At 40.1% G+C, this 254,919-nt stretch overlaps 2 protein-coding genes across 9 annotated transcripts; both read left to right on the top strand.

Moving 5' to 3' along the window:
• Window positions 1-6,313: 6,313 nt before the first annotated feature.
• Window positions 6,314-11,987, top strand: COX7A2 (cytochrome c oxidase subunit 7A2). Its single transcript, XM_079939151.1, has 4 exons — window positions 6,314-6,458; window positions 7,660-7,749; window positions 10,314-10,398; window positions 11,781-11,987. The coding sequence occupies exons 1-4, from the start codon at window positions 6,441-6,443 to the stop codon at window positions 11,837-11,839; spliced, it is 252 nt and encodes an 83-aa protein (XP_079795277.1). The 5' UTR covers window positions 6,314-6,440; the 3' UTR covers window positions 11,840-11,987.
• A 9,927-nt stretch (window positions 11,988-21,914) lies between these two features.
• On the top strand, window positions 21,915-159,556 carry COL12A1 (collagen type XII alpha 1 chain). Of its 8 annotated transcripts, none has more exons than XM_079939138.1 (66): window positions 21,915-22,056; window positions 48,936-49,043; window positions 56,173-56,289; window positions 58,113-58,256; window positions 58,688-58,747; window positions 60,717-60,980; window positions 61,155-61,319; window positions 61,956-62,129; window positions 63,870-64,160; window positions 64,570-65,172; window positions 66,340-66,612; window positions 69,624-69,896; window positions 71,520-71,792; window positions 80,122-80,394; window positions 85,274-85,540; window positions 86,003-86,195; window positions 87,274-87,395; window positions 89,186-89,335; window positions 89,417-89,536; window positions 89,635-89,799; window positions 90,372-90,518; window positions 92,760-92,899; window positions 93,415-93,544; window positions 95,164-95,306; window positions 95,619-95,748; window positions 97,579-97,719; window positions 98,813-98,938; window positions 101,481-101,620; window positions 101,872-102,004; window positions 102,104-102,130; window positions 102,826-102,968; window positions 105,316-105,445; window positions 106,064-106,203; window positions 106,631-106,760; window positions 107,970-108,112; window positions 109,223-109,352; window positions 109,989-110,131; window positions 111,802-111,931; window positions 113,691-113,810; window positions 114,912-115,058; window positions 116,258-116,374; window positions 116,526-116,672; window positions 117,204-117,278; window positions 121,701-121,840; window positions 123,732-123,855; window positions 124,021-124,164; window positions 125,914-126,078; window positions 128,310-128,348; window positions 128,448-128,586; window positions 131,797-131,939; window positions 132,226-132,335; window positions 136,362-136,511; window positions 137,916-137,993; window positions 139,311-139,397; window positions 140,926-140,979; window positions 142,244-142,339; window positions 143,531-143,584; window positions 143,948-144,001; window positions 148,349-148,402; window positions 149,719-149,790; window positions 153,196-153,231; window positions 153,341-153,407; window positions 153,922-154,110; window positions 155,063-155,131; window positions 156,117-156,287; window positions 158,498-159,556. In XM_079939138.1, the coding sequence occupies exons 2-66, from the start codon at window positions 48,971-48,973 to the stop codon at window positions 158,671-158,673; spliced, it is 9,363 nt and encodes a 3,120-aa protein (XP_079795264.1). In that variant the 5' UTR covers window positions 21,915-22,056; window positions 48,936-48,970; the 3' UTR covers window positions 158,674-159,556. The 8 variants fall into 8 exon arrangements, with proteins under 8 accessions (XP_079795264.1, XP_079795270.1, XP_079795263.1 ...); XM_079939137.1 differs by lacking the exon at window positions 21,915-22,056 and adding an exon at window positions 44,851-45,763; XM_079939142.1 differs by lacking the exon at window positions 21,915-22,056 and adding an exon at window positions 44,851-45,763 and having other exon boundaries at window positions 157,303-158,624.
• The last annotated feature ends 95,363 nt before the right edge of the window (window positions 159,557-254,919 follow it).

The following is a 254,919-nucleotide window of genomic DNA, read 5'->3' as shown; positions in this document are numbered from 1 at the left end:
TAGGTTTGTATAGAAGAATGCCTGTTTGAATTCGGAGTTTGTAATGGTTTCCTTCGTTTATATTTTAAATCAAAAGGTCTGGGTAATGTATCAGTTTTGATTAATATATGTTTTTTTTTAAAAAAACAAAAAAATGTAATGGTTAATAGTAGAAATGTGCCACACTTCTTAAGTTTTGTATAATATGAAATTCAGTTAAAAGAACTTGTAGTTCATAATGACTTTCAACAGATAGACTATTACTTGCATTAAGTACTTAATGTATAATTGTCCTGAAATTTCTGAATGCATAGGGTATTCTTTGTGTAAAACTATTCTTTGTTTTATCAGTCCTTCAGAATATGGTTATTTATTCTGATAATTGACCCTCTTGCACATGGCAGTTTATTTTCTGGGGTATATCTTTGGGGGAGAGGGCTTCTCCCAGTCTTTGCAGATTGAGTTTGTGCTGCTTAAGAAGGACTGCCGTCCTGCGTCTCTTTTTCTAACTGGGGGACCAGAGGTGCTGCTACAGAAAAGTTGAAGAGCTCTTCCAACACTTTCTCATCTGTGGTCAAGACGGAATCTTAAAATATATTTGGAGTTTTATCTATTTTACAAGTACATTGATGGCCTAAGTTCTCCCTTGTCTCCTGCCATTTGAGCTGTAAGCGATTCCTGTTGCTGAATATGAAGAATGTGGAACATTCATATGGCCTCTGTGACTGGCGGAAAGAAAACATTTCTTTCTTATGGGCTTTATGCTGATCTTTGGGAAACACTGATGTCATACTCAACTTTCAAAGAATCATATTGCATTTTAAGACAACTAGGTTAAGTAGAAGTCATTGAAGAATGTACTAACTTGCAGGAAATATTTTGATATATGAAATTCCCAACTGAAGGAATTATTTAATAAGTAAAAGCTAAGAAATTTCTTTGAAATCAGAAAGCAGTTTAAAAGTAAATTGGTAAAAATAACTGTACTACCTAATAGAAAATTATTCAACGAAGAGGAGAGTCAAGTGAATATTACTTGTTTCTTGGTTACAGTATTTGTAACTTTGATTACATTGAAAGATAACTTTCTGTTAGTATGTTCTGTATTAATAAAAATGAACAAAATTAATTTTGCTATGTTCAGGTGTCTTTTGCTAAAATAACAGCGCCCCAGTGTTGTTGCAGATGTTTAGCACTAAATTGTAGCCCAGGCTCAATGAGGCCAAATTTTAACATTTCCATGCCTAGATTGGATTGCCATATGTGAATATGTTAATCACTCTGATAGCATTAACTGCAGGATTTATTCATGCTACTGAGAAACATCTGTTCTTACCAAGAAGTGGTCAGATTATAACCTGTTATAAGCAGACAGGCTAAATTTGGTATTAGATCAAGGGAAACTTCTGGTAAATAGAAAATGAATAACTGGTATAGAGACAGTGATGACGAAAATAATGAATTGGGCAGGGACACAGGAAATGAAAAGCCAGACTAGCAAAGAGGAGCAGCTGAGTGGTAGGCGTAACGACTGCTGTTCAGCCTGCTTGCCCCGTCTTTATGGAAACACTGCCTTAGAATTATTGTACCATCCTTTGTTGGTTAAGCTTCAAAGTTCTGTTCTTTGCGAACATGGTTAGTTTGAGGGGAGGGTGGAGGGAGTAAGGAAGTGCTGCTTTAAGAAGAATTTGGTGCATAAATGTTTGTTGTAGTATTTGGATAATCTAGTAAAGTGTTTTAGAGCCCCTTTTTAGCCCATGCCCCATTCAATAAACGTAAAAATCACATTTCCCGGGCTTCCCTGGTGGCGCAGTGGTTGAGAGTCCGCCTGACGATGCAGGGGACACGGGTTCGTGCCCCGGTCCGGGAGGATCCCACATGCCGTGGAGCGGCTGGGCCAGTGAGCCATGGCCGCTGAGCCTGTGCGTCTGGAGTCTGTGCTCTGCAATGGGAGAGGCCGCAACAGTGAGAGGCCCGCATACCGGAAAAAAAAAAAAAAAATCACATTTCCCTTAATGTCATTTGAAATTTCAAAATAAATATCATTTAAAAATAAATACATAAATATCGTCTAAAAGCACATCAGACCACGGTGACCTTATTTTCTTTTAAATATGTAAAATTTGTCAAAGTAACGTGTACACAGTTAAAAAAATCTAAAGGCCTTATGATGAAAAACAGCAGTACCTGTCCCAACTTTCTAGAGACAATTACTTTGACTTCAAAAGTTGTTACTTTTGGTATTTATCTTAGTGTATCTAAATTATATGCCTGTTCTACTATTGCTTGATTTAACAGTTTTAGACATTATTGTCTTCTTGATAATATTACCTGATGATGTAGCTAACACACGTACTTCCCCTTCCCCCATTATATAATTATAATATTTAATAAACACATTAGCAGTTGTTTAATTATGACTTTAAAAATACTGTATACTTTAGAGCGAAGCAGAGCACCAAGATTATACTTTGTACACTTTATTTTTCCTGGAATTAATAATCACCCCACTTTTAACATCAACATAACTTTCTGGAAGCCTGTCTTAAAGTTTTTCCAACTTTTCTATCAGGTCCACCCTGTTCTTATCACTAGTCTTTTGAAGGTTTTTTGTCCCCAAATACCTGATAACCTGATTCCCTGTTTTTGCTAGAAAGGTCTATTCTGCATTTGTCCTTCTCTGCCAATCTCTACTGGTGGTTTTTTCAAACAGCTACTCAGCCATTATCACATTCCCTCTTTTTGTCACCCTCCTGTGTTAGATCTGCTGTTTCCTAGTTCACTCTCTTGTTTACTGGAGCTATTTTCAGTTTTTCGCGTAGGTGACTTTCCTTGTATTTCTGGCTAGTCTCAGCAATCTGTCATGTATAAATGGACCCCCAAAACTCATTGAAAGCTCTTTGTTTGTGGGCAGTGCTTGACAAGTGATGGCCTCAGTAGCGCAGTGCTACTCAAAAATGCCACTGAGTGCATTATTTGTTCTGTTCATGATAAAATGCTTAGACAAGTAATAAATAGTTGGCAGGTCAGCAACTGTAGGTAGACTGAATTTTGAGAAGCACCGCATTAGGGAATGACTGTCAGGGAGCCAGTCATTTGGCTGGAGGCCTTTTCTGTGGGACTGTTCAGTTTCTCTGGGGAAGAATTCTCTAGTCTTCTGCAAAAAGGAAGGGGTTGAAAGAGGCTCTGTCTCTTACTGCTTTGAACTCTCTGCTTCTGCCTTGTCTTCCACCCCAGCTTCTGTTTTCCACTTCACATATTTCAGCTATACCCATTCCCTTTGCATATGCCTTCCACCTAGTTGTCTCCCATTACTTCTTCCAGATAAAAATGTTCTTGCCTTCTACCTGTGGGAGACAGTGACCGAGGTGAGAGACTGTATTTGGCCGAGAGGGGTAGGGCAGAGATTGCAGGGAGCTGACCATTCTGTTGCATATAATTTTCAACTACTCATTTTCAGGCCTGTCCCTTGATTCCACTCTTTGCTATAAATCCTGCTTTCAAGTCTGAGCTTCTCAGGGGTTTTAGAACCAATCAACATGCTTCTCACTGGTATCCATCCCCCTTGCAGTCCCTTTAGATTGTGGCTTCCTTGGTCCTGCTCAGCTATATCCCATCTGCTTTCTGCTTTCCAGAAATCTGTTGAAATTGATTTTCTGTCTCCTCTTTGGTCGCCATCCTTTTGGGCTGTCTTTTAAGAAATGTTTTTTAGACTGTCATACAGTAAACTTTACTTTCTGTACTTGTAGTGTACAGTTCTGTGAATTTTAACACACGCATAGGTTTGTGTAACCATTTTAGAATACAGAGCAGTACCAAAAGCTCCCAACCTCCCTTTTACTATACATCTTTATAGTCACCCTTCCCTCCACCCATAAGCCCAGGCAACCACTGATCTCTTCTCCATCCCCATAGTTTTGTCTTCTGGAATGTCATAAATGGAATCATATCATATGTGACCTTTTGAAACTGGCTTCTTTTACTCAGCATAATGCCTTTGAGATTCATTTAAGGTGATGTATCTAAAAACACCTCATACGAACAAACATATGGACACCAAGGGGGGAAAGTGGCGGGGTGGTGGTGGTGGGATGGATTGGGAGGTTGGGATTGACATATACACTAATATGTATAAAATAGATACTGATAAGAAACTGCTGTATAAAAAAAATGAAATGAAAAAAACCTCATACCCTTTCAATTCCTTTTCTTTCATTTTTACTGGAGTGATAGGGAGGACAAACAAACTCTTGGGGCCAATCCGCTATCTTAAACCGGAACCACCTTGAAGTACCTTTTGGTGATCTTAGTACATTTTGAAAAACTATGTACTTTAAGTGACATTAATGGGAGCTTGTCTGTATGCCACAAGCTTTTCTATGCAGGGTGATGTGCCAGAAGATTGAACTCACCATACATCACTTTCACTGTCAAGACTTACATGCCACTTTGTTTCAAGGACAAGCAATGCAGAAAGAAATAGATTTACAATTATATGTCAAATTGCAATTGAATCAGTGGTCTAATCCCCGGGGTATGTTGTCATTCCTTTTTCACGACAAAGCTTGTAAAAGAGCAGTTTATATTTTATTACTATCTTCACCCTCAGCCAGGCTTTCATCCCACTATTGCACTGTAGTCTCTTCACTATCAGTCTGCACCTGAAAGATTCAGAATACGGTTTTTAGAATCAGGCTGACCTGGCTCTCAAATACATAAAGCTGTATCTTCAGATTATTTAATCCCCTAAATCATTTACTTTACCATTTCCTTGTCTGTAAAATGGGGATTTTAATACCCACTTGACAGATATTGATTTGAGGAATAAGGGAAGTGATAGATGAAACTCATTTAGCACAAAGTATAGAAAAATGGCACTCGGTGAACGACCACCACTCCCTTCTGTCAAATCAAGGGAACTCATCCCATCCTAGCCTGGTGTTTCTCTTATATTCCTCGATGTAGTGAATGGTAGGTATGACCAACCATCTTATGAGTTAAGCCAGAAATCTGCTCTCCTCCCCAACTTCCCAATCCAATAAATCACTACATTCTGTTGATTTTTGAAGGTACTTCCTCATTGTTGGCTCTCTAACCCATCCCCTTATCTCCATCCCTTTAGCTACATCTCTTTTGCTGTTGACTTACTTCAGGTTTTCTTTTTTCCTTGGATTACTATAAGTACCTTCTAATGGACTCTCTGTCCTGGTAACTCATATCCAATCCAGCGTTTCACTACTACCAGAATGATATTGAAATAGAGTTCTGATTCTTGACCATTTGCCATTTAAACCTTTATATAAATTTATAAATAATTGGGTATTAAAATCGGTGAGGAAAATAACTTGAACTGGGAACAAGTAACTTGGTGGGTCTAAGTCTAAAGATCAGAAGGAATAATAATTTCAATATTACTAATTTTATCTACACATTTCACCTATGCTGAACCCATACATCATCAGCTTTCTATTTGAAATGACAGTGGAATAATTATGAGTTTGTAAAAAGGTGGACAGATATTTACTGTGGTATAGGGTGGATACTTTCGTATTTATACCCGCTTGAGGGTGGGCACTTGTAACAGACACTTGTAATGTGGCATTATTTAAGCACAGTTGGTATCTGTACAATAATTGCTGTGCCTGGCCACTCCAACCATGGAAAGTGCTGTGCTAGCCTGAGGCAGCAAGACTCCGGAGTCCAGATTTGCCCTCCCATTTCTGGTCCCCCAATTAGAATTTCCCCCTCTTTTCAGCGTTTTCCCAGACTCAGAGAAACGAGTGAACAGCTTCCACACTTTCGCGACACTGTGGGAGAGCTGCTTGCATGGGGAGTTCTGCAGCACCCAAAGGTGCAGCAAGATAAAAACTAGTATCCCGACGCAGCTCTACACAGCACACTCTCAGCACACGGAACAGTAACGTCCTCACAACAGTGGAGAAAACTGATTGTATCCGTGTAAGAGAAGTTATACTTTTTGTTTTGTATTTCATCCAGCTTCACAGTTTAGAGTTCGGCCAAACCAGCGTTCTAAACAGTGGCTCAAAGGTTGCTCAGAGTTTTACGTCTTCTCGTTCAAAATACACACACTAATTTTCTTCGATAGCCTGGTCTCACATTAATTTTATCTGAGCTAGTTAAACGAGTACGTAATGCCTCGCTCCTTGCCTCTCAGGTCTCAAAAGTCGTTCCTTTATCCCCAGCCTCCGCTCCCGGGGTAACCGGCGGCTCAGGAGCGAGGTCGAGGCGCAGAGACAGCCCGCCGGCTAGAGCGGCCACAGCCGTCCGGCCGCTCTCTCTTTTCTTCCGCTCTCTATGGTTAGGAGCAAGTCCCTCCTCCGCCCGGAAGTATTTAGGCTCCAGGCGCTTGCGCAAGGCCACAAGGTAGTTCCGATTCCGGCGTGTGGATCTTCGTTCCTCGTGTTCAGTTGTCGCGGTTGGTGGGCAGTAACGGAGCCAAGATGCTGCGGAGTCTGCTGGTGAGTAGCTTGTCGGCTGGCATTCGGGATGTGGGGCGAGAGGGTTGGGAGCGGAGGCTAGAGGTTCGCGACAGGAAAGCCTCTCCTGGGAGGGGAGGAGAGAGGGAGAGGGCGGCTTCGGAGGTCACCTTCCTTGGTCCGTGTCCTTTTCGCTTGACCTTCCTTCCCTTCCATGGATCACTCTTGCCCCAAGCTGTGCTGGGTAGTTGTAAGGAGTGGAGAAGCTGGGGAGGTGACCAGAGGATTGTGCGTTAGGCAAGCCTTGGGTTCTTAGTCGCCACCCCTAATCTTGTGGATGCGGGTGGGAAGTTTCTGATACCCGGAAGCGTCAGCAGAAGGATGTTCCTCGGATAACGAGGGGTTTGAGTTTCAGTGACTCTGAGGTTTGTGAGCAGCAGAAGGTAGTTTAAAAAGCAAGCCTTTCAGTTTTGGCTGGCGCTTTAGGAGCATTCATGGCCGAAGGGTCGTGTTGCTTCCATCAGGCGGTTCTGCAGTGTCCTTCACCGCTCCACCGACTTTGAGCATGTGAAATATTTTCCCCAAATTTTGAAAAAGAGAAGGAAAATGTAACAGTGATCGTTTTCTTCGGTAATTATCCAATAAAGCTTTACTTATCTTCTCAATATATTATTTATTTTAGAAAGTGGATTGCATATTTGTAATTTATTTCAACTGGATATGTAATGCAAGTCTCTTGTAAAAGATTTATGCCCTATTAATTCTTTGGGGAAAATGTAATGAGGGAAGCATTTTAATTAAGTAGGAATCATGCCAGTTTATTTTGATATCAAGTAATAGATTTTTAATAATATGGTAGAGTATTTAAATAAAAAACTTAGAACCTCGTGTATTTTGTAACCATTCTTTATTTCTGTAATATCTATATATCAGTATGTTTTCCTCATATAATGCTACTGGTTCAATTCAGGTAAAGATCATGATTTTTTCCCCCTCAAAATCTACATGAATTGCTTCTTAAATGTGGTGTTTGGAGACTTCAGAATGTAATATAAAGAGCAGTGGCGGGGCGACAAATAGGAAAACCTCAGTGCTTGTCTGTGACTTTGTTATTGACAAATCGGGTATGTTTTAACCCTCAGTTTCACTTTTCTGTAATACTGAAGATTGGGAATGGTTGGTTTTGAAGCGTTTCTTTAAGCCCTAAGTCTGTTTAGTATATGTGGATGTTTTTTAATTTCAGGCGCTTCGTCAGATTGCCCAGAGGACCATAAGTACTGCTTCACGCAGGCAGTTTGAAAATAAAGTTTCAGAGAAACAAAAGCTCTTTCAGGTACTGAAGTATTTTATAGGAGATTGTTACTTTTTATGATTAGATTACCAAAAGTTGGTGATAGGAGGTAAATCTGGAGACGTCTGATTGTTAACAATCCTGTTGTATTAGCAGAAGAGTAATAGGAAACTGTCTGTCGATAGCTAACTGGGCATTTGCTATAACCAAGAGGCCCTTGGGAAAGCAGAAGAAATGAAGGGGTAAAGATCAAAGACACTTTCTTTTGGAGGAGTCACATTGGGTTGGCACTCTGGGGTAGCTGCACAGTAATAGACAAATAGACCATAGAAAGAGCCCAGAAACAGAACAAATACATTAATATATGTAGAAACTTAATATATGTAGAAACTTGATATATGTTAAAGGTGCTATTTCATATCAGTGGGGAATGGAAAAATTGGGTGGCTGTTTTTTTGTGGTTTTTTTTTTTGCGGTACGCGGGCCTCTCACTGTTGTGGCCTCTCCCGTAGCGGAGCACAGGCTCCAGACACGCAGGCTCAGTGGCCATGGCTCACGGGCCCAGCTGCTCCGCGGCACGTGGGACCTTCCTGGACCGGGGCACAAACCCGTGTCCCCTGCATCGGTAGGCGGACTCTCAACCACTGCGCCACCAGGGAAGCCCTGGGTGGCTGTTTTGAAGAAAGTAAAGTTACATCCGTTCTGTATTGTGTGTTAAAAGATTAATTGCAGATATAAATACTTCTCCCTCAAAAAATATTAAAAGAAAATATAGGAGAATTTTTTTTCAGCTTACTGAGGTATGATTGACAAGTAAAAATCGCAAGCATTGGGAATTCCCTGGTGGTCCAGTGGTTGAGAATCCACCTTCCTATGCAAGGGTCGCGGGTTTGATCCCTGGGGATGGGGGAACTAAGATCCTTCCTGCCCTGGGGGAACTAAGACCACACACTGCAACTACTGAGCCCACGCGCCACAACTATAGAGAGGCCCACGCACCACAACGAAGATCCCACGTGCCGCAACTAAGACCTGACACAAAGAAAGAAAGAAAGAAAGAAAGAAAGAAAGAAAATATAAATAAATAGTTTGTATTTAGGTTGTACCTGATTTTTTTTTAAGGTGTACAAACAATGTTATATTTAATGTATCTATGAATGATTACCACAATCAGGTTTAATCTTAGGGGTCATCCTAAGAAAGTCTTTACAAAGCCTAGAAGCTGTAAAGGAGAAAAATTGCAAGGTTTGGTGACACGAAAATTTTAAATGTACTTATGGTACAAATTGAGGTAAGTGACAAATTGAGGGAAAATTTTTTAAATTAACAAAATTTTTAATATTAACAAAAAGTTAATAACCTTAGCATACAGAGAGCTCCTACAAATCAGTAAGAAATGCACATTAAAATGACAAGTTGCTACTTTTTTTCCCTGTTCAATTGTCAAAATTTTAGAAGATTTAAAATAGGTTATGTTAGCCAGGTGTGGGAGATAAGTGCGTTCCTATACAGTACGTTGATACATGCTAGGAAGTAGTATTGGTACAGAAATTTTAGAGTATTTGAAAGTATTAGAAGCAAATTATTGTACATATCCTATTCAGGACTCCCATTTTAAGAATCTTTCCTACAGAATAGTAGCATAAATATATAAAAATAGGAAATAGGCTATTAATCATTATGGGAGTTTAATATCAAAAAAACCCAACAACCTAAATACCCATTAATAAAGGATTGGCTAATGTAATTTTATTTTTTGCACAGTGGAATGCTGTGTAGCCATTAAAAGGAACAAAGTAGGTTTAAATGGGCTAGATGGTTTTTAAGATAATGTTGAGTGAAAAATCTGTGATAGGCCATTATATAGCATAATCTCATTTTGTGTATTAAACAAGTATGTGCATAAATTAGAAGCTATGACAATACAAGCTTTAAAAAATTAAGGATATGTATTAATATGTGTTAATAGTGGTTTTCTCATGAGGAAAGACTTAGTGGGACAGAGCACTTACCTTTATAAGTAGTTAGGTTATCAGTGAGTTTTTTGTTTAATTGTGATCTCTGATGTTTCATAAAGAAAATTTTAAGTGGTTAAAAAAAAAGTATTATGTATGCTGCATGAAAATAAAATACTTATATTTAACAGGTGTGTTAAGTATCCTACACTATGCCAGGTGCTGGATTGGGAGACTAAGGATATAATTTAGGGTTATAAACCAAAACTCTCTCTCCTGTTTTTTTAAGGGAAAAAAAGATTGTACCTATGACCAAAGTGTGATGATTATTGCTTTTTTTTAATAATTAAATTGATGAACTCAATGAATATATTTTCACAGCTTTACTGTTTATGTGTTCTTTGGAAAGAACATTTTATTAGATCTCAAATTAACTTTAAAAGAAAGAATGTTGATTTTTAGGAGTTTTTATTTTAAAAGTAGTTGCAGTAGAGAAAGATTCAGCAAAAGGGTAGTCCTTTTTAATTTTGATATTTAAAATATTTCAATTTCAGTGTTTTAAGAAGCCACTTAATTTTATATGAATGGATTAGTCTTTTTCATTTAGTTGGAAACCAATGATATACATTAATTATTATTTTTTTAACCTAGGAGGATAATGGAATTCCAGTGCATCTAAAGGGTGGGATAGCTGATGCCCTCCTGTACAGAGCCACCATGATTCTTACAGTTGGTGGTAAGACATTTGCAATGCTTGCTCTATAGCAAAATCATAGCAGCGATAACTAACAACATCATTGCTCTCACTGTGCCAGTATTTTAACACAGGCAGTCTGTCCCCAGAATCTGAGGTCTTACTGCTTTACATATAATGACTCACAAAGGTGATTGATACATATTGTGTAAGAACGTTTTAATGTCTTTTAAAAAAAATAAACCGATAAAGTTTGATAATTATCTTGTGATAGAGGTGGCTTTTGGAATGTGCCGCTAGTGGCCCTGCAGGCCTTTGGAAGAGCCAAAGATAGCTGTTCTATCCCATCTCCTATAACAGGGGTTCTTAAATATTTTGACTATGATGTATAATAATCATACACTTTACATCTAATCCCTGTACATACATATTTATGACAGAGATAAAACCTTATACAGCACAATACTTTTACTGCATGTAAAGTGCTTTGATATTTTTTCTGTGGATTGGGCAGTTCCATTATTCAATATTAGCAGTGGAATATCACAAATAAGCATGCTAGGAGCAGAGTTAGGAATCTGAATGATTGCTCCCTGGCGGGAGAAAGGGAAACAGTATTAGAGTGATTACTGTGTGCTCATTCTATTGATAGGAGTGCCACATATGTGGATTTCTGTAACCCTTGTATTAAGTCTGTAACGTATCCTCGTTTTAAAGATGGAGAAATTATGTTAATTACCCAGATAATATTGCTTTGGAAGAGCTGGTGTTTGAACCCTAAGCACAAAGTCCCCTTATGCTTATGCCAAGGTGCCTTTTTTGGCTTGAATTGAATATAGCGAAGGGACATTTTATGGACAACAAGCAGATAGTGACGTTTGGGCTTTCTTAAGGTAAAGCCCTAAATTCTTTTTGGCCAGTGTGACTATTTCATAGACGTTTTGGTAATTAGTTTTAAAAATAAATTTCCAGTTATTAGAAATTCTTACTTCAAATTTGATTATTTAAAAATTATATGTCCCTCTTGCTTGGTTTTATATTGATAATACACTTCAGGGAAGGCTTTGCCTATTTGACCTTTTGGCTTTTGAATCATTCTTAGCATTTCTCAGGCAATTTTAGGTTTTATGTTCTTAATCTTATTTTAAATTTTTTTACATGTCATTACGTTAACAAATACATTACCGTGCTGCATCTAACACTTCTATACAAGTTAAGTAATACTAAAACTAGATTAAACGTGTTTTGTATGTATTTATTTTAAATTTTGCCAGCACCTATCAAAATACTTCTGTATATTCCCATAAAAGTAGTTTTAATACCAGCCTTGCCTCTTTATCTTAAAACTTTTTAGCTGGAATATTGGGTTTATACATTTAAACCTGAGAATTTCCTGTTAAGTTCTTATTTCCTTTATTTTTCAGGAACAGCATATGGCATGTATCTGCTGGCTGTGGCTTCATTCCCCAAGAAGCAGGGTTGACTTCAGTTTATCCTCCCAGCAATCGGTTGGTTCAACTCCATTCAGTTCTCTGTGGACCAGTAGTCTGATAACTAACTTGAGTTCTTCTTTGGGGATCAATATTTATTGACTTGTACTAGCTGCCACCAATAAAGCAGTCTTTACCATGCTTTGTTTTATTTGATCACTTTAGGATACATTATACCAGTAATAGCAGCCTTATAAACCTTAGGTAAGGAGGAATCTTTTGTCATTAGGTTATATATAGTACCATTGTGGTATTATTTTAGTGAAATTTTATTTTTAGCGGCTTAGAATTCCAACAGAGGATGGTCTTCAGCTCTAATTGAGCTTGACACTCGGAGTGCATATTTCTTTGAGTCTTCCCCTCCCCTCTCTTCCCTGCTGTGGTGTATCCTGGGATATGCTAGCACCTAGGGTTAGTGGAAGCAGGTTAGTTTTGGCTCATGGGGTTCAAGTTTCTTTTTTCCTCCCTTAGCTCTGTGTGTTTATGTTTAAGAATATTGGATGTATTCCACAGTTTAGAGTAGGCTTTAGTAGAATTGCTGTAAAATAATCCAGTATTTGTTCTTTTCACACTCAGAATGGGCTTCTGTTATGTTAGTTTAATCCGTAACATAGAGTGTACCTTTCCTTAAAATACTTAGTTCATTTGTAAAAGTTATCTTCTGGGGGAACGGAAGGAGTCAGACTTTGTCATCTCTGCAAGGTGTGCATTTGTAACACAGTGAAGATTAAGAGTCTAGATCCGTCAGATCTAGGGGAAATCTATGAGTAAGGGTTTTATAAAAGCTTCAATTTCTGGATAAAATTGAGAAAACTAATATAGTTAGAAAAACGGAGTCAAGTCTGAAATACCAAACTAACTCTTTTCCTTTTAAAACATTGAGGCTTATGGTACAAATCCATTTCAAGAGGTACCTAATGAAAGGTGTTTCAGCCTTGAGTCTTGAAAGTTAGAAAGATCTTGGTTAGCCATATATCTAACCTGCCACTGAATGCAGGAATCCGCACAGAATCTCATTACTAACATCAGCAGAGAACACTGCTTTTGAAGGGAGTGGAATGAATATTGTTAGACATTTCTAAATGCTGAGAAATATCTTAAGTAGGCCTGGAATCTGGTTCAATTCTGATTCACAGCTAAAAAGCAACCAGTGATAATATTTTGAAACAAGCTATATTTATCAGCATTGTACAAAGGAGAGTTTCATCAATGTGATTTGAAATGCTTTTATAACATGATGTGAAAGATACTTTTGTGCAGTAAAAAGGAAGAACATCTTGGTATCTTCTGTAACCTTCAGCTCTTGATTCTGTGAGAGGTGCTTTTCTATTTCTGGTGTAACCTAGTCAGACAATTAAAACTTTTTTTTAATGCCAAAATGTTCAATTAACATGACAAGATTGGATAAAGTAGGAGTAGGTTAAATGCTTAAGAGACTTTAAAATATTTTTAAATGCTATGATTAAGTTTTTGCCCTTCATCCTAAAATTCTGCACTGTCAGCAGGGGTGGAGATGGGGAGGGGACAAGGGGTGAGGTCTCAGAAGAGGGGTTGCTGGATAGGAGCTCATGAAATTATCTGCTATTCTTAGCGTTTAGTAAGAGAGAGATTGCTATTATTGATTCAAAGACTAACCAAATGTTCATAGAGCAGAGTCCATGAGAAGTATTGCAAATGTGGCCTTCAGGAAACGAACAACTATCATTCCAGTCTCCTTTGTATCTTTACCACGTATTATCCTTTTGAGAATAGTATCTGCTACTAAATAGAAGAAATTCTCTGACGATATTATCCCACTAATATAAGCGCCATGGGAGATATATTTAAGTGAAACTTTGTCACAATTAGTACTGTGCTCAGGATTGGATTTGTAGTCTAGCTACTCTAGATGAAGTGACATCGAAAAAACTAAAACTCAGGGCATGCAGTTTACCCAAAGCTACAAATAAATGGCAGCACGATTTCCAAGTCCATTTTTATCTGATTCTTAAAGTTCATGGTCTTTGTAGTATACTTCATCTTACCAGGCGTTTAATTACATGGGCTGGGATAGCTTCAGTGCACTGCTGGTAGCCTCGTATGCAGATACAAATGCCCTACAGACTTCCATCCCCTGTCCAGTCAGACTTCTGGGAAGAGTGATCGCTACAGTCTCCAGTGCCTTTATTCAGTTTCACATTGATCCCTCTGTATAACTTGCAACATACCTACGTATTTAACATCTGTGTCTTCCATTTTATAAATGAGATCTGAAGTCGGCACTCGTCCCCAACCACAGTGCTCTTCTGCTTGGTGCGTGCATACTCATTCTTGACTGAGAATCTGGGAAAGCCCCCAGGTTCTGCTGGAAACGTTGACATTCTTCCCTTTGCTCCCAGCGTTCCCTGTACTCATCTTTACCAAGAGTTTAATGCCTCTGAATCTGAATTCAAATTTGAGTTATAATTGTTGATAAGACTGGGAACCAGTGTAGCATTGTAGTTAATTACAGATCATGGAGTCAGAAGACCCAGCTTCAACCCTTGGATTAGATGACCATGGGTAGCCAACCTTGCTAAACCTGTATCCTCATCTGCATAAATGGAATAATGCCTAGGCACATGGTTATTCTAATGCAAGTAAAGCACGAAAAATGGTTTCCAACACATACCAAGTGTGCAATAAATGCTAGGTACTTCTATTGTTAGCTCTCTGAGAGAAGGAACTATACCTTTCAACTCATATCCCTATCAACTTGGCATAGAGCAGGGACCATAAGCTGGTCAGGGCTGGTAGGAGAGGTTCACGCTTTCATCCATGTCCTGGGTGCCTTCTTTTGGCTCTGCTCTCCTTAGTGTGTGGCTTTCATTCTCCTTGTAAGATGGCTGCTGCAGCTCCGGCTATTGTGTGTGTTTTCCTGCAGGAAGAAGGATTGGTGAAAAGAGCACATGCTAAACAAGCGAGCTCTCTTTAAAGAGCCTCAGAAGCCCCACACAAAGACTTAAACTTATATCCCTTTAGCCAGATGTTCCACCACGTGATCATGCCTGCATTCAAGGAGGCCAAGAAATGTCTCAAATGGGCATATTGCCAAGCAAAATTGGAGTTCTGTTTAATAAGAAGGGGAGACTGGGTATTGAGTTGACAACGAATAGTCTCCCTCAGCCAGTTTGTTTTTTAAAAGAATGAAGTCCACACTGGAGGAGACAGGACAGGACCTGGGAGCATTTTGGTTCCTACTTCTAGTTGTTTCTGATGCCCACAGCCATGCCTGCTGGTAGGCTTGGCTGCATTTCATCGTCCAATAACTTTCTCTTTGTGCTTAAGTTAGTTCAGGTAGGTTTCTCAACCAGGAACCAAACAAAGCAGTATTTCCTGAGTTTCGCATCTATCATACCATCTAATAGGAGCACACTTTTACCATTTACTCTAAACCATAGTTAGGTGCTTAATAAAGGCAGCCATTACTGGTTTCTCATAGTAGACAGGAATGGCTCAATGCACCATAAATGCCAATAGATACAGAGAATACAAGAATGATAAAAATAAGAATTACAGTGCTGCTATAGCCAATTGGGTTCAGGGTTTGCAGAACCCTTCCTGCCGTTTGAGATAGTTATGCACAAGTTCCCCAAAGCTGCCAATTTCACAGGCCTCCAGCTTGGGACTCCCACTGCCTGGGTCCTGTAAGCAACATGTCATGATCCACTACCCAGGGCTTTGCTTCTACATATACTTCAAGATCAGTAATTCAAGTTAACAGATATTGAGTACCTACTGGGTGCCAGACACTGTTGTGTGTGCCTGGGGGTCATTGGTGAGCAAAATATGCACATTCCTGCCCTCACAGAGTTTACATTATAGTGAGGGGTAGCAGGGAAGACAATAAACAAAAACAAATTGTACAGTATGTTAGCAGGTAGTCAATTCTATGGGGAAAAAAGACCAAAGGGGACAGCTGGCATGGGGGTGGGCTGATTGGGTGTAGTAGTAAGTGAGGTATGAAGATGGGTTTCAATGGGGTGGTTAGAGTTAGATAAAAACTGTAGAGGTGAGGGAGCTAGTCAAGCAGATATATAGGGAAAGGGCATTAAAGAGGGAGCAGCTTAGAGCGGGTGCCCTCATGTGCCCAGCATGTTCAAGAACAGGAAGGCAGGAGCAGTTATGGCTGACCGAGTGGGAGAGGGGAAGGCAGAGAGGTAAGAAGCGGTCGCACCAAGGAGGGCCTTGCAGGCTATTGTCAGGACTTGGGCTTTTACTCTGAGCGGTATGGGGAGCCATTGCAGAGTCTCTCACAGAAGAGAGACTTGTATGTTCTAAAGAGGACAGGCTTGGCTGTCATGTTGAAATAGAGCATAGGGGACCCAGGGTGGAAGCAGGCAGACCCATCAGGAAGCCTCGTGCAGCTATCAGGTAAGGAGTGATGGAGGCAATGGAAAGTGGTCGGATTATGAACAGGAGGAGTTTTACTCATCAGCCACTTAGACCTTGCCCTTCTCCATCCATCCATCCACCCATCCACCCATCCACCCATCCACCCATCCATCCATCCATCCATCCATCCAACAATTACTTATTGAAAGCCTACTTTGTGTAAGGCACTGTTCTCAGCTCTGAGAATACAAGTGTGAACTAGACCGGCAAGCTGTTCTGTGGAACTTACATTCTAGTTAGTGGACGTAGACAGTAAATAAATTCATAAGCATGGTAATGGTCTACAATGGGAACGGCTGTAAAGGAATCAACAGTGTGATCTCAGGAAAAGTGCCGGAGTGGAAGCTAGAAAAGGCCTCAGAGGAAGTGTCATTTGAAACAAGACCAGAAAAGAAGGGGTCTACTCTGCTAAAACTCAGGAGAAAAGCATTGAGGGGAAAGGGAAGTTGCTTTGCGTCTTTAATTGCAGATAGAAGACCACTGTTGTTGAAACACAGGGAGCTGGAGAAAGACGGCAGCAGTGGCTACCTCTTCCGCTGTGACCAACACAACACCTGGCCCTCTTCCTACACTCAAGGTCCAGATGGCCTTTTTTCTGGTTTCATGTTACACAACACAGTCTGATAACCATAGCGTTGATTTATCCAAAAGTCTAAACAGAAACTAGCAGGTGAACATTCTGTTCCAGACAGTTGTTGTTACTGTTATTAGCAAGAACTAGAAGCTGAGGAAATACAGTTAAGGGGAGATCAAACACACAGCAGTTATGTTTGAACCTGATCCCAAATCAAAATCTACCTTATTCAGAATCACTTTTTTTTTTTTTTTTTTTTTTGGCGGTACGCGGGCCTCTCACTGCTGTGGCCTCTCCCGTTGTGGAGCACAGGCTCTGGACACGCAGGCTTAGCGGCCATGGCTCACGGGCCCAGCCACCCCGCGGCATGTGGGATCTTCCCGGACTGGGGCACGAACCCGTGTCCCCTGCATCGGCAGGCGGACTCTCAGCCACTGCGCCACCAGGGCAGGGCAGCCCCCAGAATCCCATCTTTAAAATCCACTATGTACCATGTTACTTCTTAGATGGGGAAAGAAGAAAAAAATACTTAGGACAACTGTACTAGTTGGTTCCCTCATAGACTTTATTCTGTGTGAACACTGCTGATTCACTGGTTATGTTTGGTAAATCTGCATCTTAATGATTGGCGATTTTTTATTCTCTCTCTCTCTGTCTCTCTCTCTCTCTCTCTCTCCTCTGTGATTCCCATGAAGCTGACCATGTATCTGCTCTGACTGCCTGTCTCTATTGAAATTATAGTTTTACAGTTGTTTCTAACATATATATATATTTATTTATTTTAAAGCAACTCCAAGTCAGGGATATTTTGAAGAACTCATTAGTGAGGAAAACCAATCAAAACATAAGCCATTTTCTAAATGTTTATCTTAGTATAATACACCAGAGGGCGGTCATGATTAAATGTTTACAATTAAATTGCTTGGAAACTAGAGCGCTGTCTACTGAAATGGGTATTTCAAAGCACACATGAAGTCTGCCAGAGGAAGAGGAGATCACAGTATTAGATGCTGCAGCCTTAGTGCTAGAATGTAACAAATGTGTGTGTATGTATATACTTGTATGGCTTTCATTTTTGGTTTTTAATTATGTGATCACTGGTTTCCAGTTATAAATGTTCCATTAGTATAATGAAAGATGGGCTGTTTCCTTTAATTCTGAGACTAGGTCAGATCTTCATCGACCTCTTGTAGGAGGCTGTCATCTTCCCTTTGGGGAGTTGCTAAAAGGATTCTCTGGTGTTATTCTGACGATTAAAGGCGATTGTCTTTGGCCTTGTTAATCTCTTTCCAGGCCATTTTACCCCAATTAATGTGCTAAATGTTTTATTCATGGCCATTACTATTGGATACTTTTCCCATGGTGCTTTTTCTTAAAACCGTATCTTCTTTGGGAAATCAGAATGTGATGAATCATTGTGACTGTTTTGGTCACAAAAATACACCTTTAGAGTCTGGTCATTTCCCACCTTGATTCTATCCTAATGATCATTGTAATGATTATTTATTTATTTGTATTTATTTTAATTTTTAATTGAAGTATAGCTGACTTACAACATTGTATTAGTTTCAGGTGTACAATATAGTAAGTTGATACTTTTAGATTTCACTTCATACAAAGTTACTATAAAACATTGACTATATTCCATGTGCTGTACATTATATCCTTGTACGTTATTTATTTTATGCCTAGTTGCTTGTACCTTTTAATCCCCTTCACCTATTTTCCCCTCCCCGAACCCCACTCTGCCCTGGTAAACACTGTTTTGTTCTCTGTACCTTTGAGTCTGTTTCTGTTCTATATGTTTGTTTGTTTTATTTTTTAGATTCCACATGTATGTGAAAACATACAGTATTTGTCCTTCTCTGTCTGATTTATTGCACTAAGCATAATACCCTCCAGATCCACCCATATTGTTGCAATGGCAAAATTTTATTCTTTTTTATGGCTGAGGAATATTCCACTGTGTATATATGGCACATCTTAATCCATTCGTCCACTGGTGGGCACTTAACTTGTTTTCCATATCTTGGCTATTGTAAATAATACTGCTATGAACACAGACGTTCATGTATCTTTCCCAATTAATGTTTTCATTTTCTTTGGATAAATACCCAGGAGTGGAATTGCTAGATTGTATGACAGTTTTGTTTTTAATTTTTGTTTTCCATACTGACTGTACCAATTTACATTTCCAGACACACCCTCGCCAACACTTGCTATTTCTTGCCTTTTTGATGATAGCCATTCTGACAGGTGTGGGTGATATTGTGGTTTTGATTTGCATTTCCCTGATGATTAGCGATGTTGAGCATCTTTTCGTGTGCCTGTTGGCTGCCTGTATGTCTTCTTTGGAAAAATGCCTATTTAGGTCCTCTGCTTATTTTTTTTAATTGGATTGCTTTTTTTTGATATTGAGTTGTATGAGTTTTTAAAAATATATTTTGAATATTAACCCCTTATCAGACATAATCTTTGCAAATATCTTCTCCCATTTAGTAGGTTGCCTTTTCATTTTGTTCATGGTTTCCTTTGCTGTTCAAAAGCTTTTAAGTTTGATTAGATCCCCTTTGTTTATTTTTGCCTTTGATTCCCTTGCCTGAGGAGACAGATGCAAAAAAATTATTGCTGAGACTGATGTCAAAGAGTGTATGGTTAATGTTTTCTTCTAGGAGTTTTCTACTAGCAGAACTTACATTTAAGTCTTTAATCAATGTTGCGTTTATTTTTGTATATGGTGTAAGAAAGTGGTCCAGTTTAATTCTTTTGCATGTAGTTGTCTGGTTTTCCCAACACTGTTTATTGAAGAGACTATCTTTTCCCCATTGTATATTCTTGCCTCCTTTATCATAAATTAATTGACCATTATAAGCATGGGTTTATTTCTAGGCTCTCTATTCTGTTCCACTGATCTGTGTGTCTGTTTTTCTGCCAGTACCATACAGTATGGATTAGTATAGCTTTGTAATAGAGTCTGAAATTAGGGAGCATGATATCTCCAGCTTTGTTCTTTTTTCTTAAGAATATTTTGACTATTCAGGGTCTCATGAATTTCTATACACATTTTAAAATTATTTGTTCTGGTTCTATGAATAATGCCATTCGTATTTTGATAATGATTGCATTATATCTGTAGATTGCTTTGGGTAGTATGGACCTTATAACAATATTAATTATTACAATCCATTTCTTTGAGCCATTTTCAACTTCTTTCTTTCTGGGAAGTCCAAGGTCAAGGTGATGGCCTATTTGCTTCCTTGTGAGAGCTTTGTTCCTGGCTTGCAGATGGTCACCTCACTGCATCCTCACATGATCCTTCCACTGTGGTGTGGGGAGAGAGTGCTCTGGTGTCTCTTCTTCTTATAAGTGGCACCAATCTTATTGGATTAAAGCCCAACTCTTATGATCTCATTTAACCTTAATTACTGCCATAAAGACCCCATCTCCAAATATAGTCACCTTGAGGTGACTTCAAATATGAATTTTGAGGGGACACACCTGAAAGAAAATAAGGGTAATTTCTGGTCTTTTGTTCATAAATTTCAAGCAAGGGCTCTGGCCCAGGATCCATCAATGCAAAGGTACCATAATTGGTCTCCTTTGTTTTGGGGCCCACTCCTTGCCAACCAATAGCTTCTTCTATTTAAGGAGCTAATGCTCTGAAGAATTTCTCACAGATTAAAACCATGATAAACATTGGATTGAAGATTTAATACTATATGCACTTGGTGTGTTCAATCAAGTGCAGGTAGGCACTTTAATCAAGGAGGTAAACATATTAAAGATATGGTTCTGTTTTTCAAGAGTAACAAATGATGGAAAATATCTTGGTAGAAGAGAAAAACTAGTTAATTCTAGAAATGCGGAATAAATCTTCTGCTCACGATTCTAGTGCAGGAGAAAGAGAAATTCTGAAATGTATGGGATCTGAAATTTGTCACATTTTGTCATCCAAAGATCCACTGCAGCATTTCTTGACGTTTTGATGGGGCTCTACCGAGGGCAGGAGGAGGTATGATTGGAGAAATTCAGAAGATTTAGGCAATAGGCATTTAAGATGGAGCAGTGTGGAGACAGAATGGCTAGTGAGGAGGATATTATAATAGACTAAGCAAGATTAAAAATAGGGAAGTGAATTGTCATTCTTGGGTGAGAGGAAGGTAAGGGTGGCAGGAGGTGTCAGGAAAGATGTTAACGGTAACCTAACGTCTTATGTGTTGTGTGAGAAGCAGAATAGCTGCCCTGAAGAGAGCAGAATTAAGAGAAGTACAGGTAAATGTGTAAAGAGGGTCAGCTACATCTTTCTTAGATTTCCACCTTCAATAACTCAGAGGGGAAAAAGAAGTTGCCAGAGGAAGTGGTCTAGGACTGGAAGTTATAACTTAACAGTTGCAGCATTTTCCTTCAGGAAGGGGACCCACCCTCCAAGGCCCTTGAATGTAAGAATACGGGGAGTGTAGATCAGAGAGGTGCTGCTCGCAGACAAGGAGGGGTGATGCTGTGTTACTTACGCTGAAGGTCACACCAGCTTGGGAGCCAGTCGGGGTCACACTTACGCTCGTGTCCAAATAACCACGTTTCTGAGCTCCATGTGCCCACCTGGGGGCTCTGCCACCCTTCAAGGTGTCCTAGTTCATTTTTGTGAGTCATCAGCACATCACATATGGCCAGGAACATGATTTTCCGTCTTCTTCCCTTTTCTCCTTCTTGTCCAGCTGCTGCGCCAACGCCGCGGCCAGGCACTGCTCTGCCCGGGGCAGCCCTGTGTTGTATGGAGAAATGGGGAGCGCTTCTCCCATCATGTATTCATTCAACAAACATTGAAATGCCTTCTATGCACCTGGCAGGCTTCTAGGCCCTGGGTCATACCTCCATGAACAAGACAGACAAAATCTCTGCTCTCAGTGAGTTATACCCCGAGCCGCTTCCGCAGCGAGGCCTTGAGTCTGGCAACATTTCTGGTGACGATGACCGTCCTGGCTGTGGGCTCCTGTTAGCACCTCTCCAACAAAATCCTCACGTGCCACAAAAAGAAGCAACTGTTTTTAGGCACACCCCAGCCCACGCATATTTAGAGAGCGACCATTTCTTTCTGTTGACGGAACAAAAGCATTCAAGGCTGTAACTGCGCCTGCGGCACTGACGGCCCTTCCCACGACTCTGGAGCCTCAGCCTTGCCCTAGAAGAGTCACGTGACCCGTCCCGGGGTTTTCCCAGAAGAAGGTAAGAGCCTGCCCCGAAGGAGTGCCGAAATCGCCACCTGAGCAAAACAGCCCCACTTTTGACACGACAGGAGTTTGGGCTTTTGGTACAGCCCTCAACATGTCAGTGTTCTCAGGACCCTGTTTCCGTGAGACGCAGACCCAGGGAAAGAACGGTGCGCTCCCCGCCCTTCGCCGGCTCCGCGGGGGCCGCTCTCAACGGCGGCCTGGGAGCGGGAATCGGCTCTTCCCTGAAGGCCGCGGAAGGTCAGCTTTTCCCTTTTATATCGCTTTTCGGGCGTCATTGCCTTCTCCCAGGGCACCCTGTGATAAAAGGCTAGGACCCAGGGCTTCCCTGGTGGCGCAGTGGTTGAGAGTCCGCCTGCCGATGCAGGGGACACAGGTTCATGCCCCGGTCCGGGAAGATCCCACATGCCGCGGAGCGGCTGGGCCCGTGAGCCATGGCCGCTGAGCCTGCGCGTCCGGAGCCTGTGCTCCGCAACGGGAGAGGCCACAACAGTGAGAGGCCCGCGTGCCGCCAAAAAAAAAAAAAAAAAAAAAAAGGCTAGGACCCAAAGGACAGGATACTTTTATGGTAGGACACGGTTTTCCTGGAAGGGGAAAACAAGGGAAATAACGGCTTCACTTAAAACGGCTCAACTGGAAACGAATACTCACACATCCATCCAGATTCGGTAGTGATTTGACACAGCGTTTCCATTGTCTGTTCTGTACCCCGTCGGGGCTTTGGGAGGCGCTGCAAGGGGGCCACCGCACCACTAGGGGGCAGTGTTGTATAGAGACAGAGAAACTTCGCCTCCATCCTATTACCGCAGAATTAAATATTTCAGTAAACCTGAATTTAAAATATCAGGCTTTTGCCCGACAGAAGTTATCTCCTCTGAACTCCTGCAGCACTGCTTACACGAACCCCTAACAGCAAGCCTGCTTCGCATTTGTTATTTCCTCCATTCAATTGTAAAGTTCCTTGAAGTCGACTGATGCTTCTTTAGCCTGTGACATAATATTTGCTGAATAAGTGAATATTTTATGAGTACCCTCTGAATATATGCTACGTTTTTAATGGTTGAGGACATTTTTATAAAAATACAACTTCGATGTTTAATGTGGAGTAGAAAGTATTAAATAAGGGAGACAAAACTAACCCGACATTGGTTTATATAACAAACATGAAGTTCTTTCTTTGTTAAGTGTTGCCACCTCTGTTAGGTCGTTTGATCCTCATAATAACCCTGTGGAGTGAGTTGAATACTGAGTCCAGGTGGCCCCCGAGGAACCACAGTCCCCAGAGACTGAGCTTATTCTTGGATGGGGAGGTCAGGCTGATGACACCCTCGTTCTTAAGTCAGTGTTCATTCCTTCTTTTCCTGAGCGCTCTGGCACAGAGGAAGTTCCCAGAGGAAGATGCAGTGTCTCTGGCTACTCAGGCAGGCGGGGGCAGGAGGCCCAAGTTGAAACATTGGTAGAGATATGAAAAAATAATGAATAAGATATCACAATGTAAATGGTGGTTAGTTTTCTCCAGTGGTGAGATTTAGGATGATTTTTTTACTTTTCTCTTTATCTCTTTCTGCATTGTCTAATTGTTTACACATTGACTACTTGTTACTTTGAAAATAAAAATGGCTCTTACCATTTTGAAAAAAAAAAATGAATAGAAATGAGACAATGTTGGTCCCGAACCGTGTGGAACAGGTGGACAGGTTACAGGTGACGCTGAGGTTGAGGACTGGAGCGAGGGCGCATGCAGGCTGCCGGGGCCACAGCTGCGGTGGAGGGGGCTCTCCTGGACACAGCAGGTTGGACACAGGTCAGGCCGGAGTCAGGGGAGAGGGGGGCACATGGACAGAGGGGTGTCCCAGCCCACGGAGCCCCTCTACTGCTGCCACTAGTGCTTGACTGTGAGAGTCCGTCCACGTGGACACTAGGAAAGACTTCATAAGTTTCTGTTGGACACCCGGCTGAAGGGAAGACTCTCCATCATGACTACACGCCTTATCTGTCATTAATATCCACGTGTCATCTTGACTGTGCCTTTATCAGGCCTTGTACTGAGTACCTGATAAGTGTTAGGCATTATTATCTGCTGATAGCGTGCCTCATTGTCACTGCTGTCATATCATGCCACGGAGGCTGATTCTGACCAGTTGTCTTACTGAGTTTGGGAGACAGAAACAGTGAAACCAACAGAGAGCCCAACACTTTTCACCACTGGTGACCTGGCAGCTCCTAGGACATTCCAGGCTGCCTCGCATGAGGGGAGCATCGTTGGCGGAACGGTGTCCAGCCCCGAAAACTAAGGGTGAGCCAAGATTTCTTGTTTTTTTTTTTGTTCTGATGACGAGGCCTTAACATCTGAGGGAGAGCTAAGCACTTTGCCGTACTCGCCAGCTCTTTTTGGAAGTGACAGGTCCCATCTTAGGCCAACTTCAACATGCCTTTCTTCTTATTTTAAGAATTTAAAAAACTGGGAGACAGGAATAATATCCATATATTTAAAAAACTTGTATTTTGAAAATTTTCAGACAAAGAAAAATAGAGAAAAGTGCAATCAATACTTGTATACTTGCCATCTATATCTGACAACTGTTATCTTGCTGCATACACTTCATGTATGTATTTTTTTACTAAATCATTTAAAATTGTAGAGTATATGGAATTTCACACCAAAATGCTACATAACATAGTAGCAAATTCACTCCTAACGAATGAAATATTATTTCCTATTATACTGGCTGTGTTCGTTTGTCTCAACCCCCAAATGTCTTTTATATCATTTTATATATCACAAAATACAGAAGTATAGGTTTTATATAGTTGATGGTAACTGCTGTGTATATATGCTCAATTCCATGTTATCCAAACAAAGCTATTTGTAAGTCTTGCGCTTTGCATTCTCAAATGTGCTCGTAAAAATAACTTCCTAAAATTTCCTTCAACGTTTCCTGCTTAAAACAAAGAAAAACAAACAAATGAACAGAGTAATATAAATAATATAATTTAATATAAATTAAGACTGAATTGAGAATATTTGGGTATTGAATACTTTATTTCCACATAGTGGACTCTGTCTTAGTTGGAGCATCGTTGAATTCCTTCCCTTCCCTCCTACTAATATGTGCAAAATATATCAGGTTCTCTTTCTTTCTGAATGGTTGGCCTGTCCCTAGGGATTTTATTTGATTTTTCTTTTTTAAAAAATAAATTGTATTAATTAATTTATTTATTTTTGGCTGCTTTGGGTCTTCATTGCTGCCCACGGGATTTCTTTAGTTGCGGCGAGCGGGGGCTACTCTTTGTTGCTGTGCGTGGGCTTCTCATTGTGGTGGCTTCTCTTGTTGCGGAGCACAGGCTCTAGGTGCGCAGGCTTCAGTGGTTGTGGCACACGGGCTCAGTAGTTGTGGCTCACTGGCTCTAGAGCGCAGGCTCGGTAATTGTGGTGCATGGGCTTAGTTGCTCTGCAGCATGTGGGATCTTCCCTGACCAGGTCTTGAACCCGTGTCCCCTGCACTGGCAGGCGAATTCTTAACCACTGTGCCATCAGGGAAGTCCCTATTTGATTTTTCTTGTGACATTGTTCTGAGGAATACTCATTACTCCAGGCTCTCACTTGAATCTCTTATTCAAGAAAAAGTTGGTCAGCTTGATCAATACGGAGCGAGAGGTGTTCAGAGGAGAAAGGGATGAGATTCCAGATGCTCGTCCGCTTTGCTAGGTGGGCAAAGCAATATGAAACCAGCCCTCCACCTTCAGAGGGGAGAACAGGGCAGGCCCAGAATTGTCCACCAAGTGGGCGTTCCTTTCACACTGGGCTACTTGCCTTTTTTTCTCTGCTCATGTCTGTTGGAGGATGGACAAAGCTGACAGCTTTGTGCTGTGGGTTTAGGTGTAGGAGAACCTCTCCCACTGCTAGTTGGCTGTCTTTGAATTTTCTTTTCCTTTGGAGACCACGAAGTGTGAGAGAAAACAAGCCTCCAAGTTTACTAGTTTGAAATTCTGGTTATGAGCGTCTTTGTCTTAGTGGAGTTGATTTTGGCCTCGTCAAAAATAACCTGGGGTTGACCAGAAGTCCTGGTCCCTTTTCACAAAAACCATGACTTCTCTCTTGAAATAGTGCATCCTGGGGGAAGAGGTACATGACGCTCAAGTGGGAATTACTCACAGGGAGAGTAACGAGGGCTGAGGGTCTGGAGGTGACGGTGGAAAGCAGGCTCTGTGGACTCAGGTCAGTTAAGGTGGTTCAATCGAGTAGGTGACAGGAGGGCCAGTCTTTAAGGGGTGTGTGGTGGTACTTAATTATGCCCACCAGTCCTGTGACACTCCTCCTGTCAAGAGGCGGAATCTCTGTTCCTTCTCCTTGACCCGGAGCGGTCTTGCGGCTGCCTTGAGGAATGCATATAGCTGAAGTGATGCTCTGTGATTTCCCAGGCTGGGGTGGGAAGTCACACAGCATCTGACACTTTCTCTTGGGACACTCGCTCATGGATCCTCAGCTGCCCTGTAAACGGTCAGCTGCCCAGAGGTCAGCACGTGGGGGGCCCTCCCAGAGAGGAAGAGAGAGAAGCATCCAGGGACCCCCAGCTGTTGGGCTGCTGCAACCCAGGTGCAGAGATGAGTGGAGAAGCTTCAGGATGACCTCAGCCCAGCCACTGCCCGACTGCAGCCACATAGGGACTACAGTCACGGAGCAAAGGAAATGAATATTATTGTTTTGAGCCATGATTTGGGGTAACTTTTTACACATCAATAGACAATTGGAACAAGGTACTAAAACACTGCTGAACACACTGAAAGAACGATGCTGATAAACTTAAGTTCCCTCATGAAAACTCCGATGAAATGTGCATCGATTTGCCTCCACTGAAGTGAAGGGTGATTCGTCTAAAAGCACTTCAGTTCAGCACGTGTCCATCTCTGCTGTGTATCTGTGTGAAAAGCAATGGAATAAATCCCGTCTCCTTTTACCAGGGCGGGCCTGGGGAGGTTGGGACGGAAGGAGGGGAAAATAACTTTCCCTCCACCCTTCTGAGACCCCTGTAAGAAAAGACAGGTTAACAGAGAAAAACAAGCAGAGGTTCATTAGCGTGTAGACCTCATGTGTGCATGGGAGACCCCTGGGGGAAAATGAGTGATTCCTGGTGGTGGTTTGGAGATCAGGACTAAACACCATCTTACTAGGGAAAGGGGAGGGATGCAGGCCTCTTAGAAGAGGGCAAATGACGTTTAGGGGAGAGGAGTGGGCCCTTAGAAGAACAGGTAGTGCTGTGATAGTTGGTGACAAGAGTTTGTCTGGATGTGGTATGACTTTCAGTCCCCTTTCCTGAGATAAGCGTCAGGCTTCCCAGGTTAGGTTGAGGAAACTCCCGTGAGGGGATTTATGGCATCTGGGTTCCTTCTGGAGAATCTGTCTTTAGACACACGAGGGGAGTTCACAGAAAGCCTCTTCCTGCATTTGCGGTTTTCCAAGTGCCTACAGTTCAAAGCAGTCAATATATCAGAGCAGCATACGTTGGGGTGCATGTCCTCAAGTCCTACTGTCATGCTTTGGGGTGGCAGATTCTGCCTCCTTCAGCACCATGATGTAGAAGAGGCTGACTTCTGGGCAAAGCTTTGCTCCCTGGTACAAAGGTGCAGGAGGATAAGGGCTTCCCTCCAGCCTCCGGGTGTGATGAGGTGGTGCTGGGCGCCCACCTGGCAACCCCGAGGTGACAGGAACCAACTCCTGCCCTGGCGGAGGGGACAGGCAGGAAACCACTGGTTCCTTCTTCACTTGGCTGCTGAATTCACCAACCTGGAAGTGTGGGCCGCTGGGCTTCTTGTTAGATAATCAGTGTCCTTAATGCTTAAACCTCTTTTAGCAAGATTTCCTATTATTTGTAGCCAAAACCATAATTGATGCAGTTGACATTTGTGGCTTCTAAGGAATGAGTGATTTAAAAATTGCTTTCTAAATTTAAAACCCTTTAGCGTATCTCCCAAGAGGTCACCTTGTTCCAAAAGTCACAAAAGAAAGCTGAAGGGAGAGCTAGTGCTTAATAAAAGCAGGGCCTATTTTGCTGTTTTTTCCCTCTCAGGATACTGACTCTGCTTTAGCAAGTCAAAGCAAATTAGTAATAAATCTATTTTTGTTCCTTCAGTTTCTGCAAATTTTCGTGTGCAGAAAATAATTTGAAATCCAAAAGTGAAGTACGAAATGCTATGTCAGATTGTTACTTTTAGGATTTTGTAGTCAAAAGCTGTCAGGGGCTGAAATTAAGTCCTTCGCTGTCTGATTTTAGCATTCGAGGATAGCCAGCTGTTGCACGCTGAATTGTGTTGCCCTCAATTCATATGTTGAAGCCCTAACCCCTGGCTCCTTAGAATGTGACTGTATTTGGGGAATAGAGCCTTCAAGAGCTGATTAAGTTAAAGTGGGGTAGTTAGGGTAAACCCTAATCCAATATGACTGGTGTCCTTATAAGAAGAGGAGATTGGGACACAGACACACACAGAGGATGACCACGTGGCCACACAGTGAGGAGGCAGCCATCTGCAAGCCAGAGAGAGAGGCCTCAGGAGAAGTCAGACTTGTCTACGCTTTGATCTCGGGCTTCCAGCCTCTAGAACTGTGAGGAAATAAATTTCTGTTATTTCAGTCGCCTAGGCTGTGGTATTTTGTTATGAGAGCCCCAGTAAACTAATACGACTGATACGTGACATTTGACATATGGTAATTGGGTTATAGTTTCTTTATCCCTTCTTTTCATCACTCATAAAAGGAGGGGTGAAAGCATTGCAACTTGAGACATTTCCAAATGAGTTAAAACACCGTATACCATATATACCGTGGTATATCCAGTGCCACTTGTTTTGAAGGGCATACTTTTTTTATTAATAGGTAATCAGTTTCATCTCACCTGCACTGTATGTCAAATAGATGTTTACAGAGTATGGTTTGAAGGTGGCATCACATTATTAGGCTGCCGGGTTTGCCCACAGGTCTCAATCTAATTTGGGAAAGAATAAGAGACTTGGAAAGGCTGAGACTGTGCTGGGAGAGGGATTTTTCATGGAAGATTTTGGAGCCACGTCTTGGATAATGAGGTTTTTGTGAAGGAGAAGAGACAGAATAAAGTCTGAGTCATTGGTTTTTCTTTTTTTTTTGGCTGCGTTGGGTCTTTGTTGCTGCACGCGGGCTTTCTCTAGTTGCGGCGAGCAGGGGCTACTCTTCGTGGCGGTGCGCAGGCTTCTCATTGCAGTGGCTTCTCTTTGTTGTGGAGCACGGGCTCTAGGCACGTGGACTTCAGTAGTTGTGCCCCTGGGGCTCTAGGTGCGTGGGCTTAGTAGTTGTGGTGCACGAGGTTAGTTGATCTGTGGCATGTGGGATTTTCCTGGACCAGCGCTCGAACCCGTGTCCCCTGCATTGGCAGGCGGATTCTTAACCACTGCGCCACGAGGGAAGTCCCTGAATCACTGATTTTAGACTGTGCATAGCTGTGAGACAGAGATGTTAGAAATATTGCTAACGCTTTACATTTACTAGTGAATAAGGAAACACTCAAAAGATTTTATTTTTGCTCTGTGCTCCCAGAAGATAAATTAGTTTCCTAAAGAATATGATCCAAGATCTGTTGGACTGACTCCTTTTTAAGGTTGTTTGGAGGCAAATTTGTTTCCTACGTATAATAATTCATGTGATTAGTCTTTGGCCTAATTATACATTCAGTTCTCAAACCAGTTAGTCCTTAAGTAAATGGCAATGCTGTTTTCTATTTAATTTCTGAAAAAAAGAAAAATAATGGAAATCTCCTTGCTAGTTTTTGTTATTACATTGCAATTAATGGAAATATGTAGTTATTCCCTTCCCCCCACCCCGCCAGGTCATTCTGATGCTATGGAAATTACCCAGGATGCTTTCTAATAAAATAAGAATAATAGATCAACAATCTTATCTAGGTTTTCTCAGGTCTATCTTGTAAAATTAGCCATCAGGAAATATCGGCCAAAATAGAACATGAGCGCATACAACAAAATGTCATTTTTGAGCTTGGTTCCCAGGAAAAGATATACAGAAAGCTGAAACATTTTTGCATTTTCTTGCCCAGTTTTCAGTGACATTCTTGGAAATGAAAGCCTGAATTTCTAAAAAGAAAGCCAATTCTCTTTGATATATTGACATGCAAATTTGGGAAAGGCCTTCAATGGCTACCAGATGACTGGAAAAGGCAACTGTAATTTTTTTTTTTTTTTGTGGCCCCCTTGCTGTGTTGGGAGTGCAGAGTCTCAGTCACTGGACCAACAGGGAAGTCCCTCAGTTTTGTTTTGTTACAAAGAATGTAGCCAATTTATTAGCAAATGTGCCTGATTATAATAAATTAATAATTAGAAAATATATATAAGAAGAACTTTTTTTTAAAAAAGGGAACAAAGTATTTTAAAAAAAATATTTATTTATTTATTATTTATTTATTTAGGCCGCGTGGGTCTTAGTTGCGGCATGCGTGCAGAATCTACAGAATCTAGTTCCCTGACCAGGGGTTGAACCCGGGCGCCCTGCACTGGGAGCGCAGAGTCTTACCCACTGGACCACCAGGGAAGTCCCAAGAAGAACTTTTTATTTGGAGAGTTTTGGCACTATCTTGTACAGGAATACAAATTTTAACCTTTGCAAATGCAGTAAGAATTCACACACAAAGTTGCAGTTGATAGAGGCAGAAGCAATCAGGTGTATTTGACAACCAACCTGCCATGGAAGCTTTAAGGAAGGCCTATGAGGTGGAATTTAATGGAAAATAAAATATTTTTAAAGGAAAACACAACTCTGCAAAAGACATTTTTCTCATTTTATAAATACATTATTAAGTGCTATTTGCTTTCGTGGAGCACTGTTCTTTTTTTTAACTAGGTTACCAGGACTGTAAGCGAACTTCTGCGTGAGGGGTGAGGGAGGGGAGAGGATTAGACTAAATTCTCTCTTTTGCGGCTCTAAGATCCTATGATCTCCTGACCAAGAGACCATGGCTGTAATAGCTAATATTTGTCTAGCACCTACTCTGTGCCAGGCACTGTCCTTAGAGCTTCATAAAGTAATCTGTGAAGCTTCAGGGTAATACTAGGTGAAAAAACAAATAGCTCCCAATCAGAGGAAAATTTTGACAATTAAATTGTAGAGTTCATGTTTTAACTAGAAAATGCACTATCTTGAAGACCCCAGTATTCTGAGGGATAAAGGGAATCTCATCTTTGATTCAGGGACTACTGGTTATCCTACACCACCCATCCTTTCCATTACTAGCAGCTGGCTCACGACTTCTTGGAATAAAGACTACATTTCCCATCATCCCTTCCTGCTAGGCATGGCCATGTGACTAAGTTCTGGCCAATGGAATAGATATGGAAATATTGTGGGGTAACATGCAGTAACCTGCTTTGTGAGACTATGCATATGCTTTACTTAGATCATCAGATTGTACTGTTTTTGTTGCCTCTTTGGGAAGGGACTTTGGTACCATGAAGTAACACACCATGCTAAATGATTCCTGGATGTCCCGCAATGAGGCAGTATGACAGTCAACCAGATTTTCTATGTGCTTAACTTTTTTTAAAAGTCAAGCTATTAAATCAACGAATTGAAGTAAACAGGACACGAAGTAGTAAAATAGTAGATATTAGAAAACGGACGATCAATAAAGTCTGTGTTTATCCTTGAGTCACTGAGGAATTGACAGATCACGATGCTAAAGCCAAGGATTCTTGTTCTTACTACGTAACAGCCCTGTTTATTTATGAACTTGGTTTTCTGGATTCTCAAGATCATCTACCACTTCCTTGGAAAGAACAAGTCACATTTTAATATGTCTCACCGGCATGCTCTGCATGTCTCCACCAATGCACTTGTTACTCAGTGTCATGGTTCACTCCGCTCTCTTCTCCATTGGATTATAAACTCGTTAAAGTCAAGGACCAGGTCTTTCATCTCTGTATTCCTAGATCCCAGCAAAGTGCATGACTTATGGCAAATATGCAATAAATTCTTTTTTTAAACATGTTTTTCTCAGATCTGAGATTCAAAAAAATCTCAAACACCACACCACCATTATGATACAGAACATTTCCTTCACCCCCGAAAAGGTCCATTTGCTCCTTTGCTGTCAATCCCCCACCCCTACCCCCAGCCCCTGGAAATCACTGTTCTGATTTCTGTCTCTATAGTTTGCTAGCTATACTGTCATATAAATGAAATCATATGTAGTTTGTATCCCTTTGTGTCTGACTTTTTTTCACTGGGTCTAATCTAATGAGTTTGAGATCCATCCATGTTGCCAATTTCAGTAGTTTATTCGTTTTTGTATCTAAGTAATATCCCTTGTATGCATGGTCTAAATGTGTTTATCCACTAGATGATATTATAGTTGTTTTCAGTTTTTTACTGTTATGGGTAAGGCTGCTATAAACGTTCACACACAGCTCTTTATATGGACATATATTTTCATTTCTCTTGGCTAAATACATAGGATAGGGATTTCTGGGTCATACAGTAAGTGTGTGTTTATAATAATAAAATGCTAACTTTCCCCAAGGCAGTTGTACCAATTTACATTTCTACTGGCAGTGCATGCAGTTTTCAGTTCACTAGGGCTTTGAAAATAAATATCATAACCATACTTGTACTAGATTTTCGGTTTTATAGTTGTAAGATATTACTAAGTTATGGAAAAAAAAAAAACACAACAATGTGTCAAAGTAGATGGATAGATGTGCTGAGGTCTAGCTTTTTTGGTTGCCAGAGTAGAAAGATATTGAATCAGACCGATTCCTCCCCAAATAATTCCTCCACTGTTTTAGTGAGCGATACTTGAAATTCCTTCTGTGCAGTGTCATGTTTCCTGCCAAATTTGTTCGCATTCAGAGTCCCCAGGAAGCTGATCTGACAGGATCGCTCCATCAGGGTTGATCAGGATCATTCTCCAAAGGCCTAGCTAAGAGTGGGGTGGCGAGAGCCATTCCGAGGATGGAGAGTCTGAGTCCACGGACGAGGCAAAGATGGGAAGTGGGATGCCACCATGAGGCAGAGACAGGACAAACCGCCAACAGCCAGGCGCGAAGGAGGCTGGGGCAGGAACTGGCAGTAGAACTGGGTTTGAGAACTAGGGGTGCCACTTTCTAGTCATGTTGCCTCCTATTTAAACATCAGATTTCTTTGTTTTCATCTGAGGTGCTGAGGAAATAACATTAGCTCCATCTGCGCTGAATGACCGTTGTTGTGGACATTGCATGGAGATGCACGGGAACCCTAACCCTAAGTGCACTTTCTGCTTCATGAGTGTCTTTTATTTTATTTTATTTTTTAAAATTTATTTTATTTATTTATTTTTGGCTGCATTGGAGCTTCGTTGCTGTGCGCGGGCTTTCTCTAGTTGTAGCGAGTGGGGGCTCCTCTTCATTGCGGTGCTTGGGCTTCTCATCGCGGTGGCTTATCTTGTTGCAGAGCACGGGCTCTAGGCTCACGGGCTCAGTAGTTGTGGCGCACGGGCTTACTTGCTCTGCGGCATGTGGGATCTTCCCGCAGCAGGGCTCGAACCCGTGTCCCCTGCATTGGCAGGCGGATTCTTAACGACTGCGCCACCAGGGAAGCAGAGTGTCTTTTATTTGGTCAGTTTTTTAAACTGCTTTCCCTCCGTTAATTCTCTTCTGTTGAACCTTCTTTTGACTTTTACCCCCTACCTACCATATCAGTGGTGTCTCCTCGCAGATTAATCTCTTTTCCTGCCCCTTTGAAACATAAGACAAACACAGCATCTTTTTACAGGAGAAGCTAAGTCATAGTCATTTATAAAATGCCTACATTTTCCTGGAAAATTTCCTATATTCCCTTTCTATTTATAACTGCATTTTGTTTTGCCTTTTTTTGTGTTCCAGAATAATGTTTGTAAAAACAATGTCATGTAATCCTTTCAATGCCCTCTATGAGAGGAAAGATGAAATGAAGTTTTAATGGAGTAAATGACTCGCTGGGGAAAACACATGTCTGTGCAGTGATGTCACCAGTGATGATTCCACGGCCTCATTGTTCTCTGGGGACCTGCTGTTTCCATAGACTGTCTAGCTCACAGGATGGTTTTGCTTTCAAGTAAAGCCAGTCTCCAAACTATGCTAAGTGTGCGGGCCAGGACTTAGCAGGAGTTAAGGAATTTCTGAAGACAACAGTGCAAAGGGGATTCCTCTGTACTTTGCAGCTAGTTCTCCAGACTGAGGGGCATGAGTCCAAAATTTGAATATGGTCTTGTTAAATCTGATATCAGTAACCAGGACTTTATGACGCCGTGGATAGGGCTTGGCCTAGCTTACTTATTAGCTACCAAGTGCACACTTTCTATGGACATCGAATGTCCACAGAAAGTGGACATTTACCACTGGATTGCTGTCTATCAGCGGTCACCCCCCGTTCTCTCCTCTCCTTCTTCTATAATAATAGAACCTTAGAGTTTTAGATGGGCACCTGGACGGCAGAATAAACTACATTGTCAAGCTCCTTTGCAGCTAGATAGGACCACGTGACTAAGTTCTGGCCAATGAGATATAATCACAGTCATCAAAGAGCAGCTTGTGGGAAACTTCCTCAGAAGACCACACAGATCACCGTGTGACCAGCCCACACCTTATTTTGCCCTTTGCTTTTTCCTTCTTGCTAAAATTGTATGTCATGTCTTGTACGTATATACCTTGAAACAGAGGACTCATCCGTGGAGTCGTGAGATGGAAGGAGCCCAGGTACCTGAAGAGTTCATGGAGCAGATCCACTGTATCAGCTGTGGACTGCCTCCCTCTTGCTTTTGTGAGTGTTTTAGTCCCTGCTTTTTCTGTTTTCTGCTGCCAGCAGTGGAACCCTTCTGATGCAATAGAATGCCAGTTGTAAAGAGACTCACAGACATAGAAGACGAACTTATGGTTACCAAAGGGGAAAGGGGTGTGGAGGGAGGTATAAATGAGGAGCTTGGGATTAACATATACAGACTACTCTACATAAAGTACAGACTACTTTACATAAAATACGTAAGCAACAAGGACCTACAGTAGAGCATGGGGAACTGTACTCAATATTTTGTACTAATCTATAAGGGAAGAGAGTCTGAAGAATAATATATATATACACATATATATAAAAAGAATCTCTGTACTGTACACCTGAAAGTAAGATGATATTGTAAATCAACCATACATCATTAAAAACTTTTTTTAAAAAAAGTGAGTGCAGCAAAGTTCTCACGGGATCCCAGAGGAGAATCTTCCTCAGGAAGAAAGCAGACGTTGCCTGTCACAGGACACGAGTCACTCTGCTGGTCTGTATCTTCACCTGCGCTCAGAACAGTCACAGGCTGCTTTAGTGTCTGCATCGAGGAGGGAGTTACCGCCCCTTCTTTCTCTGGGAGCAGAACTCATGGCCCCAGGCGTCTGGTCTCCTTCCTAGCGGCTCTGTCAGCTGTACTGCTAAGCGTTGAGCGGGCCAGGCGCATCTCGTTGCATATGTCACTGCCTGTTTGCGGCAAGTTTTGTTTTCCTTTAACTTCAAAGGATTGCAGATGCAGATATGTTGTGATAGGCGGCAGGGAGCCTTCCACTGCTCTAGTCCAGCCCATCCTCCAGACAGTGAGGCGATGAGTCCCAACATGTTTTGCCAAATTAATGACGTGCCCAGGAATAGGGTACCCAGAAGAGTGGAAAGAAGCCCAACCAGGCAGTTGGCACCTGGATTCTAGTCCTGGCACCACTGATAAGCTGATACAGACATGACCTTCAGCCAGCTACTCAGCTGCTCTGCTTCCCAGGTTTTGCAAATGTGAAATGAGGGAGCGGGTTGCATGATTTCTAAGATCCCTTTGCTCCCATCACTCTGTGATAATCCCATCGTCATTAGCTGGGGCCCACCCACCATACTGTTTCATGTCTTTCTCTAAAATTATTCAACTAATCTGTTGAGTACAAATATTTACTTTTTTGAAACTGAAGTATAGTTGATTTACAATATTAATTACCGCTGTACAGCAGCGTGACTCAATTATACATCTATGTACATTCTTTTTCGTATTCTTTTCCATTATGGTTTATCACAGGATATTGAATATAGTTCCCTGTGCTATACAGTAGGACTGTGTTGTTTATCCATTCTAGATATACCGGTTTGCATCTGCTAATCCCAATCTCCCAATCCATCCCTCTCCCACACCCCTCCCTCTTGGCAACCACAAGTCTATTCTCTATGCCCCTGATTCTGTTTCATAGATAGGTTTATTTTGTGCCATATTTTAGACTGTTGAGTACAAATACGGTAAAAAACATTACCAGTATTTTCATCAGAAGAAATAAAACAGAAATTTCTCACCTTTGGACATCTACTTTAACGTCAGCACCAGTAAGAACAAGAGATAAATAGCATCTTGAATCTTGAGTGTCCTTTGGCAAATGACACTGGACCTTGTTTCTGTCTGATTTAGACTTTTGAGCCACTGACAAGTGAACCAGGGTCCCTGCAGGTGTGACGTGGAGGTGGGCATTGTGGAGACTTGGGAAGCTGGTGGGGCTGGATCTGATTCGCTGCCCCACTTGCCAGCTCTGGCCAATACACTTTCCCTCAGTTTGCTGGTTTTCTCATAATACTTTTCCTAACTGCTGCTGCCAACACTGAACCCAAATTTAAACACCCCCTTGGACCACGGATTTGGGGACCAGCCCTACGGGTGGTTGGTCCTCTTTACCTGCCGGTTCTAGGTGAGGACACTCCATCTTCCACTGGCAGCCGGGTTCCCAGCATTTCCTTAACACGAAGGGACTTGGCTTAGACGGGCACATGTCAACCCTCATCGGCCATCAGAATTATCCAGGCAGCTTCAAAAGCATACAGATGCCCGCGCCAGCCTGGATCAGGTTCAACTGGTGTAAGGGCGGTGCTCAGGCATCAGTACAGAAATTGACAGAAATTGGTCAGTCTCACCAAGTGACTTTTTGTGCTGGGAGGCTTGGGACCTATTGGCTCAGACCCTCCAGGGCCACCTCAGGCCACATGGTGACCTTGCAGTAGGACGACAGTGGGAGGAACATGGCTGAGCCAGGCCCACGCCGTGACCACGCTGTGAAAGCCCATTATTGATGGGCCGAGACCCTCGCCTCAGCTCCAGTGTAAAGGTCTGAAACAGCATCAGGCACTGCTGGAAAATGCGATACCAGACGTTGCAACTTCATTTTCACAGGTCATAAGCAAAATAGTGAGGGCCTAGGACCTCATTTCGCAAACGTGGTGATAAAAACATACACGTGATCCGCAATCCTTGGTTTTCTAATTACGTCCCTGTTACGGACACAGCCTTCGGTGTTCCTAGCACCAGAGGTCATAATCTTTTATTCTGGGGGCAGTTTGTGGTTTTGTTCCAAAGCCGTTGCTATCAGAAAAACAACCCCAAAACTGCAAGAAAAGAAGCCATTCAATAAATAAAACCACCCTTTTTTTTTTTTTAAAAAAAAGGAAAAACTAGGCCATATGCGAGAGTTTGAGGTGATTATTTTTTCAGTTTAAGCAATGAATGAGAACTTGATGTACTTTCATCTAGATGAGTCCAACACTCTGGCAGCGGATAGACAGGGGGAGGATGGAGACATTGTTTAAGCATTTTCCAGATGCTTTTGTATCACATGCAGTGTTATGTATTTAGCCGCCCATGAGTAAGCTTGCAGGAGGCCAAGGCCAAACAACGCCATCGTTTTCCATTTGAATAACTGCCTGTCTCAGAGAGTGCAAATGTGACTCTAGTAGTTTTTCACAGTTTGCAAAATCCTGAGAAAAAGAGACACGAATACACCTGTCTTAAAAAAATAAATCCATATTTGAATCTGAGGTCATTTGTAGAGATGTAGATGGACCTAGAGACTGTCATACAGAGTGAAGTAAGTCAGAAAGAGAAAAACAAATATCGTATATTAACGCATATGTGTGGAATCTGAAAAAATTGGTATAGACAATCTTATTTACAAAGCAGAAATAGAGACACAGCAGTAGAGAACAAATGTATGGATACCAAAGGGGAAGGGGAGGTGGTGGGAGATTGGGATTGACACATATATGTGTGGAATCTGAAAAAATTGGTGGTGGGAGATTGGGATTGACATATATGTGTGGAATCTGAAAAAATTGGTATAGACAATCTTATTTACAAAGCAGAAATAGAGACACAGCAGTAGAGAACAAATGTATGGATACCAAAGGGGAAGGGGAGGTGGTGGGAGATTGGGATTGACATATATACACTATTGATGCTATTTATAAAATAGATGACTAATGAGAACCTGCTGTATAGCACAGGGAACTCTACTCAGTGCTCTGTGGTGACCTAAATGGGAAGGAAATCCAAAAAAGAGGGGACATATGGATACGTAGAGCTGATTCACTTTGCTGTACAGTAGAACCTAACACAACATTGTAAAGCAATTATACTCCAATAAATATTTTAAAAAAAGAATCTGAGATACTATTTTTAATATATTAAAAATTATAATTTATTAATATAATAGAAATTATATAATAGTTATTAATATAATAGAAAGCTACCAATAAACTTTATTAGGAAAAAACCCACAAGGATTTTGATCATATAGAAGGCACATCTGAAGCTGTTGTGTCCTGTCCTCCTAAAGCTAACTCGCCTGCCTCACTTCCCTAATTTTCTCCATGGCACCATCATTCTTCCAGTCATCTGACTTTGCTTGCTCATCTTAAGATATCTTCCCATCCTTACTTCCTACAGCCTTCCTCTTTGCCGGCCACTGCTGTGAGCACCTTGATACGGACCCTCCGCATCTTCTGCCTGGACTTCGGCATACCCTCTTCCCCAGCAAGTTACTATGAGCTCCATTGCCAGATTAGGCTTTTTTACAAGAGTTTTTAAATCATTCTTTTAACAAGCATTTCTTCTAATATAATAGAAAGACCATAGGCTTAGATGTCAGAGAGCTGAATTCAGATCCTGGTTCCAAAATTGACCAGCAAATCACTAGACTCCTCTGAGCCTCGATTTCTCATCTATAGCATAGAGAGGGAAATCAGATTCCGTGAACTAATAAGTAGAAAATGTTCTGTGCAGGGTCTGGAATACACCCTGTAAATGATTATATTTAAGGGATTAAATTCCAGAATCACAGCTACTTCCACGCCCCACTGCTATTCCAGTTGTGTTCACAAACTTTCTGCTAAAACAACTCAGCTTTATTTATTGTCCAAGATATTTCCTGTCCTTTGCTAATTTTTCAGCTTCTCATTTTGAATCTGGTGTCTGGAATGCTTAGTTCTAGTCCTTTCAAGTTTCCCTCCTCCAGAAATGCTTCAGGGACCATCTCGACACCGTGCTTTCTCCCTCCCGTGAACTCCCAACAGTTCTCACTGCTGAGACTTTTCTCTGTGGGTCTGTCCTGTGTCTGTGTGTCTTTTGAGCAGAGACACAGGCTGCTTTTGTTCCAGATGAGCTCTTCTAGGGTGTTTGTACACTAGCAGCCTTGGAAGAGCAAAGGGCAAGTTTGTTTACTGTCCAATATAACAAATATAATGTCTCTTTTCAAGGCAAAAGTCAGGCAAGCTTACTGCCCTTGTGAAAGACTTGGGCTCCCCACGCTCAGATTTGGGTCCTTTAATGCAGCCACTGTGAATGCAAGGTCGCTGGTCCCCTCTGCATCACCCTGTGGGAATTGGGGCTTAGGGAACTGTGCAAAGCACGATACTCTGGCTACGGCTGCTGCTGTGAGTAATATAGTCCTTTGTCTCTGGTTCCTTGGGTTGTCTGCCAGCAGCCATGAAACTGCAGCAGGGTAGCTTGTTAGCCTGCAAGTAGGATAAAATTCCAGACCCTTCACATTTCTTGGTGACTACTATTATCATTGTTATTGTTATTATTTGGTTGCAGTAGCTCCTAAATACTTTTTCATAACAATCTACCCTTTCCCTCCTCTTTTGTCATTGGTTTGTGGAAAGATTGGTTTATAGAGAGATTGGTTTGTGCAAAAAAATCTTTTTTTCGGTGGAATGTTCTGAATCATGGATTGAGCTGATTGCTTCCTGCGATGTCATTTACCTTGTTCCTCTATACCATGTTTTTCCACCCAAATTATTTATTTATTTATTTTTTGCGGTACGCGGGCCTCTCACTGCTGTGGCCTCTCCCGTTGCGGAGCACAGGCTCCGGACGCGCAGGCTCAGCGGCCATGGCTCACGGGCCCAGCTGCTCCGCGGCATGTGGGATCTTCCCGGACCGCGGCACTAACCCGCGTCCCCTGCATCGGCAGGTGGACTCTCAACCACTGCGCCACCCGGGAAGCCCCACTCAAATTATTTTTCATATGGTTTTTTCAGCTTCCAACTACACAGTCTCCAGACCTCTCTTGAAACATTTGACTCTTGCTTAATGCTTATTTCTAGTCTCTGTTACTACATTGAAGTTTTTATGGACAGGACTTCTTTTGATTTGTCTTAAGGAAAAAACTCTCCCACCTTTCCTCATGAACACCATGACTAGAATAACAGCAATTGCTGAATGAAAGCTCAAGGTAAAATGATTAAACCCTGAGTCTGATCAGACAGTGGCCACCCTTCTCCTCCTGTCCACCAGAGGGCGCATTCCACATTCAGGAGCACCCCAAATCTGAGCTCTTGTCTGCTTTGACTTACCTGGGTGTCTGTGCACCATAAATGTAGCTGAATGAATTAGTAAGGGTATCAAATGCATTATCAAGTGGAGCCTTGGTCTGGTTACACTTCATCCTACACAGGAGCTCCAGCTGAGACCAATGAAACCTCTCTTTTGACTATGATTTCATCATCACTGCGTTTCAGTCTACTATGCCGTGAGTTTGAAGGCCAAGACCAAATCTTGAAGAATGGGTTCCTATGAGTTTTCACATTTTCCACCAACGTGGAAGCGTATGTCAAGCACGCAATCCCCAGTGTCAGTGTACACAAACCCACTGCTGACACACAGCACAGTGGCCTGGCTAGAAATTCTGGACCTTCTGCTACTTTGATAGTTACAAACGAAATAGATTCCCAGTGCCCTGCGGTGTAAGGATGACTTGAACAGTGTTGAATCTTACAGAAGTGAAAGAGGAAGTGGCAGAGGGTGCTTTCTGAACTCTTAAGTGAATTTATTTTCTTCTATCTTTTTCACTTTGCTTAAGGAGTTCAGAGTTAACTGAATAATCCACTCCCAGCAGCACTTGACTTTCCTGAAATCTAAAGGGTTCATCCTAAGCAGATATTGTATCCGGATGCACTGTTTTTTTGCATTTTCAAAGCTTCCCGTGCAACCGCAACTTTTTGAGGTCACGCGAGGCCGAGTCACCTTGTGTAGTAGGATGAACGCGGTGCGTTACTGTTTTCTGCTCCAGAGTTGCTCAAACTCTGATAGGGGAGGATGTGTCAGTGCAATTGAGAGGTCTGGGTCAAGTGGCACCAAGCCTGTGGGCTTCCCTGAAATAGACCTTTGTGAGAAAGCAGAAGCTTTCAGGAAGGCAGGCGGGCACAGCTCCCCTCTCCCCTCCTTCAGGGATTCCTTTGGTCTCCGATTCCTCAGCGTTGCTGGTGCAGAGCGGGTCGTGGTCTGCTGCTTCTCACTTCTAATGGTAAAACATTTTGGAGGCAGAATCTCTTGGGAGATTTGAGTGGGCCCAACGTGAAGTTGCTTCAGGTGCCCCAAGGTGTTGTGAGATAGAGTTCTGAGGGCGACGCCTCTGTAGTTATCTTTATATCCACCTCTCTGAGCTTGGCTCTGTACAGACACATGGAAGGTTCTGGTAAGTGTGATTTAACTTGCCTAGAGAACGGGGATCTAAAGAACAGGATACCAGATACCTTGTCCCTCACTGCTGCTGTCACTGCGTCTCTGCCTCCCTCCTTCACACGTTTATCTCAAGGGGATTGCGAGAGCTTTCTTCACCAAGACCCTTAAAGCTCACTCTGGGGGCGGCCCGCGCGCAGCCCTAAGAGCTGGACCGTCTGTACTCGCTGAGCCCAGGTTTCTCTTTCCCACAAAGGAAATCAGCCGGAACTTGAGATGGAAACAATACTATCCTGTCGCCAGGAACGTTGGCTGTCCTAACGCCAAGCAAATCAACGAAGAGGCCGCTTTTGCCCTTTGAGAAGTTAAGGGCGGTGCTGTAAGCTGCACTTCTTCCTGAAATTAGCACCTCTTCCTTTGTCTACCCCTAACCCGAACCTCGCAGCCGCCTTGGGGCAGGCATATCTATGGGCGGCTAATTGATGGGCACACAGAAAGTTAGGTCACCTCCACACTCCTTCCTCCATCCTGTCGCTTCTCAGCCAATCCTGGGAGTCAGATACATGGATGACACATCGTCCAAAAACTCAACCTAAACCCGTCAACTTCCAGCCTCTACGTTCTGTAACTTTGACCTCCGACGCCAGGGACCGCGCTGACCGCTAGATCGCGCTGTCGGACAAGAAATCCTGAAGCTCCGGACCCGCCGGGAACCCAGGAGTCGGAGGGAGAAGAGGTGGGAGCAGTGAGAGTGAGGTGAGAGAGATCCCCAAACTGAATAAGTCCAACCAACTCTGCCGCAGTCGATAAATATCATCAATTTGTTGCAAATACTAACGGGTTCCAAGGGTCACGAAGAGTTGGACGCACTACTGAAGGGCACAGATTGGAAGACGGTTTACACGTTTTTAAAAAAATCTTTTTTAGTGTATTTTTTTATACAGCAGGTTATTATTAGTTATCTATTTTATACATATTAGTGCATTTTTACTCGTGTGTCCGCTTTCCAAACTGGGAGCCCAGCGGAAGGGTCCCCTGAGGTCAAACAGTGCAGGCCGCACGCTGGGAGGAACCCCGCCCACGCCGGCGCACCTTTGGATACGTTTGAGTTGCACTCGTGTCCCCTGGGATGTAGATGTGCGTGTGTTTGTGGATGTGCATCTGTGTATTTCCCGACGGCAGTGTCCCCTCCCTTCTCCTCTCGCCATACTCTGGAAGTTTTCCGTATGATCTTTTTTCCGAGTGAGGCAGTGCTTTGGGGGCCGGTGGTTTAACGTTACCTTCACTTCTTCGCAGCAACTATTTTCAAATGCATTAAATCTAAGCATGCGGACGAGAATGCTTTGAGCAAAAGAGGCTGGCCACGCGGGTCCCCGGCCGCCGCGCGGGGTTGGAGAGCGGCGCAGTGCGCGTCCTCTGGGGGCGGACGCCTCTCCCACCCAGTCTCTGCGGCCTCCAGCCTCGGGAAGGGGAAGCCCGCCTCTGCCCTCTGCTCCCCGGAGGGTGGCCGACTGCTGGACTCCCGCCCGGGCTGACAGATGCATTTGCGGCTCTGAATCAAATCGGCAGGGGAGAACTCTTTTTTAAACCAAGAATATCAACACCCAGTTAAGTTGCTTCCTAGTCAACACCGCCATCACAATTTTTTTTTAAGTACATAAAGAAAAAGCGCGCACGCGCGCGCGCGCGCGCACACACACACACACACACACACACACACACACACACGCCCACCTGGGCGAAATGCAAACTCCAGCCAGCTTGGGCTGACGTGCAAACAGTTTTCCTTTTCTAGACGGGAGTGTGGATTTCCCTGGGGAGTCCGTATTTCCCAGGGGAGTCCGTGGCGGTTCCAGGCGGCGGCGCAGCACTGCTGGGTGCCCGGAAGGCGGCTGCCGGGACTTGTTTGCTCCACGCTCTGTCCCCGAGGCTGCCACCCGCCTACGTGCGTCTGTGAGAGGGGAGTGGAGTGAGAGTGCAGGTGAAGGGCTGCTACCCCGGTGATCACCGCACGCTGGGGTGTGCCCGTCGTGTTATTCACGCCCGGGGCGTCGGGGGGTGAGTGAAGGGGAAAAGGGCTATGCATCGTGCGTGTGTGGGCTCTTTGTGTGAGCTCCCAGCTAGACTTCGAGTGGGCCTTGTGTACTCGGGGAATGTGCAGAGGTGGCGATTCCCATTTTCCTCCATTCTCTCCCTCCAAGTCTTCTCCCAGGCTTCCTTCGGCTTTCGCTGGAGCAGCCTGTGCGTGGGGCGGAGTGCAGGGGACCGTCGGCCCTACAAGTTCTTGTCATCATTCTAAAGGCAAATTCGTAGGCTATCGCGCCTGGTGAAGGGAAGGCCAGGTTAGCAGATGTCAGACCAAATAGGGAAAAGAAGTTTACGCTGGCCACACGACCTCCTCCTGTGTTGCGGGCGGTGAATTCCAGGGAGGCCGCTCCTGCGTTCCCCTCCGGCCCCCTCCTCCATCCCCAGCAGCTTAAACTTGTGGGAGTAACCCCTGGGCTCCAAGAGGCCAAAAGGTGCTGGACTTGGGCTGAGCGCACAGACGTGTGTAAAGCGGTTTTCTGATGCCACAGTGTAGGATCCCCGCGCTTCCTCCGGTGCGTCAAGTACGATTTGGCAACCCTCAGTGCCAGGCTCCGCTCTCAGGGCCAAGAGGTGGAGCAGAGCGAGGAGGGGCGGCAAGACCTCGAGAAGGTGCTGGCAGAACGTCAGCCCCGCGTTTGGCCTCCAGTTCCCAGCAGTGCGGGGCGGGGGGAAACTGACTCCCCTTAGTTGCCTTGACCCCGGGGCGTTTTAAGGGCAGAGCTTCCCTTCCGAAGCCTCGACTCGCGACCAAGTTTTGCTCTGGCCCAAGTGAGAAATTTCTACGGTGGATGTACCTCCTGAGCGGCTTCTAATTTTGAGGATCCCTAGGTTTCCTAGCGTTCCTTGCCCTCTCTCTTGGCTCCAGTTAAGCTTCCCAGCTCCGTCCCGAAGCCCCAGGGGAGAAAGACAGGACTGGGAAAGCCATCCCCTCTCTGAGCCCCTCGCAGGCGACCATCCGGGTTTCCAATCGCCGGAGATTGAAAAAGACAGAAGGCGTGCCGCGTGCGCAGACAGTTAGTTAATGGAAACCCTGTAAATCGGTTTTAAGTGCACCCAGGACGGAAGGGGAGGAAGGTGTAGGTGGCGATGATGGGGGATGGGGCTATGATGGGGTGGGGTCAGCCGCATCCTCGCAGTTCTGAAAACGAGAGCCGCTTACTTCCCTCCCATCGTTCTTAATTTAGAAAAATAAATTTATTAAAATCGCACGGATAGGGAAACCCGAGCTCCCCAGCCCGCCCCAAGCGGAGGAGTGAGCGGATTCCCTTGGCAGTGAACCCGGCTGCGGCTGTCCCCCTCCCCGCTTCCTCCTCCCCCTTCCCTGCCCCCCTCCCTCCTTCCCGGCGGGGCACTGCTACTACGGCGATCGCCACCTCACGCAGAAGGAATGCTCGAAGTATGCACACGTTCCCAAAAGTAGACCTCCTTCACCGCCGGAGGAGCATACATCACCCCGTGGCAGCCGTCCACCTTCTCAGGCGTTTCGTAACCGAGTAAACTGAGAGCTGGGAACAGCCCTCTATTAAGTAGCCCGCGGCGCGGAGCCTCTTCCCACTCGACGAAGGCGAGCCGCCCCAGACGCGTCCGCGCGCCGGCAGCTGCGGTCCCGGGCCGTCTCCGCCTGCCCTGCGGCTCCCGCCTCTCCGCCCGGGATCCTCCTTCTCTTACAAGTCCGCCCCGGTGGCCCTGCCGCTGCCCACCTCCGGGCAGCCGCCAGGTGCGCCCGGAGCGCAGCGCCGATTGCCGGGGCGCGCGGGGGCCACACCGAGGGCCGGCTTCTACGACGCCGGGAAGCCGCTATCGCAGCCGCTACCTCGGTCACCACCGCCTCAGGTCGGTCCGGCTTCCGGCCCCGTCACCTCGTCCCTTCCAAAGAAAACTAGGGAAACTTGCTTCTAGCCTCTTCCTTGCTCGGTTCTAAGCCACTAAGGAGCCCGAGCGGGGACCGTTTGGACTTGTGCCTGAGATCTGCCGGGTATTCTGAGCTTTTTGTGATTCGTCTGTGTCATTGAGGGGGAAAGAATTGTAGGTTTTCTGAAGAGCTGATGCAGGGAGGCTGTGCGCGCGTAAGGCACCCCGTTCGATGTGCCAGAATGTGGAGGGATTTCGTCTATAGATGCTTCGTTGAAATTGACGCAGGGCGCGCCGGCTCCTGGGGCCGCCAGTCCCTCAGGGCCTCGCGGCTGCCGCGGTGCCGCACGCGCGCAGGGAAGGTGTTTTAGCGATGCACGGCGCGGAATTCTTTGGAGGGCCGGCGGAGGGCTCTGCCCCTCGTCGAGGCTGCGTCGGTGTGTGTGGCGTCCGGAGACAGACTCCCGGGCGAGTGATCTGGCTCCTTTCTCAGCTTTTCAAAGCATCCCACATGGTGGGTCAGCTCAGCTCTCGGGGACTCAGCTTTGGCCGACTTTATCCAGCTGCTGGAGACAGCTCCCTCCCCCGACCTCTCCCCCTCAGTGCATAAGTGGACGCCCTACTCAGGGTCGTGGAACCTCTGGGGGAGTTTCCATCCCATATCCAAAGAGGGTAGGGATCAGAGAGTTATTTACGGAGCGGGGACTGTAGCCAGGCAGCAGAAGAGGTACAGCAAAGGAGGCACCCGTAGGGTCCTTACGGGGCTTTCTGGGACCCCTTTCCCCCCAAATCACCCCGGATTATGTGGCCCTCTGAAGTGTGCTGGAACGCTGGGGAGGGACGGGGCAAGAAAGGAAATGAGCGCTAAACTCGGTCCTTGGGTAACGAATGTCAAGGTTGCCGTGGGTGACGCGCAGGGGATCTGGAGGCACCCCGCGGGGTAGGGGTGAGGGTGTCATTTCCTTTTTTAACTTGACAAGGGAGTTAAAGGAATTGGCCTTTTCCAGCGGAGAGGGGGGAGGGGACGAGTTGGCAAGAGGAGATGAATCCCGTAAGTCTCCTACCCCTTTCCCCACCCCCGCAATTGACTCGTATTCATACATGAGGGTGAAGTGAGGGAATCCTCGCTGCCACGTAGGGGCGGCCGCTTTCAGATTTTATGTCTGAGAGTGCTCAATGAAGTGCTGCTAAACATTCATATAAATATTTTGGCTAAAAGGAGATAAAACTTTTTTTTTTTTTTTTAACATATGGGTGGAATGCCTGGCTGGCTGGCCGAACTGATTCTATGTTCAGATAACCCCGAGGCATGATTCCTTGTGCCGCTGAGTCAGGTAGCCGATAGGTGGCGCTCTAGACCCAGGCAATAGCCCTTCCACTACTCAGGTTTTTGTAGCTAGCGAAGAGGTTTAAAAAAAAAAAAAAAGCAGCACACGGTTTTTCGCTGGGTCGACTGTTAGCCTTTAACTTTTCTCGAGCATGACTGCCAACAGAGTTGGAAATTATTATAGCAAAGTTAAGGCCAGATGATGGGACAATGGGCCAGTCTCACCTCTTGCTTTTCACTGATTTAGAAAAGGGTTAGAAATGTCAAAGAGTTGTTAATTAGGAAGAAAGAAATTGCTAGAGTTCTTGGATCCCCAGAGCAGCGACAAAAGTTTAATCTTGGCTTCATAAAAATGAGCTCCGGGCAATTTGGCACACCCGTTCATCAGACATTTAAAATGCAATTTACACTCAGGTCCAGGAAAGCTGCCCTAATACATTGTGCCAATAATTTGGAAAGACACGGTTGGAGGTTGTCAGTTTCTTTTCTCAAAGAGGGCTCGACCTGTGGCTCATTTTTGAATTCCCAAGCATGACTTCTTTTTTCACGAGGACTGGTGTGTTGTCTTACAATCATTTATGTACCTCAGAATCAATTCTCTTTTTATGTTTTGCTTCTGGAAGCCCCCCCCCCCCACTTTTAAGTTCGTTGCTAGTAGCTTTTGTCTCTGAATTGGACCTTAGAATATTTTGGAAGATTTCCTTCTACTGACATAGGTTAGGCACCTACTGTGTGCTGGGAACCACAAAAGACGAATAAGACTATTTGTCTTTAAAGAATTAATAACCTAGTTACAGAATCAGGAAAAATCAGTGTAGAATGTATTCTCCTCCTGAGCATATAAGCCTGTAATCTTCTGGAATAAATGAACAGTTAAATGAGATTAATTATTACTGAGAATTTTATTAAAAAACATCCTGGGAGGGGCTTCCCTGGTGGCACAGTGGTTGAGAGTCCGCCTGCCGATGCAGGGAACACGGGTTCGTGCCCCGGTCCGGGAAGATCCCACGTGCCGCGGAGCGGCTGGGCCCGTGAGTCATGGACGCTGAGCCTGCGCGTCCGGAGCCTGTGCTCCGCAGCGGGAGGGGCCACAACAGTGAGAGGCCCGCGTACCGCAAAAAAAAAAAAAAAAAAAAAGTCCTGGGAAAACAGGAAGGAGTGCTTTGTCTCTTCTATTGCCTTTCCCTTTTTATGATGTATTTTAGAGTTGTTTTTTTCCCCTCATCTTGAGTAAAAGATTTATCAGCTGTGAAGATAACACAGCTAGCAGGGGGTCAGGTTTCTCTTGGTCTGCACATATTTCTGTATAATCCATGTCAGACCTTCAAGAGCTGCGTATTTGTAGGCAGAACAAAAAGAGAGTAAAAGAGGTTTATTATACTTTTCCAAATTACCCCGAGACCACTAAAGTACCGTTACCTAAAGAGCTCAGCAGCTAGGATAAAACGGCTGGCCAAATAAAACCCCCAGCTGGAAGAGGCATTTGGTTGAGTCAGGGAAAAGATGACCTCTGAATTAGCCATCACCCAGGGGGATGGAGTTATGTGGGGCGTGGTAAGGCCTTCACCCCGGATGTTAAGCAGGGCCAGCCTCCAGGAAAACAGGACCCGCTTTAAACTTGAACTCTCTCTTAGTGCCCGTGATTAAACTGCTGCAGATGAACTTGACTTACACTGCTTCACAATAGGCCCATTATATGCTGGTCTGGGCCCTATGGTTATTAAGGCAGATCTGGTCGGGTCCTGGCCCGGGTCCAGGCTCCAGTTCTAACCTGGCTCCCGGCCTGCCCGGACCCGGTTCTGACGCCGTCACTGCTTCCTCCCGCAGATCCCTTCATGCGGCTTTGAGCCCCGAGGCCGAGCATGCGGACCAGGCTTCCCCCAGCGCTCGCCGCCCTGGGCGCGGCCCTGCTCCTGTCTTCCATTGAGGCAGAAGGTAAAAGGCTCTTCCCTCCTTCTCCCCCGTGACCATGCAGAAGTCTAGAAAGGAAAGAAGCAGATCTTTCTTGTCTCTGTTGCTTGCTGTGTTTCTCCCTGCGCTTCGTGTGTTCTCCCGGAGTTTCTCTCCTTCGGAGAAACGCCCCCTTCTCTGAGGTCAGTCCATTTCCCAGCTCTCAGGTCTCGCTCTTTCGTATTCTGCTTAAGCCGTCCCGTACAGTGCTGTGTGCTCTCCTTGCTCTGGTCTCTGCGGTGTGCTGTCCACACTGCCACCGACACGGCCGCCTTCCGAGAGGACCAGCCGTCCGGGAGGGGGCGACGGCTGCACCCAGCTCTGCGGGACGAACACCGCCGGGGGGGGTACCCAGGAGCCCCGGAGCGCGGGCGCACTCGCTCGTGCGCGTGGCTCGGGACTGCGACCTCGGTGACAGCACGCAATAAAAGACTCCAACAGAGCCGGCTCTGCGCGTCTGTGTGTTTTGTGGGGAGTTCAGTCGGCTAGGCGGGCGGTGCAGGCAAATGAGGTAGCAGCCCAACCGCCCAGGGGACTGGCGGGCCAGCAGAGATCCGGGACGCGGGGTGTGTTCTCGCGGCCCGAGGTCGCCGCTGTCTCTGTTTGGTTCACTGGGCTACGAGACCCGTGGCTCAAGCCCAGGCCCAGCCCCACGCGAACAGGTTGGGTCTGGGCCAAGGTTCTCAAGCTAGGAAGCTAGCGGGCGCCTGGCAAGCCGGGCACCACCTACCCCTCCCTCCTTCCCTCAGCTTCAGACCTGAGTGCGGAGTCGCTCAGAGGTTCGGAGATGGGTCTCAGGGCCTCAGGGTCTGCAAAACGGCTCAGTACGCTCCAGCCCTTGGAAAACGAAGGACTTCTGCTAGAGTTTTAACCTTGTTTTAGGCTTGCTGCGGTGTGCACTTGATGCCTTCTTTTCTCAGCATTCGCGGAACAAGCCCTTTCTGTATATTGACCCAAGAGGGGCTTCTGTGTCCTCTCAGTTATCGTTGGAGACCTGATAAACTAGATTTATTGTTCTGCAAGGTAAATGGGGTAATACCATAAAAGACATCTTAAGAAATGTATACTTTTTTTCCAATGCAGAAATGCCCCCGATGAAATTAAGGGAGGAGAGCAATACTTCTGTGTGGGTCAGTGTGGAAGGGGGGTAGGGCGGGGGGGGGGTTGTGTTTCTTAGAGGCTGTGGGGAAGGAGAGCTGTTTTATGACCACACTGAGATTTTCAAAAACTTTCTATTGTGTTTGATTCTCTAGTTTGAGACTGCAGGTACAAAAGACTAAGATTGGGCAAAGCAGAGAGTCTTCAGAATGTACGGCTTGTTCAGAAAAGTGAGGGAAACATGCTGGCTCTTCTTATCTGATTAATACTTTATGAATGTAGAGGCTTTTCAGAGTGGCCTCTGTGAAGTAATATTCAGCTGAGGTTGCCTTTAATGTTCCTTTCTATGTCGTTGTTAGGAAGGAATTTCACTTGAGGAACTTCTGGAAGCCTTACTAAAGATATTTTTAGATAATTCACTAAAGTGGCATATTTATTGCTCATTAAGAAAATAGTTATTTGAAAATCAGAAAGGGTTGAGAAGTCTTAGGACAAGGATTGGGTTGGAAATGATGTAAATGGAAAAAAATCAGTTCTGAATTGGATAATGGCTGGTTAGCAAAGTGCAGTTGAAAAGAACATTTTACTGTCTACATTACTGATTGTTTCCGTATTTCTCATAATTTATCTTTTAGATTTGTATTTATTTCCACATTATACAGCTCTTTCTTTTGCTTTCTTAAGCTGTTTCTCTTCTTGTCTCTCACCCACTTAGTCCAGCATTTAATAATGATCCTTTTGTAAGATCTGTTATTTGGAGGGGGCCTTATTCTAGTTTGGCACTGTCAAATAGAAACAGACTGTGAGCCACAGATGCAAGCCACATATGTAACTTAAAATCTTCTGGTTATGACATTAAAAAAGGAAAAAGAAAAAGGAGAAATTAATCTTTATAACATATTTCACTTAACCTAATATATCCATAATATTACCATTTAAACATGTAATCAATATAAAAATTATTAGTAAGATATTTTGCATTCTTTGTAGCTAAGTCTGAAATTGGGTATGTATGTTACGCTTGCAGTGCATTTCATCTGGACTGGCCACATTTCAAGCGCTTGATAGTCACGTGTGGTTTGTGGCTCCAGTACTGGACAGCAAAGCTCGGGTGTTAATTACTAAGTGGCCCCAGGAGCCTGGGAAGGGCTAACAAAGTTTGTGGCCAAGGCCTTTCTGGGGACAATGGGCTGCAAACAGAATTTCTCTGAAGTATTTCTGATGGCACATTTCACAAATTCAACTGGCAGCCCTGCTTCTTGATATGTTATTTTGATCTTAGTTCAAAAGTAGCCATTGTGGAGGGTGGGAGGGAGACGCCAGAGGGAGGAGATATGGGGATGTATGTATATGTGTAGCTGATTCACTGTGCTATACAGCAGAAACTAACACACCATTGTAAAGCAATTATACTCCAATAAAGATGTTTTAAAAAAAAAGGGTACATTAAAAAAAAAAAAGTAGCCATTGCTACTTTTCTTTCCCTTTTGCAACTCATGCTTGTACTCTTGTATTCATACTATTTTCCAGTCAATTTCTACTTACTTTTTTTTATATGTTGAAAGCTCAATACCTTTAATTAAAAGGTTTTGGCGTTCACTTTTTGCATTGCTCCTTTTTTATAGGGGTACCACCTTTGTCATGTTGTTTTCTTCTACTTACTTATACATGGAACTTTATTTTTCATAATACAGTATTTGTTCCATAGAAATAAGAGTGAAAGTGATTTTTTTTTTGCTTTTAATATTTGTAATTTTTAGCTACAGCATAGACTTTATTAACCTTATAACCTGGCCAGTGCTCTGTAAGATCTAGAATGTGTAACTTATTTTTGGTTCCTGTATCATACAGTATGTAAATTGCCATTTAGAAAATTTAACGCTTTGCATTTAAAGATTAATGGCCAGTGTTCCCTGAGAGTTAGACGCCTTTCTAGTTAATCTAGAATTTGAGATGGACATATGTTTTGTAAAAAAAATAGAGTTGTAATTTTAGTAAGTCTGATTTGTAGTTCATAATATATAATGAACGATTGGATATTTTTAGTTCATGAGTGAGTTGAAGTCTTAAGCTTTAATTATCTTACATCTAGGTTAAGAGGCTAATTAATGTATATTTCTATACTCCTGTGTCTAACTTATGTTCTAACAGAAATTTCAAACTCGATGGGAACTTATAGATCATCTGTTCTAATCCTCTCATTTTCCAAATGAGAAAATGAGGACCAGAGAAGCTGAATAACTCAGTCAACTAACCTGATTGCCTAGGGACAAGGCATAGACGAGACCCAGGTCTTCTAGTCTTGGTTTCGTGCTGGTTTGCCCACACTGTGCTGCTTTCTTGCTTGAAAACGGGTCGACCCAGTCAGTTTCATGAAAGGATGCATTTTGTAATCTGTACAGAATAATTTATTACTTGTCTAAAATATTAACTTTTCAACTGCTTATTTTTGGTATCTTATAAACACAGACGAAATGAGTATCTGTATCATGGCAGAGATCATTAAATTTATACTAGCTTTGGAAGGAAAAGTTAAACTAATGCATACTGAATATAGTAAAACCACACTTTGTGCACTTCTCAAGGTTTCTGCCATTAAGGTAGTACCCTTCTCAGTGTTGCCATCACAAAGATTAGACTAAAGGTCTTACTAGTTCATCAAGATGATATTTTAGTAGTGTGTTCTCAGTTTTCCTTTACCTTTAATACATTTTATACACTTGCCAAATCTTACTAGACTAATCTCCTCCCACCTGTCCGTCCATCTATCCATCCATCCATCCATCCATCCACCTCTGGGTAAACTTTTATGTCTTCCTCTTGGGTGCCATAATTAAAAACAATGTTTTGTGAAAGAATTATATGTCAAGGTAGATACTTTGGTTTCAAAATTGCTTGAACAAGTTGTAAAGTTAATATACCAAATTCTATCTGTATCTGAATTGGAGATGTCTGAATAGCACATATTGATTGTTGACCAGGCATCAAATAAAGGTTTTTTATAGAGAAATACTTATGTATATTTTAATAGGCAAATACATATCAATATTGGTTTCTAAAGTTAATCTTCCACTCAAATATTTCTTATTTTTTACATTTAAGCAAATATGGTAGGAAGCTGTATGCTCTGGAGTCAGACTATGGGATCAAAGTTTTCCTGCCTATTAGCTGTGTTAACCCTTGCGAATTTCACTGACTCACCCGTTAATCAGGGATAATTAGGCCACTCTTCTGGGTGATCATAAGAAAAGAAGGAGACAATATATAAAGTGACTAGCTCTCTGCCTGTCACAGAAGAGACACTCAGCAAATGCTAGCTATAATTATTCCTAAAAAGTCCTAAATCCTGCCAATTTATCTAAGGAAGATACCAGCAGAATGCAGTTTTCATAGCATAGCTTTTTGATAACAAAAAGCATTATTCATAAACATGAACTTAAACTGCTAGTGTTATGAATACTTAAAATTTTAGTTTCTTCACTATCAGTATTCAGTTTTATGAATATATATGATTGCTATCTTATTTATTTATACTTTTACTTCTCTTTGTCTTCGTTCAGATTCTTCTTCTACACAACTATGAGTCTTTACAGTCATGATCCCTATGTAGGTAGTTCATCCTAGAAATATTCTGGCATCTGCATAGACGCTGCTTGTAACAATGCAAGGGCGGTTGTGAATTATTTTTATATAAAATAAAAGATTTTCAAAGTTAATGAAGATACATTTCGCATTGATTCAAGTTGACAGGGGTCCACACTCACACCTGCTTTATTATCTTTTTTCATGAGACAAACAAGCAAAATATATAAACAGAATGGCAAGCCTAAAAGGTTTTACAAGAGATAAAAGTGGCAAGAAGAGAAGTGGAAAGGGCTCTCTGTTGTACACAAGCTGGTCGGCCATTCTTTCCTACTTTTGATCCCCAAGTACCACATCTGAGTTTCTATAAACACCTTAAAGTCCTCTGAAATGTTAAAGACTTTTCCCAACAGTCAATTTTTCAGTTTTTCTGGAATCCTGGTCATTTGGAAATCAACAAGGTGGGCGGCTGCTGCCCCTCAGCAGCTTTAACCTAATGTCTGCTGCTTCAGGTCAATTTCCTTGCAAGGTTGGTGGTACTGTTTTTCCATGTACTGATTTTTTTTAAAAGCATGCTCAGGCCAGTTGCCTCTGCCTTTGCATTAAATTTGTCCTGAGCCATTGCTACTGGAACAATATTTTATAATGATATTCTTAATACCTATTGTCCTATTAACATCTGTTGCATGCTTGTTATACTAAGTGATGACTGCCAGTAAACCTCGCAAAACGGTTACAGACAGCAGAATGTTGAGTAATTAAACTATGCATGTAGATTAATAGTCTAATCTCACTGCCTGTGTATGGATAGTAAGAAAATAACATTCATTCCATTACTAGCGTATCCAATAAGAATAAAAAGCCATCTCCTACAGTTGGAAGCAGCAGTTCATTAAAGCAAACGTTTGCTTAATTTGTATAATTTCCATTAAAATGTGCTATTAATATTACATAAATACCTAACCCCAGTTCAATTCTATGACTCATGTCTCAAAGCTACTGCTATAGTTCAATTGACCTTTAGGAAAACCTAAAAGGAGACTGTAATCTCTCAAAAGAGAGACAAAAATTCTGACTCACCAGGAATACTTTCAATCCGAAACACTTTAAGAAGAGTATGGCGGAAAGTCATCTTATTGTGTGGACCTGCTTCAAGAGTAATACTTTTTAATGCATCGACCATGCACTGACAGTGAGTCAGTACAATGCTGCATGATGAGGCATGAACACTGCAGAGAGAATATCATTATAAAATATTTCTGGAATGTCTTTGTGTAACGACTATTGTACATGGAGGCTTTCATTCATTGTGGGAAACTAAAAACAAGTCAACATTTCATTGACACATGCATGATGCTGTACAGTTTTGTATGTAAACTATTGCTTTCTGTACTTTTCAATTATTCCTGTCATTGACTTCTCCAAGATTTATGCGCAGTCGTGTCTTCAGATGGCTGATCCTTCCTCACTATTTTCTTTAAGTTCTGTAAATAAATGTCCATAAATATACATTGATGTTGTCTTTTCATAATTAACCATTGTTTTGTAAAGGACCATACTGGCATTTTAATTTAAAATGCCACTTCTAGTATGGAGTATACCTGCTGCAAAGGAAAATAACAGCGTTGGTTTACACCTTGCAAACGTACAGCAAATTGGTGTAAACAGGCAGAATGTTTGTTAGTTTTATAAACATCTGTATATCACTCTTTATATACTTATAACTGATTGACACCCCTTATTACTATTTTTGAACATTGGTCTATATGAATACAAATATACATTTAAATGTATATTTCCTTGTGAGACATAACAGTGCTAAATTTCCCATGATTCCTCCTTTTTATTTCAATACATTTTTCATCTCTGCCACAGATTGAGAATTATCAAACAAAAATTAATAACAAGGCAATGATGCAGAGAATGAACCAAAATATCATTGATCCTTTTCCACATTATGGAAAAAATGTATTATGTCAGTGTTCTCACTTAACCTCTGTGGTTGTAAGCAGGTTGTGATTTGGCATGCTTATTCAAAATGCACTCAGCATGTATCGAAAGTTCCTTAATTGTTATGTGAATTGTTTGCATATGTGGTTATTATATGTGATTTCATTGTACCTGTATATGTACTTGTATCCAAATATGTTTCTATTATGCTTGATTTTGCTGGCCATTCTTGGATGACCGAGCAACTCAAGAATCCAAAGTGTTTTGTGCTGTCTTCTGTAATATGTATACTCTCTGATGTTTTGTCACATCTTGTCAGCTTTTAATTTTATTCTCGTCCAACAAGATATCTTTTATATTTGTTGGAAACAAATTTATGCAAAGACAATTTTAGTAAGCTTTGCTCAACACAATTCTTTATTAATTAAATTGACCGTTTTGTGACATTGGAAAGTGTAACTGATATCAACTCTCTCTCTTGCAGTTGACCCACCTTCAGACTTGAATTTTAAAATTATAGATGAAAATACTGTTCATATGTCATGGGCAAGACCACCTGATCCAATTGTGGGTTTCAAAATAACAGTGGACTCCACAACGGGTAAGTTTTGACATGTTGGGATTTTAGGACAGAGACATCAAAGGTGATATAATCTGATCTTTTCCCCTCCTTCCATTTCATTATGAGGAAGCCAGGATTTAGAAAACCTGAGGGGTTCACCTAACGTCGCAAGATATTTGGTGGACTCAGATCTCCAGATTTCCAGCCCAGGACCCGTTATTATATTTTTATAGTGTTAGCTTTATTAACTTGGTTTGCTGTGCTAAGCTGTTGTTACTAAAAATAGACTCCCCCCCGCCCCGATCAGAATATTGCTGGTAATCTTTGCTTTTATAAAATAGAATGATCACTTCTTGACATTCTTCTTGAATCACTTAATCTGTCCAACACTTCAAGTGACAAGTGATGAAGTGAGTTATTACGCCTTGCCCAGTGTCCTGCACACTTCAGTACCCAGGACACAGATTCTGGGATGGTGGTGAGCTGCCATGATGGAAGACAACGATTTACTAGATAGATTCTGTAGATCCTAAGGCTAAGAGTCTTTGAAAGAAGAAAACTTGTTTTGCTTGTTCTCAAAAGTTTTCTTTAGTATTCGTGATGTTGCCCAAGTGTGGAGAACCCATCTCTGTTGATTAACTTTTATTTCTAACGTGGAATGGGAAAATAACCAGTTTTACTAGCACTGGCCAAGTGGTAGGAAGAGGTCTGTATCGGCTGACAGAAGCGATAGATGATGTCAACATGACTTAGCACCAGAGCCGTGTTTACATACTTGTGGCCTTTAAAAAACACCACTGACTTTAAATCCTGGTTTATCAGGAAATTGGGAAGCTGTATTTTTCTCCCATACGATCCAAGAACTTAAAAAGCGATCAAGAATTTACTTTTTATTCCTTGAATATTTTCTTCCCAAATATATTTGCCGTTAACTATTTCATTTATTCCAAAGCAGAAAAACAGTTGAAAAAGAGTTCATCTGGTTTCCAGATGTTGGCAATGACTGCCTCCTATACCTTAAAAACCTAGCAGAGCCCCGGTGTCTTGTTTTCCCATGGGGGCCCTGGTGGGTTCTGCAATGCTCCACATGTAAACCTGGAGCATTTCTCAGGGTTCTTTTACATTCGTTACCTTTTTTGATTATTTATGTTTTGATGAAAATTTAATATGTTTAAGAATTTTAAAAGTCACTTAGTCCCTAAGAACTACTGTGTTTCCTGATTGAATTGAGCATTATCATAATCTAGAAGGAAGTACATAATTGTCAGTATATAAGGAAACGCTCAGTACACTGTACCTTGAAATGTTTGATACCTAGTTAAGTCAATTCAGAGGACCATGGTTACCCATTAGCGTATGCTCCCATCCCCCGCTGGAGTACGGAGGATGCACTTCTGTAGAAGAGGATGCTGTTTCCCAGTAGATGTTCCTTTTCGCCTATGGGGTTTGTTGTCTTTGAGTTGATTTTCAGCCCTTCTTTTTCTTTCAGTGCTCTCCTCCAATGCATCATTTAAAATTAAATTATTTTCTGCTTTATCTCTAATTTATAAAAAAATGTGTTGTCTACCATTAATATTCAAAAATAATGAGAGATTTTTGTTTGATATTCTGGTATATCTTTAATCTAGAGGAATACTTGAGTCCACAAACAAATATGGAATATGATTGTAACAAGTAAAGGCAATGCCAGTCCATTTATTGAATTTCTAGAATTCAAAATGTTTGTTTTGGAAGGCAGTAAAAAATAATGTTTGGGTATTCTAAAAAAAATGTGTATTTTGAATTTTCAGATTTTGAGTATATGTTATGTTAGATGTGAAAAAAGTTTTGTTGCACTGATGTTTTTCTTTCTATATTTTCAGATGGGCCCACTAGGGAATTTACCCTTGCAGCTAGTACCACTGAAACTTTATTAACAGAGCTCATACCTGAAATAGAGTATGTGGTGACAATCACTTCATATGATGAAGTAGAAGAAAGTGTACCAGTTATAGGCCAATTAACAAGTAAGCACACACATAAAGTACTTTTATACCTTATGTTTTGCAGAAGATTTCTCCAGCTTTCAAATTTAAGTTGTTGTTATGCAGAGTTAATTTATATCCATATTAACTATTCTTTCAATGATCCTAGATGTTCGTAGCTGTGAATAATTCATTCCTGATTTATAATCCTGGTCTCTGGAAACAACGGGAATATTATGAATGAAAACTGTTAAAAACGTTAGGCTTTGCCAGACAACAATGTTAATATCCATTTTGAAATGTATCTAAAATCTCCCTAAAAACAATGAGATTTGCAAGGGAATGCTCATTTGGCTGTGTTCTCTGACCAGCTGGGAACGGACCATACATTTGAAAGACAACGTACTTATTTTCTTCTTAGGAAGTAATTGTATGGGTCCATTTCTTTTTGTAATAACCAAGTTTTGATTCAGTTCAAACAGGTGGCCCGATAAAGCCAGGGGAGAAGAAACCTGGAAAAACAGAGATACAAAGTAAGCATTTCCCTTAATATTTGTGCTTGGCTTTGCAGAACTTATAAATGTAATCTAAAGGAGATGTTCCAACTAGGTCCATAGTTTCATCTCACTCCTATATGAATTTCTGTAGCTTTATCTACAGGAAGTACAGGCAACGTGTTAGTAATGTATGACTAAGTGGTTGTAACACCTACGTTCTGACTTTCTAACCATTCATTCTATGTACTAAATATTCTTTTGACTGGGAGTGTTTTAAATGTGTGTGTGTCCAAGTTCCCCTGCAGGATTTTGGCAGTAGGTGAAAAACAAAGCTCATCACTGGACTTAACTCCTTTCTCAAAGACAAACTATAGAAATAGGTGGTAGCTCAGGGATGCATGAGAGCTACAGGGCTGGACCACAAGGGAGATGCCCTCACAGTGTTTTCAGCAATTCCATTGCCATGAAAATGTATTTCTATGTCTCTGTATATGTTATGCTTATTTCTAGGGTGTTTACATGGGCTTAGTTGGTGCAGTTGTAACCGTTTCCGGAGTCTCTGTAAGACGTCCCTGATAAGTTGATGCATTTGTAATCAAATGAAAGCAATTTTAGTGTCTGGTTTTGTGGCTTCTAGCCCCTTTTGGTCTTACACTGCTCTGTGTGACTTGCTGGGATGGATCCCTGAAGGGTTTCTTGGACTTCTAATTTTGCCACCTTGTAAATTGGATTTATGACTCAGGATAACAATAAAAAGATTGTGAACATGAAGTTCCCTTTATCCTGAATTTTTCCCGCCAGGTCACTGTTTATAATTCTTTTTGATGTCTAATCATCTGAAGCGAAGTTTATAGTATGCAGTTACAATGCAAATATTTTCCCTGAATCATCAATATTTATTCTAAATCAAAGCATTATTCTAAATACTGACTTTCAGTAGGCTTAAATTGGCCCATTAAATAGTAGGCAAAAATTATTTAGGCATGCAACTTGTATTGGCTTGCAAATTTCCCAGGACCTTTCCTCCTCTTCCTAGCCAAATACTTCTCTTATTATCTACCAACTGACTGCAGGGACAAAAATATCTTCAGAAAATTCACTCAGCTTTGCCTTATGAATACAGATTTTCATAAAAACCAACGTGTTCCCCCCCCCCCCACCTGACCACAGAGAGAGGGAAAAATATGTTTGGTTATAAAGGCCAATTGTTGCATTTTTAGTGACTTAGGGGTACTACATATATTTTTACTTTTGAATGAAAATGTTTTCCCCCGTTTTGTTTAGTACAAGAAGGTTTTAGTTGTCAATTTAAAATACATTGATAATTAGGACAAGATATTATGGCGATTTTGCATCACATTTATGCTTGTTGGTACTTCTGTTAAGACTCCATTAACCCTCTAGACTAGCGAGCTGCAAACGTTAGACAATTATATCGTAAAATGCAGGAGAATTGTTAAAAAAGATGTGCTCTTTTCTTCACCCCTACCGCATTTGCTTAAATGGTACAGCAATTGTTTTGTCTTTATTGATCTCAGAATACCAAGAATGAAAACACTTTGCTTACATTTCTTTTGTCTGTCTCCTAGATATTTTATATAGTTTTTACTTGGAGAAAAGAGTGAGGATATAGTTATAAAAATAGACAAATCAATAGCAACGATACTTGGGTCACAGGCTCTTGGAGAATGGGTCATATATGTATCTAGTCTTGCACAGTGTCTTATACAACCGTTTAAAGACGTATAGTTGCAGAGATGCATACTGTAAATGCTTCTATGTGTGCCAATAAAGTTTTACATTCTTTTGTGCATGTCAGTTGTGGGTAAAGAACAATGTGAAAAGTTCGAATGAACAAAATGCTGTTTCCCAGTAGATGTTCCTTTTAGCCTATGGGGTTTGTTGTCTTTGAGTTGACAGCCTTTTTGCCACGTTAGTTTGTATTCCTTAACGCTAGATGGATTTATTAGTGTGTCATTTAAAAAATATACCACATGCATTTCAGAATGCTCTGTCAGTGCCTGGACTGATCTAGTGTTCCTTGTGGATGGCTCGTGGAGTGTGGGAAGAAATAATTTCAAGTACATTTTAGACTTCATTGCTGCTCTTGTGTCTGCTTTTGACGTTGGGGAAGAGAAGACAAGGGTTGGAGTTGTTCAGTACAGCTCTGACACCAGGACGGAATTTAACTTAAATCAGTACTACCAACGGGATGAGCTACTTGCCGCAATTAAAAAAATCCCATACAAAGGTGGCAACACGATGACAGGTATGTTTCTACAAATTGTGGTATTGTTTAAGATAAATGAAGTATCTATTTGGGAAAGAAATGACGCATTGCCCAAATTATCATATGTTAAATAATTTTGAAATTAATCCCATAGCTTTGGATTTTGGTAAAATTGTGTCACGTGGAACTGAACATATTTCTTTTTCATTTCAGGGGAAGCCATTGATTACTTAATTAAAAATACTTTCACGGAATCTGCTGGATCAAGAGTTGGCTTTCCCAAAGTGGCAATTATTATTACCGATGGCAAATCCCAGGACGAAGTGGAAATTCCAGCAAGGGAGCTTCGCAGTATTGGGGTTGAAGTGTTCTCTTTGGGTAGGTCAAGTTTGGTTCAGTATTTTCATTTTAGAACTACTTTAATACTTAATGGCCAGGAAGATGAAGGGTTGATTCCTCGAGGAAGGATTCTTTCTCAAGGAAGGAAAGCAGTTTTTACTGCATTTGATAGTGTAGTGTTAATCCAAATCATTTTTGAGTAAAAGTTCTGCTTATCTATTTCTCTCACGTAACTCCTTTAGCATATGCATTAAGTAAGGCGGTATTCACATTCTTTGTCAACACTCTGCTTTTCAAAGAATGCTGGGCCAATGATTCTAATAAAGATCCTCCTCCTATTATCATTAAGTGTTTTTTATGCTTCCTCTCTTATGTAACACTTGAAGAATTCAGAGGGTTCCAGCTCATTCAGGACTCTGGAAGTACAAAGTATTATCTTTACAGATGGCAGGGACAAATGATGGCATGGTTGGCATGAGAGCCCACTCTGTTTTACCAACTAGCCTTTTGCCTCTTTGGCCATGTTACGTGAAATGGGAAAATGCTTTTGTCATTTCAACAGTTGCACATTCATTAGGACGCAAAACAATTCCAGTTTATGACTGAATAGGACTCGAAAATGTCTTTACTTCCCACACTTCCCTTCCCACATCCTTGTCCTTTTTTTTTTTTAAGGCATTAAAGCCGCAGATGCAAAAGAACTCAAACAAATCGCCTCCACACCTTCCCTAAATCACGTTTTCAACGTGGCCAACTTCGACGCGATTGTGGACATCCAGAACGAGATCATCTCCCAGGTGTGCTCAGGTGTGGACGACCAGCTCGGGGAATTGGTCAGTGGAGAAGAAGGTGAGTGAATTGTTGGGCGTTCCCATGTGTCCCCCTCTTCCATTGCTTGAGAGCAGTTACGGCTTCACAGGCAGAGGGACATTTAGTTTAGCATTCTGGTTCTATGAAATGGCGGAGGAAAAGAGTTTCCGTCACCATACTCTGCAGAGTGTTTTCAGGGCTCTTAAGAATATTTCAAAGATCAGTCAGTTTGATCCTCCCACATTTGGAAAATGCTTCCATTTTATCAGTCATTGCTTTTAAGTACGTGGGAGAGAGAAAAGACGTTTCATAAGCATCCTTTGGAGTATTAAAAAGTCACAGTTTCCATAATTGTTCGCCTCTCAGCCTAAGAATTCGCAACTGATTAAAGATAAGTTCTAAAGAGCTACATCTTCAATCATATAAACTCCTTAATCTACAAACCCCAAGTATTTTGGCAATGTTATTATTATTTCATGGACTGAATCTCTTTCTTTGTTTTACTGCCTAATGTCTGATTGTTTCCTCTGCTTTATTACAAAATCCACCCCCGCCCATCTTTCCCCTGGTCAACCTCTCTTTACTCAGTCTTTTAAAACATTCACGTGTTTCACATTGACTAGGGTGTGTGTGCGAGGTTAGGCCAAAGTTTGGTTCTGCCCCCGTTTGAACTCTCCCTGGAAGGGGTGTGGGCTGCGTTGCAGTCCGTTTTGGGGCCTCTTCTCTCTGTTGCTGGCGATCGCCTGAGACTTCCGCTCCCCAGCACTGTCTCCGTATCAATCCAGAGCTTTGCCTAAACTTCCAGTTGGCACATCCATTGCTTTCCTCCCACTGCTTCTCACTTCCTTATGCGTCATTTTTATGGACTACATCCGATTGCCTTTTTGAGAGGACAGTGGGTAACCTTGTACATATTTTATCATCCACTGTTGCGGCCTGACTTATAAAAACTTAGAACTATACCTTCTGGTTCCTGGCAAGTCTAAAACTTGGATGATTTGGTCTGAAATAGCTTAAAATACTTTGTTATCTGCTAAGTGTTGGATTGGCTGAAAAGTTCGTTCGGAACATCTTAACGGAAAATCCCGAACGAACTTTTTGGCCAGCCCAATACACGACTCTGTTCTACACTGAGTAAGGATAGAACATTTTTAGATGATCAGTATTTGCTTGTCAATATGCATGTTGTAAACCATTGTTTCACCCCTGTTTGGTGGCATTATGAACATAGCTGAACTTTTTTTCTTATCTTGAATAAGTGGAAATACAATTGCTTAAGACGATAAGAGCCTGTCATTTAAGAACTGCTGAATTCTTTATCTTTCTTGGCATATTATAAAGCATCTTAAATGTTACATTATTATGCTTATATTACTATTAAGAGAGAAAAACTTTCTAAAGCATTGAGTAAGTCATTGATTTAACAAATACTCATCAAGTGCTTCCTTTGGTACCTGAATAAAGGCAATGAGTGTAATACCAAAACCAGAATGGAAAATCTTGGTCCCAGAGAATGAATTAGGCATCAGATGTCCTATTATTAATTTCTCCAAGGACTTCTTTTTCCCTAAACTTCTCATCTCTCTGATTAAAATTCAGGCACTGAGTCTCTTTCGGTTTGATGGGTACAGGTGGAAGTGGGGGACTGGGATTGGGGAACTTTTCCTGATGCATTCATGATTAATTCGAATAAGGAAAATTGAGGTGCAAACATGAAGACCTCGTTAACAGGGTTGCATCTCACTGTTTTAAATCACTCTTCTGCTCATTATTTTGTAGTTGTTGAACCTCCTTCAAATTTGATTGCCACGGAAGTCTCATCAAAATACGTTAAGCTAAGTTGGAATCCATCTCCTAGCCCAGTGACTGGCTATAAAGTTCTCCTTACACCCATGACCGCAGGAAGCCGACAGCATGCTCTGAGTGTGGGTCCTCAGACGACCACACTCAATGTTCGTGACCTCTCAGCAGACACAGAATACCAGATCAGCGTTTCTGCCATGAAGGGACTGACATCCAGTGAACCGGTTTCAATAATGGAGAAGACTCAGCCAATGAAAATTCAAGTGGGTGAGTTAATGGGTGTATCACTGAGTCTGGAATACCTGAAGGTCCATTTAATAGTATGCTGGTTCAGGTTTACTTTTAAACAAAATGTTTGCAATAGTTTTCTTTTAAAGAAGGCTGCTTACTAAGAAAAGCAGATACCATAGGCCTTCCATATCTGAGGTTCCGTATCCACAGATTCAACCACTGTGTGGTCTGACGTTGGTTGAATCTGCAGATGCGGAATCCGCGGATCTGGAGGGCTTCCTTCCCTATGCCATTTTATAGAATGGACCTGAGCATCCCTGGAGTTTGGTGTAGGGAAGGAGGTCCTGGAACCAATCCCCCAAGGATACAGAGGGACAGCTGTATCTATATTTTATTGATTAATTTGGATTTGTTGAACTTTAATGGGCTTTCTTTCTTTTTACAGAATGCTCACGTGGTGTGGATATAAAAGCCGATATTGTGTTTTTGGTTGATGGCTCCTATAGCATTGGGATTGCAAACTTTGTTAAAGTTAGAGCCTTTTTGGAAGTTCTCGTCAAAAGTTTTGAGATTTCACCGAATAGGGTACAGATAAGTCTTGTCCAGTACAGCCGGGATCCTCATACTGAGTTCACATTGAAAAAATTCACCAAAGTTGAAGATATAATCGAAGCAATAAACACCTTCCCCTACAGAGGAGGATCTACCAACACTGGGAAAGCAATGACTTACGTTAGAGAGAAAATATTTGTGCCGAGCAAGGGTTCAAGAAGCGACGTCCCAAAGGTCATGATTCTTATCACGGATGGAAAATCTTCCGATGCTTTCAGAGACCCAGCTATAAAACTAAGGAATTCAGATGTTGAAATCTTTGCAGTTGGTGTGAAGGATGCTGTTCGCTCAGAATTAGAAGCCATTGCCTCTCCTCCTGCTGAGACCCATGTGTTCACAGTGGAAGATTTTGATGCTTTTCAGAGGATATCTTTTGAACTCACACAGTCTATCTGTCTTAGAATTGAGCAAGAATTGGCAGCTATAAAGAAAAAAGGTCAGTAGGCTTTGTAAAGTAAAAGTCATCTCTTCATGAACACAGCATTTGTGCTTCTAAAATTGTGGATAATAGGCTTTGTCAATTATTTTTATCTATAGGAAAAAGTAACCTTCCTATGTTATTGAAAACTACTGAACTTAACTCATTTAGCTCTGAGATATGACTTTCTCCTGGGTGTGGGTCAGGTATTTATTGGTGAAAAAGCTGTTTATCCTAAGAGTCATGAGCTGTATTTGATCTTAGATCCTCAGTCAGGGCGGGGAACCAGCTTTATTAAACCCATTTGTCGCATCCAGTTCAATAACCACGAATTGAGTGTCTACCATGTGTTAGATGCTGAGCTAGTTGCTTTGAATCAAAGGTGACTGGAACATAGTCCTGGATCTTTGAATCCTCCTTATGCATTCTCTTTCCTGGACCATTTTTTGGGCATCCTTCCTTACATCTGGAATTCCCTATCCTTTTTTCTTCATTTGTCCAAATTCTGTTTTTCAACATTCGATTAAAAGTCCCATCTCTTTCATCAAGCTTCTTAATTGTTCTAGGGCTATAACACTTATCACTTATAGTCATTTGGCATTCAAATATACTACTTTCTTTTGTTAATAACTTTACACTCTCTTGTCTCTCCAATTTGATTGTATGTCCCCTAAGGACAGTGAGTGTGCCTTCAACCTTGTGCCTTCCTACGATTTAGTTTAATAAATATTCTTTTGTTAGGAAAAAATTTTAAATTATTACTTTGAAATATCTGTCTACCACCAAAGGTTAATATCTGATTGCCCGGGATGAATGGGAACATTTTGATGGTTCATTTTAGGTCTGTTACTGTTTTAAGTATTCCAATTGTGGGCAGGACCATTCCATTAGTGCTTTGTCTTAGGAAGCTCAAAACTCTAATTCAGTTTTAACTGGTTATTTAAACACATAACTTAGTAGTATGAATGGTCAAGACAAATGATCAGGACCTCTTTGTGGGGCTGGGAGTGAGAGGCTTTCTCTCAGTGGTCTTGTGTGCAACGTTACTCAGTGCATTGGTCTCAATGACCACTCTCCCACATGCGTGTAAGCCATTTGAAAACGTGTGTAGTCATTAGGTCCATTTTTGCTTTATAGATTTAAAAATTTTAACTATGTCCTTTTTTTTTTTTTTTTCCTTAACAGCTTATGTGCCTCCAAAGGATCTTAGTTTTTCTGAGGTGACTTCCTACAGTTTGAAAACCAGTTGGTCTCCTTCTGGAGAAAATGTTTTTTCATACCACATCACCTACAAGGAGGCTACTGGGGATGGTGAGGTGACAGTGGTGGAGCCAGCCTCGAGCACCAGTGTCGTTCTCAGCAACTTGAAGCCAGAGACCCTGTACCTGGTCAACGTGACCGCGGAATACGAGGATGGCTTCAGTACACCCTTAGCTGGAGAGGAGACCACCGCAGAAGGTGTGAGAGGGTTCTCCACTGTTTTCCCCAAACTAACAGTTTATTGTAGAACAAAGTTACCATTTGAAATAACCATCTGCTCTATAGTCCAACACTGTGAATGCCCTTGTAAGATTCAGTACCTTTAAAACACAGCTACTCATAAATCTTTATTTATTTATTATTTATTATTTATTTTTCGCTGTGTTGGGTCTTCGTTTCTGTGCGAGCGCTTTCTCTAGTTGTAGTGAGCGGGGGCCACTCTTCATCGCGGTGCGCGGGCCTCTCACTGTCGTGGCCTCTCGTTGCGGAGCACAGGCTCCAGACGCGTAGGCTCAGTAGTTGTGGCTCACGGGCCTAGTTGCTCCGTGGCATGTGGGATCTTCCCGGACCAGGGCTTGAACCTCTGTGTCCCCTGCATTGGCAGACAGATTCTCAACCACTGCGCCGCCAGGGAAGCCCTCATAAATCTTTCTAAAAAGAGAAAAACTCTTAAGTAAAAGACCCTAGATTTATTGTGATGAATTTGAGGTTGAGACATAGAGAACTGTTAATAATTATGGAACTAACTCTGGAAATACTGCTTATCTAGCATTTTCTGTCCCATGTACCAACAGTGTCATGTTCAGATACTTCTGAAACTACCAAACTTCTGATGGTGAATATATATTACCAAATTTTTTTTCTTTTTTAAAATTGTGGTAAAATATACACATATATACGTAAAACATAAACTTGACCATTTTAACCATTTCAAGTGTACATTTCAGTGACAATTAATACATTCAATGGTTGTGCTAACGTCACCACATTCATCTCCAGAACTTTTTCATCTTGCAAAACTGAAACTCTCTACCTGTTAAACAATAACTCTCCATTCCTGCTACCCTCTGTCCCCCCGACCATGGCAACAAACATTCTGCTTTCCGTTTCTATGAATTTGATGAATCTAGGTTTCCATGTGAGTGGAATCGTACAGTATTTGTCCTTTGGTGACTGGCTTATTTCACTTAGCCTAGTGTCCTCAGGGTTCATCAGTGTCTGTAGCATGTGTCAGAATGTTCTTTCTTCTATGGCTGAATGATATTCCGTTGTATGTATATACCAACATCGGTGGACACTTGGGTTGCTTCCACCCTTTAGTTATTGTGGATAATGCTGCTAAGAACATGGGTGTACAAAGTTTACCAGATATTTTAAGCAATATTTGTATAGATGTGTCCACCTTACTGGATAGATTTGAATACTTTCTGATACATTTCTCTACATTTGACATTTAAAGGATTCCAGTGAACCTGGTTAGCAGGCCAGCACCAGACAATTACTCTTGATATATACAGTGAATATTACAAGAGATATCAGTCATTCTCCTCCATTTTTATTCGGTACAGAAGAAACTGAAACAGCAGCGTGAGGAATTTTAGTTACAAAGAAGTACTGGCTGACAGGGAGGGCATATGTTGGTCTACTTGCTGATAAAAGCTAGAGAATCTTTTCTCCGAAAAAATTTTCAGATAAGATTGATTTTTCTTTTGTGCATGGTTTAGGTATATTTCTGCCCGAAGGCTAGTAGATAAACTAAATGGCCTAAGATGTCTTCTTGTCTTATGATTTTTGTGATGGTATAACCTAGCAGTCCACACTTAGGTATTTATGACTTTCTGATGATTTCTCTGTAATGCCCACACTGCGGCTTCATGAGCCTGGCCCTCTTTCTTCAGCACTTTGGGATGGGGATGGAACTATGCCTCAAGAAGAAATTGAAGTCTAAAGGGGTTGTGAATAGAGCCAACTGTATTCGTTTACACTCTAGTTTTTGGTCATTGGGCTACTACAATAGAATTTGGTAATACCTTTCCAATTCTGCTGCCTGTACTGAAATCTGAGATTTAGATTTTCTTTTGTCAATGAGGAAGTGTCTGATTCAATACCTTTATTAGACTAGCACTTATTGAGCTTCTGCCATGTGTCAGGTACTATGATAATTGTTTCCATGGATTGTCTCATTTAACTGCCTCAGTAACCCTACAGATAGTCACATTTTTACTGTTGGGTAATCTGAGACTCAAAATTACACATTAATTAAATTTCAGAGCCAGTATTCAAATCCATCAGTTTTGTTTTGACTAATTTAGTCTTTTTCCTTGCCATATTAAATGAATCATGGATGTAAGTCTGCCACCTGCCATTTCTTTCTTTTCTTGAGATACACAACTCCTTTTTCCCTGGAGTGGTCTATGGATGTGTTGGACATTTAGATAAACTTCTAATTGTATGTGAGGTGCATGCAGATCTATTGCACTGTGGTTTTACCCCAGTAGATTTAGGTCATCTCTCCTGACTGTGTTGTCCATATGAACAATTTGCTTCTTAAACAAAAAGGTTATTAAACCACAAAATCAAATGATATTCTCATGTGGGCTTAACGAAAATTTCATTTAAGACTGAGTGTGTGGATGTTACTTACATTGTAGTTTAACCTCGGGATTTAGATTCAACTAGCATTCATTAGGTGCCTACAGTGTATTTGGTGTAACACATGTATGGTCTAATTATTCTCAAGGCAAATGACTGTGCAGATAAGAAAATGAATTGTGGGACTGATTGGATAAGAGAGTTTGTTCAAGTGGGTAAATGTGGTAGACCTGGGTGTTAGGTATTATCTTCCTACTTTTCTGAGAAAATCTAGTAAGGGTGGAAGCCTTGTTACTTATGTTTGAAGAAACAGATTGTTTTTATTTTTGAATTTTATGTCAACATTAATTTACAATTTAATAGAGTATTTATGATATTAAAAGTTTACGTCTTTATTTGATTAAAAAGTTGACAGTACTTCTTTTCTTTCTGGGTATCGTGGAGTGTTTGCTCTTTCAGAATCTAGTTAATATCTGGCTAAATGCATGCAGGAACCAGGATGTTTGTCAAAAAACTGCTCATGGATTTGCTGAGAGAAATGCTATAATTTAGTGATCAAAAACTAGTGTTCTATTTTTCACATAAAATCAGTCAACTTATTATTTTTTAAATTTCAGTAAAAGGAGCACCTCGAAACCTAAAGGTGACGGATGAGACTACAGATAGCTTTAAAATTACCTGGACTCAGGCTCCGGGGAGAGTCTTGAGGTATCGAATTATCTATAGACCAGTTGCTGGTGGAGAAAGCAAAGAGGTTACCAGCCCAGCCAATCAGAGGAGGAGAACGCTGGAGAACCTGACTCCAGACACAAAATATGAAGTATCTGTAATCCCTGAATATTTCTCAGGATCTGGCTCTCCGTTGACTGGAAATGCAGCCACTGAAGAAGGTAGAGGAAATATGCTCATCATTTGGTAACAACTGAAATCTTAGACTGTAGGAGCAGCTTTGCACAACTATGCAGATGCTATGAGCCATGAGACACTTCGTCTCAATTATCTGAGTATCTTCGATGGTAGTCCTATTAGACTTGACTTACTCAAATGTTTGACTTACTCATGACAGCATTTATTGGTGTCAAAAGAACCTGAATGCTATGAGATGGTCCAAATATTCTTTTAAAATAATATTATTAAATATTCTAATATAAACTGAAGGATGAAGGGATTAAAAATCAAACCATTATGTACCATTGAGAGGGATTACATATCGTTTCTTCAGGAAGATTTAAGAATATTAACATGTTTTTATTTAAATGGAATGGTTAGGCTCCTAGGATAGATTCTGATATTAGTTGCAAATTATTACTATGTAATGTGTGGTTTCATTGAGGAAAATTAAGACACTCTTAATTTTCACTTTATTCCTTATCTGTAAAGTTTTTTAAAAATAATAATAACTACACATTAGCAATAATGAAGTTATTAAGCAACTATTTGTATCAGGTTCTGTGCAAAGAGCTTTTCATATATTATCTCATTTAATCCCTGCATAGAATCTATTAAGTTGTTACTTTTTTATCCTAGTTCTACAAAAAAAATTGAGGCCAAGGGAACTAAATAATAGCTCAGGGTCATGTTGCTCATAAGTGGTGAATCTGAGTTTGTGGACTTTCTTGCCCTTGTGCAGACAGTCACGTTCTAGCTGGGCCTGCGTCACTACTTCCCTCCTGGTGCAGCCTAGCTAATTAGCCTCTCCCACAGAGACACTTTCTCTTCCCACCTGCTTTCTTCCTCCTCTCTTCCCTCTGGGAAGTCACTTCTCTTTCCCTCTTTCCAGTTGGGGACCTAGGGCTCTTTGTGCCAGGCACCAGAAAAAGACCCAATGATGCTTCATCTTTCTAGTTTCTGGAGTTAAAGTGGCTGGAGATGTGTGCCTGGTGGGGAGAGTCATAGACTTGGGTGCCTTGAGACCCTTCAGAGACCACATGGCCACTCTACCAAGAAAGGCATGAAAAGCCAAACATAGTTGCAAAGAGATGGGCAGCCCTTGAGTTTTATCCAAGACTTGACCTCGCTTGGGCTGTTTCCTCTCATATATTTTTTTCTAGGGATGGCATTATTTTTATCATTTATCATTTTTATCACATTGGTGTATTTCATGGCCATCACATTTAGACGTTCATAGCATTATGCTAACCTTTTTATCGATAATTTCTTAGCAGAGTTAAAATCTCCATTGTGATGCTAATCAGCGCGTATACATTTTATAGTGCTTTGTTCCACTTTTAGAGAAAACATTGAAGTTTTTACATGAAAGATTCTAACATGAAAGACCTTAGAATGTGTAAATACAGAAGAGGAGTTAGATGGCTTTTGCTTTGTTTCTACTGACACATAGGGACCAATTTAGAGATGCTTAAACTCTTCTGGCCAGTCAATAGTTATGATAGCCATAACCTCACCTAGGATATGAATTTGATTTTATACATATATATATAAAGCAACAAAGTGTATTTTAAGTCATTTTATTAAATAATGAGTTTTGATGTTGTTGTTATTTTTTAATGAAGTTAGAGGGAACCCAAGAGATTTAAGAGTTTCTGACCCTACGACATCAACTATGAAATTATCTTGGACTGGGGCACCAGGAAAAGTGAAACGGTATCTCGTCACATACACCCCCGTGGCAGGAGGCGAGACTCAAGAGGTCACTGTGAAGGGAGACACAGCCAATACTGTCCTGAGAGGATTAAACGAAGGGACACAGTATGCCTTATCTGTGACAGCCTTGTATGCGTCCGGGGCTGGAGATGCCCTCTTTGGAGAAGGGGCAACGCTTGAAGGTAATTACTGTCATATTGTATAGAAATCCCTGAGCTTGCTTGCGATCGCATTTAGGGACCTTAAAATGTTTTCAGAGAATGAAATCTGGGAATGTGCGATCCTTTTCCTTAAAGGAATTTGTATTGAAAAATAAGTCGTCATAAAACTGCCTCTTATTCAGAGACGTAGAATGTAAGCTACTGAAACAATTAAACTTGGTTGGGGAGAAGTGTATTGGGGAGCTGAGCGCATGGTAAGGCCGTAGAAATGTGTCTGCAATGCCACGGGCTGGTTAAATGGAGAATAGGTGTGTGACACTTGGGTGAGAAGGGGCCTTGGGAAACATTTGCGGAGGAAGAGGGTTTGGATTGCCCAAGGTAACACAGCTGCTGTCATCACCCAGGAGCAGGCGGAAACCTTTTTTTGACTCTCAGCCTCTTTTCATGCACCATGCATATAAGCATTCATAATAGCTTGAAAAATGTGAGAATCCAAGTTACTGTTTATTTGTTTTCTAAATGATCCCTAAAGTTCAGTTCAGTGTTAGAAGTTCAAAGTTAATGCAGTACTTAGTGAGAACCATGGAGACCGGAGCTGTTTCCTTGGTTCTCTGGAGTTCATTGTCAGAGGCCTTCATATTTCTTAGGCTCTTTTGAACTATAATGGCAGCTTAGATTTGACTCACCATAACCACAAAGTAAGTCCTGTGTGAGAGAAGATACAAATGTGACTTAACCACAATGAGAATAGATTGTAGTGTTAGAAAGAATTATCCGTGGATGGTTACAATGATGACTCAGTTCCATAGTTGGGGGCCTAAATGGGAGATCAGGTATAGCTTTCCTTTTGTTATCACCATCTTTTCTATGACTTATTTAAAATAATTGTAGGAAGAAAATAAATCCGAGTATCTTTTGTAATGTGAGATCACAGTGATATTAGGCAAAATGTCCATCAAATTTAGTGGATCCAGGAGCTTGGAGGACTGTATATGTTATGATTGACAGGGACGAGGCCTACAAGAGGCACTTTTGATTAAAACGTCAAGACTTAGTCAAGAAATAAGAACAGACAGACAAAAACAGTCTAATCAAAATTCTATCTCTAATAGTCATCAAGAGTTTAAGTCCACTACTCTGTGAGATTTATTATTAGAAGAGGATTTAAACGAAAGATTAAATATCAGTGTGTAAAGTACCGATTATCAGAAGAGTCCTGGTTTGGCTACCTTGCCATGTGACTTTGAAATAATCCCTTAACCCTGCTGAGCCTCAGTTTACCCATCTATAAAGAGGGGATGGCCACTGTTCCCCCTTCCTCCCAGACTTACTGTGGAGATCAAATGGGAGAATGTAAGTGAAACGCTTTGGCAACTCTAAATAAAATACCCCACGTATATGAAATTCATCAAGGGGAAACAACATTCGCTTTAGAACTGATATCTAAAAATACAGCTTTTGTAAGTATTTCAAAGATATTGATTGGTTACTCTAAAGTTTTGAAAATAATGAAAGGAATGGAAATTGCCTTAATTACGGAGACATAGTCCAAACAACAAAAGCATGTGATCTTCATATCTGGGGCAACATTCAGAATTTCTGAGAAGATTGTCCTTTTCTTTTGACCTTTGAAGTTCTCTTTCTCATGTGCTTTCTACAGGCTTTCAACGTAGATTATTCATAGGATTTTTTAAGAATCAACTTTTGAGCTTTCATTTTTATAGAATAGTTGGAGATTATATTTGCGAACATTTCTCCCTTATAAAGGATATCTTAGAAATAATGTAATAGTTTTACTTCTGCTTGTACCTTTTAACCTGCTCAAATTCTGCATTTCTTACTTTAAAAATATATTTATATTCAGTCAAAAATCTTGATTCTAAAGATTAAGGCATCTTTACTAAGAATAACGTATTACCAATTTTTAGAAGGTAAGATGCACATTTTAACTTAACAGCAAACATATACTACTGGGTGATGATTTTTCTAGGCCAGGTGTATAGCTAAACTGTTTATAATTTTATGCCTTTGCGCATGTGGTATAGAAAATCTAACAACTTGTATGCGTGTGTGCGTGTGCACACACATGTATCTGATCAGAAATAATCTCGACGGGAGATGCACAGGTAGTAAAATAAATTAAAAAATTACTGCTTCCCATTCCCTGAGAAGGAGGAAAGCTAGATGATGTGCAAGTTCCCTTTAAAAATATAGTTAATTCATAACTAAATTGTAAGAGTAGATTTTTTTCCATTGACACCAAAGCTCTTTACTGTAGTGAAGGATTAGAGAAATTGCTACCAGCCTGATTTTATTAACATATTTATCTCATTGCACCATGTGTGGTAAACGTGAGGAATATGTGAAAGCATAGTTGTGACTAAGTGAAAATAGTAGAAGGTTTTTGCCCCTGGTTATTCTATTTCATTTTATTATATTAACCTAGCCAAATCCACATACCATATACAGGAATAGGATATGATGGTAAATGCAGGGAATGGAAAGCCCAGAAACAGAGCCAGGCAACTGCTTTTGAGGGTTGCTGTTTTTCTAATCTGTTTTTCTCTGGGGAGAGGAGGTGGTTAGAGCAGACCTTGAAGGAATGTTTCTTCCGTCCAGTGGCATGGTTCAGCCAGCAAGGGCATTCTGTGGGTAGAAAACTGTATAGATTGACTGAAGTGCATTCTATTCAATTAAAAAAGAATGAAAAAAAATAATTAGTGTGGTCTACAACCATCCCTAACTTGAATCTGTTTCCTAGTGCTTTCTTGAAATGTCGCCAATGATCAGAAAATTCCCCTGTCCCTGGAAGAGAGATTTATTAGCATTGGCGTTGGGGAAGTTCATGGTTGGCCCCAGTACCGTATGAAACAGAATCACAAAGGCAGAGTTCATTACCATTTCAGATCCAGACTTCGGAGGGATCTGAGCACAAACTATTAGGTTTGATTAACATTGTTTCTTTCTCCTGTTGTTGTTAAAGTGGGTTTAATGTAATTACTAAAACAATGCTGTACATGTAAATGAACTTTAAGTCTTGAAAGAACTTTTGGTTGTCACTGTTAGTGTTTACAGAGAGGCAAACCTGCCCTTATAAACCTCGAAATGAATAATGCCCATTTTAATTCAGAGATTTACCACAAGTGAATGAAAATTTCAGTTTTGGAATAATACAGTTCTTTTATTTTTGAGTGTGTTTTTTGGCTATGGAAAAGATGAGTTTTTCAGAATTTCCTTTGTTTCAGTTGCCATAGCAACTCTCCAGTGTCCTACACATGAATGGCTTCCTATACATCAAACCAAGCTAACTCAGCTGACGTTCTGTTACAATGAGGTTATTAGCACATCACAGGAATTCTTCTGCAAGATGTTGAGTGACATGGGGCCCCTCCAAGATGGACTAAATAAGGCCTCTATGTTATCCTAGATTTACTGCTGTCTCGTAATTTGAAAAATCATACATTCTGGGTATAACAACTCTGATGTTTCCAGGGAACTTTAGCACAATCACCAACAGTAATTCATATTTTCTTTTCTGCAAATCAATGGCTTATCAGAGAAAAATCTATATTACATCAGAGAGGTGACACTTAACGGAAGAAATCTCACCCGGGCTTTGAGGTTGAAGGTCCATTTAATTGTTTAGGGGTTTTATAGAACTATGTGCTGCTTAAAGTAATTAAGTTAACTGATCAATAGTGAACTTTGTCCTTTGGAATGGTGACTCCAAGTCGTTGGTTGTAAATCAAGTGTGTTTCCACATGAACGTTATCCAGAGCAGGTCTTCTGTATTCTGCTGTGGAAAGTTGGATGACTCTGAGCTGAGCTCTAACGGAAAAGACAACTTGATTCAGAAGAGGGTTTACATTGCATTTTCAATTTAACTTCTATTTTTGAAAGTGGTATGTGAAGCTCAATGAAAGCCGGCTGGAACAATCTATAAGGTGAAAATAGAGTTTCATTTCATAATGATTAATATTTCAGTTATCATCATTGGCTAATTTGTGTATAATTATATTTGAATTGGATGACGATTTGCTTTTTAGAAAGCAAATGGAAAAGAGCTGAGGAAATGTAGGAAAGTGACTTAAATGAGGCCTTAGTTCTTTGGCCTCATCTGTGGAAAAAGTAGAATCAACCCCTTGTGGATGTTCAGATCATGAGAAATGCACCTGTCTAATTACTTGTCTCAGCAGCACAGAGATGCATGCACGCAGGCACCAGAAATGATGCCTTTTGAATATATGTGAGTATGTTCTGTAATCAGATCAGAAATACTGAGTATCAAAATTTCAAAAACTGATGAATTTTGTTTGTTTAAATTTATGACAGAAAAGCATTGTTATTCCTTGCATCTATCCTGGTACTATACTGGGCAGAACAGAGTAGAAAGGAGAACTATTGAGAAGGAATCAAAGGAATAGAGATGAAGGAATGCCGTCATTGCAGAAGATGACTTGTTTGAAACGATTGCCGGAAATTCTATTCCCAGAGGTAAAAGTAATATGCAAAGTGCAGGCATATGGCTCAGAACAGCAGAAAACAAGTACCATGAGATTGAATTATTGAAAGCAATGTCACTTAGGTAAAAAACATGAACAAACCCAAACATCATAAAACATATATTTGTAAGTCTTGGGGCAAAGGGAGAAGAGGAACTCAAAACAGGGGAGCCTTTGCTGGTGCAGAAGTGGGTCCACGTTTGGGGAAACGTGGAGACAAAGTGGCAAAAAGGTCTCCTGGAGTTGGTTTCTGCTCACTGCCACTGTTTCTATGTCTTCCCCTTTTGAAGAATGGTAACCTTTGCTGGACAGAGGCTATATACTGGTCTTCTTACATCTTTCTTATTCCTCTCTCTTTCCTCTTCCTTCCCAGGTACACTAAAAAGAGACTCTCGCAAACCCTCTCCAAGCCAAATAATCTCTTTCTGTAGCTACTGATGTCCGAAGTTCCATAGTTTGAGGACAAAACCTCCAATTCAATATATTAAACCAAAGCAAATGCCTGGCTAGGTAACCCTTGGGTCAAACCTCATTCACAGGAAAATGTGATCAACGCTTGAAGAAGAAGCATGCATTGAGAGCCTTTTGACGCAGGATAGAGGGGAGGAGACAGCGGTGAACATCCCACTCATGTTATGGGATGGAAAGGGTGTGATGAGAGGCTTCAGTCGACTTCTCCGTTCTCCGAGGGTAGCCTTGGGCACGTGCCACTACCTAGAGTGACTTGTGTGTGGCCGTAGACCCATGCGATATAGACACCATCCCGCCGTCCCACACAGCGTCCCTGTGTCCGCCAATTTTGACCAGCTTTGCTTTAATCACACCGGCCTTTATTTCACCACACCTGTCTCTCATTTCAGAGTGAGAGCGAGTGTGAGGGTTCCTTCCCACACTGACCAAACAACTTCCAAATAAAAGCCCCCAAATGAGAAAAGGGTAGAGGATCGTGGAGGAATTAGGATCACAGAGGAGATTGAAAGGATTTTTGGAAAGCATCAGGGCTCAGGCACATCTCCAGGTACTCCAATTTAATCGACCTGGGCATGGCCGAGCCTTTAGCTGTCTGGGTGATTTTGTGTATCTGATCAGGTCCAGTCCAATTATTGTGTTGCTGAGGGTCCCAGGGCCCCAGGAGGTGACGGCCTGCTCACCAGGTCCCCAGACCAGCTTGGCCACTTGGCAGCCTGCCAGTCATATCACAGGGTGAATTCAACTGCTGCTTTTCTTGTAAGTTAATATTTGGCCAAGCCAAGTTTCCATTTTTTAAAACTTCAAGGGTTATAGGTCTGATAAAATAGACTTGTCACGAGTACATCCTGTTCTCAAGATTCTTGGGTGTAGTGCAACAGCTGGAAAACCCAACTCCCCCGCTCTTTGGAGCAAAACTGTTTTTCAATGCATTTGACAACAGTATAAACTTAATATTTAGGATTATTTTGATCAAATTGACTGATTGACATAACAAGAAATCCATTGAAGCAGTTTATCTGTTCAATCTTGGCTTCTGATTTGAGGTGTCTTTTTTCTTTCTTTGGGTTCCATATTTCTTTGTCACGAACGTGCAGTGTTGCAGTACCAGTACCTGCCAGTAATGCCTTTATGCGCGAGGCAGAAACTATAATTTTCTGAGGATGTTTTTCTGTGATTGAGAATTTACTTAGTGTTCACTTGAATTAGTGTTGTCATGCCATTAACTGGAACTCAGGAATATTTTTCAGCTAATATTTTATTTGAATCTTAAAAAGTGGTTTTACAGATTCTTTCCAGGACGTTGACAAACCTTGCAAAGGCCTTTACTGCAGTTTTACTAATATTTTGTTCTAGCTTTCCAGGTCTTGAGAGTGTTAACATAGTTGATTAAAATCCATGGGAATACATGTCTCGTGAGCTAGGCTTCTTTTGTTTGTAGCCCAGAAGTATCTTTGTGAATGTATTTTTGCTTCAACCACAGTTCCCTTCCTATTATTTTTCTCACAGTGAAATCATCAGCCTGTGTTTGTGAGATTGATGTCGTGTTGCCATGGAAATAAACAATGTCACAAATTCGGTGCTATAGAAAGTAGGGAGAAAAACAGGCTGAGAAGCATAACCTTTGGGAAAACTAGAAACTAAAATTATTGTTTGTAAATTACTTCAGTGTTAATTTGGAAGATAATTCCCATGTTCTAAGCTAACTTTGTCTTATACTTTTCGGGAATGTTATTAATGCAGCTCGTTAGCTCACTTAATTTCAGAATCACTTTCAAGTACTTTCAAGTATTATTTCACCACAGTTGTTGCTAACTGCAACTTAGGAAATTTAAGTGAAGAGGCACATATGAAAAAAGGATGTAGTGTATATCAAGCAGAGGAAACATGCTGCAGATTTAAAACTTAGAGACCAGTAGTTGCGCTATCGATGATCAAAACAAAGTAAAAAGCAAAAAAACAAACCCAGCAACCAAGTCAAACCCAACCCAACCCAACACAACCAAAGAAACAGTTTGTTTATGTCCCTGTAAATAGAGAAGATGTAAAGATGTGTGACCATTTAAGTAGCAAATACAATTAAAGAAGACCTTCAAATGAAGATTAACCTCAAGTACTGGGGGAAATAAGTCAGTATGTTCTTGAAAATAAATACTCTAGGTTGCAGTGAAATATGTAACCAATTTCCCTCCAGAGATGAGATGTCCTGTCAGCAGTTGAAGTTATTTATAATGGAGTTAGAATTTTCCATTTCATCTTGGGGTCTGGTAGGATGCCCAGCTCCCATTTTATTTATTTTTCCCTCTGTAATCTACCATATATGATAGTTTTTTGTCCACTAAGATTTCTTTTTCATTTACTGTTATCTTTATGTACTGAAATTTAAATAATTATGAGTATTTTAAAGATATTCATTTTTACTCTGATTCAAGCGAAATAACAGTCTTCAACATTCTTGTAGCAGCATTATATATCATTTTCTTGAATACACAACAATTACTGGTAAAATGTATGCTGTAGAAGCAGATAGTTTTATATTTATGTCATACTGTGGCATAAACCCTAGTAAAGGTAGCCAATATAAAGTGACCTGTATATTTATCGTACATTTAAATTATGGAAAGTTAGGGTTTTATTGGTAGACATCTGTGTCTCCTATTAAGTCAAGGTTGCTGTATTTTTCCGTTTGGGTTGTACTTTTTTTTTTAAATGAGAGAGCCAAAATTTAGCAGCAAGCGTTTTCGATCGGCTAGAACAAGTGGTGTGTTTTATTTTGATGACTAATTGCTTTTAGATTTTCCAGAAGAATTGGTGGTTTGTAGTTTCCTTAGGGTTAAGCTATAATTAAAATTTTGCATTTCTGCTCTTTTAGCTTTGTGAATAGAGTTTCCCCCCCAAAAAATTGTTGGAATTAAGATTTGCAAGTGATATGAGATTGTGGGAGTTACTGGAAGTGGTATGTTGAAACTGAGCTTATTTAAATAAGATAAGAGGAAAAAATGATGGTGAAGAAGTAAAGATCTTTGTGCACAATAAGGAGAAATGAACTGTAAAATTTGGGGCTTTAGATGCTTTTTTTTCCTTTGGAATTGTTTTTTAGGCACATACTTCTTCATATTTCGATGCCATTCTTGTCCTGAAGGACATTTCAGTCTGATTGGACATATGGGGGCCAGGGTGATAGGCAGGAATCAGGTATAATTCTAAAGTTTAATCCCATCTTCTGTTCCACTGACAGAATAGGACAGACAGCTTAGAAGGAAGAAATGGGCAACTTTAGACAAATTGACTCCAGCAAATCAGGATGTCTACTAGGATGAAGGAGTATTTACATGTATAGTAGACATTAAAAAATGATCCCCCTTTCATTTCTATTCTAGAGCGTGGTTCACCTCAGCATTTGATTACTAAAGATATCACCGACACATCGATTGGCGCTTACTGGACGTCTGCTCCAGGAATGGTTCGCGGTTACAGGGTCTCTTGGAAATCGATGTATGATGATATTGAGGCTGGAGAGAAGAGTCTTCCTGGAGATGCAATTCATACTATCATAGAAAATCTGCAGCCAGAGACCAAATACAGAGTTTCAGTATTTGCAATTTACAGTAGCGGAGAAGGAGAACCTTTGAGTGGAGAAGCCACAACTGAATGTAGGTAACAGTCCGAGGGGGTTTGAGTGTGTTGGTGCTACCTAATAGCTATCAGCTCATCATAACTGCTTGCAGTTTTTCCTTATATGACAAGTGGGGACTCAAAAATTAGGACCTTTAATGAATGTGGTTTAAATTCAGGTTTGTTTTGTATCTAAAATTATATCAAAGTCTGAAATATTGAATCCCTTCCAACTACCTACACAGTTGACCCTTGAACAATGTGAGGGTTAATCTGAGTACAGTTTGTAGTCAGCTCTGCTTATCTGAGCTTCCTCTGCATCTCAGGAAAAAGCCAACCTCAGATCATGTAGTCCTGTAGCATTTGCTAGTGAAAAAAATCCATGTATAAGTGGACCCTCGAAGTTCAAACCTTCATTGTTCAAAGGTGAACTGTGTTTGTCTCTCTCTCTCAGTCTCTCTCTCTCTCTTTTTTTTTTCTCATGGAAAAAAGAAGCTCGGCTAGTATAAAGATCAGAAGCTATGGAGACAAAGAAAATTCAGGCACATTTATAACTATATTACCTTGGGCAAGTTCTGGAACCTTCTTTGAGCCTCCGTTTCCTAATGTGTAGAATGCAGCCTCAGATTGTCTTGAGGATTAAATGAAATAACAGTGGGCAAAGCACCAAGCATAGTGCCTGGCTACTTCGAGAAGGTTGATGAATGACGTGGCTACTGAGACTAGGATTGTCTCAATATGATACGATAGGATACATCCAAGACTAATCCTAGGGAGGCTAAGTCAAGTCTACTCAGGTTTCTGGAGGCTAAAATTGACCTTAATCTCATTAATATTCTTTCTTGTGAAAAATTCTGAATCACCCTCTCATCATTTATTATCAGGTGGCTAGTGAGAGGCATGTCGGTATTTCTCAATTGTCCTTCCTAAAAAGTAATTTGTTAAGGATGGGCATTTCTAAGTATGTATAGGAGAAAAGTTTATTCCTATTGCTTGGGAGGATTTTAGGAAAAGGGGAAAGATTGGGGCACTCTTGCATTTCCTTTTATTAGAAAGAATTGGAGGAAAGGAGTGGTTTTTCTGCCAAAGGAGGAGAGAGGGAAACACCATGAGCAATTTCAATGAAGTCCTGTATCCGGATTTTAGGTTGTCCTTAAATGAAAATCTTTTGGTCTGAGTTCTCTGAGGAATTCATCTTTTTTTTTTTTTTTAAATTACTGGCAAACTGAGTTGGATATGTCTAAGCTTAAATCTGTGTCAAAATTAACTGGATTAAAAAAATCAAACTCCTGATAGGAGATTTAAATACAAGAAAGGGCACATTTCTCTGATAGTCACATGATTGGTTTCCATGGTAGTGATTGAAATCTTGTGTCTGAATATATTGGCTGATATAGTTTAAGAAGCTGGCCCAAATTCATCTCTATTTCTGGTAAATAGTCACTTGTTGTAAAGAGAAGCCATGTTGTAAACTTAGGCCACATATGACACATCTAGCTAAATTTATTTGTAGGAGTGAAGATACAATTCACTTGGCTGAGAAATTATCAAAATTTATATATTTAGAGGGAAACTTTTCCCAAAGATTCTCCTCCATCATTTCTTCTTGTGAAAAGATTGAATCTTCAGATATTTATTTGGGATTTAAAATCTCCCCAAGGATATGTTTTCGTCCAAAGCAAGTATGTTAGCAGAAATCCTAGATAAATTTTCATCTCTAAGAAGCTGAGCATCTAAGAAATTTTCACTATTTCTTGGCTAATTGATTGATTTAGAGGTGAGTGAACAGAAAAGCCTCTTTCTAACTATGACCATACTAGGCAGCAATGAAAGTACATTTTCTAGAGGGTATGCCAGCTTCTCAAACAGCTAGGCAAGTAAGATGGAAGACAGGAACCTTTCTTTGTTCTACTACCATTTTGTTGTTGTGTTTTGCTTTGCTCTGTTTGTGGAAAGTGAGGTAGTTTAGAAAGTACTTTGAGAAATCTGCGTCAGGCGTCGCATATTCAGGTGGTGGATGAGTCCTAAATGGTGCGGATAACTGGGTCGAGTCACTGGGTCATGCTCTTAGAGTTTCTTATAAACTTCCAAGGAGACATTTTGGAAATATTTTCAGGAAATATTTTCTGTTTTCACCTGACACTCAGAGGCATGGTATGCAGACTGTTGATACAATGAAAACCATGAATTGTGGCTAGAAAGCCAGCAGATGGGAAACTTTCTACCGGCCCTCCAATTATGGCAGCTGGTTTAGCAGAGGTACAGTGGGTGTTGGAAAGCATCTTGTGCGAGTTGCTGAAACATGAAAAGGACTTAGAGTGGGAGTATTAACAGCTTTTTATGGCATGTGGCATACCTATGAATGGAGTGAAAAATCTTGCTTTTTCCTTATGGGAAGCCAACAAGGATTTTTTTTCCCTCCTTAAAATCCAAAGTTTCCCATTAAAGCTAAGATGAGATATGTTGGACTTTATTTAGCTTCAATTCCTCTATTTTAAAGAATCAATTAAAAATCAGGAATACAATTGAGATCCTTGAAGCATTTCAAGGTATGAAGTACAATATTTGACTGTTATTAACATATTTAAATTTGGGAATATTTTAAAGTTTGGGATCCCACTCTTTTGGGGACATAGGTTTCTTTTTAGATCAATACTTATAAGATTTAAATGTCCATTTTTCTCAATTCTGAGTTGTATGAAATTGGTTTGAGAAATTTGTGTAAGGGAGAGATGTCCTTTTCCACTGAACAAAAGTTGAAGAGATGGAAACAAGAGGTCAGAAAACATATTTTAGCAGAACTCTTTCTAGAAAAGTGTTAGACACACATTGATTTATTCAACATTTGTAATAAATAGATTGTTCTGTGTACTATTCTTTCCCATACTCTTTCCAAAATCCTATGTAAGGTCGTTACATTTTTTGTTTGAAAATATATATTTTTCTTTTAATAGTTCACTTACCTGGAGAATAGTAATAAAGAATTGAGGATTAACTAAATAAATTTTAATATTTCCAGAAAGTAATGGAATTGGCTGAGAATTCTCTTTCTTTCTTTTTTTTTTTTAACATCTTTATTGGGGTATAATTGCTTTACAATGGTGTGTTAGTTTCTGCTTTATAACAAAGTGAATCAGTTATACATATACATATGTTCCCATATCTCTTCCCTCTTGCGTCTCCCTCCCTCCCACCCTCCCTCTCTTACTTTCTTTAAACCCTAAAATTAAAAAATTGCAACCAATATACTCTTAGTTGAAATTATACTTGCATCTTTCAGAAAACTAATTTATAACCATATATTGAATTTCTTTACCTATTTTGTCATTCTTACCTTTGCCCTCTGTACATAACATATCTTTTGCTAATATGGCTGCTGTCAAGATTTTCTTTTTATGCTGATTTTAAGTAATTTGCTTATGATGTGCCTTGGTGTAGTTTTTTCATGTTTCTTGTGCTTCGGGTTCATTGAAATTGTTGGATCTGTGGGTTTATAGTTTTATAAAATTTGAAAATATTCAGGCCATTATTTCTTCAAATATTTTATTTATTGCCCCCCACTTTCTTCAGATACTCTGGTTCTACATGTACTCGTCTGCTTGAAGTTATTACAAAGCTCACTGCTGTGCTGTTCAGTTTGTCAGTCTTTTCTCTTTTCTTGTGTTTCATTTTATTTATTTATTTAAAAAAATTTATTAATTTAATTTATTTATTTGGTTGCGCCAGGTCTTAGTTGCAGCACGTGGGCTCCTTAGATGTGGCACATGAACTCTTAGTTGCGGCATGCATGTGGGATCTAGTTTCCTGACCAGGGATCAAAGCCAGGCCCCCTGCATTGGGAGCACGGAGTCTTATCCACTGCACCACCAGGGAGGTCCCTTGTGTTTCATTTTAGATAGTTTCTATTATCATGTCATCAAGTTTGCTAATTTTTTTCCTGCAATTTCTAATCTGCTCTTAATACCACCCTGTGCATGTTTCATCTTAGACATTGTATTTTTCACCTCTAGAAGTTTGGTTTGAGTCTTTCTTATTTGTTCTGTGTGTTTACTTAACTTGCTTAACATTTCTTCTACCATCATTAGCATATGGAATATAGTTATAATAGCTGTTTTAAGGTCCCTTTTGAATAATTCTGTCATATGCATTATTTGTAGTGCCGTTTCTTTTTTTTTTATTTTGCGGTACGCGGGCCTTTCACTGCTGTGGCCTCTCCCATTGCGGAGCACAGGTTCCGGACGCACAGGCTCAGCGGCCATGGCTCACGGGCCCAGCCGCTCCGCGGCATGTGAGATCTTCCCGGACCGGGGCACGAACCCGTGTCCCCTGCATTGGCAGGAGGACTCTCAACCACTGTGCCACCAAGGAAGCCCCCCCTGAGATATTTTTATGTGTCAGTTTCCTGTTCCTTTGCGCTGATAGTCTTACATGTTCATGGCAGTCGCAAAGGATGGTGTTAACTGCAGTCGCTATGGCTAGTCATTTATGAATTGTTCTTTCTTCTGAAAAGATTCAAGGAATATTTCTGACCCTGTATTCATGATTTTTAGAATTCTGCACACTGTAATTTCTACAGGAATTCTTTACAGATGGAAATATAATAAAAATTCTAAAAGCTCATCTCCAGAAATGGGTGTTTTCTTTACTAAAGTCTCTGGAATGCAAATATGAAATCCTTGCAATATGAATTCCCATTTTTTAGTTATTAGCCAGTTGAAGAGAAAACATCTCACTGTGACCTCACTGAGATTAGGCTCACAAGCCCTCTTGAACTTAGGAGAGCTCACAATGCTAAGTAAAGGAATAGTGTACGTATTTAAGAAACCACACATAGCGTTTTGTCACATAAATGGGGAGGTGGACATAAACATTTTCTTTCAGCAGAGTATACATTGTAATCTTCCTTTCATCTCACAGTATCCGATGATTCGAAAACCTTGAAAGTGGATGAAGAAACAGAAAACACAATGAGAGTTACCTGGAAACCAGCACCTGGGAAAGTTGTCAACTACCGTGTTGTGTATCGCCCCCGTGTGGGCGGGAGACAGATGGTTGCCAAGGTGTCACCCACTGTCACCTCAACAATGTTAAAGCGACTTCAGCCCCAGACCACGTATGACATCACAGTTCTCCCAGTTTACAAGACAGGAGAAGGAAAGCTTAGGCAAGGTTCAGGAACAACAGGTATAAAACCATAATAATTTTTTGGGGAAAGTGTGTAATATTTTAAAGGGAGATTTTAATATATCTACTTCATTTGTAAATGTCTAAAATGCAGTCTGTAATAAATTATACTACAATAGTTAGGTAGGATGCCTAATTAGCATATGATTTTTACCAATCTAGTTCCTGGTAAAATGATTCTACATATTAATGTTCTAATGCTAATCTAATCTTCTGAATTGTGAGTACTATTTATACTTCCACTTGGGTAGCACTCTATTATTCCGATTTTTATTGGGTATTATAGCTTGTGCTTTCTGACTTAATCCTTTTTATAAATGTATATTTTGAAGTATTTTGTTTGTGATGATTGCCATGTATATCACTTAGATATTTTGAATTCAACTTATTATTGTAGGGGCTAAAAAAAAACCCCAAAGCCTAGGCTTATGGATAATATTTTAACATCTATTATCTTTACAGCTTCTCGATTTAAATCACCCAGAAACCTCAAAACATCTGACCCAACCATGTCAAGCTTCCGGGTGACTTGGGAGCCTGCACCTGGGGAGGTCAAGGGTTACAAGGTCACATTTCACCCCACGGGAGACGACAGAAGACTGGGGGAGTTAGTGGTTGGACCATATGACAACACAGTTGTTTTGGAGGAACTTAGGTAGGAATGAACTCTATTCCGTTGTTGTTAACAGATTGTGCGTTCCACACATGATCACGTATGTGTCTGGTTGCCGGCAGAGTATTTAAAATCAGCCAAAGTTGCTTTCTCACTCTTGGTGCTGCTGAAGTTGAGGTTAGGGTTCAGAGACTCAAATTTAGGCCTGAGCAGTTGTACTCTTTTAATGACTTTTTTTATTAAGTGATCAGGGATGGTGTTTCTTCAGTAACACCCTGCTTTTTAAAAATTAACACCCACATTGCACGATTTCACCAAAAGCAGTTTATCACCAGCCAGCCTTATGGGAACGTAGGAGTCCCCGTGCCTTCCGGAAAGGCCCAGGTGACTGACACTGAGATGCGAGTGTGCATCGTCTCCCAGGGTGGGCTGCAGGAGTCAGGGGGCAGGCCTTTGCTCTTGGGCTCAGCTGGGAGGATTGGGGAATGGGGGCGGGTGCAAGCTTTTGCTGCAGGCTGTGTGGTGGGAAAGAAGGAGGTTTGAGTTGGAACAGCAGCATTCTTCACAGTAAAAAGAACAGGCTGCTGTGCATGGCCTGGTGGAAAGTTGGTTTGTTTCAACGATTCATTCAACAATATTGGAATCTGTATAAATGCTTGATATTGACTTTTATCGGAATAGGGAGGATGAAATTTATTGAGCCTCCTGCGTGCCAGGCACTGTGCTGGGTGCTTTATGTTCCCTTGCAAGTACAACATTTAAATTGTCTTCTTAAAGCCCATCACTTAGAAGCAATAAGAGTGAAAGCCCGATCCTTCCCCTAGTGGCTCAGCGGGAAGGTGGGGATTCTACACCTAATGGAAAGGCAAGGTGGAACTTGGCGCCGTGAACCCCTAGTATTCTCTAGAGTGCTGGCGGGCTAGTTCCCCTTGATACCTCATAGTGTGGGCTTAAACTAGAATGTGATGGAAATTAGTTTCCTTCTTCTGCAATGTTATGTATTATAAGTTCCTCTGAATGAAAGTTTGTAAGTCAAGTTGAACGTTTATAACAAAGCAAAAAAAAAAATGCTACCACTTGCGGTTATTATGCATACAGACTATATATTTTAACATTTCAGGGCAGGTACCACCTATAAAGTAAACGTTTTTGGAATGTTTGATGGAGGAGAAAGTTCACCACTTGTTGGACAAGAAATGACAACTCTCTCTGACACAACCGTAATGCCAGTTTTATCCTCTGGTAAGAAATTGAGTTACATTCCCCTAGGAAAAGTCAGTATTTTGCAACTTTTTTTCAAATATGAATTGTTAGGTGACTCATACCATGAAAATTAACTATTAAATTTTACACTAAAATTTATTTCAGTAACATATACTTAAAACATTCTTCAAAGATACAGCTAAGCACACTTTCGCCGACATTTTTTAAGGCTTCCTTGTTAGTGTTGCGTTAGTTACATAGTACTGTATTATTTAAAGTTGAGATTTTACAATGATAATAGACATTACCTTTAACCTTTAATATACATTATCTTTAATCTCTTTCTAATAATTAAAATGCAGTTTTATTTTGTTAAAGTCATCGTAAAAATGATTTATCTGGGCTGAGCAAGCAGCACCTTGTTCCGTAAATAGGTGGGCAACTAAGACTTGGGAAGCAAAATGGTAACATAAAGCCCTCATACTTTTCTGCTCCTGCCACGACCACAACTTTGATACGCATGAAGCTAGTTTTGAACATTCTTCCAGGTGAGGGTGGTGGGTAGAGTTTGCTTCTAAATATTTTAATCATTTGCTAACAAAGAGTAGGTCTTGGCACATCAGGGGCAGACTTGTAAAGCCTTAGGTGCTTGGAATAGTACTTGGGAATCCTAATTCCTGATGGAGCGTCCAATCTGCAGTGACGCCTTTGGACTGTGATGGGCATCACTGAATCTTTCTCAGCGAGTTTTTTGTTGTTGTTTTGTAATATAAAGATCAGATGCTAACATGGCAAGAAGTTGAAACATTTGTAGCTGGTAACGTAAGCTCCTAGAAAAGAAAGCGTTTGAAAACATGGATGTGGGTAAAAGAAGGGAAAGGGTCAACTCTTGCTGTTTTGCATTAATGTTCAATTGCTTCTCGTATGATGATGTTAATTAACTGACTTATATTTTTATTTTGTAGCTTGTGCACTGAGGATATTGGGATAATTCTCTCTTTCCAAAGCACCCTAGCTTTGTATCAGTGTTTGTGCCTGTGGTGTCTGTAGCTCTCAATCTGTATACTTGTTTGTATCTTTCTTCTAGATTGTCTTCCTTCTCTCTTGATTTTTTAAATGTGCAGACCTCACCAGCTGTATCTACCTGATTGTTATACAGAGTAGATGATTCAGTTAAATAATTAAAAACTAAATAATAGCTATCAGACTTTTAAACACTATATCTTTACTTCAAAAAGTTCTAATTTTAAGAGTTATATGCCTAATGCTTCATAATATATGTAATACTGGGGGCTTTAATTAATTTAAAAGATATTATTGGCTCACTGAAACTTTTTCTAGCTTACACGTTTTAACAGTTCATCTCATACTTGTCCGCTAATGACCGTTGAATATTTAGAAAAATGCAACATCCAATCTAGATCACATTAAAAGTTTTATTAAAATTATTATTGTCTTATCGTTAGGTGGCTCTACGTTCCCACTTATATATTTTACCTTTTGGGTTTGTGAGCTCGTTCAAATTTACGATGACGGTTTAATCCTCCGTGTTCTATGATTGCGGCTAGAAATATAGCCAAAGATGAATGAAAGATTTTCCACTGAAATAATTACTGGAGGGATGGATGGTTCCTGTGACTCTTATTTGAGGTTAATAAATCGTATGGACATGTTTTCAAAGCCTTCAACTCCAAATTACATCGCTGAGCCACAGAACTGAGGCAGTTAGGCGACACTGAGCCCCCAGGGGGTGGCAGAGGCGTGGCTAGGAAGTAACCCGACGAAGAATGTGCTCCTTACTCTGTGCTGTCTCACGATTGCTGTGTCAGGGATGGAGTGTCTCACCAGGGCTGAAGCAGACATCGTGCTGCTGGTGGATGGGTCGTGGAGCATCGGCCGGGCGAATTTTAGAACCGTGAGGAGCTTCATCTCCCGTATCGTGGAAGTCTTTGAGATTGGCCCCAAAAGAGTACAGATTGGTAGGTGTGACAACATTGAAGGCATTTAGACGTCTCCATCGTGCTCTTTTATACATGCTAATGCCAATGGTGTCCTTTTAGCCCTTGCTCAGTATAGCGGGGACCCCAGAACAGAGTGGCAGTTAAATGCTCACAAAGACAAGAAGAGCTTGTTGCAGGCTGTGGCAAACCTACCTTACAAAGGAGGCAATACCCTCACAGGTGAGTCAGATGCTCCAGCGAGCTGTCAGCTCTCGCTTTCGGTCAAAGCTTGTGGCTGAAAAATGATGTGACTGATTCTCTTTTAACAATCCCACTAGGCATGGCTTTGAATTTCATTCGCCAGCAGAGCTTCAAGACCCAAGCTGGCATGAGGCCTCGAGCTCGAAAAATCGGCGTTCTCATCACTGACGGAAAATCACAAGATGACGTTGAGGCACCTTCAAAAAAACTCAAGGATGAGGGCGTGGAACTGTTTGCTGTTGGTAAGCATTGACGAGAATTGCCACGCCCCCAGAGGTGACAGATGTGCCGAGGGTATTTTTGTAGTTAAAGATATTTTCTGAAGCATGAAAAAACAAACAGACACACTTGCCCTATCACATCATTTATCAAAATAATGTACCAGGAAGTTCATTCATGTTTTTCTTTTCTCCTTGTAATGGGATGAAACTACATGGCTTCTTGGAAGAGAGTAATGAATCAAGAGGACAAATGTACTATTAATAGGATTCAGGAAAATTCTTGTTTGGTTTTCCACAGCACCATGTTTATTTTTGATATCCGTTATTTCACTTTCCAGAAAAAACACTGGAGAGACACTTTTTGGTGGGGAATCAGTGCCAGAAGCATTTAGAAGAAGCTAAACAAAACAGCCTTAGTTTATATTATTTTTTGTTTCTATTTTATATATGGAATCATTTTATTATTCAGGAAAATCATATATACATTCTAGTTAACATTGAGTATATAAGGGTAGCCCATGAAATATTTGCTTTGTTCCATGAATTTTTTTCTGAGACGTGCTTTTAATTTGTATATATCCATTTTTCCCAAGGTATTAAGAATGCTGATGAAGTTGAGTTAAAGATGATTGCGACAGATCCCGATGATACCCACGCATACAATGTGGCGGATTTCGAGTCCCTCTCCAGGATCGTGGATGACCTCATCGTCAACTTGTGTAACAGCGTCAAAGGTCCAGGTAAGGTTAGCCCAGGGTTTCTCACCCTCAGCACTATTGGTATTTTGGTCCAGATAATTCTTTTTAGGATGGAGGAAGTGGATTCCTTTGTGCGTTGTGAGATGTTTAGCAGCATCTCTGGACTCTTCCCGCTGGATACCAGTAGCATCCCCTGAGTCATGACAGCTAAAAATATCTTCAGAATTTGCCAAATGTCTGCTGGGGAGAATACTGCCTCCAGCTGAGAATCGTTGATTTAGTCCCTGATGTTTTTTCTGATGGCATCAAACTGTACATGACTTCTAGCTTATCTGAGGATACATTTTGTTTATATGTGCCTGCACCACGCACACACACACACACACACACACACACACACACGTGAGATTGGGGAAGAAATAGAGATGCTTTCTTTCCTGGTGTGTATCTATTCTCTGGTAAAGCATCTTCACGCTACATAACTATTAAACGGTTGTTCCCAGACTTTTATTTTCTAAGGTTTGCTGCCTTTTGTTTTGGATTAGAAATGGAAGAGGGGTCTTATATATGATTTGCTTTGCCCCAACTACAGATGATCACATTTGATACTTTGCACTTGTAACCTCTAAATATAAAGACAAATTATAATTTTAGAATTTGGACTTTTGGAGAGGATATCATCTCTCTTTACCACTGAAGAAACAGATTTAGAGAAGTTCAATTACTTACTCAAGGCCAAATGGGTAAAGACATTTTGAGAGGTCCTTGAAAAAAGGTAGCTATTGATAAGGAATTAAGATTTAGAAATAAAATTATGGAAGTGAATTTTTAGTGACAAAGAGTGGTGTAAAATGACTACTATCTGTGTAAATCATAGGGCAGAACATGGTAAGCACCAAATTGAAGGTTTTTGGAAAACGAATGATAAAAACTATGGTTCTTATTATATGAGAAAAATTTCTTTTAAATACATGTAGATTCTGGTAAAGATTGTCTTTCACTAATTTATTCTGGTTTTGGAAAGTTGGAATGAGTTTAATAAATAAAGTGGTAGAAATGTTTCACGTGCTTTGGATACTGAGGATACATTTATTTGAATGTTCCTTCTTGAATTTCTCTCTCCAAAATTTTGCAGATTTTCTTTTTGGATTTTGAACAATAGACTGCCTTTTCCCAGGAGAAACAGACCAGCCAGGAATCAAGAATTTGTAGGCATCTGGCTCTGGATTAGCTGAGAGAGTTGTGGTTTTATTTAGTTGGAGAGAATTTTGAGTGGGGATGAAAACATCTTTTATCTCTTTTTCTTTCTTTTTTTCTACATCAGCTACGTAATAGTTGCATTCATTTAGTTTCCCAGACAGTAAAATTGCTTGATAATTTTGTAGGCTTGATTATGACCCAAGTGCAGTAAAGGTTAGGATACTAAGAATGGAAATTCTTTTTCTCAGCTTTGGCTTACAAAGAAAGTAGAAAGAGTTTATATGAGAATGATTTGCCGTGCTCACAGAGTCACTGCATTAGTTCTCGTATAATTATTATTTGGAACATCTTTCTAACGGTCCTAATGAGCCTAATACTTCTATTTTCATTGACATGTATTCCAAATATTTTTCTATATCAGTCATTTCACCTATACTTATGAACAGAGAATACAATCACAGGCAGTAGGATATTCCCGAATTTTAGAAGACTTGCTGGTTTCTCCTGTCTTCTGAGTGAGAAAGTGGTTAACTTCTCGTACCACCGAATTAGATCTTGTAAAGGAACTAAACGTGAATAAGAAGGCAATTCTGTCTTCACAGAGTATAACTTATAGTTATGGAGATAAGACGTGCATATAAATAGTCAATATGATAATGAGGGCAGTGAACTTGGGTGGTGCCAAGAGTGATAAAGGCAGTGGAGCTGTCAGGACTCACGGTGTCATTTACTGGGATATGTACAAGGTTAGAGACCAGAGCAAGTATCCAAGGCTAAGTCAGAGGTTTTGAGTCTAGGTGACTGATAAACTGTGGTGCTTTCAGGAAGAGGGGGAGCAACTTTTCATGAAAAATAATGAGCTCAGGTTTGAATTTCCTGAGGCTGAAGAACCCTTTGGCCACCCATTCAGAGAGGACTTAGGAGTATTGGGCCTCTAAGCTGATTTACCGTAACTTCTTAGTATGTGATAGAATACATGCAAAAGCCTGAAATATGGAGAGGAATACCATTTCAACCAAATTTAAATGTCATCACCTTGCTATAATAATGAAAAAAGTGTATGTATTTCATTTCCTCGTGTAGGTGACTTGGAAGCACCTTCCAACCTGGTTATTTCTGAGCAGACCCATCGATCTATGAGAGTGAGCTGGACACCTCCTTCTGACAGTGTGGATAGGTATAAGGTGGAATACTACCCAGTTTCTGGAGGGAAAAGGCAAGAAGTGAGTAGATAGCCCACTCCTTCCTGGTCCTGAGATTGGGTCCTCCTCCTTAGGGCTCTGAGAGGAACGCTGGGGGGATGTAGGGGGCAGAACTGGGTCCAAGATGACGCTCTCCATTTCTTGCTAGGCAAGCGCTTCCATTTGGGCTTAATTAGAGGGAAAGAGCTTTGCTTAATTTCTTATGGTTTTTTAATTAAGTATTTTTAATTAAGGATTAAGAGGATGCTTAATTTATCCATGAGTTTATATTAGAATCATCAAGTAGGGAGGGAACATTGAAGACCTTCTAGTTTTACCCACTAATTTTACAAATCAGGAAACAACAGCTGGGAGAATAAACTGTATGAATTGTCCAAGGTCTCATGGTAATCTGGTGGTTTCCAAAAACAAAAGACAACGGTCTCATTAAAATATAATTTCTAAGCTCATTGTAGTTAACTACTTCACAATCATAGGAGAAAAGAGGGACGTGATGGTAACATAAGTTGTTATTCTTTTAAAAATTTTTCCCCTAGTTTTATGTGAGCCGATTGGAAAGTAGCGCAGTACTGAAAGATCTGAAGCCTGAAACTGAGTATGTTGTTAACGTGTATTCTGTGGTAGAAGATGAATACAGTGAACCTCTGAAGGGCACAGAAAAAACCCGTAAGTCAGATTTTAAAAAAAATCTTATCATTGTTTTATTTTTTAAGTTAAAGAGGTGACAGCCCTCGTGGGATTTTTTTTGTGTTCTTTTTTAAAAAATTTTTATCGAAATGTAGTTGATGTACAGTGTTGTGTTAGTTTCAGGTACACAGCAAAGTGATTCAGTTATGCGTATACATTCCTTTTTAGATTGTTTTCCCTTATAGGTTATTAGAAGATATTGAGTAGAGTTCCCTGTGCTATACAGTAGGTCCTTGTTGGTTATCTATATTATATATAGTAGTGTGTATATGTTAACCCCAAACTCCTGATTTCTCTGTCCCCCATACCCCGGTCCTCTTTGGTAACCATAAGTTTGTTTTCTACGTCTGTGAGTCTATTTGTCTTTCGTAAGTAAGTTCATTTGTACCGTGTGGGACTTCTGTCAGGCTTCCAAATCATTCCTTTATTCGATATCCATTCAACACATATTTACTGAATGCGCACTTCGTGCAGGTCCTCAATAAATACTCTGTGGTTTTCTCCTTTTACTGGCTGCTTCTGCCATCATGGGACCTGGCTGGGTAGTCATGGTCTGAGATATCTTAGAGGGAAAAGTACTTTTAACAGTTATCTACTTCTTAAGGGAAGATACCATGTGGGGAGTGGGACTCAGATTACCTGGAAGAGCAGCTTGCAGGAGTGACCAGCTCAGTTCTTCCTGCAGGCAGTGAGAGCTCCCCTTTTTTTTTTTTTACTGACTTTTGGACTCTGGCCTTTACTGGAGAAGCTCTAATGGCTTTGGCTTTGAGTAGAGCTTTGGGGAGCGATGTTCCTCACTCCTATTCCTGGTAGGGTTTCTGAAGCCATATGAAAATACTCTTTCCTTCATGGTTGGGCTCCAGGAAGAGGGGAGGCCTCTTACAAGAGGCAGGAGTGAGCGTCACTGAATCGCCTCTACTCACTGCTCAGTCCCTTAGGTCTTTATCTCTTCTCTTATTTCCCTTTATTTTAGACCATCAGAGATGGGAAATAATGTATTTCATAATGGACAGGATTAATCTGCTAATTCCTTAAAACTTTAAACTCAATCTTAGGACAAAAAATAGAAAGCTGTGTAGGTGTTAAGTGGAGAGAAGGCAGTAAGCCTTTTACTCTGCCTCATGGGCTAATCTTCTTTCTGAAGAATCCCCTAAGTTCCACTTATTAACAGATGACACCCTCATTTAAAATGTTTTAAAAAGAAAAATGAAATGAAATATTATGTTGGCTTTTTATGTATGAAATTTTATGGTTGAAGAATGAAAATGGTCAACTTACAGATGTTCTGGAAAAAGAGATTGAAATCTCAGGAAGTTGGTTTCTGTTTTGGCTTCCACATGAACTCACTAGAATGCCATTTTACACTTAAACTTCTTTGCTCTATGAAATAGTTATCACATGCAGTCCTAGTATGAGGTGGCGATAAACAATGAGATCGGGTTTTTGCGGGGAGAGGAAAGGGTCATATTAACTCTCATTGATTTCTCACAGCAACCTATTTTCTATTTAGCATATACAAATATCAATAAGTAGGAAACGACTGAAAAATGAGCAGACTGACAAGAGCTAGACTGGTGTCTTCTTTTACATTCCAACAGTGCCGGTGCCCGTGGTCAGCCTGACCATTTACGACATTGGCTCGACCACCATGCACGTGAAGTGGCAGCCAGTGGAGGGCGCCACTGGCTACGCCTTGTCCTACGAACCCATCAACGCCACAGAGCCGACCAAACCCAAAGAGGTGGGAGGCGTTTGTTTCTTTATTGTTGGGTCTTCCTGGGACTTCACGGTTGCAGAGTCCCCATTAAGGGGCAGTTACTCACGAACTCATTTATAACTTTACACCCCAAACAGAAAAACACAAGATTAGATTTGTGACCTGTGACGAATCTTAAAAAAACATCAGCATGAGAAAGGAAATGCAGGGCAGAGAAATGAAAAATCAAAGTTGTGTGAAAATCTAGCAGTCACAGATTGGTGTAATTGTCCATCCGCTGTTAGTGGAAACGTTTAATTGGAATGTGTTGTCTCCCCTCGGCATGTCGATCGGCAGATGCGCATGGAACCGACAGTGACCGATGTGCAGCTGAGTGACCTCTTCCCCAATACTGAGTACGCGGTCACGGTCCAGGCCGCCCTTCACGACCTCACCAGCGACCCCTTCACTGCGAGGGAGGTCACCTGTAAGACGTCGCCAGTTCTTCTTCCCTTATTGCTGTGAATACAACACGCTCTTTAGGCGTCTTCTTTCACCCGCTCGTGCTAACGATAATTTTGATAATTTGTGTGTCAGTTGCAGGGTTATTCCTTATGGCAATCTAATTTGAGAATTAAGGTTATTTCTGGACTTACGGCAGCATCTTAAATTGATTGTAAGATTCACATTTATTTTCCCATATTTTGAGATGTATCTTACAGTCAATGGTGTCTTACAATTGCGCTTGGTGAGGTGTCAATCAGGGAATAGAACATGAAATAACAATGCATCTTACAATCCATATTGTTACAGATCCATGAAATATTGTATATGGCATTGGTGAGAAGGGAATGTCGGGTGAGTGTAGTTTTGCAGGAAGATACTAGGTTTAAGATCAAGATGTTCTAAGTTCTTGTTGAAGTAGAAACTATGGCACACATGAATGTCTGTTTCTGTTAAGTAAATGAACTCAATCCCCAAACATACTGATCATCTACGACACTCCAGTCCTGTGCTTAGGTGTTGGCAATGTACTGATAAAAATGTAGGGCAGCGTGGAGGACCCGGACCCTTTCGTGGTTTGCACTTCTCTTGTGTGTATTGTTCAGCCCCTTTTGTGTTTCTGGTTTGCCTCACTAGCACTTAGGTGCTTTTTCTTGAAAAGTGACAGTGATTGCTCTTAGGATCCTGGCCTTACCCAGCCAGTAGTTTTGTTTCGTGCTTCTCGAGGTGGGCGTGCTGGGATTCTAAGTATGTCTTGGCTTAAATTTGGTGAGTCTCAGAACACATTTCGAAGGAAATTAAGAAGTTGGAAGAAACGTTCAAGGGGGAACGGTGTTGAGACAGAAGCATGATGAGGCAGAAAAGAGAAACCCCGGAAGGTGGAGCAGGATACAGTCACTGACAACAAATAATCATCTTTCATATGTCGGATCCTGTCTGGAGCTGGTGGTTTGCGGCAGTGGGTCGACGGCAGGTGGAGAGAGCAGGGAGCGGCTGAAAGACGAATGCGGCCATGGATTTAGATGTGGGGCTAGACTGCTGCAGTAGGGGAGGAGAGGGTACAGAGAGGGGCTGAGAGATGAAAACGTTGAAGGGATGGAGGTGCAGAAACATGGAAGTGGAGACAGAGATTCAGGAAGAGAGGTTTACAGACTTGAAAGGAGAGACAAAGGAAGTGGGTTAAAGAGGCAGCTCGAGAGAGTGAGATGTGTCTCATAGAACAAGAGAAAATCTCTCCATTAGTTATCCTCCTGGTCCTTTGTAAGGTAAAGCTTTGTTTGACTTGGTGAAAATTTATGATTTGGATTTTCTTCTCACCGTTTGGGCTCCTGTGGGTTTTCTTGTAAGCTTATTGGTTGCTTAATTTCGTCTCATCTTCATGCTTCACTCTTGTAACCATTTGTTTTTCTATCACGTTCTTCAGGAAGCGTGACTCATTTTGATTTCTATCTTAACCAACTTAAATATCTGATAAAGACACATGAGCTGTACATATATGGTGAATTATGATTTATTATAGCTGAGCAGCAAGTAAGAGCTTATTTAAATAGAGCGGGAGAAAGTTAACATATAAATGAGAAGTTAGAGTTGTGATAAAAATTTAAATTTATCCTGTTTTTAAAAAGCCTCCTTAAGAGGAATCCAGCTGTACCTGGTAGAATCAAAGTGCTTTTATCATCATAGCCAATTTGTTTAGTTACTTTGCTGCACACCTTTAAGTTTTCTCCAAACAACTTCTTGAAAGCTTGTGTGGATGCTTTAGAGCTTTTTGGCTGAGAACCACATCTGGCCCCAATTTCTCATGCATTTGCAGTGCCTTTGCCCAGTCCTCGAGATCTGAAACTCAGAGATGTGACTCACAGCACCATGAACGTCTTATGGGAACCTGCACCTGGAAAAGTGCGTAAATACATTGTTCGCTACAAAACACCGGAAGAGGATGCCAGAGAGGTAGGTTGAGATTAGAAAGGGTTTAGAAATATTTGTTTAGTCCTAGTAGGTTTAACAGAAGCATCTAAACAAGTATTATGCGTTTTGAATACTTGTCACTTTATGAACATAGTGTTGGAAACGTTATATATTTATAGAGCACTATTTGAATATTGGTAATATATTGGACTGTCTTGCATTTAGTTTGGAAATGTTTTGCTGTGTGATATTAATCCTAAAAACATCATCCCTTTGTAGATAAAGAGTTATAGAGTCTAGATGGCATTTCGCTCTCCTGCAGATGCTTCAAATGGTGCTCTGCATTCTACGAATTACTAAAACATGTCATAATAATGTTTCTAAAAATGAAAGCTAGCAAGGGGATGCAGGAAAGAAGAGGGGGAGTTTGTCAGAGAATGGGAAGATAGGACACTTGAGCAGGACAGAGAGAAAGTAGGAACATGATGTCAGAGGATTGTCCCTCTGGCTTCGGGCATGTTTGAGATGATGCTGAGATGGAGAGCTATTTCCAGGACAACCTGCTTCAAAGTGGAAGCAAACTGAGGCGCTTCACCAGCGAATGGGTTTAGAACGTATGTTTGCCTGAAGGGGCATTAATGTGAGAATCTCAGAGGCGTTTTTGGAAGCTAGAAGTGGTTTCTCTAAGCACCCAGTTACAGACTGTGCAGGTCATTTGGATTGTACACAAGCTAATTTATACCTGTGCACACACTCATTTCATTCTGGGTTTCAACGTCAAAAGCAGTGCAATGACCAGTGGGTCTAATCAGCTAATGCACAGGAGAATTTTTCCGAAATGAATCGCGCAGTGATACAAAGGGAGACGGGGAAGTGGGGGAAACGATTAGGTTGTTTGAATTCCTAGGCAGTCATCATTTACCAGACCCTAGTGCCAGATACAGCTCAGTACATACATTTTTTCCACTTTGGAAACATTTTAAATGATCTCCAATTCCTGGACTCTTATGCAAATTGGAAAACACTGCTGTTTTTTGTACCACAATTCTTATGCTCTTGTGCTGAGAGAGATAGCCAACAACAGAGGGATGTCAAAATTAAACTCTGTAAAAATAGTTCCACTGCTCTATTGTAGGTAGAGGTGGACAGGTCATGGGCCAGCACACCTCTTAAAGACCTCTTCTCACAAACCCGGTACACAGTCAGCGTGTCTGCGGTGTATGATGAAGGGGAGTCTCCCCCAGCGACTGCTCAGGAAACCACCCGTGAGTTGGTTTACGCTTTATGGATAATTGGAAGACAACACTGCATGCACGTGTCGCCGAACTATCTGGATTATTTCATTTCTTTAAAAAAAATTTTTTTTCATTGGTGTATAGTTGATTGGCAATGTTGTGTTAGTTTCAGGTGTACAGTAAAGTGATTCAGTTATACACACACACGCACATGTATGTACGTATTGCTTTTCAGATTCTTTTCCCTTATAGGTTATTACAAAATACTGAGTATAGTTCTCTGTGCATTTCTTAATGTTATTTTTGCCAGAATTTAATAACGTTTGGGTTCATAGATTTCTTCCCATCTTCTATCTCTATGTCTTTTATGATAATTTCTTTCCTATTATTCTACCAGCCACTGTCACTAATTCATCTTCCAGATACTTAACCAGTGTGTGTGTGTGTGTGTGTGTGTGTGTGTGTGTGTGTGTGTAAGGGGGTGGGGAGAAAGCATATTGGACGTTTTCTCTGGAAAGCATGCATTAGTTATCAATTTTTTTTGAGATCTTACTATATGTAAAGTGCTATCAGGGCTAACAAAATATAAGCATCTTTGCTCTCAGTAGTATTCCATTGTGAAGATAAAAAGTAACAATACATGGGATCATGTAAGGAAGGTGAGGTACATGGCACTCAGAGGAAGGGGAGATTCCACAGTGGGAAGGTGGAAGAATACAGGGCACCTGCAGGGGCCCCATCTTCCCTGCTCCATTCTGGGCCACCTCAAGGGATGTCGCTTTCTCTCCTTCTCATGCTGCTTCCATAGCATTTAACCCAATTCTTATTGCCTGTTGGTCTTTTCCTATCTATTCTACTTCCCCCCGGCCCCTTCCTCATGAAGGCACAAACATATTTATTTTGCTCCATTTTGAGTCTCTAGTTTCTCACTCAGTGCTCAGCACAGCATTTCCTAATTAAATGGTGGTTAAGAAATTGAGGTCTAGAGCCAGCAGGGTTCCCAAGAAATACAATGGGAGCCACAGAGGTAACTCAAACTTTTCTAGAAAATAGAAAAGGTAAGGAGAAAAATGAATTTTAATAATGTGTTTTATTCAGCCCAGTGTATCTAAAATGTTAGCATTTCAACATTTTTCAGTATACTAATTATTTATATTTCACATTTGTTTTGGTAGTAATTTTTTTGCAATCCGGTGTGTCTTAATTTACACTTTTCGCACATCTCAATTCAGATGCCACATTTCAAATGCTCAATAGCTACATGTGGCTGGTGGCTCCCATGGTGGACAGCACAGGGAGTCTAGAGAATTTAAATGACTTGCCCAGCCTCACCCAGGAAGCTAGTGGTGAGGGATCAGTGCTATAGTCCAGAACTTTACTTCCTATCCAGCAACTCCCTCACCAGAGGCTCAGGAGCTTCTCCTTCAGTGCCCAGCTGGTCTATACATGATCAAGGCATCTTGTCAAATTTCACAGCCTCCTCCTTAACTTCAGACAGTATCCACTTCTGCTCTTTTCTTACCATGTGAAATCTCTTAGCAACTTTAATAACCTTCTTGGCATCAGTTCTTTCCTGGAAGGGTAGTGGCTAGAGATGAAAATTTGTCCGTATGAGCAGGCTGACAGATGTTCATAAATACAGCAGGAATTTAAAGGGAAGTAAAGGAACAATAAAGGGCAGAAAAAGTCAGGAAGAAAGCCTAGTCAAAGCCTGTCATTTAATATATACTAAATTAATACTTGTTTTTAATCCTTAGGATTTCCTAAGAACTTTTAGATACATCCAAAGTGCACCCTTAATGGTCGGTTTGTTTTGCAGTTGTGCTTGTGAAAGTGGTATTATCTCAATGGGCCTTTTCATTGTAACTATTAGAAACAAATTTTTGGTGGCTCTGGCTTTTGTGTAGTTGGCTTTGGTTACCAGGAGATAGAGAAATAATTGACAATGAAAGCTCAGAAGTGGTGTCAGACGTTCCAAATTGCTTGTGCTGCAAACCAGCTGCAGTGCCTGGTCAACAGAAGGGCTCTTAGTTGGGATTTCAGCCATCATCAGCACTGCAGGGCTGGTCCTGTCTCTGAATAGAGTTGATACAGTCAGCTTCACATTGTGTGTAAGGTTAGTGATCTGCAGGAAAAGCTTATGCGTGGATTACTTAGATCATAAGATTTCATGGGCCATGAAGGTCCATGAAGTCTCTGATATTATGGGCTAAAGTTTGTGCTTCTGTACTGCTGTGCAAAAGAGTCCAGGGTTTTCCTTAGATTCTCAAAAAGTGGGAGGGACAAAACGATGAAGAACCACCGTGTTAGAACAGTATGACTAAACGGTACCTTTAAAAAAAAATCACCATTTTAATAGACGGGAAGTAGTCTGTTACAGCCATAAAATGCTTGCAGTTTTCAGGGCTCTCTCTCATATTTACTTTCAAATGGACTGAATTGGTTAGATACTTGGTTCTAAGCAAGGTTGTCAGCCAGTTTTCCCATGTCCGTTAAAAACAGAACAAGGCAGTTTTATTATATTAAGTTTGGGGATCACATCGAAAAACAGTCCTGCCTTTTCTCGTGACAGGCACTGTGCCAGCCCCAGCAAACCTACAGATTACCGAAGTAACACCAGAGAGCTTCAGAGGGACTTGGGATCACGGAGCTTCGGATGTGTCTCTCTACAGAATCACCTGGGCACCTTCCGGAAGCACAGATAAGATGGAGGTAGTGTTAACTCTTTTTTGCTCTCTCTCTTTTTTGAGATCACATTTCATTATAGGGACTCTTGTTTGAAATGTGTATTACCTCTGTTGACTGAAAAGCATCCTTCCCTACTAGTGGCTTTTGAGCTCATGGCGTGCCTCAAAGCAGGAGGAATATCTGGCTAAATGATGTCAACCAACTGCCATGGAGTGCATGATGTAGCCGGTGACTTAACCTTGTGTGGGTTTGTTGTTTCTTCCTCTTTCCCTAAGACCATCCTAAATGGAGATGAGAATACTTTGGTGTTTGAAAACCTGAACCCGAACACTCTCTATGAAGTTTCTATTACTGCCATTTATCCCGATGAGTCAGAAAGCGATGACCTGACTGGCAGCGAGCGCACAAGTAGGTGTTCAGCCTTCAGTAGGACATTGTTATCTTAAAATGAACAGAATAGAGCTATGCCTATATTCGTAATATTTCCCCATATTCTGTTTTTTGTAGTGCGTTTGATACCCTTAACAACACAAGGTAAGAATTTAATTTGCTGATTGTACGGATGACCAAATAATGAATGAATGAATGAAAAATAACACAAAATCCATTGCAAACAGGCCTTCTGCTTTTAAATCGTAAGGTGTTGATTGGGGCTTCTTTTAAACAGGTCTTTCTCAAAAATCTTTGCTCTTTGCTACTATTTGTTGAGGAGTCATTTGAGAGTCAATGACCATCATTTACCGTCAGGTCAAATTTAGTTCTAAACCTAGGGGCAAGACGGGAATAAAGACACAGACCTACTAGAGAATGGACTTGAGGATATGGGGAGGGGGAAGGGTAAGCTGGGATGAAGTGAGAGAGTGGCATGGACATATATACACTACCAAACGTAAAACAGATAGCTAGTGGGAAGCAGCCGCATAGCACAGGGAGATCAGCTCGGTGCTTTGTGACCACCTAGAGGGGTGGGGTAGGGAAGGTGGGAGGGAGGGAGATGCAAGAGGGAGGAGACATGGGGATATATGTATAGTATAGCTGATTCACTTTGTTATAAAGCAGAAACTAACACACCACTGTAAAGCAATTATACTCCAATAGAGATGTTAAAAAAAATTTTAGTTCTAAGCCTAGAAGTATACAGCTCTCTTGATTTCCTGGGGAACAGTGCATATTTGTGGGAGGGGCATTCTCCAGTGTGTTTACTCTGTTTCTCAACAATCCTTTTTCAGCTCCAAAAAGTGGCCCACGGAACCTTCAGGTGTACAATGCAACTTCTAACAGCTTGACTGTTAAGTGGGATCCTGCTAGCGGTCGTGTGCAGAAATACAGAATCACCTATCAGCCTTCCGCAGGGGAAGGCAATGAACAAACGGTAATTCATTTTGAAAAAACGTGACTTGGATAAGTTCTACCCTCTCCGTCTCAAAGCCCTCTCACTCCCAGTGTTTAGTTAGTCACACTTACTGTTTTGAGAGTTGCAAGATTTACTGTATTGCATGGAATTTTTTAGCTTCATCCCTGATGGAGCCTCACAGCATCAGGCATGTGCTTCCATGCATTCATGTTTTCCTTAAAAACTATTAGGCACGGGTCATCCATGAAAATAGCTAGATTTCTGACTCTATTTGTATTTTCATTTCTTACATCTCTAACTTGATCAAGTGTTGAGAGTTCGCTAAACTTCCATTATTCTAATTTTTCTGTTTTTTGCATGTCATAAGGTATCTTCTAGATCTGATGTTTCTACATCTGGGTATCTGTTCAACCTAACCTATACTATTTATCACTTTTACATTTATCCAAATGGAGGTTCCTGAGAAGGACTGTAGGACTACTGTAAACTCGGCTTTCATCTTCTTTTTCTTCCCAGCCTTCCCCTATTTAACAAGAACCCTTGTCCATTTACCTTGCTTACTTTAGTTGTCTGTCTTTGAACCTTCTTCAGCTTTGTTGTATGAGATGTGTGATCAGAGCTGCACACATTACCCTGAGTCAGGAAGCAGCATGATTTTTACACAGATAGGGCGATGCTTTCTGATTTATTTCAAATACCTCTTTTGGTGAGGTCTAGCATTCTGTTGACTGTTGGGGGCTGTGATTTTTCCTCATGTTGCCTTAGAGAGAGTGAGTTATTAACTTTTAATTGTCTGACTCTCTGAGCTCCAGCAAATGGGTCATACCTCTTCCCAGTTTAGAGGTGTTAGCAGAGGTAGATGCTGGCAGTGGTTAAAGGTCTCTGAACCTGCGCGGGAAGTGGGTTTAGCTGAACTAATGCTCTCGTGAGCTGCTGTGTTGAGGTTTCCATAGATCTAGACTTAGGTAGTGTGATACATTTGGATTAAGAATTTCATATAGTTTATCAATAGTGAACTAAATACCAAGTGTCATCAACTGGCTTTTATATAAAATAAGACACATTGGATGGACCGATAATTTAATGGCAGAAACAGAACTTTCGTCTGTGCCAGGCCAGATTTAGGCAAAGCTTGTCCTTAGCATTTCTGTTCTTGGTGACACTGACCACCCAGCTGCTGCCCTGGGTCTCTCTTTCCTGTCTCTCAGCTGTTTGTTGTAATTAGAAGGCGTCTCATAAACTTATCCTCTGTCCAGTATTAGCTGATAAGCCCTTAAGGTCTGTTATTCTTAAGGATATTTGCATTTTAATGCTGGTCTACGAAATAGTCAAAGCAATGAATCACTGATGCTGGCATATTTTGGAGAGCTGGCTGGGAGAAGCAGGCACACACCATTCTGCTTCCTCCTGAGGCTAGTTCTACTAAGTGGATGCTTTCAGATTTGTTAAGTATCAAATACATTGATACTTTGTTCTCATAACCTCAAATACTAAATTTGTTTGAATTAGCCACTGTGGTTCAATTTGCCCCTATTGAGGGGGCTTCACTGAGGTTTTCTCTGAAACGCAGACTGCTTGAGTGGATGCGTGCTAAGTGGGAAACATCTGGACCCACCATCCACATGTGGACTCGTGGGCAGCATGCCATTTTCATGCGCTTTTAATTAGTGTGGCATAAACATCTGAATTTGGTAGACCGTTAACAAATCATACAAATTTCCTTTCAGCAAGATAACTAGATGGCCTTAAGCAATGAATAAAACCCTTCAAACTCTGTAATCAGAGGATATTGAAAAAGCTTCATACCACAAGGCTGGAATCCTGAGTGTGGCCTGGCAGAGTGTCCTGTCACGTAGTTTACACAGCTCATGCTGTTAGAGGGGCAGTTTTTGAGGGGGAGAAAACCAAACGCTTTAGATCTTTTGCTGAATCATTTAAATATGTTTCTAAAGCAAATAAAAAACATCTGTAAAAAGGTAAGAATAATACTTAATGGTGCAGAGCCTCTACTATTGTGCAATTCTTTGCTATCTCAAAGTTCCTTTGCAGCTCACTTATGATAAATGCCTTTTTGGGGAGGAGATCTGTGAAATGTGTTTTGGATGAAATTTCACGGTGCTGGCAGCTAGCAAGTTGAAATATCTTTGTAAGGTCACCAGTTTAAGGCTTAAAATCCTTTTTATGATTGAAAGTGCATATTTTACATTTAAAATTATACCCTAAGATACATTTTCAGGTTTCACTCTGGGACCTGTTTCCAGATCTTGGCAAAGGTCTCAAACAGCTCCCCTGTAGAAAGAGCTTTTTCTAACAGATTAGTAAGATGGAGAGAGCAAGGCTTACACTTATCCCTGTTTTACTCAAGACCATGGTAGGAGGACGGCAAAACAGTGTGCTCCTACAGAAGCTGAAGCCCGACACTCCTTACACAATCACTGTGTCCTCCCTGTATCCAGATGGTGAAGGCGGTCGCATGACAGGAAGGGGCAAGACCAGTAAGTGAACCCAGTCTCCCACGGCTTTTTTTTGTTTTTTGTTTTTTTCCTGTACGCGGGCCTCTCACTGTCGCGGCCCCTCCCATCGCGGAGCACAGGCTCCGGACGCGCAGGCCCAGCGGCCATGGCTCACGGGACCAGCCGCTCCGCGGCATGTGGGATCCTCCCCGACTGGGGCACGAACCCGTGTCCCCTGCATCGGCAGGCGGACTCCCAACCACTGCGCCACCAGGGAAGCCCTCCCACGGCTTTTTAAATAACGTTCACGGGGATGGAATCACATCTTTCTCTGGAAACCCTGGGGTGACACAGCCTTTTGCTAATCTTTTAAAATGCATGTTAATAATGATCTTAATTGATTTTTAATATCCTTTCTTGGAGTCATCTGTCTCTGTTCAAGGAGAAAGACGTTTATTACTTTCTAGGATAAAACAAAAACCGCTCAGGGGCCAAAATCTCTCTGGAGAGATGAGACATGTGTCAGATGATCACAGACATTCTTTCCCTTATTCAGGACTGCAGCAAATATTTGTGGGGTGGGGAGACATCAGTGAACCTGTGTTTTGTGAGCGCTGGGTTGTTAGGACCACACTGTGATGTGCTTTCCGTGCATTTCAGAACCTTTGAATACCGTGAGGAACCTCAGAGTGTACGACCCTTCCACCAGCACTTTGAACGTTCGCTGGGACCACGCAGAGGGCAGTCCTCGCCAGTACAAGCTCTTCTACGCACCCACAGCAGGCGGTCCGGAGGAACTGGTACTTATTTCCTGTAGGGAAAAAAGCACGTTTGTTTTAGCTGTAGCCGAACGATTGCAAAGTGGAGCTAAAGAGTTAACCAATTTACCTTAGTGCTGAAGAAGTTCATATTCATTCGGTAGGACTTGACAGAGGGTGGTAGGTTGGTGTCTTGTGCCTGGGTGATCAGGGAGTTTTTGCGGGGCGTTGGGGCTAGGGGAAATAATCATTTCAGGGGGTTCTGAGAGGGAGCCTGGGGTGAGTGTAGAGAAGTCTTCAGAAGCTCTTATAACAGTCCGTCTGGGGGCACATCATTACATCCCAATATTATAGAACTTGCTTCTTGGCTTGGTCTTGAGTTAATATTTTGAGTATTATATTATTCGAAGTATTATTTCTTTTGCAAGTTTTTCAAATCAGATACTTTACATTTTATTAAAATCTTTAGGTACCAATCCCTGGGAATACCAATTATGCCATTCTTAGGAATCTGCAGCCAGATACCGCATACACTGTTACAGTAGTTCCCGTGTATTCTGAAGGTGATGGAGGACGCACATCAGATACTGGAAGGACATGTAAGTAAGAAGGCAGAAAAATATCGCTTTTTCATGATACGTTTTGCTTTTCCGTGTAAAGGCCATATAGGCCCATTGAAGAAAATTTGGAAAATTCATGATAGAGCAAAAACATAAAAATTACCCATAGTTTACCATCCAAACGCCACCAACTGTTAATATTTTAGTGTATGAAATAAAAGGTTATAATGGCATTCTTCTTCTGAAATGATAATTTCAGGATTTATAAGTGTGTGTGTAATCACCAGTATTCCGTTTCACTCACAAAAGTTCATGAGCTTTGCTTTGTGCCTTATAAATTTGTGTGAAGCAGTGTTTTGTAATTGGCTTTCATAGTGTCAATTGTTGAAATCTGTTCGTCACATTACTTGATCGCACATTTCTCTGGTTTGCTGATGAAGTGCTTTCTGGCGCTGAAAATCTGTGTGCTTTCATTTGCCATTAACATCTTGAGAAACCAGCGTATAGTGGTTTTACAATTCTTTCTAGTACTGCTTAAAGGCTTTGGGGCATACCTATAAATATTTCTTTGGCTCTAAAAATACACTTGCTGATGGCTAAAAGAGAGCAAATACAGATGACTTCTTTTGGTAAAAGATTAGCGGTCTGGAAAGATGATGTTCTTGGCTAAACTAGAGTTTGGGGTTAATACATGGATTTAATTTGCATGTTTTCTAAGTCCCTATTGGGGCAGTTAACTGAGAACTGAGTGTATCTTTTCTCCCTCCTTTTGCCTTTTCTTTTAATCACAGAAGACATTCGGTATCTATTTGTTGAATGAGAAGGAATGAATGGGTGAATGTAGCTGATGGAATTAGATGGCTTCATCGGTGTTGTCAGTTTTCACCTTGAAGGCAGAGCTATGAAATCCTCTTCTCTATCTCTCCATTACCTGTGTTGGAAAACTGAAGCTTCTTGTCCCTTGCGCCTTGTTTGTTTATGGCCAACCCTGTGCTATTATCGTACTTTCACTAGCTTGTTTTTATTGGCAACAACTTTGCTTCCATATAGACCGAGGACATAGTTGGCTAATTTTGACTACATTTGGATTTGCAGAATTTTCATCTGCTTTTGGGTGTAGATAATTAGAAGTTTAAGGAGGACAGTATTTTATCCTGTTAACAGAGTAGAAGTTTTGGAGAAGTGATAGCAACAGCTTGACATATATAAACAGATGTAAGAAATATGTGTTGGCTTTTCTTTCCTCAGTGGTGAGAGGGCTGGCAAGAAACGTCCAAGTGTACAATCCAACGCCAAACAGCCTGGACGTTCGCTGGGGCTCGGCGCCGGGGCCGGTGCAGCAGTACCGCGTCGTGTATTCGCCCCTGACTGGCCAGAGACCCTCAGAATCTGTAAGTCATGCTGTCGTCGTAGAGCTCGACAGAAGAATGCTGTCGATTTTACTGTGCCTCCTGCTTTAGTTGCTGGCCCGGAACAATAAGTCAGTTGGTGTGGTACCTACCGGGTCTCCTGGAAACTTCCTTTCCTGATGAGCTAAGGCTCAAGTTTGTGTCCTGTTCGGTTGCCTGTGAGGATGCAAGCCACGGGCCTGCCCATGTGTAATGCGTAAATGATTGCTTTTGATGAACTAAAGTAAGTGTATTAACTAGAGGGTCAGTTAGCAAAAATGAATTTTGGAAAAATGCAAATTAGCTATATAAGTTAAAAACCCCAGCAGTGGATGCAAATCATTGCTAGACCTTGTCAGTCTGGGCTTTTGTTGTAACATACAAGTCTTTGTTATGAGAATACCTTAAAGTTTGCCTTCATTGGCTCTTAACAAGTTGCCCAATCTATCTTCAGTCCCTAGTACTGTGCGGTTTTCTAAGTAGATTAATAATTTTGAGATCAGAAATTTCTAATTGGACAAGGGATAGAACACCTATGGGGAAGTACATTTATAGACTAATTTAATTTACAAGTCTTTACCAAAATAAACAATGACAATGAACAAAGGTAAACAAGTGAGGAGCGATAGATGTGTTCTGTAAGAATATTGATTTGTATGTCCCTGTGTATGGTACGACACATTCAGACAGTACTGCCCTTATCCATTGCATGGAGTAGCTCTCTATTTTACCAGTGTGTGTGTGTGTGTGTGTGTGTGTGTGTGTGTGTGTGTGTGGTCCCTTTTCTTATGTGTATCTAACATTCGGGATGCTTTTGGGTAGCTCTCATGAGCCCTGGATGTTGTATTTGAGAACCTTTATCATGAACACAAATGGGAGATAGTTGAAGTTACTAAGCATCAAGTATGAGCTAACTTTTTTGGAGAGGAAATTTCTGAGGATAAATTGCCCTTAACAGTGTGGCTTGGACAGGCCTTACGGGGTAGCACAGAAGGTGGTTTCTGCTGTGCTGGCCTCAGCCTTTTACTGTAAACATTATGATGCGGACTAATAGAAGACTCGGTAAGCACTTGGGCTGTGGTCAAGCAGAATCTGGTGTGTCCTCCCCTCCAGATCGTGGTGCCGGGAAATACCCGCACGGTGCACTTGGAGCGGCTGATTCCGGACACACCCTATTCCGTGAACATCATTGCCCTCTACTCGGATGCAGAGGGGACTCCCAGCCCCGCCCAGGGCCGCACGTGTGAGGCGGAAATCCTTTCTCCACCGGGTTCCCTTGTGACTTGGGGCAGGAGGCCTGGGGGGTGGTGGTGGTGAGTGAGGAGTGTGGGGAATCGCCTCTACCTTGTGCAGGTGAGGGGAGCGCTTGGGTTGCCCACAGTCACGTTCAGCCTGGAACCCTGGGGCCACGACTGCCCTCCCAGCTGAGTGACATCGTTTGGCCGTTTTCTCATCTGGTACCCCAGTTAAGGAGGGGTTTCTTCCCTTCTTCTGCCTGCGATGGGTCTTCTCACCAACTGGGCACTTTGGAAGTGTTAGGGCGCGGCCTCTCTGTTTCATTAAACAGGAGGTGCTTATAGCAGTTAAAATAATCCCTTTCTCTCCCAGTCTGTACTTTCACGTTCAAACCTAACTCTCTGTCACTGGAAGTTCAGCATGTAATCGTAGCTCTGAATGCAGCACTTTCTATTGGTGATGGTTTCACATTAGAGCCGTAGATGTGTATTTCATCGTAAGGGAGTGAGCAACCCAGAGAGTCGTGAAGTACCGGGGTCCAGTTACTCTGCCCTGGGTCCCGTTCTTTCATGCCCCTCCCTCCACCCCTGTGTCCACTATGGTCACAGACAGGAAACTAACTCTGTTGTATTTATTTATTTAGTACCACGAAGTGGACCAAGAAATCTGAGAGTCTTTGGGGAGACAACCAACAGCCTCTCGGTAGCCTGGGACCACGCTGATGGGCCGGTTCAGCAATACAGGATCATTTATTCTCCCACCGTTGGTGACCCAATTGATGAATATGTGAGTTGGTTACTCATTCATTTGAGCATTTTGAAATCTCTTACCCGGTTGGAGGGTGAAAGGAAGCTTCCTTCTTTAGGAAGTGCTGTGATTACAGTTGAGTCTTTCTCTGATGTGATATTGGGGCCACCTGCACGATCAGTATCTTTGGGCTCATTTCTCTTCTAAACACAGGTTGAAAAATTATCTTATCTCATAAAAATGTGTATTTCTAACTATCTATACCATAGGAACTGAGTCAGTGAAACATGATACCTATTATTCTGAGCTACCTAACTTAATGTTCGAGTTATGTGACTCTAAATCTTAACTTTTTTTTTTTTTTGCGGTACGCGGGCCTCTCACTGTTGTGGCTTCTCCCGTTGCGGAGCACAGGCTCCGGACGTGCAGGCCCAGTGGCCATGGCTCACGGGCCCAGTGGGATCTTCCTGGACCGGGGCACGAACCCGTGTCCCCTGCATCGGCAGGCGGACTCTCAACCACTGCGCCACCAGGGAAGCCCCAAGCTCCTATTTTTATTAATCAGAAACCCATGTAACTGCCATTTAAGAGTTTCAGATCAAGATGGGATAAGCGGTATTACCACACTTAGTTTGCCAAAGCAGAGAAGCTCCTGCTTTAGTGTTTATTCAGCCTTGCCATGGACAAATATGCAATTTCCCATCACTTTCTGGAAACATTAAAGATGTAATTTCCCTCCCAATTCACCATTTGGAATTAGGGGACTCCACGCTGGAATTCATGGTTTAAGTGATCCCTGCTTTTTGTAGAAGCAAAGCATAGAGTTGGAAGAGAGACTGAGAGGTCTGTCTGGTTCATTTGCTCTTCGTGGGGGCAGCTGAATGTATTTTCCATTTCCTCTTTTTCCCCTAATTAATATTAGCAAAACTGATACTTTTTTTAAAATATAAATTTATTTATTTTACGTTCGGCTGCGCTGGGTCTTCGTTGCTGCACGCGGGCTTTCTTTAGTTGCGGCGAGCTGGGACTACTCTTCGTTGAGGTGCGCGGGCTTCTCACTGTGGTGATTTCTCGTTGTGGAGCGCAGGCTCAGTAGTTGTGGCTCGCAGGCTGAGTAGTTGTGGCTCACAGGCTTAGTTGCTCCGCGGCGTGTGGGATCTTCCTGGACCAGGGTTCGAACCTGTGTCCCCTGCATTGGCAGGCGGATTCTTAACCACTGCACCACCAGGGAAGCCAAAACTGATGCTCTTGAGGACAGAAACTGAGTCCGCTTTTGCTCCCCAGTGGGCTCCCAGTGGCTGGTACCACACCTGGCCCACGGTGGGCACAGGGTGCCCATTTGTGGAAGGAGTCCCACGAAACTGACACACATGGAGGAGTGGGGAAGGAAGGGAGCGCAGTGGTGCTCAGTCACGTGTGTGGAGGTGCTGTACGAGATACTGCCTTTCATCCTCACGGCTTCCATCCTTCCTTCTGAGATGCTGAGCCACAAGACTGGGAGGTGGCTGATGCGGGATTTGAGCTGAGACCTGCCCGACTCTAAAACCATTTCCCTTGCTGCACAGTGGTAGACAGTTTGCCTCGCCCTGAGCATTGTGCAAGAAAAAGAAACGATGAAGAAAGCGCTCCTGTTTATGGGAATACATACAAAAGTATTGATCTGGAAGTCCTCTAGCTGATGATAACTCATAATTTAACTTCCCCTGCAGACCACTGTCCCAGGCAGAAGAAACAACGTAATGCTACAGCCCCTGCAATCTGATACCCCATATAAAATTACTGTTATTGCTGTTTATGAAGATGGAGATGGTACCCATTTGACAGGAAATGGAAGAACTGGTAAATGTCTTAAACCTTTTATAATCTTTAAATTTGGTCATATTTGAGTATACACATCTCAGACACTCCATTAATACTGCATTAACATTTGTATTAGGTATTGAATCTTGTCCGAATGATATGACAACGGAATGTGTTATTAACTTTTTAAAGGTCCACTGAAAGAAGGAAAATGAGACACAAATCTGCATATTTTGCTTTGCTTGAGATAGTTTTATTCTTTGGAAAACAACTGCTTAGTCACTGAATGTTTTAGTTTGTGTGGTATCAGTTAAGGCTGTAGCTGTTAACTCAGTCAATTAAGTGTTCAGCAAAAAAGACCCCATCACCATAGAATCTTAAGTCATGAAAAAGAAGCAGGATGATTGGGAATCATCTTCTGTCTTTACAAATTTAGCTTTTTTTAAAAATTATTTTTTCTATTGTACTAATGGATTACCAGGGTTCAGGCCCCTTTTCTAGCCTGCGTGGGTAGCAGTTTCTTATGGTTTAGATCAAAAGTTCTCTAATTTGGTTGCTGGAATCATCTGAGGACCTTTAAAAAGGCTTATGCCTGTACGCCACCCCGAGAGATACTGATGTTAATGGTCTAGACATGGTCCAGACCTGCTGAAGTTCTAGTGCGCAGCCAAAGTTGAGAGTCCCTGGCTGAGCGTGAAGGTGGGCTGGGCCATGGGTCCGCTGGGTTCCGTTACTGGGAGACATGGGTAAGACACTTTTCCACTTCGTTCAGCAAAAATCCACTTAAGTAAGATGATTTCAGTCTCCTTGCTACACTTAGTTGCCCAAACTCTTTTTCTACTTAAATGATCTTGACAACATTACAGGATTTGGGAGAGGTAACATTTGAAAACTCCTGAGAGAAAAGCAGGACCAGAGTGTTTCAGCTCAGTCTTTGGAGGCTGAGGAATTTGTATATTTATTGACACCTGTTGTCTACAGGACTGATTCAACACAGACTCCATCTAGCGACTCAAGATGATTTTAATTTAACAGCTTCCCATTTTCACTCTTCCCTTAGGTTTCAGAATATATTTTGGTATTTTTCTGGAGGAAATTCTGTATTTCAGAATTCTGTGCTTAATCAAGAACATACAAAAATCTCTACTAGATCTTTAGTTTTCTAGGAAGGGCCAAAGCCGCTTCTGGCTTCTCTTGTAAAAAAGTTTTTGAAGTTAAGTCCTTATTTGTGTAATGCTGTGAATAAAAACTCAGTGGCTGACTAACAGGCTACCGCACAGCATTGATCTAATAGGGGTAGAGTTGGGTAGTACTCTGGAGGTGTGAGGATTTACTCTAGGTTATGTTGGTAGAGGTTATAGTGGTACTGGGGAAGAACCTCATTTTGGTCACTAGCTAGCTGTGTGGTCTTGGGCAAATCATATCTTATTTTTGTGATAAGATGGTTGGATTAAATAGTCTATAAATCATTTTTTTGGCTCTAACAATCTGTAATCTATAACATTCAAAAAAATGGTATGAGATCTCTTTTACTTTTTATAATTCTGAATCCAATTCTAGAAATCACCGGTTCCTGAGTCCATTTGATTTGCTGTTTGAATTTGGAAAACTACTAAGCTTTCTGTTGAACGTTTCAAGACCTTTTAATTGTTTTCTGGAGCGGGACAATATGGGATATTATTAATTTGCTCTCATGAGGCTGCACTGTCAATATTCATGGTCAATACTCATAAAGTTCTGTGCTCTCTCCTCGTTTGTCAATAAAAGGTCAGTAACGTGTGCCAATATTTGTTTTCAGTGGGATTACTTCCTCCTCAGAACATACACATCTCAGATGAATGGTATACGAGATTCAGAGTGTCCTGGGATCCTTCACCATCTCCCGTTCTTGGATATAAAATTGTGTATAAGCCAGTGGGTAAGGAAGCACCTTTATCATCTTAGAAATGCATTGGAGGGTTATTTGTGCATGAGGGTGTTCTTTGTTGCATCCCCCACGATTAGATTCTCCTGATAGCTCAGTTATCACATCAAGTCCTCTCCTACCAGAGGTAACGTTTCTGGAAATAGTATTTAAGCCAATGCTCTGAAGTATCATTGTTACTATGGGTTTAGATGCAACTCCCATTAATCTGCATGGCGAAAACGTCTGATCTGGTTCATAAAATTGCACAAATTGAAGCTGTGATCAGACAACCTATATGTTATTATGATTGTGAAAGAATGAGTACTTAATTAGTATAAACTTGTGTATTTTTCCCATTAGGTCAAGGTATTATTCCATTTGGGGCATGTGCATTTTAGTTTATTCACGACAGGCTTTCTTTTGGCTTCCCACGGACCCTTTCACCTAAATGGACATCCCCGCTATTAAATTATTCGCCATCTGTGTTTCCATCTTCTGTCTATATGTTTAGCAAAATGGAAGCAAAATACTTTTATAGTAAATTTGCTGGGGTATCTTCCATGCACCCAGGAAGGATGTGAACTAGAAAAAAATAAAGGAGAGAAGGCAAGTGTAAGGATATGTGAGCCTGTGTAAGAAATGGAGAGGGAACTTCAAGGTGGAGGACTTTCAGTAACCACACTGCATGGAACGGGGTGGGAGATAGACGTTCTTAAATCATCTCTACAACAGAAAAATGTTCATTGAGCACCCAGTATGTACAAAGCGCTATGCTGCAAACTGCAGCTTAAAGAAGAGGCTTGAGAGTCTAGAGTAGTTGACGGTGTGATGATTTATTCGTTAAAGGAACAGTAATTACAAACCTGCTACATTCATTAGTACACATGCTAGCTACTGTGCTATGCTTTGAGAATAACAAGGAAAAGGATTCGGTCTCCACTTCCAGTTTCGTATTCACCATGTAATGCAGCGGATGTTACGGGGAGCACGTGCATGAGGGCTATGGAATTAATGGTGTTCATACTATCATTTGAGTATAAGTTATTTGATTTTAAGAAAAATTTGAGACTAGGAATGACATATGTCTATGTATTTTTGTGATTGTTATTAAAGGTTCCAATGAGCCCATGGAAGTCTTTGTTGGAGAAATGACATCGTACACGTTGCACAATCTCAGCCCCAGCACCACCTATGACGTGAACGTTTACGCGCAGTATGATTCTGGTCTCAGTGTCCCTCTGACGGACCAAGGCACTACCTGTGAGTCACGTAGCTTTTTGTGGTTGTAAGAAAAAGTGTAGTGTAAATGACCAGGTCCTTCTGTTTTAATTTTCTTTCTTACGCATGTTTCCTCGGCCTTGAGTAGGTAACTCTTTTGTGTCCAGCTAAACAAATACTTACGTCATATAATCAAGGGTACAAAATGTATAATGATGAGATATGTTTGTTTCATAGAAAATACATTTTGAATTTTAAAAGATAAAAATTATAAAAATTATGGTTTTATCCATGTGGGATGGTATGTGGTTTTTTCCTGACATTGGATGTTAAACATATATTCCCTAAATGTATTGATCTAATTGAAAGTTTTCCCATAAATGCCATGATGACTGATTCAGCTTGCAGGTAGATTTTGTTATCATCAGTGCTTTAATGGCTATTTGAGGACTTAGCAGATAGCCTTTCAGAAAATTTTTTTTTATTATTTTTCATGAGGTGTCGTTGACATTCATGGCGTGGAGAGGGGCTATAGGCAGACCTCGTTTCATTGCACTTGGCGGATGCTGTGTTTTTTTAATAAATTGAAGGTTTGCGGCAACCCGGCACGGAGCAAGGCCATTTTTCCATCAGTATTTGCTCACTTCATGTCTCTGTGTCACATTTGGTAGTTCTTGCAATATTTCAAACTTTTTCATTGTTATTATGTTCGTTATGGTGATCGGAGATCAGTAATCTTTGATGTTACTATTGCAAAAAGATTGCAATTCGTTGGAGGCTCAAATGATGGTTAACAGTTTTTAGCAATAAAGTGTTTTTAATGAAGGTATGAACATTATTTTTTTAGACATAACACTATTGCACACTTAATAAACTACGGTATAGTGTAAACATAACTTTTATGCACTGGGAAATCAAAATATTTGTGTCACTCGCTTTATTGTACCAATATTTGTTTTATTCTGGTGGTCTGAAACTGAACCTGCAGTATCTCAGAGGTACGTCTGAATGTGGATTTTCCTTCCCTTGAAAATCAGTCATAGAAAGGGAGGTCGGTTTCGACAATACCATGTTTTCGTGTTTGTTTCATGTCTGTTTCTTATGAAGAAACAATGTGAGACTTTAGACATTATTTTTTTCAGCCACAGTGGAAGTTTTAAAATTGTGCTGTGATTAAAAGTATGCTTTTTTTGGCCTTTATTTATGAAGTAAATCTATTTCTTCCTGTCCTTCTTTTGTAGTATATTTGAATGTGACAGATCTGAAAACTCACCAGGTCGGGTGGGATACATTCTGTGTTAGATGGTCAGCTCACCGGGCAGCCACTTCCTACAGGCTGAAACTAAGCCCTGCGGATGGTACGTGTGCAAAAAAAATGACCTGGAGCACATAGTAGCCACATTTAAAACTTCAGTAAAGGTGTCATTCTATTTATAAAATGATGTATCAGAATGTCTTTAAAGATAATTACTGGTGACACTGGCATTTTTCCTCTGCTGTCCTAATCAGGAACAAGAGGACAGGAAATTACAGTGCGTGGATCAGAAACCAGTCACTGTTTCACCGGCCTGTCACCAGACACTGATTATGGTGTCACTGTCTTTGTGCAGACACCAAATCTTGAGGGACCAGGTGTCTCTGTCAAAGAACATACTAGTAAGTGTTTGAGTAATCTGGGGGGTCTCTGTAAGGCTTCAGAGTAGGATGCTCTGGGTGTGGGAGACATAAGTGACTCCTGTGTGACACTTCTCCTTACGAGCGGCAATAGTGACATGATGGCAGGTCCTTGAGGTGGCGTCTGCAGCGGGTTCAGCACCTTTATCTGCAGCAGATCCGTGCTGCCCTGTTAGAGCTGGCGTAATTGTAAGGAAAGACCTAAAGGAGGGAGAGCTGGCTCTAGCTGACAGTGAGAAGGTGCACATGGATCCGTGTTGATGACCTCTGCTCATCTGACTGTATCTGAAGGTCTTACGCTCTCCCTTTGCATCTGGGCTTCGCTTCGTGCTGCTGTAGTCAATGTTGAGTGACTGCCAATGGTACCAATTTTGGATAAGATAGGATTCCCAGTATGTCAGTGCCCATGACACTTGATTTGTTATCGAGGACTGAAATGGCTCTAAAAATTTACTTTCTGAGATATGAAATGTGCACATGTTGCGTTTTTCTAATTGTTATTTTTAATTCTAGCTGTAAAACCCACAGAAGCTCCTACAGAGCCGCCTACACCTCCTCCCCCTCCCACGATTCCACCAGCCCGGGAAGGTAAGTACAGCCATCAGGCAATGCATTCAGCCGATCGGGATTGATAGCCTTCTTACTTACGCAGTTGATATAGAACATTTCTGACCTATTATTCCTGCTAAAGAGTTTTTCAATTAAAGGCAAAGATTACCCGTCATTTGCTCTTCTGCTCCAGGCCCATTTTAGTGTGAATAAAACCAGTCCTAGGGCTTCCCTGGTGGCTCAGTGGTTGAGAATCTGCCTGCCCATGCAGGGGACACGGGTTCGAGCCCTGGTCTGGGAAGATCCCACATGCCGTGGAGCAACTAGGTCCATGAGCCACAACTACTGAGCCTGCGCTCTAGAGCCTGTGAACCACAACTACTGAGCCTGCGCGTCCAGAGCCTGTGCTCCGCAACAAGAGAGGCCGCGACGGTGAGAGGCCCACGCACCGCGATGAAGAGTGGCCTCCGCTCACCACAACTAGAGAAAGCCCTCGCACAGAAACGAAGACCCAACACAGCCAAAAATAAATTAATAAACAAACCAATGAACCGACATTAAAAAAAAAAAAAAAAAAAACCCCAGTGATAAACCACTCTGCCTCTTCAGCTGGAACTCCGTTTCCTCGATTTTGCAGATGAAGGTCTAGGGATGCCTTAAATAATCTATTGTCACACAGAGGGCATTTCTTTCTTGTGGCTGCTGGCATCAACAGGCACTGGGGACCTTTTGGGCTAAATTTGCAGCGTAACTCCTGGGCCTTTGGCTTTGGAATTCCTGGCTTCTGACCTAAGAAGGCCCTGGATTACACAAAGCTAAAATATTTCCATTCACCAAGGTTGGAGACATATTTGTCCCTTGTAGTAAACTGGTAAAAAGACATAGACTGAGCTATTTAGATTGGTCTCTCAGTAATTTGGGGCAATGCTCAGTGCTTCATCAAATTAAGTTTTAGCTAATTAACTACTGGTTTATTCTTTTCCCACATTCTGTTTCCAACATTTAATTGAAAGTATTTTTCTTTTCTCTTAGAAGGCTCTAGAACGTTATGGTTATTAAGCCTATTAAAGAAGTAAAATTAAAAGTGTATTATTATGGGATAAAATAGTAGTGTGTTTCTTTAGACTGTTGAAAGGAATTCAGTAAATATTTTTGGCTTAAAGACATGTTAAGCAAGACGAAAAGACAACCCTCAGAATGGGAGAAAATATTTGCAAACAAAGCAACTGACAAAGGATTAATCTCCAAAATATACAAGCAGCTCATGCAGCTCAATATCAAAAAAAACAAACAACCCAATCCTAAAATGGGCAGAAGACCTAAATAGACATTTCTCCAAAGAAGACATGCAGATGGCCAAGAGGCACATGAAAAGATGCTCAACATCACTAATCATTAGAGAAATGCAAAACAAAACTACAATGAGGTATCACTTCACGCTGGTCAGAATGGCCATCATCCAAAAATCTACAAACAGTAAATGCTGGAGAGGGTGTGGAGAAAAGGAAACCCTCTTGCACTGTCGGTGGGAATGTAAATTGATACAGCCACTATGGAGACCAGTATGGAAGTTCCTTAAAAAACTAAAAATAGAACTACCATATGACCCAGCAATGCCAGTCCTGGGCATATACCCAGAGAAAACCATAATTCAAAAAGAGACATGTACCACAATGTTCATTGCAGCTATTTACAATACTGTTTACAATAGCCAGGACATGGAAGTAACCTAAATGTCCATCAACAGAGGAATGGATAAAGAAGCTGTGGTACGTATATACAATGGAAGGTTACTCAGCCATAAAAAGGAAATTGTGCCATTTGCAGAGGCGTGGATGGACCTAGAGACTGTCATACAGAGTGAAGTACGTCAGAAAGAGAAAAACAAATATCATATATTAACGCATCTATGTGGAATCTAGAAAAATAGTACAGATGAACCTATTTACAAAGCAGAAATTGAGACACAGACATAGAGAACGAACGTGTGGACACCAAGGTGGGGAAAGGGGGTGGGATAAATTGGGAGATTGGGATTTAACATATATACACTACTATGTATACAATAGATAACTAATTGAGAACCTACTGTATAGCACAGGGGGAAAAAAAAAGAAGGTACAATCTGTTTGTAGGGCCTATATTAAGTTCACCTTAAAAATGCATTCCACTATACAGTAGGTGCAGACAAATACTGTTTGATTCCACTTAAATGAAGTACCTAGAACAGTCAGATTCGTAGAGTCAGAAAGTACTTTGGTAGATGCCGGGGCAGGAGGGCAATGGGGGGTGGGGAGGGGGAATGGGGAGTTAGTGTTCAGTGGGGACAGAGTTTCAGTTGAGGAAGGTAAAAAATTAGGGAGCTGGATGATGGTAAGAGTTTCACAGCAATGTGAAGGTATTTAGTGCCACTGAACTGTATAGTTAAATGTGGTTAAAATAGTTTGTTTTATATTATGTGGCTTTTACCATGATAAAAAAACATCTTAAAAAATGGATCATAAACCCACATATAATAATTAATCTATAAACCTTTGTGACCTGAAATTAGGCCAAGATTTCTTCCATATCACACCAAAAATGTGAGCAAAGAAATAACTGATAAATTGTACTTCATCAAAATTAAGAACTTCTCTTTGAACAACATTGTTAAGAGAATGAGAAGACAAGTCGCAGATTAGGAGAAAATATTTACAAATCACATAATCTGCTAAAATACTTATATCCATATTACATAAATAATTCTCAAATCACAGTAATAAAAATACAAACAACCCAATTTTAATAAGTGAGGAAAAAATCTGAAAAGACATTTTACCAAAGAAGATGTGTGAATACTCAGTATCAGTCATTAGAGACATGCAAGCCAAAACCACAAGGAGACACCACTACACCTATTAGGATGTCTAAGATTAAAATGACCACGTGTTGGCAAAGACGTAGAGTACCTAGAACCGTCATGCGCCGCTGGTGGGAATGTAAAATGTAGAACTACACTGGAAACAGCTTGGCGGTTTCTTAAAGTTGAACATAAACCTACGGTACCACTCAGTCATTTCATTACAAGGTGCTAAACCAAGAGAAACGAAAGCATATGTTCCCACAAAGACTTCTACATGAATATTCATAGCAGTTTTATTTGTAAGAAAAAAAAAACCTGGTAATTGGAAAAAAACAGGAAGTGACCCAAATGTTCATGAAAAAGTGAAATAATAAGCAATAATGGAATAAATGGAATTCTTCTCGGCAAGAGAAAGGAACAAGCTACTGTTAAACACAACAGCATAGATGAATCTGCAAATGATGATGCTGGGTGCAAGATGCCTGAGGAAAAAAAAAAGATACTGTCTGATTCCATTTATATAAAATTCTGGAAAACTCAAATTAATCTATCATGTCAAAAGGAGATCAGTGATTTTCTGGGGATGGGAAGGGGTGTGGAGAGGACTGACAGGGAGAGACTATTATAAAAGGACACCAGTGAACTTTTGGGGGGCATGGGTATGTTTGTTACCTTTTTGGTGGTAATGACTTACTTCTCTGGTGTATTCGTATTCCACAACATATAAGATTGTGAATTTTGAAAAAAAAAAGACATGTTAAGGTTTTTTTCTTCATAGGCTTTATTTTTTAGAGCAGTTTCAGGTTCACAGCAAATTTGAGCTGAAAGTACACAGGAGTCCCGACATGCCCTGCCCCCTCACATGCACAGCCTCCCTCCACTCTCAACATCCCCCCTGCCAACCTGGAGTGGGACGTTTGATACATCCTGTGAACCTATATTGCCACATCTTTATCACCCAAAGTCCATATTTACATTAGGGTTTATTCTTGGTGTTATACATTCTACACGGCAAGTTTTTATCACTAAAATGTTAAATTTTTATTTTCAGAATTTTTAGCTTTCAAGTCTGAAGATTCTAATTAAAGGTGTTTCTTTATTTTATTCCATCCCTTCCCTCCCTCCATATGATTCTAGTGGCCTAATTTAAAATGAAAAGACACCTTATCTACACCAAGTCTTTGATAATTATATACAAAAATCTCCAAACCCACTGAGGGCTCTTCTTAAGTTCTGAGCATGGTTGTTTTTTCACTTGATTTCCTCCTTAGTTATTGTTTGAAGCTCCTTGAAGAATCCCATGAGGAGGGAGCATATGTTTGCAGAATGACCAGATGGAGTAATTCCAGAGCAGAAATTGAGGGCCAGTTAGACTAGCGCTTTTCAGACTTCACTGGGCACGTGAATCACCTGGCACCTTGCTACTGTTGATTCGGTTGCAGGACATTTGGGGTGGGCCCCAGGACTCTGCATTTCTATCAGGCTCCCAGGCGATGCCGTTGCTGCTGAACCACACTTGGAGGAGTAGCAGGGTGTTAGATTACGTGTCTCAGTTGTGTAACTTCACTTAAATGAAAGAATTCATGAGATTTGGGGCTTCCTCTGTGTTTTTCCCCCAGTGTGCAAAGGGGCCAAGGCAGATATTGTATTCTTGACTGATGCCTCCTGGAGTATCGGGGATGATAATTTTAACAAAGTTGTAAAATTCATCTTCAATACTGTGGGAGCCTTTGATGAAATCAGTCCTGCTGGAATTCAGGTGGGTGTCGTTTCAAAGGTTATTCATCTGTAACGTCTTGCTATTTCCTTTAAACTTTTAAGTAGAAAGACTTTTCCGTATAAACTCCATTTTGACTTTGTTATTTTCTCTTTTCTTTACACATAGACTTTTGGGAAGGACTTGGGTGCAAATGATAAATAAATAGAAAAATAAATATTCCTCTAGGTATTCTCTTGGCGAGATGATATTCCTGTTGCAGAATTTAGGGGAGTCTAGCTCTAACTTCCTGCTTAACTCTTTTGACAATGATACAGTTTCCTGAAAGGTCATTTAATGTTCTGGAAGTTAAATGCATTGTGATTGTTGTACCCGTTAAGTCAGGAGATTCAGTGATGGGTAGTGACTGGAGGGGCTGTGTGGAACCCTACTGCCCCCTCTATCATGACATTGCAGATATTACCTGAACCAGAAGAAGAAAGGCCATTGTTAACTCAAAGGGAAATTAATTTGTTTTCCTACAATGATAACTACCAATTATCTTGCTTTGGAATCACTCCAAATTTATTGCTTTCACTAGAGTGGGAACTTAGAAAAATTAATCCTTCCATGACACACCTCAAAGAATAATTCCTCGCTTAGCTCTGACCCACCAGTAAAGCTGAGAATCTCCTCCACTCCCAACATACCCCTGGACTCAGGGCCGGTGGCTCTGTTACTTACTACCTGGATTCTGCAACCTCGAAGACCCACTTCAATTCCACCCTTTCTGGAGAGGCTTCCTTGATAGTTTTAGGCATTTCAGACTCCTGAAGGGTTTTGTTTATGTTGCCGTTACGGCACGTGTCTCTTTATATTGTCAATATTTGTGTGATTCTCTTCTGTCTAAATCATTGACTCCTTAAGGCAAGAGACTGTATTGTGTTATTATTTTTCTGAATCCTCTTTCCCTTCCCATTTCTCTTGGTGAAGTTTCTTCTTTATTTAGGCAGGTACATCTTAGAGATGTTATGAAAATAAGAGATTTTTGACATAAATCACAAATAATTTCATAAACAAATCATGTCTTCTTTTATGCAATAATGCTTTGTGGAATATGTTAAATTCCACATCCCCCAATAATTCTGTGGATGTTATTCCAACCCAAGAAGAGTAAAATGTCAGGCTAGTTACAGTCTTAAAGTGTGAGCAAGTAAGCCTTTTTTGAAATCCTTTTAGAAATTAAGATTTCTGATAAAAAATAAGAAAAAAAGCTACCATATTTTATTAACTTCTGTGTGCCAGCTACTTTGTATACATGATTCTCATTCCTTAAACTGGCCATAGAAGTAAGTATAATTATCTCCATTTTACTGATAAAAAACAAAGGCCCAGAGATGTTGGGAACCTACCCAATGTCACAAAGCTATTAACTGGCAGCGCTAGGATTTGAGCCCATTGAATCCTGACTATAAAGCTTTTATTCTTTCCACTAAATCACACTGTCACTGAATTGGTGACGAGTGCTGATTATTATCACTCATGTGCCATTTTTATATTACAATGAAGAATAGATGTGGTCAGTGAGAAGGGTCAGTTGTCTGAGAAGCAATTGCTTAGCCAGTATTTGAGCTCAAGATGGTATGTTCTCATTTCTGATCTTGGAATCTCATTGCTCTCCAGCTTTACCCATCCCTTCTTACATCCTAGAGAATAAATACAGTGCATGTACATTATTCATATCAATTACTGACACTTTCATTGAAGATCAGAAATCAGAGAATTTAGTGAGACAACAGTAGTCAGTGTTATAATATTAGCTATAAAGAGCATACCATATTCTGTCAGGTCTAATAGACTTCTTTTTCCCATTATGCAGCTAGAAGAATCACTTGACAATTGAAACATTAAAAGAGGCGACTTACCCTCACCACCAAACCGCCTTTCCTTTCAGGTCTCATTTGTGCAGTACAGCGACGAGGTCAAGTCTGAGTTTAAGCTGAACACGTACAACGACAAGGCCCTGGCCCTCGGGGCCCTCCAGAATATCCGGTACAGAGGAGGAAACACAAGAACAGGTACAGTTCATCACCGTGTACATAGACCTTTACTCTCCATAGCCTTTGGAGTGATAGGCGGAGTGTAACTCTAACATTCAATTGCTTCTCGGTTGGGCGTGGCTAAGGGCACTTGGAGAGCTTCCACTGAGATGACACTAAAATGTTCCATGCCACATTCTATAGGCAAAGCTCTCACGTTTATCAAGGAGAAGGTCTTGACCTGGGAGAGTGGTATGAGGAAGAATGTCCCCAAGGTGCTTGTCGTGGTCACAGACGGTCGGTCACAGGACGAGGTCAAGAAGGCAGCTTTGGTCATCCAACAGTCAGGTAAGCACAAGCATACATTTAAAAAAAAATTTATTAGAGTCTAGTTGATTTACAATGTTGCGTTAGTTTCAGGTGTACAGCAAAGTGATTCAGTTATACATATACATATAGCCACCCTTTTTCAGATTCTTTTCCCATATAGGCCATTACTGAGTATTGAGTAGAGTTCCCTGTGCTATACAGCAGGTTCTTATTAGTTATCTGTTTTATATATAGTAATGTGTATGTGTCAATCCCAATCTCCTAGTTTGTCCCCCACCTCCTTACCCCCTGGTAACCGTAAGTTTGTTTTCCACATCGCACAAGCATAAGTTTGATGCCTAGTGATGGCACTCATTATTTTCACAGTTTCAAACGTCCAGGAATGATTGCAAAAGACCAACATTACTGATTTTACTTTAGTTTCTGTTTTACTCTGTATTCCGTACCCTTCTAATGTTAGTTTACATTTCATCATGGAATGGTTTGATAATTGCTCAGAAATGACATGGTGTATTCTTTGTATAAGACGTGCCTCAGGGTCAGTCCCCCATAGTGGCTGGAAGCCTACACAACAGCAGTAATGGGATGATCCTCGAACAGGCTTCCTGCCATAGCATAAATGAGTCTTGATGCTGGTTCAGTCCTATGCAAGGAGAGACATCGGTTTAGCACGTCCTGGCAGATGCAGATCCCAAACAGATTGCTGGAAGGTTCACTGCAGAGGAGCAGAGAGACCTCAGGGAGATATTGCTGGTGTAGATCTTGTCAATCAAGCATGCTGAAAGCCTCCTTGTTACACTGCCCTTTGGATTAGTTATTCAGGATGATTAGAGATGAAACTAAGTCTTTATAGTTGCATGAACACCTCCAATCCTTCAGGCAGCGTCCAAGGTGGACATATTTTAGAGAGAATTCTATGCTATGCACGATTTATTGTGGTGTAAATTGTAAAGTCCTTCGTTACATGGAATTTGTCATCTGCACATACATGGGTCTTTGGCTAAAAGTGAGTCATGACTACTGCTAAGTCATACTGTGTCTTCTTACAACAGAGATTGTTCTATGCACTGATCTTTTTATAAGTTGTTGCTGTTACGTTATGCACTTTGAGCAGATTCCTGTATATTTTAGGCTCCTTTGTGATTTAACTTTGGGGTTATGAATGCTTGCTTCTCAAGTTACCTTATTTATATCTAATTATGTAACTAATTCTGTTGAATTAAGCTTTTGGAGTGAAAACTTTGTTTATTTGTATTAGCCTAAATAAGTGAAAGTTTATTGCCAGTGGGACTTGTAGATTCCATTTTGAAAGTGGTCAAAGTGCTGACTTTGAGCCTGAGTTTATTGAGTAAATCAGTTTCAGGAATTCAGAGTTTAAAATGAGCCCATTGTTGGTTTCTGAGGCACATGAGCTTGAAATGTTAATGTTGCCTAAGACAGCTGCAGAATTAATGGGTATATTAGGACTGTGGATGTGTGGAAGGAAATGAGTACCACATTAAGTCATTCTGCTATTAAAATGTTCATCTTTTAATTGTTAAGACTTTATTTTAGGAAATCCAATTAATTGAATTTTATAAACCAGAAAATAGGAAGACCTGGAAAAAGTACATGTTCATTAAAGAGAGTTTATGTCAATTAAAAGAACTTGTTGCATTAGCTGAGAAAATATGGCATCATTTCTGATAAGATTTTGTTTTGAATTGTTTAAACCATAAAGGATGGAAAAAAGGATGTGTAATTCTCTCTATAAACACTGCTCTGCAGGGTTCAGTGTCTTTGTAGTTGGCGTGGCTGACGTCGACTACAACGAACTTGCCAACATAGCCAGCAAACCTAGCGAGCGGCACGTGTTCATTGTGGACGACTTTGAATCTTTTGAGAAGATAGAGGACAACCTCATCACATTCGTCTGTGAAACTGCCACTTCAAGTAAGTCATGACCCACATGGGTCCATAGTCTCAGTTGTTTTGAAAAAGTAACTGCTGAGCAGACCAGGGGTCCCCAACCCCTGGGCCACGGACTGGGACTGGTCCACAGCCTGTTAGGAACTGGACCGCACAGCAGGAGGTGAGCGGCGGGTGAGTGAGCGAAACTTCGTCTGTATTTACAGCCGCTCCCCATTGCTTGCATCACCACCTGAACCGCCACCGCCCGCCGTCTGTGGAAAAATTGTCTTTCACGAAACCGACCCCCGGTACCGAAAAGGTTGGGGACCGCTGGGGTAGACCGTTCCCTATCCTATATGAGATCAAGTCTGTGCATAAATAGATCCTGGGAAACCACTTGAGAACCTGATGAATCACTGTTCCTATTGAGATCATGCTAACTGTGTGCTTGTCAGAGGTCCATTTTTAGCCGTGAAGACGTAATGTTCCTTGTATGGAAATAAAGTGTTTGAATATATCCTTTTCCCACCGTCCCAATGCCTGTGACATTTGAGAAAATTAATCTTCAACTTAGAAATGCATTTATAGAAGCATTCCGTGGGATGAAGGTTTTTCCCTGTTAGTAATCAATTGGTATTTGTTCCGTCAACATCCGTGTTTCAGGAGAGCCACGAGAAAACTGACTTGTGTGAGTGAGTGTGCACTGTAGAAGTTCACTTGGTTCCCACTTGTTTACTTGGGTGTAGACTTTTCATATTATACCGAGACCTCAAGCTCAACTCTTAAAATACAGTGAAGGACAAAAGATTGATTACTGAAGTTGGTTTGTTCCTCTTCTCCATGAACTCTGACTCTTGGGGTGTTAGATTATGGAGACAGTTGCGTGGCTGGTCTAGACCCCTGATCCCAGGCAGGGCTGTGCTTTTTAAGTGTTATGTTTTCCCCTATGAAACATTATATTGAGATCTCAGAACTCAGGTTGGAGGCAGCAGTAGTAAACAAACGTCGGTGGTTTACCGTAAAACTTACGCTGAAGCTCAGAATGGAATCACACTAGTGCAAGTGAGCAGGGAGCACCAGCTGCCCCCTCCATTCCACGAGGTCCCGGATGCAGCCCTGTGCTGCCCCAGCTCCAGGGCCCAGGGTGAGACCCACTGTACACCTGCCACTGTGAGGTTTGGTGGCCAGTGTGAGCCTCCATGGCTTGGCAGAGAAGACTGGGTGGCGACAAACGCCTCCTGCCCTTGCACAAATCTGAAGTTTCCTGGGAGAAAAGTTCTTTTTTTTTTAGATTTCTATTTTTTTTTTCACAACTCACACACACACTGTATTTTATTTTTACAAGAGATAAATCAACTGACACCAAGTATTGTAAATGGATGACCACAACAAAAGCAACAATGATTGCAATTACCAAACACGAAACACACTCACCCTATGTCATAATATTGACATTCAGTCCAGGAATCCTCCACTGTAGCAGCTCCTTTACTTTGCAGTGAAAATTGATTTGTATATTTTTCACCTCTGAGTCCTTGTGGGATTTTTTTTTTTTATTCAAACAGAAAGTCACAAAAATTATAATCATCCTCATCAGTAAAAGTTCTTTAATCTATTGAAAAACATCTATAAATTTCCCCCCTCTAATTCAATCTTACCATTCTTTTTTTTTTTTTTAATTTATTTTTGGCTGCGGTGGGTCTTTGTTGCTGTGTGCAAGCTTTCTCTAGTTGCGGCGAGCCGGGGCCACTCCTCGTTGCGGTGTGCGGCTTCTCGTTGCGGTGGCTTCTCTTGTTGCGGAGCACGCGCTCTAGGCGCATGGGCTTCGGTAGTTGTAGCACGCGAGCTCAGTAGCTGTGGCTCGCAGGCTGCAGAGCGCAGGCTCAGCAGTTGTGGCTCACGGGCCCAGTTGCTCCGCGGCATGTGGGATCCTCCCGGACCAGGGCTCGAACCTGTGTTCCCCGCATTGGCAGACGGATTCTTAACCACTGCACCACCAGGGAAGCCCCAATCTTACCATTCTTAAGAACATTGTAAAATTCCAGCTGGACTGGAGAATGTCCAGAAAACATGGCCACACTGGTCAGTAGTATAATTTCACGTACACGTGGAAAGTCTACACAAAATAACTCAGAAGAGGTTAGATTGATAATGTTTTATAAATGAATGAACAGGTTTGTTACTTGATGTATGTACGCAGGTGCTTTCTGTGCGTGTATAATGTTTGTATACCTTGTTGGTGAATCATACTTAAAGAACACTATGCTTTGCAGGTTGTCCTCTCATTTATTTGGATGGCTACACCTCACCAGGTAAGCGTTCATACTCGGGCTAATTTATTTCAGGATTTCAAGCAATAAGATAATTAAAATGACCTCATTTCAATATATTTTTTTTTTTCTGATGTACAGGTTTTAAGATGCTTGAAGCATACAACCTGACAGAAAAGAATTTTGCTTTTGTGCAAGGAGTCTCTTTGGAGTCAGGGTCTTTTCCCAGCCACTCGTCTTACAGGCTTCAGAAGAACGCCTTTGTGAATCAGCCTACAGCGTGAGTGTGACAACAGGAGTTCCCTTTCTTACCACGGGCCAGATGCTTTTTTGAGGCTTGGAATCTTTGCTGATGTCTTAGAACCCTGGTATTTTAGAATTGAGTCCTATGGATGACCTGGTTTAGTTTCCTTAAGTACAGTTGGGTTAACTGCGTTCCATTGGGTCACACGGGAGACTAGGACTCAAGCTTGCTACTCTGAGACCCAAGAATCTCATCCTGTGTCTGCCATATGATGGATTACTGATCCTTTTGAATTTAAGTCTAGGATTATAGTTACGCTGCTAAGAGAGGTCGTTTAAACAGGGAGGCAACTTCTTCTTTTGAACGTTTCTCCCTTGGTGCAGAGGGACTGCATGGAATCAACGCAGAATGAGAAGAGGAATTCTCCCCAGTGTTTCCGACTCCACAAGATGAAAGACTGCAGTGGCCTTGCTTGTCCATGATCTGTGATCTGACAGGCAGCAGTTAGTTTTATTAAAATTATTTTATTTCATATATTTTTTGCGGTACGTGGGCCTCACACTGCTGTGGCCTCTCCCGTCGCGGAGCACAGGCTCCGGACGTGCAGGCTCAGCGGCCATGGCTCACGGGCCCAGCCGCTCTGCGGCATGTGGGATCTTCCCGGACTGGGGCACAAACCCGTGTCCCCTGCATTGGCAGGCGGACTCTCAACCACTGCGCCACCAGGGAAGCCCTTGACAGATCTCTTTTTTAAAAGGCTGAGCAAAAGAAGCTAAACACAAAATAGTATATTCCATGGTTCCTACTATATAGAGTTCAAAATCAGGCAAACTAACCTATGGTGTTAGAAGTTAGGATAGTATAGTTACCTTTGTAGGGAATGGGGGAAACTGGACAAGGGTACATAGGAAGCTACTAGGCTACTACAACAGGTTATGTCCTATTTCTTAATCTGAATGCTGGTTAGATGGTTTTTTTTTTTTTTTTTTTTTTTTTTTTGCGGTATGCGGGCCTCTCACTGTGGTGGCCCCTCCCGTTGCGGAGCACAGGCTCCGGACGCTCAGGCTCAGCGGCCATGGCTCACGGGCCCAGCCGCTCCGCGACATGTGGGATCTTCCCGGACCGGGGCACGAACCCGTGTCCCCTGCATCGGCAGGCGGACTCTCACCCACTGCACCACCAGGGAAGCCCAACAGTTAGTTTTTATTGGCTGGTGCTCTGGCAATCTGTTGGGTAGCTCTAGATGTTGGTTATTTTACTTGATGAAAGTTTGTACCTGGGTCCAATAACCAAAATATGTACTTTTTATTTATTAGAATGAAAACACTTGAATGTCAAAAAATATGTGTTTGGCATCTTATGGAGGGAAAAGAACAAGAAGAAATAAAGTTTTCCGAAACTTAGGACAGGGTCAGCCAATGATGCCTGAAATTTGAAATGCTCTGAGAAAGCTGACGGAAAATTCAGAGTAAAACCAAAGTTCATTTCTTTTAAGGAAGCACAGATTGTATTGTAGTGTGACCACACTGTGAGTTCCTAACTCTTTTATGGTTAACCACACTGGTTCGCAGTTTTAGGTTTATCAATGAACCTAAGTACCCAGCATGTAACTCTGTCACCTCAAGATGTGATTCCTACATTTTAACTTATGACAGACCACTGTCCTCTTAAGATTAAGAACTTGTGGCTGAAAGAGGCATAAATGCAATTAAATAATTTTTTTCCTAATCACTCATTAACTAAAAAAGGAGAAAAATGGGCTAGGTGAGAAATGAATTAATATGGAGAAATTATTTTTAATGTGGAATATTATGAAGATGGTCAGTTTATGGACATACAAAAGGCATCGTGTCAGCTTGCCCAGAACATATGCTTTAAGAAGTAGGGCATTACAGAGTATTGAGTAGAGTTCCCTGTGCTATACATATGGGAAAAGAATCTAAAAAAGAGTGGATATGTATATGTATAACTGATTCACTTTGCTGTACAGCAGAAAGTAGCACCACATTGTAAATCAACTATACTCGAATAAAAATTAAAAAAAGAAAAAGTAGGGCAGCGTTATATTCCAGAAGTACTAGCAGTGTGGTACTAGGACACGAAACCTCAAGAGACGGTCTGTGCCCTCTGTCAAAATCCATGGAGGAGTTGCTTCTCTTCTGTCCAAGAGCTGATTTTTTTTGTTAAACATCTTTATTGGAGTATAATTGCTTTACAATGGTGTGTTAGTTTCTGCTGTATAACAAAGTGAAGCAGCTATACATATACATATATCCCCATATCACCTCCCTCTTGCGTCTCCCTCCCACCTTCCCTATTCCACTCCTCTAGGTGGTCACAAAGCACCGAGCTGATCTCCCTGTGCTATGTGGCCGCTTCCCACTAGCTATCTACCTTACGTTTGGTAGTGTGTATATGTCCCTGCCACTCTCTCACTCCCAGCTTACCCTTCTCCCTCCCCGTGTCCTCTAGTCCATTCCAAGAGCTGATTATTAAGCCCCTTTTCCTACCTTCAGGAAGATAGTGCTATTAAATGGTCTCAGACAAAAAACCATTAATTCTGCTTCAGAGATTCCCCCAGAACAATGACTGACTCAACCCTAGAAGGACACATGGGGCCACATTTTACGTCTAACAGCCTTAGAGCCAAGAAACATTTCCTTTTAATTGAATCACAATGTACGTGGCCATAAAATCTATTATTGGTTTTGTTTCGGGGAACATGTGACCTTCTGGAGATTATTTGATTTACTTGATTTTAAGAGAGGACTAGGGAAGTGTGAAAACTATTAGATACAGGGAGGGCGCAATTAAAGCCTTAAGCCATCTGTTTATGACCTCATACTCCTGATGTTGGAAATTAAATATATTTAGTAAGATTTACTCTCTTTAAATTACGTCCCTAGATACAAGTTTTATCACCCTAAAATCATTATATAGTTTTATAATTATCCATGTGCTTAGAAAAAATGATTTATTACCAGTAGGATGAAAGACCACTTGGCAATTTCCCAGACTTTTGTGACTTTATCCGATTATAAATCATCTATTACTGCTTACATAATGGGTCTTTAGCGTTTGCTATTTTGAGGTCATTCTTAAATTTTCCCCTTCTAATATGTAGCCAGATTATTATAAATGGCTTCTAATACTACTCATGATGAGATTCGAGCCCAAAGATTTAAAATATCCTCTATTTCTGGTGAGAAATCCTTATTAATTAATTAATTTTGTTTCATCCAACAGAGATCTACATCCCAATGGCCTCCCCACTTCGTATACGATTATATTACTATTCAGACTTCTCCCAGAAACTCCCAATGACCCTTTCGCAATTTGGCAGATCACAGACAGAGACTACAAACCACAAGTTGGGGTGATTGCAGATCGTAAGGATTATAATTTATCTTATTTTAAGGCACATGCATGCATATTTTTGATTATGTTTTTCCTTTTCTCTTTCTTTAAGAACCTTCTGGATATATATATATATATTTACTTGATTATGCTTTTATGTTTAAAGTTTTAAAAATATATCAGTAAATATTTGAATTACATTTTATCTTAACTGAAATTATTAATTTTTTTAGAGAATTCTCCAACAAGAATTATTTAATACTTTCAATATAGAGTGTCCATGCATTTGATTTAATAACAATTATGTGTTGATTACAGCTTCTAGCAAGACATTATCATTCTTTAACAAGGATACAAGGGGTGAGGTACAAACTATTACATTTGACACAGAGGAAGTGAAGACATTATTCTATGGAAGTTTTCATAAGGTAAAAACGTAAGATTATAGAAAAATAAATATTTATAGAAAAAAGTTATTTGTAGAAAAACGTATATGACTTAAAATTTAAACTAATTTAATTTATTATTTATTAAAATGTCATGTTAAACTGGTGGAAACATAGCCATGTCTTTTAAAAATAATACCTTATTTCAAAGAATTTGATTAATTCAGAGAAGGAAATTTAAAACGATAATTCTACTAACCATGAGATAACTACTATTAACATTTCAATGTATTTTCAATGCTAATGTCTTTTCAGAATGAGTCGTGTAGTATATACAATATTGTATGCCCATTTTTCTACCTACCATTTTACTTTGAACCTTTATGTCATTTTGTTTCAAAAGCTTAATTTTTGTGGATTGTATTTAATTGATCAAATTATTTATTCTTTTATAGAGAATAGTAAGCTGCTTCTACCTGCTTGTTTATTGAAAAGTTACAAACATACCAGTCCAAAAGTTATCATTAACTATCAAAATAATTAAGATAACTGTTTACTAAATTAACTTCTGCATGAACACATTTACAACTTCTCTAAAAAAATCTTATTAAAAGTTCTAAGATAAATTCTTAGGGGATTATCTATTCTTGATGATCTTAATTTTTAAAATCTCAACATCGAGGATAAATAGAAACTTGCTGTCAGGAAAATTAACTTACAGATAAGAGTGCTGAAGTTGGCAGCGTTAGAAATGAAAAGCACCGTCTAGGTTAGGAGTGGATTTTTTTTTTTTTTTTTTTTTTTTTTTTTTTTTTTTTGCGGAACGCGGGTCTCTCACTGTTGTGGCCTCTCCCATTGCGGAGCGCAGGCTCAGCGGCCATGGCTCCCGGGCCCAGCCACTCCGCGGCATGTGGGACCTTCCCAGACCGGGGCACGAACCCGTGTCCCCTGCATCGGCAGGCGGACTCTCAACCACTGCGCCACCAGGGGAGCCCAGGAGTGGACTTTTTAATGGAATTTCTTCATCCACTGGATCAAGTTAACAGGAGGAAGACTACTTGTCGTGCAAGTGGTTTAAAATTTCCCCAGTGTAGCTCTCAGAAAGTTAGTCCCCATACACAGAAGACAAATATTTCTGGTTCAATGTGATTCTCAAGTGAAAATGGAAGAACGACCCTGTACTTGGGTAGATTTAGCTGAATTTCTTGCTGATTCCCTTCCTGAGAATCTTGGCTTCTTTCCAGAATGTTCTTCTTATTCATGAATCAGATTCTTGGTGAGGATGACAAGGGACTCTCTTCATGGGGCTTGGAGAGGCCTCAGCAGGCACATTAGTGAGAAGCAAAAAGCAATGATGGAAAAACAGAGATCTCTGAGAATAAAGGCCTATTTGCTTAACAGTTTACAGACTTTCCTGGTAAGGTCCAGCAAAATAAATGCCTCATTGGGAAAGCAGATTCTAGACAGATATTACTGGCTTCAACTTCTCCTTGTCCGATAATAGATGTTGAATCTGGCAAAGTTCTTAGGAACTTTTTTTTGGCTCCTTGATACACCTATTAAACTTACGCTTGAATAACTCGCCCAAAAAGACTATTTTATTTTTCTTCCATACCCACTGAAGATATTAGAAATTCAGCCCTCTATTAACCAACGGATAACCGTTTAGGAGCTATTATTAATAATATAACTATTATTAATTTCCAACTTTCATTGAATGCTTCATTTTACTGAGCAAAATAAGGCAGTATTTTGAAGAGGTCAAGAGTGACAGTCATTAATTATTGCAAATCAAGATAATTATTTTTTGACATTCCCTTCTTAATTTGGCTTTATAGAGAGAGGTATTTGTATTCTTAGGTTTTACATAATGCCTCTTCTTTCCTGTTCTCACAAGTGTTCTTTTCTCCTCAAATTCTCTACCTTCTTTTTGCATAATGTCTTTCTTTGTTTTTACTTCCTCCTCTACTTTTTCATTATACTGTTTTCCCTCCTTCATTACCCCACACCGTTCTTCTGACCTACCCTCATTTATCCTATCTATTCAAGTACCAAGTGCGATCACTATTGGCTACTTACATTCCACTGATCCAAGGATTCGAACACTCTTCTCTCATTTTCCATGTAATTCGGGAACTGAAGTTCTTCAATCCTTGAGATAAGAACAAGTAGTTCTCTGATAGCAGCAAATTAGTGAGAATAACATACAGGGGGCTCTTGGGAGAGATGGGGATAGCTTAAGTAAGGAATGGCAGACAACTACTGCTTCTGGAGAATTCTCTTGAAGCGTTTTCTATGTCTCCATCCTGTTGTAACAGATGACATAGATTCAAGAGAGAGATTTCTAATGAGATAAAGAAGTGGAATAGATGACAAATAAGGTTTTAGGGAATGGGAGACCTTGGGAAGGGTGATGAGTTTACAAGGGTGTTCCTATTTCTTTCTACTGGTCTGTGACCAACAATGCTTCCCAGTTGGGAAAGAGTCCCTAAATACTTGGGACAATGGTCTCCAGATAAAAGCCGCTCTGAAATGTAATTATGCGTGTGTTTAAAATGCAGTGAAACACACTGAAGAGATTGTAGCAAAGTATATTTTTAGCATGTGTTTCTTTTTGGTTAGCATTGAATGACAAGTGTATTTGGAATAACTTTGTTTCAAAAATTGAAAGTTTTGATTTTGAAATAGTTTTTCTGGATACGATGATTTTTCAAATAGTTTGTGAATGTTTGCTTCTCAGATTGTTCATATAAGAGCCAACAAATAAGTTTTAGTTCTTATTAGATAATAAATATCTTGGGAATGTTTGTATGGTGTTCTTCTTGAATTTAGTATTAGATGATTGCCCTAGGGGTATTTAAAATTATTTTTAGTAAGCCATATATCACTTTTATATAAAAGCAATATATAATTCATACTTACCACTTATAGATGCACTAAATTAGTGTTTTGGTGGTGATTCTATGTGGAAAAAAATATTTACTGCTTAAAAAAATCTCTAGAGATTGTCTTATGCTTATTTACTCAAAGCATTTAAGGGAATTTCTGTTCCTTAACTTGGAGCCAAACTTTTCAAAGTAATCATCATGGGCTTACTTGAGTATTTGGGCTGTGATAAGTGGAAACTATGAGTATAACTATAAAGTCAAAGATTACCCACAGCCATTCTTTACATGACTGAAATACAGATGTTTTCTTAATTATCCGTACTAATGGATTTTTTGAGATTCTGAGTGTCTTCAGTATCAGATAAAAAACTAAATCAACAAGATTCTTTTCTTATAAGGAAATTGAATCTTGAATCTATTGATTTCCAGAGCTGAATCTCTATAAAAGACACGTGCCAGCTCTTTCCTATGTTAGGTATCTACATGGTGTGTAAGATCTGTTTGGCAGGGATTAGCGACTAACAAATTAAAAATGGAATTTAGCGAAATCAGTGGAAGACATTCGAGGCTCCTTTGTCCTGAGTATAATAATATATTAATGATTTATTTACTTGTATTTGAATAGCTCATTTTTTGTAATTTATTCTTAAATACTTACTATAAAATATTGGCTCTGTTCCCTGTGTTGTACAATATATCCTTGTAGCTTATTTTATACATAATAGTTTATACCCCTTAGTCCCCTACCCCTATTTTGCTGTATCCCTATCCTGCCCCTCCGCTTGCCTCTCCCCACTGGTAACCACTAGCTTGTTCTCTACATCTGTTGAGTCTGCTTCTTTTCTGAATAGCTCTTTATAGTTTACAGAAGCATCTCATCTACTACAATATCTCTGGCCGTCTCAGGAAGAGTACAGAGTGGGGAAAATAAGAAATTATGCAAGTGTATAATAGCTGAAGGAAACTGAGACCCAGAAAGGTTAAGTGGTTCATTTAATTTGACGCTGTTAATAAATGACATTGACACGGCAACCTGGTGCTTGGATTTTTAGTCCAAGCCTCTTGACTTGGGACAAGAATAGCTTTAAGAACACATTTTTTTAAAACTGTGATCTGAAATATGTAGGAGCCAGGTTGTTCTGGGTAGAAATTTTGTAATGGAAACAAATGATCTTTTTAGGTTCATATCGTAGTGACCTCCAAAAGTGTTAAGATTTACATTGACTGCTATGAAATTATAGAGAAGGACATCAGGGAAGCTGGAAATATCACAACTGACGGTTATGAAATTCTTGGAAAACTACTTAAAGGGGAGAGGAAATCAGCCACGGTAAGTAACACATTTTTATTTTTCTTGGTATCTTGTATTAAGATTGAAATGACATTTTTAAAAGTAATCAGTGAAGTTTTCTTCCTCGGTGAGTTTTAAATTGTTTTATTTCTTGGTTAGATTGAAAGGCTGGAAAAGTTACACTGAGAAAATATGCTACTGACAAAACATGATAATGGGCTTTACTGCTAGAAACAAATTAAGTTGTCAAGGCACCAGAGGACATCATGTAGTCGACTTGAAACTGAATCAAACTGGAGAGTACAACACAGATAGTTGCCAGGATAATCAGTGAAATCTAAACCAATTCATTTTTTGTTCTTCAAAGGTCGTAACTGTTAATAAAAATGTGTGCACTCAGGACACTATGCATTTGTGGACACTGGCTGTGACCGTCACAGACTTGCTGTCCCCTCACTGGGGGGTCACATCTGCCTCAGAAGGAAGATGAGTGTAGTCGGTCAGCCACCCCTCACTCACAAGTGTCACTGGCTCAAGTTGGAGGCGGGGGCTTGCCAACCCTTTTACAACGCTACTTAGTAGTAAAATTTTCAACCTAAGGTTTTCACTGTACCAGGTTAATTAAGTTCATATTAAATGTTGACCAATAATAACATTGTTCTAAAAGCAAGACTAACAGCCTTGGCTTCTGTTATTTTTAAAATTGCATTTACTGAATGTAGCTTTCTTCCACGGATAGGATTTTCTTCTTCTTGATTCAAAAGTGAAATTTTTATTCCACAATGTAGAACCAAAGAGTGCAAATTTAATAGAATTGTGATTAAAATCATTTATTGAATATTGGATTTGATATTTAAATAGAACAGTTACATTAGGTTTATAAAAGAATGGCTGCAGCTAAACAATCTTTATCAAAAGAGCTCTATTTTTTTAAATGTAGAAAGATAGAAAATATATATTATATTGAAATAGTTAAGCTGAAGGTAATCATAAAATTATCAGTTAGCCCCTAGGTAAGAACTTATGAAAAGAAGGGCATCAATTTTAGAATAAGTGAGGAATATTTTTTTTTAATGTTACTTTTCTGCAAGGGTGGACTTTTAAAAGTTGATTTAAATGTGTGTAGTCTTCAAATTCAGAATTAAATACATTCTTAATTTTTAAGTAAATGTTTTCTTAAAAAAACCCAAAACTCAATCAAACATTTCATTTTAGCCAAGGAAGTGGATCAGAAGTGGGAATATCACGTATGCATTTTGCTTCACTATCGCTTTCTCTCAGGCATAGGTTTTTCTGTTCTTATGAGGTAAGGATCCCATTGCTTTCATTGCCTGTTCCCTCAGGAGCGTCTCTGTGAGAAGTTGGCAGAGGTTAAAATGTGGAAACGTTAATATGAAATGTTTTCACGCATCTTTAGCTCATGTTGCTGTTGGTTGTTTGCAGTTCCAAATCCAGAATTTTGATATTGTCTGCAGTCCAGTGTGGACCAGTAGAGACAGATGCTGTGATATTCCTTCCAGGGTAAGTAAAACAGAATGGAATTCTGTGGCGGTGTTAAGAGTCCCCGAGGAATAAGGGATGTGGGCGTGGATGGCTTGGGAGAGCAAGTAGCCCTCTGCAGCTGCATCTCCAGGATGGAGCCAGGGACACGCAAAGTGTGTGTGCTCATCAGCGACCACAGCTCAGGCTGGGGACCCCTCCCTCGAAAGTCAAGAATGTAGAGAACCGCATCTGGAAATCCTCCCTGCCAGCCAGGGTGGTTATGCATAGTCAGAAAAGTCCAGCTGAATCAGTGTGTCTGATAAACCCACTTATTGCAGAGTCCTTCCTATTGCTTGTAAAATACCAGCATTTTACAGGATAAGCCATCACCTCTCTGGATATCTAAGTAGAAATAACCATATTTCTTTTCAAGATGATGGCTTTTACCCATAGTATCTGTGTAGGTTGTAATAATTACAAAGGTGAATGCTGATGATGGATTTGAAGCTTTAGGCGAACAGTGAGCTGCACGTACCCACGGGATGAGGATGCGTTATTTATTCAACAGATACTTACCGAGCACCTGTTGTAAGCCAGGCACTATCCTATGTGCCGGAGTTACAGCGGTGAAAGGGAATATTCTAGTGAAAGGCAGGGGGAGAGGAGGAATGAACAAGTAGGTATACAGTACGTTATAGAGTGAAAAATCCTTGCGTGAAAACACGCCAGGATACAGGGAGAGACAGCCAGGTGAGTACCCTCAGCCGTCAGTGATAAGGGGAGATTTAAGCAGAGACCTGAGTGAAGTGAGAGGACAAACAATGTGGATAATGGAGATAGAGACTTCCAGCCAGAGGGGACTGTAAGTGCAAAGGCCCTAAGGCGGCAAGGTGCCCTAAACATCTGAGAAGCATGAAGTGGATGAGGGAGCGCTGGGGCAGAGTGAAGGGCAGTGGGAGGGGCAAGGTGGTGTGCTGCTGCTTGGCAGTGCATGTAAGCCCCTGTAGGCCTGGAAAGGAGTTTAGATTTTGTTCTGAAGGAAATGGGCCTCCATATCTGAGATACTCAGCCTTTTCCTAACGCCAGACTAGAGAAAATTGGATTAAATAACCAATGGTCTTGATGATAGTTTTGTAAACATATTTTTGTTGTGTGAGGTTTCCTAAAGCAAAACATAAACTAAAGACATCAGGAGCAAAGCAAGATTCAATGTAAGACTGTTTGTAATCATAGCTAAAAATTATTTCTTCAAGTTGGGAAATAGATTCCCTTGTGTATATAAGAGTAGTGAGCATGGGGGATGGGAAGCTGTTTTTACCATCAATTCATAGATAAATATTCTTTTCAAAATTTCAGAGAGATGAAGCAAAATGCCCCAGTCTTCCAAATGCTTGCACGTGTACGCAGGACAGCATTGGACCTCCAGGACCACCAGGCCCTGCGGTAAGGAAACAAATAGTTCCTCTAGTTTTTCCTGGTAAATCTTGGGCATGGTCACCCTTTGGCCGGTATGTCATGCGTAAGAAGCTCCCAGCCACTGGTGTGTTCTAGGGCAGAACAAGCTGCATTGCACACCATGTTTGTAGCGTGTTTTGAGATCTGAAGTGGAGTAAATCAAGCAGAAAATTTGAGCACATCTGAACACATTTCTCTAGCCACACAAGAATGAATGATATCGGCTAGCATTCAAGAGCTTTTCTCTTAAAGATATGAATTTGGGTTTCTCTCTGTAATCACTTGATTTTGAAAATTCCTTTGTTTCCTGACGCTTCTCGTACGTATGTTATGGAGCCGTGGTTGAGAGGCTGGCCCAACAACAACTTGTTTAGAGCCTAGCATATGTGTATGTTATTAGCAAACATATCATAGAATAACATAGAGGATAATATACATATGTGATGATATCATAAACTCTGGGTGAAAGTGTTGGTGTTAGGAATAACTTGAGTGGGAAGACTGACCAGGTCTATTCATGGGTGGAGGGGAGACCAAGAAAATGCAATGCAAAACATTGAAGAGTACACTCATGTGTCTCATTAATCAATGTGGACTCCCCGATTTAGTCAATCTAACATCTGACCTGGGCTGGTTTTTCAGAATAGAAGTGATACCTTTAAGCTCTATTGAACTCTTTGAAGAAAACGGTTAATTAACATACGAACAGTTCAGAGAGCCTCAGAACACCAGATTTTACTATACATGGGTCATAGCAAATAATGTAAATTGATTTTAATTACAAACTAGCTCCACATATACGGAATCAAAATGTCTCTGGAATTACCAGTGGTCCTGATGGTTTTGTAAACATATTTTTGTGATGTGAGTTTTCCTAAAGCAAAACATAAAATAAAGATATTAAAGAGCAAAGCAAGATTTAACATAAGACTATTTGCAATTAACAGTGACTTACCTGATTTATATTTGTAATCATAAAATTATATGCTGGATGTGACTCAGATGTTCTTGAGAAGTAGGGATTTTTTTCCCTCTGATTGTATGATAACACTGTTGGATCTCACTATCATGTTTATTTCATCTTTGTTCAGTGGTCTCTGAATTCCTGTTACTAAACTACATGTTCTGAGATTTTGAGAGATTCTTTTTGCATATTATTTTCCCTGAAGAATGCATTCATATAATTCCAAAACAGATTTTTCTCCTTAAAAATACTTAACTATAGTATTTAAGTAATGCTTGTTTTTTTCCCAGTAAACCTCAAATTTTCAAATAACTTCAAAATTTGCTAACAATTAAGAAAAGTTCAGAATGTAAAAATGAGATCCTTAGAATGTACAAAGTTTCGAAATTCTCTTTCCCCACACATTTGTAGGATATAAAGTATTTACTTCCATATTTTATAAATAACTGTATTGTCTGGAGAATGCACTGCTTCTCGAAGCAACTTTTATATATCAACTTCTTCCTACTTTCCTGTGTTCACTCTAAAATGTACTCTTACTATGTATTTTAGGGAGGACCTGGTGCTAAAGGTCCCAGAGGTGAAAGAGGTATCAGTGGGGCAATTGTAAGTATATTTTAGAGTGCATTTTTATTTTCACCTGTATGTTAAAGTCTGGTTATTCAAATTTCTACAACTTGAGCAAGTTGATTCAAGTTTAGTGTGCCTTAGGCAATATAATTATCTCTGTCTTGTCTCTGGGTGTCAAAATGATGGATTAGGCTAGCCAGATAAAGAATGTACCGGGCATCTCACTGATGTAGGAATCACACATGGGAAACCTGCAGAAGCACCTAAGGGCTCTGCTGTCACCTGGGGAAGCAGAGGGGGTGACCTGGCCATCAGTTGGAAGACCCCACAGGGAGCAGGGTCCTGCTGGGGACGGTTCACCTGTCTCAGAGAAATAGCTGAGCAGCCACATGTACGTTCATGGCAGGTCACCAGCCCCTTCTACCGGTTCCATACTGGTCTCCATAAGACAACTGAAGCTTCTTAGGGGAATATATTATGAAGATGATGTGTAGTTTTTGTCATACTATCACTAATGATAAGCTAACCCAGTTAGGAAAGTGAGGCTGGGGTGCTGACTGACCCAGGTCTGTCTGACTCCAAGTTTGTGCCTTTTCCACCTAGACACACTGCAAAGAAGCTCCAGCATAGAGTGAACATATCTGCTCTTTCCTTGCTTGACTTATACATACGTTAGTTCCAGAAATAAGCCCAAGTCTAAGAGAAATCAGGACGAGCTTAAAAGAAATCAAATCCAGTGAATTTTTTTTTTTTTTTTTTTTTTTTCCGATACTCGGGCCTCTCACCGTTATGGCCTCTCCCGTTGCGGAGCACAGGCTCCGGACGCGCAGGCTCAGCGGCCGTGGCTCACGGGCCCAGCCGCTCCGCGGCATGTGGGAATCTTCCCGGACCGGCGCACGAACCCGTGTCCACTGCATCGGCAGGTGGACTCTCAACCACTGCGCCACCAGGGAAGCCCAAATCCAGTGAATTTTGAGCTTTGATCTCTGAATGAATCTAGGACTATAAATATATGAATATATTATATTCAATGTATTTTACTTCTTTTAGAAACCTACTTTTAATAGGAATTTTGGAAATATAAGTGCTCTTGTGAATTTATTGTACTTTCCAGTTGTTCTTTTAATGAGTAGCAAAGGGAAGAAAGTAGCAAAGGGAAGAAAGGAATTACATGTTTTTATAGATGGATAGATTTGTAAAATGTTTGCAAAGATTATATGATTGGTGTCTTAGAGTTATGAAGACAGGCACTGGAAGGGCATTCCATGACTTTGTGCTTGTTTCTCTTCCGTGTATTTAGGGCCCCCCTGGTCCTCGTGGAGATTCAGGTCCTCCCGGTCCCCAGGGTCCGCCAGGCCCCCAGGGACCCAACGGCCTCTCTATTCCAGGAGAACAAGTAAGCACAAAGCTTTCTGTATGAAATGAGGGTGGTGGATTAACGTTGAGTTTAACTGGAACATTTTTTTATTCTATTTCGCCAAACTCAAATGTTTTCTCAGAGAACTCAACAAATTTTAGTCATTGAGAAGACTTCCTATGACTGTAATTTCAGCTATGTAAATACTGTATGTAATAATACGTAACTGTGTAGGCAAAATTGTTGCTAATTATTTGACCTTTAAAAAATTTTTTTACTAAGTAATGCAAATATCCTTCAACATCCTGAAAGCTTTGATACTGCTTTGAGTCTGTGGCAGCCCCGGGGTCCTTTTCTAATGTTTATGACTTCAAGGCAAGCTTGCATTATTTATCTACATCATTACTTCTATAAAAATTTTTAATAACATGTTTACCTTTTGTTCCAAATGCTAATCTGAACTTATAAAGAGGTGTTTTATCTTTAAAGGCTCATATTTTATTTAACTACTTTTTTCTATACTTTAAAACATACAGTAATGAATAAGAATACAGATAATTTCATAGTTTTAAGTCCTAAACTCCTTTTTAAAGATGCCATAATAGAAGACACATACATCCTTTTGGCATTTAGAGGAAAACCAATCTGTATCAGATATCGCTAGAAATGAAACATTTGAAGGGCTAGGACTTTTTCACTCAAAAGGGTTGATGCATCTAACTTTTAGCTTCTTATGTCCAAAAGGGAGATTTAGGGCTTTTACCTTTTCTTATTATTGCTACTACATGAAGTTTATCAGCTTTAATTAATTCAGATTTGCCTGTGTAACAAGTGTCTTCTAGCATGTAGTTATAAAGACCAAAATTATGTTACAGTGTTTCATTGAATATCTATTAAAATGAGCGCCAAATTAAATATATTAAATAAAAAAGTTTTCCCTTCAACTTCTATTTCTATGAAAATCCCTATGTTCAATTAGGTTCTTTCAAAGGAGACATATTCTCCCATGATTATATAAAATTATCCCATCACATGATAAGTGGAAATTATAACAGCATTTGTAGTTTAAAAAGTGAACATCAGTCCCCCAAATAATTGATTCACCTCCCGTCACAAATATGCTTCACTGGATTTATGAAGTGACAGAGATTTCAGGAACGGCTCACGTCTTTCCTTTTCACTTAATTTCTGTAAAACACCTGAGACCTGTTTTCCCTCTGTTTGCTCCAGGGTCGCCAGGGCATGAAGGGCGATGCTGGAGAGCCGGGACTTCCAGGCCGGACGGTGAGTTGTTCTTCACGCGGCCTTTTCTTTGCTGGTCCAGTGTTATTTGCATAGTTGCCCTTGTGGTGCCTCAAAAGGTGAGCCAAGGTTAAGCAGCAAAGCAGAAGCCTGGCCGTGTGCTGCACGTCATTTCCATTCCGTTGCCTGGTTAGTCTTCAAGCTTGTGCTGTTCAGTCAGGTCTGGGCTTGATGACTGAGCGAGCATCTTCCTCTTGGGCTGGCACTGGGCTTGCTTCTGAGTGTCTGTTTCCTTTCAGAGCCCCCTGCATTTTTTCCCCAAACACCTTAGAGAATAACACAAATCCCTTTTCTCACACAAGAAGTTAATTACAGTGTTTCACTTGTTTGTTTCCTTTTGTGTAGGGAACCCCAGGATTACCTGGCCCACCAGGACCAATGGGCCCTCCAGGAGATAGAGTAAGTTTTCTTGGGCAGGCTGTAAGGATGTTGGAAATGATATCACATTGTTGCCTATTAATTAAGAACCCCCCATAATTCAATTTGCATGGCTGGAAATGCAGAGTTCACACCTCTCACGGGAGGCAGAAAAGCTAATATCAGCGGACCAACCGATACCAGGTCAATCTCAAGGTCTATGAAACAAAATGGTGGCACTTCAAATGAGTTGTCAGAATTTTAATTTTGGAAAAGTTTTTTCTTTTATCATACTTGGAAAAACAAGTCCCTAAAAGGAATTTTGGTTCATTGGAGAGAGATTCAAGAATCCTAGCAAATTGCTTTGAATCCTAAAATTAAAATCTTTGTTATGAGGCATCTTTTACGTAACTCTAAGAATAGTCTTGATTTCCGTGGCACTTTCTATGCCGTCAGGGACATCTTTTCTACACCTTCAGAACTCAGATACCCCCTGTAGGCCTCTGTGATGGAAAGCCGACTGGAACCTAGTAGGCATCTTGCTCATTTGTGGCAGATTTCAGTTTTGCTCTTGACTTATGATGAAATCGGTGCAGGAGACCCAATTTTTTCTAGGACAAGTAAATGAGAAGCACAGTGAACATGGCTTCTGTGCTCTAATCCAATGTTACAGAAAATTTGCTTTCATAGGAGATGACGAATGCTTTAATAAACTATTTTAGAGTTGCTCAGAACCAAGGCACTAATGACTTTTCAGCATCTTCTGGTCCAGACAACAGTCTGAGAGTTGTCTAGATTCTGACTTATCAAGTTAAAACACAGGACTAGCAGCAGGGTCTCAGAGGGCCAGGGCTATAATAGCTGTCACTAAAGGCATTGATTTGTTACCCTTAATGCCTCCCTGACATCATGGGGCAGGAGAGTTGGGTCAGTCAGATGGAGCAAAGATTTTGCCCAGATAAGTCCAGATTTGGATGATTTGCCAGTGAAAGTTATTTGCTCCAATGCCTACTCTTGAGTTTATGAGAGAGTGAGGTCAAAGAGAAAACTGTATTCTCTGGGAGTCTGGGACCCAGTGGTACTTCTATATACATATTCTTCTGACTCTTTTGAGACTGACACTTCAGTTTTTTGGAATTCTTATTTTACAATAAAGGACAATGGTGAGATTGCAAAGGTGACAAGTCAGTCTATTCCGCAATCAGGAAGTAATGATGCACATTGAATATAGTTCAATATCCTGTGATAAACCATAATGGGAAAGAATATGAAAGAGAATATATATATATGTGTGTGTGTGTGTGTATAACTGAGCACTGTGCTATACAGCAGAAATTAAACACAATGTTGTAAATCAACGATAGTCCAATAAAAAAAAAAATGATGGGCTGCCTCTCTTGCTGCCGCTGCTACTGAAGCCCTGTTGGGCCCATCATGCAGTGCGGGCTTTGTGCAGACTCGCTGGGTGGCCAGCGCCATCCCATCAACACGTTCCTCCTGAACTGGCAGTCAGGCAGCCACCGCTGCCATCGCTGTGTCCCTGAAAAGTGAGGGAGTGGAAAGGACTGCGTTCTTCTAGCTCTAACCTGTGAATCCAGTCCTGGTGACGCCACCCAGGACTCTCGTGTTGAGGCTGAGGAAAGTCTTCAGGAAATCATTTGTCTTTTTCCATCACAGTCTTGTACGCCGACCTACCACTTAGTTTCCTACTGCTAGTGCTGAGAGTAGAAGGCACAGCTGAGGGAACATAAACAGTTTTGGAAAGTTAGACTTTGGGTGCAGGCATCGCCGCTGAACACTAAAAGAAAGAAAGAAAGTTGAACCCTGTGGTAGAAGAGAAGAGAAGACAGCTGAGGAGAGCAAACCCAAGGACCATGGTGAGGAAGACATGTTACCAAGGCGGAGGTGGTAGGAACAGCAGGCATGGGTTGCCTTCAGCACAGATGATTTTCAAATGAGGCACAGCTCTGGGGACTGTCAGAAAGTAGCAAGAGAGCCACAGGTGCAGGCATGACATGCAGTATATCTGTGAAAGCAGCCATAGGTCCTCTCAGCCACCCTCCCATGGAGGGAAGCAGCAATAACTGCTACAGTTTTGAAAATGGAGAATAAAAAAAAAAATTACACTACAAAGTGCTACAGATGGCTCAGTGGCAGCCCTTCTGAGGCCATCAGAATAAAATCTGCTTCACCCCAACTTAGATATGTATTTCTTCTAAAAGAAGATGGTTGGTTACACCAAAGTGTCCATCCATGGCTGAATGGATTAAAAAATGTGATATGTATATATCATGTATATAATGGAATATTACTCTGTCTTAAAGAAGAGGGAAATCCTGTCATTTGCAACGACATGGATGAACCTTGAACTTGGAGGATGTGCCAGCTGAAATAAGCCAAGCACAGAAGGATAAATACTGCATGATCTCACTTAATGTATGGAATCCTTAAAAAGTTGAGCTCACGGAAACAGAGTACAGTGGTGGTTGCCAGGGGCTGGGGAAGAGGGAGAAATGGGGAGATATTAGACAAAGGATACAAAGTTTCATGGAGATTGACGTATATACACTATTCATACTATGTATAAAATAGATAACTAATGAGAACTTACTGTGTAGCACAGGGAACTCTACTCAGTACTCTGCAGTGACCTAAATGGGAAGGAAATCCAAAAACGAGGGGATATATGTATGCGTGTAGCGGATATACTTTGCTGTACAGTAGAAACTAACACAACATTGTAAAGCAACTACACCCCAATAAAAAATTTTTTAAAAAGGATACAAAGTTTCAGTTATGCAAGATAAGTTCTGGAGATCTAATGTACAGTGTGATGACTATAGTTAATACCATATTGTGTATTTGAAATTTGCTAATAGAGTATATCTTAACTATTCTCCTACCTAAGAAAATGATAACTATGTGAGGTGATACATGTGTTAATTATCTTGATTGCGGTAATCATTTCACAACGTATACATATATCAAAACACCACATGTATGCCATAAATACATACAATTTTTATTTGCCAATTATACCCCAATAAAGCTAGAAAAAAAAGAGAAAATGGTTGATCAGGAAGTTCTTAGGATGACTGAAGGAGGATTATTCAGAGATATGATACTTATCTAAAAAAAGTGGAAAAAAAAGTGTACCTTCTACAGCAGCTGGAGGAAACTTAGATGGTAGAAATGCCATTTGAACTGTCCAAGCAATACTCCGAGCATTTCTGCTTCTTAAGTGGCTCTCAGAAGCAGTGTTGATGTTACATGAGATGAACCTGTAGTCTGCATTTTGTTAAGCAGGCCTAGATCTTCCAGAAGACAGTCTGAAATGTTTATAAGTTTCCGAAAAAAAAATTTTTTTTTTTGCAGGGGGTGGAATATTTCTAACACAATTTTAAAGAAATAATTTAAACTTCCTCTTTTGTAAAATCAATGGGAGTGTGGATACTTAATGGAGGTATTGATCCAAATGTTCTTGATTTGCGCTAGAATCCCAGAATATGCATAAAATTAACACATATTCTCCAAGGAGACAAAAATCTCCTTTGACAGAGGAATGCAGCAACACAGAAAACGACCTGACTCAGAAATCCTTGGCTGGATTTCAGAGCTCTGTACTTGGGATGAATGCTAACCGGGCAGCGAGTGACTCATTCCAGGCAGAGGTCACTTGGCACCACGCAAGCTGCTCAGAGATGCCCGGTGCTTCTGTACAGATCCCTTCTCCCACTGCAACCCTGACTGGGTCTGGCCTTTCTGTGAGATGAGGAGAGACAGACCGATAAAACAACTGAGTGAGGATTTCCTTTCTTTTGAGTGGAGGAGTTAAGATAGTTTTGCCTCTTTCTTGGAGGGGAGGAGAGAAATCCCTGAGGAGTGAAGCATCAGTGGCCCTGCCCTGGCTGTCTGGTGTTGCTTAGGAAACAAGGAAGGGGGTTTTCTAACCAGGTGGTTGGCCCCTCCTGCATCTTCTGTGATGCAACACTCCCTTCATCTTACTTTGATCCTTCCTGGGCCAGTTAGTCGACATTGACTTTTTGGTAGAAAGGGCTAGTCTTCCTTTAGACTTCTTTACACTCTTATAAAAGTAAACGTGAGTATCTTCCTAAAAGGAATCTGCTTTCTTCGGAGAAGACTGGATTGATTCTTAAAATGATTTATATTTATATTTATAACTATATAAATGAGTATAGAAATGAATTATTCAATAAAAAGCATAACTTCAATGGAAAACATTTTTTGGCATATTTGTCTTTATATTGAAAGGTTACCTGCAGTTGGGTCAAATCCCTCACCTGTCACTCTTATCAACCTGTCTAGTGTCTTTCCATTTTACTTGGTCATTATTTCACTAATCTATAATTAATTTCATTTTTACAATAGGGCTTTACTGGAAAAGATGGAGCAATGGGACCTAGGGGCCCCCCTGGGCCACCGGTAAGAATGGAATAGGTGACACTCTTATCTCCCCACCCTAAACCCCTAGCCCCGCTTGCTAGGGAAGAGCCTGGTAACCTGACCTTTGAGGCATGTTCCATCTGTGCTGGGGGGCACACCGTCGAGGGAGCTACTTGTTTTTATTCTCCTAAATCAAAATGGGCTAGAGAAAACAGAGGTGTTAAAATAGAGTCTTTCTGTTTAATCAAGTTATATTTGAAAAACAACAAAAATATCCCTAACCAACCAGTTCCTTCCATGCCCATGTTAAGTGGTAGGTTTTATGACCTTACTGGTTACTTCCTGTTCTAGAATTTTAAGAGTCCGTAGCCTATGATATTTGAATTTTAAAGACATTAATTACCGAACAGGTTTAAGTCATTCAGAGGAAGTAAGTTTTACCCGAGTAGGTTTTCTAATTAAGATCTTTGGGGAAAATACTGAAGCCAATGATTTTGAAAGAAGCGTCTGTATACCTGCATCCAGGTGAGATCACAATTACATTGTTTGAGGTGAGGGATGCTCTTCATGGCTTCTGGCTGTATATGAGGACTGGAGAGCATATGTTAAAATAATTTTATTATTTATGTTTAATATAGATGTTCTCAAGTAGAGTTGAAAATGTGTAATAAGCTTTGATTTAAAGTATTTACTACAGATATTAAAATTTACATAATTGATGAATAAAGGATTGTTTTACCAAAATCTGATGATTCTATTTTAAGGATATTTTAGCTTTAGACATAATGTATTGACTTAGCGATATTATAAATATTTTACTAAAAATGTTGCTAAAATGTCTTAAAGCTGTGCTGAAAGGAACGGGGAGAAATTCTTACGGTTTTGATGGGATAGAGGGTGCTGATATGATAGAAGAGGAGGCACCCTTTATTGAATGCACCAAAGAAAAAGTGAGTTTCTAGGCTGAGATACAACTCCCAGGAGACAAGGGGAAACTCCACCACGTGGTGCCCAGTTACCTTCTCAGTATTTTCCCCAGCCAGAGTTCACTCCTGTCTTTTGATGAGTTTTCTGGTTTGGTTAATAGAAACAAACTAATAGGAATTGCTTTCTGCAAATTCACTTAGCAGCCAATTTACTAGGATCACAGTCTGTGAATAGTGAAACCGATTAAATATAGTCCATAAAGATTGAATGGGAATTTTCAAGATTTTTTTCCTCCGTGTTATCTTAAAATTTGATTTTGTTCTTCCTTAGTATGTGATTATGCGCTGAAAGCTTTTAAAACCAGCCATGCTTTGCTAGTTTACTTTAGATGAAATTCTTCTTTGATGGTAAGCTTCCCTGTGTTGTAGGGAAGCCCAGGCTCTCCAGGAGTCACAGGACCCAGTGGGAAACCAGGAAAACCCGGAGACCACGGCAGACCAGTAAGTGGACGGCTTGCATGCCTAGTCATTGCACTGTGGCCATGAATGAGGAGACTGCAAGGCTGTGGCATATTTATGTTATCTCTGCTGTAATGTGTGTGAAGCATTTGCTGAAGCTATGCTAATCCATGGATTTAACTTGGTACTGGTTCTAAAAATTTTCTCTCTAAGTTATAACATTCTGGGATGAAAATTGTGGTCATAGGGTTTCTTTAAAAGGAGAATGGGATTATAAGCCAAGACACATATTTCTGCACTGAATAAACACTCAGAGCTGGGTCAGCAAAATCATTCTTTTTGTTTAGGAGCGGTATGCAGCTTAAGATAGAAAAGTACGTGATGGTGCATAGCGCCTCCATGGGTGCTCTGCAGAAGTTAACCCTTTGTCAGTATCCTGTAGCCACACTGCTGGCTCTTTTCTCTTGCGCTGAGGTTGCTAGAACATTAGTCCCAGAATTAAAAGGATTTATCTCACCCACCATTATACTTTTTTATTTATTTATTTTTTGCGGTACGCGGGCCTCTCACTGTCGTGGCCTCTCCCGTGGCGGAGCACAGGCTCCGGATGCGCAGGCTCAGCGGCCATGGCTCACGGGCCCAGCGGCTCCGCGGCATGTGGGATCTTCCCGGACCGGGGCACGAACCCGCGTCCCCTGCATCGGCAGGCGGACTCTCAACCACTGCGCCACCAGGGAAGCCCCATTATACTTTTTTATACTGCCCTGCTCCAATTTACATCCAGTTTAATTTTCTTTTCATCAGATGTTTTGATTAAAATAATAGTTGAGATGGTATCATGCATATCTTCTATTTGCAAATCAGTATCTCCAAAACTGAATTCATAGCTTCTAAAATACCCAGAAGTATTTGTAATAACTGTTGGGCTCCATATTCTTTGTTACAAGCTCTTCCTTATTTGTATGTATGAGGAATGAATTTATTTTAAGCAGTTTTTTTTTTGTCTGAATAGAATTCTGAAATATAAAAATTTATCTCAAAGATCAACAAGTCCAATTATTAGTAATGACACATCTATCAGGGCTGTTCTCTGAACAGAACTTCTCTCTTCTGAAGTATTGTCCAAAGTTATATAAACCCAAGCTTAAAAAATTTTAATGTCAAACTAACTTAGAATCTTCATGTGATATGGCCTGCCTTCTATGTTTACATAAAATTAAGCAAGCAGGATAAAGATGAAAGGACTCCTGGTGTACTTCTTACTCTGTGTGTACTCTAGTATATGACTGTATTACTTTCTTTTCCTCAATGAATCATGACAGAAACTTCACAAGAGCCCTTAAAAGTACATGGAACTTGTTAACCCTTTCAGAATTCTATTTCGTTTTACTATGACTGAAAGAGAGTCTAACGTAAGAATATCACGGATGTAATCGATGGCTGAAGTTAGAAACCTGAAAGAAACTTCTACTTCCTTTACTTGAAATGAGAGCTCTAGATACTGGCAATAAAGATGAGTTCTAAATCTTACATCCTAGAACAATCTCAGAGTGGCAGTAAATTAAAAAAGAACACATGGGAACAAAGTAGCAGTAAGTGTAAAAAATAATTTCCTGAAATTTACAAAAGGCTCCAAACTAAATAATGTTTCCATAAGAGTCCAGTACTTTTAGCAAAGGGCAAACTCCAGTTTTTCTTATGACTATAATTTGGTAACATTTATTTGGACCTTATCTACCCCCTTTTCCCCCTTTACCTTCCTCATCCTTCTAAGGTAGCAAATTACCTCTCCTTTTCTTCTCTCTTCTATCTTACCTTTAGTTTCTAAAACCAAAACTAGCAGACGGGAGTATAAAGGTCTTAGGAGAGAGCTTAGCTCAGTCACTGTTAGCTTATGTCATTAGCTCTTGGAACCAGTGGTGTCTTCTTGCTAACTTGTAACACCTGATGTTGTGTCATGGATGTTTCCAGGAACTGCTGATGGAATATTTTTATTCATTTACTCAACACCCATTTGTTTGGTGCCTAAATGTGCCCGTCGGTGTTCTAAGGTCTGGGGATATAAACGTAAACAAGACAAAGTCCTTGCCCTCATGGAGATTCTAGTGGAGGATATAGACCCCAAAATGTAAATAAACAATACGGTTTCTGGTGATGATGAGTGATAACAAAGAAAAGAAACACAGAGTAAGGGGTTAGCGGGTAATTGTGGTGGTGGAAGGGGGCTATTTCAGATACAGCAGTCAGGGAGTCTGTCTGAGGAGGTGGAATGAAGCAAGGGAGCAGGCAGTGGGAACAGCATTCCAGGAAGTGGGAACAGCATGAACAAAGGCCGAGGGAGGACGAAGGTGGCACGTGGAAGGAACAGCAGAGAGGCCCGGGCACCGGAAGTAAAGGGAGTGAGGGGAGAGGGATGAAAGATGAGGTCAGCTAGCTGGGCACAGGTAAGCATGTGGACCACCCAGCCCATGGTGAGGATCTCTTATCTTATTCTTAGTGTGATGGGAAGCCCTTGGAGCCAGAGTGACATGCGCCAATTTTCTTTTTAAAAATATCAGTCTGGCTTCTCTGTGGAGAACAGACTCAAAAGGGGCCAAATGGGTTGCAGGAGGACCAGTTAGGAGGATATTGGAGCCGTTCAGGCAAGAGTCTTGGAGACGGTAAGAGGCAGTTTGGTTTGGGATGTTATCTGACCATCAGATTTGTCAATGGTTTGGGCGTTCCTTTCAGCTGGCAGCCTGGAGATATACTGAAAGACAAAAACTTCTTGCACTAGAAGGAAGACTTTTTCCAAGATCCTCTAATGGCCAGTGAGAGGCCTGACAGAATAGGGACAAATGTGCTGTGGTTGCGTTTGGATGTGGGAACCACCACTTGGATTGAGCCCTTTAATAAGGGAGGCACATGGTTCCTTTCATGCCCAGTGCACAAAAAATCACTGGAAGGAGTTACAGATACATATTTAGTTAGGGAATTGACAGAAAGCTCTTACTAGAACAGGTTCTTATGGGTTCTAACTGAACCAAGATTAACCTCATGCACAACCTAAAGTAACCACCTGAGCTCCCCAGCCATGGTGACGTAAAGGAAAGTAGAATGGTAGCAAGGGCAATTTTACATGTGTTTCAGTTGCAGACCTGTATTGTGAATGGCATCATAAAATGTATGCACAGTACATAACTTCTAAATTGGTGATCATAAAATTCACAACTCAGCACTATATTGGAGGACACGTGCTTCTGAGAGAGGGAGAGAGAGAGACAGGGAGACAGATTAGATTCCTTTTGACAGACAAACAAAATGTGAGTAACATGGATGTAAATGTGATGTGTCATTTTGCTAATTTGTTAGAAAGCAGACCTTGCCCTCTTTCATCATCCTGTCCATTCATGAGTCATTTTAGACCATGTTTGTCAGTTTCTCATATCTGAAATTCCTATATTTCAGGGTCCATCGGGATTGAAAGGAGAGAAAGGTGATAGAGTATGTATTGCTTAAAATCTGACTTACAAATTTATATCGTGTGTTAAACATTGAACTCTGAAACTATGGAAATAATATGCTGATCCTACTTATTGATTTAATTAACTAGGGAGACATTGCTTCCCAGAACATGATGCGAGCAGTTGCAAGACAAGTCTGTGAACAACTGATAAGTGGTAAAATTTCTTTTCCTTTTAATGTATGAGTGTGTGTGTTGTTTTTAGTTAATTGCAGGAAAATGCAGTTTGTGTCATAAACTTTCAAAGATAGATGTTTCTATTTCCATGAGCTCTTATTTTTATACGTTGTCAGTTTTGTATCCTGTTAGATAAAGCCAATGATATTTTAATGACTAGCATTAAGATAAAACAATAAACCAAGGTAAAATAATAGCCTGTTATCCTTACGTTCTGTCTGATAGAAAATTGTTTTTTTTTTTTTTTTTTTTTTTTTTGCGGTACGCGGGCCTCTCACTGCTGTGGCCTCTCCCGTTGCAGAGCACAGGCTCTGGATGCGCAGGCTCAGCGGCCATGGCTCACGGGCCCAGCCACTCCGCGGCATGTGGGATCTTCCCGGACCGGGGCACGAACCCGTGTCCCCAACATCAGCAAGCGGACTCTCAACCACTGCGCCACCAGGGTAGCCCCCTTATTGGGTTTCTTACTAATAAGTCTTATTTATTTTTTTTAGGTCAGATGAGCAGATTCAATCAGATGCTGAATCAGATTCCAAACGACTACCACTCTAATCGCAACCAACCAGGCCCGCCGGGTCCTCCAGGGCCCCCTGGCAGCGCAGGAGCCAGAGGAGAACCAGGGCCTGGGGGGCGGCCAGGCTTCCCGGGCACACCAGGGATGCAGGGACCCCCGGGCGAACGAGGTAGGCATTCCTGACTGCTGCACAGGGATAAAGGAAGGAATCTGCAAGCGTAGGAGCTGGGTCCGGTTGAAAAGCATGTAGAAGACTGGACTTAGCAAACTACACTGGTCTTGTTCGGACAGCCCCAGAAGAGCCGTGCATCCATGAACCTGTCTTTCTCTTTAGGCAGTTGTAGGCTGTAGAGATCCCTGTCTTAGAAAACAGGAAGATTTTGTCATGAGAGCTCAGTAAAGACAACGCTATTTTCTGATTGTTGCTGTCGTTAATGGGAAAACTGTATCCTGGCAAACTGAATCAGGCATAAAATCTTATTAATTGTTTTGACTGGCAAGAGCTGGGCAGCAACTGAATGCAAGCAGCCCTAAGATTTTGGATCTAAATTCTTCTGGTTCCTTTATTCAGGGCCTGGAAACTGGTCTTATGTGTTTATGTGGCTTTAATTTCATGGTAGATAAGTGTAACTGAAGGAAAAGAAGAAAAACAGGATTATGTGATTCCAGATGTTTCAGGATGCTGGGTACTCACTTTTGTCAAAGTGATGGCTAACATTCTGCGGAAAACGTAGATATGTCTATAATTCTGATTATTTAGATGAGGTACTGATAGGGCTACTAAAGATAAGATACCTTTAAGACGTCTTCAGTGAGTTGTAACTATTTATTCAAGATTTCTGTTCTTAATTAGTGCTTCTAAAATAATACATTAGATGTGTTTGTTTTCTTCAAGTAATTTTTCCCCTGACTTGTAGCCAGATTTGTTTCTTGGCCATGAATCTGGAATTACACAAATGTCTAGAAAGAATTTGGCTTAAAGCGTGGACTTCTGTGAAAAATTGGGTTCTGCTTTCACTACGGGAAACGAATTACTTGAATCAAGTACTATCAGTTCCGATGAAGGCTACATGTTTCCGGATCATTTTCCCTCTGTGTTTTCCCATTTTGTGCTCGCTTAGGTTTGCCGGGAGAGAAAGGCGAAAGGGGTATTGGATCTCCAGGACCTCGAGGGCTGCCTGGCCCCTCAGGTAGGTTTGCTAGTACATCAAACAAGTGAACATATCATTACCGAGAGAGCATACGACCCCACGAGATGCACAGACTCATCCTGTTAGCTTCAGGCATACTGACCATCACGGAAGGTATTTTAGCAAGAAGCTATAGAGGAGGTTATACCTCATTTTTATGTTCTCTTTGTTCAAAAATGTTTCAGTGCGTTCTATTTAAGCATTTACTCTAACTTTAATATAGGAGGGTTTGAGTTTTAGTGACACAGAGGGCTGTTGTTTTCTCTTTATGGGATTCCTGTTTGTTTTGTTTGGCCTCATAGCCTTTAAGGATGCTGTCATTTCCTGTTCCTTCTGGTATTCTTTAAGAGGTCGCTAGTAGACTGAGGAAATATACTCTCATTAGAAATCCTGACACGCTGCAAGATTTCATTCACAGTTTCTTTACTGATGTTTTGGAAGGAAATAATAGTTGTTCTGTGCATTTTGTTTACTAGATTGAAAATGAATTTTTTTCTTCGTTATAAGGTCCGTGAGACCCTTGCAACCAGGGTCAGTCCTGGAGGTTAAATCTTTACATTTATGTTAAGCATGAGTAAGCGTCACTTGATCCAGAAATAGCACTGCTTCACATAGTCTGGAGGTGGAGCAGGCAACCCGAATGTCTGCCTTGGCTACCACAGCCATTTCCTGCAGCGAGTCTTACCTCTAAGACAGTGGGAGCAAACCAGAGAACTCACTGATATCTTTAGTTTGGCTCAATTCTTGCTAAGTCAGTTTTCTTTGAATAAAATCATTAACATAGTTGGATTTTTGGCATTAATTCTTGAATCACTGGTAAGAAAGTTCTACACTGGGTCATACTGGTGATTCCTTAAGGACATATTTTCTTACCATACACTAGTGAATCGTCTAGTCTTGAAGTAGTGGAGTGCCGAAGTATTGTTGACTGCCTCAGGAGATGTGTTTGACAGGAGGGGAAATATTTCTTTTAAACCCATAATAGGTCCACAAGGAGAATCCAGAACGGGTCCACCAGGGTCCACAGGTTCAAGAGGTCCTCCAGGTCCCCCTGGTCGTCCTGGAAACTCAGGTATCCGAGGCCCCCCAGGTCCTCCTGGATACTGTGACTCTTCCCAGTGTGCCAGCATCCCATACAATGGACAAGGCTATCCAGGTATGTTGTTGCCATTATAGGGACCCAAACTCACCTGAATTCAAAAACCTTTATGGAAATGAAGTTCCCTAGGACGGAAGGAAAGTTGATCTGAGGATTTCTTGAAGATATCAACTCTTTCAGTTGTATGTTTTGTTATTCTCTCTCAAAAGAATTAATGTTAATTTTATAACATTATTTCACTGTTAGGAGTTGAATAATTATCTTCTCCTCCTTTCTATACTTCTGCACTTACCAAATCACATCATAAACCTCTATTTCTCTTGGGAGTTCAAAGAATGCTACCAATTGACTGGTTTTTTTTTTTTTTTTTTAACCCTAAAGGCTGGGAAGAGGGATTTGTTGAATACAAGAATGTATCTAAAAAACTGTTTTGAGACTCTATTGTGTAGGCAGACTATTTGATAACATGGTGCAGACAACTGAAAATATTTCACTATTTCACATTGTCCATGGAATTAATATTTATAAACTCTGGGACTTAATGTTTTTAGAGTCAGTCATGAAATTCTAGTACTCGACAATTACAGGAGGCAGAAGTCTCTTAAGCCTGACTTTGGGGACTGTGGGGATAAAGGAGATATGCTGATCTGAAAATAAATATATTAATGCTGTGGGCAGCGGTCAGCGGTGACCTTTCCATCAGCACACCCTCGAGCATCTTGCAAGTTTTAAAAATGATACTGCTGTTTGATATGGTTGGCTACTAGCAAGTAGTGCATGAGTAGTTGAATATCTAAATATCTATATATCTATATATTTATGTGCATACTTACCTATGACCAGAAGTAATCATGAATCGTAAATTTCTCAAGCAACCCATTCACAAAATTACAATTTCACTCTTTATAAAAGAAATTTAAATTACCTCTGCCTTCTGGTATGTGTGAATAACTTGAAATATATGGATATATACATATCTACTTTAACCATTACATACTTAGATGAATGTGTATAGATGTTTTTTTGCATAGTAATTCAACTTTTAAAAACTATCATCTTTGACCTGTTTCAGGTTCCGGCTAACAAATTTTCTAAGTCGCCAGCGCTGCTTACAGTTTGAATACATGAAAATCCTGTTTCTGAGATGTTTGCGCACGTGCTTATTAGGAAATGAGTCTGTATGGAAATCTCACCACAGATATGGTTAATGAACTGGGTGGACATCATAACGGAGGGTGGAGACTCTTTATACTAACTTGAATGAGACAAAAGCAGTGGTGTTAGTTTATAAGCCTGATGCATTTCAGTAATAATGTAGAAAAATATTATTTAAAAGAAAACGTTCAAACACACAGCTCACGAGGAGCCTCCGCTTTGAAAGAGGCGCATAATAAAACTACTAACCGCAGAGATGATGCCATTTTGAGAAAAACAATTAACCTGGTTCAAGAGAAATACCTTATGTAAATAATAAACTAATGATGGCTTGTAAATGATTTGTATGTGATCCTGTCCACTAAAATCACTTAACAGTCCTGTACAATCAGCTTCTGCCTGCTGCTTGCTCTCTGCCGGAATAACACCAAATAGAATCTCATCTCTCGCTTGTTAGCGATGTGTCTGATTCAGGGCATGTGTCTTCCTATGATTACCTTTTGTACGTGTACTTTCATTTGGATTTTGTAATCGCAATTTTCACACCAAAGTTTGAGGGTCACTTCTTCTCTTCCTGTTTCGCTGTAGTCACTGGAGGTCCTCACCCACCAGCTGTAACTCAGGCCGTGGGAGAGACAGCCACAGAACATGTCATGTACTGTATATTACCTGGTGATAGTTGATTTTCACCTCCAGAGTTCAGTTTCTAGGAGCCAATGTCACTTCCCCATACCTCCTCATCTTTCCAAATGGTTCTCTGAACTGAGGAGTTTGAAGTCATGAACGGTTATTTGGGGATTTGCAATATCCTACCTAGGTTGGTTTACAGTTCTCCTTGGCCCAGTCTCTGACCCTTCCCAGGTATTTGTGCAATGATTGTACTTACTGCTGGATCTTTGAAGGTTAAAAACAAGTGCCATTTCATTATTGATCACCAAATTCTCTCTGCAAATGGAAGCAATGGGAACATTGTAATTTATCTATTTATAGTTATGAGATTAAGACTGGAGTGCCATCCCCTCGGGTGATGATTTAGCTTTTGCTGTGTGTGTGTGTGTGTGTGCGTGTGTGCCTTCCAAATCATGCCATAACTGTAATGTTGAATCGGACAGAGCCCTACGTGCCCGAGGGCGGGGCCTACCTGCCTGAGCGCGAGCCCTTCATCGTGCCGGTGGAGCCCGAGCGGACGGCGGACGAGTACGAGGACTATGGCGCCGACGAGCCCGCCGAGGAGCGTCCTCCCCATGAGCGCTGGCGGCGCGCCCTGCTCCGCGGCCCCCGGCAGTGAAGCTGACACCTGGCGCGCGCGCGCGCGCAGCACGGCCAGGCTGGGGGGAGGTGTTGGGATTCTCATTTACAGGTCAGACGGAGCAGTGTACGTGTTATCTGTCACGTTTCTTCCGGCGTTGCTTCATCCGAGAGTACCCTTTCTGGCTGTAGAGAACCTTGTTCCTGCAGGAAGCCTAGCTCGCTGCACGCAGTCTGTAGAAGTCTTTGCCTTTGCCCTTGAAGTGCTTGCGAAATACTTTGTTCACAAAAGCTGCAGGGAGAGAACGTGCCTTGTGCCTTTAGGTAGCACAGCGGGAAGCCTCAATGAAACTCTTAGGTTAAGCAGTTAAGTCCTGGAACCCAGAACGACTGTGTATTTCGAGAGGGCAGTTTATCTTTTCCAATGCTTATTTGCAGTTCAATTACATCCCGATCCAAGCAGTTCCCCTCCTAAAACCAAAAAAGAGGGAAAAGTCAACTCTGTTGCGACTATTTATCTTCCTCTTCTATCTTCTGTTATACATTAGGGCATAGTATGCTCTTATACATCTCCTTTAACAACCACAAACCTTAAGCCATGTAGCTGAAATTATTGTATCAACTGGATACAGTTCCATATTGCCTTAAACCTCCTTGTTTTAGACACGCTAACATTTATACCAAATTGCAGATTATTCTGCAGAGATGGAATTGCATGTTTGTGTTGTACATTTAGTATGAACTTTTTTTTCCCAGAACATAATGTTTCTTAGTTATCAAAAGCAGTTGGAAAATGTTTGCAAGACTATGAACATAGAATTGCTGCTTTTATATTTTAACTGCAGATTGTGAATTTCACTGCCTTATATTATTTATTTCTGAAACAAAAGAGGCATTTTTCAATAAAACTACTGAAAATTTGACATGGTATGTTTTTTCTTTAATGGCCTTTTGGACTGTCCAGGCGGTTGTTAAAACAAACAAGTTCATATCCTTGGATACAGTTACAAATCTTGCTAATACTATTAAATTATGCTAAATAACTTTAGATTTTTAATTATGTGGTGAAGTCATAGAAAGAGGGTAGTGAGAGAGCTTTAAAAAGCCCAGCAGATTCCAAAGGCTTTATTAGGAATGTAGAGGAAGTGTGGGTTGGTGGAAAAACAACTAAGTATCCTAGGAGACCCCAAACAACCAAACAACCTTTAACAAGCCACAAGATTTCATATGCATTCAGTCACTTTCCTATACCATACTTTACCCAATAGCATGTTTAACTGCAAAAAGGATAATCCTTAATGGAAATGTTTACATTTAGTGATACCTTCTTTTTTTTTTACTTTTACGAACACAATAACATCATTTTAAATATCAAAGAAAACAATGTAAATGTTTGTTTGAAAGAACTGACATCAATTGAAGAGAGAAGTACTGAAAGAACATTTTCCACAGAGCAAAACATCTTGAGTTAAATGCTCCCTGGAGACTGCGATCAAGAGGGTCCCCAAGAAAAAGAGGAAATTCTCTTCCAAGGAGGAGCCTCTCAGCAGTGGACCTGAAGAGGCTGCTGTCAGCAAGAACAGCAGCTCCAAGAAAAAGAAAAAGCTCCGAAAGCTATCCCAGGAAAGTTAGAATGGACATTTCCCTAGTAGGGCATAACTTACTGAGATATTTCCCAACCCATCCCCTATAGCTCAATAAAAATAAAAAAATTCACGAGTCAAAAAAAAAAGGACTAGATAATAGGGCTTCCCTGGTCACGCAGTGGTTGAGAGTCCGCCTGCCGATGCAGGGGACACGGGTTCGTGCCCCGGTCCGGGAAGATCCCAATGCCGCGGAGCGGCTGGGCCCGTGAGCCATGGCCGCTGAGCCTGCGCGTCCGGAGCCTGTGCTCTGCAACGGGAGAGGCCACGGCAGTGAGAGGCCCACGTACCGCAAAAAAAAAAAAAAGGACTAGATAATAAATGTATTGTGATCAAGAGGTTTCAAGCAGATTGCCAAATTCATAGCATTCATCTGTAATTTCTGATACGTACATTTTAAAGCTGAAGGAGACCACTGAGATCATCCCAGTCTAATTCTTTGCTTTCTGTTAGGAAGAAACAGACTCAGCTAATCAGTTATCAGAGCAAGACTAGGACTCTAGGCCTTGTGCTTCTCACCTGGTTTTATCATCAGATACTCTCCTCTCCCTTCCTGGGAGCCCCTAGTTTCTGGGCAGGAGCTTTCATCTTTCAAGGTTCTATGAATGTATCTTCATTAATGTCTTTTTTTGTGTGTGTGTGGTACGCGGGCCTCCCACTGCTGTGGCCTCTCCCGTTGCGGAGCACAGGCTCCGGACGCGCAGGCTCAGCGGCCATGGCTCACGGGCCCGGCCGCTCCGCGGCACGCGGGATCCTCCCGGACCGGGGCACGAACCCGTGTCCCCTGGATCGGCAGGCGGACTCTCAACCACTGCGCCACCAGTGAAGCCCTATCTTCATTAATTTCTGATTCATTTGGGTTTCTGATACTCCTTGATGATGAGCCTCTGTATCGGGAGCCTGAAGATGGGTTCAGTTCCTTGTCACTGACCCAGCTGGGTCCCAGGGCCACATGGATTTGAGGCGCAAAGGAATTCCACCTTCCCTCACCAGCTGGATGTGGGTTCAATTCTTGATGTTGGTGATGCAGATTTGCTACCTTCTGGCCTGTGCTGGGAGAGGGGGGAGGGACCAAGGCAGTCTTAAGCACAAATTAATAAATAACTGAGATATATGTTGGGATTTTTACTTCCATAGTATATTTCCTCCTTGACGAAGTTAAAAATTATTTCCGTAATCCCTGAGTGCATACTGACAAGTGATAGGGAGAAGATGGTCAGATAGTCTGGGTTTAAAAACCAGTGGTAACCCACACCCCCCAAATCAAACCTGTAGGTGCTGGCTTATTTATTCACACTTCCTTTGAGGGAATGCAGAACAACTTGAAACACATTTTCTAGTTCTTTAAATCTGGAAGTATTAGGAGAAATTCATTATAACTTTTATTTGAAGTAGGGCTCTTATTTTTAAGAAATTAGACAGAAATAACGGTGGGAAGGGGTGGCAGCTTCTAATGAGGTCTACATTGGGAAGTTTTCAAACTCTAAAAACAGTGCTTACACAGATCCTAGCTGCTGAGTATTTTTTTTATAGAATATTTGTACAATGGGGTTAGCAATTTAGCAAGTTGAATAGGTGGCTGCATGTATATTTTCTCATATTTGTGAGTATCTGTTTTTGAGTCTGTAAAGAATTACGCTGCCTATTCACTTGGTCAAACTTACATTTTATTTTTTCTACAAATCACATCAATGTAATTGTTCCTAAGTATTTATTATTATATCCATTGCACTGTATTTGGCACATAAGATTATTCATTATTTGGTTTTAGCCATAATTACTCTATAATAAGAGGAGACTTGACTGTACTATCCTCATGGGGTCTGAGCGCCTTACAAAGGGCAGCCAATTATACAAAAAACAGAGGTGGTAAATCTTTTATTTTCAAAGGCAATCTTTTAGATACACATTAATATTGATCCCTAATTCACCTTATACTTGTGGTTAGAAAATGAATTTACACGTGAATGTCTAAGTGAACATTTATTAACTTTTTCATCTCAAAATGAGGCTGCTGAAGGCTATTGGGAAAAATCACATGGGTTTGCTTTCAGGAAATGACCTGTGCGCTGGTCACTCATGGATTTTGTCTCCAACTCATCTCTTGCCTGCTTCCATATCAGTATATCCAACTGTATATCCTTCCTTGAAGTCCCGCAGATACTTCAGGATAAACATGCGATATGTATTAGGATTAGATTCAGCTGTGACTAACAGAAAGTCACAAAATAACAGTGGTTTAAACAAGCAGAAATTTATTTTTCATGTTTACGAAGTCAAAGCCCAGGCCCCTTCTGTTTTTCTGCTCTGCTTTTTTGTGGCTTCTGTGGCCAAGTTACACTTCTAGACCAAGATGGTTAGTAGACCTCTAGCTATTATGTCCATAGTCCCCTGCAGGAAAGAGGAAGGAGCGAAGAAAAACTCACCCCTCCTTTTAAGGATGCTTCCTGGAAGTTGCAAGCACAGCTTACAACACCAAACTTATGTTACATGCCAATTGCCAGAGCGTTGTCACGTGGCTACATGCAGCTATTGGTGTGAAATGCTGTCATTATTTTGGGTGGCCATGTACCAAACTAAAATCAGCTACCTATAACGATATGAGGGGAAATGAATACTGGGCGTCAACTCGAGACTTTAGTCTTTGACACAATGCCCCAATCCGAACATATCTCCTCATAAATCTGATTTTCCTCCATCGTCCCCACCAACCACCAGTTCCTGAGGCTAGAAATTTGAGAGTCATTGTAAACTCTTTCTTCTTTCACTTCTCACATCCAATTCATCAAGTCTAGCTGACTGAGCTCCTACATACATATCTTAATCACCCAGTTGTTACTACTTGATTTTAGATCCTTGGGATTTCTTATCAGGCGTATAATCACAGTCACTTTGTGTGTGTGTGTGTTTGATTCATTGACAGTTTATTTATACAAATCAACCATTTATCCAATTTCCTTTTAAATGAAACGGGGAGTCGCTGTGCAGACCCGAAGTAATGCTTAGATAATGTCATACAGGTGATTCCTGCTCCCCTTCTCTGGATTATGACTATTAAGAAGAGCTCAAGGGCTTCCCTGGTGGCGCAGTGGTTGAGAGTCCGCCTGCAGATGCAGGGGATGCGGGTTCGTGCCCCGGTCCGGGAAGATCCCACATGCCGCGGAGCGGCTGGGCCCGTGAGCCATAGTAAAGAGAGGAGAAATGCAAGAAATTTACCTTCATTTTTCCTACATTTTGACACAAAAACCTTATACGTTGCTACAAGATAAAGGACTTTGGTTCTGTTACATTTATAGTCACATCCAGTTCCAAACAAAAGAAGTTGTTTGGGGGCACAAACTAGTGTTTAAGAAGGAGATACTGAGCGTCTAACAAGTTCGAGGCAGTTTCTAGCCACAAATCACAGTCTCTCAAGTGGTCCTTTTTCATATAGCCTTGGAGCCCTCAAAGAAGTCTTTCACACATGCCAGTGTGATTTACCTAAAATGCAAACCTGACCATGTCATGTCTTCTGCTCAACATTCTTCAAGAGGTTTACAGATTTCTCTACAAATCTTGACTCTGCCAACTCCCTATTCCTCCTTTATCATCAGCCTTTCCACTGGAACATCTGGAATTCCCATTCCATTCTCAACAAACTCCCCCCAAACCTTAGCCTCTTCAGTGAGCAATCCCAGCACCTCCTGGCTTGACCCTGAAGACACCACAGAGATGGTTGATACCTCCCAGAGTTGGTGGGTGGGGATGTGTCCTCCTGACTCCTCAGCACTGTTTCCAGACCAACAATCCTTCCTTCTGAAAAACACCTTCATCATTTGAGGCTCATACTCAACTCCCCATAACTGTCGTCTGCTTACTTCATGGTCACTCCACCCCATTCAGTAGGGGCTTGTACAGGGCCATCAGTGCTTTTATCCACCCCAATATCTTCTGGGTGTCTTAAGCATCATGTTGGATGACAAATGCATAATTATCTCAGTTATCTTCTTCTCTTCAAAATCATTTTCTTTTACTTAATCTCAGCTACTCAGTCTCTTGAAGGTCTTGGACTTGTATCAAACTGCCACTACTTTGAAATCACTGTCTTTTTTTGTTTTTTAATTAGTTAATTAATTAATTTATATTTGGCCGCGTTGGGTCCTCGTTGCTGCGCGTGGGCTTTCTCTAGTTGCGGCGAGTGGGGGCTACTCTTCGTTGCAGTGCGAGGGCTTCTCATTGCAGTGGCTTCTCTTACTGCGGAGCACGGGCTCTAGGCGCATGGGCTTCAGTAGTTGTAGCACACGGGCTCAATAGTTGTGGCTTGCGGGTTCTAGAGCGCAGGCTCAGTAGTTGTGGCGCATGGGCTTAGTTGCTCTGCGGCATGTGGGATCTTCCCAGACCAGGGCTCGAACCGTGTCCGCTGCATTGGCAGGTGGACTCCTAACCACCGAGCCACCAGGGAAGTCCTGTAATCACTGATTTAGACAGACCAATCTTCTTGGGTTTCCAGCTCACCTACTCAAGTACCCCCACTGCAGCTCTTTCAGCTTCGTCATGACACTCAATGTGATGAAGCTTCTATGATCTTCCTATCCATCACCTCCTGCTTATCTTCACTCCTTTCCTTATCCACCTTGGATTTCATGTCTTGGTAACATAACCAGTTTAATGAACCACCTGAACTCCAAGGAGTACAAAGCTAGTTTTTATTTTTATTTAGGCACTGCTTTCAGTTATGCTCTGTTGGATAATCTTTTTCTGTCCCTTCAAATACCTCAGACAGAGCCCACTGCGTTTAGATTATTTCAAGTGTGAATACTCCAGTCCAATCCAGTGCAATTTAATCCACTTGAAAATGTTAATCTCAAATCTAATTTAGTATTCCTTTTCCCTTCTACCTTAAAGTCAAAATTTAGGACTTGGACTGTAGAGATGGTATGTCAGCTCTTTCACTCCAGCTTCTTCAGAATTCAGCTAGGGGATGAGGGCTAGAGAAAAAGGAGGTTAAGGTTTTCTCCACTTAATGTGTGCTACTAGAATCCTCTCCTGAATGTCAATGCTCACTGCGTGATGTATACCCAAGTACTGCTCCTCTTGTTGGGTACATATGTGTGTTCTTCAGAGGAGCCTTCAGGGGCCCCGTCCACTACCCAGTTATGTCCAGAATGACCTCTCCCAACCCCCAGTCAGCTTTTGTCCCCATGGAATACCTCACAGCTACTTGCTACTCAGGTCCTCTCCCCGAACCTAAAGTCCTGCTAGGGGGGATTCCAGTAAGATGGCCCAAGTCTGGTGACTTTCTAAGTGCCCATTTGACCACAGGAGACTGAAGCATCCTTGTCAAGCCAAATGAAAAATGAAAGTCTGCTCCCACAAATGCGACCTCTCTTTGCCCTGCTGCCTCCCATTCATTCTTCCCCATTCAAGCACGTAGGCATGTAAGTTAGGTCAGCAAGTCTACTGTGTAATACATACCCACGCATGGAATAATATGCTCTTCTTGAAGACATCGTTCAATCTCTGTAAATGGTTTTCCTTAGAGCTTCTCTCATGTGGCTCACTGGGTGAAGGTTTGAAGCACTCTTTTTTTTTTTTTTAACATCTTTATTGGAGTATAATTGCTTTACAATGGTGTGTTAGTTTCTGCTTTATAACAAAGTGAATCAGCTATACATATACATATATCCCCATATCTCCTCCCTCTTGCGTCTCCCTCCCACCGTCCCTATCCCACTCCTCTAGGTGGTCACAAAGCACAGAGCTGATCTCCCTGTGAAGCACTCTTTCTATAATAGAAAGTAAAAACCACAACTCTCTGCCTTACACCAATGATCACCTGCTTCCAAGGATTCTTCTTGATTCTTTCTTTTGCAAATATAGGCTGCTTTGGTGTGATGGAGTCAGTTTGGATGGCAGAGCCAGTTCTACCAATTCTTGGAAGTTCTAATGGAATGTGCTTTATGGCTCTCTTTAGAATGTGCGTGGTACTTAATGGTTTTCTTTTATCTTTATGGCCATTTGTCAACTTCTGAGTCAAAAGGAAAAGCCCCATTTAATAGCTCAATTATCCAGATGAGCCAAACTCCCTTGCTCCTTTATTTTTCTGTCACACCTATGTATTAAAACCCTAACTCCAGATTATCCCAACTGTTTGTAATATCCATGACTATACCCAGGGTACTTGGCACAGTAGGAGAAAATCAACCATTGGGGCAGAGGGTTAAGTCTATAAATCCATTATGATCAACCTCAGTGATCAACACAGTAATTTGACTAACCATATTCTCAACTCTTTACAAAATTTTCCAAACTCCAAACCTATACCTCATCCTGATCATGAGATTTCTCGTTACTTCTCATAGAAGTTATTCCATATTGAAATAAGAAGCCAAACTGGAGACTCACCTTTCTATCACCAGGGCTACAAAACCACCTGCAACTGGACCCACCCTTTCCTCCTGTGTCAACAAAAGGAGCATCTCTACTCCTTGAATTCTGAACCCTTTTTTATTCCTTCCACAAATATTGGACTAAGCACCTACTCAGTGGTAGGTGCTGTTAGAAATGGTGCTAGGATTCTACAACGAACACAGAAGGACATAGACAAAGTCCTTTCCTTCATGGGGCTTACATTTTTGGAGTGAGAACAGACACTAATAAGTAAACAGGTAAAGCATATATAGTCAGAGGGTGTTAGGTACTATGAAGGAAGATATAGCAGGCCTAAAGGATAGACAGTGCTGGGTATGCGTTCTAGTTTAGGTAAGGTGGTAGGAAATGCCTGTTTGAACAGACACCTGAATGAAGGTTGACTGAAAGCATGAGCTGGAATCTGGCTGATAACTGTATAATCGGATGCTTTTGTAATTATGTAGATTACCAGCCATATCCCTAGAGCGGTAGTTCTTGACTTTTGCCTACACACCTGGGGAACTTAAAAGAAAATCCTCATGTCTGAATCCCACCCTCATAAATTCTGGTTAATTGGGTAAGGGTGAGGTCTGATGATAAGGATTTTTAAAAGTTCCCAGTTAATTAAAGAGTACAGCTAAGGAGTCAAGCTGTGACCTAGAGATTCTGATTCAGCATGTTGGAGACGGAGGTTCAAGAATCTGTATAATTTAAATAGATTCTTCAGGTGAGTCACATGATCAGCAAGGATGGGAAATTTTACACCCTCTCTCTTTGGCTTTGGATATTGTCTTTATGCGCAAACTGTATTTTAGTCTTTTCTTCTGATCCTTGAGGCATGTATCTCCACCTGCCTTGGTGTATCTCTAGTTGGATGTCTTAGAGGCATTTCGAACTTAATATGAACAAAGTGAAATCCCTCACCCTCCTTTCCACACCAGTTTCTTTCTACAAGTTTCTTGCCTTGGTGAGTGATTCCACCACCCTCTCAACTGCTTCATCCAGAGCCCGGGAATTGACATGATTTCTCTTTCTCTCACCTCCTATGTCATATCCATCACTAAATCCTTTGGTTTCTGTTTTCTAAGCATCTTTCAATTGGTCACCTCCCTGTATCCCTACTGTCATTCTCTTCCTCTAGGCCCCAGCGTCTCATCTGGATTCCTCCAAAGTCTTCCATCTGACCTTTTTCCAACCACTCTTACCTCTGTCCAATCCATTTTTCTCACAGCTTAGCAGCCAAAATGATTGTGAAGAATGCAAATCTGGTCATATCATGGCATTTCCTAAATTTTTGGGTGGTATCAAATTCAGAAACCTCATCAAGACTCAGGTGTCATCAAGGATCTGGGCTCTTCCTACTTTTGCCATCATGATACCTCACTTATCTCAATTGATTTTCCCCAACCGCCCTGGAATCCCTGCTCTACACCTCCTTAATCCTGAGCCTTCCTGGGTGCTGTTTCCTTTATCTGGAACATGCTCTCTTCATTTGGTCACATCCTGTTCATCCTTTAATTTGATGCTCAAATAATCACTTCATTTGGGACACCCGTTTGTCACTTTCAAAGTTCAAGATCCCTGCAGCGTGCATGAATATCACTTATGTTCCCTTTGATAACTTCTATCATACCAGCAATTTCTTACCCAATTTGCCTTCCCCACTGGATAGCAAGTTTATATAAGGGCAGGAATCATATTTCTTTTGTTTACTTTTATGTTTCCAGCAGCCACCAGAGTACTGGTGTTTAGGTGGTGTTTAATAAATATTTGTCATTCAGTGGAACAAACTCTCTTCCTTGATACACGAAATTTTATTTGAAACATCGAAATACTGTATGAAGATTGAATAATGCACATGTAATTGAACTTCTTCATGCCCACTTTGTTGCAGAGCAGGGGAGGATACCACTGTTTTTATTTTTTATTTTTAAATATTTATTTATTTATTTCCCTCCGTAAGAGCCACTAATGACAGGAAGGCTTGTTTATTCTTTACTCTGGGCTATTATACAATTGTGCTTCTTTTCATGGTGCTGTTCTACCGTTGGAGGAGATCATTGAGAGAACATGACTGCCTGTTGACCCTCCAGCTAGATCTGGGCAGCTGGAGGCTTCTCACCCCTCTCCTCTAACTGTGGGTTATACGTTCCACCCACCGTTCTTACATTAGGAGCTGTTTTCAAGAATACAGACTTGAGGGAGTAATGTGGTCTTGAACCATCTGGACTGAATATAGGTCTGCACCCAGTTAAGGCCTCCATATAAACTCATGACTCTGGTAGGTGGATGTGGAGATCTTCTGGTCTTGGGGCTGCCCAAGACAAGCCCCCAAAGTTAAGTCCCCTTGCATATTAAACCTGCTGCCTACCAATCCGGAGTGTTCTGCCTCTTTCTTTGGTCTCTCCTTGCCCTCTGTGTACAGGGGCTGGTGTCAGCTTTCACCCAGGAAGCTCCTGAGCTTTCGAACCTACACCTATACCTTTGAATTCAAGGCAACGTGAGCAATGAAGGGAAGATAATTGGCTAGATTATAGGAAACATTTCATGTTCTTTTTCAGGGTTCATAACTGGAAAATAAGATAAAGAGGTTGCCCCAAAATCCCATTGAATTATTAATGAAAAAAAGCCTAAGGTGTTCAAGAAATGACACAGAGAAGAAAGTATGCCTTATTCCATTAGAAAGAACTATTTTGCCCAAGCCATGCCCCCAAGAGTCAGCGTATGACTGGATGGTTAGACAATGGAATTTGTTATAAAATTAATTTGTTTGTTATAACAATTAATTTGTTATAAAATTAATTGTTGAGACAGGTCCTGGTGAGAAGTGTTGTCAATCACTGGAACTTTTTTTTTTTTTTGGTACGCGGGCGTCTCACTGTTGTGGCCTCTCCCATTGCGGAGCACAGGCTCTGGATGCGCAGGCTGAGTGGCCATGGCTCACGGGCCCAGCCGCTCCGCGGCATGTGGGATCTTCCCGGACCGGGGCATGAACCTACGTCCCCTGCATCGGCAGGCGGACTCTCAACCACTGCGCCACCAGGGAAACCCCACTGGAGCTTTTGATTGTAGTTCAAGTTACCCGAAATGGGATAAGCCAAGTGTGTCAAAATGGGAAATACCTTTAATCAGAATATCTCCCACGGTTGCCAAATCAAAGCAGATGTGAGATATTTATCAGTTTAAATTTCTGCTTTTTAGATCCCTCAAAGCAAATGCCACTGGAATACATTGTTTAAGGTCAATTTATTCAAGTTGAACTATGCTAACCATTTACACATTTTTTTCTTCTATATATACCTTTTAACTTTAGATTTTCTTATAATAATATATATATATCTTTCTTGACCTCTCAGTTTCTTAGTTTCTCATTTAGCAATATTAATTTCAGAACAGAATGCAAAATGTAATTGATGCAAAGACATTAAGTTAGATATTAGGAGAACTTCTAATGAAGTTATAAAGTATTTTTCATAGATATTTTAAAGACATGAAATAAAACTCACATGTAAGTTATCTTGTGCCTGACATGGTGCTAAGTGCCTTTACTTAGCTATTCTTATAGGTATTATTATCTTCATTGTACAGATTAGAAAAAAATTTCAAAAAATTAAACTATTATTGAAGCTCATACAGTTAAAAGAGGTTTTCAGTCTGTGCCTTTCTCCTACACTCTGCTGTCCTTACTGTTTACCTGTGGTGATGAAGGCGTAATCCTGTGTATAAATCACGATGGCGTTAAGAGTGCGAACTTTGCTCTCAGATAAACCTGGGTTTGTACCCTGACTCAGGTGCTTTCTGTGTTATGAAGAATTTTCTTAACCTCTTTGATTCCAAAGTTCTGAATAGTTGGGCCTCATACCTACCTCTAGAGTTGTGGGAACATTCATGCCAATATTTGTAGTACTTTTGACCATATTAAAATATTAAGCTGGATACAAATCCCGTGAAGAGGCATTAGAAACGTCTCCAGTAGCTATTCCAGCTTATGCTAGGGTTTTTCCCGTTCACGTTCCATCTGAAGCTTTCTTACTTTCTCTTCAGTTTTCGTTACATCACTTTAAGTTCTAACATCTGTTTCTCCTTTTACATTTTGATAGCGGATCATCCTTAGCTTCATCCCTCTTATCAATAGAATCAGAGAAGATAATGATGTGATGCCGAGCGCTGGTCCCTGAATAGATGCTCCCTCTCCACTTTAGCCATCCAGTAGATCCAGTAAATTTGTCTTGACATGTGACTGGATTTCTCAGTGCTTCTTGGGGATTATGATGAAGACTTTGCACAAGGTTTTAGTAAGGATCTTATACCACAGGAATTTAACATTCCTTGTCTTGACTTAACCAGATGGAAGAATGTGGAGGAGGAAAGTGGAAAGGATGTATGAAACAGGAACATTCTGGGAGTATGTAAACCTTTATCAGAATTTGTTAATGAGAATAGCTTCACAATTTTTGAAGGCATTAGTATTATATCTTTCTTAAATAACACTGTGTTCTTAGGTTGTGGAGTAGGGTTACATTTTTAACAACAAAATACCAAGAGAAAGCAGCCCATCTGGGGAATGGCAGTGCAGTAGGGGAAAAAGAAAGGCTCTGGAGCCAGGAAAACCTGAATGTAAGTCTCGACTTTGCCACTTACTAGCTGCTTTGGGAAAGTAATGCAACTTCTCTGAGCTTTACTTTTCTGATCTATAAAATGGGTATAATATCTCTTTTGCAATGTTGTATTAGAGGTAATTAGAGTTAATACATGTATAAACACTTGATAGATAGTAATTTATTTTTAATTTAGTGGAAATTTCTAAATGAGTAGAATTGGGTTTTTTTCTATATTTGATATAGGGATTATTTCCATGCTGATGTTCTGTGATTCATTATAATGAGTAGGATACGAGCAAGCTGTTATGAGAGAGAAAGTGCCAGAGAAAAAATGTAGCTTTCCTCAAAAACATTCTACGTCTAAGTTATGGCTGATGGGAAATTCCTCCTCAGTCCTCAAGTTAACTTGCTGTTTATCCGGATTATATTTGTCATGGCATATTTTTTAGCAGAGATCTATCTAGAATTTAGAGGACTCTTAGTGAAGCTAATAACCAGCTTTAGAATTGATGTAAGGATTAGATGCTGTCATGTTAGTAAAATGTGTTCAAGAAATGATAGGTATTGTTACTAGTGGAAATAGCTTACGAGACCTATGAATCAGGTAATGGAACCAAGATGTTAATTACATGTACTCTCTAAACTGGATGCAATCCAATTTTTACTATGACTTTATCTTGGGTATTTTGAGAGCTTCCTCAAATTGGGCTAGCCAATAAGATAATTACTGACTGAATTATTCCTTGGGTTTCTAGCCTATCCATTCTGTAAATATTCTGACCTGCAGATGAATAAAATATATATATCTAGAAAATCACATCAACAAATTTAGAGCTCAATAATCTATTTATGAACAAAATGAAAGAGTCTGGGCCATTTCCTCAACCACTCTACCCTTTCAGAATTGAATAAAAATAATAGCACATGTCAACCAGGAGTCAAAACACCCTTTGATATACTGTGGTATGTGGTTTGGTAAGGGGAGGTGGGGACTCCGCCGTCTTGGGACGCAAGAGCCTCAAATGGATTTTGTTTGGGGTTTTGATTTTGTAGGCAGGCAGCCATAACCACTCAGTACTTTCCATGTGAAATCCAAAGACCCTTCCTGGAACTTGTGGGTAGGGAGAAACTTCCTAAAAAAATCTGCCTCAAATTCTCATTAGATCTTTGGTCACTAGTGCACTGAAAGTGGACATTCATATGCTGAGTCTTCAGTGAAATCCTATTAAAGAGATTATTAAAATCAAATGTGATACTATGAGAAGAGTCGTAGAAGATAAGGGAAAAACTGAGCCATGTTGGCAGGGTATGTGAGGGGTGTGGAGGATTTCCTAGGAGGGCGTCTTCTTGGAGACGCTTATGGCTGAGCTAAGTCAACAATGAGAAGAAGACTTCCCTTTTATCATTATCAAGGATGGTGCTAATCTGAATCTCTTTGGTAAAAATGTTGCCTCATTATTGCTACAACATACTTGAAAACAAATATAGAAAGATTATATTCTACAAAGACTAAGCTGGTTTTTATTGTTGAAAAAGAGTAGACCCTTGTTTTATTTCTGATTTTTAGGGGGTAGTCAACATTTAAGTTGATTCATTAACATTATTAATAATAGCAGACATTTGTTAAGCTCTTTATCATGCGTCACCAAGATGACAAACATACAATATGCATTAAATGGGTTAATACATGGAAAGCACTTAGATCAGTTCCTGGCACATAGTAAATGCTCAAAAGGATTTTTAGCAATTATTATTGATCACAAATCTACTGTTATATACAATCTATTATAAAATGAATATGGGGCCAGAAGTTTGAAGAGATTTAGTAATTTACTCAAGGTCACAGACCTAGTAAATAACAAATTTGGTATTGGAATTCAGGAAACTCTAACTCAGAGCACAAGCTCTGAATTATTATAATACTCAGTTTATTAAAATTATTCTCCAACAATCTTTAAGCTTCATATCAAGTAATAGTAAGGAGAACATGAATTAATCCACATGGCTTTAGTCAAGACTATTGCTAGTCAGTTTTTTTTAAGGTCTATAAGTGTTGTACATTGTAATGAACAAGAATTTATTCATTAGTGAGATTCAAAATCTCTGAAGATAAAGCAGATAAGCATTTACAGGGGCTATAGATGTACCAGGAGTCTGATAATACTGGTAAAAAAAAGTCTCACTAAGCATAAGAAATGAATTTGTGTCGGTTTAAGGAATCATCTGGTGGGGGAGGAGACAGGTCAACTTGGGAGTCAATAAAGGCAAGTGGCAGCCCCCGGGAAACCTAAGAAGCAAACCTGGTAGTCCTTAAATTATATTGGGGATTTATATAGATTTTGTGTTCTACCGTTAGATCTGCATAAAGCAATGTGCCAATCAGCTACATTTACAAACTCCAGCAAAATAGAAGCCCTTGGTTTTGATTTGCTTATTTATTTGCTCTCTCCTCTTTCTACCAATTGTTTTTGTTTTCCTCTATTCTCTATAAGGACAGTTCAACATCCACAAATCAATCAACATGATACACCAAATTAATAAAATGAAGGATTAAAATCATATTATAACCTCAATAGATGCAGAAAAAGCATTTGACAAAATTCAACATCCACTTATGATAAAAATTCTCAGTGAAGTGGGTATAGAGGGGACATACCTCAACATAATAAAGACCATCAGTGACAAACCCATAGCTTACGTCATACTCAATGGTGAAAAGACTAAAGCATTTCCTCTGAAATCAGGAGCAAGACAAGGATGCTCACTCTCACCACTTTTATTCAACATAATATTGAAAGTCCTAGCTGAACAATCTGACAATAAAAAGAGATAAAAACATACAAATTGAAAAGGAAGAAGTAAAACTGTCACTGTTTGCAGGTGACATAATATTATATATAGAAAACCCTAAAGACTTCTCCAAAAAACTATTAGAATAAATGAATTCAGTAAAGTTGTAGGATACTTAGTTAATAAAAGCAGCCTGTTGCATTTCTACACACTAATAATGAACTATCAGAAAGAGAAGTTAAGAAAACAATCCCATTTACATTTACCTGAAAAAGGTTAAAATGCCTAGAAATAAATTTAACCAAGGAGGTGAGAGACTACTCTGAAAACTATGACACTGATGAAAGAAATTGAAGATAGCACAAAGAAATGGAAAGAAATATAGTGCTCATGGATTGTAATAATTAATATTGTTACAATGTCCATACTACTCAAAGCAATCTACTTATTTAATGCAATCACTATCAAAATATCAATGGCATTATTTATAGAACCAGAACAAACAATTTAAAAATTTGTATGGAAACACATAAGACTCTGAATAGTCAAAATGTTCTTAAGAAAGAAGAACAAAGCTGGAGATACATGTTCCCTGGTTTCAAACTATACTACAAACGGTACTAATCAAAACTGTATGGTACTGGCACAAAAACAGACACATAGATCATTGGAACAGAATAGAGAGCCTAGAAATAAACCCATGCTTATCTGGTCAATTAATTTATGATAAAGGAGGCAAAAATATAGAGTGGGGAAAAGATAGTCTCTTCAATAAATGGTGTTGGGGAAACCAGACAACTACATGCAAAGAATGAAACTGGACCACTTTCTTACACCATATACAAAAAATAAACTCAAAATTGTTTAAAGACTTAAATGTATGGTCTGATAACAGAAAACTCATAGAAGAAAACATAAGCCATAAACTCTTTGACATCAGTCTCAGCAATATTTTTTGGATCTGTCTCCTCAGGCAAAGGCAACAAAATCTAAAACAAATGGGATTACCTCAAACCAAAAAGCTTTTGCACAACAAAAGAAACCATCAACAAACCAGAATGGAAACCTACTGAATGGGAGAAAATATTTGCAAATGATATATCTGATAAGGGGTTAATAATCAAACTATATACAGACTTCACACATCTCAATATTGAAAAAATCTTATTAAAAAATGAGCAGAGGACCTGAAAAGACATTTCTCAAAAGCAGGCATATAGATGGCCAACAGACACATGAAACAATGCTCTTCATCATGAATCGTCAGGGGAATGCATGTCAAAACCACAACGATATATCACCTCATCTCTGTCAGAATGGCTATTATTAAAAAGGCAAAAATTTACAAGCATTGGCAAGGATGTGGAGAAATGGGACCCTCTGTGCACTGATGGTGGGAATATAAATTTGTACAGCCACTATAGAAAATGTTATGGACTTTCCTCAAAAAATTTAAAAAAACTTCCATATGATCCAACAATTCCACTTCTGGGTATTTATCCTAAGAAATGAAAACACTCATTTGAAAAGATATATGAACCTCTGTGTTCATTGCAGCATTACTTACAATAGCCAAGATATGGAATATGGAAACAACCTAAGTGTCCATCATTAGACGAATGGATAAAAAGATTACATATATCTTGTATATATATAATTATATATATTCCATATATATAATGGAATATTACTTAGCCATAAAAAAGAATGAAATCTTGCCATTTGCAACAACATGGATGGACCTACTGGGTATTATGCTAAGTGAAATAAATCAGACAGAGAAAGATAAATGCTGTATAATTTCACTTATATGTAAATCTAAAAATCAAAACAAATGAACAAACAAAACAAAACAGAAACAGAGTCATAGATATAGAGAACAAACTGGTGGTTGCCGGAGGGGAGGATGGTAGCCAGTTGGGTGAAATAGGTGAAGGGGATTTAGAGGTACAAACTTCCAGTTATGAAATAAATCATGGATGTAATGAACAACAAAGGGAATATAGTCAATAATATTATAATAACTCTGGTGTGGTGACAGATGGTTACTGGACTTAACATGGTGATCAACTTGTAACATATATAAATGTTGAATTACTATGTTATACACCTGAAACTAATATAATATTGTATTCAGTTATATTCAAAAAAGAGATGCACAATTAAAAAAAATTAAAAATAAGAAAAAGGAGGTCCACCATCTGGGTCAGGTAAAGGCACAGAGACATCCCAGAATTCTAAAATGGGACAGTAAAAGTTGGGTTAGAACTGAGTAGAAGTCAGAAATTCAGGGAATTCGATGTTAAAGACATTTTTCTTTTGAAGATCTTATCAGTCTCCATGGTGTTTGGCTTGCTCCTTTCTTGTCTGACTTTGATCATTGCTTATAATCAAGTCCATTGTGTGTGTGTATGTGGTGGAGTGTGCAGTGGATAACACTTTAAGATATTTGTGGTCTATATTCCAGGGCAAATGAATTTTGGAAAAAGGTTTGATTAGGGGAAAGGGGAGGAACCTATGAAGACACCAGATGTCATGTAAAGATATCTGGTGAATGGAATTTGAAAGGCTAGGAAAAGGAAGAACCAGAAGCCTGCCTCGTTAAGATCACAGCTCAACCTAGAGCTCTCCTTTGCTTGTCACAGTTTGTAGACATGAATTCTACAGTTAAAGGTCCCACACCATACGGGTCAGACTGGCCAAGAAGGTCTTTGTCCCACTTTTATGTGGACTCTTGGGGCCAATATCTGTACCAGATATATGTGTGTGTGACAAGCCCAGTCTAGACCAAATCATGGAAAGCCAGGGGGAAACTTCTTCTGTCTGGGATGTTGGGAATACTTCCAGGAGAAAATTGGGCTATCAAAATATAATCTAGATAACTTCATTATGAATGCTCTCCACCTGCGTGACCCAAGGGCTCTAGGTTAGTGATTCTCAATTATTGTGGGAAACATTTTCCCTGGGGAGGGGTAAGGATGATATCAGAATCTGAAGGATGAGCGTATGTGTGTATCTGAAGATGCATGTTCACTATGCTTATTCGGTGAGTAACACAAATTGCAGAGAATGAAGTTCCATAGCCCTTTTTGTTGGTGGAAATACGTAGAAAATGAAATGAGAAGGCACTGTTAGTGACATGGAATAGAAAGTGTTGATAGCGTTGTAGACCAGTGGGATATATGGGAACAAGGGACATTTTTCTTTGATGAGATGCAAGGGCACTTTCCGTTTTTGGAGCAGTGGAGCTAGGGCTGCATTTGACTCAGTGACTGTGAGTGTTGAGGGAGTGTTAGTTCACCAATTGCAATGTTTTATCTTGATCAGATGTTCAGACCTCTCTCCAACTTTTTCCATGGAGCCTCTCACGAGAAACAGCATTGAAAATTCTCCTGTGGTCTACGTAGACTCTCCTAGGGAGGCTCATACTGCATTCCAGACAGCTCGTGGCCTGGTAACATGAGTTTTCTGATGCTGGATGATTGGTTGACCAGAAAACAAGAGTCTTGTAGTTTTTAGGAGTATTTGAGGTCATAGGCTTTTTTTATATGTAAGATTACACAAGGATGAAATGTCAATTAAGTATTAAGCAGACTCTTTCAAATGGGAATGATTCATATCTCTAGTGGTATGAATGATACCTTGAAAAATAGAATCATCAATTCACAAATACGGCCTAAATAAAGTGTGCGGTTATTGGTTATTTTCCTCACCCTCTAATCCTAACCTCTAAATCTATCCTGCACCCTTGGCCGTGAAAGCTGACTCCTTGGGAAGAAATCACTTGGGATCTTCTCCTGTCTGACTTTGGGTGGGGCTCGGGCAACAGGAAGCCCCAGCAGGAGGCGAGAGGGAGAAGGGGACAAGTCTTTGCTGTCCCATCTCTGTCAGTAGCCGTGTCCCACCACACTCTGCCTGTCGCTGGGTGTCTTTTTCTCCTCACCCCCAGCTTCCACTGAACTCTGACAACAACAGCATAGATGTTTCTACCTTCATGCCTCCAGCATTGGGAATGGTAATGTCTTCCCATTAGCAAGTTCCCATTGCTAGTTTCTGAATGCTTTACCGTTTTTAGTTTATGTTCTGAACTTGCTCACACCTATGTAAATCATCTTTTTACTAAAGCCTTATAGCGTCTGCACCCTTTGGGAGAAATTTCTTTCCTTCTGTAACTCTGACTGATACACAAGGGGTCAAGGCTTCAGAGAAGAACGCTGGATTGGAATTAGAAGTAGACTGGCCACTAATTGGTTCAGGGATCTCTGGAGAAAATGCTTTAGCTTTTCTGAACCTCTGTTTCACCTCATGTAGAAAGGGCAAGACATTATCCTCTGACTCCAAACCATACATGGCGTACGTGATTGAAAGAGAAAGTGGCAGTTTGGATTGGATGACAAGCCTTGTCATTTTTAGATAGTGGAAGCAGATACAAGTTCAAACAGGGTGAGCTGGAAACTATCTCAGGCACTGTAAAGAAATGTTTATCTTTGTAAGAGAAAAATACTAAGAAAATTCTCAAGCCACACATAGTCTCAGGCTGGATTTCCTCTAGATAAGGAAAACTGATGCAAGGGCACAGGAAGCTGGGCAGAAGTGGATTATAAGGACTTCCTGTGGGAGAAGGCAGCTGTTTCCTTGATTCCCAAATGCTGTAGTTAAGGAGGATTAAGTTAGTGCGGAGATATGGGTGGGTTGCCGTCATTGCCTAACAGCACGTGTGCGGAGCTGCAGCCTGCAGATGTGGGCATCTAGTTTTAGATCCTTCTAGGTGCCCTTCTAGGGCCAGTGTCTTCATTCATTCAGTTCCTATACTTTGTCAGGTTCTGCTTGCCACTCCCAATGAGTTTTTTTTTAACATACTTTTCCATTCCCAGGTCTTAGAAAATACAAAATTGGAGGGTTTAAATTTATATTTTATTGAAAAACCACATAAATTTTAAATAAAACCAGAGTTATTCATTCAGCTTACAGAGTTCCTCTCTCCTGGAGGGTCCTAATGTGCTGTTGAACTGTAGCAGAAGGTGAGCTACTGAAATGTTGAATGTGGGGATGAGTAAGAGATTACGGAGGAAAAGTAAGCAGAGGAAAACAAATGATGAAATTGATGGAGAGAAGAAATATATTTGTAAAGAGACAGAGAGCGAGAGGGACCGAGAGCTAAATTTTACTCAACAAATGAGCAGATGAAGAGGAATGGCTTCATCATGTTCGCTCCTTGACTAAATGTAGGAGAAAAGAAAATGACCTCAGTGATATTCTGAGGAGTTTTCATTGAATATTTAATTTGGAAGTAATTTTTCCAGAAGAAATGCTGAAGGTGATGACTCACAAAAATACTATATTCGTATGATGTTGGAATGAATGATTTTTTGAAAAGGCTCAAGGATAGCTGTCTAACGTAATTTAATACATTTTGAAAATAAGAACAAATGGAATAACAACCACCACTTGATTTTGCTCATTGTTTTTCACTCATCATAAGAAAGGAAAGGTCCATTGAAATGAGCATAGACATTCTTATTAAAAGCGAGAGCAATCATTTAATTGATGTCTGTGATGGGAATAGCTTTTCTAGGTGTAAGAATCAGCTTCCGAAGCCAAGGAACACTCCCTACTACATTAATGCTATATGGATACCTTTTGGAAGTTCTTCCAGCTTTTATCAGTTTTGTTTGATTTTATTTGGGGTATTTTTTTACCCAGCCAGCATCATTTGCACATGAAGGTTCCAAGGAATCCTTATTCCAAGAGCAGCTTGAATCAATTCAGCTTTGGCACATCAGAGCAAGACCTAAATGTCTCATTCTATTAGTATGTCATCTTTTTGGCATGTACACTGTCGTTATTCACGGCACTTAATTCTGTGGTCATCTTCTTTTTCCTTGTTGCCTTATCCATAGCTCATGTTCCTCAGATCCAAAAACACCAAGAAATTATCTTGGGAAAAGCAATAGAAGGCCTAATTTTTAGTGTAGAAGCCATCAAAACCTGGGGCTGTAGGGAAGAAAAGTATACGGGAGAAACACCAAAGAGGAGACTGGTGACCAATTCTCTAAATTCTGATGAATATCATTAAGATATTCCCTCTTGATATTTATCACAGATTATAAGAAACTCCTAGTGACTCTTTATCTCCATAAAACACTAGAATACATAGCTCTATGAAATTGTAGACTATAATATCCAGTTATTCTGGTACTATAGCTTTTATAGAAATGATACATCATAGTCATGAGAGTTGATCTGAAATTAACTTCTTGAATCCCCAAGGCCCTTGGAAGCTTAAACTATTGTTTCCAAAGACCTTTTAAATGATGGGCTTTAATTATGATTTTCAAATGACTTTTTACTTAAACATTTTTGTTGACACCCTTAAGTCCTTCAGCATTTCAGCTGTGAGCAAAGGTAGCCAGCAATAGTGGCTGCAAATATAATACACAATAGAGTCCAGTCCATACCGTTAAGGTGAAAGTCAAATTGCACCTATCATATATATGATGGTGAGTATTTCTCTTGAGCTTTCATCGGTGTTATTCTTGTTTCCATTAGAATTCTAATGATTTATCAATTCAAAGTGGATTACCAAAAACAGAGTTTAGGCTTCCCTAGAAAAGACCAAAAGTAAAACTTTAGACTGAAACATAGGCTCATTTTGTAGGTGGCAAGAGGTACCAGTGAGGCGCTACCTTTGGGATTTTACTATTTTCTCAGACAAGAACATTGCAATATAACTAAGCAAGTTTTGTTTCCTAGAGGAAAGGCATTTCTGGCAGATGAAGCCACTTTTAAAAAGGTGTGAAGGAGCGTGGAGGGGGAAGGGAGACCGGGTGGGCACAGGGATATGTCGGGAGAGGGAAATGGGAACCAGATGGTGGAGAAAGGGCCTTGCAATCAAGCTGAGAAGGCCAACTTTTATCTTGAGGATGAGTGTGGAGGTGATGGAGAGACGGGGCGGGAGATATTCACTCCGAGTGTGACATGATCAGAAGTGCCTGGATTTGTTTAATTTATTTAATCCAGGCTTTCCCCTGGCATGGCTGGGTCTCAGAGTCACTCTGGAATTCTCCCCTCCAGTCACTGGCTGAGAAACAGAGAGGCAGCCGTGAGCCAGAGTGGGGAGAACCAGACCCGGGGCACTGTGTTACTTAAGAGGTCCTTTCTTTGGTAGTGTATATATGTCCATGCCACTCTCTCATATATACACTACCAAACGTAAAATAGATAGCTAGTGGGAAGCAGCCACATGGCACAGGGAGATCAGCTCGGTGCTTTGTGACCACCTAGAGGGGTGGGATAGGGAGGATGGGAGGGAGGGAGATGCAAGAGGGAGGTGATATGGGAACATATGTATATGTATAGCTGATTCACTTTGTTATAAAGCAGAAATTAACACACCATTGTAAAGCAATTATATTCCAATAAGGATGTTATAAAAAAAGAAAAAAGAGCTCCTTTCTTGCCTAGGGTATGACTGCTTTGCTTAATTCCGAGGGAAACTGAACTTGCTTATAAAATTACTGTTAGATGACCTGTCAACATATTTGTTTGCATAGAGTCAGGGAACCAGAAGAGCAATACCTCCTTCTCATCATGCATCTGTTTTGTGTCCTTTGCTGCGCTGAAGACACATTTGAATTTCCTAGCCAATTCTGACTGAATGGAAACTCAAATCCTACAGATATGGACAGAGGTATTATGTCGTTATTAAGGGACTTTTCTTCACTCATTCCTCATTCTCATTTTTCATTAGGATTATGCAGATGTGGACTTAAGAACTCTCTCAAGCAGGCAGCTATGTTCACTGTTCAAACGGGCAGATTATTCTTCTAAACCAGGCTTACTCTCAAGGAAGGAGAAAAGAGCAAAGAGATTCAGTTCCTGCCCAAGGCACAGTGTGTTCTCATTCGAGAATGCATCAAGATTTCCAAACTGGAGGGCTGTCCCCGTGACTGATATTTTTAGATTATACTGAAAAACTCAGAGAAGTTATCTGGAAAACAGTCAAACAAAACAGCTTCTCAATCTACACTAATGGAAACCCACATTATAGACGTGTGTTATTATTAAACACATAGTAGGCAATCAAATATTTTTAAAATAAATACTGAGCAAATATTCTCCGGGAAATTGAATGACTTATAGATGTAGGATATTCCAGTGTAAGGCTAAACTACTTGGACACGTCTCCCTCTGTGGGAATTTCGCAGCTTTGGCCGGGTTTTGTTTTGTTTTGCCTGCTTCTGTTTGCTTGGTATCGAAGATTTGAAATCTGAGGCTTTCCAAGTGCAATTTGTTCATTTTGAGCGCTCTAATTCAACAGAGCACACTTAAAACATGTTTTATATTGTTAATTTATTCAGAGGCACTGTGTCAGCCTTTTTTGGTAAACTGAAGAAGTAAGATACCTTCTGGTCTTCACAAATTTTTAGTTTATAGCAAAGGATCATTTCTTAGACAGTATGAAAGTGACATCATTTGGAGCACAGCTCAAATAGTAGCCCACTAGCTATCTACTCCTTTATCTCAGTACATTTCCAGTGTTCTCAAACGTGGCACAATTTATGCATTTCCTCCTGTCTGCCTGTAAATATATTCAGGTTTTCCCCTTCAGAAAAATCATGTTAGGGTTAGGGTTAGGGTTAGATGGTCGGGGTTAGGGTTACACACTGAATCTCGTTCTGTCCTTTGTCAGAGAAACTTCTGGAAAGATGAGTCTCTGCCTTTTGCTTCCACCTCCTCACTATCGACTTAAACCATCGTTCTGTGAACTATTCAACTATGACTAACACCCCCTCTCCGACTCTGCTCCAGTAGCCCTCACAGTGTTACTAATGATTGCCGGATACAAAGCCTTTTTTCTTTTTACACTGTTTTTTGATGTTTGCTGAATAGAACACTTTTGCGTCCTCCCCCCTTTATGACTCTCTTCCCTGTTTCCCACGAAATTCGTGCCTTCTAGTTCCCTGAAGGGCTGCTCTCTCCCTTGCCTGATGGGTCCACTTTGTTTCCCGTAGATGTGGGTACTTTGTTTCCCGTAGATGTGGGTACCTGCAGGGTTTTCTTGCCTGCCCCGCTTCTATTCTTCTTTCTTCTGGTTCTAGCTCTCAGTTTTCCTTCAGAGAATCAACCTCCCCGGCGTCTGCAGCCCACGTGGTCCCAGAGGGGCTGGCCCAGCTCCTTGGTTCCAGGGCCAGGCACCTGGACCTGGCCTCTACAGTCAGCATATTCCATCCAGGTCCTTAGCGCCTCCCCTACCACAGGGACTGATAGAGGGGTGGCTGTGTGACCCGAATCAAGCCAGTCCGTGGCAGGCTGGAACATTTGCTAGAACTCTTGGGAAGGAAAGCTTCTTGTCTCCGGCATCGCTGACCTGTTAATATAGAAGTCTAGACCTGCAGGTGACAATTTTACTTCTGCCAGAGGAAGTGAGGAGAGAGGGAGGCAGGACGGGACGGTGTAGCCTGAGTCAGATGAAGGGGCCTCCATGCAGCAGGCAGGGCCGAAGCAGATGAGCTTGTCCTCAGGGCTGCCGTGGCCTGGGGAGAGGTCTTTGCACCCAAGGGGTGAGGTTTGAGCGCTTGCTACCTTTATTTATACGTAACTGAGTTAATTGCACATTCAAATAATTTACGTTTTAATAATTTTAACAACGGATTCACAAAGCTCCTGAAGATTTAACCGCTGACTCCAACACGCCAGTGCCTCTGTTTGAACCTCCATGGGTGTTTCTTGGCTGAATTAATTATTACTAGGATGGCTGCCAAAAGGTTAAGTTTTTATAATTTAGCTGTTCCTTCCGCACTTATTAGTTGGCCTTCTAACCGTAAAGAACAGCTTCTTTCTTTCTTTATAAGTATGAACTCATCCATACCTATCTTGATTCAATAAATTATAATCCATTAATATCATAATTGTCCACAGTTGGGCAGGTAGGAGGCCCTTTAAACTGGCATCTTTTACCTTCTGACATACCCTCATGATTCTTTTAGGACTTTCGGGATTTTTAGTTCCGGTGCAGGAAGATTGTTCTCTGCATGCTTCCATATTGTCTACATCCCCTGTGTAGGGAATTATTGTCCTACTGCCATTGCTGCCTGCAGCATGGACGCCTTCTCATTTTACTTGGGTCCCCGAGCTCACTTTGCAGACGCTGTCTGTCTGCTTGGGCTGCTGGCCCGGTGCCCATGCATAGATGCCCTCCTCACCCCTTTGGCTCTGGGATCTACCCCACCCTGCCTTGCCCTTGGTCCCGAGGTATTTTGTGCCTTTACATATTTCTCAACTCAACCTTGCTGCTCTTTTGTTGAGGAATTTTGCGTCAGGGGTTGGCAAACTTTGTGAACGGTCGGATAGTAAACATCGTTGACTTTCGGACCACGTATTTTCTGTTGCATCTGCGACTGTTCAGCTCTGTCATAGCAAATGAATGGATGTGGCTGTGTTCCAATAAAGCTTTATTTACAGCCTGCCCGCCCACAGACTGCAGTTTGCTGACCCTTGGTCTGTGTTCATGAGAGTTCATAGCTTTGTTCATGGTTTTCTTGTCTCGTCTCTGTCTATTTTGGTATCAGGGCGAGGCTGGCTTCACAATATGAATTGAGAAGTGTTCCCTCCTCTTATGTTCTGGAAGAGATTTTGTCAAATTGTTATTACTTGTTCCTTAAATGTTTACTAGAATTCACTATGAAACCCTCTGGGCCTGGAGTTCTCCATCAGCCCACTCTCTTTCATAAACTGGGCCCTAGAGACTAGGAGTCCGTCTCACAACAAGCAGGAGGGATGCTTGGAGAGACCTTGGGAGCGAATCCTTCTCTGACCAACAATTTTCTTTTTTTAAACCAAAGTAATTGACTACTGAAAGAGAACTTTTCTCTGAAATTCCTAGATGGAAGTTTGATCCATTTTGCATAAGAAATGAGCCAAGTTTTATTTTTCTAAATTGAAAAAAAATATAGAAAAGGAGAGTAAAGAATCTATTATCTATCTATCTATCTATCCATCTATCTATTATCTATCTATCTAAATGTTACAAACCCACCAAGCAGGCAAAATAAAAGATATTCTGGCATACTTTTCATTATAGAGGTATTAATGGATGTGACACTCTTAGGTTAACATCTGAACTTACCATATGTTAAAATCTTATAGTGACATATCATCTTATGGTCATGAATCCTGGATGTCAGCTGAAATTACTCTTGAAATATTCCAATGAGAGGGAAGGGAGTCCAAGCGCTTCATACAATTCTGATAATTTGCCAGTAGCATACACTGAAAAATGAACTTTCCTGGACACATGGAATGATTATTGGCTCAAGTAGAGACCATCACAATTCCTACAGGTAGCTTTGATCTTTGACCTGCTGGAAACAAGTAATGTTTAAAATATGTGCATGTGGCCTGTGATAAACTTAAGAACATTCATCTTCCTTACTTTCTGTCTCTTCCCAGTTAATTTTCTCTCTATGTCAGGTGCTGTAATGAAAGCAGCTAAGGAACTGGGGTTACAGTTTGATACTGTATTGATACAGATACTGATACTGTGGATACGTATGCTTGTAGTATATTTTGGTTCTACAAATGGAATAGGAGAAGCCAAGTCTAAAATTAATGATCTTTTTGTTCTTGCAGTGAAGGAACCCCTGTCCGCTGACCAAACTGCCTAAGGCATGTTTGTGCCATTCAGTTTGTGCTCTGAATGAGATGTTTCTGTTCCATGGACTACGCCAAAATATACTGTGTTCTTCTTAGTTTTAAACTGTCAGCAGCCTAGCCTGCTACAGGCGTTGAGTGGAAAGACAGATGCTGTCCTGGGTATCTTCCTTTTGTCGCTTCAGTCACTCTTTCTTATTCTCCACCCTGCTGTATGGCAAGCAGGCTGACCTTTGGGGGTTACATCAGTAACGTCTCTTGCTCTCTGGTTATGAGTTGCATTTGGCCCATGGGGAGGCACCCCTTCCTGTGGGTTCTCAACTTGCTGATTTTTTGCCTCAGCTGAGGGTCACAGCTCTTCTAAGAAGGTCTCCACACAGCTCTCTTGGTAACTTGCCTCCCCTTCCCTCTTCAGGCACAGGAGTGGTAACTAGAACGACTACTCCTGAGGCCCTTGGGGTTTCCCTATACCCTACCCACACCTCTGTCAACAATCCTTTCTTAAAGTTTTCATATTTTCTTTATTTGAGCATACAATCTGTCTCTTGTTGGTATCTAGACTGACTATAGCAAACCTCTTCAATCTTTTAATCTCTCTGATACCATGCCATAATACTTTTTAGCTTGTCTTCCATAGATTGAAATTAATTCATCAGAAAATCCCTGTGGGCAATAAAAAACTGGAAGGTCAACCTTGTATTTCCAGTAGGCACCTAGTTTTGTGTATCTGCAAAGTTAAGTGAATACAAGCTGGTTAAATCTTGTTGCCCTACGATTCTGTTCTGTAAGTTTATGGAGTTCACTTTACCTATGGCTCTATATACCTTAATGTCATGTTTGACCCTCACATTCTAAATAGAATGAGCTCTCCTCAAAGGCTATTCCCCACAAAACTGAAAGATGAGGTAGAGTTCTCCAAAGTTCTTTGTGTGGGAAAATATAGGTCAGATCTAGGGAAGTTTCTGCAAGGATGGTGCATGTTTTTAAAAACAGGGTAAATATAGCAGTTACAGTGAAACATTTCTCTGCATCTTCCCCATCGGATGGGAGTTCTTGTCCAACTCACAGGCCTGCTGCATGTTGGTCTGCTCAGAGCCGCATGGTGCTGGCTCTTTCCCCATCCTGTTTTGCTGGTGTGTAGGGTAATATCTCTCACCACTGCAAACAGCCTCTAAATGTGTCTGTTGCTGGTTTGTTCCTGGGGAGTGGATGCAAAGTGAGTGGCACTGCTGTGCAGATCCAAGGTCTGTTGATGCCTCATATTCCCAGTGTCCTATGGGATTATTACTGTTCCTATTCTTAGAGTGTTTACCTGCTCACTTATCACAGCCCTGTTGCTGTAGGATTTAGATAATGAAGTCAAAGCTCATTGGCTGATGGTTCACTGTCCTTGAACCACCCTAAGAATGAATGGATCTTTTGGAACACCTATGGTCCTGTCTATGAGGGGACCCCTGGCTGACCTGTTTCACCAGCCCTTAGAACATTCTGAGGGAAACCTCTTTTACTCTGTAGGAGCCTCTGATATTCTATAGGGAGGCAAAGTGGCTTCCCTAATGGCCAAGCCAATTCCTGGCTGCATACCTTTGTGTAGATTACTACAGTCCCTAACCTCAGCTTCTTCATTTGTAAAACAGAGTGTATAGTAATATCTACCTAAGGAATTGTTGTCATAGTGGGATAAAATATATATATGAAGCGCTTAGCACAGTGCCTGATACAAAGTAAGCTTTCCAAAAATGTTAGTAACTTCTTTATTATTACAAAAGTGCTTAAAAATTGTTCCCATTCTTTAGAAAGTAAAACTTTATGAGTATTTGCGTACAAAAATACTTATGTGTCAATAGATATGCTTTCAGAGAATAATTGGATAAATAACTGAGCTGGTTTGAGATACGTTCCTCCTAGGCCCAAATTTTTATTGAAAAAAGAAAGCTCAGACCACAGAGTGTTTCACACAATTTCTAAGAGGTAAGATATCAGAGGTCTGGCTTACTTTTCTTCCCCTCTTTGTTTACTACTCACAGGGAAAATTAGGTTGAAATTTCCTTTTCACTATAATTATTGGAGAGCCCCTGTTAGGTCATTTTGGGCAATGTTTTAGTAAATAAAATGCTTTATGACTCACATGAATTCTTAGATCAGTCAGTTTATCCGTGAGCCACCTGTTTTGAAGGCCAGATGACAGCAGTGGGAACATGCGTAGGCCAAAGGAGCAGGTGGAGTTTAGGTGAAAAAAGTATCCGTGAACGATGGCAACATATTGCCTTACAATGTACTTGTATCTTTAAATTCCTCAGGTAATAAGACAGCAAATGAAACATTAGCCTTCTCCTTTCTCTTTCTGATCTACAGAGTCTCTCTTCCTCTTACTCTTTGAATTTAATGTTAGCCATTTGGTATATGTCATTCCACGCTTTTTTTTTTTCTGTTTATCTACAAATATTCCCAGACACAAAGAGTTTTTAAAATTTCACAATTACACTATACACATTGTTTGGTAATTTTTGTTTTTACATGAAGAGTATATGATGAATATCTTTTCAGGTAACTACATATCGATAAACCTACTCTTTTCAATAGCAATATTCTATGGATCCTCTAAGTGTGATTTTATGTTAGTTTATCCAGCTCTTCCTCTACTGATGGAGATGGAGGTTAACAGTTTTTACTACTACAAACAGTGCTGCAGAAAGCATTCATGAACATTCATCTTTAGGTATTGGTGGTCTTATTTCTGTGAATGTAACGTTAGATATAGAATTGCTGGATCAAAGGTTACACACATTTGTAGTTTTAATAGATATGCCAAATCACTTGCTGGAAATATATTTACTCATATTCTCATCACCAGTATATGAGAGCCCCTGCCAATACCAGGCATTAGTGAGTGCTAATATTTGCCCATCTGGTGAGTAAAAAATAGCCTCTCATTGTTGTCATTTTTTTTTCTTTGCATTTTGAAGACAACCAATGAACTTGAGCTCATTTTATATGTTTATTAGCCATTCAAATTTTCTATTCTGCTTCTGTCAGTTATCCTTTGCCCATTTTTCTGATGGGCAGATTGAGGGGCTCTTCGTCTACAGATATTTACCAATGGTTAATTACAAGGGCTGCAAATGTCTTCTCTGAGGAAATACAATCTTTATCAAAGAGGCATTTTACATTAAAAAATTTTTTTTTAAGTCTTTACTGAATTTATTGCTTCTCTTTTATGTTTTTTGGTTTTTTGCCTGCGAGGCATGTGGGATCTTAGCTCCCCAACCAGGGATCAAACTCACACCCCCTGCGTCGGAAGGCGAAGTCTCAACACCTGGACCACCAGGGAAGTCCCATTTTACATTTTAAAGAAGTCAAATTTGCCAGTCTTCTCTTCTGGGGAATTCTGGATTTCCTATCTTTCTGATGAAGGTCTATACATATCCTGTGTTGTATGTATATAAAATTAGATCCTGCAATATGTGAAAACATGGGTCACCTTGAGAACATTATGCTCCATTAAATAAGCCAGCCACAGAAGGACAAATACTGCATGATTGCACTTATACGAGGTATTCAAAACAGCCAAACTCATAGAATAGGATGGTAGTTGCCAGGGGCTGGGAGGAGGGGGAAATGGAGAGTCACTAATCAAAGTGTGTGAAATTTCTGTTATGGAAGATGAACAAGCTCTAGAGATTTGAAGATGAATAGAATCTAGAGGTACCACTGTGCTTATAGTTTGCAGTACCATATTGTACCCTTAAAAATCTGTTAATGTCTCATGTTAAGTGTTCTTACCAAAATAAAATTTAAGAAAACTTAAGACCCACACACAGATCTTTAACCCATCTGAAATTTATTCTTGTAAATGGCATGACATTTTTTCTAGATGGATTGTGGTTCTGCCAATACCATTAAATAATCCATCCATTAACAACTGAAATGTCACTCTTTTCATATATTAAGATTTCTTTGGGCTTTCTACTTAATTCCATTTGTCTACTTGTCTATTTTCATGTCAGTAAAATATTGTTTCGGTGATAGTGATTTTAAAGTCAGTTTTAATATCTAGTGGGCCACATTTCTCTAATAAGTCTCTTACCCCTTAACCTTCCTTTTCTCTTTTAAACACTTCTTGGCAGTTTTCATTTATTAATTCATTCATACACATTTTATTCACATGAACTATATAGTTATTTTAATCTCTTCCAAATAACACCACATTGGGATTCTAATTGGAATTTTCTTAAATTTGTATTTTATTTTGAGATCAAATTGCCACTTTAATGGTAGTAAATTTTCCCATTTATCAATATGGTATGTCCTTCCCTCTGTTAGTCACTCAGATTTTGTTTTAGAACCTTCAAATACTCCCTACGAAGTTATTGTAGTCTGTTGTTATGACTTGGAAATATATAGAGAAAATTCATATCTTTTTTATTAATTATAGATGTTAGAAAGGAGAACTGATATGATTCTTCCAGGATGTTGTGGCTTGGAGAGTGTTGGATGAGGGTGTGCCATATACTTAACTAAGTTGTCAGCCTTTTCAAAGTAATAGACTAGAAATGGAATTCATTTATCTGGAAAAATGCTTGCATCTCTGATACTTAATGGAATGCTAGTTTTGCCTAAGGATTACAGAATGCCAACTTTTGATGTGTGCTTGTTGGAACAAGACTGAATTTCTTCCACATTAATTTCTTTTCAATAGGATTTTTTCCTATCTGGTTGAAATAATTTGGGGGGGAACATTTATTAAAAAACAGCATATTCTATTTATTTACCCATTAATATTACTTTGGATACAAAGAATTTTTCCTGCAGCTAATTATAGTCCTTTTTTTTTAAGTTTGGATTTAAAAATAAAAAGTGATATTAATTACTTCATGTAACTTTTTTACTTCTGGTCCCATGCATTTCCTTATCAGATTCATTAAGAGGGAACAGGAAAGGAAAGTCTCCTGGGAGAGTCATTATTGTGCATAAATTTTCTCTTTTATTTTCTTTCCACAGTTGTAAGATGCAGAGAGATGTTTGAAAACTCAGGTTTATGAAGCAGCATCTATGATGGTTCTTTTTATCTCAACTTACGAACCTTAACCTTAACTGTGCACATCCCAGGCCTTTACAAAGTGTTCCCGAGTGAGCCTTCCTTACTAGCAGTAGACATATGGACTTTCGTTGCCTTCTGCAGTCACATTTTTTCAGGGTGAGTGTGGAACAAGCTGCACATGTAGAGTTTTATGGATTAATTTAAACAGCATGAGGGCAGCGCCCAGACCTTCCTAATTATAGTACCTCATTTATTAAAATAGCAGCAATAACCATCCCTTTCATTGGAAACTCATTTTCTGCTCTCCATGGTCATGAGTTTGTCAGTATCTTTATTAAAGCCATTTTAATGCCTTTTAAAAAAGTCTTAAATAATTGAGGATTGAAGTTGGTGGGGGAATCTCTGTATTTAATTAAAATAGTTGTTCTATGAGACTGAGAACTTAAAGTTAGACTGTTGTCTGGAGTCCTTAAGGGATTCTTTATTGATTTGTGCAAGGCAAAAACCAGCTCAAGACATTTGTTTCCGTGTTCTTGGGGGAGAGTATTTGCTTTATCTTTTTATGTTTATTTATTTATTTATTTTTAAAATTAACGTAGTTAATTAATTTATTTATTTTTGGCTGCATTGGGTCTTCGTTGCTGCACGTGGGCTTTCTCTAGTTGCGGCGAGCGGGGGCTACTCTTTGTTGCGGTGCGCGGGCTTCTCACTGCGGTGGCTTCTCTTGCTGCGGAGCATGGGCTCCAGGCGCGTGGGCTTCAGTAGTTGCAGCACGCGGGCTCAGTAGTTGTGGCTTGCTGTCTCTAGAGCGCAGGCACAGTAGTTGTGGCGCACGGGCGTAGTTGTGGCGCACGGGCTTAGTTGCTCCGCGGCCATGTGGGATCTTCCAGGACCAGGGATCGAACCTGTGTCCCCTGAATTGGCAGCCGGATTCTTAACCACTGCGCCACCAGGGAAGTCCTGCTTTAGCTTTTTAAAATTAATGATATCCATGAATTGGAGTACCAACGCTCCTTTTCATAGACAAATACCTTTCTGAAAAGCATTTCTTGTATTTGTATTTTTTTTGTCATATAACACTTAAGAAAGTATGGGTCTGATTATAGTCAGGAAACTTAGAGATTTCAGAGGCTCAAGTCATTAGCAATCTGAACAAGAGCCAGATAAAGAGGTGTTAAAAAAGTTCACTAAAATAAATTAGAAACATGGTATCAGTTAACTCAAGTTTCCACTGCTACTTACATAATTGATGAAATACCAGTTGTCTTGATCCAGCGAATAGAGACAGTGCCCCTAGTAGAAATTTAAACACTTTTCACCCATACGTCTCCATCTCTGTTAAAAATCTGTGCAAACTTCATGGAACAATTCCAAGCCACTCTACGAAGAGACAAGAGAGTTTCCTTTTCCAAAGTTGTCAGGCATAGTCAGCTGCTACTCTGAAACCAAATAATATGTGGCATAAGGCTATTTCCCAAGAAGACTGACTTGTTTTATTATCTAAAGTTAAACCCTTTCAAATGCCTACTAAGATGCTGACTGGCTCAGAAGCACACAAAGTAAATGCATGTAATAAATCCCTTATTTTGAACATGAACAGAGAACATAAAATTTTTATTAGCAGAAAAATCCGGTTCTTTTTATCTGACTAAACAAAGGTTCAAAGGGATTTATATATTTGTGGTTTGAAGGAGTACTAAATGTTTAATCTTCTCAGGGCATCCTCTAGTCTCTGGCCCTGAGGGCCGGGTAAGCCACTGGTTCCTGGTCTCTGACCTGAGGGTCCGTCTTACTAGGCTGCAGTGAATTGAGCCTACTCAGTCTTTCAGCATACAAATGTAAATTTGGGCAAATGCAGAAACTAATCTTTGAAGAAGATTTGGTCTCCAAATCTAAAAGGGAAAAATGTGTCAAGTAAAAGTTGTTCTAGGAATATAAATCAATATTCCTGTTGTATCCATCTTTCCTCTGTAGCTTAACCAAGCAGATGTGGCCACTGAACCAGAAGTGACCACTGGACTCCTGTGTGTTCCTAGAGGAAAAAGCTATGCCCAAATATAGCTGATCTGCTCTGATCAGATTTCACTTTGTAAGACTTAGAAATAAGGGGCACAAGAGGAAGCAGACAGTTGGGGTTGAGGAGGTTGGAGGTGGTGACCTTGTACCATGTGCTTGACTGGAGTATGAGTAAGTGAAGGAAGCCGATGTAGGGATACTTCAGAGGGCATTAGAGGGGATCAGAGGGAGGGACCATTAGTCTCACAAGAGCTGGAAGGTTTTCAGGCCCTCCCTCCCAGGTTCCCATGATGCTGGGAAGTGTCTGCCATGCCCTAGATTTGTGAGAGCCCCTCATCCTTTTAACCTGACTTAGTTTGAGCAATTTCTTGTAGCCAAAGGATGCTTGACTGAAACAAAGATAAAGACATTATTATAAAATCCAAAAGCTTTGGAGGACTGACTGATAAAAGCATCATGCTTTACAAAGAACCCTGCCCCATACCTGGGTTCAAACTCTGGCACTCTTGTCAACAGAATGCCCTCTAGAAAGGACTTTAAACTTCTGGTCACAGTTTGTTTATTTGAAAAATCAGGGAGAGGAAAGAGGATTGAATTACACCATCTGTGAATTCCCCTTGAGATTCTACATTCTTGGAATCTACTGATTTTGTTGAATTTCAACTGGATATAATTATTTGGTTTCTGTAAGTGCTAGAGAGTAGAGAGATGAAAGTAAAGGTCAGGGAATCATGGAGGCCCAGGAGTAGAGGCTTCTGGATTGAAGATCAAAGGACCCTCAGTCAATGTTAAATATGACATCTGAAAGGTTCTCAAGACCTCTGATTTAAAATTAAAACTCTCCCTGGGGATGGACTAGTAACAAGTTTTCCCCTTCCTCCAGGGGAAATTATTCTGGATTATTCAGATGGGACCAGTCTAATCACAAGAATCAAACATAGAGAATCATTCCTTGCTATGGTCAGAATAAGAGGGAGATGTGACCATGGAAGAATGGCCAGAGAGATGCAGTGTTGTGGGCTTTGGAAATGGAGAAGGGGACCACGAGCCAATACATGGAGACAATCTCTAAGGGCTGGAAAGGGCAAGAAAACAGACTGTCCCCTAGAAACTCCTGAAAGTTATGCAGCCCTGCTGACACCTTGCTTTTAGCCCAGTGAGACCTGTGTTGGACTTCTAACCTACAGAACTGTATGATAATAAATTTGTGTCTTAAAACACTCAGTTTGTGGTAATTTCTTACAACAGCAATAGAAGCCAATATAGTGAACATGACTGTGAGTGTGGCTGTGTCTTACCTTATCTCTAGAATTATATTCTTCACTCCTGATGATCAAAGTAAAGTTGGCAACAATTTGTGATTTGTAGTCTGGAGCTGTTTCCACTGAACCAGAACTCAGAAGGCCAGTGTGGAAAGAAGACCAGAGTTGAAATTGAGATATATGGGTTCAGGCTCTGTACTTGGTGATTATGTAACCTGGGATGAGTCACTTAAACTCTACAGTTCCGGTGTCCTCAACTCTACCATGAGGGCTTTGGTCTAAGATAACCTCTAATTCCTTTGAGTGTTGCTCCTTGATGATTTCTCTGAGTGCCTGCCTCACCCTGAGAGCCAATGTTCATGGGAGACTCTAACATGGCCATCTCCACTAGGAGGTGGAGTTTTGCAGAAGGTTCCATGAGTAAGAGTTCTGTGTGTCATGCTTAATTTTCAAATGTAGTTTTGCTTGCTTTGGTGACAGATGGATGTTTAAATGTATTTGTCAAAGGGAAATATTTTATTCTAACTTTTATGATTTCTCAACATGGAGTGAGATTTGAGGACTTGTATTTAGGATGTGAGACACAGTAGCTCAAATTCAGGACCAAACACTTCCAGTTTCATTTCCAGCAGAATATTAATTATCTATTCTACAGTTATTAGAGGGCAGAATTAATTGATCTCATAACTTCTTTTCATATGAAATACAGATATTTTGTAATATAACTTTCCCTTATTTTACCCCAAGAGTTTTGCCTGTCTCGTTTGCATAGTAATTCTTCTTTTCCTTTAGAACATTCTGTACTATGTTTTTGATGTGATATTTACTTTAATCTACCTCAATATATGTACGTTCTTGACTCATTTGATTACTTTCATTAACTTTTTTACTCATGGATTTTAAAAAACCTATCAACAAAACCTAAACCTTCCTTAAGTTCTTTTTAGTTATTTTGCGAAAAATAATAATTAAATGGTTGCTTGTTTATTATATGTTGGATGGCTTTGGTCACTGAGGTAGAGAAAGTTATCTGTTACAGTTTTGGAGTTATTTAGATACCAATTACAAAAATTTACTTTGGAAATTCTTATTCTCCTTTGTTGTCAGGCAAATGAACATCAGGAGACTTGAATGCATTTTAGAAAAAACCTCACTTTAATTATGGTTTGATCTGAAAACCTGAAATTTGTATGAAATATACAAAACACACCTAATAGTTGTGTTGAGATTTATGTAAACTGTTTTATAATATTCAGGGACATGTAATTATAGAATGTCAATGTTGGAAAGGACTCTAAACTATAGTTATTATCATTATTACTATAGACATTCATTCCATGTCCTTTTAAGTAAAATGTTTACTAAGCATACTAAAGTAATTGGATTAGAAAATTAAACCCAAGTATAAAATAAGCTTAGAATAGACAATCCATTGTATCCAAACAATAGACACAATTATAAGGGACTTTATATTTAATTAACAGCCTGTTTGAACTTAGACTTTGGATTGCTAGTAGTTCATGGTGACCCCAAGTCTAAACAAGCCATTAACTTGACTATTCTGAGGTTGACACAGCAGTGGAAGGAGTATTGGTGCTGGGCTCTAAAGTTAATTCTTTCTAGCTGTGCAATCTTGTGTGAGCTCTTTCATTTTGGCAGTCTTTAGTTTTCTCATAGTCCATATAAGTCCATTGATAACTGGCTTAGATCCTCATCAGTAATAAATTATTTAGATGAAAAGTGCCTAGAATATAGCAAGCATTCAGTAAGTCATTATGATTTTGTGTATATTCCCTTTGGTTCCTAAAACATGATGCTTCCACAGCACTCTTTAAGAAAAATCTGAGGGCTGTTCATGGCATACGCTCTATTTTGTGAGGCTTAAAGCTTTATGCCCCATAATGTCCTGCATGTTAGACTCTACATTTGAGTAGTGGATTATCTCACCTGCATTGCAGGCACAAGGCCATTAGTGAGATAATCTACATAAAAGTACTACAGATATGAAGTAGTAGTATTATTTTCAAGAAATCTTAGTGCACATTTATTGTCCATTGGTACCACGTGACTACAAATTTGTGACATGAAGTTTTGTATTTGCTTGATTCCTAAGTTTATTTTTTCTTGCTCATTTATTTCCAATTTACGCTCTCTTGCTTTATTTTCTATAACTTTGTTTAATGCCGTCGCTCCACTTCAGAACAAGGTAGGATGCTAACACACAGATATATATGTATATGTGTATATACATGCACGTTAGTATCATTATTACCGTTTTTAAAATTCTACACTATGAAGGAAGAAGTGGGTGAGCTCTGGAATTTGTCTAATTTGTATGTGGTGTACTTCTGATTGTTCTGACAAGCAGGATGTAAGAGCTTTGTGTTGAAGAAGAATTTAATTTGGGCATCAGGCTGGAAAATTTCCCCTTTTGAAACACTGCATGCCTAAATTGTGAAAATAGAGACAATATTATCAAAGTTTATGTAGGCTTATAACAAAGTGTTTGAAACACATAGTACTTTAGATCAAACCAATTACCATTTAATTGCTTTGATGACAATTTTCTAACTACATGAATGTGGAAATTTGACTGAACCGACTTATCTCTCCCAGGCAGAGCATAATTCTAGAACTTGTCACGCATTTCCATCTGGAATATATTGCTACAGGAGAGCAGGGGCTTTTCTGAGGCTTGGGTTTCTTCAGGCCCACTGTTTTAGGAAATACGATGCCTGAGGAAGCAGTATCTCAGTTTAATGTGGGACAGAATTATTGTCAGAGCATTAGTACTTATGCTGTATTAGAATCTTAGTTCTTAGGACTCAAAGTGTAGATTAGAATCATAAAGTAGAGTCTGGGGTTGAAAGCAGAGAGACTTGTATCTACCTTAAATACTTTTGCATTTAAGGTATTGCCAGGTACCTAGCTTGGGTATTCTATTTTTTTGAAACTAATGTTCTGATTGGCATTGGTTTGTAAAAAATGAGTTTAGTTATTGACTTTTCCATGTGTGGAATCACTGAAGAATACATAAGCTATACCAAATCAACCAATGTTTATATCTGATATGGAGAGAAAAATATAGAAAAATGTTTCTTTAAATTTAAATATTTACTTGTTTTCCTTAGATGTAACTAACATGTTAAAAATCTCTGTGATAGTAAGCTGTGACAAAGCGCGAGGGAGGCATGGACATTGTAAGCAGCCGCATAGCACAGGGAGATCAGCTCGGTGCTTTGTGACTGCCTGGAGGGGTGGGATAGGGAGGGTGGGAGGGAGGGAGATGCAAGAGGAAAGAGATATGGGAACATATGTATATGTATAACTGCTTCACTTTGTTACAAAGCAGAAACTAACACACCATTGTAAAGCAATTATACTCCAATAAAGATGTAAAAAAAAAATTACAAAAGGCAAAAAAAGAAAAAAAATTCTCTGTGATAAGAGATAACCCCACGCACATATGGTCACCTTATCTTTGATAAAGGAGGCAAGAATATACAATGGAGAAAAGCCAGCCTCTTCAATACATGATGCTGGGAAAACTGGACAGCTACATGTAAAAGAATGAAATTAGAACACTCCCTAACACCATACACAAAAATAAACTCAAAATGGATTAAAGACCTAATGTAAGGCTAGACACTATCAAACTCTTAGAGGAAAACATAGGCAGAACACTCTATGACATAAATCACAGCAAGATCCTTTTTGACCCAGCTCCTAGAGAAATGGAAATAAAAACAAAAATAAACAAATGGGACCTAATGAAACTTCAAAGCTTTTGCACAGCAAAGGAAACCATAAACAAGACCAAAAGACAACCCTCAGAATGGGAGAAAATATTTGCAAATGAAGCAACTGACAAAGGATTAATCTCCAAAATTTACAAGCAGCTCAGGCAGCTCAATATCAAAAAAACAAAAAACCCAATCCAAAAATGGGCAGAAGACCTAAACAGACATTTCTTCAAAGAAGATATACAGATTGGCAACAAACACATGAAAGAATGCTCAACATCATTAATCATTAGAGAAATGCAAATCAAAACTACAATGAGGTATCACCTCACATGGGTCAGAATGGCCATCATCAAAAAATCTACAAACAATAAATGCTGGAGAGGGTGTGGAGAAAAGGGAACCCTCATACACTGTTGGTGGGAATGTAAATTGATACAGCCACTATGGAGAACAGTATGGAGGTTCCTTAAAAAACTAAAAATAGAACTACCATATGACCCAGCAATCCCACTACTGGGCATATACCCTGAGAAAACCATAATTCAAAAAGAGACATGTACCAAAATGTTCATTGCAGCTCTATTTACAACAGCCAGGACATGGAAGCACCTAAGTGTCCATCAACAGATGAATGGATAAAGAAGATGTGGCACATATATGCAATGGAATATTACTCAGTCATAAAAAGAAACGAAATGGAGTTATTTGTAGTGAGGTGGATGGACCTAGAGTCTGTCATACAGAGTGAAGTAAGTCAGAAAGAGAAAAACAAATACTGTATGCTAACACATATATATGGAATCTAAGAAAAAAAAAAAAAAGGTCATGAAGAACCTAGGGGCAAGATGGGAATAAAGACACAGACCTACTAGAGAATGGACTTGAGGATATGGGGAGGGGGAAGGGTAAGCTGGGACGAAGCGAGGGAGTGGCATGGACATATATACACTACCAAACCTAAAATAGATAGCTTGTGGGAAGCAGCCCCATAGCACAGGGAGATCAGCTCGGTGCTTTGTGACCACCTAGAGGGGAGAGATAGGGAGGGTGGGAAGGAGGGAGACTCAAGAGGAAAGAGATATGGGAACATATGTATATGTATAACTGCTTCACTTTGTTATAAAGCAGAGACTCACACACCACTGTAAAGCAATTATACGCTAATAAAAAAGTTAAAAAAATCTCTGTGATCAAATCAATAAAATATTAATATAAGAAGAGACTATAACTAGAAGGTATATAATAGATACAGCAGAAATGTTTCCTGTTATGTACAAGAAGTTAATATGTGTTAAAATTGGTATTTCAGTTCAGTGGGAAATGAGTACTTAGTTACTCAATGGTGCCATAATTGGCTGCTCACGGGAGATACAAGAAAATTGAGCCCTTACCTTGCAGCACACACAAACGTAAATTCCGCATAGATTAGCAACTAAAACATGCAAAATAAGAATTTGCAGGAAAATCTGGGAGACTAGATGTGTTAATTTAGGGGCAAGGCAGACCTTCTCAACCAAAACTGGTTGAGAAAATACAAAATAAAATCAAATATGGAGACCCCTTCTAGAAATATGTTGCTGTTCTTCATTTTTACTCTTGAATTTAATCCAGGATCGTTCAACTGAACTCCCTGGAAAACACACCACATTTGAAATTTTGCTCTACCCCCTGTAGAGCAAAACTGGTGGATAAATGCCCAAGAAAAATGCTCCAAAATAATGACATATAGAAATGGACGCAACTTTAATTAGTTTATGTGGAAAGGAAAAGTCATTGATGCACAATTGCTTTATTGTCAAAGGAATATTAAACTACCTCCCTGACCAGTTGCTACGATTGATGTTAATGTATATGAAATATAGAGGTTGATGAATCGTGTGCCCTGAGTAACTGTGTTCCTTTCTGCTGATCCCTATGAGGAGATAGGCAGAGAGTACAACTTCCTCGTGTCCCCCCAAGTTGTGCCACTTAAAATCTGTTGGTGAAAAGAGGACCCACGTAAACAATAAACGTACACCTTTGGATCCAAAAATATTTAAGCAAGATTCTCTTATACTGTGTTTTGAAGGAATATTCAGATTCATTGTGTGATAAAAAACCCTGGGCAGGTTTCATAGGCTGTTGTATGTGGGGAAAATGTAGTGAGTGTGAGAGGCAGAAGAGACAAAGATCAGTGTTGAGGATTTGCCATCGCTGGCTCTTTGATTCTCTCCCGCTGTTATCTAAACTCCCCTGCCTTCCTCAACAACTCCTTTCATAAAAACAGCTCCCCACCTGGGTCCACATTTATCTTCATCCAGCTGGGGCATCAATATCTGGACACATGCACACTATGTAAGTAAGTATATATACAATTTAAAGCATTTATATTTCTTTTAAATTTCAAAAATGATATTTATAAAAGTAAAATGACAACTGAGAAGTATTTTGTTTTGTCTTGCTTTCCTTAAAACTAAACCACTTAAACAAACAGAAGACACCTTATAAGAGAAATATATGTATATGTAAGCACATTTTTGTGGCAGAAAATCCTTTAAAAACTACTGCTTTGTTTTCTTTCCTTTTTCCCTGTTTTCATGCCACCTATTACACTATCCCATTGCCTGTGCACTGATTAACCTGGAGGCTGCATTAAAATGGCATATGCTGAATGTTTATGGGACCCTGAGAGCTTTATGAACAGTTTCAATCTACGGGTTGGAAAAATGGTCTGATGGCCGTAAATGCTTAGTCAATTTAATGAATTCCAAGAAATTCAGCATCGAGAGAGAAGAGCAGAATTCATAAAATATATTTTCTTTAAAATCTCTGATCGACTTTGACCTGATATGGAAAATTTCAAAGATTAAGTTCCTCAGTTTTCCCCTCCACAAAAGAATGAGCTTGACATCACTAGATGCAGAGAACAGATAGTGATGTTAGGAATATAAAGATCTCTTGAAATACGTGTGTAAAAGTACTTTGAATCTGTCAATCATTAAGCGAAGAAGTTATTAAGAGCATGAGCTTAACTTCACGGTCCTACTTTGTCTACCATGGTCCTTACTCGACCATGAGTCAATACTTGAGACTTTAGCCTTTTTTTCCCCTTCTTAATATGGCTGCTAAAAGTACTTTCTACCCATAAAGTCAGCCAACTCTATTTCCTAACTAGATCTTATGCCTCAGATTTTAAAATATCAAAATATGTGTGTCAAGATCCAATAAAAATACTTGAAATTTTAAGAAGGAGTTATTGGAAGTCCTTTGGGATGTATAAATGAACAGGATGATTAAGTTTATGTGTAACTTCCAATTTGGTTGAATGTCTGGGCAAATTCAACTTTTGTTTTGTATCAGGTGAAATTCTGGGAGATGAATCTGCCTCTTATTGTGTCTATTGTTTATGCAAACTTCTTTTATTGCATATTAGAAATAATAAGAGAAATAGTTTCATGGAAGTAGATAATGCAATAATAATAGTTAATATTTAGTGAAAGCTTACTATTTGCAAAGCACTGATCTTAAGTACTTTGCAGGTCTCACTTCATTAATTTCTACAATGTTCCTGTGAGATTATTAATTTTATCAACTCCATTTTATTGATAAGAAAATTAAAGCACAGAGAATTGAAACAACTTACTTAAGGTCATTTAGAAAAGGTAGAATTAGAATTCAAACATAGGCAATCTTGATCTAGAATCTGTGATTTTTACCACATACCATGCTCTCTCCCACATAATTCAAACTCAAAAAGGCTTAGGTTCAAATCCTGGCTAGAGCTCGTGTTAACTGAGTAACCCTAGAAACTAGGTCTCAGTTTTGTCCTCTGTAAAAGAGGCAGACTAACACCTATTCTACTGGGTTGCTGTAAATATTAAATGAGATAATCTATACAAGGGAACAGCAAAGTTCCTGGCACAAAGTTGATAGCAAACAAATGCCAGATGCTTCTCCTTCCCCTAATGTGCTGGAGTTTAAAAATTTATGGAAAAAAACCCCATTTTTTTCTCCCCAAATATTATCTTCATAAAATCTAGTTAAAATATTTAACAGCAGATAGCCTATTCATTCTCCATATCCTTTAAGATGACTTTATTGTGAGCATGGAAAATTATCTAATCTTTTTCTCTTGTTTCCTTTCTCTTAGCTAGCTACTGCTTACTGTGATGTTTTTATGAAAGGATGAGGTGGGACTGGGGCTGAGGCAGAAACAGCAGAATTTGTGGTTCTTTTTGGAATTTTAATTATAAGTCCAAGAATGCTCCTTTGATCAAATTTTTGTATAAATTTTCTTGAAAAGATCTTTGTTTACTGACTCTTAAATGAGGAGTTATATAATACAGATTCCACATCTTGTAATAAGCTAAACCCCTTCCATAAGGAGAGGGTCCCATATACAGGAATTCATGGTGAAATTGGTATGTGGAGGGGGATCTATTTCTTAGACATCACTCAGATGTATTCCTCCAGTGAGAACTGGGTCTGTTTATTTAGATGAAGGGTTCAGGCATCTCTGACATCGAACGCTGAGGGCCACGAGTAGAGAAAAGTACAATTCACTGGGCAAACTTAAAACCACATTCCTCCAGCTGTGGAGCGCCTCAGTGTCAGGCTCTGAAGAAGCCAAGGTTGCGGTGAATTTCAGGGCAAAAACAAATCGTTGAAAAATGTGCCCTTCTCCATCCTCCTCTGTCCCTTACAACAGTCGAACTTGAACATCTTTAACGTATCCTACACTTATCTGGTACCGGATATGTGGAAAAAAGTCAGCCTTGTGCACTGTTGCACATAGACTGTGGTTTGGCAGGATGCTTGCGTGGGTTCCCCAGCCACTTCTACCCAAGTGAATAATGGTAACAGAACCCCCTTTCCATTTCCCACCCATACACATGTCTGAAGAAAAAAAAAGACTAAACAAAACGTTCTTCTTCTTTTTTTATCTGAAATGAAAACAAATAGAAGAATGAGTGGGAGAAAGGTCTGGTCAAATTTACTGTAAATGCCTCTGGAAAGAGGATCTATCACAGTAAGGAAGAAATCCTTGTTCTAGTTTGTGAAATACCAGTACACTTTCTGTGAATATTTAACCTGTAAGCTCCTCTCAAAATAAATGAAGTTCTTACTAACTCCTGTTTTCCCCTTCCTGCAATAGGTGTTGTGGGTCAACTGTCCCCAAAGAGCTTGCGATTTGCTTTTTTAATGGTTTTATTTAAAAATTTGTATTTGCCTCCTGGGTAAACAAAGCAGAAGTAACACAAATGTTTGTATCTGAGCTTTTTCAAAATCCTACTAAACCCATGGCACGGGAATAAAACAGAGAGAATAAACCAAAAAGATGAATAAACCAAAATGATGAAGAGGCAGAGAGAGGAGGTAATAGCAGGTGAGAGATGACAAGTTTTGGAAGGTCCAAATTAGAGGATTTCTAACTGGTTTGAAAGAAAGTTGCAGCTGAAAGGGTCTACAGGAGGGACCGCATAGGAGAGGAAGCTGAGTTTTTCCTGCAGAACCCAGCAAAGGCTCACGAGATGGAGACACCAAGTGCTGCAAAAGTCATGGGGCTAAAACTGGGAGGGTGAATTGGGATTTTGTGTAGTTCCTTCCTGGAGGGCAGGTGAGTATTTCTCCTCCACAAGTGCAGAGCCCTGGGGATTTATGACTACGGGGATGTTACACCCGATTAGTTCTTGTCTTAGAGAGATATGGAGCTGGAGTGAGCTGCTGGGCTAAAAAAAGGGAATCAAGTGAAGTCTTTACATGGATGGTGAGTCACACAACCCCCAACTGTCTGCTCCCAGAACTCTGGTTCTCAGGCATCTACTTCCCAGGCAGGAGATGGGAGAATCTTTCTCCGGAGAAACTGAAAGGACCCGGGCATTCTGATATTTGGAGGAATCCCAGTAAGAAATCTGTCTTCTTGCCTAGTCACTCTCTGGTGAAAACCATTAACTGACAGCTCCTTTCCTCCTCGCACCTCATATTCTCTCCTCTTCACCTCCCCGTGCATGGAGAACATCCAATCATCCTTGTTTATAGCCTCCCCTTAAACATGAACCGATAGCCAAGGATCGCCAAGAAATATTCAGTAAAAGCCTCCTTCATTGACTGGAGACTATAACAAGTAAACAGGAAAAGGGAAATAAATACAATGAAGGGAAAAGGAAAAAAATCTTAAAAAAAAACAAAACCAAACAAACTCCTAGAGTTAATATCCTCAGAGAGACAAAATTCACTGCATCCATAGTATTAGAATAGGATGCTGGAAAGAATAATATTGAGCAGAAAACTCATGAGTGTTAAAAATATAATACTCCAAATTAAAATTAAATAGAAGACAAAGTTGAAGAAATGCCTAAGAAAGCAGAATGACACACAGAGAAATAGACAAGGAAAGAAGATATGAAAACTTGTAGCTCAATCTAGGTTCTAAGAAGTCCTTGGAAGGCAACATTCACTCAAGAGAAATTTATGAGGAAATAGAAGATTCTGAAAAAATCTAGGTTGATGATATGTCATATTTTCAACCTAGGGCTAAGAATGCCATGGGTTGCTCAAAGAAACTGAACTGAAGAAAAATGAAGAAATACTTTCAAAATTATGAGGGAAATAATATTCTTCCTAGAAATTATAGTACTATTTAGATTATTCAAGCTCTTGAAAAATCATCTGTCCTGCATGATTTTTCACTGAAGGATATAAGAGGTAGAGAAGTATGGAACCCGGAAAATTAAGAGACAGACGATTCTCAAGATGATGACCAAAGGAAGTCTGGCAGTGAAGGTTATTCCAGTAAAGAGTCAGCTAGTATAGACTTCCCCCACAAAAAGTGACATGATAGAAAGAAGTGCTCAAAAGAGCACTTTTGGCAGAAGGCTGCAGGTAGATTGAATGGAGAAGAGCTAGGATGCTGATGTAATAATATAGGCATAAAGAGGGTTTTAAATGTCCCAGTCCACATTTCCTTGCATTTAGCAAACATGATTTTGCTAAAAGAAAGAATACTGTAACATAACCTGTAGTTTTTGTTTGTTTTAAAATCCTTGAAATCCAACCAGAAACACAAAAAACAAAGGAGCAGAAAAGTGAGTGAAATAGAGGCTATAAGCTGAAGTAAAGGAATGAATAGATTAATTCAGAACACGGGATGTAAGAAGAAAGCAACTTTAAACAGCAAAGGCAACAAATAATTTGGTGAGAACATCCTTTAGGTAAACACGGCTGTCAGAGAACAGGGGAATTCAAAGTGAAACTACTTTCTAGGATGAGTAATATGAGGGAAAACTATAATGTACGTTAAACTTTTAATATATTTTTGGTCTAGGAATAGAATGTTACTATAATTCCTTCATAATTTGGATTGTTTAGATAGGGTTTTTATTGCATATCTACTGTGGTCTTTGTTTTTGACTGTGAGGAAAACAGAAATGTTGTTTTCAGAATTGGAGTGAGATATAAAATATGATCATCGTATAAGCTTATAAGAGAAAGTAGAAACACAGATGGTGCACATAATTTGTTTGTAAAAATCCATATTACATGTGCAGATACACACACACAAACAGTTCTGTGTCAATGAAGTAACCAAGTCACTCACAGGCCAATAAAAGTTAAGCAAATTTAAAAAACCAAAAAACAGGTTTTAATTTTTTAAAAACTGAAATGCAACTAATGACTTTCTGGAAGTTCTTTCAGTGTTCTGCATCTCTTTCTGCAACAGTGCATGAGGCATTTTGGCCCTCAATTTTTTAATTCTTAAAGGACACAACTTTCAGTTAAAATAGAATAATGAACAATTATTTTGAATAGGTAATTTTAAAGGGATTTCTTTGACCACTTTATTGTATTTTTTTTTTCTTGAAGAGGGTAATATAACGTTCGTGATGAACTATTTCTGGCTGTCCTTTCTCCAGGCTGGTTTTGGGGAATTTTATAAAACATTTAAAGAAGAGTTAACACCTATTCTTCTTAAATTATTCCCAAAAATTGAAGAGGAAGGAATGCTTCCAAACTCATTTTATAAGGCCTGCATCACCCTGATAGCAAATGCAGACAAAGAAACAACAACAACAAAAGAAAGTTACAGGCCAATATCACTAATGAACATAGATGCAAAATCCCTCCACAAAATATTAGCAAATAGAATTAAACAATAGATGAAAAGGAACATAGACCATGATAAAGTAGGGTTTATCCCAGGGATGCAAACATGGCTCAATATCCACAAATCAACCAACGTGACACACCACTTTAACAAAGTGAAAAATAAAAATCATATGGTCATCTCCATAGATGCAGAAAATGCCTTTAACAAAATTCAGCATCGTTTTATGATAAAATCTCTCAACAAAGTGGGTATAGAGAAAACATACTTCAACATCATAAAACCCCTTTATGACAAACCTACAGCCAACATCATACTCAACAGTGAAAAGCTGAAAGCATTCTGTCTAAGATCAGGAATAAGACAAGGATACCCACTCTCACCACTTTTATTCAACATAATATTGGAAGTTCTGGCCACAGCAATCAGAGAAAAAAAAGAAAAGAAAGAAATCCAAATTGAAAAGGGAGAAGTAAAGCTGTCACTGTTTGCAGATGACCTGATACTATATATAGAAAACCCTAAAGAGGTCACCAAAAACTATTAGAAGTAATAAATGAATTCAGTAAAGTCTCATTATACAAAATTAATATACAAAAATCTATTGCATTTCTGTACACTAAAAGTGAACTATCAGAAAGAGAAGTTAAAAAAAACTCATTTACAACTGCATCAAAAAGAATAAAACACCTAGGAATAAACCTAATGAAAGAAGTAAAAGACTTGTAGTTGGAAGACTATAGGACACTGATGAATGAAAATGAAGATGACACAAATGGGAAGATGTATACTGTGCTCATGGATTGAAAGAATTAATATTGCCAAAATGACCATACTCCTCAAGGCAACCTACAGATTTAATGCCATCCCTATCAAAATACCAATGGCATTTTTTCCACAGAACTAGAATAAGTAATTCTATGTTTTTTTAATAGAAACACAAAAGGCTCTCAAAACAATTTGAGAAAAAGAAAAAAGCTGGAGGTGTCATGCGCCCTGATTTCAGACTATACTACAAAGATACAGTAATCTAAACAGTATGGTACTTGTACAAAAACAGACACATAGATCAATGAATGGAACAGAATACAGAGCCCAGGAATAAACTCACACTTATTAGATCAATTAATCTATGACAAAGGATGCAAGAATATAAAATGGGGAAAAGACAGCCTCTTCAATAATGATGCTGGGAAAATCGGACAGCTACATGAAAAGAATCAAACTGGACTACTCTCTAATACTACATACAAAAATAATCCCTAAATTGATTGTGGACTTAAATGTAAAACCTTGAACCATAAAACTACAAGAAGAAAACATAGGGAGCACACTCTTTGATGTCAGTCTTAGCAATACTGTTTGGATCAGTCTACTTAGGCAAGGGCAATAAAAACAAAATAATCAAATGGGACTATATCAAACTAAAAGGCTTTTTCACAGCAAAGGAAATATCAACAAAATGAAAAGGTAAGTTACTGAATGGGATAAGATATTTGTGAACGCTGTATCTGATAAATGGTTAATATCCAAAAATACACAAAGAACTCACATAACTCAAAATACAAAACAAAGAATCCAATTTAAAAAAATGACAGAGGACCTAAGTAGACATTTTTCCAAAGTAGACATACAGATGGCAAACAGACACATGAAAAGATGCTCAACATCACTAATTTTCAGGGAAATGCTAATCAAACCACAATGAGACACCACCTCACACATGTCAGCATGGATATCACCAAAAAGACAGAAAACAAGTGTTGTTAATCATATGGAGAAAAGGGAACACTTGTGCACTGATGTTGGTATTATAATCTTGTATTTTTACTATGGAAAGCAGTGTCCATGTTCCTCAGAAAATTGAAAATAGACCTGCCATAAGATCCAGGAATTTCACTTCTGGGTATTTACCAGAAGAAAACAAAAGCACTAATTCAAAAAGATATATGCACTCCAATGTCTATTGCAGCACTACTTATAATAGCCAAGATGTGGAACTTATCTAAGTGTGTATCAATAGATGAATGGATAAAGAAAGTGTGATATATATATATATATATATATATATATATACACACACACACACACACACACACACACACACACACACAATGGAATATTACTCAGCCATTAAAAAAGGGAAAACTTGCCTTTTTAAATACAGTGTTTCTTTTTGCAGTACGCGGGCCTCTCACTGTTGTGGCCTCTCCCATTGCGGAGCACAGCCTCCGGACACAAAGGCTCAGCGGCCATGGCTCACAGCCCCAGCCACTCTGCGGCATGTGGGATCCTCCCGGACCGGGACACGAACCCGCGTCCCCTGCATCGGCAGGCGGACTCTCAACAGCTGCGCCACCAGGGAAGACCCAATACAGTGTTTCTTGGTGTGGATCTCTTTGGATTCATCTTGTCTGGGACTCTCTGTGATTCCTGGACCTGGATGTCTGTTTTCTTTCCCAAGTTAGAGAAGTTTTCATCTATTATTTCTTCAAATAAGTTCTTTGGCCCTTTCTCTCTCTTCTCTCCTTCTGGGTTTCCTATGATGTTAATGTTATTATGCTTGATGTTATCCCTAAGTTCTCTTAAACTATTCTCATTTTTCAAAATATTTTCTTTTTTCTGTTCAGCTTGGATAATTTCCACTACTCTGTCTTCCAGTTTGCTGATCTATTTCTCTGTATCGTATAGTCTATTGTTGATACCTCCTGGTGCATTTTTTGTTTCAGTTATTGTATTCTTTAGCTCTGTTTGGTTCATCTTTATATTTCTAACTCTTTGTTAAACTCTCTCTGTGTTCACGCATTTTCTCCTGATTTTTGATCATTAACTTGAACTCTTTAGCTGGTAGATTGCTTATTTCCACTTCCTTTAGTTCTTTTTCTGAGGTTTAATCTTGTTCTTTCTTTTGAAATATATTCCTCTGTCATATCATTTTGCCTAATTCTCTGTGTTTATTTCTGTATATTAGTAGGTCATTCACATTTTCTGATCTTGAAGAAGTGGCCTTATGCAGGAGATATCCTATGGGGCCCAGCAGCACACTCCTCTCCACTCACCAGAGCTACCTGTCCTTTTATGGGCTGCATGAGCCCTTCATTTGTGGTGGGGCTGACTATTATGGGTGTAGTAGTAGGCACAACTTGCCCTTGGCTTGGAGACTGCCAAGCCATGCCTTATGTGGTGGTTGCCAGCCCACTGGTAGATGGGGCAAGGTGCCTGAATGGCTGAGTACAAGGCCTGAGTTAGCCTGGGCTGGTGCTGGCCCATAGGTGCGCTGGGCGTTGAACTGGGACTGCTTCTGGCACACCTGCTGGTGGGTTAGCTCCTGGTTCAAAAAGGTAAGGACTCAAAAATGGCACTTGCCAGCAACAGTGTCCTAGAATGAGCTCCCACAAATGGCTGCCATCAGTATCTATGTCCCCAGGGGGAGTCTCTTGTCAGTCTGGGAGACTCTTCAAGATCAGCAAGTGGGTCTGACCCAGGCTCCTTTCAAATTACTTCCTCTGCACTGGAACTTGGAACATGTGAGATTCTGTACATGCTCTTTAAGAGTGGAGTCTCTATTTCTTTTTTTTTTTTTTCGGTATGCGGGCCTCTCTCCCATTGCGGAGCACAGGCTCAGCTGCCATGGCTCACGGGCCCAGCCACTCCGCGGCATGTGGGATCCTCCCGGACCGGGGCACAAGCCCGTGTCCCCTGCATCGGCAGGCAGACTCTCAACCACTGCACTACCAGGGAAGCCCATGGAGTCTCTATTTCTTATAGCCCTCTGGATCTCTCATAGCAGGGCTTGCTGGCTTTCAATGTCAAATGTTCTGGGGATTTGCCTTCCCGATGCAGGTCTGCTGGCTAGGGAGCCCGATGTGCAGTTTGGATCCCTTGCTACTTGGGGAGAACCTCTGCAATTGCAATTATCCTCCTGTTTGTGGGTCATTTACATGGGGGTGAGAGTCTTGACTATATTGCATCCCTGCCCCTCCTACCCATCTCATTCTGGTTTCTTCTTTATATTTTATATTATGGAAAATCTTCTTGCAAGTTCTCAGGTTGTTCTCATAGATAGTTTCTCTGTAGTTAGTTGTAAATTTTGTGTGCATGTGGGTGGAGGTGAGCTCAGAGTTTTCCTATGCCACCATCTTGGCCACACTCAAACAAATGCTTTTCTTTGGCTATTTAATTAAGATGACCAATGGACACTCATCATACTATATATATATTGCAGAAATGTAGTAGGTAAAATCACATTTTGATAAATCACAATATATTATAAAAGCATAAGGGGCACAAGATATTAAACAGGTCCCAAGTTTGGTTACATTTTTAATGTGGATGCCACTTTCTAACTGGCTTTCTTGTAAATCTAGATTTTTATCAGCTAGCTTCATCACATGGATGGTGCATATCCTCTTGAAAGAAAATCCAAGAGATCATCCTATAACTTAAAAAAAATCAAATTAATTTTAAGTGAGGCTGTCAATAAAATGTAAATTAATTTCACATTGTGTGAAATTAATATAATGGAAGTTGTTGCTCAATTGCTGTTTTATTGATATGCAGTTCACAAAAGATTTAAGCATATCAACCAGAACAGAAGTATTTATTAAAGAAATGCAGTTATGGAAGCATAGTGAGTGGTATTTAGCCAAAAATATTGGATATATTCAAAATCTAAAAAATTAAGGGCAGGAGAAGCTGATTTACCCAGACACTAACTCTCAACATGTCAGAGTTAGTGTCTTCTATTTAATCAAAAACTCCTGTATTTAATATAAACAAGGATTGTAGCACTTCTGGTGGGGAACATGTGATTGCCAGTGTAAACTCATGTCCACTTTTGAGAACAGAGCCAGGCAGGATGAAAGAATTAAAGAGTGAATTTCTTCAATTCAGCCTAATAGCTGGCTAAATCTGAGTTTTAATTAACCCATGTTATTTATATTTTCACAAAATGGTAGCTGAAAGCCTTTAGGTAAAAATGGAAATACTTACTGCAAATCAATATGGAGGTTGTTAACTATAACTTACTTACTTTCATATGAACATTTCTTCTTGTTCTGCTCCCTTGGAAATATATAATTTTATGCATAGTCCCTGGCGCTCTTATTGCCATTAACCTCTCCTCTTCTGAAACAAATGTCCTATTGTAGTATTTTAAAACACCTCACAATTGAAAAGATATTTTAAAAAAGTTCAGCCAGCCTACTTTTGCTAGCTGTAAACTTGTTCTCAAAATAGAAAAACAAAAAGTCATATGTACGCTAGGTGAGAAGTAGAAAAGATTTTAAAAGCAATTAATAGTAGACATTTAAAATTGTTTCTCTTGTGGGCATTTTGGTAGTTCCTTCTGAGGACCCACTTTAAATGTTTATCTGCCCTTCTTATATTGTAGTCAGTGCATCTTCCTCTACTGAGCATTCTCCTCTCATCCTCTGATTTTCTAGTGGTCTCCTGGATGGTCTCTCTCTCTCTTTTTTTTTTTTTTTGCGCGGGTCTCTCACCTTCGCGGCCTCCCTGCTGCAGAGCACAGGCTCTGGACGCGCAGGCTCAGCAGCCGTGGCCCACAGGCCCAGCCGCTCCGCGGCATGTGGGATCTTCCCAGACCAGGGCACGAACCCGCATCCCCTGCATTGGCAGGTGGATTCCCAACCACTGTGTTACCAGGGAAGCCCTGGGAATCCCCTGGATGGTCTCTTTCTAATTGGATTCCATTGCTTTTCCAGGCATCTATCTTTGGCAAAACTTCAGATCACCTTTCTCTCCCTTGTATCCCTAACTTGTTCATGAGAGACATTCAGAATCCTTGCCTCTGAAGTCAGTGAAAGTGCAACTAGTTTTTAATATATTCTGGTCTGTCTGCCTTACTACCTTGGGCTGATAGTTACAGCCATTTGACTTTAGATTCTTTAAGTGTTTTTATGTATCATACAGCAATCCATTGTGATCCTTTCATACCCTAGGAAAGACACACTAAGCCTTCTGATTGGGCTCTTTGAAGTGCCTCTATCCTTGGAGAAAACACACACCCTTGCTAACTCATGGTACACTAGCAGCTTTCTTGAAAGGAATTTCTATCTTAAAAAAAACCCTCTAACTCCATCTCTTAACCATTTAAACCTTTGCATTAGTGTCCTAGGGCTGTTGTAACAAAGTACAACAAAGTGGGAGCTTAAACCAATGGAATTTTATTGTCCCACAATTCTACAGACTAGAAGTCTGAAATCAAGGAGTTGGTAGGGCCATGCTCCCTCTGAAACCTTTAGGGGAGTCCTTTCTTGCCTCTGCTTGATTTCTGGTGGTTTGCCGGCAATCTTTAGCATTTCTTGGCTTGTAGATGCGTCACTCTGATCTTCTTTCTCCACAGGGCATTCTCCCTGTATGTATGTCTGTGTTCACATAGTCATCTTCTTATAAGGACACTGGTCACATTGAATTAGTGGGCCCCCTACTGCAGTACGGCTTCAACTTAACTAATTACATCTGCCATAGTCTTATTCCCAGATAAGGTCTTATTCAGAGGTGGTGAGGTTAGAACTTCAACATATCTTTTTTAGTGGGACACAATTCAACTTATAACATCCCTAGATACATTTGATATCTAACTGATTTTCAAACACCTACTGTGAATTCCTCCAAGCTAGTTTAATAACTCATTTTGGTATCTGATGTCCATTGACCTTGGTACCTTGGTTGAAACTTCCAATTTAGCACTCTGTTAGAATTGAATACATGTTGCATTATGTATTTAGTTGTAAAAATACTACTGGTGAACGGTACTGGTTAATATGGGCTTAGGCAGTGTATGAACAACTGAAGAATTGTAAAAAATTTCAGGAGACACTTAGGTGATTTTTTTAAAAGCACAACTTTATACTTAAAATTTTAATCATGTAACTTCTTCAATGAATCTTTCTGGATAAATTCAAATATGTTATTGCTCGTATAGCAAAAATTTAACTATTTCAATGAGAAATTGATAAAAGATCAGAAAATACATTTGAGCAAATATTTTAAAAAGCATTTAGAAAAAAACTCCGAGTTTACAAACTGGACTTCTGTGGCCAGTGAGAAAACCAAGACTTCAGTGTTTATTTGGCAAAAGTTGAAAAGGGAATTTAAAAATTAGTTATTAGTAAATCTAGTCATACTGTTGGAAGGGAGAATTACTGGTTATGCTGCCATTTGTGGAGGAAGACTTTAGAAACAATGAAGGCTTCAAATATTGAAGATAATTTAAACGTTTAAATAGTGCTAGAAAGCTCTTAATAAAAAAATGTAGAACCCCTATTGGATTACTTTTTCATCCCATTACACTTCTAAGAGATAGCTACTTCTAATTTTTAGCTATTCCTTCAAGAAATTATCTTCATAATTGTAAATAATGTGCATGTATAATGCTTTCTCTTGATTAAGCATTTTTATGCATTTTCTATTGACTTCCTATTTTGGTACATAAAGATTGAAACTCTGTTGCTTCTCACTTTTTCCATATCTTTTAATTATAGCTGTACTACAGTTTTTTATTAAATGTTTTCCTTATTATGATATTAAATATTGTTCACTGCTCAGACAACTAATATATGTAATTATGTTCTCTTTCTTTTACTGCTGTTTGCTTTTCCTGGAGTTAGTAATTTACTCAATTAAAAACAACTTTTTTTTATTTGCTGATTCTTTGAACCTAAGACTGAGTCTCCATACATTTTCCAATTGCTCTGTAGACTACTTCCCTTTACAATTTCCTAGATGGTCAGGAATCTTTCCTAAATTGGCCAGGTAATCTGTAATTCCCAATTTTTCTTCCTGGGACTTCCCTTCTGGTGCTATCTATATTCCTGATTCAGTCTAGATTTGCTCTACAGGAGCATAGCTGTCATCCTGGGACTCTCCTTTGCAGAAGTTCCAGGAATTCTTTACATCTTGTCCCTGTATTAGATTCTGATTCCCTGTTTCATATCTTTTTTTTCTTTTTTTCCCTTCAGTTTGTTGAAGTACATTGTCCAATAGCTTCCTGAGAAGGGATACCCAGGAAATAAATAGAGACCATGAATGTCTGAAATTGTCTCCATTCTATTCTTGCACTTTTTTTATAGCTTAGTGAGACATAAACTTCTAAGTAGAAAATAATTTTCCTAAGAATTTTGAAGATGTTACTCCATTATTTTGTTTCCATCATTGCTGTTGAGAAGCCCAGTAACTGATTCTCAATTCTTTGCTTCTGATTTATTTTTTCTAGGATTTTCTCTTTTACCCTAAAAATCCATGGTGAGGTGTCTTAGAATGAATATTTTTTTTATGTTCATTGTCCTGAATGTTTTCAATTGGGAACCTTACGCTTTCCAGCTCTGAAAAATTTTCTTGTATTATTTTTTCCCGTCAGTTCTGAAAATCTTAATAGATTTGACATCCCAGCTCCCTCATCTTCTCTTCATCTTTGTCTACCTCTGTGTTTTACTTTTAGGAAGATTTCTTTATTTCATCTTCCCACTTGTGCTCATAATTTTTACTTTAGCTATCATATTTTTAATTTCTAAGAGCTCTTTTATAGTTTTAAATATCCCTTAAAAATAATACCCTCTTCTTCCTTCATGCATAGAATATACTCTCTTATCCCTGAGGGTGGATGATATAGATTTTTCTTTTCTTTCTGTTGTTTTATTTTCTTCTACTCCTTGAAGTCTCACTTTCTTCTGATTCTCTTGCATGATTTACCTTCTTCACGTAAGAGACTTTTCTTAAATATCTGTTGGTGATCCCTGGTGTTCATTCACATTTGAAAGTGAGAACTTGAAGAATCAGTTATGAACCCTCTGTACATAGTTTATTTCATTGGCAGGGAGAACTCCTTGCAAGAAAATGGGCAGTCATCCAGTTTTGGGGTTGCAACCTACTTATTAGGCATTTTTTTCTGAGTATGTTACATTTTTCCAGAGAAGGGTAGATTCTCCAATCTGGCAGAACTCCAGAGACAGTATAAGATTGGGAGGTGGCACTCTGGATCTGTGCAGGTGAAGGTTCCTGAGGGCAGTTTTCATCTTGCTAATCAATGTGTACATTTTCACTGAGTACACTAGTTTTCAGCCTAGCACCTCATTCCAGTCCTCCTTTCTACCCCCGTTCCTGAGTCCAGAATGTCTCCGATCTCAGATTCAATTCATCTAGGAAACATACTTCCTTCTCTTATAATGATGGGGGAGTAGTTGTTGCTAAATGGGGGTTACAGCAGAGATAGGAATGTGGGGCTCTAACTGCTCCTTATACGGACTTTAAATCTACACTTATGGTTTGTGGCCTTATTTCACTCTTTCCTTCTGCCATAACTGATGTCTCCAAAAGCAGAGCTGTTGGAGTCCTGCAGCCTATTTCTAGTGAGTATCTCTCGTTCCAGCCCTTTGGTTTAGAACTCCCTTTCCTCTGTTCAGGCGTTTACCAGTCCCATGTCTTTTTTCGATTTTTATGTGTTGTGGTTATTACTTTGTTTAATTGAAAGTGGGAGTTGGCTTTTCTTTTTGTTTTGGGAAGATCTTCAGAAAGATCTTAAATCTGAAAGGCCAGGGGACTATTTGAAGCAGAACATTAATTTGAATGATACAAATACACGGTTAATTTTACAAATCATATATAAAAGTAAGAACTAGTCAACTCTCTAGTTACTGGAGTCCCCGGTAAACAGGGAGCCTCTCATTCCTAGACTTGTTAGTTTGCCAGTGAATAAGATTAACTGCCTTTCACTAACACTTTTGATTCATTATTAAGGACTCAGACATTTAACTGGGACCTCGCTATACTGTGTAACTCCTCATTGTTACTTTGTTTTGGAGCGAATTTTTTGAAAGAATTGGTCATTCACATAATTAATTAAAATATTGATAATAGTTCCATTTATTAAACTAAATGGACTCTGAACTAGAAAAGGATTTTTCCCCCCAGAATTTTCTGGGGGTACACACCAATCCAATGGTCTCTCTCACTATAGTTTTTCTCAAACAGAATTTTCAACTTTGTCTGTCAAGTCAGTTACAAAGTTTGAAACTCTATATATACATTAAAAAAATTATTTCACTACGATATCTGTTGATTTGGATATGATCCTTCCTGGCAGGATATGAGATCTCGTTGCTCAGAAAATACTCTGGCCATTTTAGCCTCCCAATGATGCTATAAACTTCTCAAGACATTTTATGCATATTTGGCAGCTGTGATTTGAAAAAGTGGAGTGGCTAGCAATAAAATAGGAATTCAGAGTAACAGAGCTCTTGGGTGATCCTAAAAATAATGAATATAGAGAATATTCTATATGAGACAATGATTTGAGAGTAAATCCTCTTCCTGAGAAGTTAGAAAAAGCCTTTCCCTCACAAACCTACCAGTGAATTCTCATCTAAGCTACTCTAAGATAAACCATACTAGTGAACATCCAGATCACTACTGAATGAATGAAAGCATTTCTATGGATCTAAACCAATTAATACTACCTGGTCCCAAATCAACTCCTTGGAATAATTTCTGCCAAAAGGTCCTCAAATTGATCACGCAGACCCTCCTCCTCTCTCACCCCCTCTGTTTTTGCAAAGGCAGTTATCTTTATCCTCTTTTTGCAAATCACACAGGCACCATTCTAGTTCAACTTTTAATTTCATTAACCAGGCTAATATGGTAGCTTCTGAAATAATCTTCACACTTTAAAAGACTTCTCTATACATCTCAAAACACTACAGCCAAATTTAGCTTCATCAAGCGTAACTCTGAGCATATAATCTTTTGAAGAAAACCCCCCAAACAACCCCAAAACCCTTTGTAGCCTACTCATTTTCTACCCAATTAAAATGCTATTTATTAAGGACATCCACATATCTTTCCTTTCCACTTGTCCGCTGCTAGTTTTCGGAATATACTCTGTATTCCATTAAGCAAAATTTTATGTTCTTCTTTTGCAAGCTCACATAACTATAGGATCCTAGCAGGGAAGGGTTTTAGTGAAGCAGGTCTATACATTTTATTTAAACAACATTATTGAGCTATAATTGATATACACTCAACTGTAGATACTTAAAGTATAGAATTCGAAGCTTTGACATATGTATACACCCGAGAAACCATGACTACAGTCAAAATAATAAACATGTCCATCACCCCCAAAAGTGTCCTTGTGCCAGTTTATAATCCCTTCATCGCCTTCCTTCTCACTTCTCTTTCCCAAGCAAGCACTGGTCTGCTTTCTGTCACTATCTATTAGTTTGCTTCTTCTAGAGTTATACACATGGAATCATTCAGTATCTACTATCTACTCTTTTTTTTTTTTGGTCTGGTTTTTTAAAATTCAGAATATTTTGAAATTTTACCTTCTTGGGTGTTGGATATTTTTGTACATCTATAAATATTCTTGAACTTGGTTCTGGGATGCAGTTAAAACACTTGAAGGCAGTTTGATTCTTTTATGCTTTGCTTTTAATTTTTATTAGATGGGACCCGTCTAGAGCTAATTATTCCCCAACACTGAGGCAAGACCCTTCTGAGCACTCTACCCAAAGTTCTGAGTACTCTACCCAAAGCCCCATGAATTACATGATTTTTCTATCTTCGTGGTAGGACCAGGCACTATTCCCTTTCTATGTGAGCATTGGCCCTGTTTTCCCCTAATCCTTAGATGGCTCTTCCCCTGGCCTAGGGTAGTTTCTTCATATGCATGTGATGATTGGAAGTCTGCTAAATACTCAAGGCAGGTGCCTCTGAAGATCTTCAGAGTTCTTTTTCTCCAAAGCTCTCCCATTGTCAGCACTCTAACCTGCAAACTCTACCCACTTTGGGCTATCAGACTTTCAGTTCCGTCGCCTCAATCAGAGAATCCACTGGTTCCCATCCGGGTTCCCTCTGCCTGCACTGCCGCCTGGAAACTCTCTCAAGGAAGTCAGCTCAGCATCTGGCTCGCCTTGGTTATTTCTGGTTTCTCATGGGTTACTGTTCTTACTTGAAAACCGTGGCTTCCAATATTTTGTTTGGATATTTTGTTAGTCTTAGGCAGGAGAGTAAGTTCAATCCCTTTACATTTTCTAAATATCTCAATCAGATATGATCTCTTTAGTATTGGAACCCTCACAGCACCTTGTATCTCTCCGTAGCACTGTGTCCTGCTTTTCATTATAATTATGCTTGTAATTATTTTATTCCTCCTCTTAGCTTTCAAGCTCCTCTGTGATGCTTGTTTTTTTCTCCAAACGCCCAATAAACAGATGTTGAATTCAAGTAAGGTAAAAGATAAGAGGCCTTAGCCTGTTACTTCAGCAAATGACTTTTTTTGTTTAAACTCAATAATCCCAGGTATGTGCTTAAATTATCAGCACCAAAATTTCCCTCGTTTGTAAAGTGGTGAAATAATGAAAGCTATTATATTTATTATATATGAAAAAATAATTTTTCCTATATTAAATGATCCATAGAGCTAAGTTCTGGGCAGTTTCTAGAACTGTCATGGTTGTTAGCACTTAACCTGCTTTAAAAAATTATTACAGATATCAGTCAGATTTGCCATAATGGGCCTTACGTGTCTGATAAGTATACTGACATTATTTTTCACTGCTGTGCAACTTGGAAGGTGACAGAGTTATGTCTCGTGGTTCTATCACAAGGCTACAAGGCTCCGTTTACTGATGTAGTTTTTTGGAAGTGCTTGACTGTCCTTTACCAAACTCTGTGAGTGATTTAAAAAATATCTTTATTAAATGTATGTATCTCTGATCTATTCCCCAGGATATGTATTATTGTTATAGGAGAGGCTGGGGTTGACAGAAAAATCAAGAACTGGATGAAAACCCATTTTCAAGTCCTGACTCTGTCACTTAGTCACAAAGAGACTTTGGAAAATTAAATTAGAATATATGACTCTTAGTTCTTTATTTAAAAATAAGGATAATATCGTATTCTTCAAAAGGTTCCTTTGAAGGTCCAATGAGAAAGTGTTTTGTAATTTGTAAGGCATTCAACAAAGACTAGTTCCTACTGTTTTCTCCAAATCTCTGTATCCTGTCTAGAGCTTGAGTCCCAAAGTCTGCAAATCTGGCTCTACTTGCCGGGGTCCCTGTGACTCAATCCACTGGGAAGTGCGGGAAATGGCTTTGAAACTTGGTGCTACTATTCTAGCAACTGTCAGGTTTCTGAGTTCAGCGGAGATGTTTGTATTCCAGTAATTCACTTATTCAAAAATATTTATTGCACAACTGTCATGGCGAAGGCCCTGTTCTGGTGTTGAGGATAAATCAAACAGTAATCCCTGCCTGCACAGGACTCCCATTGCGGAGGGGAGGGAACAACAACAAACAACTTACATAAATAAGTAAATTAGATATCTTTTGGAGGTAACGATTGCTATAAGAAAAGATAAAATCACAGAGGATAAGGGGGCATCAGGAGTGTAGGGTGAGGGTAGGTGTTGAAACTTTGAATAAGGCCTCATAGAGCTGACAACTAAGTAAAAGCATGGAGAGGATATATGGGGAGAGCACGACAGGCATAGAGAATGGCTGGTGCCAGCAGCTGAGGTGGGAGCACCCAGAGGGCGGGGCGGGAGGAGGTTAGGAAGTGATGAGGGCCCAGGTGCATCTCACTGGCCTGCAGCCATGGTGGGGACTGGCTTTCACTCGAGCAAGGGGGAAGCAAGGGAGGACTTTGAGCAGAGGAGGGATGGGACCTGATGTTTTAAAGGAAGTTCTGGCCTTGACTGCAATATCTATAATAAGCATATGCAAAGGCTTATTAAATTGAAACCATTTTAAAATTCCAATTTGCAGCATAGCAGCTTGGTTAAATAATGTTGGATGATTGATTCTCAGAGTTTTTCAAACTGAAGGTTTTTATCTTTGTGTTTAGCCACACATCAGTGATGTCTTACGGGGAACCCTTGTGGTTGGTGTTATTATTCTAGCCAGATTTCAGGCATGGAAGCAGGCCTGGGATTGGACTAGAGGACCAGAAGATGCCCAGAGCATGGTGCCCACCTCCAAACCTGTTTGGTAGGTTTATCAGCCTCTGATGCTGCCTACACAACATCGGCTGTGAGATGGAGCCCCAGCCAGAAGATGTCAAGTGAATGTGGCCAAGAGTTTGGCTCTCTCCTGACCTGATGCTGGAAAAAGATTTTTTTTCTTCAACTTACTTACTCTCCTGCAAGAGTATGAACTTGTTTTCTGATATATATTATACGCAGCCACAAAAGGAGGGAGATTATCTGAGGCAGAAAAAAAGGAGTTGCTGTGGCCCCTGGTTCCTGCCTGTACAACACACCTGATTAACTACAAAGATAGTCCTACGAACCATGGACCTCTCTGTCTGTCTGTCTCTCTCTCCTTTTTCTTTTCTCCTCCCAGTATAAATTTGGGTGTGGACAAAATAATTCCAATGGAAGACCCAAATAAAGGGCCTGCATGAGGAGAGATTACAGGGGCCTGCGTTTACACGCACAGCCCTGGGGTGTGAGGAAACACCCTATCTCTGGCAGACGGAACATAAATCCTGCAGTGAGTGAACAATAACTTATCTTGGCATGAATATCAGCCACATCCATGTGCAGTGAGTGTTAGTGATACCCACTGACATCCTATATCCTCCTAAAGACGATGTACATAAATACAGAGCCCTATTTCACAGTTTTAATCAGAAAGATGATTTCTTTTCCCCTGTAATGGAGTGTAATCAAGATGAATAGATTTTCCATCAGAAGGTTAAGGAAAGTCACACTTTAGATATTTTTGAAATAAAAATACCTTGAGCAGGGCTGAATCTGATCCCTGAAGAAGGCGAAGAGGGGGCATTTTACCCTCAAGCAGGCATTTGAAGTAGAGGTCAAGATCTAACTGTCTCAGACCACTCAAGGGCCACTTGTAAGCTTGATAACAAAGGGTTAATATAGCAGCACCACTTAAGGGTTTGCAAGGACCATTGGAAATCTTTTTTTTATATATATAAATTTTATTTATTTATTTTTGGCTGTGTTGGGTCTTCGTTGCTGTGCTCGGGCTTTCTCTAGTTGCGGCGAGCGGGGGCTGCTCTTTGTTGCGGTGCGCGGGCTTCTCATTGCGGTGGCTTCTCCTGTTGCGGAGCACGGGCTCTAGGCGTGCGAGCTCAGTAGTTGTGGCTCACTGACTCTAGAGCGCAGGCTCAGTAGCTGTGGCGCACGGGCTTAGTTGCTCCGCGACACGTGGGATCTTCCCGGACCAGGGCTCGAACCCGTGTCCCCTGCATTGGCAGGCGGATTTGCCACCACTGCACCACCAGGGAAGCCTGGAAATCTTATATTTGTAAAATTGTGACGTGAATAATGTATCATTGCAAATAACCACCATGCTGGCATTTTTTTAACTGTTGATTGAAGCATAACATACAGAAATAAAAGTGTACAGTTTTTTAGAGTATAGCTGAAAGAATTTTCACATGGTACATATATCCATATAATTACTTCCTGTATCAAGATGCTAACCACTGCAACCTCCCTTTTGTCTACTTCCAATGAGTTAACCGCTATTCTGATATGTAACAGCATTGACTAGTCTTATTTGTTTTGGAGGTTTTATTAAATGGAGACACAGAGCATGTACTTTTTTATGTTTTACAGATTCATCGATGTTACTGTGCTGATTTTTCTCATTGCTGAGTGGTATTCCATCGTATGGATATCCCATATTTTATTGATCTGTTCTCCTGCCGATGGACATTGGATTTTTTCCCAGTATTTGCCTGTTTTTAATAATGCTACTCTTCACATTTTCATACATGATTTTTGATGCAGATAAACATGCATTTCTGAGAGGCATTATACCGAGGGGGTGGAATTACTAGTTCATAGGATATTCTCATGGAAAAATATCCATCTGTTTCTTCAATCTGACTAAGTCTCTGTGTTTATTTCTACATATTAGGTAGGTCGGTTTTGTTTTCCAATCTTAGTGACACTGCCTTATGTGGGAGATGTCCTATGGGGCTCAGAAATATACGACTCTCTGGTCATCAGAGCTATTGCTCTAGGGTTGCTCCCTCTGGGGGGTGTAGTGCTGGGGCTGACTACTGTGGGTACACTGGTAGGTGGGGCTAGACTCTGGTCCAGTTTGGCTGTCAGGCACTGTCTCATGCAGTGGTTATGTCCTGCTGATGATCAAGGCCAGTTCTTGGAGCAACTCCGCTGCATGTGCTGTTAGGCCCAAGGCTGAGGCAGGTCTGCTGGGAGGCAGTAAGCCCCTGGCACTAATAGGCTAGAGGTAGGACTCCAGAATGTTGCTTACAAGCACTAGTGTCCTTGTGGTAAAACAAGCTCCCCCAAATGGCTGCCAGTGTCTGTGTCTTCAGGGGGAGTCCTAGTGGCCTCTTGCTTTTCTGGTAGGCTCTCCAAGATCAGCAAGTGGGTCTCACCCAGGCTCCTTTCAAATTCTTGCCTCTGTGCTGAGTCTTGGAATGTATGAGATTTTGTGTGTGCCCTTTAAGAGTGGAGTTCCTACAGTCCTCAAGCTTTCTTGTATGCAAGTCCCACAGATCTTCAAAGCAAGAAGTTCTGGAGGATCATCTTCCCTGTGCAGAACACCTGGGCTGGGGACCCTGATGTGAGGTTTGGACCTCTCACTCTTTGGGGAGAACCTCGGCAATGGTGATCATCTTCTGTTTGGGGTCACTTATCAAGGGTGTGTGTCTGGCCTATACCATGTCTCCTCCTCTTGTACCCATCCTGTTGTGATTCCTTCTTTATAACTTTAGTTGTAAAGACTAACACTTTTGCTAGTCTTCAGTTCTCATAGAAATTTGCTCTGTAATTCCAGTACTGGGCATATACCCTGAGAAAACCATAATTCAAAAAGAGACATGTACCACAATGTTCATTGCAGCTCTATTTACAATAGCCAGGTCATGGAAGCAACCTAAATGTCCATCGACAGATGAATGGATAAAGAAGACGTGGCACATATATACAATGGAATATTACTCAGCCATAAAAAGAAACGAAATGGAGTTATTTGTAGTGAGGTGGATGGACCTAGAGTCTGTCATACAGAGTGAAGTAAGTCAGAAAGAGAAAAACAAATACCGTATGCTAACACATGGAATCTCAAAAAAAAAAAAGTTCTGAAGAACCTAGGGGCAGGACAGGAATAAAGATGCAGATGTAGAAAATGGACTTGAGGACATGGGGAGGGGGAAGGGGAAGCTGGGATGAAGTGAGAGAGTGGCATGGACATCTATACACTACCAAATGTAAAATAGATAGCTAGTGGGAAGCAGCCACATAGCACAGGGAGATCAGCTCAGTGCTTTGTGACCACCTAGAGGGGTGGGATAGGGAGGGTGGGAGGGAGATGCAAGAGGGAGGGGGTATGGGGATGTATGTATATGTTTAGCTGATTCACTTTGTTATACAGCAGAAACTAACACAACAATGTAAAGCAATTATACTCCAATAAAGATGTTAAAAAAAAAAAGAAAAAGAAATTTGCTCTGTAAGTAGTAGTAATTTAGGTGTGCCCATTGGAGGAGGTGAGCTCAGGGTCTTCCTACTGCCATCTTGATCACACCTTCTTCACAGTAATTGGATTTTGAATATTACACCTCCTTGAATTCTTGGAATAAATCCCACCTGATGACAGTGTATAATCTTTTTATGGTTTGCTGGATTCAGTTTGATAGGATGTTTCCATATATTCATAAGAGCTATTGGTTTGTAGTTTTGTTTTTTTTTTTTTTTTCCTTGTTATAGCTCTGACTGGTTTTGGTTTTGGCACAGGGTAGTACATTGTTTTCATGCAAATGAGCTTGGAATTGTTCCTTTCTCTTCTGTTTCATGGAAAGTTTTTCTGAAGAATTGTGTTAATTCTTCTTTAAATGCTTGGAAAGGAAACTATTAGGGTCTGGGAGGAAACTATTAGGGTCTGGGAGAGTTTTAAAATTATTAATGGAGTCTCTCTAATTATTATAGGTCTATTCAGACTTTCTATTTATTCCTCAGTCATTATTGGTAATTATACATTTCTAGAAACTCTTACATTTCATCTGTTATCTAATTTGTTGTACACTTGTTCTTAATATTCCCTTATACTTTTTTTCTTCATGTCTATAGTAATTTCCTTCTTTCATTCATTATTTTAGTAATTTGAATCTTCTCTCTTTTTCACCTAGTCAGTCTAGATCTGTTTAAATATATCTCTTTAAATATTATTCATTCTCTCTCTCTCTCTCAAGACTCAAATTATACATATGCAGACATTTTCACTATGGCCCATATGTTTTACATTCTATTCTGTATTTTCTATTTTTTTCTCTGTGTTTTTAAGTTTGTAAATATTCTACTGATCTGTCTTCTAGTTCACTTCTTCCTTCTCCAGCTATGTTCTACAAGTTAAATTCGTTTACTGTGTTCCTAATTTAGTTATTGTTAAGTTCCAGAATTCCAATTTTTGTGACTAAACGCTCCATTTTCATCCCTTTTCTTTTTTTCACCTCTTAAAAATATTAACCACAATTATTTTAAAGTCCATGATTGATAATTCAAAAATCTGGATCATCTGTGAATTTTTTAGTCTGTTTATTCTCTGATCTTATTTATTGAGAATACTGATAAGTTTTGATTGAATGCCAGAAACTATAAATATCATAGTGGTTTGGGTGATATTACCTTATAGCTCACAGGAAGTTTTATTTTATCTTTTGACGAGCAGTCAGAGTTGGGGCAGACCTCCTTGGTGCAACCCAGGAGTGTGCTCTCTTCATTTTAGGGCATTAAGTATAACAATACATTTAAGAAATAGAATCTCTTCATTTTAAATTTTGTAGGTTTTGAATTTTAAGATAAAATATAGGAAATGAATCTTTAAAGGTTTTACTTCAATATCTGTGGCTGTATAAAAGTCAACACAATGCTTGATTAGGAAAGATAAATAGGAAAGATCGTTATATGTATTTTAAGCCACGGGGTACTAAATACTGGAATACTGCAGAGCGTTTGATGCATTATCCCTTGGAGAGGTGGTACTTAGCAGCTAGCTTCACATAGAGTAGATGCTAAATAATGTTTGGCCATTAGATTGAACATCAATCATGCTTGCTTTGAGGGGAATATCTAATTTCCAGGATTGTTGTAAGGACTAATTGTGGAACTAAATAATCACTGACTACCCTAAGAAAAAATTAACTTTTATTGTATGTTTATGAGTATATGTTAATCAGTCTTTAAAAAATATTAGTTAGCATACTCTTCCCTTCCCTCATTCCTATGATTGCCCTGCTCCCAACATACATACATACACACATCCACTGTTGCCTGTTTTCCTGTTGTTTCCTTGTTATTGGAGGGTCTGGCCACCAGATATTCCTTTATTTAACATCTGTACCCTACTGGTAGGTCAACTCATTCTAATATTTGATTATTCATTATACCTGTCCTGGGCTATACAATACTTATATTTTTCAGGTCACCATAAATCTCTTATAAGTTCCTATTTAAAATGAAAGGAAGCTTCTTGGATTCAATTAAATACTATCACATTTTTATTTTATAATTTATAAGTCTTAGGATTCTTTATTAGAGTACCTTAAAACAGAGAGGCCACAAACCTCTCAAAAAACCCCAAATCTTTGCTTCCTCCTTTCAAACACAGGGTTATTTTCAGAGTTAATCAGTGTTAATGCTTTTAGATGGAAACAGTCTCTCTGGAAAATGAATTCCTAAATTTTCCTTACAAGAAAGCCCTTTACTAAGTTGGTGGAGAAAGCTGACATTTAGATTGCACGTACAGGATTAGCAACTGATATGTTTGGACTGGATTAATTTAAGGGAAGAAAAAATTTTAATTGTGCACTAGCCAATGAATTTAAAGAAGTGACTTGGCAAGGTCTAAGCATGGAGTTATCCGATATCCAGAAGAGCATTTGTTAATGTTATTGTGATTAAAGGAATGCAGCCTTTCTGTTGTTGTTGAAATTGCTTGAGTCCCCTCTTCTGGCTGGTCACCAACCTGATAGATCTGTGCATTTTCAGTAAATAACCATTTTGTTTCATCTTATTTCCAGGAAGGAACTTCTTCTGAAACACAATTTGTGAGTATCAACTTGGTTCCATTTGTGAGTATCAACTTGAGAAGTAAGTAGGAATCACCATTTTGTGCTCTCTATGCTAAAGAGGGAACTTTACTAGTCAAGTTTAAAATAATAGTGTAAACACTCTTCAGCTTCTTATTTTCACAGGACTAATTAACTGAATATATTTTGTTAGATAGTTTGATGAAGAGAAAGAAACAGTTTCCTTATTCAATTAAGGTTTATGATGGAAGGGCTGAAAAACTAAAAAGACACCTGTTTGGTTTAATTTTTATTGAAAACTTAGATCCTCTTTTTTAAAAAATTAGTCATTCACATCTTTTCCACATATAGGTTGGGAAGCAGTGTGCTTGACATGATACTTTCCTAGTCCAGGGTGATTTGTTCTTTAACTACTCCTATTAGGAAGATATCTGGGCTCACCATGACCTTGGGCTCACCATCACCAGAGAAAGATTTTTTACTAAGAGCCAAGAGGTCACTTAGAAAAGTTTGATGGCATCACTTGGGATCAAAGGCTTGTATTTCCTACAGATGGTTTGAGAATTCAGTATTGGGATAGATTCTGTCCGTGGGAAAGCAAAGCACCAGAAGCTCTAGATTTAAAACAATGAAAAGCCTTTAATGCCTTATGAGGCAACAAAACATACTCTAAAGCTAGCTGTCAAAATATTACTTTACTAGCACCAGAATCAATAAACAGATCAACGGACAAAATAGAAAATATAAAACAGATCTTAGTAGGCAGAAAAATTTGTCTATTACCTATAAAAGTGGCCCCAAAAAATCAGTAGTAGAAGGCAATGTTGGATTATAAGTTAATGAGATTGTGTTGTGATGATTAGGTAATATTTGGAAACTACGAAGGTAAAACTTTACCTTGTCGTATATTCCAAAGTAAACTCCAGATGGATTAAAGATTTAAATATAAAACCATTTTAAAAGAAAAATATGAATAAAACTCATCTGATTTAGATGAGGGAAGTCTTTCTAAGAATAAAAGCCATGAAGAGCCAAATATTTAAACTATGTTAGCATTTTGATGATAAAATTTACTGTACAAAATTTTAGCTATGTAAGAATGCACCATCAAAATTAAAAGACAAATCAATGTGGTCAAAGGATTAATATCTTTCTTACAAGGAATGTTATTAAGAAAAACAACAAGGCTTCAATAAAACAGTGGTCAAATAATGGGGTTTTTCCCTATAAAACAGGAAATGCAAATGTGCTATAATGGATTCTAAAAAGGTTCAGATTCATTGGTAAGTGAAAATGCAATAAAAATTGGATCCTTATGTCACATATCATATGGAAAATGCTACTAGGAATGCTGGCAAGGGTATGCACAGGGAGACTGGCTCCATCCCATGTCAGTGGTAGAAATGTCAATTGTTATTAACTCCTGGAAAATTATACAGCAATGTGTGCTCTCTGCTGAGGATCATTTTAACATTGTAATTATTCTAGGAAAACATTGTTAAGAAATTATAAGGCTTAGAGTCAAATGCTGATAAACTAGTAGAACTTTTGCCTCACTGTTCATAGTGGAAAATAAATTGAAAAGAACTCTCCAACAAAAATAAGATTATCAAGTAAAATAAGTAGAATATTATATAGTTATTATAAATTATGTTTTCAAGTAATTTTCAAGACATGGAATGTCCTGGTATGATATTGAGTGAGACATGGCCGTATAGAAAATTTATATAGAGTATGCTATAAATTTTGTAAGAATTTTCTTGTCTGTGTGTGCACACACATATGTATAGGGAGAAAAAACTGTTCGGAAATATATTAAAGTGTCAATAGTACTTTTCTCTAGGTGGTAGGATTACAGGAGATTTTGATTTTTTTTTAATATTTTATAATTTTTACAGTTGCTACATGAAGTTTGATTTAATATGTTAATTAGGAGAAACACCATTTTGAAGTTAAAAATTTAGTATTTACTTTGGTAATAAGATTAGTTTACTTGGAAATTTTGAACTTAAAATGTTTCTTGACGAGCTATGTAAAATTGACTAATGTCTTGATGAATATCTCTGACTCAAACATTTAATTCATTCCTTGCAAGCTTCAGCAAGCAGGTGACATCCTTGCTCTTCTCTCTCATGTTTATCTCTTCAACTTTAAAGTGTGGCAAGAATTGTGGAACAATGAATTTCTTCCTGTAAATGGAGCAATACAAAAAGTAAAAAAAATAAAAATAAAAGTCAGACATTCCCATAGGATTTGTCATCATTTTTATTCTTGGCAAGACACTGATGATTAGTAAATAAAGAAGTTGGTCACAAGGTTAGAAGCAAGTTTTTCCTCTGGTTAAGGCAACATTTATCCCCTCAAGGAGGGAAACTAGTAAACTGGTGTGGTTAGGAAACTACCTCATAAGCATTCTCTTTCTCCCCTTAACCTCTATCCTACTTTTCTTCCCCTCCTGTGTGCTGTCATATCTCTTGAGCTGGTCTGCCCCTGTGTCCTGATTTCCTCACCACTCATTCACCCTCCCCACCTCCAGCAGCATGACTGTCATCAAGCCCATCCCACTGAAAGTGCCCAGACTCAAATGGCTTGGTTCAGGTTTCTGTCTCCTGGACCTCTCTCAAACATGCCAAACCTCATCCCCTTTATTTTGAAACAGTCTCTTCCCCTGCCCTTGTGACACTGTATCACCCCTACTAACCACGGGTACCTTTCAAGGCTTCACAGGCTCTATGTACTTCTGACTTTGTAGCCTTTGGGACAGGGGAAGGCAAAATTACATCCTCTTGTTCTAGCTATCACTTCCATAAAGATTGTTAGTTTACGAATTTCTTCCACGAACAACACATCTGATGTGCTGTGTGCTTAGCTAGAAACTGGATTTGTAGAGGTGGTGATAAGGATATGATGAAGAGTATCAACCTTCAAGGTGTCTTAGATGGGTTAACTAATTTCATTTGCCCAATAATCCTGTGCAGCAGATGCTATTATTTCCCCCATTTTGCCAATGAGAAAATCGAGGCATTGGTAGTTTAAATGATCTTGCCCAGATCATGGAGTTAATAAGAGGCAAAGCCAAGATTCAAATCCAAGCAATCTGTGTTCTTAACACTTTACTGTCCATGGCCTCAAAGAGGCTCTTACTCAAGTGGGGGAGTCAGAAAACTAAGTCAAACTACAACACAGAATGAAGGTTGTCATTACAAGGTACGGGAAAGATGCTGGAAGCACAAAAGAAGGACACATTGTGTGGGCATTCTGCAGATACAGGGGAAACCTCCTGGAGTGGAGTTTGCAACGTGAAGATGGGAAACAGCAAAGATGAGCACACCAGGCAGAGAGAAGTGCATGTGCAAAGATATGCATGAGATGTGAGAAACATCCTTTGTATTTTGGAGGAACTGCACATTATGTGGATTTTCTCTCTGTGGTGGATTCTCCAGAGCAGCAGGATATGAAATGAGAGATAAGAAATGACCAGATAATACAGAGCATGGAAGCCATGCTTAAAATGCTGGCCATAATTCTGAAAGTGATGGAGTGCCGTTGATGGATTTTAAAATGGATAGAGACATGATGAGACTTTCACTTTATAAAAATCACCCTGGAATCAGTAGAGAGGATAGAACAGGTAGGCTGTACAAAGGGTGAGTGGGTGTTCCTGGTGAGAGCAGAGAGGGCTACAACCAAGATACCACATTTAGAGTGGAGGGGAGTGTCAGACATGTACTTTAGGAGGTAGAATTCACAGAAATGGTATTTGATTATACAGGAGAAAAGAGTAAAGAGAGGAGTACGAGTCAAGGATGACCTTTATGCTGCAGGCTTGGGGGAAAGGTGACCCTAGTTCCTAAAATGAGGAACAGAGTAGGGGAAGCAGGTCTGTGAAATGGTGAGCTACAGTAGGTGACTAAGGAGGAGACTGGGAAGGAAGCTGCAAATTAAGTCTTGGGGTAGGATGGGAGGTCAGGGAATACAGATGTGAAAGTCCTGGGTACGTGAAGAGGGGAGGCACAGAGCAAGAAGAGAAGTCAAGAAACTGATTCCCCAGAAAATATGGATATTTACAGGATGAAGAGAGGCGGAGACAGCAGCAAAGTAGTCAGAGAGAAAACTGTCAGAGAAATTTAAGTACAGTTTTATTAAGTCCTTCCAAATTCATAAGGAGCTGACTAGTCTCCTCTTACTTAAAAGAAGTCCGAATTCCATGAATTTCTAGTGGGAAAGTGTGTCAGGGGAAGAAGAGTTAGAGGTGATGAGGTTGGATTTCTTGCTTTCTTTTGTTTTCTAAGTGGCAAAGAGAAAGCCATTCTCTAAGATAGACAGATGGATCTAGTCAGTGAGGTGCAGTAGTTTTTACTGGGCTGACCATCAAAGAGAGAACTGAAAGTGTAAAAACAAACAATGGGCTTTCCTGAAATGAGCATGGCAGTTTGAGAGCGAAATTTGTCTACTTTTCATTCTTTGATTCCATGTTTTGAAAATATCTTTGCTTTAATCACTTTTCAATTTAGATTTTGCCGTTAGAATCCTGGAATCACATAACAGTTCCTCTCCAAGAAATCTTGAAAGAGACTTGAAAATGTATGTCTATACAAGGGCTTGGAATATGAATGTTCAGAGCAACATTATTCACAACAGCCAAAAACTGGAAAAAAATCCAAGCGTCCATCAACTAATGAATTTTTAAGCAAAATGTCATCTATCCATACAATGCAATACTATTCAGCAATAAATAGGAACAAACCATTTGATATATACTGTAGCATGCATGGATCTCAAAAATTATATTCAGAGAAAGAAACCAGACAAAAGGGTTATATAGTGTATAATTCCAGTTATATAAAATTCTTAGAAAAGGCAGAAATCAAAGCAGTGGTTGACTTGGGCTGGGAATGGGAGCAAATGGGCTGAGAAAACTTTTTAGGGCAGTGAGAATGCTCCAAAACTCTGTAAACCCATGAAAAACAATCAATGACCTGTATACTTAAATTGGGTGAATTTTGTAGTATGTAAGTTCTACCCTAAGAAAGCTTAGTGTACCATAAAAATCATAGAATCATTCTATATGGATGAAAAAATCATCTACCCTAATCTTATTTTGTTTCAGATTCTTCCAGTTCTTTTCCCTCTTACTGTTTCTAGTTCTTTCTAGTTATCCCCCCTCTTATTTCATTGACAAGCTTCTACACATGGTGACTTTTGCTTAATCTGGAGACAGAATGAATCATAGACACTTATAGACAAGTTGAAACATTATGATACTCATCTTTTCAAATGACTAAATACATTTGTTTAAATTTCATCTCCAGTACTACCTACAGGATATTTGAAACCATAAGAATCAATTTTTGAAAGCTGAGGCAGAATTTCTTATTTGGGAAAGAGAAGATGTATGCTTTCTGTTGATTTTCTCTCTTCCTTCTCGTGTGTAAATCCCAGTATTGGAGATTCACTAGGAAACTTTAAGAATCCTTGCAGGTTGAATATGTTTATCTGTGATTTTACTTTATAGAAAACTAAATCTATTTTATTCTTGAAATGTAACTTTTTGTGTGTGTGTGTGAATCTTACAAATATAAATTGTCAAAGAGAAGGACCTTCAAAATCATATGTATTGTCCCATGCTCTCATTTACCTATGAGTCTCACAGCTTATGAATGCTAGAAAAAAAAGAGTTCACGTATTAGTTTAAAATTCTTAAGTGGTTTTATGACGTTCTTCAAAAATTTCATTCTAGTTACCTAATACTCACATCTCCTGAGAGTTGGATCTGTTTATCTAAATTCCAACTAGAAATGTTCATTTGGTTGATCTATGGGTACCTCTTCCTCCAAGGGTCTAAAGTTGAAGTTATTATACATTCTTCCTCAAGGAGGGTAAGTACTGAAGATCATGTGCTCTGTTGACTTTCAAATGACAACTCATCTATGTGTTAATTTTGTGACCTTGCACGTGTAATTTAGCTTCTCGAAGACTTAGTTTACTTATCTATAAAATGAGGATTATAATAGTATCCCTTTCATTGGTTTGTGGTAAATATCAAGTAAGATAATTCATCAAGAAAAACTGCACAAGATTTCAACAATCGTAAGTACTCAATATTATCTATTTTCTCTTTTTTTTATTCTTTGTTTCCTATTTCAGTAAATGTCATCAGGTTCTTCCAAATTACACAAGCAACAACCGCCCTTTGGTCCTTCTTTACCTCCTAAATAAATAGCATCAAATCCTGCTGTAATAAAAGAGAGATATCAGAAAAAAGAGAGGTAAAATCAAGGGCAGTGAAGGAAAAATGAAGAGTTGGGGGCTATGGAAGAAAAGTCTGAGGAGTGTAGGTTGTGTGGTCACTGAGAATGTGGCCCATGAATAGTGTTGCTGGATGTTATGAACTGTATTCCTTTTTACTGCTATGAGACAGAAGTAAAGATTGGAATTCTTTTTCGTAGTAGCCATATTACCTCACATCTGAGCTCCATAAGTCCAGAACTTTATTAGGATTATAGTTGGATACATTTTAATTTAAAATTGAGTACAAAAAGAAACAGTGCTAAGAGTGGGTGGCAGGTAGTTTTCAATTTTTCAATACTTGATTTACTAACTCAAGGAGAGTTTGATCACCAAAAGCATTGGATTGTCAAACTAAACCCAGGAGGATGACATACTCTTACTTCCCACTAGGCAACCACTTTAAGATGAGAGATGACATATCGTGAGACAAAATTACTTTAAGTTTTTAAAAATAAAAACATTAAGAATTTTGGAATATATTCCTGCAGTCTGTATGCATGGATGTGTGTGTGTGTGTGTGTGTGTGTGTGTGTCTACGAGCACACACGCTAAATTAAGATCACAGTAGTCACACTATTATGACACCAGCTTTTTTCATTTAACAAGAAATCTAAGCATTTTATCATATCATTGAATATTTTCCAAAATATAATTTTGCTTGGATGCATATGGATATATGTAAACCAATTTTTTTAGATCAACTGCTTCATGTTTTCTTTCAAAATTTTGAATTGAGATGATAATGATTCAAGCACTGATTTTTAAAAACTCAAACCTTTCCTATCTTTCTGCCTTCCCTGACATTTTATAGACACTGTGGGCTCATTCATGATAAGTTGTCTTATTTTTTCTTGATGGTAACCACATTTACTTGATTATAAGTAAAAGTAATTAATTTGGTATAAATTATAGGGGAAAAGGCCCATGTGACTCATAAGAAAGTCTGAATTGTAGATTATTTGAAAATAAATTTAGTTTTATTTCTAATGACCATATATAAGTAAAATTAGGATAATAAAAATAGTTTATAATTGTTCAAGAATCTAGTGACAAGAAGAGTAAGGGGTCATGTGGAATCCATTCTGGAGAAAGTGTGGAAGGGGTGAGTTTGCTGTGCACTGCTGTCCAGTTTTGGTGTTATCAGTGGGGTGAGCTTAGGCTCAGTGTTGGCTCTGTGTCTTCACCAGCAGAGTAGTTCTGTGCTGTGATATTAGGTATTGCTCTGGCTGTGTAGCTTCCATTCCTGATTCTGCAGCCATCTTAAGATCCTATGAGCTAGGTCCTTTTAATAAATTCCTTAAATTTTTTTCTTAGCAGGTTTCTGTGTCTTGCAATTACAAATACCAATAGAGTTGTAGATACCATTCATCACACGAAAGTTTACCTAGAATATGGAATGTATAAAGCCAATGAGCCTTTTAAAAAATGAGGAGATCCAAGGCTTGGCAAGCGGATTAACTTACTTATGGACTTGCAGCCAGTTGATGTGAATTTTACGATGATTTTAGGGGAAGGAGGTGCAATGGTCTGGAATAATGGAAACTGCCCGGTCCATTGGGCCATAAAATTTTGACCTTGAGTGACTGAGGCAGCTCAAGTGGTAGAAAGAGACTAATTTTGCCTACCTTTTTGAATTTGCCCAGGAAGAGCCTGAAAGCCAGTTGTAGACTTCACTGGTGTACTCTGTAGGCTTCACGCATGGGGTCCATGTCTTTGTGGAAGGCACAGGGGTGGAGGTGATGAGGCTGGTCCTGCACCGTCTGCTGTAGTCAGCCTTCCCAACCAAATCATACAAATAGAAAAGACATTCTCATGCTTTTAAAGAGAGAAGAAGGCTCCGGGCTACAGAATTGAATAGTACAATTTAGGTGCCAGGCCACTCAGTCTTTGGAAGGAAAGTACATATAGGCTCTGCCTTCTATACAACCGATTGCTCAATAATTACAGCATGGAACTGGGTGCACTCTTCACCACAGAGCAAGGGGATCACTTTTTGCCAAATTGTCCAGAGAGGTTCATCACAGTCATGACAGGTGTTTTTATTTCACTTGCAGGCTTCTTTGAAAAGACCTTGGAATGAATAAGTTTCTGGCATGCCAGCTTAACCTGAAGGGAATTCCAAGCTGCAGAAAGCCTTTTCTTTGGCTACTAAAATTCCTCCACCTCTTTCATAACCAGTCTCCTCCCTCTGCTTCCAAGAGTTTCTTATTTTGAGAGGTCGCAAATTGGCTCACACCAACACCTGCACGTTGAAAGCTTGATTCTGTATCTATGAAGATTTTGCAGGTTGATACCAGATAGCGTCTCTTCCTATTTCCACATAAGATCTGTGTCTTCCTCTCAGACTCTGGTTCCTCCCTGCCCTTGGTCAGCCTACTACCACATTTCTGTGTAAAACAGAAATTAATAGGATTTGCTTATCACATCAGCTTTGGAGCCTTCATTATGAAGCGTTTGTTTACAAGTCACTTGCTCATCTGTTTCGGTTACTGTTCCTTTCCTGATTGGTTACTTCCTTTGCTTCCTGCTTCCTTTGTCCTCTGCATCATTATCACTCTTCACGTGGTGGTGGTGGGGGATTGTATTAACCTTGTTCTCCTTTGTCCATTATCGTGTTTCTAGTTCCTTTAAATAAAAGCACACACATGTAATAGACGTGTTTATGACCGTTAGCAGCACAACGATCTCAGTACAGCTTGCGTCCAATGGTAGGTCGTGAAATGTCTTGGTTCGGAGGGGACTTTTGGACGGCCATTCCCTACCCCAAGGCAGACTCTCACTTCTGCCCACACAGATTCTTTGCCAATGGGAATTGTATAACCTCTTCACTAGCATCTTAATGACGCCTCTTAAGAAATCCTGCCTTCTGTTTAAATGCGCACATGGATGATATGAACTGACAGGGTGTCAAATCCTTTCGTCTCTTTCATTTCAGAGGATAGTTTGCCACTGAAATGTACTAGGAATTCCAGATTCAGCTCCAGGTCAAATTTCAGAAGTTGGGTTGTTAAGAACTCCTCAGGCCTACTTTGAGCAAACTGTTTTGAACCTTAATACCAAGATAGCCTTAGAACTGGCTGGCCTGCAGAGGCTTTTATGCTGGGTGCAAAGACTGGGGTTTAACTTGGGGAATTTGGCCTCAGTAAACATCCCTAAAGCTGGGATAGAGTTGAGTAATTTCTAGTGGTAGAAAAATACCTTCCTTTCCTCACAGTCACTTTGGTGTTAGATTACCACGAAAATCTCTTTTTCCCTTCTGTATTCAGGGAAAGGAGAACAACATTCTCCACTTAATAGCTATAGATATGCATAGTGGGTGGAGTCAAAGTGAGAATATAACTGATATGGAACTCTTTTTTTTTTTTTTTTTTTTTTGCGGTACGCGGACCTCTCACCGTTGTGGCCTCTCCCGTTGCAGAGCACAGGCTCCGGACGCGCAGGCCCAGCGGCCATGGCTCACGGGCCCAGCCGCCCCGCGGCATGTGGGATCTTCTCGGACCGGGGCACAAACCCGTGTCCCCTGCATCGGCAGGCGGACTCTCAACCACTGAGCCACAAAGGAAGCCCCGATATGGAACTCTTAATGTGCAAGAGCAGAGAAGGCACTGCATGCAGGGCCAAATCTAGGCAAATTCTGAGGACACAAAATATGTTTTTATATTTTTAATCTCCATATCTAGGCACTATCCTAGTATTCTCTAATACAAATTTCCAGACTGTCATGCACCCAGCACTCTTACATGTTCCCTCCACCCCCCTTTTTAAAAACTTGCATTCAGGAAGAGATGAAAAATGCATCCACATTGTGTTAGCACTACCAGGACTATTTATACCAAAGATCACTGAGTAAATCAACTGTGAAACTTTCTGTGGAATTCCAATCAATCAGTAGTATGGGAGGTAGAGTTCTATGTAGTGGACTCCACTCTGTAGAAATTATACAATATAGGAACTTGGACCATAATTTCTGACTTGAAACTATTTTAAATAGTTTTCATGTGATGACAGAGCAAAACATTTGAACTAGAGATTGTCCTGGAAAAATTAAGACAAAAGGTCATTCTACACTGGAGAGGTCACCCATTGTATCTTCATATATTCTACTTTTTTTGTGTTAATTATGAGTCAAAATCCTGCCTAACGTTACCTTCTCATTTTTTTTTTTTAAACTGCTAGTTAACAGTGGATTTAGGCTACTAACATCAACTCTGGAAATCGGTCAAACATAAGTTGGGAAAGCTAACACATTATTAGAAATTCTTTGAAGTCACTTTCACTTCAGTAAGACTCATAATATAGCCTTGTGTAAGTGGACTTGAGGATACAATTACTGAATTTACTTGAAAATCATCTCCAACAAGCACACAGAACACTAGTTCTTCATCATATATTTTATGGGCTGGGCTGCCTTCCGGCATGGAGGTGCGTGGAAAGAAGTGGAGTGAAGTCAGTGTCAGCTTCTAGCCTGAGACACATAACAACTTTTCTCAGGTGTTTATGAAAGTGACCCTTTATAAGGCTATTCTAGACAAAACATGAGAAAATAAGACTTGGAAATGTGGCCTTTTCATAACCAATTTTAAGGCAAGAACCTTTATCCTAGCTTAAATCGTTGGGATTTTTTTTTTAATACCTTCTGTTTCCCTCTACCATTCAACCCCATTTTTCATTATGTAATACCTTTTTCTTCTCAAGGAGAAAATCTGTGTTCACATAAATGGTAAGCAGATAAAAGCTCTAATACATTATCCTTGAGAGTGGGGAAGGCAAAACTCTAACTCCTTTCCCAAGGTTTGGCCTAGGGTAGATACTCTGTAAATATTAGCTTAAAGAAGAAAAGAAAAAAACAAGTGAATGGCCAATTTGAATGACAAGCACAGATATTTCATTTTGAAAAGGAGTACAAACTTATGGTTTGAAATAACATCTGCCTAAAAACTCTTTATGGAATATCTTCCAACTTCTTCTAAAATAGTTAAAGAAAATAAAAATGTAGTAAAAATCAAATCACAGCCTAACTGTAAGTCTTAGAGACAACCTACTAGAGATTCTTGGAGAAATCCCAAGATAATAAGTTTGCCAATACCTGGACTGATAACAGTACAACTAGCCTCGCTGTATTTTTCCTAATGTAACAAAACAAACCTCACATACCTGAAGTAATGGAAGACATCTCCTTGATTTACTAGTCTAGATTTAGACCCAGGTGGTGAATCAGTTAGGAAATGAGGCAAGGGATTCTTCTACTCATGCTTTTGGAAAAGCATGATACTATTCTTCTACTCCCCATTTTTTTTCCTCCATATTAATAAAATGTAAGCTCATTAGGACGACAAGTATCTCCCGAAGATGTCAACTCTCCAGAAGACTACCAAAAATTCTGGTGATCGGTCAAATATGTATTTAGTAGACCTAATGCAATAAAGGAGAACACTACTTTTGTCATCTTAGAAGTGTCTCAGAAGAGGAAGGTCTGGGAAGGATATTTATAGGGTGTTAGTATCCAGGCTAAAGTGGCTTAAAGCTAGTTGTTCAGGGTGGGAAGCCTATGTATTAGGACTGAGCTAAGTTCATGACATAATAGTTTAGTGTTAGTGAACGCAGTGGAATTACGATCTTGAGAAAGTCTTACTAAGCAAGTTGTTTGCTTAGATTATAAAAAATACATTGGTTTGTAAGAATTTACTGAAGCCAGTGGTGAAATTATTTACCGACTTGCATCCCTATCTTCCTTCAATAATGTCCTGGAATAAATAAAGTCATGTTGACACATGCGGCCGGATTCCTCCATTCTAATAGTTAAGCTCTGTGGACACAAGTGGTCTTAGCTCTCACAGTTTAGGAAGCAGGGAGAGAATGAGTGGTGATGACTGCATCCTGGGACATTTAAAACTGAGGTGAAAAGGGTAGAAATAGGAAGAGTCCTGGTTTCAGTGGGTGCTGTGGCTCATAAGTGCACACAGTCTGTTAGGAATATCAGATTCTAGGGAGTGGGATATGAAGATAATCTCAACTCAGTTTAGCCTCAAAGACATTGGGAATTGGATTAGAAAGTGCACGTGTTAACATGCTCGCTCCTCTGCAGAATTTTGATGGATGGAATTTTGACCAACACCCAATCAAAGGATAAGCAGGGCCAAGGACCTGCTATTTCCCAGGATTTTTGGAAACATCAGGTCTTCATAGGGCTTATTTGAGGATAAGTAGACAGTACAAAACTTACACAGAGCCAATAGAAATACAAAAGGAGAGTGGAAAAAGAATACCATTTGTAGCATGCTGCTCTAAATGATTTTCCTTGGAAGTCAGAGAAAACTTTTATATGCTATTTGGCATCCTAGGTGGGGTGCAGAACAACCTGCCTGACCACTATGAGCAAGGAGTAGAAAATTATAGGTACTGAGAAACTCAGATAAAACAGGAAGAGCATAAATAAAGAGGCAAGAAGATACGAAAAAAGGAGCAGAGAAGAAAAGAATTAAAATTAATAGTCTGATAACAAATTTTTTCTACAGGTTGACCTTGTTGAAAAATAAACAAAGTTTTGAGTTCTGCTATAGAATTTGTGACTTTAGAGGCAGTCTTTGTCTTAAACGTGTCAGAGCAGAGACAGAGTGCTGCCGTTTCAAACACTGGAACTAACACAGTAGTGTTTATGATACTGGTGGAAACAACGATATAGCTTTGGGGAGAAAAACTGAAAATTAAAAATTACATTTTTTTGTCACCAGTTTGTGAGTTACCACAATAGCATGAAACATATTTCATGATTCTTTACATGTATAAAAGCTTTTAGAAGTTTATAGAGCTGATATCTAAAAAGAATCCTTTATGTTAAAAGAATTTAATAGCAATATAATCCTTATTTTGTTACATGGAGTAGTGTGAAAACACAACAGAAAATAATTTCAGTTGCACTAGAACATAAAAAATAGTCCTTAGTTTAGCAGCCTGGGTCATATGTATTCTGCATCCTCTAACTTCTCTCATCAGCAAAGAGAAGATATGTACATCACAGAGCTGGAATAAAATAAATTCCCTCAGTGATCGGTGAATGGCTTCACAATTTTTTAACAAAATTACAGCTGACTGGAAAAAGGAGACTCACGTTTCTGGTTTCATGTTTTTTCTCTTTCAAATGAGAGCTCTTACCGCCTCCAGTTTAGTTAAGTGTAAGAAGTTCTGTGCCTGGATCTCAGCAAAGTAATTGAGTTTGAAAGAACTAGCTAATATAAAATTAAATATAAATTATTTCATAAACATAGTTACGTTTAAGAGACAGTTTCTGGATAAGATACTGAAATGAAGTATCTGCTGCCTTGTAGAATCTCCCTGCTCCAATTCGTAATGGAATAAACAACAACAAAGGAAAAACTAGGCAAAAAAGTCCAAAGCAGCGATCAAAACCAGAAAGGGACAAAACTCAGGCTTCAAAGAGTTACAGCTAAGGAAAGAAACATGATTCTGGCATGGCAAGGTTCCTAAACCCACAGCACTCCCCAGGAGCCATACTGATGAGTCCATGAAATCCTGAGAATTCACTCTAATATGCCTCAATCTGGAAGGAAGCAACCTGAGTAAGTCACCTTACATTTTCAAGTGATGATCTTTTAAATGAGAAATAGCAATCCAAGTTTGCAATGTTATATTTTATTGCAGATTTCTTTCCTTTGTGGATACATGTTACCTAGAAAATAGCTATTATTTTGTATACCCTCTAACGCACAGCACTAGAATATACAGATTATTAAGCATATGTTTGATCTAAAAGGGCTGGAATCTGTGTTTCGAATGATTAAGAGCAAAATGGCTAATATTTCCCACACATCAGCTCAGGGAGCCTGGCTCACGCTGGGTTCTACAGGACTCTTGTCCTCCTCTAGGAGGTTGATTTCCAACTGGGAGTGAGAGTCACTTCTAGAGATCTAAAAGATACAAATATCTTCCATTCCTTCTTCTATCCCCCCACCAACTGGAGTTGGGAGAGCTACATATGTATTTTTTAAAAAAATTCCACAGATGATCTTGATATGCATTCCCTGTTAAACACATCTTTGAAATGATATTTATTTTGTGAAAAAGGATGGTCAAATAAAACTAAAATAATTGTTCCATGGTTAAATAAATGTGGATTATACCAGGTGAAACAAGTTTCTTTTGTGCAGAATTATACACACATTTTAATATACTAATGTGATTGTGAAATTCCAAACAGGACTATTTTGTAAGCAAAGTCTGCAAACAATGAACAAAAGGGCCATGCCAGATTCTTTAGCAAGAATATTTCAGTGCTGTCCAAACTTTTTATCCTCAGGTTCAGCATGAAAATTGTAATCTATTAAATCTGGCTACAATATGTCAAGTCATATTACATCAGAAATAGCAAATGATTAGTCACTTTGACTTTGTTACAGAAAATCTGAAGGGATATATGCATTAATATTGTGAGTACACATTTGTTTGTTCTTTGGTTTCCCAATATTCCTTTCTGTTTGCAGGAGAGCCTTGAATTCCTGGTGGGGAATTACCATCATAAGTGGCCTTGATATGATGGGGTTCCCAGTTTTCCCTCTTAGTACAACTGTCAAAGGGGCCAGATTCTTCTTCTCGCCCTGGGGACATTCAGTGTGTGGGCATGTGATCCACACACACTGTGCCAACCGGACACTTATTCCTAGGATTTAGCTAAGCGTGTTATAAGAGGTAGGGGACTGCTAGAGTTTGGATCATCTCAAGGAAACCATTTACTCTCTGAAGCGTCTAGAAAATGAGTTGATTATCACCATGGTGGAAATTTGGATTAGAGCATTATTAGTAGTATTATTCACAGTTATTTTTCCGAGATAAGGGGTGGTTACTGGTGTCACTGAAGCAACTGGGAACGTTGAGTGGTTCCCACCAGCATTTACAGCCTTCTCTTGTCTGCAGAAGGATGTCCCAGCCGGAAAACTGAGCCCACATAAGTAACGACTGAAAGAGGACAAGAATGTGTAAAAACAGAATATTAAAACACTGAATGTCTGGCCAAAGTTTATTTAGTGCAACAAACATTTGTCCAGCGCTTATACTCTGTGCTAGGCACTCTGTCATACAAATTATTGAAAACTAAAGGGTTTTTCATTTTTTAAAGCAATCTATCTGACTCTTTTATTTTTCACGTGAGGAATTATACCACAAGAGATTAAATCTTTTCCATAAGTTTCCAAAGCTGGTTAGTGAAGGTCCAGGACTGAAACTCAGATACACTGTCGCCTGACTCAGGCCTGCTTCTTCTGCCCCCGTTAGGCTCCCCATGAAGGGCTGCTCTGTAGAGCGTGACTGTCCTCAGTCCTTGGAGGGTGAAGGCAGTGGAGAAGCAGAGACCAGATGGGATGAAAAGAAGGATTTGCCAGTGCGGGCTGTCATACATTCCTGTCAATTATTAAATCTCTTCTTTGAAAGGTTTGTAAATAAATATCATGGTCCATCTCTGGGAATCTATTTGCAGGTAGCTGGGTGGGCTGTACTCAAATTTAGAAAACAAGAGTATTGATCTTGGGCTCAGGAATGTAGACCCTGTTCTCTGATTTTAGGAAGTCCGTGAATCACACTGAGTCTATTTGTAAACGGAGCAATTGAGCCGAAATACAGGAGGACGCTCTGGGGGGGGTACCGCCTGTGTGACCAGACAGCCTTACATTCCAATCCTGATTTTGTCGCTTGCTAATTACATGACTATCGGCATACTTCTTAACTCATTGTGCTTTGGTTTCTTTGCTGTAAAATGACAATAGGCTTGTCTGATTTTTGTGAGGACTGCATGAATAATAACTACTAAGCTGTTAGTATAGTGTGTTGACTCATTATTATTATATGATTATAATCATATAATATATATATATAATATATATAATATATATATTATATGATTATATGATTATTATATGATATCTGCTGAAGTCTCTTCAAGCTAAAAAAATGTGTACTCTATCTATAATTCAGTTCTATACAAATGTATTACAAATATTGGTTACGATCTAAGAAAAAGCAGAACAAATACACCTGCAAAGGAGAAGAGTCACTTTAGTTGTATGTAAGGCATCTTTCTTGAGTGTCCATTATGTAGCTAACATAGTTCTGAATAGATTAGGTGACTTTCTGCCTAGAGATGGGAAGAATAACTTCAGTAACATTGTCCTCTGATTTACAATGTCTGTTGTTTCCCTTTATTTTCACTGTAAAAAAGTATATAGAGGGACAGAGATAAGAAAAATTAGATCCATGCTCTCAGATCCAAACAGAAATATCAGGAAAGTATTAAAGAGTCAAGAGAGGGATAAATAACCCTGAGGGGAGTCTGAGAAGGCTTCTTAAGGAAGGTTTGAGATGTCTTCATTGTCACAAATTACCTTTCGTTTCCACGGAAAAAATCAGACAGATGCAGCATTGGGCTTCAAGAACATACAAATTGTCTTAAATAGTAAAATGTGAACATGAATCCTTCCTGAACTCCATTCCCTAATCTGGGTTAGAAATCAGTAAATGTGAAATTCCACGATTTTCTCAGCACTGTGCTAGTTAGTCTCTGTTGGCTGAGCTGACACATTCTGCCATCTTGATGAAAATTAGTTATGGTTCCCACTGAAAACTCCTCTATGCCAGGGATGTGCGGTGATCTCCTGGTATTACTGCTGACAGTTCTGTCTCAGAGTCATGGGCTCCTGATTAATTGGACTTTCCTTAAGTGCAAGCTTAGTTTTGTTTGAAATTTGAGCTCTAGTATCTTCTTTGTCCAGAACCAATTGTTCGCCCCAGATGTTTAGATTTTTTTTGAAGTAACCTTGAAAGACTCCGACATAAGACTTTGACCAAGCTTGAGTCATGAGACTGTGGTGCACCCTGCGGTGCTTTTCTTGTGCCTAAGGCCTTAGGCAGCACCCCTTCTGATATGAATACCATTTGTAGTTTGCCTACACTTTTAATAAAACCTTTTTAGCTGGAATCAGCATGACTCCTTCCAAGCTGCTGCTTGCCCAAGAAGGCAATGCCCGTAAGTGCCACCATATGACCAAATCTGTTGCAAAATTGTGTCTTTGGTTTTGTTCATAGAAGCTGATGAAGAGACATTCTCCCTAAGAACTCAGGTTATTCAAGCTCAACTGCCTTTTCATCTGGGTTGAAGTTTGTTTTAGAAAGTTTTTTGAAGGCACTTTCAGCAAATACTGGAAAAAAGTTTATGTAAATAAAAATAGTGAGACATTTTAATTTTAAGAAGAAAGTCAAAGACATGTTTTCCTTGAATAATATCCCTGCTTTCCTCCTGTCTTAAAACAACACGATCACTATGATAAGGTTATACAAACATAGTCCTTAAGGAAGTGGACAGATGCTGAACATCAACACGGGAGTAGGGACTCTGGTCCATAAAAACCCCAATCTGTTGTTATAAAGCAGAAACTAACACACCATTGTAAAGCAATTATACCCCAATAAAGATGTTTAAAAAAACCCCAAAACAACCCTAATCTGCCAGCTGTCTGTCAACCCAGGCCTTCCTCATCTCTGTATCTCCTATCCCCTTGCCTAGTAGAATAACTGCTCTTTGCTGGGGAACCTCTATTTGAGGGTATCAGTACACAGATGCATATTCTCTAGTACCTGAGAAATGAGTAGGACAGAAACAGTCCAAATCCACCCATGTGACTGGAAAAACAATTCCAGATGATACTGATAGCATTTTGTTTACAAAACAAATGTCATTAAACTTCTTATGACAAATCAGTTAAACTGATGGTGATTTATTTTTAAGATCCCTAAATTTGGTTTTCTTTTAAGGTTTTCCTTTTATTTTTCAAAATGAAAAAGGTTCTATTATTTATTTTAACTGTAAAATAATACATGTAAAAAATCCCACCGTTAAAGAAAAATATTATAACAAAGTAAAAGTTACCTATATTCCAGTATCCAGCAATAACGTCTCCTACCATTTTAGCGACTGTCCTTCCAAATGGTTTTCCATGCTACAGTTCTCAAACTGTGCTCTCAGAACCCTGGTTCAGTTAATATATTATGTTTTTTTTTTTTTTTTTTTTTTTTTTGCGGTACGCGGGCCTCTCACTGTTGTGGCCTCTCCCGTCATGGAGCACAGGCTCCGGCCGCACAAGCTCAGTGGCCATGGCTCACGGGCCTAGCCGCTCTGTGGCATGTGGGATCTTCCCGGACCGGGGCACGAACCCGTGTCCCCTGCATCGGCAGGCGGACTCTCAACCACTGCGCCACCAGGGAAGCCCAATATTTTATGTTTTAATGAGAAAGGTTTAGTGATAAATTAAGTCTGAGAAATACTACTTTGAACAATGTTAAGCATATTTCTTTATTGTAACTTCCTCAGAACTTTTACTATCTGGTTATGCTGTGAGAACCACAAAGAAAAATTTAGCGTACAGTAGTTCCCAAACTTATGACACTGGAATTCCTTTTTGGAAAACAAACCCCAAAAATATGGAAAATGCTGACCTTTGAGCACTTACTCATACATTCATACACTTTATACAAATGAGGTAACAGAACCCAAACCAGTCTTTACTGTGTTTTCATGTAAACTCAACAATGTGTAATGAACATGTGCTTGTATTCATGAATAGAGAGCTACATCATCATTTTTAATGGCTGTGTAATATTCCATGGTATACAAGTACTATCCTCTACTCAGCAAAATTCTTTATTAGTGAGCACTGGGGCATAAAGCCAAAATAAAGACATACACACTAAATTTACAAAAATATCTGCAAAAACTATAATAAAATCAATAGGCAGAAAGTTAAACATATCATTAATAACATGTACAAAAACACAGACAATTCACAGAAGGAAAAACAATAGACCAATAGAGACACAAAATTATGATCAACCTTACACTATGCCATGCAAATAAGGACATTGAATTATAATGCTTTATTGATTAGATTGGCAAAGGGTGGAAAGACTAACAAAACTGAGCACTGGTGAGGATTTGAGGAAATGTACACTTTTTCCCTGTTAGTGAAAAATGTAAATTGGTACCACCTTTCTTGGGGTTAGGGTATCTATAGTTATTAAATTTTCAATGAGCATATCCTTGGAACCAGCAGGTCCACTTTAGATTACTTTTTGGCTGAAAAACCACTACCATCTTCTATAAATTATCCCCTATTGAGGTATTGCTGCAGGCTGCACACTGTGCTAGATTTGTGGGCAAGACAAAACTCTGTTCTTTACTTTTCCTCAAGAAGTTTATGATATGCGGACTTTGAGGAAATCAAGCTCACAAAGACACCACTGGATTTTTCACCAAAAACTTTTGAATACCCGGTAATAATAATAATGCATTGGACTAAACTCATGATTAGAACACTGAAATTAATCAAGCTTTTTCTAAACAGAATTTTTCCTCTTTCAGTAGGGATTAAAAGAAAGTTTATATTCCCAGAAGGTCCTGACAGGGCTAGCATTTGGTACCACTGGAAATCCTTCTAGTGCGTATAGGCTAGTGAAGGGCAGGCTTCAAGTCAGTGTTTTCTGAAACACTCTGTCTTTTCCTTCTTGTACTTAGTTACACATCTATCTCCATCATGATTCTTTACTTCAGTCACTGAATGATGACTTTTCTTTTCAGAAAAATAAATTCTGGCATAGAGGAAGACATCAACTGTATAAATAAGATAAACCCTTTCAGCTGGAAGGTCCTTGAGGGGAGGGGTTGTGTGATACTCACTGCCCTTTCCCCAGGACCCAGTGCTAAATGCCCTGCCCAAGGGGTGGACTCAGTAAAGACTTGTTGACTCTAGTTGGGCAAACCTCATGAAAGGTGATGTTAATAAACTTAGACCTTTGAAGGTGCGCTTTAGGTGGAAAGCATAACCCCGATATCCACTCCACATCCGTGTTTAATAACTTTTAATAACATTTAATGACTTTAAATGTTATTTCCTAGATGTAAATTTAAAATCACTGTATATAGAGAGTAGAAACTTCATGGCCAAATGGAAATTTAGCTAAATGAGAAATATAAAGAGTAAATATTTGGAAATGCTTCTCAAAATCAGATTGGATCATTAAGATGGAGTATCAAGGGCTTCCCTGGTGGCGCAGTGGTTGAGAGTCCGCCTGCCGATGCAGGGGACACAGGTTCGTGCCCTGGTCCGGGAGGATCCCACATGCCGCGGAGCAGCTGGGCCCGTGAGCCATGGCCGCTGAGCCTGCGCGTCCAGATCCTGTGCTCCGCAACGGGAGAGGCCACAACAGTGAGAGGCCCGTGTACTGCAAAAAAAACAAAAACAAAAACAAAAAAACTGAGTCAGTGACCAAGAAGTATTTATTTGAGGCCTGTGATGGGCCTAATACTACTTTAAGCACCCAGTGATGCACGGAAGATATAGAAGAATCATCTCTGCCCATAAGGATCTTTATATTTAGGTGGAGAAACACGCATAGAAAATAATTCAAGGATAGTGTAGAAAACACAAATTCCTTTTCATAGGTAAAAACGTTCAGCACAGTGCCAGCCAGACTGTAATCTCATCATAGGTTCTGTTAAGAACGTGCAGCCCCAGTGGAACTGACAAACAAACAAACAAAAATTGAAGAATAACTTTTCCACTTTACAGATACATTTGACATCTTGCTGATTCTGAATAGTCTTGAGTAAACTAAAGATACCATTGGTAATGCTGAGAAGGAGTAACTCCCAACCTAGGCCAAATGCATGGTAGGGAAAACATTCTGTCCTGGCGGGAGAATAAGATGAAAGATGAAACAGTAAAGCACTTTCCAGGTTCAACAAAGATCTAAATAAACTGAAGAAGTGAGGGGAGAACAAGACAGAATTATGAAAAGATCAAATGGAAAAGACTCGTGGACAAGGTTGTCTCTGTGACTCACCTGGGAGCGAAACTGCTATCACACGAGACATTTCCTGAGGTCTTAGAACTCTAGTCAGTCTTCCTCCAAAGCCTGTGTCCCTACATCTTTCATCTTCCTGTGAACAGTCCCTGGAGGTGTTGTTCGGAGGGTAACTCGATGGAATTGCTCAAGGCTCTTCTGGGAGACACAAGACGTTAAGGAAGGGGAAGTAGAACAGGGAGATTCAAACTCCAATGGCTCAAAATCACTGCAGGTATAGGAGACAAGGGGGCTGGTGAGGAGCAGGGCTGGGAGGGGACCGCAGGTCTGAAAGCTCCCCCTGCCAATCAGCTGCCACCATCTGTTGTCACAGGGAGACATGGACATGCCAGAAGTCCAGTCGTTCATGTAAAGACATCTCTCACATTTGAAACATTGGAATTTAATTCAAGTTGGTTTTTAAAAAAAGTACTGTGTAGGCTAACTAAAACATCTTTCTAGTTAATAACTGATGGGTTGCAAACTCTGCGATGGTATGCCATGCTGAGCACTCTTTATTACTTGAAGGTAGAATTCTGCCTTTCTTTTATTCGAGAAAGCCTTTAGGGAGAAACTGGTCATCTTCCTTTGTGCTATTGACTTCTAGAAGGAGAGTGGAACTCTTTGGGAGAGAGAATGGTAACGGGTTAAAGGCTCAGAAATTGTGTGGGTCTCAATCACAGAAGCCCTAAACAGCCATTTGACTCTGCTAATCCCCTTGCGGTCTGTCCACCTAGAGTGTCAGCGCTCGTAGGCAGAGGAGGGCTTGATATACCTTAGAACACAGTTATAACTAGTGCAGGACAGAGCAGAAAGCGAGTGCTGAAGGAATACTCAAATGTTGACTAAAACATTTGATATAGATTGAGTTGTATGAAATGGGCAATATTTGATTGATTTTGACCCCAAAATGTCACTGTGGTGATATTGTGACTGGCTCAAAGTCACCTCCTTCCTCAGATACTAACCCAGATAAGACGGTTGGCCTTGAGCATCAGAAGATATCTGGGGGGGAATTTAACATGATGAATAAAAGTGTGGGCTATGGAGCGAGACTGCCTAGGTTTGAAAACTGGCTCTGCCATTTTCTAGCTGCTTTGCCTCTGTTTCCTCACGTGTGCAATGGGGCTAAAAGTAGAACCTACCCTCTATTGACACTGTGAGGGTGAAAGGCGTTATTGGACGTGACATTTAAAAATGGTGCTGGGCACTTAATAAGCTCTTAGTAAAGGAGAACTATGGTTTCCATGTTCTCTTTCTCCACTTCTCATAATCTGTTTGCTTAGGAAAGTTCACCCTAGACACCTTACCCAGCCTAGCTTTCCCCTGACAGCACTGCAAAATGACCTATTCATTTCCTTATCCAAATTTCTTTCCCAACAGCTCTAATCTTAATTGTCACAAGAAATGCAGTTGGATAGGTTATGACTGAGACCAGTTTACGAGGTGACTTTTCCCCGTGGCATTTGCATTTTAAATAAAACTCCTGAGGAAGCAATCTTTTGTTTCCCAAACCTGCCTGATGGCAAGAAATACTCAAGGCTGTTCAACCTTCTAATCCCATCCTTGGAGATTCAGGCTTATGTGGTCCAGGATGGGCTCTGGGAATCTATATTTTAAATAACTACCTAAGGAATTAATATTTTGGGGCAAGTTTGAAAAAAAAAAACTACTTTAGGCCAAATAACTCAATTTCTGATGATTACATGCCATCCTCTATGATTGGTATCTTTTTTTCTTCTTTCTTGGGAGGAGTTTGTTCTAATGGCCCTTAAATCACAAATATGGGCCACTCTCTTGTCCATCCACACTGATAAACTGAGATCTTAATTTTGAAATTAATTGTGAAATTCGAAAATAAGTTACTCTGTCATAAAGTCTACAAGGAGAGGGTCTTGCTTGTGATCGTTGCTGATAAAAATACTCTTCAGACGAGTGCTATTCAAGGTGAGAAGGAACAATAGCACTTGCTTCACCTGGAAACTTGTTATACATGTAACTTCCTTTGGCTTCACCCTGGACCTCCTGAATCAGAATCTGCATTTTAAAGTGTCCTTGGGTGATTCACATGCATATTAAAGTTTGAGGAGCATAGCCTCCGATCATGAAAAGACCTTTCTGACACATTTAATTTACTCAATAGAGTTTGATTAGCAGTGATATTTAAAAATGTTGTCTTCTATATTCTTTTTGTTTGTTTGCGGTACGCGGGCCTCTCACTGTTGTGGCCTCTCCAGTTGCGGTGCACAGGCTCCAGACACTCAGGCTCAGAGACCATGGCCCACGGTCCCAGCCGTTCCGCGGCATGTGGGATCTTCCCGGACCGGGGCACGAACCCGCGTCGCCTGCATCGGCAGGCGGACTCTCAACCACTGTACCACCAGGGAAGCCCCTCTTCTGTATTCTTGATGTTCTCTTTTTAAGTAAGGTGATTTTGTGTTTTGTATTTTGACAATATCATTTTATTATTTTTTATTTTTAATTTAATTTTTATTTTATATTGGGGTATAGTTGATTTACAATGTTGTGTTAGTTTCGGGTGCACAACAAAGTACTTCAGTTATACATATAATTATATCCATTCTTTTTCATATTCTTTTCCCATGTAGGTTATTAAAGAATATTGAGTAGAGTTCCCTGTGCTATACCGTAGACAATATCATTTTAGATGAAAAGAAAAATATTTTATTATATATTTCTATCTGTAAAGAACCTCTCCTGTAGTTTAAAATGTCTTCCATATGTGTGATACTTTAAACCGTGCATTTTAATGAAAAAAAAAAAACGTGTAGATAACCACTATGAAAGTTAGTTCAACAAAATTTCTAAGCATACATTCCACATGTGGCAACTTATAGAAAAGCACACTAGCATGACCTATATTGATGTATCTGTGGTTTCCTTGCAGACTATGTCCCAGCCACTTCTCTTTTTTTTTTTTTTTGCGGTACGCGGGCCTCTCACTGTTGTGGCCTCTCCTGTTGCGGAGCACAGGCTCCGGACGTGCAGGCTCAGCAGCCATGGCTCACGGGCCCAGCCGCTCCGTGGCATGTGGGATCCTCCCGGACCGGGGCACGAACCCGCATCCCCTGCATCGGCAGGCGGACTCTCAACCACTGCGGCACCAGGGAAGCCCCACCTCTCTAACTTTTTAATGAAAAGTTACAGAGGAAAAATTAAACCTAGTTCAGATCAGTGACATTTATTTACTAGATAGTATTCATTTTTTCATGTTTAGTAGGGAGAGGTGCTTACATTTTCTTCATATAGATTTTAGCTAATACAACCAACAACCTAGAAATAGAATTGTTACTGCTTCTTAGAATTGAAACTGACTTGGGAATGTCTGTATCATCAGAATATTGTTAGCATGGCTCTATTATAAAGTTCAAAGTATGGTGAGGTGCAAAGCATATAGTCAACAGAAATTGGGATGGTACATAGATGACATCATGTATATAAATATTGTCTTATTTTATGATAGCCATAAAATTTTTCATAGCTCTTCACTGATGTGTGTCTATATTTAAAAAAAAACCCTTCTTTTAAAAATTCAAACAGTATTGAAATTATAAACATCTGGGGGAAGTGTTTTATTGAAAATTTATTAATTTCATGGTACTTTATTATATTTCCAGAATATCTTACATTTAAAAACCAAATTACCTATATATTCCAACACAAAGACAGTAGACTCAAGTTCATTATATGGTAAAGTGCCAAGACAGCTGTTTTTACAATGATCTTGGACATTTATTTTCTAAGGGAATAGAATAGTATTGGAGAAAAACATATTTAAAATGAGAAATATGATAAACAAATTGCTTCCATATTTTTCTAGTTAGGAAGAAAATGTGATACATAATTATACTATTGTGAATTGTAAGCTTAAATTTTTTTTAAATGAAAGAATGCTATACGTGGTGATGTAAGACTGAGAACCCCTTATGAACTCATTGTTGGAAGCGTCTTCTAGATGAAGCCTGTCTGTGCTGTCCAATAAGGAGCCACTAGACGTAGGGGACTCTTGGGCACTCAAAGTGTGACTACCAAGACTAAAACAGTGAATTTTAAATTTTATTTAATGTTGATTAAATTTAAGGCTTAAATAGTCATGTGTGGCTAGTGGCTGTAATCTTGGTCAGTGCAACTCTGCAATAAAAAAGGAAGAGAATATTAGTTCCCAGGGAACCATCTCTGGCTTTTTCTTTTGGCTGGAATTTTGTTAGTAGACTGCTATATCCCAGAAATTGGGCTTGGGCTGTCAGATTTTTCTGGACTAAACAGCTCATTTAGATCAAATTTTAAGCACAGTTTGTGAAGAGGAATGGTATGCATATTCATACCATATGCATAGCAATAAGGATTGCTAATGTTACTACATGTACATCTCTCTTCCAAATTCTCTCATTTTCGAAGAAGTTCACCCCAAAATTTTGCATGTGGGAGACAGCTTTAGTGTGAGCTTCTCATTCCTCTTGGTTCCATTCCACCCACCACTTCTCCCAAATAACATCTCCCCTGAATTACTCATTTAGGTGAAGGAAGGGATGGCCAGGATTGCCACTGTATCCCAAACCTTTTAATCAGGTTGTTGAGACTGAAGGGCAATACAAATGTGATTTCCATTCATGCTGACAATAGCTGGGAGATAAAGCCACAGGCACACATCGCAAAGTGTAAGAACTTCAGTCTTCTAATACAAGTCAGAGAAGTTACAGAGGCCTGAAGAGCCCGCCAAGCTCTTGAATAAAATGTCTGCAGCAGTGCTGGAGAAAGACACGTTTAATGCTCTAATTTAGGTGAGAAGACATGAGGGTAAGGAATTGACCAAGCAAGGTGTGGAATGATCAGATTTTACTGGTGCGAGGGAGCTGATAAAGAGCATTTCAACATATGCTTTCAACATATCATAAGTCATAAATTTATCCAGAGAGAATAAATGTCTTGACTCAGATCACAGGTATATGGGAAGAGAACTATGGTCTATACTCTGAGTCAATTGCTAGGCCAGTGGTTTTAACTGGAGAATATGATTCTTACTTTCCTAATTCCCTGAGAGAAAGCCCTGACTGTTGTTTCTGGGATAGACCTAGAAGACGGCAATTGAGAGGCCAACGTACAGCAGGAATGTCTCGTGTCCTTTCCCCAGTGTGATCCGCAGAAGAGACAGTCCCCAAACAAGTCTTCAAATAGGGGCTTTTAAGTACCCATAATAACCTACAATTTCAAGCCTTTTAAGGTCATTCTGAGAGAGAGGTTTAAGATGAGAGAGTTCTTTTTCCTTTTGTAAAAAGAAACCTCTAGTTTTCCAAACATTTCATAAACCTCTTGAACTCTTTGGAATGAGCCAGAAGTGGAAAAAGTAACTGGAACTTCTTGGTAAAAATTAGTGGTAGCTGTTGAAAAGAGCATTTATCAGTATTCCAGGCAGCAAGGAAGTCTGGACATTGCTGAACAGGCAGAGTGTGTTCAGTTGGGGCATTGCTGGTCAGGTAGCCTGGTCTAGAAGTGGCTGGGCTGTTTTAGTTTCCTGGGGTTACCGTAACAAAGTACCACAAACTAGGAGGCTTAAAACAATGGACATTTATTCTCTCACAGTTCTTGAGGCTAGAAGTCCAAAACCAAGGTGTTGGAGGGGCCAAGCTCTTGTTGAAGTCTCTAAGGGAGAGTTTGTTTCGTACCTTTCTCTTAGCTTGTAGACGCACATGTCAATCGCTACCTCTGTCCTCTCGTGGTTTTCTCTTTTGTATGTTGTGATGTCTCTCCTCTTCTGCGTGTATCAGTCTAACTCAGATGTACTCCCACACACAGTGACATCTAGTGGGTCTGGACACAGGCATCTGAATCCCCTTGCATGCTGGAATTCCCTGATGGTTTGAGTATCCCTTATTCCTAGGACTGCAAGCTTATGTGTTTCCAAGGAACTTTGCTGACACTGTAGAGCTATCAACATGGAAGAAGACTCAAATCTATTCACAGCTCTGTAAACCTGATAGATACAAAGTATGTTTGATTTTCTTTTCTTTTCTTTTTTTGAGAACCAATAAATTTCCACAGAAGCCAACATGGAACATGAGACAAGTCATTTCCTCTGTCTTTAGTACCTTTAAGCCATAAGAGGGGCACAGTCCCATCTGAAAGAGACTTCACATTTGTATATGAAAATTTACTTCATGAAATGTGACTCGTAAAGGTAAAAACAGGGACTTCCCTGGTGGTGCAGTGGTTAAGAACCTGCCCGCCAATGCAGGGGACACGGGTTTGAGTCCTGGTCCAGGAAGATCCCACATGTCGTGGAGCAACTAAGCCTATGTGGCCACAACTACTGAGCCCGTGAGCCACAACTACTGAAGCCTGTGCTCCGCAACAAGAGAAGCTACCGCAGTGAGAAGCCCGTGCACTGCAACGAAGAGTAGCCTCCGCTCACCGCCCATGCACAGCAACAAAGACCCAACACAGCCAAAAATTAATAATTTAAAAAAATGGTAAAAACAGAGATATGTTTTAGCCAGTCTCCTCATCAAATTTTCCTTGGCTCCCCTGCCCCTCTCTCATTGTGGGCTTTGTTTTCAGCCCTTGAGAGAGGCCTTTGTTCTACTCACAGTTGAATTGATGGATCGTGTTTATCTAGAGCTTCTGTACATGATCATAATCCTAGGGGAAAGCTACTTGAGATGTTCAAGTGTGGTTCAGTTTAAATATTTACAGTGAGCCATATAGACAGCTGATATACATGAGGAACTACATGTTAAATTTTAAACATCAGGTGAATAACGTCAAACAAGTGGAAATGTTTGTTTCTTGTGCATATAATCATTGGATCAAATTTGAGTGTTCATATATTAACAGATTACTGAGTAATGTTCTCAGAGTACACAGGAAATAGAGTAGCTATTTGTTCTAAGATGAAAGTTATGGCAACATACATGCTACCATTTGTATTTTCTTTCTAAAAACTTAGCAAAATCAAAATAACATTAGCCAACTATTTAAAATTTTTACAACGATGTTAAGCTTTATTACATGAGATCTTTGTTAGAACATGCATCATAAGATACAGATTGTTTTAAAAATTGTCCCCTGCTGCTTCTTCCTGAGTTCCTGAGGTAGCGCTATTTTGTGCCTATGTTTAGTCCCAGACGTAGTTCAGTTCCGAAACCAAGCGTGGCCTGGTATGGCGGGTCTTCTCTTTGGCAAAAATTGAGTTTGATTGTGCTGGGAATGGCACGAGCTGAGCCGGGCCTCCTCGGCTGGGGCCTTGCGTAATGCTTGTCCTCTTCCCAGGGCGTTTGCTTCTGTTCTCTGAACCTCTAATCCTGGTTGGGGCCTTGCTCTGAGTACATAATCCTCCTCCCAGTCACAAACTTTCCTGTTGCTCTGGCTGGTGCTTTTCTCCATCAGCTAGTTTGGAATTCTTGTTGCCATTGCTTCCACGAAGCCTGTTTTGATACAGCCATGAACTGCAATGCTGCCTTCCCCGATTTGTGTTTCCTTAAGTTTCCCAACTTAGCTTGCCAGATACCAAATGCCACCCTCCTGCTCTCCAGAGCTTCCATATGTGGAGCTGTCTTTGGCTCTGCTCAGGGTCGGGAGAGGCCTGTGGTCTGGCCGATGCAGAGTTTGTGTAAGGAAATTAGGATGGGTAATCTGATTGGAAGGGAAATCTGTGAGATGTGCGGCGAAGCTACATTTGTGAACAGACACACCATTTTCTTCAAATTGAACGCATATTTGAGGCGCTTTGGGAGAGGCTGATGGAGATTATGGGCAGTGGGGTTCAGTCTTCCCGGGGGGCCCCTTTGTACTGCTGCTGAGCCCAGACAT

Source organism: Stenella coeruleoalba (assembly GCF_951394435.1).
Source record: "Stenella coeruleoalba genome assembly, chromosome: 12".
Classification (NCBI taxonomy): domain Eukaryota; kingdom Metazoa; phylum Chordata; class Mammalia; order Artiodactyla; family Delphinidae; genus Stenella; species Stenella coeruleoalba.
The sequence above is the reverse complement of the archived record's forward strand: the minus strand, read 5'-3'. Positions and strand labels throughout refer to the sequence as shown.

Coding starts and splice junctions, on each gene's coding strand:
- COX7A2 (XM_079939151.1), top strand. Junction 7,750..10,313: donor AGAAACAAAAGCTCTTTCAG/GTACTGAAGTAT, acceptor TTTTTAACCTAG/GAGGATAATGGAATTCCAGT. Junction 10,399..11,780: donor CATGATTCTTACAGTTGGTG/GTAAGACATTTG, acceptor TTTATTTTTCAG/GAACAGCATATGGCATGTAT.
- COL12A1 (XM_079939138.1), top strand. CDS start 48,971: ATGCGGACCAGGCTTCCCCCAGCGCTCGCCGCCCTGGGCGCGGCCCTG. Junction 58,748..60,716: donor TGGAAAAACAGAGATACAAA/GTAAGCATTTCC, acceptor CATGCATTTCAG/AATGCTCTGTCAGTGCCTGG. Junction 106,761..107,969: donor ATCAGATACTGGAAGGACAT/GTAAGTAAGAAG, acceptor TTCTTTCCTCAG/TGGTGAGAGGGCTGGCAAGA.